General features: G+C 52.1%; 4 protein-coding genes across 4 annotated transcripts; 2 read left to right on the top strand and 2 right to left on the bottom strand.

The window, feature by feature from the left end:
• Positions 1–39,675: 39,675 nt before the first annotated feature.
• On the top strand, positions 39,676–75,049 carry LOC142292378 (uncharacterized). Its single transcript, XM_075337705.1, has 12 exons — positions 39,676–39,825; positions 42,638–43,215; positions 47,291–47,417; positions 49,422–50,023; positions 52,499–52,571; positions 52,749–53,167; positions 54,397–54,430; positions 54,508–54,977; positions 55,199–55,253; positions 56,575–57,011; positions 72,009–72,132; positions 72,989–75,049. Exons 2-12 carry the CDS (start codon positions 42,652–42,654, stop codon positions 73,579–73,581), a joined length of 3,498 nt encoding a protein of 1,165 aa, XP_075193820.1. The 5' UTR covers positions 39,676–39,825; positions 42,638–42,651; the 3' UTR covers positions 73,582–75,049.
• Positions 75,050–93,119: 18,070 nt separating this feature from the next.
• LOC142290782 (uncharacterized) lies at positions 93,120–184,493 on the top strand. Its single transcript, XM_075334783.1, has 6 exons — positions 93,120–93,197; positions 96,916–97,042; positions 100,596–100,658; positions 136,072–137,126; positions 182,125–182,292; positions 182,408–184,493. Exons 1-6 carry the CDS (start codon positions 93,186–93,188, stop codon positions 183,269–183,271), a joined length of 2,289 nt encoding a protein of 762 aa, XP_075190898.1. The 5' UTR covers positions 93,120–93,185; the 3' UTR covers positions 183,272–184,493.
• A 46,921-nt stretch (positions 184,494–231,414) lies between these two features.
• LOC142290781 (olfactory receptor 52P1-like) lies at positions 231,415–235,460 on the bottom strand. The gene is made up of 2 exons (XM_075334782.1): positions 234,608–235,460; positions 231,415–231,500 (listed from the first exon to the last, which is right to left on the bottom strand). Exons 1-2 carry the CDS (start codon positions 235,458–235,460, stop codon positions 231,415–231,417), a joined length of 939 nt encoding a protein of 312 aa, XP_075190897.1.
• A 25,588-nt stretch (positions 235,461–261,048) lies between these two features.
• LOC142290780 (olfactory receptor 52P1-like) lies at positions 261,049–262,008 on the bottom strand. The gene has a single exon (XM_075334781.1). It carries the CDS (start codon positions 262,006–262,008, stop codon positions 261,049–261,051), a length of 960 nt encoding a protein of 319 aa, XP_075190896.1.
• Positions 262,009–275,546: the final 13,538 nt, after the last annotated feature.

Below are 275,546 nucleotides of genomic sequence, written 5' to 3'. Positions count from 1 at the left end.
TGTAGTAGAGCCCCGTGGTAAAGCAGAGCTCGGTATGTCAGGAGACTCCTGGTATGTAGTAGAGCCCCGCAGTAAAGCAGAGCTGGGTATATCTGAAGACTCCTGGTATGTAGTAGAGCCCCGCAGTAAAGCAGAGCTGGGTATATCTGAAGACTCCTGGTATGTAGTAGAGCCCCGTGGTAAAGCAGAGCTGGGTATGTCAGAAGACTCCTGGTATGTATTAGAGCCGCGCAGTAAAGCAGATCTGGGTATGTCAGAAGACTCCTGGTATGTAGTAGAGCCCTGCAGTAAAGCAGAGCTGGGTATGTCAGAAGACTCCTGGTATGTAGTAGAGCCCCGCAGTAAAGCAGAGCTGGGTATGTCAGGAGACTCCTGGTATGTAGTAGAGCCCCGCAGTAAAGCAGAGCTGGGTATGTCAGAAGACTCCTGGTATGTAGTAGAGCCGCGCAGTAAAGCAGAGCTGGGTATGTCAGAAGACTCCTGGTATGTAGTAGAGCCGCGCAGTAAAGCAGAGCTGGGTATGTCAGAAGACTCCTGGTATGTAGTAGAGCCCCGCGGTAAAGCAGAGCTGGGTATGTCAGAAGACTCCTGGTATGTAGTAGAGCCCCGTGGTAAAGCAGATCTGGGTATGTCAGAAGACTCCTGGTATGTAGTAGAGCCCCGTGGTAAAGCAGATCTGGGTATGTCAGAAGACTCCTGGTATGTAGTAGAGCCGCGCAGTAAAGCAGAGCTGGGTATGGCCGAAGACTCCTGGTATGTAGTAGAGCCGCGCAGTAAAGCAGAGCTGGGTATGTCAGAAGACTCCTGGTATGTAGTAGAGCCCCGTGGTAAAGCAGAGCTGGGTTTGTCAGAAGACTCCTGGTATGTAGTAGAGCCGCGCAGTAAAGCAGAGCTGGGTATGTCAGAAGACTCCTGGTATGTAGTAGAGCCGCGCAGTAAAGCAGAGCTGGGTATGTCAGAAGACTCCTGGTATGTAGTAGAGCCCCGCGGTAAAGCAGAGCTGGGTATGGCCGAAGACTCCTGGTATGTAGTAGAGCCCCGCGGTAAAGCAGAGCTGGGTATGTCAGAAGACTCCTGGTATGTAGTAGAGCCCCGCAGTAAAACAGAGCTGGGTATGCCAGAAGACTCCTGGTATGTAGTAGAGCCCCGCGGTAAAGCAGAGCTGGGTATGTCCGAAGACTCCTGGTATGTAGTAGAGCCCCGCAGTAAAGCAGAGCTGGGTATGTCAGAAGACTCCTGGTATGTAGTAGATCCCCGCGGTAAAGCAGAGCTGGGTATGTTAGGAGCCTCCTGGTATGTAGTAGAGCCCCGCAGTAAAGCAGAGCTGGGTATGTCAGAAGACTCCTGGTATGTAGTAGAGCCCCGCGGTAAAGCAGAGCTGGGTATGTTAGGAGCCTCCTGGTATGTAGTAGAGCCCCGCAGTAAAGCAGAGCTGGGTATGTCAGAAGACTCCTGGTATGTAGTAGAGCCCCGCAGTAAAGCAGAGCTGGGTATGTCCGAAGACTCCTGGTATGTAGTAGAGCCCCGCAGTAAAGCAGATCTGGGTATGTCAGGAGCCTCCTGGTATGTAGTAGAGCCGCGCGGTAAAGCAGAGCTGGGTATGTCAGAAGACTCCTGGTATGTAGTAGAGCCCCGCGGTAAAGCAGAGCTGGGTATGGCCGAAGACTCCTGGTATGTAGTAGAGCCCCGCGATAAAGCAGAGCTGGGTATGTCAGAAGACTCCTGGTATGTAGTAGAGCCCCGCAGTAAAGCAGAGCTGGGTATGTTAGGAGCCTCCTGGTATGTAGTAGAGCCGCGCGGTAAAGCAGAGCTGGGTATGTCAGAAGACTCCTGGTATGTAGTAGAGCCCCGCAGTAAAGCAGAGCTGGGTATGTTAGGAGCCTCCTGGTATGTAGTAGAGCCCCGCAGTAAAGCAGAGCTGGGTATGTCAGAAGACTCCTGGTATGTAGTAGAGCCCCGCGGTAAAGCAGAGCTGGGTATGTCAGAAGACTCCTGGTATGTAGTAGAGCCCCGCAGTAAAGCAGAGCTGGGTATGTCAGAAGACTCCTGGTATGTAGTAGAGCCCCGCGGTAAAGCAGAGCTGGGTATGTCAGAAGACTCCTGGTATGTAGTAGAGCCCCGCAGTAAAGCAGAGCTGGGTATGTCAGAAGACTCCTGGTATGTAGTAGAGCCCCGCGGTAAAGCAGAGCTGGGTATGTTAGGAGCCTCCTGGTATGTAGTAGAGCCGCGCGGTAAAGCAGAGCTGGGTATGTCAGGAGACTCCTGGTATGTAGTAGAGCCCCGCGGTAAAGCAGAGCTGGGTATGTCAGGAGACTCCTGGTATGTAGTAGAGCCCCGCGGTAAAGCAGAGCTGGGTATGTCAGGAGACTCCTGGTATGTAGTAGAGCTCCGCGGTAAAGCAGAGCTGGGTATGTCAGAAGACTCCTGGTATGTAGTAGAGCCCCGCAGTAAAGCAGAGCTGGGTATGTCAGAAGACTCCTGGTATGTAGTAGAGCCCCGCGGTAAAGCAGAGCTGGGTATGTTAGGAGCCTCCTGGTATGTAGTAGAGCCGCGCGGTAAAGCAGAGCTGGGTATGTCAGGAGACTCCTGGTATGTAGTAGAGCCCCGCGGTAAAGCAGAGCTGGGTATGTCAGGAGACTCCTGGTATGTAGTAGAGCCCCGCGGTAAAGCAGAGCTGGGTATGTCAGGAGACTCCTGGTATGTAGTAGAGCCCCGCAGTAAAGCAGAGCTGGGTATATCTGAAGACTCCTGGTATGTAGTAGAGCCCCGCGGTAAAGCATAGCCGGGTGTGTCCGAAGACTCCTGGTATGTAGTAGAGCCCCGCAGTAAAGCAGAGCTGGGTATGTCAGAAGACTCCTGGTGATGCAGTAGAGCCCCGCAGTAAAGCAGAGCTGGGTATGTCAGAAGACTCCTGGTGATGCAGTAGAGCCCCGCAGTAAAGCAGAGCTGGGTATGTCAGGAGACTCCTGGTATGTAGTAGAGCCCCGCGGTAAAGCATAGCCGGGTGTGTCCGAAGACTCCTGGTATGTAGTAGAGCCGCGCAGTAAAGCAGAGCTGGGTATGTTAGGAGCATCCTGGTATGTAGTAGAGCCCCGCGGTAAAGCAGAGCTGGGTATGTCGGAAGACTCCTGGTGATGCAGTAGAGCCCCACGGTAAAGCATAGCCGGGTGTGTCTGAAGACTCCTGGTATGTAGTAGAGCCCCGCGGTAAAGCAGAGCTGGGTATGTTAGGAGCATCCTGGTATGTAGTAGAGCCCCGCGGTAAAGCAGAGCTGGATATGTCAGGAGCCTCCTGGTATGTAGTAGAGCCCCGCGGTAAAGCAGAGCTGGGTATGTTAGGAGCATCCTGGTATGTAGTAGAGCCCCGCGGTAAAGCATAGCCGGGTGTGTCTGAAGACTCCTGGTATGTAGTAGAGCCCCGCGGTAAAGCAGAGCTGGGTATGTCAGGAGCCTCCTGGTATGTAGTAGAGCCCCGCAGTAAAGCAGAGCTGGGTATGTCAGGAGCCTCCTGGTATGTAGTAGAGCCCTGCAGTAAAGCAGAGCTGGGTATGTCAGGAGCCTCCTGGTATGTAGTAGAGCCCCGCAGTAAAGCAGAGCTGGGTATGTCAGGAGCCGCACCTGACCAGTGCAGGGACAGTGTTCTCAGTAGAGTTGCGGGCTCCAGTTACTTTGGTGTAAATCCGATGCTCACCTATAAGACCTGTGGGAACGACGTTACAGGCGCACAACAGATGGCGATCTGAAGAGCAGCGCCTGGTGCTGGATTCAGGGAAGGAGACCGTATCCCCGTCCCTTTAAGGCCTCCTCTCAGAAGATTCCATCAAAGACGACAGAGGACGATTGGCATTTATTTTTTTAAGAAAGCTTATGGCAGTAATCTCCTTTTCATGGAGCCATCTTCTCTCTAGACCGTTCCACCAATAAAATATCAATCTTTAACATGAACCTTTTCGGAGTTAATATTTTGAGCAATCTCATGCTCCACACTTGGATCTTGAGCAGAAATGGAAGATTTAATTACTGGTGAGAGATGATAGAGAACCAGGGATCCTAGTGGAGAGCCATGGACGGAGCGGGGCTCTCAGAGGACGAGGCAATGTTAGGCAGAAATTCACATTGATTTCCTTAGACACTTGGAATAGACCCAGGCGACCTGAAGCAAGGTTCTTGCAAGAAGCCAAAATGGACGGACAAAATTCATCACTAAGAAATGTTCGGGATGGGACGCATTGCTGGAAGACGAGGCTCCGAAGAGGTGGTGGAGGACTGATGCCTGCAGATTCCCATACAGCAGTATATCAGCAAATCCAGAGGTTTATCATTGCAGGGGGATATGCCGGCCCTTTAAATCTCACTGCCTGATGCCCTGAGGGTAGATGCTAGAATGTACGGGCTCTATCCAGGACCTGACTGCAGCCCATACATTCTAGGCTTAACCCCAGCCTGTGCTAGCGTGCTCTGGTGGGCGGGGTAAGCAGCACGCTGCGATATGTCACAGAAGAGCGGCAGCAGATTTACCAGCCTCCTGGACCTGCTGTGTGTGTGTGACTCCTCCCCCCCCTCACTGTGAGTGCGCAACCCATCCCTACCCGCCCCCCTAAGTGCTGTGTACTCCCTCGTGCTGTGTGTACCCCTCAATGCTGTGTACCCCTAATGCTGTGTACCCCCTCGTGCTGTGTGTACCTCCCAGTGCTGTGTATCCCCTAATGCTGTGAGTATCCCCTAATGCTGTGTGTACCCCCCAGTGTTGTGTACCCCCCAGTGCTGTGTGTACCCCCCAGTGCTGTGTGTTCCCCCTAATGTTGAGTACACCCCTAGTACAGTGTGTACCCCCTAGTACTGTGCGTGCTCCACTAGTGCTGTCTGTACCCCTTGGGTGATGTCTATGCCCCCCCAGTGCTGTCCACACCACCTAATGCTGTCCATGCTGCCACCAGTGCTGTCAGTGCCCCCTTATGCTGTCCGTGCTCCCCAGTGCTGTGTGCCACCCCTCAGTACTATGTACCCCCCAGTGCTCTGAACTTGCTACTGCTGTCTGTGCCCTCCTGTTGATGTCTATGCTCCCCCAGACTTCTCTGTGTCTCCCTAGTGATGCCTCCTAGTGCAGTCCGTGCTGCCACCTAGTGCAGTCCGTGCAGCCACCTAGTGCTGTCTGTGCCACAGCCAAGGCTGTCCATGCCCCCCTACTGATATATATGCCCCAGCCCCTCCTGTGATGTGTACTCCCAGTGTCTCCTGTAATTTATGCACCCCAGCCCCTCCTGTGATGTATATGCCCCAGCCCCTCCTGTGATCTATATGCCCCCAGCATCTCCAGACCGAGACAAACCTAGAAAAGCAGCTGTGAGAAACAAGATGATCAATATCACCGAACATCACAGTCACACCAAACAGAAGCAGCTCCTGCCTCCACAGTAGGGGTGAGTTAATTAATCGTTTGGCCAAATATAGCTGGGTTATTTTTCAAGTTGATAATGTTGTGCGGCCCCCAAAGGTTAGTAGGAAATTCCAAATGGCCCCCGGCAGTAAAAAGGTTCCCCACCCCTGTTGTAGAGGCACGATCCACCACAACTAGTGGTGACCTCTACTGCTGCCTAAAGGTCAGGTACAAAACCATGGATGTGTCACATGAGGGCTCTTGTGGAAACAGCAATGGCTGCAAAGGACGGAAACATTGGTAACAAAAGGTTACAAGCTCCTTACTGCTTTGTTTCCACTTTGGCCTTCAATAGAAACAATAGAATTTCAGCAATTTGACTCCTGCATTGCGCGAGAGAAGTGAGGATTGGGCCCAAGAGGAGACTTTCAGCCGTGTATTTCCACTTGCAAGAAAATCAAGAGACAAAGAGGCCAAAAACCTCCAGGTCTGATGCTTAGAATTGAGGTCTTCTTTGTAAAATCAAATATGTTGAAAGATCTGGAGACAATGTGTGTCCCGCGCTTCTTTCCTGCTGGAAGATGGGCGAATATGAAGTGGAATTTATAGAAGAAAAGCGGCCATTGTGTCTGACAAGGAGTCTGGGAGCAAATTCAAGATAGTCCAGATTTTTATTGTCAGCAATGATTGTAACCCGGCTTCCAGGAGATGCCACCACTCATCGAAGACTAATATAAGGGCCAAAAATAAATGCTGTTGAAACAAAATTTTGTTCTGGGTTAAATGGTTTCTAGTCTCATGAAATCTGAAAGAGAAGAAATCCAAGTGCTGTGGAGGAGACGTCAGACTCCGGGAAGAACTGATATGTCAGCAGAGGAGACACAAGTCGGAGGTCACAGGGACTATGGGGATAGTAGGAAATTGGGGTCCCTAAGCTCACTGTTAAGGTGAACTCTTTCAAAGTTCTACAAGTTGCCTACTGCCTGATTCTAATTGGTGTGGATCAAGTGCATGCTTGAAAAATGAGATCAGACACACTGTCGGATATTCATCCTTCCTCTACCAAAGTCGTCTCAGACCAAATCTAAACTTGCCGCCATTTTTTGGACTGCAAAACTGCGCCAAAAGATAGTAAAAGGGCGCAAAGGCAGTGTCCCCACCCACGCAGCTTCCGGGTGGAGGAGACTTCACCGCGTGACCCAGAAGTCCACCGAGTGCTCTAAGTCCAGCAAGAGTGGTCCGGAAAAACCAAGGGGGAGAGCAAGATGGACAGCAGCGATGCGGCGGACCCCAGTCAAGCAGCAGCAGTAGCCCCTGGGATGGCAGAACCGATCATGCCGATCACGCTGCTCTACGTCCCAGGAGCGGCGTGGCTTCCCCAGTATGGCGGCAAGCCGGACACTCTCATTGACTTTAAAAAGAGGATTTGTATGGTACTGGATATGTACCCAATGACTGGCAGACAACGGGCATCCGTTGTCCTGGGACAATTAACTGGAGCCGCTGAGCTGGAGGTGGAAATCTGGTCTGATGCTGACCGGGGTTCAGCGACCACCATCTTTGACAAACTGAGACTATTAGGATGAACTCTTGCAAAGTTCCACAAGTTGCCTACTGCCTGATTCTAATTGGTGTGGATCGAGTTCATGCTTGAAAAATTAGATCAGACACACTGTCGGATATTCATCTTTCCTCGACCAAAGTCGGCCCAAACTCTGTTTTATTTCAACTGAAGCATGCCCTGATATAACCTTGGAAAGGGGCATGGCCGGATGTATTCATTGGTCAGTGGGTTGAACAATGTGTTAGTCCATGAGCTGATTGGTGGGCGTCATCGTAGGCGGGTCTATGACGTCATTGGAAGGGTCCATGGTGATGCTGATGGGGGGGTCTGTCGTCATCTTGTGGATCCATGCTGATGGTAAGGTCTGTGATGTCATCGGTGGCCATCTTAGTTATATCTGAAAACCTGGCCTATGTATAGAGAATCGATTTCATTGAACACACTTCTCACAATCCCCTGTAAAGAGGTTAATTAAGTATTTGATCTAATGGCTCTCCTCAACAGTCCCCCCCTAAATATTTTATTAACCTTCTGACCCTAACGTGGTCCCCTTACACATCAGCTCTAATGCTTTAACTGCAACTCTTTTCTTTTTGCTGTACTCTATACGAGCAATGCTAAGCCTTTTCCCCCATTGGTACAGACTGTTGATCAGAGCCTGATGTACTCGCCCTACTCTGACTGCATAGCTGGGGACTGTGAAAGACTGAAGGGGCCTAGCTGTTCTATATCTACAGAATAACTAACCTCCTGAGCTAGGAAAGTGGGAACTGACGTTTCTACTCTTTTCTCGATCATCTTCCATACACAGGGAGAAACAGAACAAACAATTATAGCTGCTCAAACTTACTCACATCCCGCACACACAGTTCACAGAGGCATAGGTAACATCCCAGTCCTTAGAACAGACTATTTAATGCTGAAGAGCTCAGCCAGATTTTGAGATTAATCGATTAGAAAGCATAAGGCAATTGTAACAATAAGCTTCTTACCATTATGCTGCAGCTTTTAGCATTACTGTTTCTGAAAGACTGATTCTCAGTCAACATCTGAGTGCTGTCCGCGTCCTCGAGACTTTTCTACCTGAATACACCTGATTGTATCACAACACTAATGAATCTCTTCTTGTCTCATGTCCATAATCTATCATCAGGAGGCCTTTAACAAGATTTCCCTTACACATGGCTCAGATTACCTTCAGTAACACAGAGTAGCATTTTACGGCTTCAAATACCAACAAATAAGACAATACCAGTTACCTACAAGTGTATGTTATTTTGAAAAAGTCACTTAAACACAAATTAATTGGTTGGTTCAGATCAGATAATGTTTTTCCCACTATGAGCCCTTATTTATGTAATGTTCCTATACCCATTGTTCCCTTATCATGGTTATTTTACATCTATCATCCCCAATCTAGAAATTCTCCATAAAGGTGGTGTCACACACAGCGACAACGACGTCGCTGCTACGTCACCATTTTCTGTGATGTAGCAGTGACGTCCCGTTGTTGTCCCTGTGTGTGACATCCAGCAACGACCTGGCCCCTGCTGTGAGGTCGCCGCTCGTTGCTGAATGTCCTGCTTCATTTTTTGGTCGTCGCTCTCCCGCTGTGAAGCGCACATCGCTATGTATGACAGCGAGAGAGCGATGAAATGAAGCGAGCAGGGAGCAGGAGCCGGCATCTGGCAGCTGTGGTAAGCTGTAACCAAGGTAAACATTGGGTAACCAAGAGAAGACCTTTCCCTGGTTACCCGATATTTACCTTCGTTACCAGCGTCCGCCGCTCTCGCTGCCAGTGCCGGCTCCCTGCTCTCTGCATATGTAGCTGCAGTACACATCGGGTAATTAACCCGATGTGTACTGTAGCTAGGAGAGCAGGGAGCCAGCGCTAAGCAGTATGCGCGGCTCCCTGCTCTCTCCACATGTAGCACAGCGACGCGTGTCGTTATGATCGCTGCTGCGTCTGCTGTGTTTCACAGCTAAGCAGCGATCATAACAGCGACTTACAAGGTTGCTGTTGCGTCACAGAAAATGGTGACGTAACAGCAACGTCATTGTCGCTGTCGCTATGTGTGAACCCAGCTTTAGGTTCTATGTGAGATAATCCAGCACTATGTGTGTTGTGACCCTCATCCTGCTGGTACGATGGACTCTTTACAGCGGTTGTTGTCTCCAGATGGGTTTTCCCTCAAGCTTCATAGAAGTTGCTGTGGTCGGGAAAAGCTGGATCGGCCCATCTGATTCTGACTCATGGCTCATTCTGACTTGTCTTTTTAGGATCACCCAGTCTCCTGGCTGGAGACCACGTGCTCCTGACACTGTTTTAGGATCTGTAATTGGAGGATACACATGTTTAACACACTATACAGGCAGTTGTATACGGGTTGTATATCACTGGTCAGGATATACGATACAATACGACACACTTTATTGATCCGGTGGGACATTCTGGTGTCAGCAGCACAACTTAAATCATAACTTGAATTACATAATTGACAAGACAGTGGAGGTGACAGAAGAACATTATACATTAGATTAGGTCATACACAGCGGGGACTGAACGTAGAAGAAGTAAAGCAGACATTCCCCTGATGGTGTAACACTAATGGTATTGCTGGACATTTCCAGAGCAGTGACACAAATGATTTCCTATATTTTCCTTCTTACACCTCAGAAGCATTCGCCGGTTACTGAAGGTCTCTTCTGTCTCATGAAGAGCTCATATAATGGATGTGCATTATTATTCATAACCGCCAGACACTTTTTCAGGGTTCTTCTCGCCACGACCTCCTCAAAAGAGTCCAGATTGCAGCCAACAGCGGAGCTTGCCTTCTTGATAAGCTTATTCAGCTTATTAGCATCAGAGACCCGCACACTACTACCCCAGCATCAGAGACCTGCACACTACTACTCCAGCATCAGAGACCCGCACACTACTACCCCAGCATCAGAGACCGCACACTACTACCCCAGCATCAGAGACCCGCACACTACTACCCCAGCATCAGAGACCCGCACACTACTACCCCAGCATCAGAGACCCGCACACTACTACCCCAGCACCAGAGGCCCACACACTACCACCCCAGCACCAGAGGCCCACACACTACTACCCCAGCACCAGAGACCCCCACACTACTACCCCAGCATCAGAGACCCGCACACTACTACCCCAGCACCAGAGACCTGCACACTACTACCCCAGCACCAGAGACCCCCACACTACTACCCCAGCATCAGAGGCCCGCACACTACTACCCCAGCATCAGAGACCCGCAAACACTACTACCCCAGCATCAGAGACCCGCACACTACTACCCCAGCATCAGAGGCCCGCACACTACCACCCCAGCATCAGAGGCCCGCACACTACTACCCCAGCATCAGACACCCCCACACTACTACCCCAGCATCAGACACCCCCACACTACTACCCCAGCATCAGAGGCCCGCACACTACCACCCCAGCATCAGAGCCCCGCACACTACCACCCCAGCATCAGAGACCCGCACACTACCACCCCAGCATCAGAGACCCGCACACTACTACCCCAGCATCAGAGACCCGCACACTACTACCCCAGCACCAGAGGCCCACACACTACTACCCCAGCATCAGACACCCCCACACTACTACCCCAGCATCAGAGACCCGCACACTACTACCCCAGCATCAGAGCCCGCACACTACTACCCCAGCATCAGACACCCCCACACTACTACCCCAGCATCAGACACCCCCACACTACTACCCCAGCATCAGAGGCCCGCACACTACCACCCCAGCATCAGAGCCCCGCACACTACCACCCCAGCATCAGAGACCCGCACACTACCACCCCAGCATCAGAGACCCGCACACTACCACCCCAGCATCAGAGGCCCGCACACTACCACCCCAGCATCAGAGACCCGCACACTACTACCCCAGCATCAGAGTCCCGCACACTACTTCCCCAGCACCAGAGGCCCACACACTACTACCCCAGCACCAGAGACCCCCACACTACTACCCCAGCATCAGAGGCCTGCACACTACTACCCCAGCATCAGAGGCCCGCACACTACCACCCCAGCATCAGAGGCCCGCACACTACTACCCCAGCATCAGACCCCCACACTACTACCCCAGCATCAGACGCCCCCACACTACTACCCCAGCATCAGAGGCCCGCACACTACCACCCCAGCATCAGAGCCCCGCACACTACTACCCCAGCATCAGAGACCCGCATACTACTACCCCAGCATCAGAGACCCGCACACGACTACCCCAGCATCAGAGACCCGCACACGACTACCCCAGCATCAGAGGCCCGCACACTACCACCCCAGCATCAGAGGCCCGCACACTACCACCCCAGCATCAGAGGCCCGCACACTACCACCCCAGCATCAGAGACCCGCACACTACTACCCCAGCATCAGAGACCTGCACACTACTACCCCAGCATCAGAGACCCGCACACTACTACCCCAGCATCAGAGACCCGCACACTACCACCCCAGCATCAGAGACCCGCACACTACTACCCCAGCATCAGAGACCCGCACACTACTACCCCAGCATCAGAGACCGGCACACTACTACCTCAGCATCAGAGACCCGCACACTACTACCCCAGCATCAGAGACCGGCACACTACTACCCCAGCATCAGAGACCGGGACACTACTACCCCAGCATCAGAGACCCGCACACTACTACCCCAGCATATGAGTGCAGAAAAGATGGCACTCGCCACTACAGGCCGGTAAAACATTTCTAACATTTTGCTGCACACATTAAAAGACCTCAGTTTCCTTAGGAAATACAGTCTGCTCATCCCCTTCTTGTAGACCCTCTCTGAGTGGCATCTCCAGTCCAGTTTGCTATCCAGGTGGACCCCCAAATATTTGTACCTCTCCCCCTGCTCCACCTTCTGACCAGCAATAGTGATCGGTATGTTCCATCTTTCTCTTGCTATAGTTGGTCACCAACTCCTTAGTTTTCTTAACATTTAGTTGTAGATAGTTACCACGGCACCAATCCACAAAATTCGACACCATCCTTCTATATTCCTCATCCCCCTGGTCCCCCCTAATACATCCAACAACAAATATCCAATATCACACTGTATCTGAAGTATCTGTGAGAAATATAAATCACATTGTAGGTGCTAAACCAAAAATATCTTATATAAAGATCTAATTATTAAGAAAAAGGAAAATTTGTTACATGATTTGTAGCGTTCGCCATTATCTTGTGGATCGTTACATGTTTATGTTATAATCATTAAAATTCCAAACAACATACACCCATGTGAGTAACTATAGACACAATTAAATATTCCAATAAAGGAGGGGCAGGGATTGGGGCAATAGCCCTAAACTCTCCCTACCTCGCAGCGGAGGTCGGCACCCTATAAGGCGAATTGGCGCCTGTGAGGCAAATCCCGGGATATGAAGATGAATTATGACTCCAGTCATAATCCCTCATCACTCCCTGGCAGTGCCCCCTCCCTTCTTGTTCTCAGTGTTCCACTTACACCTCCATGGCCATGTCCTGTGATATGGAGATGAGGTGGTGTGGGAACAATGGACACAGGATGACTCCCTGCCGTCACCCTGTAGTAGGAGCTGCTATCTAATTAGCAAGGCTATGGAAATAGCCAGACAGAACGACTCCAGTAAAAAATGGTTCATATCTCGCAAGCCATATTTCCGATAAATATGGCAACCATAAAAATGGTGTCTCCGCATGCAGACGATGCCGGCACACCCTTTTTATGGGAGCAGGACATTGGGAAATGCCCCAGGCGTGATATCAGCCAATGGGGAACTGGCAGACAGGTCATGAGTCCCCTCGTTCTGTAGCTAAATTCATAACTGTCACAATGAGAGCATTGGCGTCCGCCTACGACGCTCCCAGGCAAAGTTATGGCCCATATTCCATGTTGGGATATTGTCCATAACTCAAGCCAGGGGTGGAGCAGTGCTCCCTGTGAGGTCACTAAGGTAGGAGGGGACCTGGATCTGCCCAGGTTGATAACCCTACTTCGGCCATTTTCCAGGGTTCTTTCGCTGGGGGCACGTGTAGGAAACATCTGTGGGAGTTCCTGGAAACCTGGTCTACAGCGCCCCCCTGTGGCCAGACGCAACAAGGTAACTGCTGGAACTGTGTATGCCTGTTTGTAACCCATGCTTTGATTGTAACTGTACTCTGACATATGTATATTCTGTAGATTCCCTATTGTATATATTGTAGTTTCTAGTGTGCTTTAGGCTGATTAAATTATATAATTAATCTTGGGCTGTTCTGTTATCTCGATCTTGAATCCCACGTCTGTGTGTTCGGCTAATAGTTACCGTAAATCGGTTGGTGGCAGCGAATTGTGCCAAGGATTATTGTGGGGAGGCCGGTGAGATTCGGGGAGATTTTATATATTCCGCCCGCGGAGGTCGGGGGAATATATACCTTACTCTCACCGGGGACCCTTCAATAATCGGCATAAGTAGTATAGCGGCCTCCTTGCTTATTGTCGGGCAATTCCATAATTGGCCTGACTATAAGAGGGGCGCTAGAGAGCGCGTCACGTGCTCTGTCTGTCGGTCGGGAGGTATAAAGGAGGGGTGACCCCCACTTGTTACCCCCCGATTGTGACGTACTGGTAGCCAGCGCGGGGGATTTCTGAGTGACCCCCCCGGTGGTTTGTGACATATTGGTGGCATAGCGGTGGGATCGAGATAATAGTGTGTGTGAGTGTGAGACCCATACTCCCAGACACTAAAGACTGCCTGCAGCAGCTGTGGCTGCTGGGGTCTTCAGACTAGCTCAACACTAGAGTGTCAGAGTGCAGATACTGTAAGGTGTGTGGAGGCATCAGGTGTCAGTTCTGTGTCAGTGACCAAAAGTCTGCAAGAATGGCTGATGGCACCAGGAGCAGAGCTATGCAACTGGCCAATGCTAAGGCAGGAGCCGAAGAGAGGGAGGACGGTGCTGTGGACAGCAATGAGGAGGTTGCCCACGAGTCCTCCAGGAGCTCGACGCCAGAAAACAGCTCTGCAGAGGACATTGCACAACCTAGCAATTATGGACAAGATGAGGAGCAGCTCACCCAAGGGTCCTCAACGAGCCAGATGCCAGCCCTCCGCTCTGCAAGGGACAGTGAATCACCAGGCTCCGCAGCGGGCCGCAGATCACCACGTGCCATTCCACCGTGCCTGGGAGGCTCGGATAGCCTTCTTCAAATGGCTATGGCCCTTCTCCAGGCTGGAGACCAGGAGGGCTACAAGGGACTCCTGGCAGAGCGCAGGGCAGAGCGGCAAGCAGCGCGTGAGGCTGAGGCTGCGGAGCGGCAGGCAGCGCGTGAAGAGCGCCAGGCAGAGCGTGACTACCAGCTGCAGCTGGCTCAGCTCCGGCCCTCATCAGCCACACGTGACCTTCAAGACACCAAACTTCCAAAGGTCCGTGTTGAGGACTTCCCAGTGCTGGAGAAGGATGGAGACTTGGACTCTTTCTTGACTGCTTTTGAACGGACTTGCTTGCAGCACCATCTGAACAAGGACCAGTGGGCCAAATACCTGACCCCCCGTTTAAGGGGTAAGGCCCTGGAAATCCTTGGGGACTTGCCTGCTGAGGCAGATCAGGGCTACGACACCATCAAGCGGGCCCTGATCCAACAGTACAACCTCACTCCAGAGTCCTACCGCAAGAAGTTCCGGAGCCTACAGAAGGGACCAAAGGACTCCTGGGCTGACCACCGGCGGGCACTTGCCCGAGCTGCCGACCACTGGACCCAAGGCCTGCAGCTTTCCACCGGACCGGAGATCCTGGACTTGTTCATCACGGAGCAACTCTTGTGGAACTGCCCTGAGGATCTCCGCCAGTTCATCCGAGACCAGAAGCCAAAGGGGTCCACGGCTACAGCTGCCCTTGCCGATGACTACACCAACAACCGGGCCCCTGAGGCCAGGAGAGCGGCCACCAGCAGCACCTGGAGAGGGGGTAAGATGAATTCTGCGACTGCCCCACCTGCCCCTAGACTGCAGGGGGTGTCCCCCTCAACTCCCCTCTCCAGGCCCGTGGCGGAACCAAGACGGTGCCACCAGTGCAACCTACCTGGACACTTCAAGGCCATGTGCCCTCAGCGTCCCAAGGCCCCGGCTCCGTCCCCGTCCCAAGGGCCGCCCAAGGTGTATTGTGTGGGTGGGGGTGGTGGTAGGTCCCTGGACAGCTTCCAACCTGTCACCGTCGGCCGGTCTGTGACCATAGGACTGCGAGACAGCGCCTCGGAGGTGACTCTGGTGCGGCCTGAGATGGTGTCCCCCCAAGACTTGATCCCTGGAAAAACCCTCGCTGTCTCCGGGATTGGAGGCACTGACCCGGCGCTGCCTGTTGCTGACATTTATGTGGACTGGGGCGCAGGGCGAGGGGTGAGGGAGGTGGGGGTAACTGATCGGATCCCTGCAAACGTGCTACTTGGGACAGATTTGGGGCAGATAACCTCCCAGTTTGGGCCCCAACCAAGGGCTGAACCTTCAGCCAGTACGGACATGACTCCTGACAATGTTAATGTGTTATCTATGAATGATGTGAGAGAGGGGGGAGTGAACTCTGATATTTCTGCTTGCACAGACACCATAGACACACACACAGCTGCAGCTGTGACAGGGGAGGGGGTCAGAGAAAGGTGTGACAATGCCTCTACAAGTAATCAGCCTGTGAGCTGGGATCTGTTGCCCTCTGCAGGGATAAGCAGAGAGCAGGGTGCTGCAGGGGGAGGACCAGTGTGTGGGGTGGGGGCTACCACAGCAAATGTGGGGTCCCCAGAGATTTCACAGCGGGGTTCTGTTGCTGCAGGAGGGGAACAGGCAGGTGAGATTGGGGCCGGTCCAGGAGCGGAAGTGCTCCCAGGTAAGATCTCGGTGCATGGTTCCCCCACAACCGGGGTGTCAGGAAGCCAGGTAGGTCTGCCTGAACCGGCGACTTGGTCAGGAACGGAGGAGGAGCAGGCACGACCCACGGTCGCAGCGGCTGTGGCCGCTGTCACCCGCAGTGGGAGTGCTGGAAGCCAAGGGGCCTCCCGGAGGTCCGATAGCTCTTCCCCTTCTGACCAAGTGGCAGCCGAGTCAGGTGGAGGCCAGGACACAGGTCCCGGGGTACTGACTGAAGATGTGACAGTCTCGTCGATTCTGGCCACATCTAGTCAGGGGTTTCAGGCAGCGTTAGAAGCTGACGACAGCCTGAAAGCTCTTAAGGAGCAGGCGGCACAGCCTCCCTCGGACTCGGACCCGGAGCGAGTGGTCTGGGACCAAGGACGGCTGTACCGGGCCACGGTCCAGCAGGGTTCACCGGAGGCGTGGCCCAGGGACCGACAGTTGGTGGTACCCTATCCGTTCCGGACGGAGTTGTTGCGGATCGCACATGAGATTCCGATGGCCGGACACCTAGGGATCGCTAAGACCAAGGCCAGGTTAAACCAGCATTTCTACTGGCCAAAAATGGGGGCCGATGTGGCTGCCTACTGCCGTTCGTGTGAATCCTGTCAGAGAGTGGGGAAGGCGGGGCCACGCCCCAAAGCCCCACTAGTATCTCTGCCAATCATCGATGAGCCTTTCAGGAGGGTGGCTGTGGATCTGGTCGGCCCGCTGGCCATCCCCAGCAGCTCCGGGAAACGCTTCATACTGACGGTAGTGGACTATGCCACCCGGTACCCAGAAGCAGTGGCCTTGTCGTCCATTCGGGCTGACAAGGTGGCCACCGCCTTGCTGGAGATTTTCTCCCGAGTGGGTTTTCCCCAGGAAATGCTCACTGACCGGGGGACCCAATTCATGTCCCAGCTGATGGAGGCCCTCTGTAAGCAAGTCCAGGTGCGACATCTGGTGGCCAGCCCGTACCATCCACAGACTAATGGCCTGTGCGAGCGGTTTAATGGCACCTTAAAGCAGATGCTTAAGATGTTGGTCGACTCCCATGGGCGTGACTGGGAGCGGTATCTCCCACACCTGTTATTTGCTTACCGGGAGGTTCCACAGGCCTCAACAGGATTCTCACCGTTTGAGCTCCTGTACGGGCGACGTGTGCGGGGCCCCCTGGCTCTGGTGAAAGAGGCTTGGGAAGGGGATTTGGCCACCCCTGGAGTGTCGGTTATCGAGTATGTCATGCGCTTCCGGGACAAAATGCAGGCCTTGACGCAACTGGTACACGACAATATGGCTCAAGCCCAGGCCGATCAGAAGCGTTGGTACGACCAGAACGCTTGTGAGAGGACCTACCAAGTGGGTCAAAAGGTGTGGGTACTGGTCCCCGTACCACAGGACAAGCTTCAGGCAGCCTGGGAAGGCCCATACCTCGTGTACCAGCAGCTCAACCCTGTAACGTACCTGGTCACCCTGGACCCTGCCCGTGGAAGGCGGAAGCCCTTCCATGTGAACATGATGAAGGCACATCATGAGCGGGAGGCATGTGCGCTCCCCGTGTGCAACCTGCCCGAGGAGGGAGAAGCGGAAACCCTCTTGGATATACTAGCCCAGGTTAGGGCAGGCGGATCCATTGAGGATGTGGAGGTTGGCCACCAGCTCTTGGAAGACCAACGGTCCCAGCTGTGGGCCACCCTCCTCCCCTTCCGGGGGTTGTTTACCAACCAGCCCGGAAGGACTGACTTGGCTGTCCATCACGTGGACACTGGGGATCATCCCCCGATCCGGCGTTCAGCATATCGGGTCTCTCTGGAGGTGCAGCAACACATGCGCCAGGAGATTGACGAGATGCTGAAGCTGGGGGTGATCCAGGCATCCAACAGCGCTTGGGCCTCGCCTGTAGTCCTCGTCCCTAAGAAGGACCGAACCACTCGGTTCTGCGTGGACTACAGGGGGCTCAATGCGGTCACGGTCGCCGATGCGTACCCAATGCCACGCATCGATGACCTGCTCGATCAGTTGGCCGGGGCTCAGTACCTGACCATCATGGATCTGAGCCGGGGATATTGGCAGATCCCCCTGACTCGCAAGGCCAGGGAACGCTCTGCCTTTATTACCCCATTTGGACTGTACGAGTCCACGGTGATGCCATTCGGGATGAGGAATGCCCCTGCCACTTTCCAGCGGATGGTCAACACCCTGCTCAAGGGACTTGAAGGGTACGCGGCCGCGTACCTGGATGACATTGCCGTCTTCAGTCCCACCTGGGAGGACCACCTAGAGCATCTAGCACAGGTGCTCAGGCGGATCCACCGGGCAGGTTTGACCATCAAGCCGGGAAAGTGTCAGCTGGCCATGAGCGAGGTCCAGTACCTCGGTCACCGGGTAGGTGGGAGAACACTGAAGCCCGAGCCTGAGAAAGTGGAGGCCATCGCATCCTGGCCCACCCCCAGGACCAAGAAGCAGGTGATGTCCTTCTTGGGGACCGCTGGGTACTATAGGAGGTTTGTTCCATGCTATAGTAGCCTGGCAAAGCCCTTGACGGACCTCACCAAGAAGAAGCTGCCCTCTGCAGTCGATTGGACAATGGACTGCGAGACAGCCTTCCGGGCCCTAAAGGACGCCCTGTCCAGCCCGCCCGTGCTACAGGCAGCCGACTTCACGCGGCCGTTTGTAGTACAGACCGACGCCAGTGACTTCGGCCTCGGTGCGGTGCTCAGCCAGGTGGACTCTGCGAGCCAAGAGCACCCAGTCTTGTACCTGAGCAGGAAGCTGTTACCAAGGGAAGTTGCCTATTCCACGATGGAGAAGGAGTGCCTGGCCATAGTGTGGGCCCTGCAGCGTCTGCAACCCTATCTATACGGGCGCCACTTCATCGTGGAGACGGACCACAATCCCCTCAGCTGGTTGCACACCGTCTCTGGGACGAATGGGCGATTGTTGCGATGGAGCCTTGCGCTCCAGCAATACAACTTCACCATTCGCCACAAAAGGGGCCGTGACCACGGTAACGCAGACGGGCTGTCCCGACAAGGAGAGGTCGCGGACGGGCGCACGGGGGAACACCGGAGTGTGCTGCCCCCTAGCGCCCTCAAAAGGGGGGAGGTGTGAGGCAAATCCCGGGATATGAAGATGAATTATGACTCCAGTCATAATCCCTCATCACTCCCTGGCAGTGCCCCCTCCCTTCTTGTTCTCAGTGTTCCACTTACACCTCCATGGCCATGTCCTGTGATATGGAGATGAGGTGGTGTGGGAACAATGGACACAGGATGACTCCCTGCCGTCACCCTGTAGTAGGAGCTGCTATCTAATTAGCAAGGCTATGGAAATAGCCAGACAGAACGACTCCAGTAAAAAATGGTTCATATCTCGCAAGCCATATTTCCGATAAATATGGCAACCATAAAAATGGTGTCTCCGCATGCAGACGATGCCGGCACACCCTTTTTATGGGAGCAGGACATTGGGAAATGCCCCAGGCGTGATATCAGCCAATGGGGAACTGGCAGACAGGTCATGAGTCCCCTCGTTCTGTAGCTAAATTCATAACTGTCACAATGAGAGCATTGGCGTCCGCCTACGACGCTCCCAGGCAAAGTTATGGCCCATATTCCATGTTGGGATATTGTCCATAACTCAAGCCAGGGGTGGAGCAGTGCTCCCTGTGAGGTCACTAAGGTAGGAGGGGACCTGGATCTGCCCAGGTTGATAACCCTACTTCGGCCATTTTCCAGGGTTCTTTCGCTGGGGGCACGTGTAGGAAACATCTGTGGGAGTTCCTGGAAACCTGGTCTACAGCGCCCCCCTGTGGCCAGACGCAACAAGGTAACTGCTGGAACTGTGTATGCCTGTTTGTAACCCATGCTTTGATTGTAACTGTACTCTGACATATGTATATTCTGTAGATTCCCTATTGTATATATTGTAGTTTCTAGTGTGCTTTAGGCTGATTAAATTATATAATTAATCTTGGGCTGTTCTGTTATCTCGATCTTGAATCCCACGTCTGTGTGTTCGGCTAATAGTTACCGTAAATCGGTTGGTGGCAGCGAATTGTGCCAAGGATTATTGTGGGGAGGCCGGTGAGATTCGGGGAGATTTTATATATTCCGCCCGCGGAGGTCGGGGGAATATATACCTTACTCTCACCGGGGACCCTTCAATAATCGGCATAAGTAGTATAGCGGCCTCCTTGCTTATTGTCGGGCAATTCCATAATTGGCCTGACTATAAGAGGGGCGCTAGAGAGCGCGTCACGTGCTCTGTCTGTCGGTCGGGAGGTATAAAGGAGGGGTGACCCCCACTTGTTACCCCCCGATTGTGACGTACTGGTAGCCAGCGCGGGGGATTTCTGAGTGACCCCCCCGGTGGTTTGTGACAGCGCCCCCGCTCACCGACGGCTCACCCTCCCTATCCCTACACTGCTAAGCTAATACGTGCGGCTAATGTCAGTGAGGGGATATAGAAACCATGAGATACTGGGGATAAAGAGGCGTCACTATGCAATTATATATATCCAATTCATTCCCAAAGATTAAATCTTCAAACTCTGTGTTTTACATAGCTGTTTGGTAGCTTAAGTCAATATGATACAGCAAATTCAAGGCCCAAACCTTAAAAGAAATTAAATATCTCACATGTATAACATGTACCCACTGTATAAATATAATAATAATAAGGCCAGGTAAAGTCATGAGGAGATCTCGTCCAATCACAGACCCTCCACTGTACAATTGACACTCAGGCTAATAAAATAAACGCATATTTGTCAGACACTTAGCATGAAAGAAGCCCAACATGTTTCTCCCCTCGTCACAATGGCAGACGGGGTTCATCAGGGGCATCCCCAGGTGAGGACCGTTAGTGTAGCCAGTTTCCTAGCCTGTCCAAAATAGCTGCTAATGCCCAGATACTGTAAGATCTCTATAATGACCTCTGCTATATAATATGCACTTTTACTACTTTTAGGAACTCCATCTTTACATACTACCAGCATCATGAGTTTTTCTGCAGTAACGTTCTCTATACTGGATATGTTGCAGAGCAGACCTGAAAATAAATTCACACAACACGCACAATCTCATACAAACCATATGTAGGTTTATATGACTACTCTGCAATTACTAGAAAGTAGAGCGGATGAGGGGGGTGTTTCTACGAGATCTTTTTAGTTTTTCTACCTTGTATTAAGTACAGGTCTTACAAGACTGGATGTGTCTGGCCACCTGGGTACTGAGCAGTGGTGCTACCCATAGCTTGTCCACCACCACACTTATAACGGTCTTTGTCACGTGCGTTCATAGTTACCTCGGCCATTATGGAGTAGAGAGCTCCTGGCAGAGAAAGCTTACCGCCCTTTATCCACAGACCTTCCTCAGTCACTGGCTCCCTGCGTCTCGCACTCCGTTCTTTGCTGAATTGCTTGTTCCTGTAAGGATTTAAGAACACGAGGAGTGACAGGAGCCACCGAGGCATGGCACTGGTCTGCATTAGTAAAGGACTCAACTCTAATCCCGTTCACTGCTTCTTTGTTGTCTGCACCTGTGCGAGTATCTCCTCTGGCTTCATCACTCACCTCCTTTAATAACAGGAGAGCCTCCACCTGGGCTCACAAACACTCTATGGACTTTATAGGTTTATCACGTCACACTAGAAAAGATCTGCTGCCTATATCCACATTTGACTATCTTACCCCCTCCGCTCTACAAACCACAGCGATCGCAAATCTTCATCTCGTTCTCCTATTCCGATGGGAGAGGAGCGAGTGGTTTGATTTTTATTACCTCATGTTGCGTAACCTCAGCATATCCAGTGCAGAATCAACCAGCATCTTGGTATCTGGATCCATCTACGAAAAAACTCAAAATCTGCATTAGCAATGGGCTTATCTGAGACAAAACCTGACGATTCTTGTTACATCAGAGCAATCATGAGATGAAGGGAATTTTGTTACTTACCGTAAATTCCTTTTCTTCTAGCTCTTATTGGGAGACCCAGACGATTGGGGTATAGCTACTGCCCTCCGGAGGCCACACAAAGCACTACACTAAAAAGTGCAAGGCCCCTCCCCTTCTGGCTATACCCCCCCGTGGTATCACGGGTTCTCCAGTTTTAGTGCCAAAGCAAGAAGGAGGAAGCCAATAACTGGTTTAAACAAATTAACTCCGAATAACGTCGGAGAACTGAAAAACCGTTCAACATGAACAACATGTGTACCCGCAAACAACAAAAAAATCCCGAAGGACAACAGGGCGGGTGCTGGGTCTCCCAATAAGAGCTAGAAGAAAAGGAATTTACGGTAAGTAACAAAATTCCCTTCTTCTTCAGCGCTCTATTGGGAGACCCAGACGATTGGGACGTCCAAAAGCTGTCCCTGGGTGGGTAAAGAGATACCTCATGTTAGAGCTGCAAAACAGCCCTCCCCTACGGGGGTGTCACTGCCGCCTGCAGGACTCTTCTACCTAAGCTGGCATCCGCCGAAGCATAGGTATGCACCTGATAATGCTTGGTGAAAGTGTGCAGACTCGACCAGGTAGCTGCCTGGCACACTTGTTGAGCCGAAGCCTGGTGTCGTAATGCCCAGGACGCACCCACGGCTCTGGTTGAGTGGGCTTTTAGCCCTGAAGGAACCGGAAGCCCCGCAGAACGGTAGGCCTCTAGAATTGGTTCTTTGATCCATCGAGCCAGGGTGGCTTTAGAAGCCTGCAACCCCTTGCGCGTACCAGCGACAAGGACAAAAAGTGCATCGGAACGGCGCATGGGCGCCGTGCGGGAAATGTAGATTCTGAGTGCTCTCACCAGATCTAGCAAACGTAAGTCCTTTTCATACCGGTGAACCGGATGAGGACAAAAGGAAGGCAAGGATATATCCTGATTAAGATGAAACGAGGATACGACCTTAGGGAGAAACTCCGGAATGGGGCGCAGCACTACCTTGTCCTGGTGGAACACCAGGAAGGGAGCCTTGGATGACAGAGCTGCCAGCTCCGACACTCGCCGAAGCGATGTGATCGCAACAAGAAACGCCACTTTCTGTGACAGGCGAGAAAAGGAAACTTCCTTCAAAGGCTCGAAAGGCGGCTTCTGGAGAGCAACTAGTACCCTGTTCAGATCCCACGGATCTAACGGCCGCCTGTACGGGGGCACAATATGACAGACCCCCTGCAGAAACGTGCGCACCTTAGGAAGACGTGCTAGACGCTTCTGAAAAAACACGGATAGTGCCGAGACTTGCCCTTTAAGGGAGCTGAGCGACAAGCCCTTTTCCAACCCCGATTGCAGGAAGGAAAGAAAGGTGGGCAATGCAAATGGCCAAGGGGATACTCTCTGTGCAGAGCACCAGGATAAGAAAATCTTCCACGTTCTGTGGTAGATCTTAGCAGACGTCGACTTCCTAGCTTGTCTCATTGTGGCTATGACTCCTTGAGATAATCCTGCGGACGCTAGGACCCAGGACTCAATGGCCACACAGTCAGGTTCAGGGCCGCAGAATTCTGATGGAAAAACGGCCCTTGGGACAGTAAGTCTGGCCAGCCTGGCAGTGACCACGGTCGACCGACCGTGAGATGCCACAGATCCGGATACCACGATCTCCTCGGCCAGTCTGGGGCGACGAGTATGACGCGGCTGCAATCGGATCTGATCTTGCGTAACACTCTGGGCAAGAGTGCCAGAGGTGGGAAGACGTATGGGAGCCGGAACTGCGACCAATCTTGAACTAATGCGTCTGCCGCCAGAGCTCTTTGATCGCGCGACCTCGCCATGAATGCCGGGACCTTGTTGTTGTGCCGGGACGCCATTAGGTCGACGTCCGGCACTCCCCATCGGCGACAGATTTCCTGAAACACGTCCGGGTGAAGGGACCACTCCCCTGCGTCCATGCCCTGGCGACTGAGGAAGTCTGCTTCCCAATTTTCTACGCCTGGGATGTGAACCGCGGATATGGTGGAGGCTGTGTCCTCCACCCACATTAGAATGCGCCGGACTTCTTGGAATGCTTGCCGACTGCGCGTCCCTCCTTGGTGGTTGATGTATGCCACCGCTGTGGAGTTGTCCGACTGGATTCGGATCTGCTTTCCTTCCAGCCACTGTTGGAAGGCCAGTAGGGCAAGATACACTGCCCTGATTTCCAGAACGTTGATCTGAAGGGTGGACTCCTGCGGAGTCCACGTCCCCTGGGCCCTGTGGTGGAGAAACACTGCTCCCCACCCTGACAGACTCGCATCTGTCGTGACCACTGCCCAGGATGGAGGCAGGAAGGATCTTCCCTGAGACAATGAGGTGGGAAGGAGCCACCATTGTAGAGAGTCCTTGGCCGTCTGGGAAAGAGAGACTTTCCTGTCCAGGGACGTTGACTTCCCGTCCCATTGGCGGAGAATGTCCCATTGAAGTGGGCGCAGATGAAACTGCGCAAAGGGAACTGCTTCCATGGCTGCCACCATCTTCCCGAGGAAGTGCATGAGGCGCCGTAAGGGGTGCGACTGGCCTTGAAGGAGGGATTGCACCCCTGTCTGTAGGGACCGCTGCTTGTTCAGCGGAAGCTTCACTCTCGCTGCTCGAGTATGAAACTCCATGCCAAGATACGTTAGCGACTGTGACGGTGACAGATTCGACTTTGGAAAGTTGATGATCCATCCGAACGTCTGTAGAGTCTCCAGCGTAGCATGTAGACTGAGTTGGCATGCCTCTTGAGAGGGTGCCTTGACAAGTAGATCGTCTAGGTAAGGGATCACCGAGTGTCCCTGAGAGTGCAAGACTGCTACCACCGCCGCCATGACCTTGGTGAAGACCCGGGGGGCTGTCGCCAGACCGAATGGCAGAGCTACGAACTGAAGATGGTCGTTTCCTATCACAAAACGTAGAAAACGTTGATGTTCTGTAGCAATTGGCACGTGGAGATAAGCATCTTTGATGTCTATTGAAGCAAGGAAGTCTCCTTGAGACATTGAGGCAACGACAGAGCGGAGGGTTTCCATCCGGAACCGTCTGGCGTGCACATGTTTGTTGAGCAGCTTTAGATCCAGAACAGGACGGAACGAGCCGTCCTTTTTTGGAACCACAAAGAGATTGGAGTAAAACCCTCGCCCTTGTTCCTGAGGCGGTACAGGAACCACTACTCCTTCCGCTCTTAGGGAGTCCACCGCCTGCAGCAGGGCATCTGCTCGGTCTGGATGTGGGGAGGTTCTGAAGAACCGAGCTGGAGGACGAGAACTGAACTCGATTCTGTACCCGCGAGACAAAATGTTTGTCACCCACCGGTCTTTGACCTGTGACGTCCAAATGTCGGAAAAGCGGGAGAGCCTGCCCCCAACCGGAGATGCGGAGGTGGGGGGCTGGAAGTCATGAGGTAGCCGCTTTGGAAGCGGTTCCTCCATTTGCTTTCTTGGGGCGTGCGTGAGCCCGCCAGGAATCTGAGACTCTTTGCGTCCTCTGAGTCCCTTTGGACGAGGAGAATTGTGTCTTGCCCGAACCTCGAAAGGACTGAAACCTCTGCTGCCATTTTTTCTGCTGAGGTTTGCTTGATCTGGGCTGGGGTAAGGAAGAGTCTTTACCCTTGGACTGTTTAATGATGTCAGCCAATGGCTCGCCAAACAGTCTATCTCTAGATAAAGGCAAGCTGGTTAAACATTTTTTGGAACCAGCATCTGCTTTCCAGTCCTTTAACCACAAGGCTCTGCGCAAAACTACCGAATTGGCGGACGCCATTGAGGTGCGGCTGGTAGATTCTAGGACCGCATTGATAGCGTAAGACGCAAACGCAGACATCTGCGAGGTAAGGGACGCCACTTGCGGCGCCGCTGGATGTATGATAGCATCCACCTTTGCTAAACCAGCTGAAATAGCTTGGAGTGCCCATACGGCTGCGAATGCTGGAGCAAACGACGCGCCGATAGCTTCATAGACAGATTTTAACCAAAGGTCCATCTGTCTGTCATTGGCATCCTTAAGTGAAGCGCCATCCTCCACTGCAACTATGGATCTAGCTGCAAGTTTGGAAATCGGGGGGTCTACCTTTGGACACTGGGTCCAGCGCTTGACCACATCAGGGGGGAAAGGAAAACGTGTATCCTTAGAACGTTTAGAGAAACGCCTTTCTGGATGAGCGTCGTGTTTCTGGATTGATTCTCTGAAGTCAGAGTGATCCAAGAAAGCACTCAATTTACGCTTGGGATAGAGGAAACGAAACTTCTCCTGCTCTGCAGCTGCCTCCTCTGCAGAAGGAGCTGGGGGAGAAATATCCAACAGTCTATTGATGGCTGAGATAAGCTCGTTTACCATGGCGTCCCCATCCGGGGTATCCAGATTGAGAGGGGTTCCAGGATAAGACTCCTGATCACTCTCTTCAGACGCATCACAGGGCGACTGATTGCGCTGGGACCCTGAGCAGTGTGATGACGTTGAGGGTCTTTCCCAGCGAGCTCGCTTAGGGTGGCTGGGGCTATCATCTGAGTCATAATACTCAGCCTGGGAAGCCGGGGACCCCCTTGCAGTCTGGGCTAATTCCAACTGAGGGGGATTAGAGGACAGAGACCTCGCCGTGTCCATAGACTGAGCCCCAGTCATGGATTGCAAAGTTTCAAGGATCTTTGCCATAGTCACAGACATTCCCTCAGCAAAAACTGCAAAGTCTGTCCCTGACACCGGGGCAGGACTTACAAGCGTCTCAGCCTGGGTCACTACCCCTCCGGACTCCGGCTGGCGAAGCAGCACCGGATCTGAGCATTGCACACAATGGGGGTCTTTGGAACCTGCTGGTAGAGCAGCCCCACATGCAGCACACGCAGTGTACACAGCCCTAGCCTTGGCAGCCTTGCGTTTTGTGGATGACATGTTGCTGCCTCCTCAGAGCGATCTGGGGTATCCAGCCAGGAAGCGACCTTACAGTGCAAGAAATAACTAAATATATATATCTGGTGACACAGTACACCAATACACACTGAGGCACTAGAGGGGCCAGCTGAAATGCCGCTTACCGCCCGCTTAAGAGCGGGTGTGTGGTCGCCAAAAGCCCCCTAGTCCAGGTCTCCCAGAGCCTTGCGTCCTTCCTCTAGCCAGACTGCATGTAATGGCTGCCGGCGTCCTGGGAGAGGAGGGGGGGCGGGCCCTGGGCGTTCCTGGCTAAGAGCGGGAAGCCTGCTTCCCTCTGTGCCTAGTGAGAGGGCTGGAGCATGTAAATCAGGCTCCAGCCCTCGTCGCTGCTGCGAAACAGCGTCTCTCCCCTACCCTGATTGACAGGGTGGAGGCGGGAACGAAGCGGAGCTAGGCCGCAAAAAGCCGGGGACTGGATTTATAAACGCCGCCGCCGTAAAAGCGCGGTCGGCGTGTCCCCGGCGCACCACAAGTCACAACAGTGCCGCCGGTCCAGTGGGGGTCGGCGCTGCGTTCCCACAACACAAAGTCCCCCAGTAAACTGTAGGAACACTAACTCCAACGTTACGGTCCCCGGCGCACTACAACACCCAGCCAGCCCGGAGTGTGTCTGTGCCTGCCGGGGACACAGAGTACCTGTATGATGCAGGGCCATGTCCCTGATTGTACTCCTGCTCCGTATCCATCAGGTGCTATGGGTCTGTGGATGGAGCCCGGCGTCAGAGCTTAGAGGCCGGCAGGATCCCACTTCCACAGAGCCCTACAAGGGGATGTGGAAGGAAAACAGCATGTGGGGCTCCAGCCCCTGTACCAGCAATAGGTACCTCAACCTTACAACACCATCCACGGGTGAGAAGGGAGCATGCTGGGGGCCCTATATGGGCCCTCTTTTCTTCCATCCGAAATAGTCAGCAGCTACTGCTGACTAAAATCTGTGGAGCTATGCGTGGATGTCTGACCTCCTTCGCACAAAGCTTGAAAACTGGAGAACCCGTGATACCACGGGGGGGTATAGCCAGAAGGGGAGGGGCCTTGCACTTTTTAGTGTAGTGCTTTGTGTGGCCTCCGGAGGGCAGTAGCTATACCCCAATCGTCTGGGTCTCCCAATAGAGCGCTGAAGAAATATGTGTGTCTGCTGTATCCTCCTTACAGATAAAAATATAAAGAAAACTTAATAGAAAAACTCAATTGATGAACAAATGAAAAACTTAAAAATAGGTGTGACTCTTTCCACATCATCTTCCCCCCCTTTTTGAATCTATTATCCAAAACATAATTGGATTCAAAAAATGTGTGGCCCCGGAGCTCTACATTTAGGCATAAAAGTCACATTGTGTAGATTGTACCTAACCAGGAACAACATAAATATTATGTTATGTATAATCGTATAATGGAAAACCATTTCAATGACTTTTCAACCTTCGCTTGAATCACAGAAATCTGCATTACAATCTTTCTTTCTATAAAAAGAAAAACAGATGATTCAATACATAATATATCAAACACAGAATGCCATAAATCATCCACATTCCTTAAACCAAATAATTGTATTTATTAATAAATATATTATTAATAAAGATTATTATTATTATTATTAACAATAACGTAACACAACCTCTAAATATAGAGGCGTTCATATTTGCAAAATTGAGGAGATTATCAGTATCTCTATGATACTGTACTATAACTTGAAGGGATAAAAGAATCTAAAACAAATAAACTGGCTATGTGGGAATTGATATGAAATAAAAATTAATTTTCTAAAACAAATCACCATAAAATGCTGATTTGCCATAGAAAATGATCTAACAGACTTCTACGCTCAAATATCTATAAATAAATCTAAACATGGCCACAGTTAATTTTTTTTCCTTTGGGATAAAATTAGTAAAATGAAAAACTAGTTTCAATTATTTTTTCCAGTACGATTTACAATGAATTAAATGCAGAAAGCCCTTTCTTTATTTTTAAAAGAAACATGACCTTGCTTGGGCTGCTTTTTTCACAAGAAACCCCCTGTAAGGTGAAACTTAAATAGATAGGACTACCCCCCCTGCAAGCTAAAAAAACCTTCAATTCTCTTTCCTACAAACTGGGAAAATCTGTTTTTGCTCCACCCACTAAGGCCAAAATCAAAGGCCTTCTTCTGTTGGACACGTTAAGAAGCCAAATCTCTCTCCTCCCTTGGATGTATGTATATATATATATATATATATATATATATATATATATATATATATATTTATATATATCTTTTATTGATTTTTTATTGATTTTTTTTTTAAAACATGCAACTCATAAGCGGGCTTCACACGGTACGATCTATCGTGCGATTGCGCGAGCGATCGTACTCGCCCCCGTCGTTTGTGCGTCACGGGCAATTAGTTGCCCATGGTGCACAAAGTCGTTAAACCGCCGTCACACGTACTTACCTACTGAGTGACCTCGCTGTGGGCGGCGAACATCCACTTCCTGAAGAGGGAGGGACGTTCGGCGTCACAGCGACGTCACACAGCGGCCAGCCAATAAAAGTGGAGGGGCGGAGATGAGCGGAACGTAAACATCCCGCCCACCTCCTTCCTTCAGCATTGGCGGCGGGAGCCGCGGGACGCAGGTAAGCTGTGTCCAACGTTCCCGGGGTGTCACACGGAACGATGTGTGCTACACCGGGTACGATGAACAACCAGCGCAAAGTAAAATAAACGATTTTTTAAAAATGAGCGACCTGTACACGATTCGCGATTCGTAACCGATTTGCGATCGTTCTGAGATGCTCATAGGTGTCACACGGGACGACATCGCAAGCGTTGCCGGATGTGAGTCACGAAAACCGTGACCCCAACGACATATCACACGATAGATCGTCTTGTGTGACGCCCGCATTAGGATCAATCTATCAGATCCATAACTGGAATATTTATTATTTACTTATTCAACATGACCCCTACTGCAAAGGTACATTTATGAATTTTATCTTAATACTTTCTTAACCTATCATTTTCAATATTGTAATGGACTTTAACATATTGATCCCTAAGTCTCACACTGCAAATACTCATTTCATCTAATTCCTACTAAAGATGGCTGCACAGCACACGGTCTCCTTGCTAGAATAGGACCATGTGGGAAGGGAAGATAAACTGATTTTTTCTTTTGCTCAACTACTTACCCCCTATATTCTATAGTCTGTGTTTTATACACACACACACACACACACACACACACACACACACACACACACGTCCATGATCTTAGTCTAAGATAAAAACACTTATTTTTCATTCTAAGTATGTAGTAGTCCACCCAGTCTATTGTTCAACCATTTACACAGCACATGGTCTTCTTCACACACCCCCCGATTCACTTCCCTTTCTTTGTTTAAACCATGCATGCCTCGGCCACCATGTGCTTCTTCCACCATTTTAAAATCTGACCTAAAATGTCTGCCACCAGGAATAGCACATGGTTTATCACAGGATTGCGGCCTAGAGTCTCCACATCCCAACAAAGTCCACTCTCATCTGGATTTTTCGGACCACACCTAGACACAACTTAATCAATTTCTCCATCTTTCTCTCAAGATAAATAACACCAACAAAATCAACAAACAAAAAGACAAGGGAGATGACTCACAACTGAAACACTAAAGAAACTTGCAGTTTGCAGCACCCACTTCTAAATCCGTCTTTGTTCCGTGATCCCTGTCTGATTTCTCCATTCTATAACTTACAAAAACACCTCCAGAGTTACCCCTGGCTTCAAGGTGTCTATACCAGCCGATTCACGTCCAAAAAAAATACTTTTCAATAAGTCAGATTATTTACGTCCTTCTCTTCTGGTCTCTACCTGGGCTCTAATTGCCTCAATCTAGCCCCGTACCCAGCCTCTATGTAGCCCTGTACCCAGCTCCTATGTAGCCCTGTACTTGGCCTCTAACACCCAGGCTCCTGTAATAAGCCCCATTTGGATGTCTTCTACCCAGCCTTTTTAACCCAGGCTCCTGTTAACAAGCCTCTCTTGGAGGTCTTGTAACTAGCCTCTCTAACCAGCTTTGAGAGCCTGTGGAAAACACGTTCCTAACCTGACCAATTAAAACCGCGCTATATCTTGTGTCATTACATACCAGCCTCTTAGCTAGTCCTTGTACAAATCCGTATCAACAACTTTTAAAGCCCGTGAAAAACACGTCCCTAACCTGACCAATTAAAACCGGGCTGTATCTCTAGGCCTCTTGCCGAGTTATTCACTCTAGGCCTGAAGCTAAAACTCAATTTACTACATCTCAAGCCGAGTCATTCACTCTAGGCCTCGAGCCACAACTCTATTTAAATCTCCACCAGAACCGCAAACCGTATCACAGGCAACAACCACATACCATACCACATGGAGCGTCCTCCACGTTTCCAAACACCGCTCAAAACCCCATTTGCTATCCTAACTACCAGTCAATCTGCCCTCAAGACAAACACACAACAGACAGCAGGCAACTGAATATGTGACGATTCTTCTGTAATTAAATATGGCCAGCAGCGGAGAAACGCTTCTGCCATCACAGAGATCACAAAAAACGGACACGGTCAGGCAATCAGTGCCACACACCCTGAGCCACACAAGTAAGACTTCAGATTATAAAAATCAGCAGACTTACCGTGTTCTCGTATAAAGAGTTGATCAGACTCTTGGCTCAGGGTATTTAGCATGTCCTGCCATTCCAATCGTCGGTCCTCAAGATTGTAGAATTTCTCCTATGCTGGCCCCACGTTGGGCACCATTTGTTCGGTTAAGAGTTCACCCTGAGATCACTTGTTGCCTACTGCCTGGCCTAATTTGGTGTGGACCAAGTGCATGTGTAAAGACATCACACCAGACACAGTCGGATGTGAAATCTCTTCTTGATCACAGTAAAAATGGCGGCCAAAGAAAGTAGTACAGAGCATGCATCCTCTGATATAGACTAGGGGCGTACACAAGTTCGGATATGCCCATTTAGTGGGAAAGTTCATGGGCTAGCCAATGGGGAGATCTGTGTTGCTGTTGATGGGCGGGTCTGACTTCAGTGGAGGAATCCATGGTGTCATCTGATCTGTGGGTTGGCCCTCTAGCTTGGCCAGTGAGTCTTTTCCTTATATGGTGGTCTTCTTACATCTGGACATTCCTTGAATTCCAGGCAAGGTGTGGAGAACAGGAAATGGCAGCCATCTTTAAATCTGTATCATGTGTATGATCTGAAATCTGAATTATGTAAGGCAAATCGACATATTTCCCACAATCCCTTGTCAAGAGGTTAAGTATTTCATCTTATGGCTCTCCTCAACACATGTGTAAAGTCTTTCTTTGTGATTTTAAGGTGTTCATGATGGACAATTGATTTGTTGTATAAATGAATATTCCTCCAGCTTCGTTTCGTTCACCAAGTCCAAAGTTTCCAACAATGCTTCAATGTTTGCTGTGGCCCACTCTGGCATTCAAGTCTCTCATGATGATGTCATGGGTATGTCACGGGTGACAGACAGACATGTGGTTTCTGGCCATAGAAGGTCACAGCATCTGGCTGTGCAGGATGCTCCCTGACTTTCCATTGTTCCTGCTGTCAGTATTCATTGGTATAGGTAGGTTTCTTGCTGGACTCATCTCTCTCCCTTGGTGTGGAAAACAGGAAATGGCAGCCATCTTTAAATCTGTGTCAAGTGTATGATCTGAAATCTGAATTATGTAAGGCAAATCGGCATATTTCCCACAATCCCTTTGTCAAAAGGTTAATTAAGTATTTGATGGAAAGGTCCTCCTCAACAGTACGGGGACATCTAACGAGGTCGCACACTGGTATAGGGACATCTGACGAGGTCACACACTGGTACAGGGACATCTGACGAGGTCAGACACTGGTATGAGGGCATCTGAGAAGGTCGCACACTGGTACGGGGACATATGAAGAGGTCGGACACTGGTATGAGGGCATCTGAGAAGGTCACACACTGGTACGGGGAAAGTTACGAGGTCGCACACTGGTACGGGGACATTGAGGAAGTCGGACACTGGTACGGGGACATCTGAGGTTTTTGCACACTGGTACGGGGGACATCTGACGAGGTTGCACACGTCTGTACAGTATTATTCGCTGCTAACACCCCGCTGTGGTACAATATTGGACCTCCTGACTCTACTGCTTTAGAGGTCAGTGCTTGTGTGATGCCCTGGCCTATCAGATCGTCACAGGGTATTGTTCAATCTGCCCTTCTGTACAGTATTCACCTCCTCCTTGGTTACGGGTCCCTGACCTTTGGTGTTGCCAAGAACAAGCTAATCAAAATCCTAGGAACACTCTGCACCACACCCACCAGTGGACGGCCTGAGTGGAATAGGGTCGCCCACTTGGGGGGTTGGTTAAGGGGGGGGTCAGGAGTGTTAGGAGACAGTGAATTGAGCAGTGACTCTCAAGAGGAGAGGTCAGGAGCTGGGCTCCTTGAACTACTAGGTGGCAGATGTTGGTCTGGGCCTGGTAGGAGCTGGACCCTGATCGCAGGGGATCGTGACAAGGGACACGGACTGTCGAGGAGGACAGCCGGCGGCCTTGTGCCATCACTGGGCAGGGGCCAGGGCACGACGGGGTACGTGGACACTAGGTCAGGGAGAAGCTTAAGGCAACCTGACAATTTACCCGACGAGAATGGAGCCTTCAAGATCTGCTCTCCACCCGCTCCAAAATCGGGGTACTAGCGCAACGACGGGGATAGGACTTTCCACTACACGGTTCAGAAAATCCCAAGCGTGAACCCTGAGAGCAAGCTCACCCAGTTAGCCACACTGGGGAGCGGGAGCCGATTACTTTCAGACTAAAGAGACCAACTAGAAGACAAGGTGCCACGGGAAAAGGTCACGGAATAACAGGCAACACCAATGGACACAGGACCCAGGTGTGCTCCCTCTCAGCGGCAGCGGTGTCCAGAACTTTTGATAACTACAGTTGTCGGTGTCAGCGTTATTGGACTGAGTGAGTACACAAGTGACCCTTACCATCCCAACGGCACATCCCCGTCACCAAGTCCCGGGGCATCCCCCTACCCGTGGAGGGGTTAAACACCTAGCTGCCCACACTGTCGCCACCGGGTACTCCCAATTGCAGCGGTGGTACTCCACCTTACCACGCAACATGGTTGCTGTCACGAACTTTCCACACCATCCCCTGTACATAGCCCCCCTTGGTTTGAGGAGCTGCACGACCCACGCGGATTCGAGCAGCCCGGCTGCTGATGCTGGGGTGACACACCCTCGTACTAAACTTGGCGTCACGAACAGGATCTGAGCAGGACCCACTCACCTGGGTGACGTGCGCCTTGAAAACCGGAAACCGCGAGTTAAGATTCCTTTTCCCGCCAATTCCGCCATCTTTTCGTGCCAAAACGCCATCTTCCCCGCGAAGGCGCGCAAAGCAGAAGCCCCGCCCTTCGTCCGGAGTGTGAGGCCAGAACTGGAAATTCCCAGAGGGCCACAGTGCGCTAAGGAGTTCTGACTGAAAACCGAGGGGGCGTGCCGAAATGTAACTACAGCGGAAGAGAAGCAGGGACACCAGGACTCTGCCATAACGTTTCTGGACAACGCAGAGGAAAGATGGCGGAACAGAGTGGTCACCGGAAAGTGCTGTTCCTGGGACCGGGACATGAATCGAGGAGGAGACAGAGCAGCTGTGCCTGAGGATGCGGACGCAGTTCCTATTGATCTTGAATCACTGGAGGGAAGAGAGGAGGAGCCTGGCGATGGAATTGCGAGCCCGTGAGATCGAAATTCCACGTGAAGAGAGGGTAAGCAGTTACCCAGTCTTTACTGATTGCCCAAATCCGGCCTCAGCGGCTGAGGGATCCGGACCGCCCCCGCTCATGGTGAGCACTCTACCGTCACCTACCCCGTCCTCGGCAGACGCCGTGGTGCCCGCTAATACCCCGGCAGCGGAACCTACGGTGCTTTCATAAGATGCCCCAGCTGCAGAAACCCCGGTTTTGTCCCTCGTCCCAGTCACACCAGAGGTCATCCAGACATCGGCCAGACGAGACTTGGCCGCATCACCGGGCCCGTCCTCGAAGGCGGAGCACCCGGACCCTGCAACCCCGGCTGCGGTGCAGTCGGTTCTTCAATCTGCCAAGGCGGAAGTGGAGCCTAAGATCTCTCTGTTCCACTGCCGCGCAGCATCCCAATGGCTGTTGGAGCCTCAAGAGTTCACTTAAAGCCATAGCCAGTTAGGGAGCCGAGGCCAGACGCTGACCCCCCTTACTGGGAACGACGCCAGCAAAAGCTGAAACCGGAGATGACAACTCAAGGCCAGCAGCAGCGGGAAATCGTTGCCCGTGCCCGGAGGGAGAAGGAAAATTTGAAGAAAGCCACCTTGTGCGGCGCTTTAACCCTGTGAAGGGGTGGGGTTTCCTCTGGAAAGCGAGTCACCCTGAAGAAGTGTTTGTCGCTCGGAGGGATATAGAGCAACATCTCCCGAGAGACCACCCTGTCCGAAACTTGCAGCCAGGGGAGGTGGTCACTTACACATGGCACTGGAGCGAGCGGGGCTGGTATGCCCTAGATGTGAAGCGGCTCGCTATGGTAGATGAGCGAATTGTGCCAGCTGCCGCTGTCGATTACCAGCCTCCCAGTGAGCAGTACCAGTAGTTTGAAGTGTGTTCAAAATGCCAGTAGTTTCATGATGCCATAGAACTGTTAGGTATTGGTGTTTTCGTTTATTGTTTTCCATAGTTTATTATTTTCCATATAGAAAATGTTAGGAAATAAGTGCCTAATTAACCAGTTTAAATGAAAAGAGTGAAAGTTACCTGATTTACAAGAAGATTGTTAAGATGTGTACACTTGGTACATGGACTTTGTCGAGTTTATATATAGTAGTAAAAATGGACCATGGTCACAGGACTGGTTGTGACCAACACGAACTCGTGTTATTGTACGTAGTTGCACCTCCTGTGCCCACCAGAGTCGTCTAAAGGGGGCTTTACACGCTGCGACATCGCTAATGCAGAGTCGTTGGGATCACGGAATTTGTGACGCATATCCGGCCGCATTAGCGATGCCGTTGCGTGTGACACCGATGAGCGATTTTGCATCGTTGCAAAAACGTGCAAAATCGCTCATCGGTGACATGGGGGTCCATTCTCGATTATCATTACTGCAGCAGTAACGATGTAGTTCGTCGCTCCTGCGGCAGCACACATCGCTATGTGTGACGCCGCAGGAACGAGGAAGCTCCCCTTACCTGCCTCCCGGCCGCTATGAGGAAGGAAGGAGGTGGGTGGGATGTTACGCCCCGCTCATCTCCGCCCCTCCGCTTCTATTGGGCGGCCGCTCAGTGACGTCGCTGTGACGCCGCACGGACCGCCCCCTTAGAAAGGAGGCGGTTCGCCGGTCACAGCGACGTCGCCGGGCAGGTATGTGTGACGGGTCTGGGCGATGTTGTGCGGCACGGGCAGCGATTTGCCCGTGTCGCGCAACAGATGGGGGCGGGTACCCACACTAGCGATATCGGGACCGATATCACAGTGTGTAAAGTAGCCTTAACACAACGCTCGGGACCTTAACCTGGTCACGGACCCACCATAGGTGTCAGCGGGTCAGGTTGTTTGGGTGGCGGGTTAACGGGATCTGGGATGTTGGGACTGGACTGTCGTGGGAAGAGGCTGCAACGGAGCAGATTGACTCTCCGCTACCATTGAAACCGGTAGCGTTTCACCGTTAAGGAGATGAACTCTTTAAAAATGTTGAGTAACGTTTAAGTGACGAGCCTTCCTGATGAGGGATCTATGTGTAAATAAAAATGTTCATTTTTCTACAGTTTAAAAAAAATAAACCTCTGATGTCCTGTAGCTCGGGGACGAGCTTCGTTTAACCAAGGGGGAATGTCACGCCCTGGCCTATCAGGTCGTCACAGGTTATTGTGCAATCTGCCCTCCTGTGCAATATCCACCTCCTCCTAGGTTACGGGTTCCTCACCTTTGGTGTTGCCAAGAACAAGCTAATGAAAATCCTAGGAACACTCTGCACCACACCCACCAGTGGACGGCCTGAGTGGAGTAGGGTCGCCCACTTGGGGGGGTTGGTTAAGGGGGGGGGGTCAGGAGTGTCAGGAGACAGTGAGTTAAGCAGTGAGAGGTCAGGAGCTGGACTCCGTGAACTACTAGGTGGCAGACGTTGGTCTGGGTCTGGTAGGAGCTGGACCCCGGTCGCAGGGGATCGTGACAAGGGGCACGGACTGTCGAGGAGGACAGCCGGCGGCCTTGTGCCATCACCGGGCAGGGGCCAGGGCACAACAGGGTACATGGACCCTAGGTCAGGGAGAAGCTTCAGGCGTCCTGACAATTTACCCGACGAGGATGGAGCCTTCAAGATCCGTTCTCCACCTGCTCCAAAATTGGGGTACTAGCAAAACGAGGGGGTTAGGACTTTCCACTACACGGTTCAGAAACTCTGAAGTGTGAACCCTGAGAGCAAGCTCACCCAGTTAGCCACACTGAGTTGCAGGACCTGATTAGTTTCAGACTAAAGGGACCACCTAGAAGATAAGAAGTGCCACGGGAAAAGGTCACAGACTAACAGGCAACACCAACGGGCATGGGATCCAGGCGTGCTCCCCCTCAGCGGCAGCGGTGTCCAGAACTTTGGTTTACTACAGTTGTCGGTGTCAGTTATTGGACTGAGTGAGTACGCAAGTGACCCTTACCGTCCCAACGGCACATGCCCGTCACCATAACCGAGTCCCAGGGCAGCCCCCCTACCCGTGGAGGGGTTAAACACCTGGCTGCCCACTTCATCGCCACCGGGTACTCTCACTCACAGCGGTGGTACTTCACCTTACCACGCACCACGGGTGGCGTCACAAACTTTCCACACCATCCCCTGTACATAACCCCCCTTGGTTTGAGGAGCTGCACGACCTCCGGGTCCGGAGCCCTCTCGAGCCATCACGGATCCGGATCCGAGCAGCCCGGCTGCTGACGCGGGGGCGACACACTCGCGCTGCTCTAGGTTCCGTCCTCGGGTCCAGGCGTGGTCCGTACTGTACACGACCCCTGGGTCCGGAGCCCTCTCGAGCCACCGCGGATCCGGTTCCGAGCAGCCCGCCTCCTGACGCGGGGGCGACACACTTGCGCTGCTCTAGGTTCCGTTCTCGGGTCCAGGCGTGGTCCGTACTGTACACGAGCCCCCGGGTCCGGAGCCCTCTCGAGCCACCGCGGATCCGGTTCCGAGCAGCCCGGCTCCTGACGCGGGGGCGACACACTTGCGCTGCTCTAGGTTCCGTCCTCGGGTCCAGGCGTGGTCCGTACTGTACACGAGCCCCCGGGTCCGGAGCCCTCTCGAGTCACCGCGGATCCGAGCAGCCCGGCTGCTGACGCGGGGGCGACACACTTGCGCTGCTCTAGGTTCCGTCCTCGGGTCCAGGCGTGGTCCGTACTGTACACGACCCCCGGGTCCGGAGCCTTCTCGAGCCACTGCTGATCTGAGCAGCCCGGCTCCTGACGCGGGGGCGACACACTTGCGCTGCTCTAGGTTCCGTCCTCGGGTCCAGGCGTGGTCCGTACTGTACACGACCCCCAGGTCCGGAGCCCTCTCGAGCCATCGCGGATCCGAGCAGCCCGGCTGCTGATGCGGGGGCGACACACTTGCGCTGCTCTAGGTTCCGTCCTCGGGTCCAGGCGTGGTCCGTACTGTACACGAGCCCCCGGGTCCGGAGCCCTGTCGAGTCACCGCGGATCCGAGCAGCCCGGCTGCTGATGCGGGGGCGACACACTTGCGCTGCTCTAGGTTCCGTCCTCGGGTCCAGGCGTGGTCCGTACTGTACACGACCCCCGGGTCCGGAGCCTTCTCGAGCCACTGCTGATCTGAGCAGCCCGGCTCCTGACGCGGGGGCGACACACTTGCGCTGCTCTAGGTTCCGTCCTCGGGTCCAGGCGTGGTCCGTACTGTACACGACCCCCAGGTCCGGAGCCCTCTCGAGCCATCGCGGATCCGAGCAGCCCGGCTGCTGATGCGGGGGCGACACACTTGCGCTGCTCTAGGTTCCGTCCTCGGGTCCAGGCGTGGTCCGTACTGTACACGACCCCCGGGTCCGGAGCCTTCTCGAGCCACTGCTGATCTGAGCAGCCCGGCTCCTGACGCGGGGGCGACACACTTGCGCTGCTCTAGGTTCCGTCCTCGGGTCCAGGCGTGGTCCGTACTGTACACGACCCCCAGGTCCGGAGCCCTCTCGAGCCATCGCGGATCCGAGCAGCCCGGCTGCTGATGCGGGGGCGACACACTTGCGCTGCTCTAGGTTCCGTCCTCGGGTCCAGGCGGGGTCCCCACTGTACACGAGCCCCCGGGTCCGGAGCCTTCTCGAGCCACTGCTGATCTGAGCAGCCCGGCTCCTGACGCGGGGGCGACACACTTGCGCTGCTCTAGGTTCCGTCCTCGGGTCCAGGCGTGGTCCGTACTGTACACGACCCCCGGGTCCGGAGCCCTCTCGAGTCACCGCGGATCCGAGCAGCCCGGCTCCTGACGCGGGGGCGACACACTTGCGCTGCTCTAGGTTCCGTCCTCGGGTCCAGGCGTGGTCCGTACTGTACACGACCCCCGGGTCCGGAGCCCTCTCGAGCCACTGCGGATCCGAGCAGCCCGGCTCCTGACGCGGGGGCGACACACTTGCGCTGCTCTAGGTTCCGTCCTCGGGTCCAGGCGGGGTCCCCACTGTACACGACCCCCGGGTCCGGGAATGTTGAGGGTTTCTGGTGCCTCCACACTGAGCTCTGCTCCTCTGTGCTGCTGTGGCTGCAGATCAGCTTCACTCATCTCCCCAGTCACAGGCAGCCGAGCGCCCCCTGCTGTCACCACAGCTAACTGCGCGCGGAACCTTACTGACGAGCTTCTGTGTCCGGGGGACGCCATTCACAGGACACTTCTGACGATGGGCATGTCGGACGTTGTAGTCTCCCAGAGAAGAGCCGCCGCAGTTCGGCGGAAGTAGGCGGGGCGCTCTGGCCGGTCAGGCCGCGGCAGGAGGAGGGAACGGCAGCCACTGGCAGGATCCCGAGGCTGCGGCGCCCGGAGCTGAGCAGTGGAGGCGGCATGTGAGGAGCGGCCGAGCAGGTGACCGCCGCGGGGAGGAGGCACCGGGTCCTAGCAACACAGGAAGCCACTGCCCTTAACAACCAATCAGACTCCCGCTTATATGTTGAAACCCGCCCCCAGCAAAAGAATACTGGGATCTGATTGGTTGTTGATTAGTCGCTTGAAGTATCGGTTCAGGGCTCCTGCGTGATGTTCTGTGCAGCTTTCCCCTAGCGCCCCCTGCAGGCGCCAACCATGGGGGAGGAGTGCGGAGACCTGGTCGTCATGGGCAACACAGACCCAATCACAGCGCAGCTTTCATTTCTCCAGAACAGAACAGCAAATGAAAGCTGCGCTGTGATTGGTTGCTATGGGCAACACATCTGTATTCATTATGTGCCATTAAGTAATAAGGGATCTGTGTCTGCAGCTCTGGGGGTGAGTGGAGTGTAATGTTGCAGCTCTGGCAATGAGTGGAGTGTAACGCTGCAGCTCTGGAGGTGGATGTAGTGTAACGCTGCAGCTCTGGGAGTGAGTGGAGTGTAACTGCAGCTCTGGGGGAGTGAGTGGAGTGTAACGCTGCAGCTCTGGAGTGAGTGGAGTGTAACGCTGCAGCTCTGGGAGTGAGTGGAGTGTAACGCGGCAGCTCTGGGAGTGAGTGGAGTGTAACGCTGCAGCTCTGGGAGTGAGTGGAGTGTAACTGCAGCTCTGGGGGAGTGAGTGGAGTGTAACGCTGCAGCTCTGGAGTGAGTGGAGTGTAACGCGGCAGCTCTGGGAGTGAGTGGAGTGTAACGCTGCAGCTCTGGAGGTGGATGTAGTGTAACGCTGCAGCTCTGGGAGTGAGTGGAGTGTAACGCTGCAGCTCTGGGGGTGAGTGGAGTGTAACGCTGCAGCTCTGGGAGTGAGTGGAGTGTAACGCTGCAGCTCTGGGAGTGAGTGGAGTGTAACGCGGCAGCTCTGGGAGTGAGTGGAGTGTAACGCGGCAGCTCTGGGAGTGAGTGGAGTGTAACGCGGCAGCTCTGGGAGTGAGTGGAGTGTAACGCTGCAGCTCTGGAGGTGGATGTAGTGTAACGCGGCAGCTCTGGAGGTGGATGTAGTGTAACGCGGCAGCTCTGGGAGTGAGTGGAGTGTAACGCTGCAGCTCTGGGAGTGAGTGGAGTGTAACGCGGCAGCTCTGGGAGTGAGTGGAGTGTAACGCTGCAGCTCTGGAGGTGGATGTAGTGTAACGCTGCAGCTCTGGAGGTGGATGTAGTGTAACGCGGCAGCTCTGGGAGTGAGTGGAGTGTAACGCGGCAGCTCTGGGAGTGAGTGGAGTGTAACGCGGCAGCTCTGGGAGTGAGTGGAGTGTAACGCGGCAGCTCTGGGAGTGAGTGGAGTGTAACGCTGCAGCTCTGGGAGTGAGTGGAGTGTAACGCTGCAGCTCTGGGAGTGAGTGGAGTGTAACGCTGCAGCTCTGGGAGTGAGTGGAGTGTAACGCGGCAGCTCTGGGAGTGAGTGGAGTGTAACGCGGCAGCTCTGGAGGTGGATGTAGTGTAACGCTGCAGCTCTGGAGGTGGATGTAGTGTAACGCGGCAGCTCTGGGAGTGAGTGGAGTGTAACGCTGCAGCTCTGGGAGTGAGTGGAGTGTAACGCGGCAGCTCTGGGAGTGAGTGGAGTGTAACGCGGCAGCTCTGGGAGTGAGTGGAGTGTAACGCTGCAGCTCTGGGGGTGAGTGGAGTGTAACGCCGCGGCTCTGGGGGTGAGTGGAGTGTAACGCCGCGGCTCTGGGGGTGAGTGGAGTGTAACGCCGCGGCTCTGGGGGTGAGTGGAGTGTAACGCCGCGGCTCTGGGGGTGGCTGGAGTGTAACGCCGCAGCTATGGAGGTGGATGTAGTGTAACGCTGCAGCTCTGGGTGTGACTGGAATGTAATGCTGCAGCTCTGGGAGTGAGTGGAGTGTAACGCTGTAGCTCTGGAGGTGGATATAGTGTAAAGCTGCAGCTCTGGGGGTGGCTGGAGTGTAACTCCGCAGCTCTGGGGGTGAGTGGAGTGTAACGCTGCAGCTCTGGGGATGGCTGGAATGTAATGCTGCAGCTCTGGGAGTGTGGGAGTGAGTGGAGTGTAATGCTGTAGCTCTGGAGGTGGATGTAGTGTAACGCCGCAGCTCTGGGGGTGAGTGGAGTGTAACGCCGCAGCTCTGGGGGTGAGTGGAGTGTAACGCCGCAGCTCTGGGGGTGAGTGGAGTGTAACGCCGCAGCTCTGGGGGTGAGTGGAGTGTAACGCCGCAGCTCTGGGGCTGAGTGGAGTGTAACGCCGCAGCTCTGGGGGTGAGTGGAGTGTAACGCCGCAGCTCTTGGGGTGAGTGGAGTGTAACGCCGCAGCTCTGGGGGTGAGTGGAGTGTAACGCCGCAGCTCTGGGGGTGAGTGGAGTGTAACGCCGCAGCTCTGGGGGTGGCTGGAATGTAACGCTGCAGCTCTGGGGGTGAGTGGAGTGTAACGCTGTAGATCTGGAGGTGGATGTAGTGTAACGCTGCAGCTCTGGGGGTGAGTGGAGTGTAATGCTGGAGCTCTGGAGGTGGATGTAGTGTAACGCCGCAGCTCTGGGGGTGAGTGGAGTGTAATGCTGTAGCTCTGGAGGTGGATGTAGTGTAATGCCGCAGCTCTGGGGGTGAGTGGAGTGTAATGCCGGAGCTCTGGAGGTGGATGTAGTGTAACGCCGCAGCTCTGGGGGTGAGTGGAGTGTAACGCTGTAGCTCTGGAGGTGGATGTAGTGTAATGCCGCAGCTCTGGGAGTGAGTGGAGTGTAACGCTGCAGCTCTGGGGGTGGCTGGAGTGTATAGAGCAGGACGTGATTGCCGGCTCTTCTTCCTGCAGGGTGTGGAGCCGTTATGGAGGATAAGGGGACGGAGCCGGTGAAGGTGGAGGCTCTGGAGCAGGTGGAGGTGAAGGCGGAGCCTCCGGTGGAGGTGGACTGTCTGCTGGACTATAACCTGGGGACGCAGCTGACGGTGGAGCAGGAGATACAGATCGGGGACGGCCCGCCATGTCTGGACTATGATGTCACTTTTTTGGCCAGGAAAACTCCAAAACCGCGGCAAAGGCGAGTGTCCGGGCAGCGCAACTACAACTGCACGCGGTGCGGCAAGAGCTTCCTGCGCTGCAGCGACCTGGTGAAGCATGAGAAGACGCACACGGACGAGCGGCTCTACGCCTGCAACATCTGCGGCAAGAACTTCCGCCGCCACACATCGCTGCTCATCCACGAGCGCATCCACACCGGGGAGCGGCCGTACCAGTGCACCCAGTGTGGCAAGAGCTTCGTCCAGCGGCAACACCTCACCACCCACCTGAGGACCCACACCGGGGAGAAGCCTTACCGGTGCATCGACTGCGGAAAAGGCTTCCGGTGGAGATCGGAACTGCTGAAACATCAGAAGATCCACACCGAGAAGGTGAGATCCCACAGAGCAGACCAGACGGGCCACAGACTCATCCACCTGATACCGGACAGGCCACAGACACATCCAAACGATGCCCGACAGAACGGACCTAACGATCCACAGACACATCCAAACGATGCCCGACAGACCGGACCCGACAGTCCACAGACACATCCACCAGAAACCCAACAGGCCACAGACACATCCACCAGATACTGGGCAGGCCACAGACATATCCAAACAATACCGGACAGATCAAACCCGATGATCCACAGACACATCCACCAGATACATCCACCAGAAACCCAACAGTCCACAGACACATCCACCCGATACCGGACAGGCCACAGACACATCCAAACGATGCCCGACAGAACGGACCTAACGATCCACAGACACATCCAAACGATGCCCGACAGACCAGACCCGACAGTCCACAGACACATCCACCAGAAACCCAACAGGCCACAGACACATCCACCAGATACATCCACCAGATACATCCACCAGAAACCCAACAGTCCACAGACACATCCACCCGATACCGGACAGGCCACAGACACATCCAAACGATGCCCGACAGACCGGACCCGACAGTCCACAGACACATCCACCAGAAACCCAACAGGCCACAGACACATCCACCAGATACATCCACCAGAAACCCAACAGTCCACAGACACATCCACCCGATACCGGACAGGCCACAGACACATCCAAACGATACCCGACAGAACGGACCTAACGATCCACAGACACATCCAAACGATGCCCGACAGACCGGACCCGACAGTCCACAGACACATCCACCAGAAACCCAACAGGCCACAGACACATCCACCAGATACTGGGCAGGCCACAGACATATCCAAACAATACCGGACAGATCAAACCCGATGATCCACAGACACATCCACCAGATACATCCACCAGAAACCCAACAGTCCACAGACACATCCACCCGATACCGGACAGGCCACAGACACATCCAAACGATGCCCGACAGAACGGACCTAACGATCCACAGACACATCCAAACGATGCCCGACAGACCAGACCCGACAGTCCACAGACACATCCACCAGAAACCCAACAGGCCACAGACACATCCACCAGAAACCCAACAGGCCACAGACACATCCACCAGAAACCCAACAGTCCACAGACACATCCACCCGATACCGGACAGGCCACAGACACATCCAAACGATGCCCGACAGACCGGACCCGACAGTCCACAGACACATCCACCAGAAACCCAACAGTCCACAGACACATCCACCCGATACCGGACAGGCCACAGACACATCCAAACGATGCCCGACAGACCGGACCCGACAGTCCACAGACACATCCACCAGAAACCCAACAGGCCACAGACACATCCACCAGATACATCCACCAGAAACCCAACAGTCCACAGACACATCCACCCGATACCGGACAGGCCACAGACACATCCAAACGATGCCCGACAGAACGGACCTAACGATCCACAGACACATCCAAACGATGCCCGACAGACCAGACCCGACAGTCCACAGACACATCCACCAGAAACCCAACAGGCCACAGACACATCCACCAGAAACCCAACAGGCCACAGACACATCCACCAGAAACCCAACAGTCCACAGACACATCCACCCGATACCGGACAGGCCACAGACACATCCAAACGATGCCCGACAGACCGGACCCGACAGTCCACAGACACATCCACCAGAAACCCAACAGTCCACAGACACATCCACCCGATACCGGACAGGCCACAGACACATCCAAACGATGCCCGACAGACCGGACCCGACAGTCCACAGACACATCCACCAGAAACCCAACAGGCCACAGACACATCCACCAGATACATCCACCAGAAACCCAACAGTCCACAGACACATCCACCCGATACCGGACAGGCCACAGACACATCCAAACGATGCCCGACAGAACGGACCTAACGATCCACAGACACATCCAAACGATGCCCGACAGAACGGACCTAACAATCCACAGACACATCCAAACGATGCCCGACAGACCAAACCCGACAGTCCACAGACACATCCACCAGAAACCCAACAGGCCACAGACACAATCAAACAATACCGGACAGACCGGACCCGATGGTCCACAAACACATCCACCCAATACCGGACAGGCCACAGACACATCCAAACGATGCCCGACAGACCGGACCTAACAATCCACAGACACATCCAAACGATGCCGACAGACCGGACCTGAAAATCCACAGACACATCCAAACGATGCCCGACAGACTGGACCAGACAATCCACAGACACATCCAAACGATGCCCGACAGACTGGACCAGACAATCCACAGACACATCCAAACGATGCCTGACAGACTGGACCTGACAATCCACAGACACATCCAAACGATGCCCGACAGACCGGACCCAACGATCCACAGACACATCAAAACGATGCCCGACAGACTGGACCTGACAATCCACAGACACATCCAAACGATGCCCGACAGACTGGACCAGACAATCCACAGACACATCCAAACGATGCCTGACAGACTGGACCTAACGATCCACAGAAACATCCAAACGATGCCCGACAGACTGGACCAGACAATCCACAGACACATCCAAACGATGCCCGACAGACTGGACCTGACAATCCACAGAAACATCCAAACGATGCCTGACAGACTGGACCTGACAATCCACAGACACATCCAAACGATGCCCGACAGACTGGACCAGACAATCCACAGACACATCCAAACGATACCTGACAGACTGGACCAGACAATCCACAGACACATCCAAACGATGCCTGACACACTGGACCTGACAATCCACAGACACATCCAAACGATGCCTGACAGACCGGACCTGACGATCCACAGACACATCCAAACAATGCCTGACAGACCCGACCTACGATCCACAGACACATCCAAACGATGCCCGACAGACTGGACCAGACAATCCACAGACACATCCAAACGATACCCGACAGACCGGACCCAACGATCCACAGACACATCCAAACGATACCCGACAGACTGGACCTGACAATCCACAGACACATCCAAACGATGCCTGACAGACTGGACCAGACAATCCACAGACACATCCAAACGATACCCGACAGACTGGACCTGACAATCCACAGACACATCCAAACGATGCCTGACAGACTGGACCAGACAATCCACAGACACATCCAAACGATGCCTGACAGACTGGACCAGACAATCCACAGACACATCCAAACGATACCCGACAGACTGGACCTGACAATCCACAGACACATCCAAACGATGCCTGACAGACTGGACCAGACAATCCACAGACACATCCAAACGATACCCGACAGACTGGACCTGACAATCCACAGACACATCCAAACGATGCCCGACAGACTGGACCAGACAATCCACAGACACATCCAAACGATGCCTGACAGACCGGACCTGACGATCCACAGACACATCCAAACGATGCCCGACAGACTGGACCTGACAATCCACAGACACATCCAAACGATGCCTGACAGACTGGACCAGACAATCCACAGACACATCCAAACGATACCCGACAGACTGGACCTGACAATCCACAGACACATCCAAACGATGCCTGACAGACCCGACCTACGATCCACAGACACATCCAAACGATACCTGACAGACCCGACCTACGATCCACAGACACATCCAAACGATACCCGACAGACCGGACCCAACGATCCACAGAAACATCCAAATGATACCCGACAGACCGGACCCAACGATCCACAGACACATCCAAACGATACCCGACAGACCGGACCCAACGATCCACAGACACATCCAAACGATGCCTGACAGACCGGACCTGACGATCCACAGAAACATCCAAATGATACCCGACAGACCGGACCCAACGATCCACAGACACATCCAAACGATACCCGACAGACCGGACCCAACGATCCACAGACACATCCAAACGATGCCTGACAGACCGGACCTGACGATCCACAGACACACATGATTTGCGGCGGACCTGTGCAGGCCACACACAGATGCCCTCGTGCTGATTGTTCTGGTTTCCGCCTCCAGTCCGGTGTGGGATTCGACGATCTTGCCGCTTCATTTTCTAAAGAAGAATGGATGGAGCTGGAGGAATGGCAGAAGGAGCTGTACCGGAACGTGATGAAGGAGACGTCCGAGACCTTGATCTCCCTCGGTAAGCCCCCGGTCATGGTACAGTGATGTTGCGGAGTGTATACTGAGTACAGTGTGCCGCTTCTGTCACGCGGTTGGGCCGCCGCCTCTGGCACGTGGCAGTTGGGCCACCACTTCTAACACATGGTGGTTGGGTCGCCGCTTCTGTCACGCGGTTGGGCCGCCGATTCTGGCGCATTGCAGTTGGGCTGCTGCTTCTGGCATGTAGTTGGGTTGCTGCTTCTGGCACGTGGTTGGGCCGCCGCTTCTGACACGTGGCAGTTGGGATGCCGCTTCTGACACGTGGCAGTTGAGCTCCCGCTTCTGACACGTGGCAGTTGGGCTGCCGCTTCTGGCATGTTGTTGGGTTGCTGCTTCTGTCATGCAGTTGGGCCGCCACTTCAGGCACATGGCAGTTGGGCTGCCGCTTCTGACACGTGGCAGTTGGGATGCCGCTTCTGACACGTGGCAGTTGGGATGCCGCTTCTGACACGTGGCAGTTGGGATGCCGCTTCTGACACGTGGCAGTTGAGCTCCCGCTTCTGGCATGTTGTTGGGTTGCTGCTTCTGTCATGCAGTTGGGCCGCCACTTCTGGCACGTGGCCTGAAAATCCACAGACACATCCAAACGATGCCCGACAGACCCGACCTACGATCCACAGACACATCCAAACGATGCCCGACAGACTGGACCAGACAATCCACAGACACATCCAAACGATGCCTGACAGACCGGACCTGACGACCCACAGACACATCCAAACGATACAGGCTGGGCTGCCGCTTCTGACACGTGGCAGTTGGGCTGCCGCTTCTGACACGTGGCAGTTGAGCTGCCGCTTCTGACACGTGGCAGTTGGGCTGCCGCTTCTGACACGTGGCAGTTGGGCTGCCGCTTCTGACACGTGGCAGTTGGGCTGCCGCTTCTGACACGTGGCAGTTGGGCTGCCGCTTCTGACACGTGGCAGTTGGGCTGCCGCTTCTGACACGTGGCAGTTGGACTGCCGCTTCTGACACGTGGCAGTTGGACTGCCGCTTCTGACACGTGGCAGTTGGGCTGCCGCTTCTGACACGTGGCAGTTGGGCTGCCGCTTCTGTCACGCGGTTGGGCCGCCTGTTCTGGCACGCGGTTGGGCCCGCCTGTTCTGGCACGCGGTTGGGCCGCCTGTTCTGGCACGCGGTTGGGGCCGCCTGTTCTGGCACGCGGTTGGGCCGCCTGTTCTGGCACGCGGTTGGGCCGCCTGTTCTGGCACGCGGTTGGGCCGCCTGTTCTGGCACGCGGTTGGGCCGCCTGTTCTGGCACGCGGTTGGGCCGCCGCTTCTGTCACGCGGTTGGGCCGCCGCTTCTGTCACGCGGTTGGGCCGCCGCTTCTGTCACGCGGTTGGGCTGCCGGTTCTCGCTTCTCTACCCCGACTCCTGCTCCATTTGTATATCTATCCACCGTCTGGTGTCCGGAGCGCCGTCAGAATCCCCGTGTCTCCGCCATACAAGCGATCAGATGGCTGCTGGGTGAAGTCTTCAGGTGATTGAATCTTCCCATCTCCCAATCCCAAATATGAAAATCTGACACTGATTGGCTGGAAGCGTAAAGGCCGTAAAATAAAAAGTTCCAGAATTCCGGTGTTGTTGAACTTCCACCAAACAATGCAATGAATGCCCCTGATATCGCCGCAGAGCCCCACTGATGGAAATGTAAGAGTGTTGTGGCTCTTGGAAGAAGGGATGAATGTCTGCGCCCTTCCAGGGGTGTGTACTCTGCGCGGCCGCTGCTTCTTCACTTCGGGCCCCATTTACATAGCGCCAGTCCATCTCCGCCTCCCGCTGCGGCGCTGTTCCAGCAATGTCGGTGTCTCTTCGCAGCTGGGTATGTGACATTGGCTGCTCAGACGCCTGGCACATCAGTGGCACGTGCCCGGGTGGGAAGGATGAGGACATCACTGGAAGGACTGCACCATAGAGTATAATGGCCCCGGCGCTGAGCGGTGAGCTATGCTGCACCCCTGACCACGGGTCTTGTCCTTACAGGGGAAGGTTTGGTGGAGAAGGCGATCAGCGAGAAGCCCCCGGAGCACGTGGAGCCGGCACCCTGCCTGGCAGGCGATTGTGGCGGTCCCTTACCCCTGTGCCCCGAGGAGGCGGTGGCGTGTAGTAACCCCCTTGGAGGAGAAGGATCCCTGTGCCAGACGCTGGACATTGCTGAGGGGAAGGCATTCACAGACGGAGTGGACAAGATCCGCATGAAGTTTCTGGATCGCGCAAACGGCAGCAGCTCGGAGCAGGCGCACGCCTGCGCGGAGTGCGGAAATGTCTTCTACAACAAGCGGACACTGAAGGCGCATCTGCGGGGTCACCTCGGCGAGCGCTCCTACATCTGCAACGTCTGCGGGAAATGCTTCAGTCGCCACACGTCGCTGATCATCCACGAGCGGATCCACACTGGGGAGCGGCCGTACCAGTGCACACAGTGTGGCAAAAGCTTCATCCAGAGGCAACACCTCAACACCCACCTGAAGACCCACACCGGGGAGAAGGCCTTCCAGTGCGGCCAGTGCCCCAAAGGCTTCCGGTGGAGGTCAGAGCTGGCGAAGCACCAGAAGATCCACGAGGAGGAGACCGGTGATGGAGAGGTGGGTGTCAACGGCACAGTCTATGGCGGGCTCTGTGTGTGGGGGTGCGTGTCGTCTGTCAGGGGGGTATGGGGCGTCTGTGGGGTGGGGCATCGGTGTGGGGGTGGGATGACTGTACGGTGGGGTGTTGCGACCGTGTGGGATGTCTGTGTAGTAGGATGTGGCGTCTAGTGGAGCTTCTTTGTGGGCAGTGTAGCGTCTGTCGGGTGGGTCTTCTGTGTGGTGTGTGGTGTCTGTGGGGGTGGGGCTTCTGTGTGTGGGGGTGGGGCTTTGTAGAGGGAAGGGATGTCTGTATGCGGGGGTGAGATGTCTGTGAGGGGGTGGGGCTTCTGTGTGTGTGTCGGTATCTGTATGGTGGGAGGTGGCATCCGTGTGGGATGTTTGTGTAGTAGGATGTGGCGTCTGGTGGGGTATGGGACTCATGTGTGGGGGGAGAGATTTCTGGCGGGTAGGGTTTCTGTGTGGGGGGTGGGGTTTCTGTATGGAGGGTGGGGCTTCTGTGTGGACGGTGGGGCTTCTGTATGGGGATTCTGAGTGGAGGGTGGGGTTTCTGTGTAGGGGAAGAGATGTCTGGGGGTGGGGCTTGTGTGGGGGGTGGGGCTTCTGTGTGGGGTGGGACTTCTGTGTGGGGTAGGGATTCTGTGTGGGGGCAGAGATGTCTGGGGTGGGGCTTCTGTGTGGGAGTGGGGTTTCTGTGTGGGGGGAGAGATGTCTGGGGTGGGGCTTCTGTGTGGAGGGTGGGGCTTCTGTGTGGGGTGGGGTTTCTGTGTGGGGGAGAGATGTCTGGGGGTGGGGTTTCTGTGTGGGGGGTGGGGTTTCTGTGGGAGGGGTGGGGTTTCTGTGTGGAGCGTGGGGTTTCTGTGTGGGGGTGGGGTTTCTGTGTGGGGGAGAGATGTCTGTTGGGGTGGGTCTTGTGTAGAGGGTGGAGTTTGTGTGGGGGGTGGGGTTTCTGTCTGAGGGGTGTGGTTTGTGTGGAGGGTGTGGTTTCTGTGTGGGGGTGGGGTTTCTGTGTGGAGGGTGGAGTTTGTGTGAGGGTGGGGTTTCTGTGTGGGGGAGAGATGTCTGTTGGGGTGGGGTTTCTGTGTGGGGGGAGAGATGTCTTTTGGGGTGGGGTTTCTGTGTATGGGGTTTCTATGTGGGGCTTCTGTGTTTAGGGGTGGGGTTTCTGTGTGGAGGGTGGGGTTTCTGTGTGGGGGGGTGGGGTTTCTGTGTGGAGGGTGGGGCTTGTGTGGAGGGTGGGGTTTCTGTGTGGGGGAGAGATGTCTGTGGGGGTGGGGCTTCTGTGTGTGGGGGTGGGGCTTTGTAGAGGGAAGGGATGTCTGTATGCGGGGGTGAGATGTCTGTGAGGGGGTGGGGCTTCTGTGTGTGTGTCGGTATCTGTATGGTGGGAGGTGGCATCCGTGTGGGATGTTTGTGTAGTAGGATGTGGCGTCTGGTGGGGTATGGGACTCATGTGTGGGGGGAGAGATTTCTGGAGGGTAGGGTTTCTGTGTGGGGGGGTGGGGTTTCTGTATGGAGGGTGGGGCTTCTGTATGGGGATTCTGAGTGGAGGGTGGGGTTTCTGTGTAGGGGAAGAGATGTCTGGGGGTGGGGCTTGTGTGGGGGGTGGGGCTTCTGTGTGGGGTGGGACTTCTGTGTGGGGTAGGGATTCTGTGTGGGGGCAGAGATGTCTGGGGTGGGGCTTCTGTGTGGGAGTGGGGTTTCTGTGTGGGGGGAGAGATGTCTGGGGTGGGGCTTCTGTGTGGAGGGTGGGGCTTCTGTGTGGGGTGGGGTTTCTGTGTGGGGGAGAGATGTCTGGGGGTGGGGTTTCTGTGTGGGGGGTGGGGTTTCTGTGGGAGGGGTGGGGTTTCTGTGTGGAGCGTGGGGTTTCTGTGTGGGGGTTGGGTTTCTGTGTGGGGGAGAGATGTCTGTTGGGGTGGGTCTTGTGTAGAGGGTGGAGTTTGTGTGGGGGGTGGGGTTTCTGTCTGAGGGGTGTGGTTTCTGTGTGGAGGGTGTGGTTTCTGTGTGGGGGTGGGGTTTCTGTGTGGAGGGTGGAGTTTGTGTGAGGGTGGGGTTTCTGTGTGGGGGGAGAGATGTCTGTTGGGGTGGGGTTTCTGTGTGGGGGGGTGGGGTTTCTGTGTGGGGGGAGAGATGTCTTTTGGGGTGGGGTTTCTGTGTGTGGGGTTTCTATGTGGGGCTTCTGTGTTTAGGGGTGGGGTTTCTGTGTGGAGGGTGGGGTTTCTGTGTGGGGGGGTGGGGTTTCTGTGTGGAGGGTGGGGCTTGTGTGGAGGGTGGGGTTTCTGTGTGGGGGAGAGATGTCTGTTGGGGTGGGGTTTCTGTGTTGGGGTGGGACGTTTGTCGGGCGGTGCCATTGACGGCTCTTTTTCATGACTCCCTGATTCTTCGGTCCCGTCAGGCCGCGCTCTGTGTAGCCTCCGCTGATCTCCGCTCGCTCGCTCGGGATGTCGGGATAAGCGGCCTGTGTTGTGTTTTCAGGTTGCTGACGCGTCCATAAAGGAAGAACATGGCGACTCCAATACTTTTCAGGACCAAGAAGCAGCAAACACAGGTGAGCGGTGGTGCCGGGTCACCGCGTACGATGTGAATGGAGCGCGTCTCCCTGCCGCGTACTGCAGAGGCTACAGGGGCAGGTGGAGGGCGGCGAGTGGTGCTCCGGGGACTTGTCTGGGTACTGAGGGGTAACTGTCCACATTCCTCTCCTCATCTTATGCTTTCTATTCTTCAGACTCTGTTCCTCTGACCCCGACTCCCTTGGCCAACCAGAAGAGTGCGGGCCGCCGGCGTCCTAGTACCGCCAAGGTGGAGAAGGCGCATGCCTGCGCGGAATGTGGGAAGGTCTTCTACAACAAGCGGACACTGAAGGCGCACCTGCGGGATCATCTCGGCGAGCGCTCCTACATCTGCAATGTGTGCGGCAAGTGCTTCCGTAGACACACGGCGCTGATCATCCACGAGCGGATCCACACCGGGGAGCGACCGTACAAGTGTCTGCAGTGCGACAAGAGCTTCATCCAGAAGCAGCACCTCACCACCCACAACAGGACGCACACCGGAGAGAAGCCATTCCCCTGCCCTGTCTGCGGGAAAAGCTACCGCTGGAGGTCCGAGCTAGTGAAGCACCAGAAGATCCACGAGGAGGAGCAGGTATCGTCACACCCCTGCCACATTCCTCCCCCACCGTCACACCCCTGCCGCATTCCTTCCCCACCGTCACACCCCTGCCGCATTCCTTCCCCACCGTCTCACCCCTGCCGCATTCCTTCCCCACCGTCTCACCCCTGCCGCATTCCTTCCCCACCGTCTCACCCCTGCCGCATTCCTTCCCCACCGTCACACCCCTGCCGCATTCCTTCCCCACCGTCTCACCCCTGCCGCATTCCTTCCCCACCGTCACACCCCTGCCGCATTCCTTCCCCACCGTCTCACCCCTGCCGCATTCCTTCCCCACCGTCTCACCCCTGCCGCATTCCTTCCCCACCGTCTCACCCCTGCCACATTCCTTCTCCACCATCTCACCCCTGCCGCATTCTTTCCCCACCGTCTCACCCCTGCCGCATTCCTTCCCCACCGTCTCACCCCTGCCGCATTCCTTCCCCACCGTCTCACCCCTGCCGCATTCCTTCCCCACCGTCTCACCCCTGCCGCATTCCTTCCCCACCGTCTCACCCCTGCCGCATTCCTTCCCCACCGTCTCACCCCTGCCGCATTCCTTCCCCACCGTCGCACCCCTGCCGTATTCCTTCCCCACCGTCTCACCCCTGCCGCATTCCTTCCCCACCGTCTCACCCCTGCCGCATTCCTCCCCCACCGTCTCACCCCTGCCGCATTCCTTCCCCACCGTCTCACCCCTGCCGCATTCCTACCCCACCGTCTCACCCCTGCCGCATTCCTCCCCCACCGTCTCACCCCTGCCGCATTCCTCCCCCACCGTCTCACCCCTGCCGCATTCCTTCCCCACCGTCTCACCCCTGCCGCATTCCTTCCCCACCGTCTCACCCCTGCCGCATTCCTTCCCCACCGTCTCACCCCTGCCGCATTCCTTCCCCACCGTCACACCCCTGCCCCATTCCTCCCCTTCCCTCACTCCCCTGTCACATTCCCCCTGCCCACTGTCTCACCCCTGCCGCATTCCTTCCCCACCGTCACACCCCTGCCACATTCCTCCCCTTCCCTCACTCCCCTGTCACATTCCCCCTGCCCACTGTCACACCCCTCCCCCGCTGATCATCACCCACTCTTGTGCCATAGTGCCAGCAATTGACCTGTGCCCGCTGTGCTGCAGTGGCAGTCACCCCAGATATGGAGACGTTGTACCATATTATCACCTGGTGGCCGAGGTCTTCCTCTGTGTAAATAACGTCTTTGTTTTTCAGAATGGGGCAGGCGGCTCTGAGGCCGGGCAGAGAGGTGAGCGGCTTGTGCCTGGCACGTCAGGGGTTAATGACTGATCGCCGGCTTCTGATTTGTTGCTCTCTTCTTTCCAGAATCCACCGGTAGGAAGCGGCGACACAAGCGCGAGGCGTCAGGCGGGGCGATGTGCGCCCTGGAGAGGGGCAAGGCCCTGGGGAAGCGGGCGCGGCTCCTCCTGCGGCAGCGGGCACAGAAAGCAGAGCGGGCGCTCTCCTGCCCGGACTGCAGCAAAACCTTCCTGAACAAGCGGACGCTGCGCACTCACCAGCGGGTGCACACCGACGAGCGCTCCTACATCTGCAACGTGTGCGGCAAGAGCTTCCGCCGCCACACCTCCCTCCTCATCCACGAGCGCATCCACACCGGGGAGCGGCCGTACCAGTGCGCCCAGTGCGGCAAGAGCTTCGTCCAGCGGCAGCACCTCACCACCCACCTGAGGACCCACACCGGGGAGAAGGCCTTCCAGTGCGCCCAGTGCCCCAAAGGCTTCCGGTGGAGGTCCGAGCTGGCGAAGCACCAGAAGATCCACGAGGAGCACGAGGAGGTAACAGTCACACTGCTGAGGGTCTGTGACACTGTGTCAGTGGGGCCTCCAGACAGCTGTGCCTGCATACATTATGACCGCTGCTGATCACCGCAAGTGAGGAATCAATATGAAGTATGTTAGAAAACGCACGTCTGATTTACGTGGGACTGCGCAGTGATCAGGCTCTCGTCCGGGGGTGCGACCTGTGCGGCCAGTGACCCCAGTTTTCCTTTTTACAGGGTCTTCTGTCCACAGCTGATCCCACCTGCAAGAAAGAGACGGAGAACTTTCTAGGTGAGATGTGACCCCAATAGGAGATCACGGTCCCAACATACACCAGGGTCCCATAGCGAGGGGCTTCACTCACCGGGGGGGTGTCCTGCTGACACCGGGGGGAGGGGGGGTGTACTGCTGACACCGGGGGAGGGGGGGGTGTACTGCTGACACCTGGGGAGGGGGGGTGTACTGCTGACACCGGGGGAGGGGGGGGTGTACTGCTGACACCTGGGGAGGGGGGGGTGTACTGCTGACACCGGGGGAGGGGGGGTGTACTGCTGACACCGGGGGAGGGGGGGGTGTACTGCTGAGACCGGGGGAGGTGGGGTGTACTGCTGACACCGGGGGAAGGGGGTGTACTGCTGACACCGGGGGGAGGGGGTGTACTGCTGACACCAGGGAGGGGGTGATATGAATGCCGCTTTTATAATGGGGTGGGTGCCACTGACGTTGGGGGGAGTTGGTGTCACTGACGTTGTGGGGATAGGGTGCCACTGACGTTGGGGAGTGGGTGCCACTGATGCTGTGGGGAGAGGGTGCCACTGACGTTGTGGGGATAGGGTGCCACTGACGTTGGGGGAGTTGGTGCCACTGACGTTGGGGAGTGGGTGCCACTGACGCTGTGGGGAGTGGGTGCCACTGACGTTGGGGGAGTGGGTGCCACTGACGTTGGGGGAGTGGGTGCCACTGACGTTGGGGAGTGGGTGCCACAGACGTTGGGGAGTGGGTGCCACTGACGCTGTGGAGAGTGGGTGCCACTGACGCTGTGGGGAGTGGGTGCCACTGACGCTGTGGGGAGTGGGTGCCACTGACGTTGGGGAGTGGGTTCCACTGACGTTGGGGAGTGGGTTCCACTGACGTTGGGGAGTGGGTGCCACTGACGTTGGGGAGTGGGTGCCACTGACGCTGTGGGGAGTGGGTGCCACTGACGCTGTGGGGAGTGGGTGCCACTGACTCTGTGGGGAGTGGGTGCCACTGACGCTGTGGGGAGTGGGTGCCACTGACATTGGGGAGTGGGTGCCACTGACGTTGGGGAGTGGGTGCCACTGACGGGGAATTGGTGCCACTGACGCGGTGGGGAGTTGGTGCCACTGACGCGGTGGGGAGTGGGTGCCACTGACGTTGGGGAGTGGGTGCCACTGACACTGTGGGGAGTGGGTGCCACTGACGTTGGGGGGAGTGGGTGCCACTGACGCAGGGGGAGTGGGTGCCACTGACGTTGGGGAGTGGGTGCCACTGACACTGCGGGGTCCCTCTTTCCAGGTTACATTATATAGGGCCTCAGCTGTGTGTGCTGTCAGGAATGAGGCCCCTTTTGATCTTCTCTGTCCCCCCTCAGATGATGACTGGAAGGCCATCACTAGTGCCCAGAACCAGCAGAGTCAAAAAAACGGGGAAGCTCCTGAGAAAGTGGTGACCTTGGGCCGCCCCAGGCAGGAGGAGCTGCATCACTGCACTCAGTGCGACAAGGCGTTCCTGCGGAGCAGCGACCTGACGAGACACCAGAGAAGTCACCTGGAAGAGCGGCCCTACGTCTGCAACCAGTGCGGCAAATGCTTCAGACGCAACACCTCACTGCTCATCCACGAGCGCATCCACACCGGGGAGCGGCCGTACCAGTGCGCCCAATGCGGCAAGAGCTTCGTCCAGCGGCAACACCTCACCACCCACCTGAGGACCCACACCGGGGAGAAGCCTTTCCCATGTACCCTGTGCAGAAAGAGCTACCGGTGGAGATCTGAGCTGCTGAAACACCAGCGGGTCCACAACAACGAGGTGCGTCCCCCCCATTATTGTGATAGACTACCATGTATAATACATGATCATCCCATATATACATAGATATTGTACACACTCGGCACTGTGCAAAAGTTTTAGGCAGGTGCAGAAAAATTGCAGCGTAAGAAGCTTCATGCAATGAAGAGTTAATAGTTTATTTTTACTAATTAACAAAATGTAAAATGACTGCAGAGAAATGTGAATCCATCCGTCGCCTCCATCCGTCGCCTCCATCCGTTTTTCTACGTGACTTGTGCAGTGCGGGATTTATAGGATTACAGTCGGGTGTGTGAGGAACAATTCTACCAGATAGGTGATAACGATCATATACTGATACAGAAACAGCTGTGTAGGAGGCATAAAACTGGGTTAGGAACAGCCAAACTCTACTGCAAAGGTGAGGATGTGGAAGACGGATCTCGTCACTGTGACGACGTGGACTCTGTCAGTGCCTAACATGGGTTAAGTTTCTTAAAATTCAGCCAGACATGATGATAGTTTGTTTATAGATGGGGGATAAGCCCCTCATTGTTTCTACAAGACTCTTAAGCTGGTGTCACACTAAGCGACAACGACGTCGCTGTTACGTCACCATTAACCCGATGTGTGCTGCAGCTACATGTCACAGTGCAGAGAGCAAGGAGCCGCGCGCACTGCTTAGCGCTGGCTCCTTGCTCTCCTTGCTACAGTATACATCGGGTTAATTACCCGATGCATACTGCAGCTACATGTGCACAGAGCAGGAGCCGGCACTGGCAGCAAGAGCGGAGGCTGGTAACCAGCGTAAACATCGGGTAACCAGGGAAAGGTCTTCCCTTGGTTACCCGATGTTTACGCTGGTTACAGCTTACCGCAGCTGCCAGTGCCGGCTCCTGATCGCTTCATTTCGTCGCTCTCTCGCTGTCACACACAGCGATGTGTGTGTCACAGCGGGAGAGTGACGACCAAAAAATGAAGCTGGACATTCAGCAACGACCGGCGACCTCACAGCAGGGGCCAGGTCGTTGCTGGATGTCACACACAGCGACAGCGACGGGACGTCGCTGCAACGTCACAGAAAATGGTGACGTAGCAGCGACGTCGTTGTCGGCGTCGTCGTTATGTGTGACACCAGCTTTAGGAGTCTAGTGTTACAGTTCTTGTTGACTCATGTAATTGCCTTGGCCAGTGAAGGTCAGATACCTAGACAAATCAATTATGCGAACCTCTCATTGTATCACTATGTGCATTGCTAGATGCGATGTAACTTAGCTGTCTCTCCCTCCTCTCTGCCAGAGAACATTACTACTAGGGATATTTTGTATATGGCTTGAAATCTAGCCAATAAGAGCCCAGTCTTATCCATCAATCGTGAAGACCCCAATGGTCTGAATGGAGAGCTCAGGGGTATAAGAAGGAGGACTGTCCATTGCCCGGGGAGACTCTTGGTACACGATACCAATCTAGGCTCTGCGGATCCGATTGGCAAGCCATAACCAAACCTGGATTATAAAACTACATGGACCTCAGCATCGAATGCAAGGATTCGGCTGAGATATCAAGGACTACCTAAGGAAAGAATCCAGCTTGGGACAATCCAGTCACCTGACCACAGACTTTGCGGTCCTCAGACAGCTTCCTAAATCTGGCGTTATTCCAGTCTCGGTGAGTGCCTGCCGAAAGCGGTGTGCTGCTGGATTGGAGTAAATAGCCCTGGAAGCTCTGAGGCACGGACCTTCTAATCCCTGGTGAGCAGCGGAAGGGGGAGACTCTGTTGCCTGTTACATTTGTGTGTTTTGCTGGTTATGTGTTATGTGCCGTTAATTGTTTGGGGATCCAATAAAGTCTAATTATTGTGGTTCCCTCACCCTGTGTTGTCTGAGTAGTGTTACGCCCACGGTTAGGGAGGCCGGCGTTCAGTTGGGATGAGCCCTGAGCCATGCTGTCTTTCTAAAGGCGGCCGGGTCAGCGGACAAGAGCACCCACTGAGCCCCGTGTCTCCACAGGAGAGCACCCACTGACTCCCGTGTCTCCACAGGAGAGCACCCACTGACCCCCGTGTCTCCACAGGACAGCACACACTGATAGGACAAACGAGGAAGTGCACGGACCTGAATAGCAATAAAACAGAAAGGCAAAGGAAAGGAACCAGCAGCAGTTGGACCTAGACAAAACTGACGGTGGTAAAACAGAGAGCGAAACCGACCACTCAAACAGATGTCACCAGATCGAGCCTCAGAGTTGAGCCATGATAGTATCCTCCCTTCTACAAATGACGACTGGACCCTCAGATACCCGCTTCCTCTGATGACGCTGATGAAACTATTATCAAGCAATATGTATAAAGATCCTCCTCCGCATTGACCCAGGAGTTATCCTCAGGACTGTAACCCTTCCACTTGACCAGATACTCTAGACAGCACCTAAACCACCTGGATCCCAAAAACGCGATCTACTTCATACTCCTGATCATCCTGTAAATCCCATCTCAATAATGTCTCAAGGACTTGAGGTTCCTTCAAATGTCTTTAGTCGAGAAGACTGGAACGAGTCTTTGATTTAGCAAGCTACAGGGAGCTGAAGCTTAACTGTTACTGGATTCAACTTTAGTAGTCCTCTAAGCACCCACAGGTTTCCTGGAAGCCACTTTAAGCTGTGCTCGAGGACAACCACACAAACTCCCCCACCCTAGACAGGAGCCATTCTGCGTCTGCGGTTTGTTCCCAGTTTGATCCAATCACTAGTGACCAAAAGACCCCATTCAACATTCCTCCAGACTATTAATAATCTGGAAGAAAATTTCTCCTCCTCTGGCAAGGAAGTCTGCAACCCAGAAAAAAAATCCCAAAAAACAGATGAAAACCCCCACAATAAAAAGAAAAATGGCATTCTCAGATCCAGGAAGATGGGTCACTGAGAAATCACACTGAGCAAAGAAAAGAGCCCACCGGGCCTGTCTGGTGTTTAGACCCGCAGCATCAGTGTAAGTTAGGTTTTTGTGATCGGTAAAGACTGTTACCTTATGCCTAGCCCCCTCCAACCAATATGTCCATTCCTCAAAGGCTCTTTTAACCGCCAAAACCTGGCGGTCACCAATATCGTAGTTAGATTCAACTTGTGAGAACTTCTGAGAATAAAAAGCACAGAGATGAAGGGTAACCATTTTTTATCGTGAAAGAAAGGCCCCATCCCCAAAGGAGAAGCGTCTACTTCGACCACAAAAGACAGGTCAATATCGGGTTGTCTGATAACAGAAAAGGCTTTCTCTGCCTCCGGACCATAAAGAAAAGTCAGTCCCCGTCTTGGTCACGTCTGTTAAAGGCTTGGCTATAACCGAAAAGTTCTTTAATAAACTTACGGTCATAATTTGTAAAACCTAAAAATCTCTACAATGCTTTAAGGTTACTTGGCTGCACCCAATCAAGGGCAACCTGCACCTTAACGGGGTCCAACTGAAACCCATGGAGCAGAAACCAGATGACCTAAGAACTGGACCTGCTGCACTTCAAATTGACATTTCTTTGTCGCTCCATTGGGAGACCCAGACAATTGGGTGTATAGCTTCTGCCTCCGGAGGCCACACAAAGTATTACACTTTAAAAAGTGTAACCCCTCCCCTCTGCTATACACCCCCCCGTGCATCACGGGCTCCTCAGTTTTATGCTTTGTGTTGAAGGAGGCACACATGCACTCATGCTCCCATTTTAGTCAGCCGCAGCTGCTGATTGTATCGGATGGAAGAAAAGAGGGCCTCTAACAGGGCTCCCGGCATGCTCCCTTCTCACCCCACTAAGTCGGCGGTGTTGTTAAGGTTGAGGTACCCATTGCGGGTACACAGGCTGGAGCCACATGCCGTTTTCCTTCCCCATCCCTTAGGGGCATGGAGCACCTTGGCCTCAGACGCTGCAGCGACTGCGGTGTTGGTATGAGACCGGGACTACCGCGCCGACCGCGCCTGCTTGCCGGCCGCGGTTTTAACTTTAGTCCCCGGCTTTTGCGGCCTAGTGCATTAAACTCCCGCCCCCGGGCCTGCCAGTCAGGGGTAAGGGCGGGACGGTCGGTCTGACGCCGACAGTGAGGGCTGGAGCACACGTAGCTGTCCTCCGCCCCCCTCACTAATCACTCTGGGGCCAGATTCCCGCACTTTTGTAGTTACGCCCACGGCTCCCTCCTCCCCTGTGAACGCCGACAGCCATGTTTTAAGCACATTCTGCCGGTGGAGGACTTCTGGCTGCATCTCTGGGAGACCCGAGGCAGGGAATCTGGTGGCCACACACCGCTTGAGCGGTCGGTAAGCCACACCGGTCACCCGGTGCTGGGCCCCATAGAGTGCCGAACTGTATATATATATATATTATATTTGTATACATTTTCTCGGTTCGGCTGTACTGTTAGCTTGTGGCTATATATCCCTCAGTGATCACTCTCCTGGGAGACAACAGCATGTCGTTCACAAGGAGCAAGGGTACCAAGACACAGGGTTATTTTGCAACCTGTACCTCTTGTGCGGCTATGCTACCTGCAGGTTCCACCTACCCTCACTGTGAGCAATGCTCGGGCCCTGTGGCACTCGCTCAGCCGGAGCCTGGGGCACTGGTGGGACCCTCGGCCCAGGTAGAACCGCCGGTTTCCCCTGTCCAGGTGACAGGGACAGAGTTTGCAGTTTTAGCTGAGAAACTCTCTGAGTCACTGTCACAATCCATGGCTCAGTCTATGGACAAATGGTCTGCTAAGATACTAGAAGCCTTGCAGTCCAGACCGGCCCTTACACAGGCCCCGGGCACTGCGGGATCGCCCCCAGGCCCCTCTCGGTCTGCGACGAAGCGTGCGCCTGGGGTGGCCTCTAGTTATTACGTGGAGGACTCCAGCACGGACCGCAGTCCCAGACCGGCTAAGCGGGCTCGATTAGAATCTTCCCCGACTTCATCACGCTGTTCGGGGTCTCAGCTTGAGGACTCTCTAGAGGATGAGGCGGAGGTCGCAGCCCAGGACTCTGACCCTGACGTTGCTCTCAATCTTGATACACCTGAAGGGGACGCCATAGTAAATGACCTTATAGCGTCCATCAATCAGGTGCTAGATCTTTCTCCCCCAACTCTACCTATAGAGGAGTCGGCAGCACAGCAGGAGAAGCACCAATTTAGGTTTCCCAAACGTACTCGGAGTGTTTTCTTCGATCACTCGAACTTCAGAGATGCTGTCCAGAAGCACAGGGCTTTCCCGGACAAGCGCTTTACTAAACGCCTTAATGACACACGTTACCCCTTCCCCTCTGACGTAGTTAAGGGTTGGGCTCAATGTCCCAAGGTGGATCCTCCAGTCTCTAGACTGGCGGCTAGATCCGTAGTGGCAGTGGCTGACGGTTCAACGCTCAAGGATGCCACGGACAGGCAGATAGAGCTCCTAATGAAATCCATCTATGAAGCCATAGGCGCGTCCTTTGCCCCAGCCTTTGCAGCAGTGTGGGCACTCCAAGCTATCTCAGCTTGTCTGTCTGAGATTAATGCGGTCACCCGTACCTCGGCTCCGCAAGTAGCGTCTTTGACTTCTCAGGCGTCGGTATTTTCATCCTACGCCATGAATGCTGTCCTGGACTCGGCTAGCCGTACAGCGGTAGCATCCGCCAATTCGGTGGCAGTCCGCAGGGCCATGTGGCTACGCGAATGGAAGGCAGACTCTGCTTCCAAGAAGTTCTTGACCGGTTTGCCTTTTTCTGGCGACCGATTGTTTGGCGAACAATTGGATGAAATTATTAAGCAATCCAAGGGAAAGGACTCGTCCTTACCCCAGCCCAAACCAAAGAGACCTCAGCAACGAAAAATTCAAGCGAGGTTTCGGTCCTTTCGGCCCTCAGCCAGATCCCAATCCTCCTCGTCCAACAGGCCACAGAAGAGCCAGAGAAACTCTTCTGCCTGGCAATCTAAGTCACGTCCTCCAAAGACCGCCGGAGGCACCGTCTCCAAGGCGGCCTCCTCATGACTTTCGGCCTCCCCAAACCGCATCCTCGGTCGGTGGCAGGCTCTCCCGCTTTTGCGACGCCTGGTGGCCACATGTCCAAGACCGATGGGTGAGGGACATTCTGTCTCACGGTTACAGGATAGAGTTCAGCTCTCGTCCTCCGACTCGTTTTTTCAGAACATCTCCGCCCCCCGAGCGAACCGTGGCACTTTTTCAGGCGGTGGACACTCTGAAGACAGAAGGAGTTGTGATCCCCGTTCCCCTTCAGGAACGGGGTCGCGGTTTTTACTCCAACCTGTTCGTGGTACCAAAAAAGGACGGTTCATTCCGTCCCGTTTTGGACCTCAAATTGCTCAACAGACATGTGAGAACCAGGCGGTTTCGCATGGAATCCCTCCGCTCTGTCATCGCTTCGATGTCCCAAGGAGACTTCCTAGCATCAATCGACATCAGGGATGCCTATCTCCATGTGCCGATCGCTCCAGAGCATCAACGCTTCCTGCGTTTCGCCATCGGGGACGAACACCTTCAGTTTGTGGCACTGCCTTTCGGCCTGGCGACAGCCCCACGGGTCTTCACCAAGGTCATGGCATCCGTTGTGGCAGTCCTACACTCTCAGGGCCACTCGGTGATCCCGTACTTAGACGATCTCCTAGTCAAGGCACCCTCCCGGGTGGCATGTCAACACAGTCTGACCGTGGCTCTGGAGACTCTCCAGAGGTTCGGGTGGATCATCAATTTCCCAAAGTCAAAATTGACTCCGACACAATCACTGACTTACCTCGGGATGGAGTTTCATACTCTCTCAGCGATAGTCAAGCTACCGCTGGACAAACAGCGTTCGCTGCAAACAGGGGTGCAATCTCTCCTTCGGGCCCAGTCACACCCCTTGAGGCGCCTCATGCACTTCCTGGGGAAGATGGTGGCAGCAATGGAGGCAGTTCCCTTTGCACAGTTTCATCTGCGTCCACTCCAATGGGACATTCTCCGCAAATGGGACAAGAGGTCGACGTCTCTCTTTCTCTGGCAGCCAAGACCTCTCTTCAGTGGTGGCTTCTTCCCACTTCTCTGTCGAAGGGAAAATCTTTCCTGCCCCCATCCTGGGCTGTGGTCACGACGGACGCGAGTCTGTCAGGGTGGGGAGCGGTTTTTCTCCACCACAAGGCTCAGGGAACCTGGACTCCGACGGAGTCCTCCCTTCAGATCAATGTTCTGGAGATAAGGGCAGTGTATCTAGCCCTAAAAGCGTTCCATCGGTGGCTGGAGGGCAGGCAGATCCGCATACAGTCGGACAACGCCACGGCGGTCGCGTACATCAACCACCAGGGCGGCACTCGCAGTCGTCAAGCCTTCCAAGAAGTTCGGCGGATTCTGCTGTGGGCGGAGGCCACAGCCTCCACCATCTCCGCGGTTCACATCCCGGGCGTAGAAAACTGGGAAGCAGACTTTCTCAGTCGCCAGGGCATGGACGCAGGGGAATGGTCTCTTCACCCGGACGTGTTTCAAGAGATCTGTTGCCGCTGGGGAACGCCGGACGTCTATCTCATGGCGTCCCGGCACAACAACAAAGTCCCGGCATTCATGGCACGGTCTCAGGATCACAGAGCTCTGGCGGCGGGCGCCTTAGTTCAGGATTGGTCGCAGTTTCGACTGCCTTATGTATTCCCTCCTCTGGCAATGCTGCCCAGAGTGTTGCGCAAGATCAGGTCCGACTGCCGCCGCGCCATCCTCGTCGCTCCAGACTGGCCGAGGAGGTCGTGGTACCCGGACCTGTGGCACCTCACGGTGGGTCAACCGTGGGCGCTCCCAGACCGACCAGACTTGCTGTCTCAAGGGCCATTTTTCCATCTGAATTCTGCGGCCCTCAACCTGACTGTGTGGCCATTGAGTCCTGGCTCCTAGCGTCCTCAGGGTTATCTCAAGAGGTCATTGCCACTATGAGACAGGCCAGGAAACTAACGTCAGCCAAGATCTATCACAGGGCTTGGAGGATCTTCTTAGCCTGGTGCTCTGATAAGGGGTTTACCCCCTGGCCGTTTGCCTTACCCACGTTTCTTTCCTTCCTTCAATCCGGAATGGACAAGGGTTTGTCTCTCGGCTCTCTCAAGGGACAAGTATCGGCGCTTTCCGTGTTTTTTCAAAAGCGTCTAGCCAGGCTTCCGCAGGTCCGCACGTTCCTGCAGGGAGTTTGCCACATAGTCCCACCTTACAAGCGGCCGCTGGAACCCTGGGATCTTAACAGGGTTCTACGGGCTCTTCAGAAACCACCTTTTGAGCCGGTGTCTCGCACGGCGCCACTGCGCCGTTCTGATGCACTCTTTGTCCTTGTCGCTGGCCAGCGTAAGGGGTCGCAGGCTTCCAAGTCAACCTTGGCTCGGTGGATCAAGGAACCGATTTTTGAAGCCTACCGTTCTTCTGGGCTTCCGATTCCTTCAGGGCTGAAAGCCCATTCTACCAGAGCCGTGGGTGCGTCCTGGGCATTGCGGCACCGGGCGACGGCTCAGCAGGTGTGTCAGGCAGCTACCTGGTCTAGTCTGCACACTTTCACGAAACACTATCAGGTGCATACCTATGCTTCGGCGGACGCCAGTCTAGGTAGGCAGGTCCTTCAGGCGGCGGTTGCCCACCTGTAAGAGGAGGGCCGTTGTCGGCTCTTTTTATCGGGGTATTCTTTTACCCACCCAGGGACTGCTTTTGGACGTCCCAATTGTCTGGGTCTCCCAATGGAGCGACAAAGAAGAAGGGAATTTTGTTTACTTACCGTAAATTCCTTTTCTTCTAGCTCCTATTGGGAGACCCAGCACCCGCCCCTGTTCCCTTCGGGCTGGTTGTTCTTTTGTGTACACATGTTGTTCATGTTGAATTTTTCTTTTGGTTCATGGTTTTCAGTTCTCCGAACATCCTTCGGATTGAATTTACCTTAGACCAATTTATAAGTTTCCTCCTTCCTGCTTTTGCACCAAAACTGAGGAGCCCGTGATGCACGGGGGGGTGTATAGGCAGAGGGGAGGGGTTACACTTTTTAAAGTGTAATACTTTGTGTGGCCTCCGGAGGCAGAAGCTATACACCCAATTGTCTGGGTCTCCCAATAGGAGCTAGAAGAAAAGGAATTTACGGTAAGTAAACAAAATTCCCTTCTTCTCCAATTTATCAAATAAATGATTGTCACAAAGAACCTGGAGAACTTGTCAGGACCCCTGAGAACGTGAGTAATATGTCATCCAGATAGATCATCACAAATCTACCCACCAGACAGCAAAAAATAGCCTTTACGAAACTGAAAAAATGCCGGAGCGTTGGTTAACCAAAATGTCACCAGCAGATTTTAAAAATGACCTTCCATCATATTAAAAGCGGGTTTCCATTCATCAAAGCCACGCACAACCTGTCTCCTCCCTACATCTGTGACCTAGTCTCCCGGTACCTACCTGCACGCAACCTCAGATCTTCACAAGATCTCCTTCTCTGCTCCTCTCTTATCTCCTCTTCCCACAATTGCGTGCAAGATTTCTCCCGTGCATCCCCCATACTCTGGAATGCTCTACCTCAGCACATCAGACTCTCACCTACCGTGGAAAGCTTCAAGAGGAACCTCAAGACCCACCTCTTCCACCAAGCCTACAACCTACAATAGCCCTCAGTCCAGTAGACCACAGCGCAACCAGCTCTGTCATCACCTATTGTACCATCACCCATTCCCTGTAGATTGTGAGCCCTCGCGGGCAGGGTCCTCTCTCCTCCTGTAGACTGTGAGCCCTCGCGGGCAGGGTCCTCTTTCCTCCTATACCAGTCTGTTTTGTACTGTTAATGATTGTTGTACGTATACCCTCTTTCACTTGTAAAGCGCCATGGAATAAATGGCGCTATAATAATAAATAATAATAATAAACTAATCACCTTGTCAAACAGGTGTGAGGTTATATGCCCCCTTCAAGTCAAGTTTAGAAAACCATTTAGCTCCAGTAGCAGGGGGTAAAGGATAAGGATTGCACCATGATTTTATCAATCTCTCTAAAGTCCAAGCAAGGACACAGACCTCCATCTTCTGTCTTAACAAAGAAAAACCCCACAGTGACTGGAGAGGTGGACGGCCTTTCTCCCTGCAGAACTTCACACTCCGTCCCGAAAAATACATGAATGAATTCTGGAAGGTGAGAACTCACAGAAACTAAGGGTTAGATAAACAGCTAGAAAAACAAGAGTCGCCCCAAGACTAAACCTCTTGGGTCTCCCACTTGATAGTAGGATTGTGCTTAACTAGTCAAGGCAAACCTGACACTAATTTTGGAGGTAAAGAAGGAAACCCCATAAATGTAATAGATTCAGTGTGTAATACCCCTACCTTCATAACCACACCCTCGACCTTCAAAGTGACTTGGCTTTGAGAAAGAGGTGAATTATCAATCTCTGAAACTTGAATGGGAAGAACGAGGGAAGAGACATTATAACCAAAATTAGTAGTGAAGTCAAGATCAATAAAATTCATGGCAGAACCTGAGTCACAAATGCAGGTATAACAATGAACCTGTTTTAGTCTCCAAGGACTATTGCCTGTAGCAGAGATAATCTCAAACTCTCGGAACCTGCATCTTTATACTTAAGTTTTTTGTTTCTTTCTTTTTGAGATTCATTATTGTATCTGAAACATTGAACCATAAAGTGACCGTAACAACCACCGGTATAAACAAACAATTTGGTGCGCTGCGTTCCAACCCTCTCCTGAAGCAGAGAAAACAAAACACTTACTTTGGTCACTGTCGACATACTATGGCATCTTTACCTTTTATAATGCCTTGTGAAAGTTTTCACCCCATTGACTTTATGCCTATTCCGTTACATTACAACCTGCTTAAATATTTTTGTAATCCGATTTGTGTGATGCATCAGCAGTAAATGGTCTAAGTTGGAGAGGTGCAGTGAGAAAAAATAGACAAAAATTAAATTTATGTGATAAAATAAGTAAAAATTGCCATGTGCATATGCATTCACCCCTTTTGTTATGAAGCCACTAAAAATTTCAGCTGCAAGCAGTTCCCTTCATAAGTTCATGCCTAGTGAAAGGACGTCCACCTGTGTGCAATTCAAGTGTCCCTGGGTGTGTCAGGATATACACATCTTTACTGAAAGGCCATAAAGGCTGCAACACCATTAAGCAAGAGGTGCTACTAACAAACAACACCATGAAAACAAGGGAGATCTCCAAACAACACCATGAAGACCAAGGGGACCTCCAAACACCAGGAAGACCAAAGAGATCTCAAACACCAGGAAGACCAAAGAGATCTCCAAACCTCACCATGAAGACCAAGGAGATCTCCAAACAACATCAGGAAGACCAAGGAGATCTCCAAACAACATCAGGAAGATCAAGGAGATCTCCAAACAACACCATGAAGACCAATGGACCTCCAAACAACACCATGAAGACCAATGGACCTCCAAACAACACCATGAAGACCAAGGAGATCTCCAAACCACACCATGAAGACCAAGGAGATCTCCAAACACCAGGAAGACCAAAGAGATCTCCAAATAACATCAGGAAGGCCAATGAGATCTTCAAACATTAGGATGACCAAGAAGATCTCCAAACCTCACCATGAAGACCAAGGAGATCTCCAAACAACATCAGGAAGACCAAAGAGATCTCCAAACATCAGGAAGACCAAGGAGATCTACAAACAATACCAGGAAGACCAAGGAGCTCTCCAAACAACACCATGAAGACCAATGGACCTCCAAACAACACAATGAAGACCAAGGAGATCTCCAAACAACACTATGAAGACCAAAGAGATCTACAAACAAGTCAGAGACAAAGTGGTGAGAAGTAGAGACTGGAGTATCTGTCTATACAACCACAATAAGGCGTACACTCCGTAGAGTTGGCCTTTATGGAAGAGTGGCCATAAAAAAGCTTTTACTTACAGCCAAAAATTGGAAGGCTCATTTTGAGTTTGCTAAAAGAGCATAATTGAACAGTTTGGCCATCAAGGTAAACGCTGTGTTTGGTGCCAAACTAACATAGCTTATCACCCCAAGAACACCATCCCCACAGTGAAACATGGTGGTAGCAGCAGTATTCTACAGGGGGATGTTTTTCGGCAGCAGAGACAGGGAAAATGGTCCAAGTCAATGGAAGGATGGATGCTGCGAAATACAGGGATATTCTAGACCAGAACATTTTTGTCTCTCAGTGATAACAGACTGGGACAGATGTTTCACCTTCCAACAAGACAATGACCCAAATCTACTGACTGCTAAAGCAACACTCGAGGGGTGTAAGGGGAAACATGTAAATGTATTGGAGGGGCTGAGTCACAGGCCAGACCTTAATCCAACTGAGAATTTGTGGTCAGATGTGAAGATGCCGGTCACCAGAGGAAACCTCGAACTGGAAGGAGCTGGAGCAGTTTTGTCTTGAGGAATGGGGAAAATTCCCAATGGCAAGATATTGAAATTTTATAGAGACTTATCCAAAGCGACTTGCAGATAGAATTGCTGCAAAAAGAGGCTCTACAGAGTAAAGTCTTTGGGGGGGGGGGGTGTTGAATACTTATGCACAATGAAGTCTTCAGTTTCTTGGTCATATTTTTGTTGTTTGCTTCTCAATAAAATGAAAAACACTTGTTCACCGTTGTAGACATGTTCTTTACATGAACTCATGGAAACCCTCAAAAAGTAGCGAAATTCCAGGTTGTGAGGTAGCAAAACAAAAAAGGACGGGGGGCAGTATAGGTTCCAGCATAGTACACTGATGACCATTAGTAGTGGCTGAACGTGCCTGCTGCTATTGATCCCTAATTTGTGCGACCTCCAGGGATAAAGCCTGAAATTGTGCTGTCAAGGAGAAAGCTGGATCCATACGGAGGCCCCAGAACACGACACATGGGCTTTCTATAATGTCATGACTGAGCCCTTCACATACACGGGGACGAACAAACGAGGGGAGATGTTACCAAACGATTTACATAAATGTATACAGACTAGGAGCACCCTACACCTTAATCTGCTGTGTCCCGTCTTCATCCTCGGAGATTGGCACCCTAAGGTTTATGCACTGGTTCCCCCACTCAACAAGTCCTTAACTGCACCCTAAACTTTATACCAAGTGAAACGCAAAGCTACAATCATTATAAAAGAAGTGCACACAGGCAACGGGAGAGACATAGAGCTAATGTCACACAGGCAACGGGAGAGACCTAAAGCTAATGTCACACAGGCAACAGGAGAGACTTAGAGCTAATGTCACACAGGCAACGGGAGAGACTTAGAGCTAATGTCACACAGGCAACGGGAGAGACATAGAGCTAATGTCACACAGGCAACAGGAGAGACCTAGAGCTAATGTCACACAGGCAACGGGAGAGACCTAAAGCTAATGTCACACAGGCAACGGGTGAGACCTAGAGCTAATGTCACACAGGCAACGGGAGACCCCTAGAGCTAATGTCACACAGGCAACGGGAGAGACATAGAGCTAATGTCACACAGGCAACAGGAGAGACCTAGAGCTAATGTCACACAGGCAACGGGAGAGACATAGAGCTAATGTCACACAGGCAACGGGAGAGACATAGAGCTAATGTCACACAGGCAACAGGAGAGACCTAGAGCTAATGTCACACAGGCAACGGGTGAGACATAGAGCTAATGTCACACAGGCAACGGGAGAGACCTAGAGCTAATGTCACACAGGCAACGGGAGAGACCTAGAGCTAATGTCACACAGGCAACGGGAGAGACCTAGAGCTAATGTCACACAGGCAACGGGAGAGACCTAGAGCTAATGTCACACAGGCAACGGGTGAGACCTAGAGCTAATGTCACACAGGCAACGGGTGAGACCTAAAGCTACTGTCACACAGGCAACGGGTGAGACCTAGAGCTAATGTCACACAGGCAACGGGTGAGACCTAGAGCTAATGTCACACAGGCAACGGGAGAGACCTAGAGCTAATGTCACACAGGCAACGGGTGAGACCTAGAACTAATGTCACACAGGCAACGGGAGAGACCTAGAGCTAATGTCACACAGGCAACGGGAGAGACCTAGAGCTAATGTCACACAGGCAACGGGTGAGACCTAGAGCTAATGTCACACAGGCAACGGGAGAGACCTAGAGCTAATGTCACACAGGCAACGGGTGAGACCTAGAACTAATGTCACACAGGCAACGGGAGAGACCTAGAGCTAATGTCACACAGGCAACGGGAGCGACCTAGACCTAATGTCACACAGGCAACGGGAGAGACATAGAGCTAATGTCACACAGGCAACGGGTGAGACCTAGAGCTAATGTCACACAGGCAACGGGAGAGACCTAGAGCTAATGTCAGACAGGCAACGGGTGAGACATAGAGCTACTGTCACACAGGCAACGGGAGAGACCTAGAGCTAATGTCACACAGGCAACGGGTGAGACCTAGAGCTAATGTCACACAGGCAACGGGTGAGACCTAGAGCTAATGTCACACAGGCAACGGGTGAAACCTACAGCTAATGTCACACAGGCAACGGGTGAGACCTAGAGCTAATGTCACACAGGCAACGGGAGAGACCTAAAGCTAATGTCACACAGGCAACGGGTGAGACCTAGAGCTAATGTCACACAGGCAACGGGAGACCCCTAGAGCTAATGTCACACAGGCAACGGGTGAGACATAGAGCTACTGTCACACAGGCAACGGGAAAGACATAGAGCTAATGTCACACAGGCAACGGGTGAGACATAGAGCTAATGTCACGCAGGCAACGGGAGAGACCTAGAGCTAATGTCACACAGGCAACAGGAGAGACATAGAGATAATGTCACACAGGCGACGGGCGGTCACTGAATACTGAGGACAGAGGAGACGGACAGTCACTGAATCCTGAGGGGATTTACATTTCTCTTCAGTCACTTTGTATTTTGTTAGGTAATAAAATTAACCATTAACGCTTCCGTTACTGGAAACTTCTTACTTTGCACCAGCCTCAGACATTTGCACAGTGCTATGTAGCCCCTCCCCTTGTGATTAGTGATGTCACTATGGGCGGGCCTTTTCTCTCCCAGGTTGCGGTGACCTTCGATGACGTCGCTGTGTGTTTTTCGGATGACTGGAAGGATTTGGAGGAATGGCAGAAGGAGCTGTACCGAAACATGATGAAGGAGAGCGCCGACTCACTGGTATCACTGGGTGGGTGACGCTGTCGTCAATGATGTGGGGGGGGGCGTGCAGCTCTGGAGGTGACTGGAGGATAAGATACAATGTAATAGCAGAATAGTGACTACAGCTCTGGAGGTGACTGGAGGATAAGATACAATGTAATAGCAGAATAGTGACTACAGCTCTGGAGGTGACTGGAGGATAAGACATGATGTAAAAGCAGAATAGTGACTGCAGCTCTGGAGGTGATTGAAGACACGATGTAACAGCAGAATAGTGACTGCAGCTCTGGAGGTGACTGGAGGATAAGACATGTAACAGCAGAGTAGTGACTGCAGCTTTGGAGGTGACTGAAGACACGATGTAACAGCAGAATAGTAAGTGCAGCTCTGGAGGTGACTGGAGGGTAAGACGTGATGTAACAGCAGAGTAGTGACTGCAGCTCTGGAGGTGACTGAAGACATGATGTAACAGCAGAATAGTGACTGCAGCTCTGGAGGTGACTGGTGGATAAGACATGATGTAACAGCAGAGTAGTGACTGCAGCTCTGGAGGTGACTGAAGACATGATGTAACAGCAGAGTAGTGACTGCAGCTCTGGAGGTGACTGAAGACATGATGTAACAGCAGAGTAGTGACTGCAGCTCTGGAGGTGACTGAAGACATGATATAACAGCAGAGTAGTGACTGCAGCTCTGGAGGTGACTGGAGGATAAGACATGATGTAACAGCAGAGTAGTGACTGCAGCTCTGGAGGTGACTGAAGACATGATGTAACAGCAGAGTAGTGACTGCAGCTCTGGAGGTGACTGAAGACATGATGTACATGCTCTGTTTCCTCGTCTTCCCGCGGCTCATTGCTGACGTTTTGTTTTCTATCCTGCAGGCGAGGTCTGGATCAATAAGAACGGGAAGGAGCTGCCCCCGGAGAAGGCTGCAGAGGAGCTGGAGCTGTCCTCGGACTGTAAAGATCCCCTCCCGCTGGGAGCAGATGCGGTGTGTGAGTTGAGGGACTTCCCCGGAGAGGAGCCGCACTCCTCCAGCGATGTCCTCCGCGGCTTCCGGCCGGGCCTGCACTTCCTGGAGCAGCGGCTGCCCCCGCGGGAGAAGCTCTTCTTGTGTAATCAGTGTGAGAAACGTTTTGCCCGGAGCTCGGATCTTCTGAAGCATCAGAGGAGCCACCAGGGCGGCGACAAACCCAACTTGTGTAACGATTGTGGCAAAATCTTCCGCCGCCGCACGGCCTTACTAGTCCACAAACGCATCCACACCGGGGAGCGGCCCTACAAGTGTAAGCAGTGCGGCAAGTGCTTCGTCCAGCGGCAGCACCTCACCACCCACGTGAAGACCCACACCGGGGAGCGGCCGTACCCCTGCAGCGAGTGCGGCAAGAGCTACCGCTGGAGATCCGAGCTCAACAAACATCAGAAGGTCCACGCTGACCTACTGAGCTCGACTATGGAGTACACTCAGGGCTGAGGAGTGTCCACGCCTCGCGGGCGGCATTAGGACGTCCATTACTGCCACCGCGGAGCAGACACCAGGAGAGGACTTGTGTCCATCATGTTTTCCACATCCCAAGATGGTGTCAGAAATCCGGAGTGAGGACCCAAGAGGTCCACATGGCCGCTGCACATCATCCCCAGCATCTCAGGCCCCTTCTCCTCTACTCCTGGGATGAGCGGAACCGCTAATTGTCCGGCAGGGGTCATCATGCACTTTGTACTCTGACCGCGGGTGGCTCTGATTGGGCAGTTTGTACAGAACCGATTGGTGCTGTTCTCATTATGTCAGACACTAACCCCCCATAACCAGGCGTCCCCCCAGATCTGTCAGCGCTGCACTGTGATCACACTTGTGTGCCAAATGTCAATGGAGCCGTGTGTCGGGGGCGGCTGAAGGGGGCACGGGGTTCGGTGCTGCTGGGGTCCCCGACTTCTCTGCTGCTAGCGGCTGAATGGCCGGCAAACAGTATTAAATGTTCTACATGTGCTGATTAGTCACATCTAAAGCTGCGTTCTGTCCTCCAGTCACTGCCAGAGCTGCTTCTGCACAGCTTACCTGCTGCATTTTATAAGATGCGCTCACACCCTGTGCGAGAATTGTGAGTGCAGCTCTGGATGTGACTGGAGTATCTGGCCTCATTCAGGATCAGGGCAGGGGCGTGGCCACCAGTGGAGAGGTGTGGCTTGTGTCCAATGGAATCTGCTCCGGTCTCCAGAAATTAATGACAAATTTTACTAGGAATTGAGTGTGCAGCTGCAGTGTGGGTGTGCGGCTGCAGTGTGGGTGTGCGGCTGCAGTGTGGGTGTGCGGCTGCAGTGTGGGTGTGCGGCTGCTGTGTGGGTGTGCGGCTGCAGTGTGGGTGTGCGGCTGCAGTGTGGGACTGCATGCATGCCGGGTTGGGCAACTGTGGTGTGGATGTGCAGTTGTGTGGGGCTGCAGTGTGGATGTGGGACTGCATGCATGCTGGGTTGGGCAACTGTGGTATGGATGTGCAGTTGTGGTGTGGGGCTGCAGTGTGGGACAGCGTGCAGTTGTGGTGTGGGACAGCGTGCATGCTGGGGTGTGGGGCATGAGGGGTGGGTGTGCGGCTGGGAGTACTTGTTACTGCTTTATGGCATCCCCCACTCTGCAGGTACACTCTGCTGCCTGGAGGGTGGTCACCGCGGCCCTGCTACCCGGGGGTGGTCTCCGCAGCCCTGTTGCGCTGGTGGTGTTTACCGCTGCCTTGCTGCACTGGGGGTGGTCACCTTAGCCCTGTAGTCCGGAGGGTGGTCACCGCAGCCCTGATGGTAGTCACCGTGACCCCACTGTTATCGGAGGGCCCCAGCAGCCACATCTGCCTCGTACACGACCGCTCCATTTTAACCATGTAAATCTGATGATCCGATGTTTCTGTTTGTGATTTGTCTGTAAATTTATTGAATTCGTCTTGAGATTTGGAGTCTGGTCTTCGTTTTTTTGGGCAAAATCTGATGATATCAATCATAAGCGCCTTGCTCCTCATCCCGCTGGCATCTCCTCATGGATCCTCATCCAGTTGGTGTCTCCTCACGGCTCCTCATCCTGCTGGCATCTCCTCATGGATCCTCATCCAGTTGGTGTCTCCTCACGGCTCCTCATCCAGTTGGTGTCTCTTCATGGATCCTCATCCAGTTGCTGTCTCCTCATGGTTCTTCATCCAGTTGCTGTCTCCTCATGGTTCTTCATCCAGTTGGTGTCTCCTCATGGTTCTTCATCCAGTTGGTGTCTCCTCACGGCTCCTCATCCAGTTGGTGTCTCCTCACGGCTCCTCATCCAGTTGGTGTCTCCTCACGGTTCTTCATCCAGTTGGTGTCTCCTCATGGTTCTTCAACCAGTTGGTGTCTCCTCATGGATCCTCATCCAGTTGCTGTCTCCTCATGGTTCTTCATCCAGTTGCTGTCTCCTCATGGTTCTTCATCCAGTTGGGGTCTCCTCATGGTTCTTCATCCAGTTGGTGTCTCCTCATGGATCCTCATCCAGTTGGTGTCTCCTCATGGTTCTTCATCCAGTTGGTGTCTCCTCATGGTTCTTCATCCAGCTGGTGTCTCCTCATGGTTCTTCATCCAGTTGGTGTTTCCTCATGGTTCTTCATCCAGTTGGTGTCTCCTCACGGCTCTTCATCCCACTGACGTCTCTTCACAGCTTCTCATCCCGCTGGTGTCTCCTCATGGCTCTTCGTCCTGCTGGCGTCTCCTCACGGCTCTTCATCCCACTGGTGTCTCCTCATGGCTCTTCGTCCTGCTGGTGTCTCCTCACGGCTCTTCATCCCACTGGTGTCTCCTCATGGCTCTTCGTCCTGCTGGCGTCTCCTCACGGCTCTTCATCCCACTGGTGTCTCCTCGTGGCTATTCGTCCTGCTGGCGTCTCCTCACGGCTCATCCCCCTCCCCATTGTGCCAGTTATTGTCTCGTCTGGTGTAATCAGTTTGGGTTCCCGCTAACGTTTACACATGGGGGTATTAGACATAAATAATGTAGCGGTATAACGTATATAATAATGGTGCAATAAAATGATATAATATAAAACAACTATACTGCTGCTGAACAAAAACCAATGATGCCATTGTACAGGAATAATGCCGCCACGCTATGTATGAATGTAGCAAATCACTTCCCATTCCATTTGCCCCTGAACATCAGGATGACTTCCACCTGCCACCACTTGTGTAGGTGCAAATCGTATCCAGACATCCTCAGCTCCCCACTTTTCCAGCATACTTCCCAGTCTACACGCTTTCCCCGTCCTCCTGCCGGTGTGGAGCCCCTATTATTACTGCGCCTGCTGTGTGTGAAGTGCCACTACTACTGCGCCTGCTGTGTGTGAAGTGCCACTACTACTGCGCCTGCTGTGTGTGAAGTGCCACTACTACTGCGCCTGCTGTGTGTGAAGTGCCACTACTACTGCGCCTGCTGTGTGTGAAGTGCCACTACTACTGCGCCTGCTGTGTGTGAAGTGCCACTACTACTGCGCCTGCTGTGTGTGAAGTGCCACTACTACTGCGCCTGCTGTGTGTGAAGTGCCACTACTACTGCGCCTGCTGTGTGTGAAGTGCCACTACTACTGCACCTGCTGTGTGCGAAGTGCCACTACTACTGCGCCTGCTGTGTGTGAAGTGCCACTACTACTGCGCCTGCTGTGTGCGAAGTGCCACTACTACTGCGCCTGCTGTGTGCGAAGTGCCACTACTACTGCGCCTGCTGTGTGCGAAGTGCCACTACTACTGCGCCTGCTGTGTGCGAAGTGCCACTACTACTGCGCCTGCTGTGTGAGAAGTGCCACTACTACTGCGCCTGCTGTGTGTGAAGTGCCACTACTACTGCGCCTGCTGTGTGTGAAGTGCCACTACTACTGCGCCTGCTGTTTGTGAAGTGCCACTACTACTGCGCCTGCTGTGTGTGAAGTGCCACTACTACTGCGCCTGCTGTGTGTGAAGTGCCACTACTACTGCGCCTGCTGTGTGTGAAGTGCCACTACTACTGCGCCTGCTGTGTGCGAAGTGCCACTACTACTGCGCCTGCTGTGTGCGAAGTGCCACTACTACTGCGCCTGCTGTGTGTGAAGTGCCACTACTACTGCGCCTGCTGTGTGCAAAGTGACACTACTACTGCGCCTGCTGTGTGCGAAGTGCCACTACTACTGCGCCTGCTGTGTGCGAAGTGACACTACTACTGCGCCTGCTGTGTGCGAAGTGCCACTACTACTGCGCCTGCTGTGTGCGAAGTGCCACTACTACTGCGCCTGCTGTGTGCGAAGTGCCACTACTACTGCGCCTGCTGTGTGTGAAGTGCCACTACTACTGCGCCTGCTGTGTGTGAAGTGCCACTACTACTGCGCCTGCTGTGTGTGAAGTGCCACTACTACTGCGCCTGCTGTGTGTGAAGTGACACTACTACTGCGCCTGCTGTGTGCGAAGTGCCACTACTACTGCGCCTGCTGTGTGCGAAATGCCACTACTACTGCGCCTGCTGTGTGCAAAGTGACACTACTACTGCGCCTGCTGTGTGTGAAGTGCCACTACTACTGCGCCTGCTGTGTGCGAAGTGCCACTACTACTGCGCCTGCTGTGTGCGAAGTGACACTACTACTGCGCCTGCTGTGTGCGAAGTGACACTACTACTGCGCCTGCTGTGTGCGAAGTGACACTACTACTGCGCCTGCTGTGTGCGAAGTGACACTACTACTGCGCCTGCTGTGTGCGAAGTGCCACTACTACTGCGCCTGCTGTGTGCGAAGTGCCACTACTACTGCGCCTGCTGTGTGCGAAGTGCCACTACTACTGCGCCTGCTGTGTGCGAAGTGCCACTACTACTGCGCCTGCTGTGTGCGAAGTGCCACTACTACTGCGCCTGCTGTGTGCGAAGTGCCACTACTACTGCGCCTGCTGTGTGTGAAATGCCACTACTACTGCGCCTGCTGTGTGTGAAGTGACACTACTACTGCGCCTGCTGTGTGTGAAGTGACACCACTACTGCGCCTGCTGTGTGTGAAGTGACACCACTACTGCGCCTGCTGTGTGTGAAGTGCCACTACTACTGCGCCTGCTGTGTGCGAAGTGCCACTACTACTGCGCCTGCTGTGTGCGAAGTGCCACTACTACTGCGCCTGCTGTGTGCGAAGTGACACCACTACTGCGCCTGCTGTGTGTGAAGTGCCACCACTACTGCGCCTGCTGTGTGTGAAGTGCCACTACTACTGCGCCTGCTGTGTGTGAAGTGACACTACTACTGCGCCTGCTGTGTGTGAAGTGACACTACTACTGCGCCTGCTGTGTGTGAAGTGCCACTACTACTGCGCCCGCTGTGTGTGAAGTGCCACTACTACTGCGCCCGCTGTGTGTGAAGTGCCACTACTACTGCGCCTGCTGTGTGTGAAGTGCCACTACTACTGCGCCTGCTGTGTGTGAAGTGCCACTACTACTGCGCCTGCTGTGTGCGAAGTGCCACTACTACTGCGCCTGCTGTGTGTGAAATGCCACTACTACTGCGCCTGCTGTGTGTGAAGTGACACTACTACTGCGCCTGCTGTGTGTGAAGTGACACCACTACTGCGCCTGCTGTGTGTGAAGTGACACCACTACTGCGCCTGCTGTGTGTGAAGTGCCACTACTACTGCGCCTGCTGTGTGCGAAGTGCCACTACTACTGCGCCTGCTGTGTGCGAAGTGCCACTACTACTGCGCCTGCTGTGTGCGAAGTGACACCACTACTGCGCCTGCTGTGTGTGAAGTGCCACCACTACTGCGCCTGCTGTGTGTGAAGTGCCACTACTACTGCGCCTGCTGTGTGTGAAGTGACACTACTACTGCGCCTGCTGTGTGTGAAGTGACACTACTACTGCGCCTGCTGTGTGTGAAGTGCCACTACTACTGCGCCCGCTGTGTGTGAAGTGCCACTACTACTGCGCCCGCTGTGTGTGAAGTGCCACTACTACTGCGCCCGCTGTGTGTGAAGTGCCACTACTACTGCGCCCGCTGTGTGTGAAGTGACACTACTACTGCGCCCGCTGTGTGTGAAGTGACACTACTACTGCGCCCGCTGTGTGTGAAGTGACACTACTACTGCGCCCGCTGTGTGTGAAGTGACACTACTACTGCGCCCGCTGTGTGTGAAGTGACACTACTACTGCGCCCGCTGTGTGTGAAGTGACACTACTACTGCGCCTGCTGTGTGCGAAGTGCCACTACTACTGCGCCTGCTGTGTGTGCGGTGCCACTACTACTGCGCCTGCTGTGTGTGCGGTGCCACTACTACTGCGCCTGCTGTGTGTGAAGTGCCACTACTACTGCGCCTGCTGTGTGTGAAGTGCCACTACTACTGCGCCTGCTGTGTGTGAAGTGCCACTACTACTGCGCCTGCTGTGTGCGAAGTGACACTACTACTGCGCCTGCTGTGTGCGAAGTGCCACTACTACTGCGCCTGCTGTGTGCGAAGTGCCACTACTACTGCGCCTGCTGTGTGTGAAGTGACACTACTACTGCGCCCGCTGTGTGTGAAGTGCCACTACTACTGCGCCCGCTGTGTGTGAAGTGCCACTACTACTGCGCCCGCTGTGTGTGAAGTGCCACTACTACTGCGCCTGCTGTGTGTGAAGTGACACTACTACTGCGCCTGCTGTGTGCGAAGTGCCACTACTACTGCGCCCGCTGTGTGCGAAGTGCCACTACTACTGCGCCTGCTGTGTGTGAAGTGCCACTACTACTGCGCCTGCTGTGTGTGAAGTGCCACTACTACTGCGCCTGCTGTGTGTGAAGTGACACTACTACTGCGCCTGCTGTGTGCGAAGTGCCACTACTACTGCGCCTGCTGTGTGCGAAGTGCCACTACTACTGCGCCTGCTGTGTGCGAAGTGCCACTACTACTGCGCCTGCTGTGTGTGCGGTGCCCCTATTATTCCCTTCTCTGCCCCTGTCTCCTGAAACCCAACCCCTGATGGCAGAGAGTATCACATACGACACAGTGGGGCGTCTTTATTTATCTGCACACTGGGACGTTTCTAAGTCCCTGGTGAAGCATCACCTTTAGCGGCCATTCGTGAATGAAGGCGTGGTAGGGAATAATGTAAGTGAGATATGGACACCAATACCCCTCAAAAATATGGCCACAAAGGCAGGTCCCCTAAAAATAATAGTGCCGATATTATGCACCAAAGTGCCTCACACATAGCGATCTCCGTGCCTCCGCTCTGCTCCACACTGAGGCCCCTGTTGTAGCCCACATAATAGTAATGACCTCTGCTCTGCACCATACAAAGTAGTGTTGTCCCAGGGCAGTAATCCTGCATCTTTTTGTGGATTCTCCTCCCCGATCTCTGCTCATTTCCTCCTCTCTGATCTCCTTTTCTCTGCTTATTGCCTCATCCCCGTTCTCCTCTTCTCGCCTCCTTCCAATTCTTCGCTTCTCTGCTCATTGTCTCTTCTCCATTCTCCTCTGCTCATCACCTCCAACCCTATCTCCGCTCATCTCCTCCTCCTGGAACTCCTCTCCTCATCACCTTCTTCCTAATCTCCTCTCTTCTGCTCATTGCCTCCTCCCCGTTTACCCACTTATCATCTCCTCCTCGATCTCCTCTGCTCATCACCTCCTCCCCCATCTCCTCTGCTCATCGCCCCCTATCCGAGCTCCGCTTTTGGCGCCTCCCTAATCTCCTCTTCTCTCTTGATCGCCTCCTCCCAGATTGCCTCTGCTCATCGCCTCCCCTCCAATCTCTTCTCTGCTCATCACCTTTTCCCTAATCTCCTTTTCTCTCCTCATCACCTCCTCCTTGATCTCTTCTTCTCTTATCATCTCCTCTTCTCTCTCATACACTCTTTTCCAATCTCCTCTTTTTTGCCCAACGCCTCCCCACCGATTTCTTCTTTTCTGCTCATTGCTTTCTCCTTGATCTCTTATTCTCTGCCCATCGCCTCCTCTCAAGCATCACTTCTCTGCTCACCACCTCCTCCCCGATCTCTTCTCTGCTCATCGCTTCCTCCTGATCTCCTTTTGCTCATCACCTTCCCAATCTCCTTTGTGGTCATCAGCTCCTCCCCATCTCCTTTTTGCTGTTCATCGCCTCCTCCCGATCTCCTCTGCTCATCGCCTCCTCCCCGATCTCTGCTCAACACCTCCTTCCCAATCTTCCCTGCTCATCGCCTCCTCCCCGATTTCCCCTGCTCATCATCTCCACCCCAATCCCCTCTTCTCTGCTCATCACCTCCTCCCCAATCTCCTCTGCTCATTGCCTCCTACCCGTTCTCCTCTGCTCATCGCCTCCTCCCCGATTTGCTTTGCTTATTGCCTCCTCCCCAATCGCCTCTTCTCTATTCATCGACTCCTCCCTGATCTCTATTCAGGGCATCAGCCTCCTTCATGATTTCCTTTTTTCTGACCAACATCTCTTCTCTGCTCATTGTTTTCTCCTAGATCTCTTATTCTCTGACCATCACCTCCTCCCGATCATCACTTCTCTGCTCATCGCCTCTTCCCTGATCTCCTTTTCTCTGCTCATTGCTTTCTCCTTGATCTCCTTTGCTCATCACCTGCTCCCTAATCTCCTTTCTGGTCACTGCCTCCTTCCCAATCTCCTGTTCTCTGATCCTCGCCTCCTTTCTCGATCTCCTCTTCTCTGGTCCTCGCCTCCTCCCCGATCTCTCCTCTGGTCATTACCTCTTCCCTGATCTCCTCGTCTCTGCTCATCGCCTCCTTCTCAATCTCTTCTCTGCTCATCGCCTCCTTGATCTACTCTGCTTATTGCCTCCCAACCAATCTTTTATTCTCTTCACATTGCCTCCTTGCCGATCTCTGCTCATTGCACCCCGATCACTTCTTCTTTGCCCATCGCATCCTCCCCGACCTCCTCATCGACTCCTTCCTGATCTTGTCTTCTCTGCCAATGGCCTCCACTCCGACCTCCTCATCTCTGCCACTCTCCTGCTCCCCAATCTCCTCTTATCTGCCCATTGCCTGCGTCCAGATCTCCTCTTATCTGGCCATCGCCTTCTCCCAAATCTCTTCTCTGCCCCATCGGCTCCTTCCAAATCTCTTTTCTGCCCATCGCCTGCTCTCAAATCTTCTCTCTGCCCTTCGCTTCCTCCCAAATCTCTTCTCTAGCCATTGTCTCCTCCCCAATCTCCTCTTTTCTGCCCATCCCCTCCTCCCTGATCTCTTCTCTGCCCATCGCCTCCTCCCAGATCTCCTCTTGTCTGTCCATCGCTTCCTACCTGATCTCCATTTCTCTGCCCATCACTTCTGCCCTGATTTCCTCTTCTCTGCCCATTGCATCCTCCCAGTCATCATTTCTGCTCAGCCTCCTCCCCGATATTCTATTCTCTGCTCATCACTGCCTCCCCAAGCTCCTTTTTTCTGCCCATTGCCTTGGTCCCCTGTCATCACTTCTCTACCCATTGCCCCCTATCCGATCGCCTCTTCTCTCCCCACAGCCTCCTCTCCGATCTCCTTATTTCTGCCCATCACCTCCTCCCCAATCTCCTCTTCTTTGCCCATCGCCTCCTCACTGATCTCTTCTTCTGTTCTCTACCCATCACCTCATTCCCAATCATCACTTCTCTGCTCATCACCTCCTGTCTGGTCTCCAGTGAGACCTGGTGGTGCCCGTGTCCTTATGTGGGTACATGAACTGCCAGTGTCAGGGGGCACACTGGCTGCTGGTGTCAGGGGGCACACAAGCTGCCTGTGTCGGGAGACAAACAAGCTCCTCTTCTCTGCTCATCGCCTCCTCCCCAATTTTCCATTTTCTGCCCATCTCCTCCCCAATCTCTTCTTTTCTGCTCATTGCCTCCTCCGCGATCTTATCTTCTCTGCCCATAACTTCCTCCCCTTCTTGGCTCATCGCCTCCTCGATCTCATATTTTCTGGTCATTGCCTCTTCCCCAATCTCCTCTTGTCTGCCCATCACCTCCTCTCCGATCTCTTCTCTTATCTCCTCTTCCCCTATCTCCTCTCCTCTGCTCATCCCCTATTCCCCGATCTCCTCTGCTGATTGCCTCCTCTCTGATCTCTTCTCTAGTCATCTCCTCTTCCGCGATCTCCCCTCCTCTGCTCATCCTCTCTTTCCCGATCTCCTCTTCTCCTCCCCGATCTTATCTTCTCTGTTTATCGTCTCCTGACCGATCTCATCTTCTCTGCCTATCGCCTCCTTTTCAATCCCTTCTTCTCTGCTCATCAGCTCTTCTCTAATCTCTTCTCTGCTCATCGCCTTTTCCCCGATTGCTTCTGCTCTGCTCATTGCTTGTTCCCCAATCTCCTCTTCTCCAATCTCTACTCTGCTCCTCTTCTTCTACTCTGCTCATTGCCTCCTCTCTGATCTCTTCTCTGATCATCTCCTCTTTTCTGCTCATTGCCTCCTCCCCGATCTCTTCTTCTCTGCTTATCGCCTTTTCCCATCTCTTCTACTCTGCTCATCGCTTGCTCCCCGATCTCGTCTGTCCATCTCCTCTCCGCTCTCTTCTTCTCTGCTCATTGCCTCCTCTCCAATCTCTTCTTTGATCATCTGTTCTTGCTCGATATCCTTTTCTCTGCTCATCCCCTCTAACCCGAACGCCTCTTCTCTGCTCATTGTCTCCTCTCCGATCTCTTCTTCTCTGATCATCTACTCTTTCTCAATATCTTCTTTTCAGCTCATCGCCTCATCTCCAGCCATCACATCCTCTCCCATCATCTTTGAATTTATTCTCTCATGATCATCCCTTTTCCACTCACCTTCAATCATCTTCTCTCCAGTCTTAAGGCCACTTTACACACAGAGATAAATCTGCGGCAGATCTGTGGTTGCAGTGAAATTGTGGACAATCAGTGTCAGGTTTGTGGCTGTGTACAAATGGAACAATATGTCCATGATCTCACTGTAACCACAGATCTGCCAAAGATTTCTCTCTGTGTGTAAAGTGGCCTTTAGGCGTCTCTCTGATCTCTTCTCTGATCATCTTCTCTTTCCCGATCTCTTCTCCGATCATCTCATCTTTCCCGGTCTCTTCTGCTCTGATCATCTCCTCCTCCCCGACCTCCTCATCTCTGCTCATCCCATTTCTTGACTCTCTCTTCTCTTATCTCTTCTTCTCTGACCATCTCCTGTTTCCCGATCTGCTCATTGCCTCCTCTCCGACCTCGTCTTTGATCATTTCCTCTTCCCTGATCTCCACTTCTCTGCTCATCCCCTTTTTCCTGATCTCCTCTTTTCTTATGTCTTCTTCTCTGATCATCTCCTTGTTCTCGATCTCCTCTTTTCTGCTCATCGCCTCCTCTCCAGTCATCACATCCCATCATCTTTTCGTTTATTCTCTCATGTTAATTCCTTTTCCACTCATCACTTTGTCTCTGGTGTTGGCCTCCTCTCTGGTCTCTCGGGTCGTTATTTTTCCTCTAGTCGGTGTCATCCTCCCCTTCTTTATTCTGGTTTCAGTCAGTTTCGTCTCATCCTCTATATCCACACCATGTATTTATAGTAATCATGGGGTATTATATACAGTGCTTGCCATCGATGAGTACACCCCACAGATTTGTCAGAAAACCTTTACTTTCCTTTCAGAATGAAAATTTTCTCTGGGATACCACAGAATATTCCCACAGATGTGAGCCATTGATTGCAAACAAGATTTCCTATTTTTCTCCCAAAAAAGGAATTTTACTAACAATTTAATTTAAGACCAGATTTAAAAAAATGAGTACACCCCAATGAAAGTCTTAGGAGTAAAAGTAAAGTTTAGACTCAAAATTTCTAATGACCAAAGAACTAATCCAAGGAAAATTTAATTCTTCATCACATCGGTGTCCAGCAGAGGGGGACTATACAATGGGGATAACAAAGGAAACCTCTTCCCATTTCATGCATTTCAGCAATGGCACCACATGGAAGAGAAATGTCACAATACTGAAAAAGAAGTTCTTTCTGTACATAAGAAAGATGAAGGCTACAAGAAAATCACAAAGCTTTACTTATCATTTAGACTCTGGAGAAAAAGTGATAGAGAAATGTGACAAAGATGGAACTGCAGCATCTCAGAGACGGCCGAGTGACCACAGAAGTCATGACCTAACTAGGAACATCTACTGATGAGGAGGGGGAAGAAAATATAAAAGTAGAAAGCCAAACTGGTGGGGTATACAATCCGGCGCGCACTTCAGAGTGTCTCTGGATCTGACAACTGAGCCCCTATGGGGAGTTGTGAGGAAACAAGTTGTCACCACTCTCCATCCGGCTTCCAGGCTCTAGAAGAGCTCGTTCAGGAAATGGAGGAAGATGGAGGTTGTTCTATGTCAGCGTCCGGCTCGTCCATTCCAGGCCTGGAAGCCTCGGTGCTGTCCTCACACATCAGGGCGGTCACACACAATCCTGGATGTGGTAGTATTTCATGTTGGGTGCACTCCATACTGCATCAACTAATTTGAGTAAACCATAAGAAAGAACACGACGGGTCCGGCTCAACACGCGATTCTCTTTTTACTAATCAATTCCAGTGAAACAGCAATAATCATTGTAATCATCATACGAGCGGCCTCCATTACTCATCATACGGGCGGCCTCCATTACTCATCATCCTGGAGGCCTCCATTCCTCATCATACGGGCGGCCTCCATTACTTATCATATGGGTGGCCTCCATTCCTCATCATACGGGCGGCCTCCATTCCTCATCATACATGCGGCCTCTATTACTCATCATCCTGGAGGCCTCCATTACTTATCATACGGGCGGCCTCCATTACTCATCATCCTGGAGGTATCCATTACTCATCATACTGGTGTGGTGGCCTCCATAACTTATCATACGGGCGGCCTCCATTACTAATCATATGGGTGGCCTCCATTACTCATCATACGGACGGCCTCCATTACTCATCATCCTGGAGGTATCCATTACACATCATACTGGTGGCCTCCATTACTCATCATACGGACGTCTTCCATTACTCATCATGCGGGCGGCCTCCATTACTCATCATACGGGCGGCCTCCATTACTTATCATACGGGCGGCCTCCATTCCTTGTAGTAATCTAGTTGCCGCCTTTGAACTGACTCTAACTTCTGAATGTCCATTTTAAAATGTGGAGCCCAAAACTGGATCCCATATTCCAGATGTGGCCTTACAAGTGATTTCTAGAGAGGTAACAATACGTTGGGATCACGGGATCTAATCTCTCTTTTTATACACCCTAAAATCTTGTTTGCTTTAGCAGCTGCTGCCTGACATTGAGTGCTGCTGCTCAGCTTATTTGTACCCAGAATCCCCTGCTCCTCCTCCTGTTCTGTAGGAGGTCACTTCCATTTAATGTATATGCAGCGAAGTAATGAATGATTTGTTGTGTCATTCATACACTCGTCCTGGGGAGAGTGATTCTGGGTTGTAGGATGTCACTGATCTGTGAAAGTCTATACTATAAGGTTTGTGTCACAGAGTTTTGCATTGGATAAAAATTAACTCATGAATTATTTAGACACAAATTAAATATGGAGAAAGAAGAGAACTGGAATATACCTAAAAGATTCTTCCAGATGTTCATCCACTGCTATCTCTTGTTATAAGAACTTGTCATTACTCGCTGCTCATTCATTCATGTTGTACCTGGTTCCATGTCACTCTACTCTCTGTGCTCGGTAATTGATTCATTAACACTTAATTCACCCTCGTGTGTTTGAAACCAAAGCAGCAATGAAGCAGCTGTAGTGCCGTCTGACCTTCACATGTAAGCGTGTGCAGCAGGAGGGAGCTGATGAGCGATAATATAGAGATCGGAGTCTATGGATATGGCATGATCACCCAGGGAACGCTGATCACATAACAAGAGAATGGCGCGTGCAGCCGGAGCCGGCGTGTGCTAGGTCCTGTCTCATGGACTACACGGCAGAGCTGACCCCGGGACCCCAGAGCAATGTGAGTGCAATACACAGTCAGCTGGACTATATATATATATATACAGTATAAATATACTAGCTGTAGTACCCGGCGTTGCCAGGGATAGTAACTGTTTCTCTGTCTCTCTGTTTCTTGGCCTGTCTGCTTCTGTCTGTCTGTCTCTCTTTCCCTCTCTATGTCTGTCTCTCTTCGTCTGTCTGTCTCTCTCTGAATGTCTATCTGTTTGTGTCTCTCTTTCCCTGTCTCTGTCTCTCTATATCTGTCTGTCTCTCTCTGTTTGTCTCTCTATCTCTGTCTGTCTCTTGGCCTGTTAGTGTCTCTTTCCCTGTCTGACTCTGTCTGTCTCTTTCCCTGTCTGTCTCTTTCCCTGTCTGCCTCTCTCTTTGTCTGTCTCTTTCCCTGTCTTCCTCTTTTCCTGTCTGTCTCTCTGTCTCTTTCCCTGACTGCCTCTGTCTTTGTCTCTTTACCTGTTTGCCTCTTTTCCTATCTGCCTCTTTCCCTGTCTGTCTCTTTCCCTGTCTGCCTCTGTGTCTCTTTCCCTGTCTGCCTCTGTGTCTCTTTCCCTGTCTGCCTCTGTGTCTCTTTCCCTGTCTGCCTTTTCTTCCTGTCTGTCTATCTATCTCTTTCCCCTTGTGTTTTTCTCTGTTTCTTTCTCTGTCTGTCTCTGTCTGCCTTTGTCTCTTCCCCGTGTGTCTTTCTGGCTGTCTCTTTCCCTGTCTGTCTGGCTTTTTTTTCCCCTCTCTGTCTGTTTGTCTCTTTCCCTGTCTGCCTCTAATAATAATAATAATAATAATAATAATAATAATAATAATAATCTTTATTTCTATAGCGCAAACATATTCCGCAGCGCTTTACAATTCAGGAGGATCATAAACAAACAAGTAACAGTTATAGAAAATACAATAATTAGAGGGAAAAACACAACCCTGCTCGTGAGAGCTTACACTCTACAATGAGATATGGGGGGGGGGGGGGGCAAGGTACAAGTGCTTATTTACAGTGACAATCCAGCCATCTCACGGAAATGGGGGATAGATAATGGCTTCCTGGACCAGTTGGCCAGAGCCTTGAGATGCATTTGGGTGCCATGGAGTTTGACGTGGGGTTATGTTCTGAGAAGTTGTGGAGGGATTAGGTGAAATTAGTTTGGCTAGGGAGTGTGATAGGCCGCCCTAAAAAGATGCATTTCTAGGGAGCGTCTGAAGTTGAGTAAGTTGTGATTTGTCCTAACTTCTGTCTCTCTGTCTCTTTCCCTGTCTTTTTCTGTCTCTCTCTAGCCGTCTCCCCACCGACATCATATTACCTCACACATAAGCGTCTTATACTATGAATGTCCTTTCCTATAGCAACCACTCACAGCTGCTATTAATAACCTATAGCTTGCAGCTCCATTCACTTTAATGGAGGCAGGTTTTTTGGAGAGTAACTGTAAAGCGCGGGGTTACATTTTCCCTTCAAAACATAGTCTACGACGTTCCCTGGGTCACATGAGGCGTCTGTGCAAAATTTCATGATTGTAAATGCGACGGTGCGGATTCCTTTAGTGGACACACACACACACACACACACACACACACACATACATACAGACACACACACACACACACACACATACACACACAGCTTTATATATTAGATTTGAGTAAATCTGAAGATTCTGTAATTTAAAGATATTCACATCTTCACGTTATAGGGAAAATATTCTATGAAACCAGAATGATCAGAATTGTGGAAGTTATTTTTGAGTGCAATGAGATATTGATGAAAATCTTACTTTTCCAAGGGGGTGTACTCATTTATGCTGAGTGCTGTATGTAGCACAGGAGGAGTGTACTCATTTATGCTGAGTGCTGTATGTAGCACAGGAGGGGTGTACTCATTTATGCTGAGTGCTGTATGTAGCACAGGAGGGGTGTACTCATTTATCGCTGTATTTGTCTCATCATGTATGGTGCGTGCCTGCATCTGACCGTTTCTCCTCTTTTATTGCTGGAGATGTAGAGAATCCTGCCCTCCACTGTCGCAGCTTCACTGTTTTCCACTCGCTTAGTTGGAAGGTTACCGTAGGACAATTATAAGCATAGAAAAGTATGCACACCCCACCCACCATCCATTCTGGAAGCCTGTGGGCCCTTCAGAGTTGTCATAGTCTGTGCGCCCCCTGGGACTGCTGTTCTGGACAGAGTTGTCATAATCTGTGCGCCCCCTGGGATTGCTGTTCTGGACAGATTTGTCATAGTCTGTGCGCCCCCTAGGACTGCTGTTCTGGACAGATTTGTCATAGTCTGTGCGCCCCCTGGGACTGCTGTTCTGGACAGAGTGGTCATAGTCTGTGCGCCCCCTGGGACTGCTGTTCTGGACAGATTTGTCATAGTCTGTGCGCCCCCTAGGACTGCTGTTCTGGACAGATTTGTCATAGTCTGTGCGCCCCCTGGGACTGCTGTTCTGGACAGATTTGCCATGTTCCTGGTTCTCTTCCATCCCTCTCCTCTGATTTCCCGTTGTCTGCGCCGGGGGCTGGAGCGATCGTCATCATCTTGTGGTTGCTGTTGACAGATCCAGTGTATTTATCCTGCAGGACCCCAGGCCACACGCCGATGTCCACCCGCCACTACTCCTGCTCTTTGCAATGATAGTTTAGTGGTCATTAGGGGTTTAATACTTCTGCATTCGTCCATTTCTACCTTAATGAACAAGGATCACAATCTTTTTGCTCCTCTGGCTCCAAAGTGAATATTGTGTACAGACACTGTAGCTACAGTGGATAAAAAAAAGTCTACACACCCCTGCTAAAATCCAAGATTTTTGTCATGAAACATAGTCCAATCAAGAAGAATCATTTAGAGGGGGAAAATAAAACAAAGATAATGTGTTTGCAGAAGTGTTCACACCCTCTTATAACTGGGGAGGTGTTGTATCCAGAATCACTGTTCACATTCCCCCCACAGTATCAGCGCTCGGACGCCGTCATTTACCGCAATCCTGAATAACCCCGGAGAAAGTGTCGCTGTTCTAGGAGGATTTTACTGACATCTTCTGCTCCGTAAACAGCTGACAACACAGCAAAGGGTCTCCGTGAGGAAAGTGGTCAGGCGAGGGGAAGGGACAAAGACATTTCCCCTCATTAGATCCACTGTGGAGCCTGTGAAGGGACATCTGGCAGAACAGAGACATCACCAAAGACTGGACGTGCCCCAGAAAATGATCAAAAGACCAGAAGAAAACGGATCCTGAGGCTGCAGAGAGGGAGCGAGGAACATTAGAGGAGCTGCAGGGATCTGTGACCGCGGAGGGGGCAGCGTTGTGCACGGGAGGCGATAATCGGGGCGGGAACTGGAGCGTTAATCAAGAGGGAGGAGCCTATAGAAAAACAAGAAGAATTCTGGAGTGGCCGAGCCCAGCTTTATACAGCCACAATATTCTGCTCTTTCCACCCACAAAATGTCAGTTTCTCAGTGATTTGTGCAGGTGACGGGCAACATTAACGGGGGTCATCCTGGAATGAGTCTACTTGTGGGATTGTATCCTGGGGGTGTGCAGACTATATTTTCCCTGTAGGTGTGATAGGACATAGAGACCCCCCACAGGTGGCGGTAGAAGGCCATGGGCACAGTTCTGCACCGGAGAAGGCAATGGGCACAGGACCGGACTGGAGGAGGCCGAAGGCATGGTTTCGAACCGGAGGAGGCTGCAGGCATGGGTCCGAAACGGAGGAGGCCGTGGGCACAGGTCCGGACCGAGGGGAGGCAGTGGGCAATGTTCCAGACAGGAGGAGGCTGTGGGCACAGGTCCAGACTGGAGGAGGCCGTGGGTACAGGTCCAGACTGGAGGAGGCCGTGGGCACAGGTCCAGACTGGAGGAGGCCGTGGGTACAGGTCCAGACTGGAGGAGGCCGTGGGTACAGGTCTGGACCGAGGGGAGGCAGTGGGCAATGTTCCAGACAGGAGGAGGCCGTGGGCACAGGTCCAGACTGGAGGAGGCCGTGGGTACAGGTCCAGACTGGAGGAGGCCGTGGGTACAGGTCCAGACTGGAGGAGGCCGTGGGTACAGGTCCAGACTGGAGGAGGCCGTGGGTACAGGTCCAGACTGGAGGAGGCCGTGGGTACAGGTCCAGACTGGAGGAGGCCGTGGGTACAGGTCCAGACTGGAGGAGGCCGTGGGTACAGGTCCAGACTGGAGGAGGCCGTGGGTACAGGTGCAGACTGGAGGAGGCCGTGGGTACAGGTGCAGACTGGAGGAGGCCGTGGGTACAGGTCCAGACTGGGGGAGGCCGTGGGTACAGGTCCAGACTGGGGGAGGCCGTGGGTACAGGTCCAGACTGGGGGAGGCCGTGGGTACAGGTCCAGACTGGGGGAGGCCGTGGGTACAGGTCCAGACTGGAGGAGGCCGTGGGTACAGGTCCAGACTGGGGGAGGCCGTGGGTACAGGTCCAGACTGGAGGAGGCAGTGGGTACAGGTCCAGACTGGAGGAGGCCGTGGGTACAGGTCCAGACTGGAGGAGGCCGTGGGTACAGGTCCAGACTGCGGGAGGCCGTGGGTACAGGTCCAGACTGCGGGAGGCCGTGGGTACAGGTCCAGACTGCGGGAGGCCGTGGGTACAGGTCCAGACTGCGGGAGGCCGTGGGTACAGGTCCAGACTGGGGGAGGCCGTGGGTACAGGTCCAGACTGGAGGAGGCCGTGGGTACAGGTCCAGACTGGAGGAGGCCGTGGGTACAGGTCCAGACTGGGGGAGGCCGTGGGTACAGGTCCAGACTGGAGGAGGCAGTGGGTACAGGTCCAGACTGGGGGAGGCCGTGGGTACAGGTCCAGACTGGAGGAGGCCGTGGGTACAGGTCCAGACTGCGGGAGGCCGTGGGTACAGGTCCAGACTGGAGGAGGCCGTGGGTACAGGTCCAGACTGCGGGAGGCCGTGGGTACAGGTCCAGACTGCGGGAGGCCGTGGATACAGGTCCAGACTGCGGGAGGCCGTGGGTACAGGTCCAGACTGCGGGAGGCCGTGGGTACAGGTCCAGACTGCGGGAGGCCGTGGGTACAGGTCCAGACTGGGGGAGGCCGTGGGCACAGGTCCAGACTGGGGGAGGCCGTGGGCACAGTTTTGAACTGGAAGAGGTCGTGGGTACAGGTCCGGGCCGGAGGAGGCCGTGGGCACAGGTCTGGACCGGGGGAGGTCGTGGGCACAGGTCTGGACCGGAGGAGGCCGTGGGCACAGGTCTGGACCGGAGGAGGCCGTGGGCACAGGTCCGGATCAGAGGAGGCCGTGGGCACAGGTCCGGACCGGGGGAGGCCGTGGGCACAGGTCCGGATCAGAGGAGGCCGTGGGCACAGGTCCGGACCGGGGGAGGCCGTGGGCACAGGTCTGGACCGGAGGAGGCTGTGGGCACAGGTCCGGATCAGAGGAGGCCGTGGGCACAGGTCCGGACCGGAGGAGGCTGTGGGCACAGGTCCGGATCAGAGGAGGCCGTGGGCACAGGTCCGGACCGGGGGAGGCCGTGGGCACAGGTCTGGACCGGAGGAGGCTGTGGGCACAGGTCCGGATCAGAGGAGGCCGTGGGCACAGGTCCGGACCGGGGGAGGCCGTGGGCACAGGTCTGGACCGGAGGAGGCTGTGGGCACAGGTCCGGATCAGAGGAGGCCGTGGGCACAGGTCCGGATCAGAGGAGGCCGTGGGCACAGGTCCGGACCGGGGGAGGCCGCACGCTTACACGCTGACGTCCATCTCCCCAATATGGCGGCACCCAGACGACGTATCCAGAGTAACAGGAGGAGTGGTAACCCATAGCAACTATGACAGGGCTCAATGGTGTCCACTCCGGGGGCGCTGTGTGCTCTGGATTATTGGGGGACCGGACATACATGTCTGAGGCGCAGGTCACATGACCAATAACACATTTCATGTTCTGTCACCATGGAGACCAGACAAACACAAAATATAAATAATAACAGAGAATGCTTCATACACCCAGAACCAGAAGTAATGTTATACCTCACACGTCACACAAACCATTCTTCAGTGACGGCACACGAAAAGCGACCACCGTCAGTGACGTCACAGCGCCGTCCGTCGTCGCCCCCTGGAGGCAGAGAGAAGAACTGGCGTCTCCGCACGAACCAATGGCAGGAGTAGAGCCTGAGTGACGTCACGGAGAGCCCGGGAGCGCAGCGACACCTGGTGGTCACGGCGGGCAGCACAGAGCGCGGAGCGGCGGGATGAGTGGAGAGGTGAGTGCGCGCTGCCGTCCTGAGACTCCTGGGTTCCGTCCTCCACACTCACCTGTGCGAGATGGTACAGTCCACCCCCCGCAGGGACAGACATGGGCCAGTCCCGGGCTCTTCCGGCCGCAAGGCATTACTGGGAAAGAAGAGCAGCCCCCGCCCCCCACACCCCAACTTCATCACATCACTGCCCGAGTAGTACAATACAATGTCTATGCCACACACCGAGCCCCGGAGAGGGACAGAGACCCCCGGAGAAGAACAGAGACCCCCATATAGTGACAGAGACCCCCAGAGAGAGACAGAGACCCCCGGAGAAGAACAGAGACCCCCATATAGTGACGGAGACCCCCGGAGAAGAACAGAGACCCCCATATAGTGACAGAGACCCCCAGAGAGAGACAGAGACCCCCAGAGAGAGACAGAGACCCCCATATAGTGACAGAACCCCCGGAGAGGGACAGAGACCCCCATATAGTGACAGAACCCCCGGAGAGGGACAGAGACCCCCATATAGTGACAGAACCCCCGGAGAGGGACAGAGACCCCCATATAGTGACAGAACCCCCGGAGAGGGACAGAGACCCCCATATAGTGACAGAGACCACCCGGAGAGGGACATAGACCCCCGGAGAGGGACAGAGACCCCCATATAGTGACAGAGACCACCCGGAGAGGGACAGAGACCCCCGGAGAGGGACAGAGACCCCCATATAGTGACAGAGACCACCCGGAGAGGGACATAGACCCCCTGAGAGGGACAAAGACCCCCATATAGTGACAGAGACCCCCGGAGAGGGACAAAGACCCCCATATAGTGACAGAGACCCCCATATAGTGACAGAGACCACCCGGAGAGGGACATAGACCCCCGGAGAGGGACAAAGACCCCCATATAGTGACAGAGACCCCCGGAGAGGGACATAGACCCCCGGAGAGGGACAGAGACCCCCATATAGTGACAGAGACCCCCATATAGTGACAGAACCCCCCGGAGAGGGACAGAGACCCCCATATAGTGACAGAGACCCCCGGAGAGGGTCAGAGACCCCCATATAGTGACAGAGACCACCCGGAGAGGGACATAGACCCCTGGAGAGGGACAGAGACCCCCATATAGTGACAGAGACCCCCATATAGTGACAGAACCCCCCGGAGAGGGACAGAGAACCCCATATAGTGACAGAGACCACCCGGAGAGGGACATAGACCCCCGGAGAGGGACAGAGACCCCCATATAGTGACAGAGACCTCCAGAGAGGGACAGAGAACCCCGGGAGAGAGGGACAGAGACCCCCATATAGTGACATAGACCTCCATATAGTGACAGAGACCCCCATATAGTGACAGAGACCACCCGGAGAGGGACAGAGACCCCCGGAGAGGGACAGAGACCCCCATATAGTGACAGAGACCCCCATATAGTGAAAGAGACCACCCGGAGAGGGACATAGACCCCCATATAGTGACAGAACCCCCATATAGTGACAGAGACCCTCATATAGTGACAGAGACCCCCGGAGAGGGACAGAGACCCCCATATAGTGACAGAGACCCCCATATAGTGACAGAGACCCCCATATAGTGACAGAGACCCCCGGAGAGGGACAGAGACCCCCATATAGTGAAAGAGACCCCCGGAGAGTGACAGAGACCCCCATATAGTGACAGAACCCCCATATAGTGACAGAGACCCTCATATAGTGACAGAGACCCCCATATAGTGACAGAGACACTCATATAGTGACAGAGACCCCCATATAGTGACAGAGACCCCCGGAGAGGGACAGAGACCCCCATATAGTGACAGAGACCCCCATATAGTAACAGAGACCCTCATATAGTGACAGAGACCCCCATATAGTGACAGAGACCACCCGGAGAGGGACATAGACCCCCATATAGTGACAGAACCCCCATATAGTGACAGAGACCCTCATATAGTGACAGAGACCCCCGGAGAGGGACAGAGACCCCCATATAGTGACAGAGACCCCCATATAGTGACAGAGACCCCCATATAGTGACAGAGACCCCCGGAGAGGGACAGAGACCCCCATATAGTGAAAGAGACCCCCGGAGAGTGACAGAGACCCCCATATAGTGACAGAACCCCCATATAGTGACAGAGACCCTCATATAGTGACAGAGACCCCCATACAGTGACAGAGACCCCCGGAGAGTGACAGAGACCCCCATATAGTGACAGAGACCCCCGGAGAGGGACAGAGAAGAGACCCCCATATAGTGACAGAGACCCCCATATAGTGACAGAGACTCCCGGAGAGGGACAGTGACCCCCATATAGTGACAGAGACCCCCATATAGTGACAGAGACCCCTGGAGAGGGACAGAGACCCCCATATAGTGACAGAGACCCCCATATAGTGACAGAGACCCCCATATAGTGACAGAGACCCCCATATAGTGACAGAGACCCCCATATAGTGACAGAGACACTCATATAGTAACAGAGACCCCCGGAGAGGGACAGAGACCCCCATATAGTGACAGAGACCCCCATATAGTAACAGAGACCCCCGGAGAGGGACAGAGACCCCCATATAGTGACAGAGACTCCCGGAGAGGGACAGAGACCCCCATATAGTGACAGAGACCCCCATATAGTGACAGAGACACTCATATAGTAACAGAGACCCCCGGAGAGGGACAGAGACCCCCATATAGTGACAGAGACCCCCATATAGTGACAGAGACTCCTGGAGAGGGACAGAGACCCCCATATAGTGACAGAGACCCCCATATAGTGACAGAGACCCCCGGAGAGTGACAGAGACCCCCATATAGTGACAGAGACCCCCGGAGAGGGACAGAGACCCCCATATAGTGACAGAGACCCCCCATATAGTGACACAGACCCCCGGAGAGGGTCAGAGACCCCCCATATAGTGACAGAGACCCCCCATATAGTGACAGAGACCCCCATATAGTGACAGAGACCTCCGGAGAGGGACAGAGACCCGCATATAGTGACAGAGACCCCCGGAGAGGGACAGAGACCCCCATATAGTGACAGACCCCCCATATAGGGACAGAGACCCCCATATAGGGACAGAGACCCCCATATAGTGACAGAAACCCCCCGGAGAGGGACAGAGACCCCCAGAGAGGGACAGAGACCCCATATAGTGACAGAGACCCCCCATATAAGGACAGAGACCCCCCGGAGAGGGACAGAGACCCCCCGGAGAGTGACAGAGACCCCCCATATAGGGCCAGAGACCACCATATAGGGCCAGAGACCTCCAGAGAGGGACAGAGACCCCCATATAGTGACAGAGACCCCCCGGAGAGGGACAGAGACCCCCATATAGGGACAGAGACCCCCGGAGAGGGACAGAGACCCCCATATAGTGACAGAGACCCCGGAAGAGTGACAGAGACCCCCAGAGAGTGACAGAGACCCCCAGGAGAGGAACAGAGACCCCCGGACAGTGAGAGAGACTCCCGAGTAGTGAGAGATGCCCCCGGAGAGTGATTAGAGACCCCCCCGAATAATAACAGAGATCCCCCCGAGAGTGACAGAGACCCACATATAGTGATCGAGACCTCATAGATTGATAGAGGCCCCCCAAAGAGTGATAGAGGCCCCTATATAGTGATAGAGGCCCCCGGAGAGTGATGGAAACCCCCAGATAGTGACAGAGCCCCCCGGATAGTGATCGGGACCCCATGTCTGATCTGCTGACCTTGTGTGGCTCAGGGTGCGGTGACCTTCGATGACGTTGCGGTGCGGTTCTCGGAGGAGGAGTGGCGCTGTCTCCGCTCTCAGCAGAAGAATTTATACAGAGAAGTGATGACCGACAATTACCACAACCTGACGTCTGTGGGTAAGAAACTAGCGGGAGTAGTGATGCCACACTGTGCGGGGGTGGGGTGCAGTGATGCCACACTGTGCGGGGGTGGGGTGCAGTGATGCCACACTGTGTGGGGGTGGGGTGCAGTGATGCCACACTGTGCGGGGGTGGGGTGCAGTGATGCCACACTGTGCGGGGGTGGGGTGCGGTGCAGTGATGCCACACTGTGCGGGGGTGGGGTGCAGTGATGCCACACTGTGCGGGGGTGGGGTGCAGTGATGCCACACTGTGCGGGGGTGGGGTGCAGTGATGCCACACTGTGCGGGGGTGGGGTGCAGTGATGTCACACTGTGGGGGTGGGGTGCAGTGATGCCACACTGTGGGGGTGGGGTGCAGTGATGTCACACTGTGTGGGGGTGAGGTGCAGTGATGTCACACTGTGGGGGTGGGGTGCAGTGATGCCACACTGTGGGGGTGGGGTGCAGTGATGTCACACTGTGTGGGGGTGGGGTGCAGTGATGTCACACTGTGGGGTGCAGTGATGTCACACTGTGGGGTGCAGTGATGTCACACTGTGGGGGTGGGGTGCAGTGATGTCACACTGTGGGGGTGGGGTGCAGTGATGCCACACTGTGGGGTGCAGTGATGTCACACTGTGGGGGTGGGGTGCAGTGATGTCACACTGTGGGGGTGGGGTGCAGTTATGGCACACTGGGGGGTGCAGTAATGTCACACTGTGGGGGTGTGGTGCAGTGATGTCACACTGTGGGGGTGTGGTGCAGTGATGTCACACTGTGGGGGTGGGGTGCAGTGATGTCACACTGTGGGGGTGGGGTGCAGTGATGTCACACTGTGGGGGTGGGGTGCAGTTATGGCACACTGTGGGGGTGGGGTGCAGTTATGGCACACTGGGGGGTGCAGTGATGTCACACTGTGGGGGTGTGGTGCAGTGATGTCACACTGTGGGGGTGGGGTGCAGTGATGTCACACTGGGGGGGGGTGCAGTGATGTCACACTGTGGGGGTGGGGTGCAGTGATGCCACACTGTGGGGGTGGGGTGCAGTGATGTCACACTGTGGGGGTTGGGTGCAGTGATGCCACACTGTGCGGGTGGGGTGCAGTGATGCCACACTGTGCGGGTGGGGTGCAGTGATGCCACACTGTGGGGGTGGGGTGCAGTGATGCCACACTGTGGGGGTGAGGTGCAGTGATGTCACACTGTGGGGGGTGGGGTGCAGTGATGCCACACTGTGGGGGTGGGGTGCAGTGATGTCACACTGTGTGGGGGTGGGGTGCAGTGATGTCACACTGTGGGGGTGGGGTGCAGTGATGTCACACTGTGGGGGTGAGGTGCAGTGATGTCACACTGTGGGGGTGGGGTGCAGTGATGCCACACTGTGGGGGTGGGGTGCAGTGATGTCACACTGTGGGGGTGGGGTGCAGTGATGTCACACTGTGGGGGTGGGGTGCAGTGATGTCACACTGTGGGGGTGGGGTGCAGTTATGGCACACTGTGGGGGTGGGGTGCAGTTATGGCACACTGGGGGGTGCAGTGATGTCACACTGTGGGGGTGTGGTGCAGTGATGTCACACTGTGGGGGTGGGGTGCAGTGATGTCACACTGGGGGGGGTGCAGTGATGTCACACTGTGGGGTGGGGTGCAGTGATGTCACACTGTGGGGGTGGGGTGCAGTTATGGCACACTGGGGGGTGCAGTGATGTCACACTGTGGGGGTGGGGTACAGTGATGTCACACTGTGGGGTGGGGTGCAGTGATGTCACACTGTGGGGGTGGTGTGCATTGATGCCACACTGTGGGGGTGGGGTGCAGTGATGTCACACTGTGTGGGTGGGGTGCAGTGATGTCACACTGTGGGGTGCAGTGATGGCACACTGTGGGGGTGCAGTGATGTCACACTGTGGGGGTGGGGTGCAGTGATGGCACACTGTGGGGGTGCAGTGATGTCACGCTGTGTGGGGGTGGGGTGCAGTGATGTCACACTGTGGGGGTGGGGTGCAGTGATGTCACACTGTGGGGGTGGGGTGCAGTGATGTCACACTGTGGGGGTGGGGTGCGGTGATGTCACACTGTGTGGGAGTGGGGTGCAGTGATATCACACTGGGGGTGGGGTGCAGTGATGTCACACTGTGTGGGGTGCAGTGATGGCACACTCTGGGGGTGGGGTGCAGTGATGGCACACTGTGGGGGTGCAGTGATGTCACACTGTGGGGGTGGGGTGCAGTGATGTCACGCTGTGTGGGGTGCAGTGATGTCACACTGTGTGGGGGTCGGGTGCAGTGATGGCACACTGTGGGGGTGGGGTGCAGTGATGTCACACTGGGGTGGGGTGCAGTGATGTCACACTGTGGGGGTGGGGTGCAGTGATGTCACACTGTGGGGGTGGGGTGCAGTGATGTCACACTGTGGGGGTGGGGTGCAGTGATGGCACACTGTGGGGGTGGGGTGCAGTGATGGCACACTGTGGGGGTGGGGTGCAGTGATGTCACACTGTGTGGGGGTGGGGTGCAGTGATGTCACACTGGGGGTGGGGTGCACTGATGGCACACTGTGTGGGGGTGGGGTGCAGAGATGTCACACTGTGGGGGTGAGGTGCAGAGATATCACACTGTGGGGGTGGGGTGCAGTGATGGCACACTGTGGGGGTGGGGTGCAGTGATGGCACACTGTGTGGGGGTGGGTTGCAGTGATGTCACACTGTGTGGGGGTGGGGTGCAGTGATGGCACACTGTGGGGGTGGGGTGCAGTGATGTCACGCTGTGTGGGGTGCAGTGATGTCACACTGTGGGGGTGAGGTGCAGAGATATCACACTGTGGGGGTGGGGTGCAGTGATGGCACACTGTGTGGGGGTGGGTTGCAGTGATGTCACACTGTGTGGGGGTGGGGTGCAGTGATGGCACACTGTGGGGGTGGGGTGCAGTGATGTCACGCTGTGTGGGGTGCAGTGATGCCACACTGTGTGGGGGTGGGTTGCAGTGATGTCACACTGTAGGGGTGGGGTGCGGTGATGGCACACTGTGGGGTGCAGTGATGGCACACTGTGGGGTGCAGTGATGTCACACTGTGGGGGTGGGGTGCAGTGATGTCACACTGTGTGGGGGTGGGGTGCAGTGATGTCACACTGTGGGGGTGAGGTCAGTGATGTCACACGGTGTGGGGGTGGGGTGCAGTGATGTCACACTGTGGGGGTGGGGTGCAGTGATGTCACACTGTGTGGGGGTGGGGTGCAGTGATGTCACACGGTGTGGGGGTGGGGTCAGTGATGTCACACTGTGTGGGGGTGGGGTGCAGTGATGTCACACTGTGGGGGTGGGGTGCAGTGATGTCACACTGTGTGGGGGTGGGGTGCAGTGATGTCATACTGTGTGGGGGTGGGGTCAGTGATGTCACACTGTGTGGGGGTGGGGTGCAGTGATGTCACACTGTGGGGGTGGGGTGCAGTGATGTCACACTGTGTGGGGGTGGGGTGCAGTGATGTCATACTGTGTGGGGGTGGGGTCAGTGATGTCACAGTGTGTGGGGGTGGGGTGCAGTGATGTCACTCTTACCTCTTCTTCTGCACACAGGACTTACATCTCCGCCCCCGGAGATTGTGGTGAAGATGGAGGATCCGTGCGTCGATGCTGCAGGTCTGTGACACAAAACCATCACACTGTCACGTGTTTTGTCTCTCTATGGTGTCATACTGGTCATAGTGGTGCGATACCAATCACCTCCACACGATGGCGCTATGGCTGTAGGTTATCAGCAGCATGCGTTCACGATAATTTATTTATTTTCTTTTTGGAGCATGATTTATTCCTGGTTCTGTACATGAGAAGGCGCTACATACAAATACAGGTAGAGATTGCAGAGGGAAGAGGGCCCTGCTGGTGAGGGGGCAGCTCCGACGGTGGTGAGGTATCATGTTATGATCCGGAACCATGGAAGACCACCACAAATCATTGGCAAAAAGGTGACAAGAGGCTTGGCAATTAATCTGGCCGCCATCCCCTTACTAACCAACACAACTAGAAGTAGCCGAGGGGTGAACTAACATCCTGTGCACCGCGAACCCAGCCGGAGAACTAACTATCCTAAAGGAAGGAAAGACGAATAACTCTCTGCCTCAGAAAATAGACAAGAATAGCAAGCCCCCCACATTCAAAGACTGCGGTGATATAGGAAAAACAATATACACAGGTAGATGACAGGATTAGCAAAAGGTGAGGCCCCCGCTGACTAAAATAGGAAAAGACAGGAAAGGGACTGATGGTGGCCAGAGAAAAACCCTGCAAAATACCAACTTCCTGATAGTACAAAAAGGCCCTCAGATCGCTCGATCTGAACTCCGTGCTATACCAGGTGCCCTTGTCATACCAATGAACAGAAAACAAGAATTATAACAAATTCAACAAGCCACAAACACATGGACCCAAAGGAGCTATACTCCACACAGAACTGCAGGGAGTTCCCCAACAATCCAATGAGGGGGAAAATCCCTGCAAGCAAATAAACTGAAAATAACCACAACAAATGACAAACCCAGATAAGCAAAAGAACCATACAATAAATAAAGAGCAAGACCTTATCTGGGGAAGATGTGGTGTAGAGCAGGATTAAGCAGGCTGGAGATACAAAGAACAACTGACATCCGGCAACAGCCTGCAATCAGACCAGGACTTAAATAAGCAGAGAGTTAGGAAAGGAAACACCCACTGCACAACCCACCTGGTCTCTGTCCAAACCCTTCCTGGCCACCAGAGGGAGCCTCCCAGCAGCCAAGACATAACTAACATTCACAACAGTATCAGTTCTGGTGGTGGTGAGGGGGCATCTCTGGCGGTGGTGAGGTATCAGTTCTGGTGGTGGTGAGGGGGCAGCTCCGGCGGTGGTGAAGGGGCAGCTCCGGCGGTGGTGAGGTATCAGTTCTGGTGGTGGTGAGGGGGCATCTCTGGCGGTGGTGAGGTATCAGTTCTGGTGGTGGTGAGGGGGCAGCTCCGGTGGTGGTGAGATGGCTGCTCTGGCGGTGGTGAGGGGGCAGCTCCAGGGGTGGTGGTGGTGAGGGGGCAGCTCCAGTGGTGGTGAGGGGGCAGCTTCAGTGGTGGTGGTGGTGAGGGGGCAGATCCGGTGGTGGTGAGGGGGCAGCTCCGTTGGTGGTGAGAGGGCAGCTCCGGTGGTGGTGAGGTGGCTGCTCTGGTGGTGGTGAGGTGGCTGCTCCGGTGGTGGTGAGGTGGCTGCTCCGGTGGTGGTGAGGGGGCAGCTCCCGCGGTGGTGAGAGGGCAGCTCCCGCAGTGGTGAGGGGGCAGCTCCAGTGGTGGTGGTGGTGAGGGGGCAGCTTCAGTGGTGGTGGTGGTGGTGAGGGGGCAGATCCGGTGGTGGTGAGGGGGCAGCTCCAGTGGTGGTGAGGTGGCCACTCCGACGGCGGTGAGGTGGCAACTCTGGTGGTGATGAGGGGGCAGCTCCGGTGGGGTGGTGAAGGGGCAGCTCTGGTGGTAGTGAGGGGGCAGCTTTGGTTGTAGTGAGGGGGCAGCTTTGTTTGTAGTGAGGGGGCAGCTTCGGTGGTGGTGAGGGGGCAGCTTCGGTGGTGGTGAGGGGGCAGCTCCGTTGGTGGTGAGAGGGCAGCTCCGGTGGTGGTGAGGGGGCAGCTCCCGCGGTGGTGAGGGGGCAGCTCCAGTGGTGTTGGTGGTGAGGAGGCAGCTCCGGCGGTGGTGAGGGGGCAGCTCCGGCGGTGGTGAGGTATCAATTCTGCTGGTGGTGAGGGGGCATCTCCGGCGGTGGTGATGTATCAGTTCTGGTGGTGGTGAGGGGGCAGCTCCGGTGGTGGTGAGGTGGCTGCTCTGGTGGTGGTGAGGGGGCAGCTCCAGTGGTGGTGGCGGTGAGGGGGCAGCTCCAGTGGTGGAGAGGGGGCAGCTCCGGGAGTGGAGAGGGGGCAGTTCCGGGGGTGGTGAGGGGGCAGCTCCGGTGATGGTGAGGGGGAAGATCCGATAGTGGTGAGGGGGCAGATCCAGTGGTGGTGAGGGGGCAGATCCGGTAGTGGTGAGGGAGCAGATCCAGTGGTGGTGAGGTGGCCGCTCCGGCGGTGGTGAGGTGGCAGCTCCGGTGGTGGTGAGGGGACAGCTCCGGTGGTGGTGAGGGGGCAGCTCCGGTGGTGGTGAGGGGGCAGATCCGGTGGTGGTGGTGGTGAGGGGGCAGCTCCGGTGGTGGTGAGGGGGCAGCTCCGGTGGTGGTGAGGGGGCAGCTCCAGTAGTGTTGGTGGTGGTGGTAAGGTGGCCGCTCTGGTGGTGGTGAGATGGCAGCGGGGTCATTGCAGGCTGTAGCTTTCTTGTAGAGATGGGTTTTCAAGTTCCACCTGATAGTTCTTAATGTGGTTGTTAATCGGACATTTTGGGGCACAGAATTGCAGAGGACGGAGGATACTGAGGAGATGTCCTGCAGGCGATTGGGTAAGGACAAAAGAAGGTCTGGGAAAGACCAGAGATGACGTGACGGTAGATATTGGGAGATTAATTCTGAGAAATCTGGAGGACACAAATCATGGACAGCTTGGTAGGTCAGCAGCAGCACTCAATGTCAGGAGAGAGCGCGGGGGATTCTGGGTACAAGGAACCGAGCAGCAGCTCAATGTCAGGCAGCATCTGCAAAAGGGAGGAGCATAGAGAGACTAGATCCCAGAGGACAGGTGTAGGAGGAGGAGCACAGAGTAATGTAGAAGGAGGCGCACAGAGTGATGTAGAAGGCAGAGGACAGGTCTAGGAGGAGGAGTACAGAGTAATGTAGAAGGAGGAGCACAGAGTGATGTAGAAGGCAGAGGACAGGTCTAGGAGGAGGAGTACAGAGTAATGTAGAAGGCAGAGGACAGGTCTAGAAGGAGGAGTACAGAGTAATGTAGAAGGCAGAGGACAGGTCTAGAAGGAGGAGCACATAGTAATGTAGAAGGCAGAGGACAGGTCTAGAAGGAGGAGCACAGAGTAATGTAGAAGGCAGAGGACAGGTCTAGGAGGAGGAGCACAGAGTAATGTAGAAGGCAGAGGACAGGTCTAGGAGGAGGAGTACAGAGTAATGTAGAAGGCAGAGGACAGGTCTAGAAGGAGGAGCACATAGTAATGTAGAAGGCAGAGGACAGGTCTAGAAGGAGGAGCACAGAGTAATGTAGAAGGCAGAGGACAGGTCTAGGAGGAAGAGCACAGAGTAATGTAGAAGGCAGAGGACAGGTCTAGGAGGAGGAGCACAGAGTAATGTAGAAGGCAGAGGACAGGTCTAGAAGGAGGAGGATCACAGAGTAATGTAGAAGGTAGAGGACAGGTCTAGAAGGAGGAGCACAGAGTAATGTAGAAGGCAGAGGACAGGTCTAGGAGGAAGAGCACAGAGTAATGTAGAAGGCAGAGGACAGGTCTAGGAGGAGGAGCACAGAGTAATGTAGAAGGAGGAGCACAGAGTGATGTAGAAGGCAGAGGACAGGTCTAGGAGGAGGAGTACAGAGTAATGTAGAAGGCAGAGGACAGGTCTAGAAGGAGGCGCACATAGTAATGTAGAAGGCAGAGGACAGGTCTAGAAGGAGGAGCACAGAGTAATGTAGAAGGCAGAGGACAGGTCTAGGAGGAAGAGCACAGAGTAATGTAGAAGGCAGAGGACAGGTCTAGGAGGAGGAGCACAGAGTAATGTAGAAGGCAGAGGACAGGTCTAGAAGGAGGAGGATCACAGAGTAATGTAGAAGGCAGAGGACAGGTCTAGAAGGAGGAGCACAGAGTAATGTAGAAGGCAGAGGACAGGTCTAGGAGGAGGAGGAGGACAGAGTAATGTAGAAGGGAGAGGACAGGTCTAGAAGGAGGAGCACAGAGTAATGTAGAAGGCAGAGGACAGGTCTAGGAGGAGGAGCACAGAGTAATGTAGAAGGCAGAGGACAGGTCTAGAAGGAGGAGCACAGAGTAATGTAGAAGGCAGAGGACAGGTCTAGAAGGAGGAGCACAGAGTAATGTAGAAGGCAGAGGACAGGTCTAGGAGGAGGAGCACAGAGTAATGTAGAAGGCAGAGGACAGGTCTAGGAGGAGGAGCACAGAGTAATGTAGAAGGCAGAGGACAGGTCTAGAAGGAGGAGGATCACAGAGTAATGTAGAAGGCAGAGGACAGGTCTAGAAGGAGGAGCACAGAGTAATGTAGAAGGCAGAGGACAGGTCTAGGAGGAGGAGGAGGACAGAGTAATGTAGAAGGGAGAGGACAGGTCTAGAAGGAGGAGCACAGAGTAATGTAGAAGGCAGAGGACAGGTCTAGGAGGAGGAGCACAGAATAATGTAGAAGGCAGAGGACAGGTCTAGAAGGAGGAGCACAGAGTAATGTAGAAGGCAGAGGACAGGTCCAGGAGGAGGAGCACAGAGTAATGTAGAAGGCAGAGGACAGGTCTAGAAGGAGGAGCACAGAGTAATGTAGAAGGCAGAGGACAGGTCTAGGAGGAGGAGCACAGAGTAATGTAGAAGGCAGAGGACAGGTCTAGGAGGAGGAGCACAGAGTAATGTAGAAGGCAGAGGACAGGTCTAGGAGGAGGAGCATAGAGTAATGTAGAAGGCAGAGGACAGGTCTAGGAGGAGGAGCACAGAATAATGTAGAAGGCAGAGGACAGGTCTAGGAGGAGGAGGAGGACAGAGTAATGTAGAAGGGAGAGGACAGGTCTAGAAGGAGGAGCACAGAGTAATGTAGAAGGCAGAGGACAGGTCTAGGAGGAGGAGCACAGAGTAATGTAGAAGGCAGAGGACAGGTCTAGAAGGAGGAGCACAGAGTAATGTAGAAGGCAGAGGACAGGTCCAGGAGGAGGAGCACAGAGTAATGTAGAAGGCAGAGGACAGGTCTAGAAGGAGGAGCACAGAGTAATGTAGAAGGCAGAGGACAGGTCTAGGAGGAGGAGCACAGGATAATGTAGAAGGCAGAGGACAGGTCTAGAAGGAGGAGCACAGAGTAATGTAGAAGGCAGAGGACAGGTCTAGGAGGAGGAGCATAGAGTAATGTAGAAGGCAGAGGACAGGTCTAGGAGGAGGAGCACAGAGTAATGTAGAAGGCAGAGGACAGGTCTAGAAGGAGGAGCACAGAGTAATGTAGAAGGCAGAGGACAGATCTAGGAGGAGGAGCACAGAGTAATGTAGAAGGCAGAGGACAGGTCTAGAAGGAGGAGCACAGAGTGATGTAGAAGGCAGAGGACAGGTCTAGGAGGAGGAGCACAGAGTAATGTAGAAGGCAGAGGACAGGTCTAGGAGGAGGAGCACAGAGTAATGTAGAAGGCAGAGGACAGGTCTAGGAGGAGGAGCATAGAGTAATGTAGAAGGCAGGGGACAGGTCTAGGAGGAGGAGCACAGAGTAATGTAGAAGACAGAGGACAGGTCTAGGAGGAGGAGCACAAAGTAATGTAGAAGGCAGAGGACAGGTCTAGAAGGAGGAGCACAGAGTAATGTAGAAGACAGAGGACAGGTCTAGGAGCAGGAGCACAGAGTAATGTAGAAGGCAGAGGACAGGTCTAGAAGGAGGAGCACAGAGTAATGTAGAAGGCAGAGGATAGGTCTAGGAGGAGGAGCACAGAGTGATGTAGAAGGCAGAGGACAGGTCTAGGAGGAGGAGCACAGAGTAATGTAGAAGGCAGAGGACAGGTCTAGGAGGAGGAGCACAGAGTAATGTAGAAGGCAGAGGACGGGTCTAGGAGGAGATGCACAGAGTAATGTAGAAGGCAGAGGACAGGTCTAGGAGGAGGAGCACAGAATAATGTAGAGGGCAAAGGACGGGTCTAGGAGGAGGAGCACAGAGTAATGTAGAAGGCAGAGGACAGGTCTAGAAGGAGGAGCACAGAATAATGTAGAGGGCAGAGGACAGGTCTAGGAGGAGGAGATGCACAGAGTAATGTAGAAGGCAGAGGACAGGTCTAGGAGGAGGAGGACAGAGTAATGTAGAAGGCAGAGGACAGGTCTAGGAGGAGGAGCACAGAGTAATGTAGAAGGCAGAGGACAGGTCTAGAAGGAGGAGCACAGAATAATGTAGAGGGCAGAGGATAGGTCTAGGAGGAGGAGGACAGAGTAATGTAGAAGGCAGAGGACAGGTCTAGGAGGAGGAGCACAGACTAATGTAGAAGGCAGAGGACAGGACTAGGAGGAGGAGCACAGAGTAATGTAGAAGGCAGAGGACAGGTCTAGGAGGAGGAGCACAGAGTAATGTAGAAGGCAGAGGACAGGTCTAGGAGGAGCAGCACAGAGTAATGTAGAAGGCAGAGGACAGGTCTAGGAGGAGGAGCACAGAGTAATGTAGAAGGCAGAGGACAGGTCTAGGAGGAGGAGCACAGAGTAATGTAGAAGGCAAAGGACAGGTCTAGAAGGAGCACAGAGTAATGTAGAAGGCAGAGGACAGGTCTAGGAGGAGGAGCACAGAGTAATGTAGAAGGCAGAGGACAGGTCTAGGAGGAGGAGCACAGAGTAATGTAGAAGGCAGAGGACAGGTCTAGGAGGAGGAGCACAGAGTAATGTAGAAGGCAGAGGACAGGTCTAGGAGGAGGAGCACAGAGTAATGTAGAAGGCAGAGGACAGGTCTAGAAGGAGGAGCACAGAGTGATGTAGAAGGCAGAGGACAGGTCTAGGAGGAGGAGCACAGAGTAATGTAGAAGGCAGAGGACAGGTCTAGGAGGAGGAGCACAGAGTAATGTAGAAGACAGAGGACAGGTCTAGGAGGAGGAGCACAAAGTAATGTAGAAGGCAGAGGACAGGTCTAGAAGGAGGAGCACAGAGTAATGTAGAAGACAGAGGACAGGTCTAGGAGCAGGAGCACAGAGTAATGTAGAAGGCAGAGGACAGGTCTAGAAGGAGGAGCACAGAGTAATGTAGAAGGCAGAGGATAGGTCTAGGAGGAGGAGCACAGAGTGATGTAGAAGGCAGAGGACAGGTCTAGGAGGAGGAGCACAGAGTAATGTAGAAGGCAGAGGACAGGTCTAGGAGGAGGAGCACAGAGTAATGTAGAAGGCAGAGGACGGGTCTAGGAGGAGATGCACAGAGTAATGTAGAAGGCAGAGGACAGGTCTAGGAGGAGTAGCACAGAGTAATGTAGAAGGCAGAGGACAGGTCTAGAAGGAGGAGCACAGAATAATGTAGAGGGCAGAGGACGGGTCTAGGAGGAGGAGATGCACAGAGTAATGTAGAAGGCAGAGGACAGGTCTAGAAGGAGGAGCACAGAATAATGTAGAGGGCAGAGGACAGGTCTAGGAGGAGGAGATGCACAGAGTAATGTAGAAGGCAGAGGACAGGTCTAGGAGGAGGAGGACAGAGTAATGTAGAAGGCAGAGGACAGGTCTAGGAGGAGGAGCACAGAGTAATGTAGAAGGCAGAGGACAGGTCTAGAAGGAGGAGCACAGAATAATGTAGAGGGCAGAGGATAGGTCTAGGAGGAGGAGGACAGAGTAATGTAGAAGGCAGAGGACAGGTCTAGGAGGAGGAGCACAGACTAATGTAGAAGGCAGAGGACAGGTCTAGGAGGAGGAGCACAGAGTAATGTAGAAGGCAGAGGACAGGTCTAGGAGGAGCAGCACAGAGTAATGTAGAAGGCAGAGGACAGGTCTAGGAGGAGGAGCACAGAGTAATGTAGAAGGCAGAGGACAGGTCTAGGAGGAGGAGCACAGAGTAATGTAGAAGGCAAAGGACAGGTCTAGAAGGAGCACAGAGTAATGTAGAAGGCAGAGGACAGGTCTAGGAGGAGGAGCACAGAGTAATGTAGAAGGCAGAGGACAGGTCTAGGAGGAGGAGCACAGAGTAATGTAGAAGGCAGAGGACAGGTCTAGGAGGAGGAGCACAGAGTAATGTAGAAGGCAGAGGACAGGTCTAGGAGGAGGAGGACAGAGTAATGTAGAAGGCAGAGGACAGGTCTAGGAGGAGGAGCAGAGAGTAATGTAGAAGGCAGAGGACAGGTCTAGGAGGAGGAGCACAGAGTAATGTAGAAGGCAGAGGACAGGTCTAGGAGGAGGAGGAGCACAGAGTAATGTAGAAGGCAGAGGACAGGTCTAGGAGGAGGAGGACAGAGTAATGTAGAAGGCAGAGGACAGGTCTAGGAGGAGGAGCAGAGAGTAATGTAGAAGGCAGAGGACAGGTCTAGGAGGAGGAGCACAGAGTAATGTAGAGGGCAGAGGACAGGTCTAGGAGGAGGAGCACAGAGTAATGTAGAAGGCAGAGGACAGGTCTAGGAGGAGGAGGACAGAGTAATGTAGAAGGCAGAGGACAGGTCTAGGAGGAGGAGCACAGAGTAATGTAGAAGGCAGAGGACAGGTCTAGGAGGAGGAGCACAGAGTAATGTAGAAGGCAGAGGACAGGTCTAGGAGGAGGAGCACAGAGTAATGTAGAAGGCAGAGGACAGGTCTAGGAGGAGGAGCACAGAGTAATGTAGAAGGCAGAGGACAGGTCTAGGAGGAGGAGCACAGAGTAATGTAGAAGGCAGAGGACAGGTCTAGGAGGAGGAGCACAGAGTAATGTAGAAGGCAGGGGACAGGTCTAGGAGGAGGAGCACAGAGTAATGTAGAAGGCAGAGGACAGGTCTAGGAGGAGGAGCACAGAGTAATGTAGAAGGCAGAGGACAGGTCTAGGAGGAGGAGCACAGAGTAATGTAGAAGGCAGAGGACAGGTCTAGGAGGAGGAGCACAGAGTAATGTAGAGGGCAGAGGACAGGTCTAGGAGGAGGAGCACAGAGTAATGTAGAAGGCAGAGGACAGGTCTAGGAGGAGGAGCACAGAGTAATGTAGAAGGCAGAGGACAGGTCTAGGAGGAGGAGCACAGAGTAATGTAGAAGGCAGGGGACAGGTCTAGGAGGAGGAGCACAGAGTAATGTAGAAGACAGAGGACAGGTCTAGGAGGAGGAGCACAAAGTAATGTAGAAGGCAGAGGACAGGTCTAGAAAGAGGAGCACAGAGTAATGTAGAAGACAGAGGACAGGTCTAGGAGGAGGAGCACAGAGTAATGTAGAAGGCAGAGGACAGGTCTAGAAGGAGGAGCACAGAGTAATGTAGAAGGCAGAGGACAGGTCTAGGAGGAGGAGCACAGAGTGATGTAGAAGGCAGAGGACAGGTCTAGGAGGAGGAGCACAGAGTAATGTAGAAGGCAGAGGACAGGTCTAGGAGGAGGAGCACAGAGTAATGTAGAAGGCAGAGGACGGGTCTAGGAGGAGATGCACAGAGTAATGTAGAAGGCAGAGGACAGGTCTAGGAGGAGGAGCACAGAGTAATGTAGAAGGCAGAGGACAGGTCTAGAAGGAGGAGCACAGAATAATGTAGAGGGCAGAGGACGGGTCTAGGAGGAGGAGATGCACAGAGTAATGTAGAAGGCAGAGGACAGGTCTAGAAGGAGGAGCACAGAATAATGTAGAGGGCAGAGGACAGGTCTAGGAGGAGGAGATGCACAGAGTAATGTAGAAGGCAGATGACAGGTCTAGGAGGAGGAGCACAGAGTAATGTAGAAGGCAGAGGACAGGTCTAGGAGGAGGAGCACAGAATAATGTAGAGGGCAGAGGACAGGTCTAGGAGGAGGAGATGCACAGAGTAATGTAGAAGGCAGAGGACAGGTCTAGGAGGAGGAGGACAGAGTAATGTAGAAGGCAGAGGACAGGTCTAGGAGGAGGAGCACAGAGTAATGTAGAAGGCAGAGGACAGGTCTAGAAGGAGGAGCACAGAATAATGTAGAGGGCAGAGGATAGGTCTAGGAGGAGGAGGACAGAGTAATGTAGAAGGCAGAGGACAGGTCTAGGAGGAGGAGCACCGACTAATGTAGAAGGCAGAGGACAGGTCTAGCAGGAGGAGCACAGAGTAATGTAGAAGGCAGAGGACAGGTCTAGGAGGAGGAGCACAGAGTAATGTAGAAGGCAGAGGACAGGTCTAGGAGGAGGAGGACAGAGTAATGTAGAAGGCAGAGGACAGTTCTAGGAGGAGGAGCAGAGAGTAATGTAGAAGGCAGAGGACAGGTCTAGGAGGAGGAGCACAGAGTAATGTAGAAGGCAGAGGACAGGTCTAGAAGGAGGAGCACAGAGTAATGTAGAAGGCAGAGGACAGGTCTAGGAGGAGGAGCACAGAGTAATGTAGAAGGCAGAGGACAGGTCTAGGAGGAGGAGCACAGAGTAATGTAGAAGGCAGAGGACAGGTCTAGGAGGAGGAGGACAGAGTAATGTAGAAGGCAGAGGACAGGTCTAGGAGGAGGAGCACAGAGTAATGTAGAAGGCAGAGGACAGGTCTAGGAGGAGGAGCACAGAGTAATGTAGAAGGCAGAGGACAGGTCTAGGAGGAGGAGCACAGAGTAATGTAGAAGGCAGAGGACAGGTCTAGGAGGAGGAGCACAGAGTAATGTAGAAGGCAGAGGACAGGTCTAGGAGGAGGAGCACAGAGTAATGTAGAAGGCAGAGGACAGGTCTAGGAGGAGGAGCACAGAGTAATGTAGAAGGCAGGGGACAGGTCTAGGAGGAGGAGCACAGAGTAATGTAGAAGGCAGAGGACAGGTCTAGGAGGAGGAGCACAGAGTAATGTAGAAGGCAGAGGACAGGTCTAGGAGGAGGAGCACAGAGTAATGTAGAAGGCAGAGGACAGGTCTAGGAGGAGGAGCACAGAGTAATGTAGAGGGCAGAGGACAGGTCTAGGAGGAGGAGCACAGAGTAATGTAGAAGGCAGAGGACAGGTCTAGGAGGAGGAGCACAGAGTAATGTAGAAGGCAGAGGACAGGTCTAGGAGGAGGAGCACAGAGTAATGTAGAAGGCAGGGGACAGGTCTAGGAGGAGGAGCACAGAGTAATGTAGAAGACAGAGGACAGGTCTAGGAGGAGGAGCACAAAGTAATGTAGAAGGCAGAGGACAGGTCTAGAAAGAGGAGCACAGAGTAATGTAGAAGACAGAGGACAGGTCTAGGAGGAGGAGCACAGAGTAATGTAGAAGGCAGAGGACAGGTCTAGAAGGAGGAGCACAGAGTAATGTAGAAGGCAGAGGACAGGTCTAGGAGGAGGAGCACAGAGTGATGTAGAAGGCAGAGGACAGGTCTAGGAGGAGGAGCACAGAGTAATGTAGAAGGCAGAGGACAGGTCTAGGAGGAGGAGCACAGAGTAATGTAGAAGGCAGAGGACGGGTCTAGGAGGAGATGCACAGAGTAATGTAGAAGGCAGAGGACAGGTCTAGGAGGAGGAGCACAGAGTAATGTAGAAGGCAGAGGACAGGTCTAGAAGGAGGAGCACAGAATAATGTAGAGGGCAGAGGACGGGTCTAGGAGGAGGAGATGCACAGAGTAATGTAGAAGGCAGAGGACAGGTCTAGAAGGAGGAGCACAGAATAATGTAGAGGGCAGAGGACAGGTCTAGGAGGAGGAGATGCACAGAGTAATGTAGAAGGCAGAGGACAGGTCTAGGAGGAGGAGGACAGAGTAATGTAGAAGGCAGAGGACAGGTCTAGGAGGAGGAGCACAGAGTAATGTAGAAGGCAGAGGACAGGTCTAGAAGGAGGAGCACAGAATAATGTAGAGGGCAGAGGATAGGTCTAGGAGGAGGAGGACAGAGTAATGTAGAAGGCAGAGGACAGGTCTAGGAGGAGGAGCACCGACTAATGTAGAAGGCAGAGGACAGGTCTAGGAGGAGGAGCACAGAGTAATGTAGAAGGCAGAGGACAGGTCTAGGAGGAGGAGCACAGAGTAATGTAGAAGGCAGAGGACAGGTCTAGGAGGAGGAGGACAGAGTAATGTAGAAGGCAGAGGACAGGTCTAGGAGGAGGAGCAGAGAGTAATGTAGAAGGCAGAGGACAGGTCTAGGAGGAGGAGCACAGAGTAATGTAGAAGGCAGAGGACAGGTCTAGAAGGAGGAGCACAGAGTAATGTAGAAGGCAGAGGACAGGTCTAGGAGGAGGAGCACAGAGTAATGTAGAAGGCAGAGGACAGGTCTAGGAGGAGGAGCACAGAGTAATGTAGAAGGCAGAGGACAGGTCTAGGAGGAGGAGCACAGAGTAATGTAGAGGGCAGAGGACAGGTCTAGGAGGAGGAGCACAGAGTAATGTAGAAGGCAGAGGACAGGTCTAGGAGGAGGAGGACAGAGTAATGTAGAAGGCAGAGGACAGGTCTAGGAGGAGGAGCACAGAGTAATGTAGAAGGCAGAGGACAGGTCTAGGAGGAGGAGCACAGAGTAATGTAGAAGGCAGAGGACAGGTCTAGGAGGAGGAGGACAGAGTAATGTAGAAGGCAGAGGACAGGTCTAGGAGGAGGAGCACAGAGTAATGTAGAAGGCAGAGGACAGGTCTAGGAGGAGGAGCACAGAGTAATGTAGAAGGCAGAGGACAGGTCTAGGAGGAGGAGCACAGAGTAATGTAGAAGGCAGAGGACAGGTCTAGGAGGAGGAGCACAGAGTAATGTAGAAGGCAGAGGACAGGTCTAGGAGGAGGAGCACAGAGTAATGTAGAGGGCAGAGGACAGGTCTAGGAGGAGGAGCACAGAGGAATGTAGAAGGCAGAGGACAGGTCTAGGAGGAGGAGCACAGAGTAATGTAGAAGGCAGAGGACAGGTCTGGCAGGAGGAGCACAGTGTAATGTAGAAGGCAGAGGACAGGTCTGGCAGGAGGAGCACAGAGTAATGTAGAAGGCAGAGGACAGGTCTAGGAGGAGGAGCACAGAGTAATGTAGAAGGCAGAGGACAGGTCTGGCAGGAGGAGCACAGAGTAATGTAGAGGGCAGAGGACAGGTCTAGGAGGAGATGCACAGAGTAATGTAGAAGGCAGAGGACAGGTCTAGGAGGAGGAGCACAGAGTAATGTAGAGGGCAGAGGACAGGTCTGGCAGGAGATGCACTGTTAGCTTTGGCAGTAATTTTGGTCAGGTTGGATGGAGCGCTGGGGATTGAAGCCGAATTGTAGCTATGAAAGAATGAGTTGGATGAGAATTGAGAAGAACGCTCAGCATGCACGGGCTGTGCGAGGAGTCTGGAGGAGAATGGGAGCAGTGATATGGGGTGTAGCTGGATGTAGAGGTCGGGTGGGGGGATGGTTTCTCGGGATAGGTGTGATTGTGTTCATGAAAGTAGAAGAGAAGGAAGCAGAAGAAAATGACAGGTTGAAGACCTCAGGTCGGGTCGGTGTAAGCGTGGTGGTGAGACTGGTGAGGAGCTGGGGTGGGATCAGGAGCACAAGTGCAGAGGAGATGAGTTGGTTTTCCTTCAGTGATGGTGGGGATGAATGTTAGTGGGGAGGACAGTGGTCTCTTATGGAGGGTTGAGGTGGTTGATTAGTAAAGATTTGTCTGATTTGGTCAATCTTTGATGTGGAAATGTGTTGTAAAGTATTCTCCAGAGATGAGGGGGGTCGGAAGGAGCGGAGCAGGGAGCTAAATGTGTGGGATGAAGAAGATACGAGGTTTGTGAATACGGAGCAGAGGCAGGGGATGGTGGGGTGTAGTGTGTGTCCAACTGTGTGTAGGGGGCTGTGGAGAACACTGAGTGAGGCTATGTCTGCGTGTGTGGGGGTCTGTGGAGGACACTGAGTGAGCTTGTGTCTGTGTGCGGGGGTCTGTGGAGAACACTGAGTGAGCATGTATCTGTGTGGCAGGCTGTGGAGAACACTGAGTGAGCTTGTGTCCGTGTGCGGGGGTCTGTGGAGAACACTGAGTGAGGCTATGTCTGCGTGTGTGGGGGGCTGTGGAGAACACTGAGTGAGTATGTGTCTGTGTGTGGGGGTCTGTGGAGAACACTGAGTGAGGCTATGTCTGCGTGTGTGGGTGGCTGTGGAGAACACTGAGTGAGTATGTGTCTGTGTGGGTGGCTGTGGAGGACATTGAGTGAGTATGTGTCCGTCTGTGTGGGAGGCTGTGGAGAAAACTGAGTGAGGATATGTCCGCCTGTGTAGGGGGCTGTCATGGACACTGAGTGAGGATGTGTCCGTCTGTTTGTGAAATCTGATGAAGGCACTGAGGGCGGATGTGTCCGCCTGTCTCGGGGCTGTGGAGAACACTGTATGAAGATATGTCCGCATGTGGAGGGGTTGTTGAGGACACTGAGTGAGGATGTGCCTGTCTGTGTGGGGTCTGTGGAGGACACTAAATGAGGATGTTTCCGTCTGTGTGGGGAGCTGTTGAGGACACTAAGTGAGGATGTTTCTATCTGTTTGAGGAGTCTAAAGAGGACACTTAATGAGTATGTGTGTGTCTGTCTGTGTGGGGGGCTGCAGGGGACACTGAGTGAGGATGTGTCTGTGTGGGGGGCTGCAGGAGACACTGAGTGAGCATGTGTCTGTATGGGGGGCTGCAGGGGGACACTGAGTGAGGATGTGTCCGTCTGTGTGGGGAGCTGTGGAGGACACTGAATGAGGATGTGTCAGTCTGTGTGGGGGGCTGTGGAGGACACTGAGTGTGTCAGTCTGTGTGGGAGGCTGTGGAGGACACTAAGTGAGGATGTGTCCGTCTGTATGGGGGGCTCTAGAGAACACTGAGTGAGGATGTGTCCGTCTGTGTGGGGAGCGGTGGAGAACACTGAATGAGGATGTGTCAGTCTGTGTGGGGGGCTGTGGAGGACACTGAGTGAGTATGTGTGGGTGGCTGTGGAGGACACTGAGTGAGTATGTGTCTGTGTGGGTGGCTGTGGAGGACACTGAATGAGGATGTGTCAGTCTGTGTGGGTGGCTGTGGAGGACACTGATTGAGTATGTGTGGGTGGCTGTGGAGGACACTGAGTGAGTATGTGTGGGTGGCTGTGGAGAACACTGAGTGAGTATGTGTCTGTGTGGGTGGCTGGGGAGAACACTGAGTGAGTATGTGTCTGTGTGGGTTGCTGTGGAGGACACTGAGTGTGTCAGTCTGTGTGGGGGGCTGTGGAGGACACTAAGTGAGGATGTGTCCGTCTGTATGGGGGGCTCTAGAGAACACTGAGTGAGGATGTGTCCGTCTATGTGGGGGGCTGTGGAGGACACTGAGTGAGTATGTGTCTGTGTGGGTGGCTGTGGAGGACACTGAGTGAGTATGTGTCTGTGTGGGTGGCTGTGGAGGACACTGAGTGAGTATGTGTCTGTGTGGGTGGCTGTGGAGGACACTGAGTGAGTATGTGTCTGTGTGGGGGGCTCTAGAGGACACTGAGTGAGTATGTGTCTGTGTGGGTGGCTGTGGAGGACACTGAGTGAGTATGTGTCTGTGTGGGTGGCTGTGGAGGACACTGAGTGAGTATGTGTCTGTGTGGGTGGCTGTGGAGGACACTGAGTGAGTATGTGTCTGTGTGGGTGTCTGTGGAGGACACTGAGTGAGTATGTGTCTGTGTGGGTGGCTGTGGAGGACACTGAGTGAGTATGTGTCTGTGTGGGGGGCTCTAGAGGACACTGAGTGAGTATGTGTCTGTGTGGGTGGCTGTGGAGGACACTGAGTGAGTATGTGTCTGTGTGGGTGGCTGTGGAGGACACTGAGTGAGTATGTGTCTGTGTGGGGGGCTCTAGAGGACACTGAGTGAGTATGTGTCTGTGTGGGTGGCTGTGGAGGACACTGAGTGAGTATGTGTCTGTGTGGGTGGCTGTGGAGGACACTGAGTGAGTATGTGTCTGTGTGGGTGGCTGTGGAGGACACTGAGTGAGTATGTGTCTGTGTGGGTGTCTGTGGAGGACACTGAGTGAGTATGTGTCTGTGTGGGTGGCTGTGGAGGACACTGAGTGAGTATGTGTCTGTGTGGGTGGCTGTGGAGGACACTGAGTGAGTATGTGTCTGTGTGGGTGGCTGTGGAGGACACTGAGTGAGTATGTGTCTGTGTGGGGGGCTCTAGAGGACACTGAGTGAGTATGTGTCTGTGTGGGGGGCTCTAGAGGACACTGAGTGAGTATGTGTCTGTGTGGGTGGCTGTGGAGGACACTGAGTGAGTATGTGTCTGTGTGGGTGGCTGTGGAGGACACTGAGTGAGGATGTGTCTGTGTGGGTGGCTGTGGAGGACACTGAGTGAGGATGTGTCCGTTGTGACGGGGTACGTGACAGAGCAGTAAGGGACGCTAGGCCGAGGAACAATCCAAGGGGCTTTATTGGAACCACAAAGATAAAGCACCAAACATGAATATAGATCCTTAAAGTCTGGAAGGAGTCCACCACAAAGTCAGTGTATTGTGTGGTATGAGGAGGAGATGGCACTGCTTGGAGATGAGGTCACCATTGAATATAAGATGGGGCTATTCTCAGAGCTCAAGAGAGGGCAGCATTGCTGGAGAGGAGGCTTGCTGTGGAAGCAGCTAGAGGCTCCAGACAGACTGTAACCACAGGACCCACCATCAGTGAATTCCCCAGAGTGTCCCGGAAGGACTTTAAACCACTTAATGAGGCTGTAGGCGACATTGAGGATTTCTTCCAGGACTTCGAGCATCAGTGCTGATTAATGGAAGTCCCAGAAAGGGAGCGAGTCATACACCTGGTTGGGCTCTTAGAGGGTGGAGCTGCTGAAGCTTATAGAGCTGTAGACCCTCGGTGGAACAGCGGTTATAGAACCATTAAAGAAACCATAGTGGAACATTATGCTGTGACCCCAGATACTTATAGGACTCAGTTCCGTACGTTAGCCTGTGATGGGGAAGGGTCTTTCAAAATGTATGCCCACAGACTGAAACAAGTATGCCATCGCTGGCTGGAGGGAAAGGGGGCCTTAACTTGGCAGACGTTCGTCCAGGTCATCCTAAAAGAACAGTTCTATGTCAAGTTCCCTGCTGAGATTCGGGAATGGGTGCGTGAGAGGAGACCAGAGACAGTGGAACAAGCTGCTGCTCTAGCTGATGAGGTGCTCACTATCAAGCCTCAGTGGAAGAAGCTGCTAGTGGAGGGAGAAAAAATGACCAGCTCCTCAACACCAGAGGTTCCTTGTCCTTCAGTACCTAATGTCCCTAGACCTCCTAGGTCCCCCACCTCATGTGGATACCCGTGTGAATGTGCGTCCAGTTGTTTCTACCACATTTTCTGGAATGCGACGAGGAAAGAAAGTAGAAGAGCGAAGATGTTATAGCTGTAGGCATCCCGGGCATCTTCAGGCCACATGCCCATATATTCAGTGGAGTCATCCTCCAAATCGACAACCACCTCCAGCACCTGCACCTCCCTATCAGTCACCAAGTTCTCCTACTTACTTCTCTAGAATGCAAACTGGAAGGAGTGAGACGCAGCGCAGATGCTCTCGATGTGGGCAGCCTGGCCATCTACAAGACACTTGCCTGGCTGGTCAACTGAGGAATGACCCTGCACCAAATCAACCTGTTAACTATCTACAGCCAAGTACAATGAGGGAAGAGGTGTCACCCCTTCAAGCTGACTTGCCTAATGACTCAGACACTCATGTTCGACCAGTAGGGGTTTATGGGGTGCGAGACACAGCCCCGAGTTCCTGTTACCATCACAGTAAGCACTTACAGGAGGTTGTGCCAGATGGACAGAGAGTTCTTGGTTTTTGTGACTCTGGGGCATTCCTCAAGATAGCTGATCCCCGGGTGGTTTGGCCAGAGGCGATACAGCCAGTACCAGGGTTTACCATTGAATTGGCTGGAGGACAAAAGAGAAATATCCCAAAAGCAATTGTAGAACTGGACTTTGGCTTTGGGGTCAAGCAATGTGTGGTTGGGGTGATGAGCGGCCTGCCTGCAGATATTCTCCTAGGCAATGATGTGGGAGATCTACAATGCCGATTTGTGGGTGCAGGAAGCAGAGTTTAAGTCAAGGAGGATACAAACTGGAGCCGAACCTTCAACTCTACACCTCCACCATACACTAAAGAACATGGAACCAACAAGCAAAATGCAGATGGATTGTCCAGGCAGGAGGAGCTCTGAGTCTGGTCAGCCATATTTATGTGTACTTGACAAGCGACCTGTAGAGGTCACTAGTCCGTACACAAATTGAGGGGGGAAGGGGTTGTGACGATGTCCCTCCCAACCCCCGGCCTGTATTCATGTACTCTATGCCATATAGGGTCATGTAGGCTGCTTGGCTGTCTTTGTTCTTTGGTTGTAACATTATATCCCCCCAGCCTGTACAATATTGTAATCAGGCTCCAGCAGTAGCTATTGTCCTGTATGTACTGCTTCTGGTGGGGGATTGTTTGTTCTTCTCAGCATGGGGCTCCTCCAATCCACAACTTGGTAAACAGAATAGAGCCAGGACCTCTAGAATCCTTTCATGTATTAAATGTCCAGGCAGAGTTGGACTCTTCTGCCCACCTAAGGGGCTGATCCCAGGAGAGGAGAACAATGAGACCCATGTTAGTCAGTTAGGCCGGGGCCACACGGGGCACTAGTGCGATGCTCGCATGACACTCGGCTCACGCTGGCAGCACAGCAGGAGCCGAGTGTCATGCTAGTATCCCTGCGACTGCGGTCCAACCGTGCGAGCGGACCTCAGCTGCAGGGGGCAGGCCGGCTCTGAGGAGGGGTGGGCCAGCGTTGCGGAGGGGTGGGCCGGCACGGAGGAGGGGAGGGAGGGATTTCTCTCCCTCTCTCCTCCATTGCCAGCTATTGTCATTCTCGCACTGCACTCGCAGTACACCGGTGTGCCGCGAGTGCAGTGCGATTTTTCTCTCGCCCCATACACTTGAATGGGTGCGAGAGAAAAGAGTCTCGCATTACACCCGCAACATGCTGCGATTGTATTCTCGGTCCGATTAGGTGAGAAAATAATCGCTCATGTGCGCTGACACAAAGGCTAGAATTGGTCCGAGTGGAATGTGATGTTTTATCGCACTCCACTCGCATCGATTTTCTCGCCGTGTGGCTTAGGCCTAAAGCCCGCTTTACACGCTACAAGATATCTTACAATGTGTCGGCGGGGTCACGTCATAAGTGAGGCACATCCGGCATCGTAAGGTACATTGTAGTGTGTGACAGCGACGTGCAATTGTGATTGAACGAAAAACCGTTCATCGCACGCACGTCGTTCATTCCTCACGAATTGAACGTCAGGTTGTTCATCGTACCCGGGGTAGCGCACATCGCAGTGTGTGACACCCCGGGAACGATGAACAGATCTTACCTGCCTCCTGCGGCTCCCGGCCGGCAATGCGGAAGGAAGGAGGTGGGCGGGATGTTTACGTCCCGCTCAGCTCCGCCCCTCCGCTTCTATTGGCCGGCTGCCGCGTCACGTTGATGTGATGCCAAACGTCCCTCCCACTCCAGGAAGCGGACGTGCGCCGCCCACAGCGAGGTCGTATGGAAGGTAAGTACGTGTGACGGGGGTTACTCGTTTGTGCGGCACGTTCAACAAAATTGAACGTGCCGCACATACGATGGGGGCGTTGCAAATCGCATACGATATCGTATGCAGAATCGTAACATGTAAAGCAGGCTTTAGTTGGATCTCGGCTGGAGACGCACTAGGATCTATAGCTGAGGCTGGATCCTAGAGTCTGTATATGGACAGTTACAGATTGGAGATCAGTGGCCACGTGGGATTGTGTTTTGTTTTCACCCTGTTGGACTCAAGGAACTCATATAAGGACCATTGCCCTATTTTCCCTGGCATCGGAATATCAGGCGGTGCCCCTGGATCTTTTGTTTTGTTGTGGACTCCTTCCAGACTTTAAGGATCTATATTTATGTTTGGTGCTTTATCTTTGTGGTTCCAATAAAGCCCTTTGGACTGTTCCTCGGCCTGGCGTCCCTCACTGCGCTGCCGCATACCCCGTCACATCTGTCTTTGTGGGGGGCTGTGGAGAACACTGAATGAGGATGTGTCAGTCTGTGTGGGGGGCTACGGGGGACACTGAGTATGTGTCTGTGTGGGGGGCTGTGGAGGGTACTAAGTGAGGATGTGTATGTCTGTGTGGTGGGCTGTAGAGGACACAGTGAGGATGTGTCCGTCTGTGTGGTGGGCTGTAGAGGACACAGTGAGGATGTGTATGTCTGTGTGGCGGGCTGTAGAGGACACAGTGAGGATGTGTCTGTCTGTGTGGGGGGCTGTAGAGGACACAGTGAGGATGTGTCTGTCTGTGTGGGGGGCTGTGGAGGGTACTAAGTGAGGATGTGTATGTCTGTGTGGTGGGCTGTAGAGGACACAGTGAGGATGTGTCCGTCTGTGTGGTGGGCTGTAGAGGACACAGTGAGGATGTGTATGTCTGTGTGGCGGGCTGTAGAGGACACAGTGAGGATGTGTCTGTCTGTGTGGGGGGCTGTAGAGGACACAGTGAGGATGTGTCTGTCTGTGTGGGGGGCTGTGGAGGACACAGTGAGGATGTGTCTGTCTGTGTGGTGGGCTGTAGAGGACACAGTGAGGATGTGTCTGTCTGTGTGGTGGGCTGTAGAGGACACAGTGAGGATGTGTCTGTCTGTGTGGGGGGGCTGTAGAGGACACAGTGAGGATATGTCTGTCTGTGTGGGGGGCTGTAGAGGACACAGTGAGGATGTGTCTGTCTGTGTGGGGGGCTGTAGAGGACACAGTGAGGATTTGTATGTCTGTGTGGTGGGCTGTAGAGGACACAGTGAGGATGTGTCTGTCTGTGTGGGGGCTGTAGAGGACACAGTGAGGATGTGTCTGTGTGGTGGGCTGTAGAGGACACAGTGAGGATGTGTCCGTCTGTGTGGTGGGCTGTGGAGGACACAGTGAGGATGTGTCAGTCTGTGTGGGGGGCTGTAGAGGACACAGTGAGGATGTGTCTGTGTGGTGGGCTGTAGAGGACACAGTGAGGATGTGTCTGTCTGTGTGAGGGGCTGTAGAGGACACAGTGAGGATGTGTCTGTCTGTGTGGTGGGCTGTGGAGGACACAGTGAGGATGTGTCTGTCTGTGTGGTGGGCTGTGGAGGACACAGTGAGGATGTGTCTGTCTGTGTGGTGGGCTGTAGAGGACACAGTGAGGATGTGTCTGTCTGTGTGGTGGGCTGTGGAGGACACAGTGAGGATGTGTCTGTCTGTGTGGGGGGCTGTGGAGGACACAGTGAGGATGTGTCTGTCTGTGTGGTGGGCTGTAGAGGACACAGTGAGGATGTGTCTGTCTGTGTGGTGGGCTGTAGAGGACACAGTGAGGATGTGTCCGTCTGTGTGGTGGGCTGTAGAGGACACAGTGAGGATGTGTCTGTGTGTGGGGGGCTGTGGAGGACACAGTGAGGATGTGTATGTCTGTGTGGGGGGCTGTAGAGGACACAGTGAGGATGTGTATGTCTGTGTGGGGGGCTGTAGAGGACACAGTGAGGATGTGTCCGTCTGTGTGGTGGGCTGTAGAGGACACAGTGAGGATGTGTCTGTCTGTGTGGGGGGCTGTAGAGGACACAGTGAGGATGTGTCTGTCTGTGTGGTGGGCTGTAGAGGACACAGTGAGGATGTGTCTGTCTGTGTGGGGGGCTGTAGAGGACACAGTGAGGATGTGTCAGTCTGTGTGGGGGGCTGTGGAGGACACAGTGAGGATGTGTCAGTCTGTGTGGGGGGCTGTGGAGGACACAGTGAGGATGTGTCTGTCTGTGTGGGGGGCTGTAGAGGACACAGTGAGGATGTGTCTGTCTGTGTGGTGGGCTGTAGAGGACACAGTGAGGATGTGTCTGTCTGTGTGGTGGGCTGTAGAGGACACAGTGAGGATGTGTCTGTCTGTGTGGTGGGCTGTAGAGGACACAGTGAGGATGTGTCAGTCTGTGTGGGGGGCTGTGGAGGACACAGTGAGGATGTGTCTGTCTGTGTGGGGGGCTGTGGAGGACACAGTGAGGATGTGTCCGTCTGTGTGGTGGGCTGTAGAGGACACAGTGAGGATGTGTCTGTGTGGTGGGCTGTAGAGGACACAGTGAGGATGTGTCTGTGTGGGGGGCTGTAGAGGACACAGTGAGGATGTGTCTGTCTGTGTGGTGGGCTGTAGAGGACACAGTGAGGATGTGTCTGTGTGGTGGGCTGTAGAGGACACAGTGAGGATGTGTCTGTGTGGTGGGCTGTAGAGGACACAGTGAGGATGTGTCTGTGTGGTGGGCTGTAGAGGACACAGTGAGGATGTGTCCGTCTGTGTGGTGGGCTGTGGAGGACACAGTGAGGATGTGTCCGTCTGTGTGGTGGGCTGTAGAGGACACAGTGAGGATGTGTATGTCTGTGTGGCGGGCTGTAGAGGACACAGTGAGGATGTGTCCGTCTGTGTGGTGGGCTGTGGAGGACACAGTGAGGATGTGTCAGTCTGTGTGGGGGGCTGTGGAGGACACAGTGAGGATGTGTCTGTCTGTGTGGGGGGCTGTAGAGGACACAGTGAGGATGTGTCTGTCTGTGTGGGGGGCTGTAGAGGACACAGTGAGGATGTGTCAGTCTGTGTGGTGGGCTGTGGAGGACACAGTGAGGATGTGTCTGTCTGTGTGGGGGGCTGTAGAGGACACAGTGAGGATGTGTCTGTCTGTGTGGTGGGCTGTAGAGGACACAGTGAGGATGTGTCCGTCTGTGTGGTGGGCTGTAGAGGACACAGTGAGGATGTGTATGTCTGTGTGGCGGGCTGTAGAGGACACAGTGAGGATGTGTATGTCTGTGTGGCGGGCTGTAGAGGACACAGTGAGGATGTGTCTGTCTGTGTGGCGGGCTGTAGAGGACACAGTGAGGATGTGTCTGTCTGTGTGGTGGGCTGTAGAGGACACAGTGAGGATGTGTCTGTCTGTGTGGTGGGCTGTAGAGGACACAGTGAGGATGTGTCTGTCTGTGTGGGGGGCTGTAGAGGACACAGTGAGGATGTGTCTGTCTGTGTGGTGGGCTGTAGAGGACACAGTGAGGATGTGTCTGTCTGTGTGGGGGGCTGTAGAGGACACAGTGAGGATGTGTCTGTCTGTGTGATGGGCTGTAGAGGACACAGTGAGGATGTGTCCGTCTGTGTGGGGGGCTGTAGAGGACACAGTGAGGATGTGTCTGTGTGGTGGGCTGTAGAGGACACAGTGAGGATGTGTCTGTCTGTGTGATGGGCTGTAGAGGACACAGTGAGGATGTGTCCGTCTGTGTGGGGGGCTGTAGAGGACACAGTGAGGATGTGTCTGTCTGTGTGATGGGCTGTAGAGGACACAGTGAGGATGTGTCTGTCTGTGTGGGGGGCTGTAGAGGACACAGTGAGGATGTGTCTGTCTGTGTGGGGGGCTGTAGAGGACACAGTGAGGATGTGTCTGTCTGTGTGGGGGGCTGTGGAGGACACAGTGAGGATGTGTCTGTGTGGTGGGCTGTAGAGGGTACTACGTGAGGATGTGTATGTCTGTGTGGGGGGCTGTAGAGGACACAGTGAGGATGTGTCTGTCTGTGTGATGGGCTGTAGAGGACACAGTGAGGATGTGTCCGTCTGTGTGGGGGGCTGTAGAGGACACAGTGAGGATGTGTCTGTCTGTGTGGTGGGCTGTAGAGGACACAGTGAGGATGTGTCCGTCTGTGTGGTGGGCTGTAGAGGACACAGTGAGGATGTGTCTGTCTGTGTGATGGGCTGTAGAGGACACAGTGAGGATGTGTCTGTCTGTCTGGGGGGCTGTAGAGGACACAGTGAGGATGTGTCTGTCTGTGTGATGGGCTGTAGAGGACACAGTGAGGATGTGTCTGTGTGGTGGGCTGTAGAGGACACAGTGAGGATGTGTCTGTCTGTGTGGGGGGCTGTAGAGGACACAGTGAGGATGTGTCTGTCTGTGTGGGGGGCTGTAGAGGACACAGTGAGGATGTGTCTGTGTGATGGGCTGTAGAGGGTACTAAGTGAGGATGTGTATGTCTGTGTGGTGGGCTGTAGAGGACACAGTGAGGATGTGTCCGTCTGTGTGGGGGGCTGTAGAGGACACAGTGAGGATGTGTATGTCTGTGTGGCGGGCTGTAGAGGACACAGTGAGGATGTGTCCGTCTGTGTGGGGGGCTGTAGAGGACACAGTGAGGATGTGTATGTCTGTGTGGCGGGCTGTAGAGGACACAGTGAGGATGTGTCCGTCTGTGTGGGGGGCTGTAGAGGACACAGTGAGGATGTGTATGTCTGTGTGGCGGGCTGTAGAGGACACAGTGAGGATGTGTCAGTCTGTGTGGGGGGCTGTGGAGGACACAGTGAGGATTGTCCGTCTTTGAGGGCAGCTGCAGGGGACACTGGGTGTGGATGTGTCCATCTGTGTGGGGGGCCGCAGGGACACTGAATGAGGGTCTGTAAGCCAATCACATCTCATTACATGGGGAAAGTGACAGCGTCATCCCGAACCCTATACTACTTGATGTAATCATACTAACTGCAGCTCTGGAGGTGACTGGAGAATAAGACACGATGTGTCAGCAGAATAGTGAGTGCAGCTCTGTAGGTGACTGGAGAATGAGACATGATGTAACAGCAGAATAGTGACCGCAGCTCTGGAGGCGACTGGAGGATAAGACACGACGTTACAGCAGAATAGTGACTGCAGCTGTGGAGGTGACTGGAGGATAAGACACGACGTTACAGCAGAATAGTGACTGCAGCTCTGGAGGTGACTGGAGGATAAGACACGATGTTACAGCAGAATAGTGACCGCAGTGCCTGACCCTGGGACATGGGGTACCTGGTCTCGGGCTTTTAGTTCTCGGGGGATTGTCACAGGTGGCTGTGCCCGGTCCCGTGACCCTGGGGGCAGTTATAAGAAGTCTGGTGAAAAAATAGTAAAAATAAATAAAAGTGTGTTGTGACGCCACCTATGGGTTCCCGGTAATATTACCGGCGCTGCTTGCAGACCTCCGGGTGATGATGAAGCAGCTCGTTTGTTGCGCTCCCCGTAGGTGGAGCGATGTCCTCGGGGCCCTTGGGAAGGATCAGGATCTTACACACAGGGAGGCAGCTTAGCACACGAGGCCTGATACCGGTCTCTTCAGGGCCACCGATGTGCGGCTCCACATGTTCAGCCAAATACAGTCCATAATGAGAGCCGGACCATGGATAGCAGTAACTCACACACTGGTTCTGTCTGTACCTTTACTGCTGTCACCAGGTTATCTCCAGGGAACAGTGCGGGTGGTCGGTGGCAGTTGGGATTTCCACATTTGCGGGTTATGAGGCCTCCTTGTCACTGTATGTTTGTGTAAGTCCTGGGCTGTCTAAAACCTGGCCCTGACCTCTCTTGTACCTCTCTTGTATAGCAGGCGATGAGAACCGTTCTCCTGGTACCACTAACTCTGCTGCGGTCCCTGGCCCTGACCTCTCCTGTGTCTCTCACTTGTATAGCAGGTGATGAGAACCATTCTCCTGGCACCACTAACTCTGCTGCGGCCCCTGGCCCTGACCTCTCCTTTATCTCTCACTTGTATAGCAGGCGATGAGAACCATTCTCCTGGCACCACTAACTCTGCTGCGGTCCCTGGCCCTGACCTCTCCTGTGTCTCTCACTTGTATGGCAGGCGATGAGAACCGTTCTCCTGGTACCACTAACTCTGCTGCGGTCCCTGGCCCTGACCTCTCCTGTGTCTCTCACTTGTATAGCAGGGGATGAGAACCATTCTCCTGCTACCACAAACTCCGCTGCGGTCCCTGGCCCTGACCTCTCCTGTGTCTCTGTTAAAAAATATACTCTTAAATATATTTTTCTTCAAATACGTAAAGGCGCATGAATGAAAAGACCTCAAAAATGTAAAAATAAATGTATTTTATCTATTTAAAAATGGTTGCCAGGGTTCAGTTACAGAAAGGAAAAATAATATACTTTGATGGCTTACGCAAAGAGTTCATTTAGTCCATAATGATCAATGGGAAGTCTTTACCCATCTTTCTTTGGTTCCTGAATGGCAAGGCAGGGGATGTCATCTCTTAGCGTGTCTTCATCTTTGCAGCCTCGAGTCTTCTCACAGCAGGCAATGTGGAGGAGCCCCCCGTAGCCCCCTCCATCGTGCATTATATACCAGCTGTTCAGACCATATAGGGCATTCTAGTGTAACACAGTTGAATATAGTTCCATATTACGTAACCTTCTGGAAACTTCGGAAAGCTTCGGGAAGGATTTAAATATATCCTTCCACGCTCAGCACTCAAGTATATTCAATATGGGCATTTTAATTTTTATCCCTTATAAACTTTATTAATAACCTATGCCCTCCAACATAAACAGAACTATGAACGTATATGTCTTACTATGAAATATTTGATAACTTGATGTATTAATTTCAATGTTTTTACAATTCCCCCTTGAAGCGGGTAGGATAACCCCGAAATTAATTAATACATCATTGAAATAACAAATCTTCTTTCCTTATTTGGCAATAACGGATTAATATCAATAATAATGATGAAGAATAATTAATTTGCATTATTCATGTAAGTTCAATAATATAATAATGTGGATTCATGTTATGACAGGCTGTGACTGATCAATCATATAAAAATGTATATAACTATACTTCACTAGACCTAAAAAGAAATGCAAAAACCAAATCCAGTCACCATATGATGTCCTCTGAGTTGATGTCCTCTTATCTCCGATGTAATCCGGCATAAACACAGTCTCTTAGAAATAAATCCTTTGATAAAAATGAATGGTTACCAATTCATACAGTCCCGTATTGCGTTTATCATCGTTAGATCAAAGTCCATAAACTTTATTCTTTATTACAAAGTCCATAGCCAATGTTGATAAACCACAGTTCATGAGTGTAGAAGAATAGCAAAAGTCTTTGATGTCTGTGCAGTGCAATTTACATTAGTCACCTTTTATCCTCCATGCTGCCTGTTGTCAAATCCTTTTGGACAGATGTTAAGACGTTCTTGGTCAGCACGACAGGGGTTAACTTTAACACGTCATTGCTCTTCTTAGTAACTTTAGGGAGGTCTTAATGCACAGACCATGTGTCATTGTCCCTCCTTGAACCAAAAGAGCACTATGTTTCTGAGGTGCAAGCACGGTAAGTGTATTTTGTATGTTACACAGTCTTATTTGAGACGTTACCTTTTGGACCTTTTTGCAGAATCCCTTTTAACTTTAGAAAAAAATATAAAGTCGTTTTATCTTTTCTAATCTTGATTGAAGATTTCACTCCCTAATCTAGATACCAAATATGGCAATAACTATCACTAATAAATGTCACAGCGTATCATAACTCTAATACTATAATACCATGTCATTATTATTATCGTAAAAGTATTAATATAATTGATACTCAGAATGATGTAATAATACTGTATAATGGTATAGACGATAGTATTCTCTTGTAATGACCTTTTTTACCATTGGTGTATTACCCTTCCAAACCCATAGGTGGCAATGTGTTGAATGTAACCAAAATATAATATAAAGTATGAAATAATATAATGTGTACCTATAACATGTATCATATTATAAATATGAAAGGCAACAATGTGGCTTTTAGTTAGATCATTTGTAAATTATAAATCAAAGCAAATAACCTTTTAGAAAAGACTGGATGATACCATCAAAACACAATAATACCCATTATAAATTATTATTGATTAAAAATATAATATATATTATTTATAAATATAGGAAGGTAAACCTAGATGTACCTTGATCTTCCATCTTTATTACTCTAATTTAATTTATTTGATTTGTCTATTATTTATTAAATAACCTACTATAAGGAAATGTGTAACTATAAGTAATATTTCATCCTTATTGTGTTAACATATTAATATAAAAATAATGTATTACTAGGAAATAAACAATTGTATATATTGATGAAGGAAGTATCTTTTCTTCCAAAAAATGGAACTTTTCCCTTTTAATATGATTCATATTTAATAAAGTAATATTCTTATATTAGATATTACTGAACTAAATATTGAAGTGTTTTCTCAATTGAGATATTTAAAATCTGAAGAAAAAATAAAAATTGTAAAATTAAGATTTTAATTAAAAATGTGAATATTAAATAATAATTAATATAAAAATAGGAATAAAAGAAAAAATGAAAATTGGAATAAAAATAACCTTGCAAATAATACACTTCTCTTAGTATATAAATGCATTATGATATACTTCAAATATATTTTTTTTTTATTCCCAATTCTTCCTTTGTACTTGAAATATTAATTATTAAAGTATCCTGTAAACACATATATTTATCAAATATAAATGTGTGATTGAGACCAAACCTCCCCCTTTCAATATCATGAAATATGATATTATAAAAATTACTATGTTTAGATTAAATTAAATTAAAATTTGTGTGGTATATCTTCAAGACCATATTATAAATATCACTTCCATATTTGAAAAGAAAAATGATTTTCAATCTATGTACCAATAAAAGAAGTGACTAACACAAAAGATATAAAAAAAAAAATCAAAACGTTATAACCTTATTCTAGAATGTAACTCTTCAGAATAAACCCTTAATAAAAAAAAAAAATCCTAATATCTCTATACTAAAGAAATATGTCTAAGAATAACCTCGAAGTTAAAACAAAAATTCCCCTTTTTTTTTCTCTCTCTCTCTGGATCCAAGTACTCTGACTTTAGCAGCTGCTCAAACAATCAATCATTCATAGACACATCTATACACACAAGACTGTCATGGTTCTTTAACATATACTTTCACATAAAAACATTGACGGACACAAACCCCTGTTTTCCCAATTATTCTATGCGCATTTCAAAGATTATGTTACTAAATTGAAGTACTTCTCGAAAAAAACAAATTCCAATGTATTACCTACTGTACATATCACCATGAAACAAACATTTATTATTGACTTTAGTATCAAGTCACATGCTCTGATACGTGCAAAGAACACCATTCCAAAACAGCAAGCAGTTTTACTACTCCAAAGCTCAGATTACATTTCTAATAACTCTATAGAAGATATATATATTCATAAAAGAAACGTTCAAGTATACTTCTCTGACCATTGGTACCTGAGAAAATAATAATTATTATCAATCATGCTTTCGCGAATTAACCTTACACAAGAAAATATATGTTACCTGATTGAGGACAAGAACATATGTAAAAAAAAATAAAAGTTAATACTCCATCAATTTGCTTTACTGATAAATTCTGAGGGAAATAAAAGAATAAAATTATTATCATATTTATGATAAAAATGAAACACTTAAAATCCGTTACTTTCTCTTATTATTTTATTTTAAATATTATTATTCATATACAGAGATCAAATTATTAATTTATAACGTTAAACTATCATTTTACTAAATGAAAATATGACCTTGATTTACTATCACTACCTTTAATATATATATATATTTATATATATATATATATATATATATATATATATATATATATATATATATATATATATATATATATATATATATATATATATGTATTGATTCACTGTATATGAATAAACATATTTCTCAAACAATAAAATTAATTCACCCAGAAATCCACTTCATTTAACTGAAGACCATACCTAATTTTTTCTTCAAAGATTCGATTTATTAGATTCCCTTTGAACTTATAGGAATCTCGGAACTTATATAATTCAAGGTTTTCTCTTATATGAGAAAGAACGTCTCTCTCTGAAAGACCACCCAGCTGCCACTGGCTATGAAATTCTAACCCAGGGAGAGAATCTGCACAAGACACCTGTTTCTGTCTTTCAAAGCTTTTACTCATCATTTGTCCGGGATTTTCAATCCCAGTGACCGATCCCGTCACTGGTGACAAGGGTTTTTCCTGTGGAAAAAGACTTTTAGATGACAAAAATTGGGGTGGATTGTATGGTTTATAACACGTATGCATCTTCCTCCGAACTTCATATATCCGGTCACAGAAATATCTGGATCTGGGAGACACTGTTGGTTTTTCACAAAAACTCTCCCTTTTTTGTATTGGTTTTTCAGAATTAATTAATTTCTGTTTTGATTGACTTTGGCGATTTCTAACAAAATCGATAAATGTCGTACATTCGAATAGGGACTTTTTATTTAATGCCACTGCACAGGTGGCATTGTCAAGGAAATTAAATTTCTTGATGAATAAACGTATCATTCCATCCAATCCCACATTTGGAATGACTGCCCTATACAAACGTTCAAAAACGGACATAAATGAGAACGTACTCTCATTCTGTTCAATTTGTAATTCTTTCAACATCTCATAGTTTGGATCAGATTCATTCCTTGCACAGAAGATGAGATTTTTCAGCCTTATGATATCGTTATCATTTGAACAATCAAATGTCTCATTGTCAGAAAACTTTTTTAATGCCAATTGTCTAAAGAAATGCTGAGGTAACCACATACGGAATAACTGATTCGTCTCACTATTGGTTAAATTTAACTTCTCGATGGAACTTTCAAATATCTCTGAATTTCTCTGAACATGTATTTTAGGATTATATGCGGGAATTAATTTGCATATGTCCAATAAATTTTTTCTAAGTGTAATCCCTAACTTAGCCTGTTCTATTTTTAGAAACTGATCGTCGCCATTTTCTCTCTCCACATGTCCTTTCTGCACGTGTCCCACTCTGGCTCCTCCCCCTTCTGGCTTCTCTACGTCATTTCCTGCTTCTTTCCCAGTGTCCTGAAAATGACCTTGATCACGTAGCACATGTCTGCCGCCATTATCAAAATTCTGATTTGCAAAATTACAGCCAACATTACAGCCAGAATTCACAATATCACTGACTGACATTTCAGGTTCTAAGCAGTCTTTGGATTTCTCTATCACTGACTCTCCTGACCATTCAGGTTGTCTATTTCCACCATTTTTACACTTTTCTACGATTAACTTGTGAAAATCATAGACTAAATGACAGACATTTCTGATTTTCTGTTTCTCTCTATTAAAAGACCTTGCACATTCTATACGTGAATTCTCAAGTTCACACTCCCCATAAAAGCGTAACTAAAGCTCCTCTACATTAGAAATATCTGAATAAGTGAACTGAAGTTTACTCTGCTTAACATATGAAGAGATAAAATCCATTTTCTTACCTGAAATGATCAGATGATCTGATGGATGATCCTCTAAGACTTGATTCACCTTACTCAGCAGGTCCAATACTTCTTATGGACTGACTTTATCTTTCTTACTCAAAAATACGTCAAAAGTTAACTTCTGTGGCTTTGTAAAAACTTTAAAGTTCATTCAAAAAAAAATTTTCATGCAACTTGACTTATACGTATTTCCTAGGTTCTGCGTGATTTTTATAAATTGTCGATTCCTGATCCTTTGCAGGAGATACTTGAGATACCCCCCTTATGCAAAGTGAAGGAACAACAAAAATGCAAAAAAAAAATGACGAATGGGTGGCTCACCAAAATGTTAAAAAATATACTCTTAAATATATTTTTCTTCAAATACGTAAAGGCGCATGAATGAAAAGACCTCAAAAATGTAAAAATAAATGTATTTTATCTATTTAAAAATGGTTGCCAGGGTTCAGTTACAGAAAGGAAAAATAATATACTTTGATGGCTTACGCAAAGAGTTCATTTAGTCCATAATGATCAATGGGAAGTCTTTACCCATCTTTCTTTGGTTCCTGAATGGCAAGGCAGGGGATGTCATCTCTTAGCGTGTCTTCATCTTTGCAGCCTCGAGTCTTCTCACAGCAGGCAATGTGGAGGAGCCCCCCGTAGCCCCCTCCATCGTGTATTATATACCAGCTGCTCAGTCCATATAGGGTGTTTAATGGAACACAGTTGAATATAGTTCCATATTACGTAACCTTCTGGAAACTTCGGAAAGCTTCGGGAAGGATTTAAATATATCCTTCCACGCTCAGCACTCAAGTATATTCAATATGGGCATTTTAATTTTTATCCCTTATAAACTTTATTAATAACCTATGCCCTCCAACATAAACAGAACTATGAACGTATATGTCTTACTATGAAATATTTGATAACTAGATGTATTAATTTTAATGTTTTTACAGTCTCTCACTTGTATAGCAGGGGATGAGAACCATTCTCCTGGCACCACTAACTCTGCTGCGGTCCCTGGCCCTGACCTCTCCTTTATCTCTCACTTGTATAGCAGGCGATGAGAACCATTCTCCTGGTACCACTAACTCTGCTGCGGTCCCTGGCCCTGACCTCTCCTGTGTCTGTCACTTGTATAGCAGGCGATGAGAACCTCTCTCCTGGCACCACTAACTCCGCTGCGGTCCCTGGCCCTGACCTCTCCTGTGTCTCTCACTTGTATAGCAGGCGATGAAAACCATTCTCCTGGCACCACTAACTCTGCTGCGGTCCCTGGCCCTGACCTCTCCTTTATCTCTCACTTGTATAGCAGGCGATGAGAACCATTCTCCTGGTACCACTAACTCTGCTGCGGTCCCTGGCCCTGACCTCTCCTTTATCTCTCACTTGTATAGCAGGCGATGAGAACCATTCTCCTGGTACCACTAACTCTGCTGCGGTCCCTGGCCCTGACCTCTCCTGTGTCTGTCACTTGTATAGCAGGCGATGAGAACCTCTCTCCTGGCACCACTAACTCCACTGCGGTCCCTGACCCCTGACCTCTCCTGTGTCTCTCACTTGTATAGCAGGCGATGAGAATCGTTCTCCTGGCACCACTAACTCCACTGTGGTCCCTGGCCCTGACCTCTCCTTTATCTCTCACTTGTATAGCAGGCGATGAGAACCGTTCTCCTGGGCACCACTAACTCCGCTGCGGTCCCTGGCCCTGACCTCTCTTGTGTTTCTCACTTGTATAGCAGGCGATGAGAACCGTTCTCCTGGCACCACTAACTCCACTGCGGTCCCTGGCCCTGACCTCTCCTGTGTCTCTCACTTGTATATCAGGCGATGAGAACCGTTCTCCTGGCACCACTAACTCCACTGCGGTCCCTGACCTCTCCTGTGTCTCTCACTTGTATAGCAGCAGGCGATCAGAACCGTTCTCCTGGTACCACTAACTCCGCTGCGGTCCCTGACCTCTCCTGTGTCTCTCACTTGTATAGCAGGTGATGAGAACCGTTCTCCTGGGCACCACTAACTCCGCTGCAGTCCCTGGCCCTGACCTCTCCTGTATCTCTCACTTGTATAGCAGGCGATGAGAATCGTTCTCCTGGCACCACTAACTCCACTGCGGTCCCTGGCCCTGACCTCTCCTTTATCTCTCACTTGTATAGCAGGCGATGAGAACCGTTCTCCTGGGCACCACTAACTCCGCTGCGGTCCCTGGCCCTGACCTCTCTTGCGTCTCTCACTTGTATAGCAGGCGATGAGAACCGTTCTCCTGGCACCACTAACTCCGCTGCGGTCCCTGGCCCTGACCTCTCCTGTGTCTCTCACTTGTATAGCAGGCGATGAGAACCGTTCTCCTGGCACCACTAACTCCACTGCGGTCCCTGACCTCTCCTGTGTCTCTCACTTGTATAGCAGCAGGCGATCAGAACCGTTCTCCTGGTACCACTAACTCCGCTGCGGTCCCTGACCTCTCCTGTGTCTCTCACTTGTATAGCAGGTGATGAGAACCGTTCTCCTGGGCACCACTAACTCCGCTGCAGTCCCTGGCCCTGACCTCTCCTGTATCTCTCACTTGTATAGCAGGCGATGAGAACCGTTCTCCTGGCACCACTAACTCCGCTGCGATCCCTGGCCCTGACCTCTCCATTATCTCTCACTTGTATAGTAGGCGGGCAATGAGAACCGTTCCCCTGGGCACCGCTAACTCTGCTGCGGTCCCTGGCCCTGACCTCTCCATTATCTCTCACTTGTATAGCAGGCGATGAGAACCGTTCTCCTGGCACCACTAACTCTGCTGCGGTCCCTGCCCCTGACCTCTCCAGTGTCTCTCACTTGTATAGCAGGCGATGAGAACCGTTCTCCTGGTACCACTAACTCCGCTGCGGTCCCTGGCCCTGACCTCTCCTGTGTCTCTCACTTGTATAGCAGGCGATGAGAACCGTTCTCCTGGTACCACTAACTCCGCTGCGGTCCCTGGCCCTGACCTCTCCATTATCTCTCACTTGTATAGCAGGCGATGAGAACCGTTCTCCTGGTACCACTAACTCCACTGCGGTCCCTGGCCCTGACCTCTCCTGTGTCTCTCACTTGTATAGCAGACGATGAGAACAGTTCTCCTGGCACCACAAACTCCACTGCGGTCCCTGGCTCTATTGATGGCGGTGCTACAAGTGTTCCTGCACCAGGAGACTGAAGTCCCCTTCGCCCTCCAGTCTTTTCTGCTGGGCCTGACTGAACCCGTGCAGACTCGGACTCCGGTGTCCGTGTTCTTTATTCTGGGGTGAATCGAACTGATCTCTCTGCCCCTTCTCTGTTTCACATCACCTCCGACCCTCACACAGAATCTCTCACACGTCACTCAACTCCACTGACTCTGCCAACTGTCTCATCTGACTCGCTCTGACTGGAACTAACCGTCTCTGACTGGAACTAGCCGATGCTGACTGGAACTAGCCGACGCTGACTGGAACTAACCGTCTCTGACTGGAACTAACCGGTGCTGACTGGAACTAACCGTCTCTGACTGGAACTAGCCGACGCTGACTGGAACTAGCCGACGCTGACTGGAACTAGCCGACGCTGACTGGAACTGACCGTTTCTGACTAGAACTAACCGTCTCTGACTGGAACTGACCGACTCTGACTGGAACTAACCGTCTCTGACTGGAACTAACCGTCTCTGACTGGAACTAACCGGCGCTGACTGGAACTAACCGGCGCTGACTGGAATTGACCATCTCTGACTGGAACTAGCCGGCTCTGACTGGAACTGACTGACTGACTGGAACTGACCATCTCTGACTGGAACTGACTGGCTTCCCGCCCACTCACCTCAGACACCTCACCCACTAAGCTCCACCCTCAGGTTGGTCTCAGGGACGGTGCTCACCAGTAGACAAGCTCAGCTGCACTAGACCCAAACCACGGTTTAGTGGCGTGTTGTGCTGAGTCTGTCTGTGCGTGTGTCATGTGAATTCTAATGTGGAAATCCCTTCCTGCGCCTACCAGGTGTTACTGTGGCTACTTAACCATAGGGTGCCACAGCAGCTCTGGAGGTGACTGGAGGATAAGACATGATGTAACAGCAGAATAGTGACCGCAGCTCTGGAGGTGACTGGAGGATAAGACATGATGTAACAGCAGAATAGTGAATGCAGCTCTGGAGGATAAGACATAATGTAATGGCAGAATAGTGAGTCCAGCTCTGGAGGTGAGTGGAGGAGATGATTTGTCATTAGGCATCATTATGGTTGCAGCTCTGGAGGTGAGTGGAGTGTGCTGATTTCTTGCTTTCTCGTGGTTTCCTCCTGCAGGTGAGCAGATGGTGGACGGTGCGGCTGCGCAGAGTTGTGAGGAGCCATGGAGTGCGGGGCGGTGTTCAGCAGCAGAAGGTGTTGCGGGCATCAGTCCGGCGGGGGTTGTGGTCACCAGAAGATCTTTAAGATTAGTGAAGAGAAATTCTGGACAATGGACAGAAGAAAAAAGGTCAAATCTGATGGCGAGTCGTCCCCTGGGTCCCCGAAACGCTGCTCCTGGCCGCTCCTCCTCCCCTGGCCGCTCCTCCTCCCCCGGCCGCTCCTCATTCCCTGGTCGCTCCTCCTCCCCCGGCCGCTCCTCATTCCCTGGACGCTCCTCATCCCCCGGCCGCTCCCCATTTCCCGGACGCTCCTCATTCCCCGACCGCTCTCCATCCCCCAGCCGCTCTCCATCCCCCAGCCGCTCTCCTTCCCCCGCCCGCTCTCCATCCCTCCGCCCTGCGTCTTGTAAGACAGGAGCGGTCGCCCCGGACCTTCCCGACCCGGACAGTGAGGGTAAATCTCACAGCTGTGCTCAGTGCGGCGAGAGCTGGAGCCGCCTGATCGACCTACTGAGCCACCAGATGAGCAACTGCCAGGACCGGCCGCACCGCTGCAGCATCTGCGCCAAGACCTTTGCCAAGAAGCAGCATCTGAACGCCCATCGGCGGACGCACACAGAGGTGCGGCCCTACACCTGCCAGCAGTGCGGCCGCAGCTTCCGGCAGAACTCCACCCTCACCACCCACCTGTGGAGCCACGCCGGCCACAAACCCTTCCACTGCTCCTGCTGCACCAAGAGCTTCAGCCGCAAGACTGACCTGGTGGCACACATGAGGCGGCACACGGGCGAGCGGCCCTACGAGTGCCCCTACTGCTGGGACCGCTTCATCCGCAAGAAGTCTCTGCAGCGCCACCTACAGAAACACGCGGGCGAGAGTCTGAGGACCGGCTGGGAGACCGACTACCCCCGATGGAAGCAGAGCCCCAGCATGACCGACGGGAACCTGAAGATGGAGCAGCTGCCTGAGGAGGAGGTGTCAGCACATCCGACAACCGAGCCTGCCCGAGAGGTACTGACCACCAAACCCTGCCGTCACAGTCACCCAGACCTCCCTGCTGCATGAGCACAACTGACAACTGGGAGGGGCATGACAAAAACTGACTCAGGGAGCGCGGATAACTTTCCGACAACCCCTAGTCCCCTAGTGATATACAGTACAGACCAAAAGTTTGGACACACCTTCTCATTCAAAGAGTTTTCTTTGTTTTCATGACTCTGAAAATTGTAGAGTCACATTGAAGGCATCAAAACTATGAATTATCACATGTGGAATGAAATACTTAAAAAAGTGTGAAACAACTGAAAATATGTCTTATATTCTAGGTTCTTCACAGTCGCCACCTTTTGCTTTGATTACTGCTTTGCACACTCTTAGCATTCTCTTGATGAGCTTCAAGAGGTAGTCACCGGAAATGGTCTTCACTTCACAGGTGCGCCCTGTCAGGGTTAATAAGTGGGATTTCTCGCCTTATAAATGGGGTCGGGACCATCAGTTGTGTTGTGCAGAAGTCTGGTGGATACACAGCGGATAGTCCTACTTAATAGACTGTTAGAATTTGTATTATGGCAAGAAAAAAGCAGCTAAGTAAAGAAAAACGAGTGGCCATCATTACTTTAAGAAATGAAGGTCAGTCAGTCCGAAAAATTGGGAAAACTTTGAAAGTGTCCCCAAGTGCAGTGGCAAAAAACATCAAATACTACAAAGAACCTGGCTCACATGAGGACCGCCCCAGGAAAGGAAGACCAAGAGTCACCTCTGCTGTGGAGGATAAGTTTATCCGAGTCACCAGCTTCAGAAATCACAGGTTAACAGCAGCTCAGATTAGAGACCAGGTCAATGCCACACAGAGTTCTAGCAGCAGACACATCTCTAGACCAACTGTTAAGAGGAGACGTTGTGCAGCAGCCTTCATGGTAAAATAGCTGCTAGGAAACCACTGCTAAGGACAGGCAACAAGCAGAAGAGACTTGTTTGGGCTAAAAACACAAGGAATGGACATTAGACCAGTGGAAATCTGTGCTTTGGTCTGATGAGTCCAAATTTGAGATCTTTGGATCCAACCACCGTGTCTTTGTAGAAAAGGTGAACGGATGGACTCTACATGGCTGGTTCCCACCGTGAAGCATGGAGGAGGTGTGATGGTGTGGGGGTGCTTTGCTGGTGACACTGTTGGGAATTAATTCAAAATTGAAGGCATACAGAACCAGCATGGCTACCACAGCATCTTGTAGCAGTGTGCTATTCCATCCGGTTTGCGTTTAGTTGGACCATCATTTATTTTTCAACAGGACAATGACCCCAAACATACCTCCAGGCTGTGTAAGGGCTATGTGACTAAGAAGGAGAGTGATGGGGTGCTACGCCAGATGACCTGGCCTCCACAGTCACCAGACCTGAACCCAATCAAGATGGTTTGGGGTGAGCTGGACCGCAGAGTGAAGGCAAAAGGGCCAACAAGCGCTAAGCATCTCTGGGAACTCCTTCAAGACTGTTGGAAGACCATTTCCGGTGACTACCTCTTGAAGCTCATCAAGAGAATGCCAAGAGTGTGCAAAGCAGTAATGAAAGCAAAAGGTGGCGACTGTGAAGAACCTAGAATATAAGACATATTTTCACTTGTTTCACACTTGTTTGTTAAGTATTTCATTCCACATGTGGTAATTCATAGTTTTGATGCCTTCAATGTGAATCTACAATTTTCAGAGTCATGAAAATAAAGAAAACTCTTTGAATGAGAAGGTGTGTCCAAACTTTTGGTCTATACTGTATGTATCGTCACTGGTGGTTGTCACTCAGTATCGATATCATCAGACTCGAGACGACTGCAGATCTGAGATGACACAGGGTAAATAAGATGGAAGAGCCTTTAAAGGGAATGTGAATGGGAAAATTAAAGGGATTTATATCTGTGTGACAATGAGTCGGCCATCATGACATCACGTGGCTGCTGCATGATGTCATCACTGGCCACGGCCGTCACCTGACATCATCATGGGCGTCAGGTCATTGTTACAGATCAGGCATGTCTCCTACCTGATTGAGAAGTGATGGACTCTGCAGATCCCACAGTGGCCACCAGATGGCAGTGTGGATAGATACTTTACTGTGAGCAGCTGCCATCTGGTGGCCTCGGTCCAAACTGCAGCGTCCGCTCTCAGGCTTCACAGATTTGACTTTAACGGCTTTTCCTTATTGAACATTTTTTTCTTCCATTTATCACCTTCGCCTGCTCCAGTGATCCCTCTGTGTACAGGCTGCAGCGGTGACCTCACAGCGCACACCACCTCTGCAGCCACAAACGTCAATACACAGAGCCCAGTGATTGGCTGCAGCAATGACATCACAGCGCACACCACCTCTGCAGCCACAAACGTCAATACACAGAGCCCAGTGATTGGCTGCAGCAATGACATCACAGCGCACACCACCTCTGCAGCCACAAACGTCAATACACAGAGCTCAGTGATTGGCTGCAGCAATGACATCACAGCGCACACCACCTGTGCAGCCACAAACGTCAATACACAGAGCCCAGTGATTGGCTGCAGCAATGACATCACAGCGCACACCACCTCTGCAGCCACAAACGTCAATACACAGAGCCCAGTGATTGGCTGCAGCAATGACATCACAGCGCACACCACCTCTGCAGCCACAAACGTCAATACACAGAGCTCAGTGATTGGCTGCAGCAATGACATCACAGCGCACACCACCTCTGCAGCCACAAACGTCAATACACAGAGCCCAGTGATTGGCTGCAGCAATGACATCACAGCGCACACCACCTCTGCAGCCACAAACGTCAATACACAGAGCTCAGTGATTGGCTGCAGCAATGACATCACAGCGCACACCACCTGTGCAGCCACAAACGTCAATACACAGAGCCCAGTGATTGGCTGCAGCAATGACATCACAGCGCACACCACCTCTGCAGCCACAAACGTCAATACACAGAGCCCAGTGATTGGCTGCAGCAATGACATCACAGCGCACACCACCTCTGCAGCCACAAACGTCAATACACAGAGCTCAGTGATTGGCTGCAGCAATGACATCACAGCGCACACCACCTGTGCAGCCACAAACGTCAATACACAGAGCTCAGTGATTGGCTGCAGCTGTGATATCACAGCGCACACCACCTGTGCAGCCACAAACGTCAATACACAGAGCCCAGTGATTGGCTGCAGCAATGACATCACAGCGCACACCACCTGTGCAGCCACAAACGTCAATACACAGAGCTCAGTGATTGGCTGCAGCAATGACATCACAGTGCACACCACCTGTGCAGCCACAAACGTCAATACACAGAGCTCAGTGATTGGCTGCAGCTGTGATATCACAGCGCACACCACCTGTGCAGCCACAAACGTCAATACACAGAGCCCAGTGATTGACTGCAGCAATGACATCACAGCGCACACCACCTGTGCAGCCACAAACGTCAATACACAGAGCCCAGTGATTGGCTGCAGCAATGACATCACAGCGCACACCACCTGTGCAGCCACAAACGTCAATACACAGAGCTCAGTGATTGGCTGCAGCTGTGATATCACAGCGCACACCACCTGTGCAGCCACAAACGTCAATACACAGAGCCCAGTGATTGGCAGCAGCAATGACATCACAGCGCACACCACCTCTGAATCCACAACAGTCAAGACAGAGAGCCCAGTGATTGGCTGCAGCAATGACATCACAGCGCACACCACCTCTGCAGCCACAAACGTCAATACACAGAGCCCAGTGATTGGCTGCAGCAATGACATCACAGCGCACACCACCTCTGCAGCCACAAACGTCAATACACAGAGCCCAGTGATTGGCTGCAGCAATGACATCACAGCGCACACCACCTGTGCAGCCACAAACGTCAATACACAGAGCCCAGTGATTGGCAGCAGCAATGACATCACAGCGCACACCACCTCTGAATCCACAACAGTCAAGACAGAGAGCCCAGTGATTCGCTGCAGCAGTGATGTGTGTTGTAGACATGATGTAACGACTGCAGCCTGTACACACTCACAAGAGAAGCCTCACTGCAGCGGTGGAAGGTGATGACCCCTCAGCGAAGGAGGAAGAACGCTGAAATTGTCTGTGGGTGTCAGTTATACCTGGGAGTGTCGCTCTCTGCCGTGGTGCATTGTGGGAGATGTAGTGTGACATATGGTGGGGGTCGGGTCGCTCTCTGCCGTGGTGCATTGTGGGAGGTGTAGTGTGACATCATATGGCAGGGGTCGGGTCGCTCTCTGCCGTGGTGCATTGTGGGAGATGTAGTGTGACATCAGATGACAGGGGTCGGGTCGCTCTCTGCCGTGGTGCATTGTGGGAGGTGTAGTGTGACATCATATGGCGGGGGTCGGGTCGCTCTCTGCCGTGGTGCATTGTGGGAGATGTAGTGTGACATCAGATGGTGGGGGTCGGGTCGCTCTCTGCCGTGGTGCATTGTGGGAGATGTAGTGTGACATCATATGGTGGGGGTCGGGTCGCTCTCTGCCGTGGTGCATTGTGGGAGGTGTAGTGTGACATCATATGGTGGGGGTCGGGTCGCTCTCTGCCGTGGTGCATTGTGGGAGATGTAGTGTGACATCAGATGGTGGGGGTCGGGTCGCTCTCTGCCGTGGTGCATTGTGGGAGATGTAGTGTGACATCATATGGCGGGGGTCGGGTCGCTCTCTGCTATGGTGCATTGTGGGAGATGTAGTGTGACATCATATGGTGGGGGTCGGGTCGCTCTCTGCCATGGTGCATTGTGGGGGATGTAGTGTGACATCATATGGTGGGGGTCGGGTCGCTCTCTGCCGTGGTGCATTGTGGGAGATGTAGTGTGACATCATATGGTGGGGGTCGGGTCGCTCTCTGCCATGGTGCATTGTGGGAGATATAGTGTGACATCATATGGTGGGGGTCGGGTCGCTCTCTGCCGTGGTGCATTGTGGGAGATGTAGTGTGACATCATATGGTGGGGGTCGGGTCGCTCTCTGCCGTGGTGCATTGTGGGAGATGTAGTGTGACATCATATGGTGGGGGTCGGGTCGCTCTCTGCCATGGTGCATTGTGGGAGATATAGTGTGACATCATATGGTGGGGGTCGGGTCGCTCTCTGCCGTGGTGCATTGTGGGAGATGTAGTGTGACATCATATGGTGGGGGTCGGGTCGCTCTCTGCCGTGGTGCATTGTGGGAGGTGTAGTGTGACATCATATGGTGGGGGTCGGGTCGCTCTCTGCCGTGGTGCATTGTGGGAGATATAGTGTGACATCATATGGCAGGGGTCGGGTCGCTCTCTGCCGTGGTGCATTGTGGGAGATGTAGTGTGACATCATATGGTGGGGGTCGGGTCGCTCTCTGCCGTGGTGCATTGTGGGAGATGTAGTGTGACATCATATGGTGGGGGTCGGGTCGCTCTCTGCCGTGGTGCATTGTGGGGGATGTAGTGTGACATCATATGGTGGGGGTCGGGTCGCTCTCTGCCGTGGTGCATTGTGGGAGATGTAGTGTGACATCATATGGCGGGGGTCGGGTCGCTCTCTGCCGTGGTGCATTGTGGGAGATGTAGTGTGACATCATATGGCAGGGGTCGGGTCGCTCTCTGCCGTGGTGCATTGTGGGAGATGTAGTGTGACATCAGATGGTGGGGGTCGGGTCGCTCTCTGCCGTGGTGCATTGTGGGAGATGTAGTGTGACATCATATGGTGGGGGTCGGGTCGCTCTCTGCCGTGGTGCATTGTGGGAGATGAAGTGTGACATCATATGGTGGGGGTCGGGTCGCTCTCTGCCGTGGTGCATTGTGGGGGATGTAGTGTGACATCATATGGTGGGGGTCGGGTTGCTCTCTGCCGTGGTGCATTGTGGGAGATGTAGTGTGACATCATATGGTGGGGGTCGGGTTGCTCTCTGCCGTGGTGCATTGTGGGAGATGTAGTGTGACATCATATGGTGGGGGTCGGGTCGCTCTCTGCCGTGGTGCATTGTGGGAGATGAAGTGTGACATCATATGGTGGGGGTCGGGTCGCTCTCTGCCGTGGTGCATTGTGGGGGATGTAGTGTGACATCATATGGCGAGGGTCGGGTCGCTCTCTGCCATGGTGCATTGTGGGAGATGTAGTGTGACATCATATGGTGGGGGTCGGGTCGCTCTCTGCCATGGTGCATTGTGGGAGATGAAGTGTGACATCATATGGTGGGGGTCGGGTCGCTCTCTGCCATGGTGCATTGTGGGAGATGTAGTGTGACATCATATGGTGGGGGTCGGGTCGCTCTCTGCCGTGGTGCATTGTGGGAGATGTAGTGTGACATCATATGGTGGGGGTCGGGTCGCTCTCTGCCATGGTGCATTGTGGGAGATGTAGTGTGACATCATATGGTGGGGGTCGGGTCGCTCTCTGCCGTGGTGCATTGTGGGAGATGTAGTGTGACATCATATGGTGGGGGTCGGGTCGCTCTCTGCCGTGGTGCATTGTGGGAGATGAAGTGTGACATCATATGGCGGGGGTCGGGTCGCTCTCTGCCGTGGTGCATTGTGGGAGATGTAGTGTGACATCATATGGTGGGGGTCGGGTCGCTCTCTGCCGTGGTGCATTGTGGGAGATGAAGTGTGACATCATATGGCGGGGGTCGGGTCGCTCTCTGCCGTGGTGCATTGTGGGAGATGTAGTGTGACATCATATGGCAGGGGTCGGGTCGCTCTCTGCCGTGGTGCATTGTGGGAGATGTAGTGTGACATCATATGGCAGGGGTCGGGTCGCTCTCTGCCGTGGTGCATTGTGGGAGATGTAGTGTGACATCATATGGCAGGGGTCGGGTCGCTCTCTGCCATGGTGCATTGTGGGAGATGTAGTGTGACATCATATGGCAGGGGTCGGGTCGCTCTCTGCCATGGTGCATTGTGGGAGATGTAGTGTGACATCATATGGCAGGGGTCGGGTCGCTCTCTGCCGTGGTGCATTGTGGGAGATATAGTGTGACATCATATGGTGGGGGTCGGGTCGCTCTCTGCCATGGTGCATTGTGGGAGATGTAGTGTGACATCATATGGCGGGGGTCGGGTCGCTCTCTGCCGTGGTGCATTGTGGGGGATGTAGTGTGACATCATATGGCGGGGGTCGGGTCGCTCTCTGCCATGGTGCATTGTGGGAGATGTAGTGTGACATCATATGGCGGGGGTCGGGTCGCTCTCTGCCGTGGTGCATTGTGGGGGATGTAGTGTGACATCATATGGCGGGGGTCGGGTCGCTCTCTGCCATGGTGCATTGTGGGAGATGTAGTGTGACATCATATGGCGGGGGTCGGGTCGCTCTCTGCCGTGGTGCATTGTGGGGGATGTAGTGTGACATCATATGGCGGGGGTCGGGTTGCTCTCTGCCGTGGTGCATTGTGGGAGGTGTAGTGTGACATCATATGGTGGGGGTCGGGTCGCTCTCTGCCGTGGTGCATTGTGGGAGGTGTAGTGTGACATCATATGGCGGGGGTCGGGTCGCTCTCTGCCGTGGTGCATTGTGGGAGATGTAGTGTGACATCATATGGCAGGGGTCGGGTCGCTCTCTGCCGTGGTGCATTGTGGGGGATGTAGTGTGACATCATATGGTGGGGGTCGGGTCGCTCTCTGCCGTGGTGCATTGTGGGAGATGTAGTGTGACATCATATGGTGGGGGTCGGGTCGCTGTCTGCCGTGGTGCATTGTGGGGGATGTAGTGTGACATCATATGGCGGGGGTCGGGTCGCTCTCTGCCATGGTGCATTGTGGGAGATGTAGTGTGACATCATATGGTGGGGGTCGGGTCGCTCTCTGCCGTGGTGCATTGTGGGAGATGTAGTGTGACATCATATGGCGGGGGTCGGGTCGCTCTCTGCCGTGGTGCATTGTGGGAGATGTAGTGTGACATCATATGGCAGGGGTCGGGTCGCTCTCTGCCGTGGTGCATTGTGGGAGATGTAGTGTGACATCATATGGTGGGGGTCGGGTCGCTCTCTGCCGTGGTGCATTGTGGGAGATGTAGTGTGACATCATATGGTGGGGGTCGGGTCGCTCTCTGCCGTGGTGCATTGTGGGAGATGAAGTGTGACATCAGATGGTGGGGGTCGGGTCGCTCTCTGCCGTGGTGCATTGTGGGAGATGTAGTGTGACATCATATGGTGGGGGTCGGGTCGCTCTCTGCCGTGGTGCATTGTGGGAGATGAAGTGTGACATCATATGGTGGGGGTCGGGTCGCTCTCTGCCGTGGTGCATTGTGGGGGATGTAGTGTGACATCATATGGTGGGGGTCGGGTTGCTCTCTGCCGTGGTGCATTGTGGGAGATGTAGTGTGACATCAGATGGGGCGGGGGTCGGGTCGCTCTCTGCCATGGTGCATTGTGGGAGATGTAGTGTGACATCAGATGGTGGGGGTCGGGTCGCTCTCTGCCGTGGTGCATTGTGGGAGATGTAGTGTGACATCATATGGTGGGGGTCGGGTCGCTCTCTGCCGTGGTGCATTGTGGGAGATGAAGTGTGACATCATATGGTGGGGGTCGGGTCGCTCTCTGCCGTGGTGCATTGTGGGGGATGTAGTGTGACATCATATGGTGGGGGTCGGGTTGCTCTCTGCCGTGGTGCATTGTGGGAGATGTAGTGTGACATCATATGGTGGGGGTCGGGTCGCTCTCTGCCGTGGTGCATTGTGGGAGATGAAGTGTGACATCATATGGTGGGGGTCGGGTCGCTCTCTGCCGTGGTGCATTGTGGGGGATGTAGTGTGACATCATATGGCGAGGGTCGGGTCGCTCTCTGCCATGGTGCATTGTGGGAGATGTAGTGTGACATCATATGGTGGGGGTCGGGTCGCTCTCTGCCATGGTGCATTGTGGGAGATGTAGTGTGACATCATATGGTGGGGGTCGGGTCGCTCTCTGCCGTGGTGCATTGTGGGAGATGTAGTGTGACATCATATGGTGGGGGTCGGGTCGCTCTCTGCCATGGTGCATTGTGGGAGATGTAGTGTGACATCATATGGTGGGGGTCGGGTCGCTCTCTGCCGTGGTGCATTGTGGGAGATGTAGTGTGACATCATATGGCGGGGGTCGGGTCGCTCTCTGCCGTGGTGCATTGTGGGAGATGTAGTGTGACATCATATGGTGGGGGTCGGGTCGCTCTCTGCCGTGGTGCATTGTGGGAGATGAAGTGTGACATCATATGGCGGGGGTCGGGTCGCTCTCTGCCGTGGTGCATTGTGGGAGATGTAGTGTGACATCATATGGTGGGGGTCGGGTCGCTCTCTGCCGTGGTGCATTGTGGGAGATGAAGTGTGACATCATATGGCGGGGGTCGGGTCGCTCTCTGCCGTGGTGCATTGTGGGAGATGTAGTGTGACATCATATGGCAGGGGTCGGGTCGCTCTCTGCCGTGGTGTATTGTGGGAGATGTAGTGTGACATCATATGGTGGGGGTCGGGTCGCTCTCTGCCGTGGTGCATTGTGGGAGATGTAGTGTGACATCATATGGTGGGGGTCGGGTCGCTCTCTGCCGTGGTGCATTGTGGGAGGTGTAGTGTGACATCATATGGTGGGGGTCGGGTCGCTCTCTGCCGTGGTGCATTGTGGGAGATGTAGTGTGACATCATATGGTGGGGGTCGGGTCGCTCTCTGCCGTGGTGCATTGTGGGGGATGTAGTGTGACATATGGCGGGGGTCGGGTCGCTCTCTGCCGTGGTGCATTGTGGGGGATGTAGTGTGACATCATATGGCAGGGGTCGGGTCGCTCTCTGCCGTGGTGCATTGTGGGAGATGAAGTGTGACATCATATGGCGGGGGTCGGGTCGCTCTCTGCCATGGTGCATTGTGGGAGATATAGTGTGACATCATATGGTGGGGGTCGGGTCGCTCTCTGCCGTGGTGCATTGTGGGGGATGTAGTGTGACATCATATGGCGGGGGTCGGGTCGCTCTCTGCCGTGGTGCATTGTGGGAGATGTAGTGTGACATCATATGGCAGGGGTCGGGTCGCTCTCTGCCGTGGTGCATTGTGGGGGATGTAGTGTGACATCATATGGTGGGGGTCGGGTCGCTCTCTGCCATGGTGCATTGTGGGAGATATAGTGTGACATCATATGGTGGGGGTCGGGTCGCTCTCTGCCGTGGTGCATTGTGGGAGATGTAGTGTGACATCATATGGTGGGGGTCGGGTCGCTCTCTGCTGTGGTGCATTGTGGGAGATATAGTGTGACATCATATGGTGGGGGTCGGGTCGCTCTCTGCCGTGGTGCATTGTGGGAGGTGTAGTGTGACATCAGATGGTGGGGGTCGGGTCGCTCTCTGCCGTGGTGCATTGTGGGGGATGTAGTGTGACATCATATGGCAGGGGTCGGGTCGCTCTCTGCTGTGGTGCATTGTGGGAGATGAAGTGTGACATCATATGGCGGGGGTCGGGTCGCTCTCTGCCGTGGTGCATTGTGGGAGATGTAGTGTGACATCATATGGCAGGGGTCGGGTCGCTCTCTGCCGTGGTGCATTGTGGGAGATGTAGTGTGACATCATATGGCAGGGGTCGGGTCGCTCTCTGCCGTGGTGCATTGTGGGAGATGTAGTGTGACATCATATGGTGGGGGTCGGGTCGCTCTCTGCCGTGGTGCATTGTGGGAGATGTAGTGTGACATCATATGGCGGGGGTCGGGTCGCTCTCTGCCGTGGTGCATTGTGGGAGGTGTAGTGTGACATCATATGGCGGGGGTCGGGTCGCTCTCTGCCGTGGTGCATTGTGGGAGGTGTAGTGTGACATCATATGGTGGGGGTCGGGTCGCTCTCTGCCGTGGTGCATTGTGGGAGGTGTAGTGTGACATCATATGGTGGGGGTCGGGTCGCTCTCTGCCGTGGTGCATTGTGGGAGGTGTAGTGTGACATCATATGGTGGGGGTCGGGTCGCTCTCTGCCGTGGTGCATTGTGGGAGATGAAGTGTGACATCATATGGCAGGGGTCGGGTCGCTCTCTGCCGTGGTGCATTGTGGGAGATGTAGTGTGACATCATATGGCGAGGGTCGGGTCGCTCTCTGCCGTGGTGCATTGTGGGAGATGTAGTGTGACATCATATGGTGGGGGTCGGGTCGCTCTCTGCCGTGGTGCATTGTGGGAGATGTAGTGTGACATCATATGGTGGGGGTCGGGTCGCTCTCTGCCGTGGTGCATTGTGGGAGATGTAGTGTGACATCATATGGTGGGGGTCGGGTCGCTCTCTGCCATGATGCATTGTGGGAGATGTAGTGTGACATCATATGGTGGGGGTCGGGTCGCTCTCTGCCGTGGTGCATTGTGGGAGATGTAGTGTGACATCATATGGTGGGGGTCGGGTCGCTCTCTGCCGTGGTGCATTGTGGGAGATGTAGTGTGACATATGGCGGGGGTCGGGTTGCTCTCTGCCGTGGTGCATTGTGGGAGATGTAGTGTGACATCATATGGTGGGGGTCGGGTCGCTCTCTGCCGTGGTGCATTGTGGGAGATGTAGTGTGACATCATATGGCGGGGGTCGGGTCGCTCTCTGCCGTGGTGCATTGTGGGAGATGTAGTGTGACATCATATGGCAGGGGTCGGGTCGCTCTCTGCCGTGGTGCATTGTGGGAGATATAGTGTGACATCATATGGCAGGGGTCGGGTCGCTCTCTGCCGTGGTGCATTGTGGGAGATATAGTGTAACATCATATGGCGGGGGTCGGGTCGCTCTCTGCCGTGGTGCATTGTGGGAGATGTAGTGTGACATCATATGGCGGGGGTCGGGTCGCTCTCTGCCGTGGTGCATTGTGGGAGATATAGTCTGACATCAGATGGTGGGGGTCGGGTCGCTCTCTGCCGTGGTGCATTGTGGGAGATGTAGTGTGACATCATATGGCAGGGGTCGGGTCGCTCTCTGCCGTGGTGCATTGTGGGAGATATAGTGTGACATCATATGGTGGGGGTCGGGTCGCTCTCTGCCGTGGTGCATTGTGGGAGGTGTAGTGTGACATCATATGGTGGGGGTCGGGTCGCTCTCTGCCGTGGTGCATTGTGGGAGATGTAGTGTGACATCATATGGCGGGGGTCGGGTCGCTCTCTGCCGTGGTGCATTGTGGGAGATGTAGTGTGACATCATATGGCAGGGGTCGGGTCGCTCTCTGCCGTGGTGCATTGTGGGAGATATAGTGTGACATCATATGGTGGGGGTCGGGTCGCTCTCTGCCGTGGTGCATTGTGGGAGGTGTAGTGTGACATCATATGGTGGGGGTCGGGTTGCTCTCTGCCGTGGTGCATTGTGGGAGATGTAGTGTGACATCATATGGCGGGGGTCGGGTCGCTCTCTGCCGTGGTGCATTGTGGGAGATGTAGTGTGACATCATATGGCGGGGGTCGGGTCGCTCTCTGCCGTGGTGCATTGTGGGAGATGTAGTGTGACATCATATGGCGGGGGTCGGGTCGCTCTCTGCCGTGGTGCATTGTGGGAGGTGTAGTGTGACATCATATGGCAGGGGTCGGGTTGCTCTCTGCCGTGGTGCATTGTGGGAGATATAGTGTGACATCATATGGCGGGGGTCGGGTCGCTCTCTGCCGTGGTGCATTGTGGGAGATATAGTGTGACATCATATGGTGGGGGTCGGGTCGCTCTCTGCCGTGGTGCATTGTGGGAGATGAAGTGTGACATCATATGGTGGGGGTCGGGTCGCTCTCTGCCGTGGTGCATTGTGGGAGATGTAGTGTGACATCATATGGTGGGGGTCGGGTCGCTCTCTGCCGTGGTGCATTGTGGGAGATGTAGTGTGACATCATATGGCGGGGGTCAGGTCGCTCTCTGCCGTGGTGCATTGTGGGAGATATAGTGTGACATCATATGGCGGGGGTCGGGTCGCTCTCTGCCGTGGTGCATTGTGGGAGATGTAGTGTGACATCATATGGCGGGGGTCGGGTCGCTCTCTGCCGTGGTGCATTGTGGGAGATATAGTGTGACATCATATGGCGGGGGTCGGGTCGCTCTCTGCCGTGGTGCATTGTGGGAGATGTAGTGTGACATCATATGGCGGGGGTCAGGTCGCTCTCTGCCGTGGTGCATTGTGGGAGATATAGTGTGACATCATATGGCGGGGGTCGGGTCGCTCTCTGCCGTGGTGCATTGTGGGAGATGTAGTGTGACATCATATGGTGGGGGTCGGGTCGCTCTCTGCCGTGGTGCATTGTGGGAGATGTAGTGTGACATCATATGGTGGGGGTCGGGTCGCTCTCTGCCGTGGTGCATTGTGGGAGATGTAGTGTGACATCATATGGCGGGGGTCGGGTCGCTCTCTGCCGTGGTGCATTGTGGGAGATGTAGTGTGACATCATATGGCGGGGGTCGGGTCGCTCTCTGCCGTGGTGCATTGTGGGAGATGTAGTGTGACATCATATGGCGGGGGTCAGGTCGCTCTCTGCCGTGGTGCATTGTGGGAGATATAGTGTGACATCATATGGCGGGGGTCGGGTCGCTCTCTGCCGTGGTGCATTGTGGGAGATGTAGTGTGACATCATATGGCAGGGGTCGGGTCGCTCTCTGCCGTGGTGCATTGTGGGAGATGTAGTGTGACATCATATGGCGGGGGTCGGGTCGCTCTCTGCCGTGGTGCATTGTGGGGGATGTAGTGTGACATCATATGGCAGGGGTCGGGTCACTCCTGCCGTGGTGCATTGTGGGAGATGAAGTGTGACATCATATGGTGGGGGTCGGGTCGCTCTCTGCCGTGGTGCATTGTGGGGGATGTAGTGTGACATCATATGGCGGGGGTCGGGTCGCTCTCTGCCGTGGTGCATTGTGGGAGATGTAGTGTGACATCATATGGCAGGGGTCGGGTCACTCCTGCCGTGGTGCATTGTGGGAGATGAAGTGTGACATCATATGGTGGGGGTCGGGTCGCTCTCTGCCATGGTGCATTGTGGGAGATGTAGTGTGACATCATATGGCGGGGGTCGGGTCGCTCTCTGCCGTGGTGCATTGTGGGAGATATAGTGTGACATCATATGGTGGGGGTCGGGTCGCTCTCTGCCGTGGTGCATTGTGGGAGATGAAGTGTGACATCATATGGTGGGGGTCGGGTCGCTCTCTGCCGTGGTGCATTGTGGGAGATGTAGTGTGACATCATATGGTGGGGGTCGGGTCGCTCTCTGCCGTGGTGCATTGTGGGAGATGTAGTGTGACATCATATGGCGAGGGTCGGGTCGCTCTCTGCTGTGGTGCATTGTGGGAGGTGTAGTGTGACATCATATGGTGGGGGTCGGGTCGCTCTCTGCCGTGGTGCATTGTGGGAGATGTAGTGTGACATCATATGGCGGGGGTCGGGTCGCTCTCTGCCGTGGTGCATTGTGGGAGATGTAGTGTGACATCATATGGCAGGGGTCGGGTCGCTCTCTGCCGTGGTGCATTGTGGGAGATATAGTGTGACATCATATGGTGGGGGTCGGGTCGCTCTCTGCCGTGGTGCATTGTGGGAGGTGTAGTGTGACATCATATGGTGGGGGTCGGGTTGCTCTCTGCCGTGGTGCATTGTGGGAGATGTAGTGTGACATCATATGGCGGGGGTCGGGTCGCTCTCTGCCGTGGTGCATTGTGGGAGATGTAGTGTGACATCATATGGCAGGGGTCGGGTCGCTCTCTGCCGTGGTGCATTGTGGGAGATGTAGTGTGACATCATATGGTGGGGGTCGGGTCGCTCTCTGCCGTGGTGCATTGTGGGAGATGTAGTGTGACATCATATGGCGGGGGTCGGGTCGCTCTCTGCCGTGGTGCATTGTGGGAGGTGTAGTGTGACATCATATGGCAGGGGTCGGGTTGCTCTCTGCCGTGGTGCATTGTGGGAGATATAGTGTGACATCATATGGCGGGGGTCGGGTCGCTCTCTGCCGTGGTGCATTGTGGGAGATATAGTGTGACATCATATGGTGGGGGTCGGGTCGCTCTCTGCCGTGGTGCATTGTGGGAGATGAAGTGTGACATCATATGGTGGGGGTCGGGTCGCTCTCTGCCGTGGTGCATTGTGGGAGATGTAGTGTGACATCATATGGTGGGGGTCGGGTCGCTCTCTGCCGTGGTGCATTGTGGGAGATGTAGTGTGACATCATATGGCGGGGGTCAGGTCGCTCTCTGCCGTGGTGCATTGTGGGAGATATAGTGTGACATCATATGGCGGGGGTCGGGTCGCTCTCTGCCGTGGTGCATTGTGGGAGATGTAGTGTGACATCATATGGCGGGGGTCGGGTCGCTCTCTGCCGTGGTGCATTGTGGGAGATATAGTGTGACATCATATGGCGGGGGTCGGGTCGCTCTCTGCCGTGGTGCATTGTGGGAGATATAGTGTGACATCATATGGCGGGGGTCGGGTCGCTCTCTGCCGTGGTGCATTGTGGGAGATGTAGTGTGACATCATATGGCGGGGGTCGGGTCGCTCTCTGCCGTGGTGCATTGTGGGAGATATAGTGTGACATCATATGGCGGGGGTCGGGTCGCTCTCTGCCGTGGTGCATTGTGGGAGATGTAGTGTGACATCATATGGCGGGGGTCAGGTCGCTCTCTGCCGTGGTGCATTGTGGGAGATATAGTGTGACATCATATGGCGGGGGTCGGGTCGCTCTCTGCCGTGGTGCATTGTGGGAGATGTAGTGTGACATCATATGGTGGGGGTCGGGTCGCTCTCTGCCGTGGTGCATTGTGGGAGATGTAGTGTGACATCATATGGCGGGGGTCGGGTCGCTCTCTGCCGTGGTGCATTGTGGGAGATGTAGTGTGACATCATATGGCGGGGGTCGGGTCGCTCTCTGCCGTGGTGCATTGTGGGAGATGTAGTGTGACATCATATGGCGGGGGTCAGGTCGCTCTCTGCCGTGGTGCATTGTGGGAGATATAGTGTGACATCATATGGCGGGGGTCGGGTCGCTCTCTGCCGTGGTGCATTGTGGGAGATGTAGTGTGACATCATATGGCAGGGGTCGGGTCGCTCTCTGCCGTGGTGCATTGTGGGAGATGTAGTGTGACATCATATGGCGGGGGTCGGGTCGCTCTCTGCCGTGGTGCATTGTGGGGGATGTAGTGTGACATCATATGGCAGGGGTCGGGTCACTCCTGCCGTGGTGCATTGTGGGAGATGAAGTGTGACATCATATGGTGGGGGTCGGGTCGCTCTCTGCCGTGGTGCATTGTGGGGGATGTAGTGTGACATCATATGGCGGGGGTCGGGTCGCTCTCTGCCGTGGTGCATTGTGGGAGATGTAGTGTGACATCATATGGCAGGGGTCGGGTCACTCCTGCCGTGGTGCATTGTGGGAGATGAAGTGTGACATCATATGGTGGGGGTCGGGTCGCTCTCTGCCGTGGTGCATTGTGGGGGATGTAGTGTGACATCATATGGCGGGGGTCGGGTCGCTCTCTGCCGTGGTGCATTGTGGGAGATATAGTGTGACATCATATGGTGGGGGTCGGGTCGCTCTCTGCCGTGGTGCATTGTGGGAGATGAAGTGTGACATCATATGGTGGGGGTCGGGTCGCTCTCTGCCGTGGTGCATTGTGGGAGATGTAGTGTGACATCATATGGTGGGGGTCGGGTCGCTCTCTGCCGTGGTGCATTGTGGGAGATGTAGTGTGACATCATATGGCGAGGGTCGGGTCGCTCTCTGCTGTGGTGCATTGTGGGAGGTGTAGTGTGACATCATATGGTGGGGGTCGGGTCGCTCTCTGCCGTGGTGCATTGTGGGAGATGTAGTGTGACATCATATGGCGGGGGTCAGGTCGCTCTCTGCCGTGGTGCATTGTGGGAGATATAGTGTGACATCATATGGTGGGGGTCGGGTCGCTCTCTGCCGTGGTGCATTGTGGGAGATATAGTGTGACATCATATGGTGGGGGTCGGGTCGCTCTCTGCCGTGGTGCATTGTGGGAGGTGTAGTGTGACATCATATGGCGGGGGTCGGGTCGCTCTCTGCCGTGGTGCATTGTGGGAGATGTAGTGTGACATCATATGGCGGGGGTCGGGTCGCTCTCTGCCGTGGTGCATTGTGGGAGATGTAGTGTGACATCATATGGCGGGGGTCGGGTCGCTCTCTGCCGTGGTGCATTGTGGGAGATATAGTGTGACATCATATGGCGGGGGTCGGGTCGCTCTCTGCCGTGGTGCATTGTGGGAGATATAGTGTGACATCATATGGTGGGGGTCGGGTCGCTCTCTGCCGTGGTGCATTGTGGGAGGTGTAGTGTGACATCATATGGTGGGGGTCGGGTCGCTCTCTGCCGTGGTGCATTGTGGGAGGTGTAGTGTGACATCATATGGTGGGGTCGGGTCGCTCTCTGCCGTGGTGCATTGTGGGAGATGTAGTGTGACATCATATGGTGGGGGTCGGGTTGCTCTCTGCCATGGTGCATTGTGGGAGATATAGTGTGACATCATATGGTGGGGGTCGGGTCGCTCTCTGCCGTGGTGCATTGTGGGGGATATAGTGTGACATCATATGGCGGGGGTCGGGTCGCTCTCTGCCGTGGTGCATTGTGGGAGATATAGTGTGACATCATATGGTGGGGGTCAGGTCGCTCTCTGCCGTGGTGCATTGTGGGAGATATAGTGTGACATCATATGGCGGGGGTCGGGTCGCTCTCTGCCGTGGTGCATTGTGGGGGATGTAGTGTGACATCATATGGCGGGGGTCGGGTCGCTCTCTGCCGTGGTGCATTGTGGGGGATGTAGTGTGACATCATATGGTGGGGGTCGGGTCGCTCTCTGCCGTGGTGCATTGTGGGAGGTGTAGTGTGACATCATATGGTGGGGGTCGGGTCGCTCTCTGCCGTGGTGCATTGTGGGAGATGTAGTGTGACATCATATGGTGGGGGTCGGGTCGCTCTCTGCCGTGGTGCATTGTGGGAGATGTAGTGTGACATCATATGGTGGGGGTCGGGTTGCTCTCTGCTGTGGTGCATTGTGGGAGATGTAGTGTGACATCATATGGCGGGGGTCGGGTCGCTCTCTGCCGTGGTGCATTGTGGGAGATGTAGTGTGACATCATATGGTGGGGGTCGGGTCGCTCTCTGCCGTGGTGCATTGTGGGAGATATAGTGTGACATCATATGGCGGGGGTCGGGTCGCTCTCTGCCGTGGTGCATTGTGGGAGATGTAGTGTGACATCATATGGCGGGGGTCGGGTCGCTCTCTGCCGTGGTGCATTGTGGGAGATGTAGTGTGACATCATATGGTGGGGGTCGGGTCGCTCTCTGCCGTGGTGCATTGTGGGAGATATAGTGTGACATCATATGGCGGGGTCGGGTCGCTCTCTGCCGTGGTGCATTGTGGGAGATATAGTGTGACATCATATGGCGGGGGTCGGGTCGCTCTCTGCCGTGGTGCATTGTGGGAGATATAGTGTGACATCATATGGCGGGGGTCGGGTCGCTCTCTGCCGTGGTGCATTGTGGGAGATATAGTGTGACATCATATGGTGGGGGTCGGGTCGCTCTCTGCCGTGGTGCATTGTGGGAGATATAGTGTGACATCATATGGCGGGGGTCGGGTCGCTCTCTGTCGTGGTGCATTGTGGGAGGTGTAGTGTGACATCATATGGTGGGGGTCGGGTTGCTCTCTGCCGTGGTGCATTGTGGGAGATGTAGTGTGACATCATATGGCGGGGGTCGGGTTGCTCTCTGCCGTGGTGCATTGTGGGAGGTGTAGTGTGACATCATATGGCGGGGGTCGGGTCGCTCTCTGTCGTGGTGCATTGTGGGAGATGTAGTGTGACATCATATGGCGGGGGTCGGGTCGCTCTCTGCCGTGGTGCATTGTGGGAGATGTAGTGTGACATCATATGGTGGGGGTCGGGTCGCTCTCTGCCGTGGTGCATTGTGGGAGATGTAGTGTGACATCATATGGTGGGGGTCGGGTCGCTCTCTGCCATGGTGCATTGTGGGAGATGTAGTGTGACATCATATGGTGGGGGTCGGGTCGCTCTCTGCCGTGGTGCATTGTGGGAGATGTAGTGTGACATCATATGGTGGGGGTCGGGTCGCTCTCTGCCGTGGTGCATTGTGGGAGGTGTAGTGTGACATATGGCAGGGGTCGGGTCGCTCTCTGCCGTGGTGCATTGTGGGAGATATAGTGTGACATCATATGGTGGGGGTCAGGTCGCTCTCTGCCGTGGTGCATTGTGGGAGATATAGTGTGACATCATATGGCGGGGGTCGGGTCGCTCTCTGCCGTGGTGCATTGTGGGAGATGTAGTGTGACATCATATGGTGGGGGTCGGGTCGCTCTCTGCCGTGGTGCATTGTGGGAGATGAAGTGTGACATCATATGGCGGGGGTCGGGTCGCTCTCTGCCGTGGTGCATTGTGGGAGATGTAGTGTGACATCATATGGCGGGGGTCGGGTCGCTCTCTGCCATGGTGCATTGTGGGAGATGTAGTGTGACATCATATGGCAGGGGTCGGGTCGCTCTCTGCCGTGGTGCATTGTGGGAGGTGTAGTGTGACATCATATGGTGGGGGTCGGGTCGCTCTCTGCCGTGGTGCATTGTGGGAGATGTAGTGTGACATCATATGGCGGGGGTCGGGTCGCTCTCTGCCGTGGTGCATTGTGGGAGATATAGTGTGACATCATATGGCAGGGGTCGGGTCGCTCTCTGCCGTGGTGCATTGTGGGAGATATAGTGTGACATCATATGGCGGGGGTCAGGTCGCTCTCTGCCGTGGTGCATTGTGGGAGATATAGTGTGACATCATATGGTGGGGGTCAGGTCGCTCTCTGCCGTGGTGCATTGTGGGAGATATAGTGTGACATCATATGGCGGGGGTCGGGTCGCTCTCTGCCGTGGTGCATTGTGGGGGATGTAGTGTGACATCATATGGCGGGGGTCGGGTTGCTCTCTGCCGTGGTGCATTGTGGGAGGTGTAGTGTGACATCATATGGTGGGGGTCGGGTCGCTCTCTGCAGTGGTGCATTGTGGGAGATGTAGTGTGACATCATATGGCAGGGGTCGGGTCGCTCTCTGCCGTGGTGCATTGTGGGAGATATAGTGTGACATCATATGGCGGGGGTCGGGTCGCTCTCTGCCGTGGTGCATTGTGGGAGATATAGTGTGACATCATATGGCGGGGGTCGGGTCGCTCTCTGCCATGGTGCATTGTGGGAGATATAGTGTGACATCATATGGCGGGGGTCGGGTCGCTCTCTGCCGTGGTGCATTGTGGGAGATGTAGTGTGACATCAGATGGTGGGGGTCGGGTCGCTCTCTGCCGTGGTGCATTGTGGGAGATGTAGTGTGACATCATATGGCAGGGGTCGGGTCGCTCTCTGCCGTGGTGCATTGTGGGAGATGTAGTGTGACATCAGATGGCAGGGGTCGGGTCGCTCTCTGCCGTGGTGCATTGTGGGAGATGTAGTGTGACATCATATGGTGGGGGTCGGGTCGCTCTCTGCCGTGGTGCATTGTGGGAGATGTAGTGTGACATCAGATGGCAGGGGTCGGGTCGCTCTCTGCCGTGGTGCATTGTGGGAGGTGTAGTGTGACATCATATGGTGGGGGTCGGGTCGCTCTCTGCCGTGGTGCATTGTGGGAGATGTAGTGTGACATCATATGGCAGGGGTCGGGTCGCTCTCTGCCGTGGTGCATTGTGGGAGATGAAGTGTGACATCAGATGGCAGGGGTCGGGTCGCTCTCTGCCGTGGTGCATTGTGGGAGATGAAGTGTGACATCATATGGCAGGGGTCGGGTCGCTCTCTGCCGTGGTGCATTGTGGGAGATATAGTGTGACATCATATTGTGGGGGTCGGGTCGCTCTCTGCCATGGTGCATTGTGGGAGGTGTAGTGTGACATCATATGGCAGGGGTCGGGTCGCTCTCTGCCGTGGTGCATTGTGGGAGATATAGTGTGACATCATATGGTGGGGGTCGGGTCGCTCTCTGCCGTGGTGCATTGTGGGAGATGTAGTGTGACATCAGATGGTGGGGGTCGGGTCGCTCTCTGCCGTGGTGTATTGTGGGAGATGTAGTGTGACATCATATGGTGAGGGTCGGGTCGCTCTCTGCCGTGGTGCATTGTGGGAGATATAGTGTGACATCATATGGTGGGGGTCGGGTCGCTCTCTGCCGTGGTGCATTGTGGGAGATGTAGTGTGACATCATATGGTGGGGGTCGGGTCGCTCTCTGCCGTGGTGCATTGTGGGAGATATAGTGTGACATCATATGGTGGGGGTCGGGTCGCTCTCTGCCGTGGTACATTGTGGGAGATGTAGTGTGACATCATATGGTGGGGGTCGGGTCGCTCTCTGCCGTGGTGCATTGTGGGAGATATAGTGTGACATCATATGGTGGGGGTCGGGTCGCTCTCTGCCGTGGTGCATTGTGGGGGATATAGTGTGACATCATATGGCGGGGGTCGGGTCGCTCTCTGCCGTGGTGCATTGTGGGAGATATAGTGTGACATCATATGGTGGGGGTCGGGTTGCTCTCTGCCGTGGTGCATTGTGGGGGATGTAGTGTGACATCATATGGTGGGGGTCGGGTTGCTCTCTGCCGTGGTGCATTGTGGGAGATATAGTGTGACATCATATGGTGGGGGTCGGGTCGCTCTCTGCCGTGGTGCATTGTGGGAGATGTAGTGTGACATCAGATGGTGGGGGTCGGGTCGCTCTCTGCCGTGGTGCATTGTGGGAGATGTAGTGTGACATCATATGGCGGGGGTCGGGTCGCTCTCTGCCGTGGTGCATTGTGGGAGATGTAGTGTGACATCATATGGCGGGGGTCGGGTCGCTCTCTGCCGTGGTGCATTGTGGGAGATGTAGTGTGACATCATATGGCGGGGGTCGGGTCGCTCTCTGCCGTGGTGCATTGTGGGAGATGTAGTGTGACATCAGATGGTGGGGGTCGGGTCGCTCTCTGCCATGGTGCATTGTGGGAGGTGTAGTGTGACATCAGATGGTGGGGGTCGGGTCGCTCTCTGCTGTGGTGCATTGTGGGAGGTGTAGTGTGACATCATATGGTGGGGGTCGGGTCGCTCTCTGCCGTGGTGCATTGTGGGAGGTGTAGTGTGACATCATATGGTGGGGGTCGGGTCGCTCTCTGCCGTGGTGCATTGTGGGAGATGTAGTGTGACATCATATGGCGGGGGTCAAGTCGCTCTCTGCCATGGTGCATTGTGGGAGGTGTAGTGTGACATCATATGGCGGGGGTCGGGTCGCTCTCTGCCGTGGTGCATTGTGGGAGGTGTAGTGTGACATCATATGGTGGGGGTCGGGTCGCTCTCTGCCGTGGTGCATTGTGGGAGATGTAGTGTGACATCATATGGCGGGGGTCGGGTCGCTCTCTGCCGTGGTGCATTGTGGGAGGTGTAGTGTGACATCATATGGCAGGGGTCGGGTCGCTCTCTGCCGTGGTGCATTGTGGGAGATATAGTGTGACATCATATGGCGGGGGTCAAGTCGCTCTCTGCCATGGTGCATTGTGGGAGGTGTAGTGTGACATCATATGGCGGGGGTCGGGTCGCTCTCTGCCGTGGTGCATTGTGGGAGGTGTAGTGTGACATCATATGGTGGGGGTCGGGTCGCTCTCTGCCGTGGTGCATTGTGGGAGATGTAGTGTGACATCATATGGCGGGGGTCAAGTCGCTCTCTGCCATGGTGCATTGTGGGAGGTGTAGTGTGACATCATATGGCGGGGGTCGGGTCGCTCTCTGCCGTGGTGCATTGTGGGAGATGTAGTGTGACATCATATGGTGGGGGTCGGGTCGCTCTCTGCCGTGGTGCATTGTGGGAGATGTAGTGTGACATCAGATGGTGGGGGTCGGGTCGCTCTCTGCCGTGGTGCATTGTGGGAGATGTAGTGTGACATCATATGGCGGGGGTCGGGTCGCTCTCTGCCGTGGTGCATTGTGGGAGATATAGTGTGACATCATATGGTGGGGGTCGGGTCGCTCTCTGCCGTGGTGCATTGTGGGAGATGAAGTGTGACATCATATGGTGGGGGTCGGGTCGCTCTCTGCCGTGGTGCATTGTGGGAGATGTAGTGTGACATCAGATGGTGGGGGTCGGGTCGCTCTCTGCCGTGGTGCATTGTGGGAGATGTAGTGTGACATCATATGGCGGGGGTCGGGTCGCTCTCTGCCGTGGTGCATTGTGGGAGATGTAGTGTGACATCAGATGGTGGGTGTCGGGTCGCTCTCTGCCATGGTGCATTGTGGGAGGTGTAGTGTGACATCAGATGGTGGGGGTCGGGTCGCTCTCTGCTGTGGTGCATTGTGGGAGATGTAGTGTGACATCAGATGGTGGGGGTCGGGTCGCTCTCTGCCGTGGTGCATTGTGGGAGGTGTAGTGTGACATCATATGGTGGGGGTCGGGTCGCTCTCTGCCATGGTGCATTGTGGGAGATGTAGTGTGACATCATATGGTGGGGGTCGGGTCGCTCTCTGCCATGGTGCATTGTGGGAGATGTAGTGTGACATCATATGGCAGGGGTCGGGTCGCTCTCTGCCGTGGTGCATTGTGGGAGGTGTAGTGTGACATCATATGGCGGGGGTCGGGTCGCTCTCTGCCGTGGTGCATTGTGGGAGATGTAGTGTGACATCATATGGTGGGGGTCGGGTCGCTCTCTGCCGTGGTGCATTGTGGGAGATATAGTGTGACATCATATGGCGGGGGTCGGGTCGCTCTCTGCCGTGGTGCATTGTGGGAGATATAGTGTGACATCATATGGCGGGGGTCGGGTCGCTCTCTGCCGTGGTGTATTGTGGGAGATGTAGTGTGACATCATATGGTGGGGGTCGGGTCGCTCTCTGCCGTGGTGCATTGTGGGGGATGTAGTGTGACATCATATGGTGGGGGTCGGGTCGCTCTCTGCCGTGGTGCATTGTGGGAGGTGTAGTGTGACATCATATGGTGGGGGTCGGGTCGCTCTATGCCGTGGTGCATTGTGGGAGATGTAGTGTGACATCATATGGCAGGGGTCGGGTCACTCTCTGCCGTGGTGCATTGTGGGAGATGTAGTGTGACATCATATGGCAGGGGTCGGGTCACTCTCTGCCGTGGTGCATTGTGGGAGATGAAGTGTGACATCATATGGTGGGGGTCGGGTCGCTCTCTGCCGTGGTGCATTGTGGGAGATGTAGTGTGACATCATATGGCGGGGGTCGGGTCGCTCTCTGCCGTGGTGCATTGTGGGAGATGTAGTGTGACATCATATGGCGGGGGTCGGGTCGCTCTCTGCCGTGGTGCATTGTGGGAGATGTAGTGTGACATCATATGGCGGGGGTCGGGTCGCTCTCTGCCGTGGTGCATTGTGGGAGATGTAGTGTGACATCATATGGTGGGGGTCGGGTCGCTCTCTGCCGTGGTGCATTGTGGGAGATGAAGTGTGACATCATATGGTGGGGGTCGGGTCGCTCTCTGCCGTGGTGCATTGTGGGAGATGTAGTGTGACATCATATGGCGGGGGTCGGGTCGCTCTCTGCCGTGGTGCATTGTGGGAGATGTAGTGTGACATCATATGGCGGGGGTCGGGTCGCTCTCTGCCGTGGTGCATTGTGGGAGATGTAGTGTGACATCATATGGCGGGGGTCGGGTCGCTCTCTGCCGTGGTGCATTGTGGGAGGTGTAGTGTGACATCATATGGCAGGGGTCGGGTCGCTCTCTGCCATGGTGCATTGTGGGAGATGTAGTGTGACATCATATGGTGGGGGTCGGGTCGCTCTCTGCCGTGGTGCATTGTGGGAGGTGTAGTGTGACATCATATGGTGGGGGTCGGGTCGCTCTCTGCCGTGGTGCATTGTGGGAGATGTAGTGTGACATCATATGGCGGGGGTCGGGTCGCTCTCTGCCGTGGTGCATTGTGGGAGGTGTAGTGTGACATCATATGGTGGGGGTCGGGTCGCTCTCTGCCGTGGTGCATTGTGGGAGATGAAGTGTGACATCATATGGTGGGGGTCGGGTCGCTCTCTGCCGTGGTGCATTGTGGGAGATGTAGTGTGACATCATATGGCGGGGGTCGGGTCGCTCTCTGCTGTGGTGCATTGTGGGAGATATAGTGTGACATCAGATGGCGAGGGTCGGGTCGCTCTCTGCCGTGGTGCATTGTGGGAGGTGTAGTGTGACATCATATGGTGGGGGTCGGGTCGCTCTCTGCCGTGGTGCATTGTGGGAGGTGTAGTGTGACATCAGATGGCAGGGGTCGGGTCGCTCTCTGCCATGGTGCATTGTGGGAGATGAAGTGTGACATCATATGGTGGGGGTCGGGTCGCTCTCTGCCGTGGTGCATTGTGGGAGGTGTAGTGTGACATCAGATGGTGGGGGTCGGGTCGCTCTCTGCCGTGGTGCATTGTGGGAGGTGTAGTGTGACATCATATGGTGGGGGTCGGGTCGCTCTCTGCCGTGGTGCATTGTGGGAGGTGTAGTGTGACATCAGATGGCAGGGGTCGGGTCGCTCTCTGCCATGGTGCATTGTGGGAGATGAAGTGTGACATCATATGGCGGGGGTCAAGTCGCTCTCTGCCGTGGTGCATTGTGGGAGGTGTAGTGTGACATCATATGGCAGGGGTCGGGTTGCTCTCTGCCATGGTGCATTGTGGGAGATGAAGTGTGACATCATATGGTGGGGGTCGGGTCACTCTCTGCCATGGTGCATTGTGGGAGATATAGTGTGACATCATATGGCAGGGGTCGGGTCGCTCTCTGCCATGGTGCATTGTGGGAGATATAGTGTGACATCATATGGTGGGGGTCGGGTCGCTCTCTGCCGTGGTGCATTGTGGGAGATGTAGTGTGACATCAGATGGCAGGGGTCGGGTCGCTCTCTGCCATGGTGCATTGTGGGAGATATAGTGTGACATCATATGGTGGGGGTCGGGTCGCTCTCTGCCGTGGTGCATTGTGGGAGATGTAGTGTGACATCAGATGGCGAGGGTCGGGTTGCTCTCTGCCGTGGTGCATTGTGGGAGATGTAGTGTGACATCAGATGGCGGGGGTCGGGTCGCTCTCTGCCATGGTGCATTGTGGGAGATGTAGTGTGACATATGGCGGGGATCGGGTCGCTCTCTGCCGTGGTGCATTGTGGGAGATGTAGTGTGACATCATATGGCAGGGGTCGGGTTGCTCTCTGCCATGGTGCATTGTGGGAGATGAAGTGTGACATCAGATGGTGGGGGTCGGGTCGCTCTCTGCCGTGGTGCATTGTGGGAGGTGTAGTGTGACATCATATGGTGGGGGTCGGGTCGCTCTCTGCCGTGGTGCATTGTGGGAGATGTAGTGTGACATCATATGGCGGGGGTCGGGTCGCTCTCTGCCGTGGTGCATTGTGGGAGATGTAGTGTGACATCATATGGCGGGGGTCGGGTCGCTCTCTGCCGTGGTGCATTGTGGGAGATATAGTGTGACATCATATGGTGGGGGTCGGGTCGCTCTCTGCCGTGGTGCATTGTGGGGGATGTAGTGTGACATCATATGGTGGGGGTCGGGTCGCTCTCTGCCGTGGTGCATTGTGGGAGATGAAGTGTGACATCATATGGTGGGGGTCGGGTCGCTCTCTGCCGTGGTGCATTGTGGGAGATATAGTGTGACATCATATGGCGGGGGTCGGGTCGCTCTCTGCCGTGGTGCATTGTGGGAGATGTAGTGTGACATCATATGGTGGGGGTCGGGTCGCTCTCTGCCGTGGTGCATTGTGGGAGATATAGTGTGACATCATATGGTGGGGGTCGGGTCGCTCTCTGCCGTGGTGCATTGTGGGAGATATAGTGTGACATCATATGGTGGGGGTCGGGTCGCTCTCTGCCGTGGTGCATTGTGGGAGATGTAGTGTGACATCATATGGCGGGGGTCGGGTCGCTCTCTGCCATGGTGCATTGTGGGGGATGTAGTGTGACATCATATGGTGGGGGTCGGGTTGCTCTCTGCCGTGGTGCATTGTGGGAGATGAAGTGTGACATCATATGGCGGGGGTCGGGTCGCTCTCTGCCGTGGTGCATTGTGGGAGATATAGTGTGACATCATATGGTGGGGGTCGGGTCGCTCTCTGCCGTGGTGCATTGTGGGAGATGTAGTGTGACATCATATGGTGGGGGTCGGGTCGCTCTCTGCCGTGGTGCATTGTGGGAGATGTAGTGTGACATCATATGGCAGGGGTCGGGTCGCTCTCTGCTGTGGTGCATTGTGGGAGATGTAGTGTGACATCATATGGTGGGGGTCGGGTCGCTCTCTGCCGTGGTGCATTGTGGGAGATGTAGTGTGACATCATATGGTGGGGGTCGGGTCGCTCTCTGCCGTGGTGCATTGTGGGAGATATAGTGTGACATCATATGGTGGGGGTCGGGTCGCTCTCTGCCGTGGTGCATTGTGGGAGATATAGTGTGACATCATATGGTGGGGGTCGGGTCGCTCTCTGCCGTGGTGCATTGTGGGGGATGTAGTGTGACATCATATGGTGGGGGTCGGGTCGCTCTCTGCCGTGGTGCATTGTGGGAGATGAAGTGTGACATCATATGGCGGGGGTCGGGTCGCTCTCTGCCGTGGTGCATTGTGGGAGATGTAGTGTGACATCATATGGCAGGGGTCGGGTCGCTCTCTGCCGTGGTGCATTGTGGGAGATATAGTGTGACATCATATGGTGGGGGTCGGGTCGCTCTCTGCTATGGTGCATTGTGGGAGATGTAGTGTGACATCATATGGTGGGGGTCGGGTCGCTCTCTGCCGTGGTGCATTGTGGGAGATGTAGTGTGACATCATATGGCAGGGGTCGGGTCGCTCTCTGCCGTGGTGCATTGTGGGAGATATAGTGTGACATCATATGGTGGGGGTCGGGTCGCTCTCTGCCATGGTGCATTGTGGGAGATGTAGTGTGACATCAGATGGCAGGGGTCGGGTCGCTCTCTGCCGTGGTGCATTGTGGGAGATATAGTGTGACATCATATGGTGGGGGTCGGGTCGCTCTCTGCCATGGTGCATTGTGGGAGATGTAGTGTGACATCAGATGGCGGGGGTCGGGTCGCTCTCTGCCGTGGTGCATTGTGGGAGGTGTAGTGTGACATCATATGGCAGGGGTCGGGTCGCTCTCTGCCGTGGTGCATTGTGGGAGATGTAGTGTGACATCATATGGCGGGGGTCGGGTCGCTCTCTGCCGTGGTGCATTGTGGGAGGTGTAGTGTGACATCATATGGTGGGGTTCGGGTCGCTCTCTGCCGTGGTGCATTGTGGGAGGTGTAGTGTGACATCATATGGCGGGGGTCGGGTCGCTCTCTGCCGTGGTGCATTGTGGGGGATGTAGTGTGACATCATATGGTGGGTGAAGGGTCGCTCTCTGCCATGGTGCATTGTGGGAGATGTAGTGTGACATCATATGGCGGGGGTCGGGTCGCTCTCTGCCGTGGTGCATTGTGGGAGATGTAGTGTGACATCATATGGTGGGGGTCGGGTCGCTCTCGGCCATGGTGCATTGTGGGAGATGTAGTGTGACATCATATGGCGGGGGTCGGGTCGCTCTCTGCCGTGGTGCATTGTGGGAGATGAAGTGTGACATCATATGGCGGGGGTCAAGTCGCTCTCTGCCGTGGTGCATTGTGGGAGGTGTAGTGTGACATCATATGGCAGGGGTCGGTTCGCTCTCTGCCGTGGTGCATTGTGGGAGATGAAGTGTGACATCATATGGCAGGGGTCGGGTCGCTCTCTGCCGTGGTGCATTGTGGGAGATGTAGTGTGACATCATATGGTGGGGGTCGGGTCGCTCTCGGCCATGGTGCATTGTGGGAGATGTAGTGTGACATCATATGGCGGGGGTCGGGTCGCTCTCTGCCGTGGTGCATTGTGGGAGATGTAGTGTGACATCATATGGTGGGGGTCGGGTTGCTCTCTGCCGTGGTGCATTGTGGGAGATGAAGTGTGACATCATATGGCGGGGGTCAAGTCGCTCTCTGCCGTGGTGCATTGTGGGAGGTGTAGTGTGACATCATATGGCAGGGGTCGGTTCGCTCTCTGCCGTGGTGCATTGTGGGAGATGAAGTGTGACATCATATGGCAGGGGTCGGGTCGCTCTCTGCCGTGGTGTATTGTGGGAGATGTAGTGTGACATCAGATGGTGGGGGTCGGGTCGCTCTCTGCCATGGTGCATTGTGGGAGATGTAGTGTGACATCAGATGGTGGGGGTCGGGTCGCTCTCTGCCGTGGTGCATTGTGGGAGATGAAGTGTGACATCATATGGCGGGGGTCGGGTCGCTCTCTGCCGTGGTGCATTGTGGGAGATGTAGTGTGACATCATATGGTGGGGGTCGGGTCGCTCTCTGCCGTGGTGCATTGTGGGAGATGAAGTGTGACATCAGATGGCGGGGGTCGGGTCGCTCTCTGCCGTGGTGCATTGTGGGAGATGTAGTGTGACATCATATGGCGGGGGTCAAGTCGCTCTCTGCCGTGGTGCATTGTGGGAGATGTAGTGTGACATCATATGGTGGGGGTCGGGTCGCTCTCTGCCGTGGTGCATTGTGGGAGATGTAGTGTGACATCATATGGTGGGGGTCGGGTTGCTCTCTGCCGTGGTGCATTGTGGGAGATATAGTGTGACATCATATGGCGGGGGTCGGGTCGCTCTCTGCCGTGGTGCATTGTGGGAGATGTAGTGTGACATCATATGGCAGGGGTCGGGTTGCTCTCTGCCGTGGTGCATTGTGGGAGATGTAGTGTGACATCATATGGTGGGGGTCGGGTCGCTCTCTGCCGTGGTGCATTGTGGGAGATGTAGTGTGACATCATATGGCAGGGGTCGGGTTGCTCTCTGCCGTGGTGCATTGTGGGAGATGTAGTGTGACATCATATGGTGGGGGTCGGGTCGCTCTCTGCCGTGGTGCATTGTGGGAGGTGTAGTGTGACATCATATGGTGGGGGTCGGGTCGCTCTCTGCCGTGGTGCATTGTGGGAGATGTAGTGTGACATCATATGGCAGGGGTCGGGTCACTCTCTGCCATGGTGCATTGTGGGAGATGTAGTGTGACATCATATGGTGGGGGTCGGGTCGCTCTCTGCCGTGGTGCATTGTGGGAGATATAGTGTGACATCATATGGTGGGGGTCGGGTCGCTCTCTGCCGTGGTGCATTGTGGGAGATGAAGTGTGACATCATATGGTGGGGGTCGGGTCGCTCTCTGCCGTGGTGCATTGTGGGAGATGTAGTGTGACATCATATGGTGGGGGTCGGGTCGCTCTCTGCCGTGGTGCATTGTGGGAGGTGTAGTGTGACATCATATGGTGGGGGTCGGGTCGCTCTCTGCCGTGGTGCATTGTGGGAGATGTAGTGTGACATCATATGGTGGGGGTCGGGTTGCTCTCTGCCGTGGTGCATTGTGGGAGATATAGTGTGACATCATATGGCGGGGGTCGGGTCGCTCTCTGCCGTGGTGCATTGTGGGAGATGTAGTGTGACATCATATGGCAGGGGTCGGGTCGCTCTCTGCCGTGGTGCATTGTGGGAGGTGTAGTGTGACATCATATGGTGGGGGTCGGGTCGCTCTCTGCCGTGGTGCATTGTGGGAGATGTAGTGTGACATCATATGGTGGGGGTCGGGTCGCTCTCTGCCGTGGTGCATTGTGGGGGATGTAGTGTGACATCATATGGCGGGGGTCGGGTCGCTCTCTGCCGTGGTGCATTGTGGGAGATGTAGTGTGACATCATATGGCGGGGGTCGGGTCGCTCTCTGCCGTGGTGCATTGTGGGAGATGAAGTGTGACATCATATGGTGGGGGTCGGGTTGCTCTCTGCCGTGGTGCATTGTGGGAGATGTAGTGTGACATCATATGGCGGGGGTCAGGTCGCTCTCTGCCGTGGTGCATTGTGGGAGATGTAGTGTGACATCATATGGCGGGGGTCGGGTCGCTCTCTGCCGTGGTGCATTGTGGGAGATGTAGTGTGACATCATATGGCAGGGGTCGGGTCGCTCTCTGCCGTGGTGCATTGTGGGAGGTGTAGTGTGACATCATATGGCAGGGGTCGGGTCGCTCTCTGCCGTGGTGCATTGTGGGAGATGTAGTGTGACATCATATGGTGGGGGTCGGGTTGCTCTCTGCCGTGGTGCATTGTGGGAGATGTAGTGTGACATCATATGGTGGGGGTCGGGTCGCTCTCTGCCGTGGTGCATTGTGGGAGATGTAGTGTGACATATGGCGGGGGTCGGGTCGCTCTCTGCCATGGTGCATTGTGGGAGATGAAGTGTGACATCATATGGCAGGGGTCGGGTCGCTCTCTGCCGTGGTGCATTGTGGGAGATGTAGTGTGACATCATATGGCGGGGGTCGGGTCGCTCTCTGCCGTGGTGCATTGTGGGAGATGTAGTGTGACATCATATGGCGGGGGTCGGGTCGCTCTCTGCCGTGGTGCATTGTGGGAGATGTAGTGTGACATCATATGGCAGGGGTCGGGTCGCTCTCTGCCGTGGTGCATTGTGGGAGATGTAGTGTGACATCATATGGTGGGGGTCGGGTCGCTCTCTGCCGTGGTGCATTGTGGGAGATGTAGTGTGACATCATATGGTGGGGGTCGGGTCGCTCTCTGCCGTGGTGCATTGTGGGAGATGTAGTGTGACATCATATGGTGGGGGTCGGGTCGCTCTCTGCCATGGTGCATTGTGGGAGATGTAGTGTGACATCGTATGGCGGGGGTCGGGTCGCTCTCTGCCATGGTGCATTGTGGGAGATGTAGTGTGACATCATATGGCAGGGGTCGGGTCGCTCTCTGCCGTGGTGCATTGTGGGAGGTGTAGTGTGACATCATATGGTGGGGGTCGGGTCGCTCTCTGCCATGGTGCATTGTGGGAGATGAAGTGTGACATCATATGGTGGGGGTCGGGTTGCTCTCTGCCGTGGTGCATTGTGGGAGGTGTAGTGTGACATCATATGGCAGGGGTCGGGTCGCTCTCTGCCGTGGTGCATTGTGGGAGATGTAGTGTGACATCATATGGTGGGGGTCGGGTCGCTCTCTGCCGTGGTGCATTGTGGGAGGTGTAGTGTGACATCATATGGTGGGGGTCAGGTCGCTCTCTGCCATGGTGCATTGTGGGAGATGTAGTGTGACATCATATGGTGGGGGTCAGGTCGCTCTCTGCCATGGTGCATTGTGGGAGATGTAGTGTGACATCAGATGGCGAGGGTCGGGTTGCTCTCTGCCGTGGTGCATTGTGGGAGATGAAGTGTGACATCATATGGTGGGGGTCGGGTCGCTCTCTGCCGTGGTGCATTGTGGGAGATGTAGTGTGACATCATATGGTGGGGGTCGGGTCGCTCTCTGCCGTGGTGCATTGTGGGAGGTGTAGTGTGACATCATATGGTGGGGGTCGGGTCGCTCTCTGCCGTGGTGCATTGTGGGGGATGTAGTGTGACATCATATGGTGGGGGTCGGGTCGCTCTCTGCCGTGGTACATTGTGGGAGATGTAGTGTGACATCATATGGTGGGGGTCGGGTCGCTCTCTGCCATGGTGCATTGTGGGAGATATAGTGTGACATCATATGGCGGGGGTCGGGTCGCTCTCTGCCGTGGTGCATTGTGGGAGATATAGTGTGACATCATATGGTGGGGGTCGGGTCGCTCTCTGCCGTGGTGCATTGTGGGGGATGTAGTGTGACATCATATGGTGGGGGTCGGGTCGCTCTCTGCCGTGGTGCATTGTGGGAGGTGTAGTGTGACATCATATGGTGGGGGTCGGGTCGCTCTCTGCCGTGGTGCATTGTGGGGGATGTAGTGTGACATCATATGGTGGGGGTCGGGTCGCTCTCTGCCGTGGTACATTGTGGGAGATGTAGTGTGACATCATATGGTGGGGGTCGGGTCGCTCTCTGCCATGGTGCATTGTGGGAGATATAGTGTGACATCATATGGCGGGGGTCGGGTCGCTCTCTGCCGTGGTGCATTGTGGGAGATATAGTGTGACATCATATGGCGGGGGTCGGGTCGCTCTCTGCCATGGTGCATTGTGGGAGATGTAGTGTGACATCATATGGCGAGGGTCGGGTCGCTCTCTGCCGTGGTGCATTGTGGGAGGTGTAGTGTGACATCATATGGTGGGGGTCGGGTCGCTCTCTGCCGTGGTGCATTGTGGGGGATGTAGTGTGACATCATATGGTGGGGGTCGGGTCGCTCTCTGCCGTGGTACATTGTGGGAGATGTAGTGTGACATCATATGGTGGGGGTCGGGTCGCTCTCTGCCATGGTGCATTGTGGGAGATATAGTGTGACATCATATGGCGGGGGTCGGGTCGCTCTCTGCCGTGGTGCATTGTGGGAGATATAGTGTGACATCATATGGCGGGGGTCGGGTCGCTCTCTGCCATGGTGCATTGTGGGAGATGTAGTGTGACATCATATGGCAGGGGTCGGGTCGCTCTCTGCCGTGGTGCATTGTGGGAGGTGTAGTGTGACATCATATGGCAGGGGTCGGGTCGCTCTCTGCCATGGTGCATTGTGGGAGATGTAGTGTGACATCATATGGTGGGGGTCAGGTCGCTCTCTGCCATGGTGCATTGTGGGAGATGAAGTGTGACATCATATGGTGGGGGTCGGGTCGCTCTCTGCCATGGTGCATTGTGGGAGATGTAGTGTGACATCATATGGCGGGGGTCGGGTCGCTCTCTGCCGTGGTGCATTGTGGGAGATGTAGTGTGACATCATATGGCAGGGGTCGGGTCGCTCTCTGCCATGGTGCATTGTGGGAGATGTAGTGTGACATCATATGGTGGGGGTCGGGTCGCTCTCTGCCGTGGTGCATTGTGGGAGATGTAGTGTGACATCATATGGCGGGGGTCGGGTCGCTCTCTGCCATGGTGCATTGTGGGAGATGTAGTGTGACATCATATGGCAGGGGTCGGGTCGCTCTCTGCCGTGGTGCATTGTGGGAGATGTAGTGTGACATCATATGGTGGGGGTCGGGTCGCTCTCTGCCGTGGTGCATTGTGGGAGGTGTAGTGTGACATCATATGGTGGGGGTCGGGTCGCTCTCTGCCATGGTGCATTGTGGGAGATGTAGTGTGACATCATATGGTGGGGGTCGGGTCGCTCTCTGCCATGGTGCATTGTGGGAGATGTAGTGTGACATCATATGGTGGGGGTCGGGTTGCTCTCTGCCGTGGTGCATTGTGGGAGATGAAGTGTGACATCATATGGTGGGGGTCGGGTCGCTCTCTGCCATGGTGTATTGTGGGAGATATAGTGTGACATCATATGGTGGGGGTCGGGTCGCTCTCTGCCATGGTGCATTGTGGGAGATATAGTGTGACATCATATGGCGGGGGTCGGGTCGCTCTCTGCCGTGGTGCATTGTGGGAGATGTAGTGTGACATCATATGGTGGGGGTCGGGTCGCTCTCTGCTGTGGTGCATTGTGGGAGATGTAGTGTGACATCATATGGCGGGGGTCGGGTCGCTCTCTGCCGTGGTGCATTGTGGGAGATGTAGTGTGACATCATATGGCGGGGGTCGGGTCGCTCTCTGCCGTGGTGCATTGTGGGAGATGTAGTGTGACATCATATGGCGGGGGTCAAGTCGCTCTCTGCCGTGGTGCATTGTGGGAGGTGTAGTGTGACATCATATGGTGGGGGTCGGGTCGCTCTCTGCCGTGGTGCATTGTGGGAGATGTAGTGTGACATCATATGGTGGGGGTCGGGTCGCTCTCTGCCGTGGTGCATTGTGGGAGATATAGTGTGACATCATATGGTGAGGGTCGGGTCGCTCTCTGCCGTGGTGCATTGTGGGAGGTGTAGTGTGACATCATATGGCGGGGGTCGGGTCGCTCTCTGCCGTGGTGCATTGTGGGAGGTGTAGTGTGACATCATATGGTGGGGGTCGGGTCGCTCTCTGCCGTGGTGCATTGTGGGAGATGTAGTGTGACATCATATGGTGGGGGTCGGGTCGCTCTCTGCCGTGGTGCATTGTGGGAGATGTAGTGTGACATCATATGGCAGGGGTCGGGTCGCTCTCTGCCATTGTGCATTGTGGGAGATGAAGTGTGACATCATATGGTGGGGGTCGGGTCGCTCTCTGCCGTGGTGCATTGTGGGAGATGTAGTGTGACATCATATGGCAGGGGTCGGGTCGCTCTCTGCCGTGGTGCATTGTGGGAGATGAAGTGTGACATCATATGGTGGGGGTCGGGTCGCTCTCTGCCATGGTGCATTGTGGGAGGTGTAGTGTGACATCATATGGCGGGGGTCGGGTCGCTCTCTGCCATGGTGCATTGTGGGAGATGTAGTGTGACATCATATGGCAGGGGTCGGGTCGCTCTCTGCCATGGTGCATTGTGGGAGATGAAGTGTGACATCATATGGTGGGGGTCGGGTCGCTCTCTGCCGTGGTGCATTGTGGGGGGTATAGTGTGACATCATATGGTGGGGGTCGGGTCGCTCTCTGCCATGGTGCATTGTGGGGGATGTAGTGTGACATATGGCGGGGGTCGGGTCGCTCTCTGCCGTGGTGCATTGTGGGAGATGTAGTGTGACATCATATGGCAGGGGTCGGGTCGCTCTCTGCCGTGGTGCATTGTGGGAGATGTAGTGTGACATCATATGGCAGGGGTCGGGTCGCTCTCTGCCGTGGTGCATTGTGGGAGATATAGTGTGACATCATATGGCGGGGGTCGGGTCGCTCTCTGCTATGGTGCATTGTGGGAGATATAGTCTGACATCATATGGTGGGGGTCGGGTCGCTCTCTGCCGTGGTGCATTGTGGGAGATGTAGTGTGACATCAGATGGTGGGGGTCGGGTCGCTCTCTGCCGTGGTGCATTGTGGGAGATGTAGTGTGACATCATATGGCAGGGGTCGGGTCGCTCTCTGCCATGGTGCATTGTGGGGGATGTAGTGTGACATCAGATGGTGGGGGTCGGGTCGCTCTCTGCCGTGGTGCATTGTGGGAGATGTAGTGTGACATCATATGGTGGGGGTCGGGTCGCTCTCTGCCGTGGTGCATTGTGGGAGATGTAGTGTGACATCATATGGTGGGGGTCGGGTCGCTCTCTGCCGTGGTGCATTGTGGGAGATATAGTGTGACATCATATGGCGGGGGTCGGGTCGCTCTCTGCTATGGTGCATTGTGGGAGATATAGTCTGACATCATATGGTGGGGGTCGGGTCGCTCTCTGCCGTGGTGCATTGTGGGAGATGTAGTGTGACATCAGATGGTGGGGGTCGGGTCGCTCTCTGCCGTGGTGCATTGTGGGAGATGTAGTGTGACATCATATGGCAGGGGTCGGGTCGCTCTCTGCCATGGTGCATTGTGGGGGATGTAGTGTGACATCAGATGGTGGGGGTCGGGTCGCTCTCTGCCGTGGTGCATTGTGGGGGATGTAGTGTGACATCATATGGTGGGGGTCGGGTCGCTGTCTGCCGTGGTGCATTGTGGGAGATGTAGTGTGACATCATATGGCGGGGGTCGGGTCGCTCTCTGCCGTGGTGCATTGTGGGAGATATAGTGTGACATCATATGGCAGGGGTCGGGTCGCTCTCTGCCGTGGTGCATTGTGGGAGATGTAGTGTGACATCATATGGTGGGGGTCGGGTCGCTCTCTGCCGTGGTGCATTGTGGGAGATATAGTGTGACATCATATGGCGGGGGTCAAGTCGCTCTCTGCCGTGGTGCATTGTGGGAGATATAGTGTGACATCATATGGCGGGGGTCAAGTCGCTCTCTGCCGTGGTGCATTGTGGGAGATGAAGTGTGATTTACCAGACTTTTATGGATTTTGGGAAGGTGGTAGAAAAATGCCATACTGGGGTCCTTTACTTGTAGAAATCTCTTTTCAGATGAGTTTAAAATATTTAGATCCACTGCTTTTTGTATCAAGATCTTATAGGCTGAAATAGCTGATTCATAGCAATTTTTATCTACTGTCTCATAGTACAAGGGATCAGATAATATTCTGGACGCCTCTTTAAGGTAATCAGTTCTATTTTGGATTACAATCCCCCCCCCTTTGTCAGCCGCCCGTATGACTATATCAGGATTTTTCTTGAGATCATTCAGGGCTGTTCTTTCAGCATTTGAGAGGTTATATTTGAGTTTCCTTCTACTGTTCGTTACCTCCTTTAGATCTGCTAATATTAAATCGCTGAAGGTTTTGATAAAATGCCCCTTACTTTCTGTGGGATAAAATCTGGATTTTGGTTTAACCATAGTGTGACAAAAGGGGTCTGGTTCTTCTATAGGGGCGGGGGTAGCATCCCCTTTCAATAAAAAGTGCCTCTTTAGGGTGAGCTTTCTTATATAGCTCTGTACGTCCAGAAATATATCAAAATCCTTGGATTTATAGGATGGGCAAAATGAAAGACCTTTATTAAGTACCCTTAATTTTCCTTCGTTTAAAACATAATCCGAAAAGTTAAAAATATTAGTGGTGGACCTATTGATACCAGATTCATTGGTTAGGCAACCCTTTTTTCTTTTTTGTTTGTGCCTGTGCCCTGCTCGGACTCCTCTATTGTATTTTTTCGCTTTTTGGTGGATCTTGGTATCAGAAAATCCGTAATTGTCCCCCCTCTCTGGCTCTTGGCTGGGGGCAAAAAGGGTACCAAAGGTGTTACTTTATTGGAATTATCTATGGTTATTTTGTCGTTACCCATAGGCCTGTCAGGTGCAGCGACCGTATCCTGTACTGCACTCTGTACTGCAATCTGTGCTGTAGGAAGGGGAATGTAGTCGTCATGGGTGGACAGGTCCAGTAGATCAATGAAATCTTGGTCTTGTGTGATATCCTTTTCTCCTAATGTATCATTTAAACCAGGTGACAATAATGCCCTTTCATTCCTGATTTTTTCTATTTGTAACCTGATCTTGGCAAGGTGTTCCCTAGTCTCCTCAAGAGTTTTAGGGCCAGAGGGGTCAGTACGGCTCCTAGAGGTGGAGGGAGGGGTGGTCCCTTTGGTGCAAGATGGTCTGTCTATGTTGGATTGCAGGAAGACCTCATCCACCAAAAGGTCAATCTTGTCTGGGGGTCTATTGATACCATTAGTATCGGTTGTTTTTATGGTGTTTTTTGTGGTTACAGGGATAGTATCATTGGTTTTTAGATTTTTGTCATTATTATTCTGCTTATGAAACCTGCTATTAACAAAGCTCCTTTTACTGCTGTGATTATTATTAGTTGAGCTGTATCTCCTAAAGCTCATTTTTCTAACAGGGAGATCTCCTGCGGGGGGGGCTACATTTGCCCGAGTTTTCTCTTGCCTGTCCCTTTGGAGCTTTCTAGATTTTCTAATGATTGTATCGTGTTCTAATTGCAGCAGACGTGTATTTATACTAGAATTTAAATTCCTATACTCAGGATGTAGCATATAGAGAGTAAGTTTACTATACAAATCAGAAATTTTTGCAGCAGATGCTACAGCAATGCTGGATCTTTTCTCATGAAGGCATAACAACATACCTTGCATGCAGTTCATAAAGAGTCCATCCCATTTAGCCGTGAAGGTAGGGTCCTGTGGAAACGGAGAACTGCGATGGATTTGCAGCCCCCTAGGGCAGAGTTTTTCTTCCATGTAAATGGACAAAAACCTTGCATCAAGACTATAGTGCAGTTCCTCTTTCAAAAGGTCCTCAAGAGAGTGAAAGAGTTTCTTCATATTGGAGGTTTCCTCCTCTGTGAAGGATAATCCTGCATCCATAACGGTGTCCTCAACGAAATCCTCTGGAGATCCGACCGTTTGTACTATGAGCCTTTCTCTGGAGGATAGGCGGTTTTCAAAGTAATCCATGATGTCTGCGTACAATGTAGTCAAGGACCCTCTGCAGCCGGTTTTCCCACAAAGAAGGATGAGGTCAGAGAGCCAAATCCTGGTGTCCAGAGACCTTGTAAAACTGTAAAGGGGAAAAAAGCGCAATAGGGTCTTACACGATATGATTTCTTTTCCTGAGGAAGGAGACGGATGTCTCTGAAACGCGTAGGAACTATCCAATAAAAAGGAAATCTTTTAATTTACACGCATCAGTGGTTTTCAGCGCGGCATAAACCCGGTCTTTTCTTCTACCTGTGTGATACAAAATTCCTCTCCCGGGGCTGCAGCTAAACCACCAGGCACTCACAGGCTATCATAAGGGGTTGTGACTGGCACAACCTCACCAGGTGAGTGCTTCTTTGTCTTGTTTGTCCACCCTCATACCGGGTAAAACCCTATTGCGCTTTTTTCCCCTTTACAGTTTTACAAGGTCCGTGGTGCATTGTGGGAGATGTAGTGTGACATCATATGGCGGGGGTCGGGTCGCTCTCTGCCGTGGTGCATTGTGGGAGATATAGTGTGACATCATATGGTGGGGGTCGGGTCGCTCTCTGCCGTGGTGCATTGTGGGAGGTGTAGTGTGACATCATATGGCGGGGGTCGGGTCGCTCTCTGCCGTGGTGCATTGTGGGAGATGTAGTGTGACATCATATGGTGGGGGTCGGGTCGCTCTCTGCCATGGTGCATTGTGGGAGATGTAGTGTGACATCATATGGTGGGGGTCGGGTCGCTCTCTGCCGTGGTGCATTGTGGGAGGTGTAGTGTGACATCATATGGCGGGGGTCGGGTCGCTCTCTGCCGTGGTGCATTGTGGGAGATGTAGTGTGACATCATATGGCGGGGGTCGGGTCGCTCTCTGCCGTGGTGCATTGTGGGAGATGTAGTGTGACATCATATGGTGGGGGTCGGGTCACTCTCTGCCGTGGTGCATTGTGGGAGGTGTAGTGTGACATCATATGGCGGGGGTCGGGTCGCTCTCTGCCGTGGTGCATTGTGGGAGATGTAGTGTGACATCATATGGTGGGGGTCGGGTCGCTCTCTGCCGTGGTGCATTGTGGGAGATGTAGTGTGACATCATATGGTGGGGGTCGGGTCGCTCTCTGCCGTGGTGCATTGTGGGAGATGTAGTGTGACATCATATGGTGGGGGTCGGGTCGCTCTCTGCCGTGGTGCATTGTGGGAGATGTAGTGTGACATCATATGGCGGGGGTCAGGTCGCTCTCTGCCATGATGCATTGTGGGAGATGTAGTGTGACATCATATGGTGGGGGTCGGGTCGCTCTCTGCCGTGGTGCATTGTGGGAGGTGTAGTGTGACATCATATGGTGGGGGTCGGGTCGCTCTCTGCCGTGGTGCATTGTGGGAGATGTAGTGTGACATCATATGGCGGGGGTCAGGTCGCTCTCTGCCGTGGTGCATTGTGGGAGATGTAGTGTGACATCATATGGTGGGGGTCGGGTCGCTCTATGCCGTGGTGCATTGTGGGAGATGTAGTGTGACATCATATGGTGGGGGTCGGGTCGCTCTCTGCCGTGGTGCATTGTGGGAGGTGTAGTGTGACATCATATGGCGAGGGTCGGGTCGCTCTCTGCCGTGGTGCATTGTGGGAGATATAGTGTGACATCATATGGTGGGGTTCGGGTCGCTCTCTGCCGTGGTGCATTGTGGGAGATATAGTGTGACATCATATGGCGGGGGTCGGGTCGCTCTCTGCCGTGGTGCATTGTGGGAGATGTAGTGTGACATCATATGGCGGGGGTCAAGTCGCTCTCTGCCGTGGTGCATTGTGGGAGGTGTAGTGTGACATCATATGGTAGGGGTCGGGTCGCTCTCTGCCATGGTGCATTGTGGGAGATGAAGTGTGACATCATATGATGGGGGTCGGGTCGCTCTCTGCCGTGGTGCATTGTGGGAGATGTAGTGTGACATCATATGGCGGGGGTCGGGTCACTCTCTGCCGTGGTGCATTGTGGGAGATGTAGTGTGACATCATATGGTGGGGGTCGGGTCGCTCTCTGCCGTGGTGCATTGTGGGAGATGTAGTGTGACATCATATGGCAGGGGTCGGGTCGCTCTCTGCCGTGGTGCATTGTGGGAGATATAGTGTGACATCATATGGCGGGGGTCGGGTCGCTCTCTGCCGTGGTGCATTGTGGGAGGTGTAGTGTGACATCATATGGCAGGGGTCGGGTCGCTCTCTGCCGTGGTGCATTGTGGGAGATGAAGTGTGACATCAGATGGTGGGGGTCGGGTCGCTCTCTGCCATGGTGCATTGTGGGAGGTGTAGTGTGACATCATATGGTGGGGGTCGGGTCGCTCTCTGCCGTGGTGCATTGTGGGAGATGTAGTGTGACATCAGATGGTGGGGGTCGGGTCGCTCTCTGCCATGGTGCATTGTGGGAGGTGTAGTGTGACATCATATGGCGGGGGTCGGGTCGCTCTCTGCCGTGGTGCATTGTGGGAGATATAGTGTGACATCATATGGCGGGGGTCGGGTCGCTCTCTGCCGTGGTGCATTGTGGGAGGTGTAGTGTGACATCATATGGCGGGGGTCGGGTCGCTCTCTGCCGTGGTGCATTGTGGGAGATGAAGTGTGACATCAGATGGCAGGGGTCGGGTCGCTCTCTGCCGTGGTGCATTGTGGGAGATATAGTGTGACATCATATGGTGGGGGTCGGGTCGCTCTCTGCCGTGGTGCATTGTGGGAGGTGTAGTGTGACATCATATGGTGGGGGTCGGGTCGCTCTCTGCCGTGGTGCATTGTGGGAGATGTAGTGTGACATCATATGGCGGGGGTCGGGTCGCTCTCTGCCGTGGTGCATTGTGGGAGATGAAGTGTGACATCAGATGGCGGGGGTCGGGTCGCTCTCTGCCGTGGTGCATTGTGGGAGATGTAGTGTGACATCATATGGCGAGGGTCGGGTCGCTCTCTGCCGTGGTGCATTGTGGGAGATGTAGTGTGACATCATATGGCAGGGGTCGGGTCGCTCTCTGCCGTGGTGCATTGTGGGAGATATAGTGTGACATCATATGGCGGGGGTCGGGTCGCTCTCTGCCGTGGTGCATTGTGGGAGATATAGTGTGACATCAGATGGTGGGGGTCGGGTCGCTCTCTGCCATGGTGCATTGTGGGAGATGTAGTGTGACATCATATGGCGGGGGTCGGGTCGCTCTCTGCCGTGGTGCATTGTGGGAGATGAAGTGTGACATCATATGGTGGGGGTCGGGTCGCTCTCTGCCGTGGTGCATTGTGGGAGATGTAGTGTGACATCATATGGTGGGGGTCGGGTCGCTCTCTGCCATGATGCATTGTGGGAGATGTAGTGTGACATCGTATGGTGGGGGTCGGGTCGCTCTCTGCCGTGGTGCATTGTGGGAGATGTAGTGTGACATCATATGGCGGGGGTCGGGTCGCTCTCTGCCGTGGTGCATTGTGGGAGATGTAGTGTGACATCATATGGTGGGGGTCGGGTCGCTCTCTGCCGTGGTGCATTGTGGGAGATGTAGTGTGACATCAGATGGTGGGGGTCGGGTCGCTCTCTGCCGTGGTGCATTGTGGGAGATGAAGTGTGACATCATATGGTGGGGGTCGGGTTGCTCTCTGCCGTGGTGCATTGTGGGAGATGTAGTGTGACATCATATGGTGGGGGTCGGGTCGCTCTCTGCCGTGGTGCATTGTGGGAGATGTAGTGTGACATCATATGGTGGGGGTCGGGTCGCTCTCTGCCGTGGTGCATTGTGGGAGATGTAGTGTGACATCAGATGGCAGGGGTCGGGTCGCTCTCTGCCGTGGTGCATTGTGGGAGATATAGTGTGACATCATATGGTGGGGGTCGGGTCGCTCTCTGCCATGGTGCATTGTGGGAGATGTAGTGTGACATCATATGGCGAGGGTCGGGTCGCTCTCTGCCGTGGTGCATTGTGGGAGGTGTAGTGTGACATCATATGGTGGGGGGTCGGGTCACTCTCTGCCATGGTGCATTGTGAGAGATGTAGTGTGACATCATATGGTGGGGGTCGGGTCGCTCTCTGCCGTGGTGCATTGTGGGAGATGTAGTGTGACATCATATGGCAGGGGTCGGGTCGCTCTCTGCCGTGGTGCATTGTGGGAGATGTAGTGTGACATCATATGGCGGGGGTCGGGTCGCTCTCTGCCATGGTGCATTGTGGGAGATGTAGTGTGACATCATATGGTGGGGGTCGGGTCGCTCTCTGCCGTGTTGCATTGTGGGAGATGTAGTGTGACATCATATGGCGGGGGTCGGGTCGCTCTCTGCCGTGGTGCATTGTGGGAGATATAGTGTGACATCAGATGGGGCGGGGGTCGGGTCGCTCTCTGCCATGGTGCATTGTGGGAGATGTAGTGTGACATCATATGGCGGGGGTCGGGTCGCTCTCTGCCATGGTGCATTGTGGGAGATGAAGTGTGACATCATATGGTGGGGGTCGGGTCGCTCTCTGCCGTGGTGCATTGTGGGAGATGTAGTGTGACATCATATGGCGGGGGTCGGGTCGCTCTCTGCCGTGGTGCATTGTGGGAGATGAAGTGTGACATCATATGGTGGGGGTCGGGTCGCTCTCTGTCGTGGTGCATTGTGGGAGGTGTAGTGTGACATCAGATGGGGCGGGGGTCGGGTCGCTCTCTGCCGTGGTGCATTGTGGGAGGTGTAGTGTGACATCATATGGTGGGGGTCGGGTCGCTCTCTGCCGTGGTGCATTGTGGGAGATGTAGTGTGACATCATATGGTGGGGGTCGGGTCGCTCTCTGCCATGGTGCATTGTGGGAGATGTAGTGTGACATCATATGGTGGGGGTCGGGTCGCTCTCTGCCATGGTGCATTGTGGGAGATGTAGTGTGACATCATATGGTGGGGGTCGGGTCGCTCTCTGCTGTGGTGCATTGTGGGGGATGTAGTGTGACATCATATGGCGGGGGTCGGGTCGCTCTCTGCCGTGGTGCATTGTGGGAGATGTAGTGTGACATCATATGGCAGGGGTCGGGTCGCTCTCTGCCGTGGTGCATTGTGGGGGATGTAGTGTGACATCAGATGGTGGGGGTCGGGTCGCTCTCTGCCGTGGTGCATTGTGGGAGATATAGTGTGACATCATATGGCGGGGGTCGGGTCGCTCTCTGCCGTGGTGCATTGTGGGAGATGTAGTGTGACATCATATGGTGGGGGTCAGGTCGCTCTCTGCCATGGTGCATTGTGGGAGATATAGTGTGACATCATATGGCGGGGGTCAGGTCGCTCTCTGCCATGGTGCTTTGTGGGAGATATAGTGTGACATCATATGGCGGGGGTCAGGTCGCTCTCTGCCATGGTGCATTGTGGGAGATGTAGTGTGACATCATATGGTGGGGGTCAGGTCGCTCTCTGCCATGGTGCATTGTGGGAGATATAGTGTGACATCATATGGCGGGGGTCGGGTCGCTCTCTGCCGTGGTGCATTGTGGGAGATGTAGTGTGACATCATATGGTGGGGGTCGGGTCGCTCTCTGCCGTGGTGCATTGTGGGAGATGTAGTGTGACATCATATGGTGGGGGTCGGGTCGCTCTCTGCCGTGGTGCATTGTGGGAGGTGTAGTGTGACATCATATGGCGGGGGTCGGGTCGCTCTCTGCCGTGGTGCATTGTGGGAGATGTAGTGTGACATCATATGGCGGGGGTCGGGTCGCTCTCTGCCGTGGTGCATTGTGGGAGATGTAGTGTGACATCATATGGCAGGGGTCGGGTCGCTCTCTGCCGTGGTGCATTGTGGGGGATGTAGTGTGACATCATATGGTGGGGGTCGGGTCGCTCTCTGCCGTGGTGCATTGTGGGGGATATAGTGTGACATCAGATGGTGGGGGTCAGTTCGCTCTCTGCCGTGGTGCATTGTGGGAGATGTAGTGTGACATCATATGGTGGGGGGTCGGGTCGCTCTCTGCCGTGGTGCATTGTGGGAGATGTAGTGTGACATCATATGGCAGGGGTCGGGTCGCTCTCTGCCGTGGTGCATTGTGGGAGATGTAGTGTGACATCATATGGTGGGGGTCGGGTCGCTCTCTGCTGTGGTGCATTGTAGGAGATGTAGTGTGACATATGGCAGGGGTCGAGTCGCTCTCCGCCGTGGTGCATTGTGGGAGATGTAGTGTGACATCATATGGTGGGGGTCGGGTCGCTCTCTGCCGTGGTGCATTGTGGGAGATGTAGTGTGACATCAGATGGGGCGGGGGTGGGCTCTCTGCCGTGGTGCGGAGGGGTCGGGTTGTATAATGTACAAGTCATGTGACCGCGGTTTCGTTTCAGCTGCGCCTCCGCTGGGATACGGATAGGAGGGTGGAGTATGGAGAGCACGCACCACCGCCGCCGCCGCAGGACTTCATCCAGGTGCCCCAAGCAATGAAGATCGAGGAGGAAGACGAGCACCAGTGGCCGGCGGCTGCCGCCAGGATGGAGCAGGGCACGCAGACAGAGGTAACGCCCAGCATTCACCTCCTATGGCGGTGGCAGATATGGAGCGCTGATATTGGGGTGTATATTGTCTCTTCTTTCTGTTATCAGCCATGTTGTTTTTTCCCTTTGATCACAGAACAAGAGGCCCAGCCGGCTGCAGCAGGAGATGCTACGGGAGCTGAAGAGGTTCCGCAGGAGCACGGCGCAGGCTCAGCACGAGCGAGACCTTATGAGATCAGCCATGGACCAGATGATGCAGGAGATGAAAGAGCTGAGGGAGATGGTGGCCTCGCTCTGTGCCCCTGGTGGCTTCCACCATTCAGCCCATCCATCCGCCATCTTAGTACAAAACTCCTGCCCGGTGTGGAGCCGGCCCATAGAGGACAGACACTCCACAGAGTCCAGCCGGGCTTCTCCGGAGAGCAGCCTACAGTGCGGATACGGCTACCCGCTGGAAGCCATTACTGAGCAGAACCGCGAGAAGTTGTCCTGGATGTACGAGGATCCCCCCCATGACGAGGACGACATGTTGCCCACCACCACCATCAAACGTGAGGAGGAGGAGGAAGAGGATGAGGATGAGGAGCTCAGCATGTCACCCGAGGCCGGCTACTACCCCCAGTACGACTCTTGCAGGATCGGGGAGAGGCTCCCTAACATCCCCCTGCAACCGCTCAGCTCAGAGAAGGAGTGGGGCCTCCTGAGCCGGAGCGCGGGGAAGCCGGGGAGGTTCGCGGCCCTGGTCTTCCGGGCGCTGGTTCCCTTTGACATCTACAAGGGTTGGGTGAACAGAGTGAACCTGGACGGCCTGAGAGGCAGACAGGGAATCCCGCTGAACGTGAAGAGGCGTGTGATGGCCGTGGTGGGCCGTCACTTCATGCTGCGCAAGGTGGATCACAGCGAGATCCGCAACAGACTGAACGAACAGCTGCGCACCCGGCGCAAGAGCGACAAACACACTCAGCTCGGACAGCCCGAAATACAGCCCCTCAACAGGTAGAACCCAAAGACCAGGGGTGGGGGGCCGGGCGAGCGCAGAGCTAGCACTCTGCAAGGACCCTTGTATGATAAATCACAAGCAGCCTTCCGATGTATAATGCAGCATCGCACGTGGGAGAGGTCAGCGGCTTGTGGGAAAGGTCAGCTCGCGGGAGAGGTCTGCGGCTCGTGGGAAAGGTCAGCTTGCGGGAGAGGTCTGCGGCTCGTGGGAAAGGTCAGTGGTTCGCGGGTAAGATCTGTGGCCCGCGGGAAAGGTCAGCGGCTCGTGGGTAAGGTCAGCGGTTCGTGGGAAAGGTCAGCGGCTCGTGGGAAAGGTCAGCGGCTCGTGGGTAAGGTCAGCGGTTCACGGGTAAGGTCAGCCGCTCACGAGAAATATCAGCTTGTGGGAAATTTTGGCCGCTCAATGGAAATATCGTCAGATCTCGGGGAGTTCGGCGGCTCGTGGGAAAGGTCAGCCACTTACGGTAAGGTCGGTGGCTCGCTGAAAGGTCAGCGGCTTAACAGAAAAATGTCGTATGATCACTGGAAGTTCGGCAGCTCGTGAGAAAGGTTTGTGGTCGGCGGCTTGAGTGAATTTGGCGGTTCACAGGTAAGGTCAGTGGTTCTTGGGAAAGGTCAACAGCTCGCGGGAAAGGTCAATGGTTCACGTGAAAGGTCAGCGGTTCACAGGAAAGGTCAGCAGCTCACGAGAAAGGTCAGCGGTTCACAGGAAAGGTCAGCAGCTTGTGGGAAAGGTCAGTAGTTTGCGGGCCAATCTCAACAAAGCCTTCAGTCACTAGAGCCCTGCAGCTCTTCCCATTGGCGTTATGTACACGCAGTCTCGTGGTCACGTCCCTGGGGCAGGCGGGCAATACGCGGGTGCTGACCCTTTAGAATTGGGGATACAGACGGGTGAGCGACGCTCCAGCCTTAGTGACCACCACAGTCCATTCACTATATGCAATAAAGTGGTGACTGTAAGCTGCATCGGAGACTGCCCCTCCATACAGCACAGACTTGTTCAGTAGAAGGGCTGATCACCATAGAGTCTCTGGGAAGCCGGATGACAACCAGTATGGACGGGGTAGTGGCGGCCGTCACCCCGCATGGTCGCTGGACTCTGGAGAGGACATTTCTCAGCTCTTTATATTGGAGGGATCTTCTCATCAGGTCGTCTCTTGTTACATGTTTTTATTACATTTTTATTTTGTTGCATCTTTCCATATAAATAAAAGATGTCATGATGCTGTTCTCACATCGGCTACTACATCTTGACTGCTAGACCAGTCAGATAACAGCAGCTCGCTTTACAGCCTGTGGTAAAGATCAAGGTTACAGAATCATCCTTACAGGCAGAGGGTTAAAGAGAAGCTATAAACCACATTGTGATTCCTGGTCCCAGCCTATATGTGGCATATGCGCACACTGTGTGTAAGTCACTTGTAGAGTCAGTTATGCAGTGCTTGTTTAAAGGAGGAGTCATCTGGGTGGTGCTGGTGAGATGAAGAGTCATCTGGGCGGTGCTAGTGAGATGAAGAGTCATCTGGGCAGTGCTGGTGAGATGAAGAGTCATCTGGGCGGTGCTGGTGAGATGAAGAGTCATCTGGGCGGTGCTGGTGAGATGAAGAGTCATCTGGGCGGTGCTGGTGAGATGAAGAGTCATCTGGGCGGTGCTGGTGAGATGAAGAGTTATCTGGGTGGTGCTGGTGAGATGAAGAGTCATCTGGGCGGTGCTGGTGAGATGAGTCATCTGGGTGGTGCTAGTGAGATGAAGAGTCATCTGGGCGGTGCTGGTGAGATGAAGAGTCATCTGGGCGGTGCTGGTGAGATGAAGAGTTATCTGGGCGGTGCTGGTGAGATGAAGAGTTATCTGGGCGGTGCTGGTGAGATGAAGAGTTATCTGGGCGGTGCTGGTGAGATGAAGAGTCATCTGGGCGGTGCTGGTGAGATGAAGAGTTATCTGGGTGGTGCTGGTGAGATGAGTCATCTGGGTGGTGCTAGTGAGATGAAGAGTCATCTGGGCGGTGCTGGTGAGATGAAGAGTCATCTGGGCGGTGCTGGTGAGATGAAGAGTCATCTGGGTGGTGCTGGTGAGATGAAGAGTTATCTGGGCGGTGCTGGTGAGATGAAGAGTCATCTGGGCGGTGCTGGTGAGATGAAGAGTCATCTGGGCGGTGCTGGTGAGATGAAGAGTTATCTGGGCGGTGCTGGTGAGATGAAGAGTTATCTGGGCGGTGCTGGTGAGATGAAGAGTTATCTGGGCAGTGCTGGTGAGATGAAGAGTTATCTGGGCAGTGCTGGTGAGATGAAGAGTCATCTGGGCGGAGCTGGTGAGATGAGTCATCTGGGCGGTGCTGGTGAGATGAAGAGTCATCTGGGCGGTGCTAGTGAGATGAAGAGGCATCTGGGCGGTGCTAGTGAGATGAAGAGTCATCTGGGCGGTGCTAGTGAGATGAAGAGTCATCTGGGCGATGCTGGTGAGATGAAGAGTTATCTGGGCGGTGCTAGTGAGATGAAGTCATGTGGGTGGTGCTGGTGAGATGTAGAGTTATGTGGGCGGTGCCGGTGTGATGTACAGTCATGTGAGCAGTGCTAGTGTGATATGGAGTCGTGGGCGTTGCTGGTGTGATGTGGAGTTGTGGGTGGTGCTGGTGTGACGTGGAGTCATGTGGGTGGTGCTGGTGGGATGTGGAGTCATGGGCGGTACTGGTGTGATATGGAGTTGTGGGCGGTGCTGGTGTGATGTGGCTTCATGTGGGCGGTGCTGGTGGGACAGGTGTCATGTGAGCAGTGCTGGTGTGATGTGGAGTCATGTGGGCGGTGCTGGTGTGATGTGGAGTCATGTGGGCGGTGCTGGTGTGATGTGGCTTCATGTGGGCGGTGCTGGTGGGACAGGTGTCATGTGAGCAGTGCTGGTGTGACGTGGAGTCATGTGGGCGGTGCTGGTGTGACGTGGAGTCTTGGGCGGTGCTGGTGTGATGTGAAGTCATGTGGGCGGTGCTGGTGTGACATGGAGTCATGTGGGCGGTGCTGGTGTGACATGGAGTCATGTGGGCAGTGCTGGTGTGACGAGTCGTGGGCGGTGCTGGTGTAACGTGGAGTCGTGGGCGGTGCTGGTGTGACGGAGTCATGTGGGCGGTGCTAGTGTGACGTGGAGTCATGTGGGCGGTGCTAGTGTGACGTGGAGTCGTGGGCGGTGCTGGTGTGACGTGGAGTCATGTGGGCGGTGCTGGTGGGAAAGGTGTCATGTGAGCAGTGCTGGTGTGATGTGGAGTCATGTGAGCAGTGTTGGTGTGACGTGGAGTCATGTGGGCGGTGCTGGTGTGACGTGGAGTCGTGGGCGGTGCTGGTGTGACGTGGAGTCATGTGGGCAGTGCTGGTGTAACGTGGAGTCATTTGGGCGGTGCTGGTGTGACGTGGAGTCGTGGGTGGTGCTGGTGTGACGTGGAGTCAGGTGGGCGGTGCTGGTGTGACGTGGAGTCATTTGGGCGGTGCTGGTGTGACGTGGAGTCGTGGGCGCTGCTGGTGTGACGTGGAGTCGTGGGCGGTGCTGGTGTGACGTGGAGTCGTGGGCGGTGCTGGTGTGACGTGGAGTCGTGGGCGGTGCTGGTGTGATGTGGAGTCATGTGGGTGGTGCTGGTGTGACGTGGAGTCGTGGGCGGTGCTGGTGTGATGTGGAGTCATGTGGGTGGTGCTGGTGTGATGAGGAGTCATGTGGGCGGTGCTGGTGTGACGTAGAGTCATGTGGGCGGTGCTGGTGTGACGTGGAGTCTTGGGCGGTGCTGGTGTGACATGGAGTCGTGGGCGGTGCTGGTGTGACGTGGAGTCATGTGAGTGGTGCTGGTGTGATGAGGAGTCATGTGAGTGGTGCTGGTGTGATGTGGAATCATGTGGGCGGGGCTGGTGTGATGTGGAGTCATGTGGGCGGGGCTGGTGTGATGTGGAGTCATGTGGGCGGTGCTGGTGTGGTGAAGAGTCATCTAGTATTCATGGTGTCCCACCACTTCCAGCAATCTTGGGGCTGCTGGTGTGAATCGGGAAGTGATCTGGGGCAGTGTCTCCACAAGAGGTGGTGCTGTGTTGAAAAGGCAGTGATGTCATATCTGGAGGACTGATGATGTCACAGTGTTGATGATGTCACAGTGTGCGGAGAGCTGTGATGTATAAGGAGCTCTTGTTTTGGTGACTTTGACTGCCATTGGGCTGCGGCAGTGGGCCCTGAGATGTGATCACCCCAGGAGCCGGCCTGCAGGGTGACACTGATGACCCCAGGAGCCGGCCTGCAGGGTGACACCGATGACCCCAGGAGCCGGCCCGCAAGGTGACACTGATGACCCCCGGAGCCGGCCCGCAGAGTGACACTGATGACCCCCAGGAGCCGTCCCGCAGAGTGACACTGATGACCCCAGGAGCCGGCCCGCAAGGTGACACTGATGACCCCAGGAGCCGGCCCGCAGAGTGACACTGATGACCCCAGGAGCCGTCCCGCAGAGTGACACTGATGACCCCAGGAGCCGGCCCGCAAGGTGACCACTGATGACCCCAGGAGCCCGGCCCGCAAGAGTGACACTGATGACCCCAGGAGCCGTCCCGCAGAGTGACACTGATGACCCCAGGAGCCGGCCCCGCAAGGTGACACTGATGACCCCAGGAGTCCGGCCCGCAAGGTGACACTGATGACCCCCGGAGCCGGCCCGCAAGGTGGCACTGATGACCCCCGGAGCCGGCCCGCAGAGTGACACTGATGACCCCAGGAGCCGTCCCGCAGAGTGACACTGATGACCCCAGGAGCCGGCCCGCAAGGTGACACTGATGACCCCCGGAGCCGGCCCGCAGAGTGACACTGATGACCCCCAGGAGCCGGCCTGCAGGGTGACACCGATGACCCCAGGAGCCGTCCCCGCAGAGTGACACTGATGACCCCAGGAGCCGGCCCGCAAGGTGACACTGATGACCCCAGGAGCCGGCCCGCAGAGTGACACTGATGACCCCAGGAGCCGTCCCGCAGAGTGACACTGATGACCCCAGGAGCCGGCCCGCAAGGTGACACTGATGACCCCCGGAGCCGGCCCGCAGAGTGACACTGATGACCCCAGGAGCCGTCCCGCAGAGTGACACTGATGACCCCAGGAGCCGGCCCGCAAGATGACACTGATGACCCCCGGAGCCGGCCCGCAGAGTGACACTGATGACCCCAGGAGCCGGCCCGCAGGGTAACACTGATGACCCCAGGAGTCGTCCTGCAGGGTGACACCGATGACCCCAGGAGCCGGCCCGCAGAGTGACACTGATGACCCCAGGAGCCGTCCCGCAGAGTAACACTGATGACCCCCGGAGCCGGCCCGCAGAGTGACACTGATGACCCCAGGAGCCGGCCCGCAGGGTAACACTGATGACCCCAGGAGTCGTCCTGCAGGGTGACACCGATGACCCCAGGAGCCGGCCCGCAGAGTGACACTGATGACCCCAGGAGCCGTCCCGCAGAGTGACACTGATGACCCCCGGAGCTGGCCCGCAGAGTGACACTGATGACCCCCGGAGCCGGCCGGTTATTGCCCACATCATGGTGTCCATGTCTGAGCTGCAGCTTCAGATCCTGGAGTTGTTTAGGAGTTAATTAGGAGAGGTGGTTACGGTGATGGGGGAAGCACAGCTCTGGTCACACTCAGGCCAGGACCCCGGGGTCTTTACTCCGAACTGCGGCTCATTAAGCGTTTCCTCGGAAGAGAGCAGGAGCCGAGAGAAGCTCCGCAGAGACGAGCCGCACCTGATGTCATGGAAGTCATTCCTAAGAAATTAGCTGAGGAAAATAAGAAAGAGTGTGACAGCCGGAGCGTCTGTGAGCAGGAACCCTGAGCAGTGATGGGCGGCTGCTGCGCCCCCCGGAACGGCCAAATTAGCCAAAAAACGACTCCGACTATTCAGAATCAGCAGAGTCCAGTTCACCAGGAAATTTCTCATCTCTGGTGCCCGTCTCCCCTGTACAGAACCGGACCGCCGATGTCTATGTACCTGTCATTCTCCATCCACCAGTCCCATGACACCTACACCAGTGCCAGCTACAAAGCCAACGTTCCAGTGCTGAACACAATACCCCCTCCACCCCAGTGCTGGTCGCAAAACCCCCCCACACCACTGCTGGACACAATACCCCTCCACCCCAGTGCTGGTCGCAAAGCCCCCCACACCAGTGCTGGACACAATACCCCTCCACCCCAGTGCTGGTCGCAAAGCCCCCCACACCAGTGCTGGACACAATACCCCTCCACCCCAGTGCTGGACACAATACCCCTCCACCCCAGTGCTGATCGCAAAACCCCCCACACCAGTGCTGGACACCAATACCCCTCCACCCCAGTGCTGATCGCAAAACCCCCCACACCAGTGCTGGACACAATACCCCTCCACCCCAGTGCTGATCGCAAAACCCCCCACACCAGTGCTGGACACAATACCCCCCCACACCAGTGCTTGACACAATACCCCCCACACCAGTGCTGGTCGCAAAACCCCCCACACCAGTGCTGGACACAATACCCCTCCACCCCAGTGCTGGTCGCAAAGCCCCCCCACACCAGTGCTGGACACAATACCCCAGTGCTGATCGCAAAACCCCCCACACCAGTGCTGGTCGCAAAACCCCCCACACCAGTGCTGGTCGCAAAACCCCCCACACCACTGCTGGACACAATACCCCTCCACCCCAGTGCTGATCGCAAAACCCCCCCACACCAGTGCTGGACACGATACCCCCCACACCAGTGCTGGACACAATACCCCTCCACCCCAGGTGCTGGTCGCAAAGCCCCCCACACCAGTGCTGGACACAATACCCCAGTGCTGATCGCAAAAACCCCCCACCACACCAGTGCTGGTCGCAAAACCCCCCACACCAGTGCTGGTCGCAAAACCCCCCACACCACTGCTGGACACAATACCCCTCCACCCCAGTGCTGATCGCAAAACCCCCCACACCAGTGCTGGACACAATACCCCTCCACCCCAGTGCTGATCGCAAAACCCCCCACACCAGTGCTGGTCGCAAAACCCCCCCCACACCAGTGCTGGTCGCAAAACCCCCCCACACCAGTGCTGGACACAATACCCCCCCACCCCAGTGCTGGACGCAATACCCCCCACCCCAGTGCTGGACGCAATACCCCCCACCCCGGTGCTGGACGCAATACCCCCCACCCTGGTGCTGGACGCAATACCCCCCCACCCCAGTGGTGGACGCAATACTCCCCACCCCAGTGCTGGACGCAATACCCCCCTCCCCAGTGCTGGACGCAATACCCCCCCTCCCCAGTGCTGGACACAATACCCCCCACACCAGTGCTGGGACACAATACTCCCCACACCAGTGCTGGACACAATACCCCCCACACCAGTGCTGGACACAATACCCCCCCACACCAATGCTGGACACAATACCCCCGCACACCAGTGCTGGACACAATACCCCCCACCACCCAGTGCTGGACACAATACCCCCCACACCAGTGCTGGACACAATACACCCCACACCAGTGCTGGACACAATACCCCCCCACACCAGTGCTGGACACAATACCCCCCACACCCAGTGCTGGACACAATACCCCCCCACACCAGTGCTGGACCCAATACCCCCCACACCAGTGCTGGACACAATACCCCCCACACCAATGCTGGACACAATACACCCCACACCAGTGCTGGACACAATACCCCCCCACACCAATGCTGGACACAATACCCCCCCACACCAGTGCTGGACACAATACCCCCCACACCAGTGCTGGACACAATAACCCCCCACACCAGTGCTGGACACAATACCCCCACACCAGTGCTGGACACAATACCCCCCACACCAGTGCTGGACACAATACACCACCCACACCAGTGCTGGACACAATACCCCCCACCACCATGCTGGACACAATACCCCCCACACCAGTGCTGGACACAATACCCCCCACACCAGTGCTGGACACAATACCCCCCACACCAGTGCTGGACACAATACCCCCCACACCAGTGCTGGACACAATACACCCCACACCAGTGCTGGACACAATACACCCCACACCAGTGCTGGACACAATACCCCCCCACACCAGTGCTGGACACAATACCCCCCACACCAGTGCTGGACACAATACCCCCCCACACCAGTGCTGGACACAATACCCCCCACACCAGTGCTGGACACAATACCCCCCACACCAGTGCTGGACACAAATACCCCCCCACACCAGTGCTGGACACAATACACCCCACACCAGTGCTGGACACAATACCCCCCACACCAGTGCTGGACACAATACCCCACCACACCAGTGCTGGACACAATACACCCCACACCAGTGCTGGACACAATACCCCCCCACACCAGTGCTGGACACAATACCCCCCCACACCAGTGCTGGACACAATACCCCCCACACCAGTGCTGGACACAATACCCCCCACACCAGTGCTGGACACAATACCCCCCCACACCAGTGCTGGACACAATAACCCCCCACACCAGTGCTGGACACAATACCCCCCCACACCAGTGCTGGACACAATACCCCCCACACCAGTGCTGGACACAATACCCCCCACACCAGTGCTGGACACAATACCCCCCCACACCAGTGCTGGACACAATACCCCCCACACCAGTGCTGGACACAATACCCCCCACACCAGTGCTGGACACAATACCCCCCCACACCAGTGCTGGACACAATACCCCCCACACCAGTGCTGGACACAATACACCCCACACCAGTGCTGGACACAATAATACCCCCACACCAGTGCTGGACACAATACCCCCCCACACCAGTGCTGGACACAATACCCCCCCCACACCAGTGCTGGACACAATACCCCCCCACACCAGTGCTGGACACCAATACCCCCCCACACCAGTGCTGGACACAATACCCCCCACACCAGTGCTGGACACAATACCCCCCACACCAGTGCTGGACACAATACCCCCCACAACCAGTGCTGGGACACAATACCCCCCACACCAGTGCTGGACACAATAACCCCCACACCAGTGCTGGACACAATACCCCCCACACCAGTGCTGGACACAATACCCCCCACACCAGTGCTGGACACAATACCCCCCACACCAGTGCTGGACACAATACCCCCCACACCAGTGCTGGACACAATACCCCCCACACCAGTGCTGGACACAATACCCCCACACCAGTGCTGGACACAATACCCCCCACACCAGTGCTGGACACAATACCCCCCACACCAGTGCTGGACACAATACCCCCCACACCAGTGCTGGACACAATAACCCCCACACCAGTGCTGGACACAATACCCCCCACACCAGTGCTGGACACAATACCCCCCACACCAGTGCTGGACACAATACCCCCCACACCAGTGCTGGACACAATACCCCCCACACCAGTGCTGGACACAATACCCCCCACACCAGTGCTGGACACAATACCCCCCACACCAGTGCTGGACACAATACCCCCCACACCAGTGCTGGACACAATACCCCCCCACACCAGTGCTGGACACAATACCCCCCACACCAGTGCTGGACACAATAACCCCCACACCAGTGCTGGACACAATACCCCCCACACCAGTGCTGGACACAATACCCCCCACACCAGTGCTGGACACAATACCCCCCACACCAGTGCTGCACACAATACCCCCCACACCAGTGCTGGACACAATACCCCCCACACCAGTGCTGGACACAATAACCCCCCACACCAGTGCTGGACACAATACCCCCCACACCAGTGCTGGACACATTACCCCCCACACCAGTGCTGGACACAATACCCCCCCACACCAGTGCTGGACACAATACCCCCCACACCAGTGCTGGACACAATACCCCCCCACACCAGTGCTGGACACAATACCCCCCACACCAGTGCTGGACACAATACCCCCCACACCAGTGCTGGACACAATACCCCCCACACCAGTGCTGGACACAATACCCCCCACACCAGTGCTGGACACAATACCCCCCACACCAGTGCTGGACACAATACCCCCCACACCAGTGCTGGACACAATACCCCCCCACACCAGTGCTGGACACAATACCCCCCACACCAGTGCTGGACACAATACCCCCCACACCAGTGCTGGACACAATACCCCCCACACCAGTGCTGGACACAATACCCCCCACACCAGTGCTGGACACAATACACCCACACCAGTGCTGGACACAATACACCCCACACCAGTGCTGGACACAATACACCCCACACCAGTGCTGGACACAATACTCCCCACACCAGTGCTGGACACAATACCCCCCACACCAGTGCTGGACACAATACCACCCCACACCAGTGCTGGACACAATACCCCCCACACCAGTGCTGGACACAATACCCCCCCACACCAGTGCTGGACACAATACCCCCCACACCAGTGCTGGACACAATAACCCCCCACACCAGTGCTGGACACAATACCCCCCACACCAGTGCTGGACACAATAACCCCCACACCAGTGCTGGACACAATACCCCCCACACCAGTGCTGGACACAATACCCCCCACACCAGTGCTGGACACAATACCCCCCACACCAGTGCTGGACACAATACCCCCCCACACCAGTGCTGGACACAATACCCCCCACACCAGTGCTGGACACAATACCCCCCACACCAGTGCTGGACACAATACCCCCCACACCAGTGCTGGACACAATACCCCCCCACACCAGTGCTGGACACAATACCCCCCACACCAGTGCTGGACACAATACCCCCCACACCAGTGCTGGACACAATACACCCCCACACCAGTGCTGGACACAATACACCCCACCACCAGTGCTGGACACAATACACCCCACACCAGTGCTGGACACAATACCCCCCACACCAGTGCTGGACACAATACTCCCCCACACCAGTGCTGGACACAATACCCCCCCACACCAGTGCTGGACACAATACCCCCCACACCAGTGCTGGACACAATACCCCCCACACCAGTGCTGGACACAATACACCCCACACCAGTGCTGGACACAATACCCCCCCACACCAGTGCTGGACACAATACCCCCCACACCAGTGCTGGACACAATACCCCCCACACCAGTGCTGGACACAATACCCCCCACACCAGTGCTGGACACAATACCCCCCACACCAGTGCTGGACACAATACCCCCCACACCAGTGCTGGACACAATACCCCCCACACCAGTGCTGGACACAATACCCCCCACACCAGTGCTGGACACAATACCCCCCCACACCAGTGCTGGACACAATACACCCCACACCAGTGCTGGACACAATACCCCCCCCACACCAGTGCTGGACACAATACCCCCCCACACCAGTGCTGGACACAATACACCCCACACCAGTGCTGGACACAATACACCCCACACCAGTGCTGGACACAATACCCCCCACACCAGTGCTGGACACAATACCCCCCCACACCAGTGCTGGACACAATAACCCCCACACCAATGCTGGACACAATACCCCCCACACCAGTGCTGGACACAATACACCCCACACCAGTGCTGGACACAATACACCCCCACACCAGTGCTAGACACAATACCCCCCACACCAGTGCTGGACACAATAACCCCCACACCAGTGCTGGACACAATACACCCCACACCAGTGCTGGACACAATAACCCCCACACCAGTGCTGGACACAATACCCCCCACACCAGTGCTGGACACAATACCCCCCACACCAGTGCTGGGACACAATACACCCCCACACCAGTGCTGGACACAATACCCCCCACACCAGTGCTGGACACAATACCCCCCACACCAGTGCTGGACACAATAACCCCCACACCAGTGCTGGACACAATACCCCCCACACCAGTGCTGGACACAATACCCCCCCACACCAGTGCTGGACACAATACCCCCCACACCAGTGCTGGACACAATACCCCCCACACCAGTGCTGGACACAATACCCCCCACACCAGTGCTGGACACAATACCCCCCACACCAGTGCTGGACACAATACCCCCCACACCAGTGCTGCACACAATACCCCCCACACCAGTGCTGGACACAATACCCCCCACACCAGTGCTGGACACAATACCCCCCACACCAGTGCTGGACACAATACCCCCCACACCAGTGCTGCACACAATACCCCCCACACCAGTGCTGGACACAATACCCCCCACACCAGTGCTGGACACAATACCCCCCCACACCAGTGCTGGACACAATAACCCCCACACCAGTGCTGGACACAATACACCCCACACCAGTGCTGGACACAATACCCCCCCACACCAGTGCTGGACACAATAACCCCCACACCAGTGCTGGACACAATACCCCCCACACCAGTGCTGGACACAATACCCCCACACCAGTGCTGGACACAATACCCCCCACACCAGTGCTGGACACAATACACCCCACACCAGTGCTAGACACAATACCCCTCCACACCAGTGCTGGACACAATACCCCCCACACCAGTGCTGGACACAATAACCCCCACACCAGTGCTGGACACAATACCCCCCACACCAGTGCTGGACACAATACCCCCCACACCAGTGCTGGACACAATACCCCCCCACACCAGTGCTGGACACAATACCCCCCACACCAGTGCTGGACACAATACCCCCCACACCAGTGCTGGACACAATACCCCCCACACCAGTGCTGGACACAATACCCCCCACACCAGTGCTGGACACAATACACCCCACACCAGTGCTGGACACAATACCCCCCACACCAGTGCTGGACACAATACCCCCCCACACCAGTGCTGGACACAATACACCCCACACCAGTGCTGGACACAATACCCCCCACACCAGTGCTGGACACAATACCCCCCCACACCAGTGCTGGACACAATACCCCCCACACCAGTGCTGGACACAATACCACCCCACACCAGTGCTGGACACAATACCCCCCACACCAGTGCTGGACACAATACCCCCCACACCAGTGCTGGACACAATACCCCCCCACACCAGTGCTGGACACAATACCCCCCACACCAGTGCTGGACACAATACCCCCCCACACCAGTGCTGGACACAATACACCCCACACCAGTGCTGGACACAATACCCCCCACACCAGTGCTGGACACAATACCCCCCCACACCAGTGCTGGACACAATACCCCCCCACACCAGTGCTGGACACAATACACCCCACACCAGTGCTGGACACAATACCCCCCACACCAGTGCTGGACACAATACCCCCCACACCAGTGCTGGACACAATACCCCCCACACCAGTGCTGGACACAATACCCCCCACACCAGTGCTGGACACAATACCCCCCACACCAGTGCTGGACACAATACCCCCCCACACCCAGTGCTGGACACAATACCCCCCACACCCAGTGCTGGACACAATACCCCCCCACACCAGTGCTGGACACAATACCCCCCACACCAGTGCTGGACACAATACCCCCCACACCTGCTGTGCTGCCGCTGGAGCGAGGAACAACATCGGACCATCGCGTCAGCGTAATTATGGATTACGCCGACGCTGCACCGATGATACGATTACGACGCTTTTTGCGCTCGTTAATCGTATCATCGAGCCTTTACACACTACGATGTCGCATGCGATACCGGAAGTGCGTCACTTTCATTTTGACCCCACCGACATCGCAACCTGCCATGTCATAGTGTGCAAAGCCCACCTAAGGCTATGTGCGCACTAGGCGTTTTTTTCACGCTGCGTTTTTATGTGCGTTTTTGTCTAAAAAACGCACCCGCGTTTTTTGCTGCGTTTTTGCTCACTGCGTTTTTAATCAGTGCACAATGCCATTAAAGATTGTTGATGAAAAAAAAAAAAAAAAAAGGTCTGATGTCATTTCCTTCTTCAAAATGTTCATTGTATGCAGGAGAGCAGACAGCTGCAGAAATAGTGTATGCAGGAGAGCAGACAGCAGCTGCAGAACTACAAGTCTCAGCATCCTCCATTCACTAGTGTATGCAGGAGAGCAGACAGCAGCTGCAGAACTACAAGCCTCAGCATCCTCCATTCACTAGTGTATGCAGGAGAGCAGACAGCAGCTGCAGAACTACAAGTCTCAGCATCCTCCATTCACTAGTGTATGCAGGAGAGCAGACAGCAGCTGCAGAACTACAAGCCTCAGCATCCTCCATTCACTAGTGTATGCAGGAGAGCAGACAGCAGCTGCAGAACTACAAGTCTCAGCATCCTCCATTCACTAGTGTATGCAGGAGAGCAGACAGCAGCTGCAGAACTACAAGTCTCAGCATCCTCCATTCACTAGTGTATGCAGGAGAGCAGACAGCAGCTGCAGAACTACAAGTCTCAGCATCCTCCATTCACTAGTGTATGCAGGAGAGCAGACAGCAGCTGCAGAACTACAAGTCTCAGCATCCTCCATTCACTAGTGTATGCAGGAGAGCAGACAGCAGCTGCAGAACTACAAGTCTCAGCATCCTCCATTCACTAGTGTATGCAGGAGAGCAGACAGCAGCTGCAGAACTACAAGTCTCAGCATCCTCCATTCACTAGTGTATGCAGGAGAGCAGACAGCAGCTGCAGAACTACAAGTCTCAGCATCCTCCATTCACTAGTGTATGCAGGAGAGCAGACAGAAGCTGCAGAACTACAAGGCTCAGCATCCTCCTTCCAGGACTGTATGCAGTTTTTTGCCCAAAAAGAAAAAAAAAATGACGTGGGCTTCGCCATATTTTTGTATGCTAGCCGGGTACAGCAGGCAAGGTACGGGCTGCCCCCAACCCCCAGCTGCCTATTTGTACCCGGCTGGGAACCAAAAATATAGAGAAGCCCTTTTTTTTTTTAATTATTTCATGAAATAATTAAAAAAAAAATGACGTGGGCTTCGCCTAATTTTTGAGTCCAGCCGGGTACAACTAGGCAGCTGGGGATTGGAATCCACAGGTGCAGGGGTGCCCCATGCTTTCTGGGCACCCCCACTGCGAATTGCAGTCCGCAGCCACCCCAGAAAATGGCGCTTTCATAGAAGCGCCATCTTCTGGCGCTGTATCCAACTCTTCTAGCTGCCCTGAAGCCGGGTGGCGAGCTAGGTAATAATGGGGTTAGGGCTAGCTGTATATTATCAGCTAGCCCTAAGCCCGAAATTCATGGTGTCACGCCAATATTAGACATGGCCACCATGAATTTCTAGTAATGATAAAAAAAAAACACAACACAGAAAAATATTTTTATTAGAAATAAAACACAAACACAATTAGTGACTCCATCTTTATTGAAATAAACCCCCCTCCTCCGCAGTAATCCTGGTTAGGGTCCCGCGCCGTCCAATCCGGATCCAATATCATCTGATCGGTTTGCTGGAAGGCAAAGCGATCAGATGATGTGTCAGGATCAAGTGCCTGAATCCCATCACACATCAGCTGCTTGTATAAAAGCCGGTTTATACAATCAGGCAGATGCATCGGTGCAAAAAAAAAAAATAATACTCACTTATGTTGCTGTGCTGATTAACCGGCAGCTGCTGGAGCGATCGATTTGGACAGGAGTCTGATCCTATACGATCGCCTGCCGGAGCTGCCGGGTAATCAGCTGATGAAGTCCCCTGACGGCAGGATCAGCTGATAGCCCGGCCGGGAGCGCGGAAAAAAGCCGGCGACACCGCGATCAGCTGATGTGTCAGGTGACTGCATCAGGTGATCCACCGCCAGGTCCTGCAAGCAAGGTCCTGCCCCGGGGAGACTGCACACAGCCAGAGCGGCGGGGACCGGGGGAGGAGCTGGGAGCGGGCATGGCACCGGGACCCTGCGGACAGGTGAGTATATATGACATTTTTTTTTTTCTACTGTTCACTTTGGTTTTCGCCGCTGCCCTCCACCTCCCGCCCAGACATGGCGCCGCACGGAGCTGACATGCACAGGACGGGAGGTGGACGCAGCGGTGACGGTACCGTGGGAGGATTCACGCTTCTGTGTTTACCAACAGAAGGAATCCTCTTCCTGGTAACCACGTCACTAATTCAATGAGTGAAAAACGCAGTGGAAAACGCAGAAATAATTGACATGCTGCGTTTTTGTGGTTTAAGGCTATGTGCGCACTAGGCGTTTTTGCCGCGTTTTTAGCGGCGTTTTTTACCGCGTTTTTGTGCTGAAAATGCAGTGACATTGCTTCCCCAGCAATGTCAATGGGTTTTCATAAGTGCTGTCCTCACACAGCGTTTTTTTTTAGCTGCGTTTTTGTGGTGACCACAAAAACGCAGCATGTCAATTATTTCTGCGTTTTTCACTGCGTTTTTCACTCATTGAATTCAATGAGATGTTATAAACGCAATAAAAAACGCATATAGCCGCGTTTCTATGACTAAAAACGCAGCTATACACGCAAGGGGTGGGCACTACAGTGACGTGTACAGGAAGAGGATTCCTTCTGTTGGTAAACACAGAAGCAGGAATCCTCCCGGTACCGTCACCGCTGCCTCCACCTCCCGTCCTGTGCATGTCAGCTCCGTGCGGCGTCATGTCTGGGCGGGAGGTGGAGGCAGCGGCGAAAACCAAAGTGAACAGTAGAAAAATAAAAAAATGTCATATACTCACCTGTCCGCAGGGTCCCGGTGCCATGCCCGCTCCCAGCTCCTCCCGGTCCCGCCGCTCTGGCTGTGTGCAGTCTCCCCGGTGCAGGACCTTGCTTGCAGGACCTGGCGCTGATCACCTGATGCAGTCACCTGACGCATCAGCTGATCGCGGTGTCGCCGGCTTTTTCGCGCCCGGCCGGCTATCAGCTGATCCTGCCGTCAGGGGACTTCATCAGCTGATTACCGGCAGCTCCGGCAGCGATCGTATAGGATCATACTCCTGTCCAATCGATCGCTCCAGGAGCTGCCGGTAATCAGCACAGCACATAAGTGAGTATTATTTTTTTTTTTTCTACTGATGCATCTGCTGATTGTATAACCGGCTTTTATACAAGCAGCTGATGTGTGATTGATCCTGACACATCATCTGATCGCTTTGCCTTCCAGCAAACCGATCAGATGATATTGGATCCGGATTGGACGGCGCGGGACCCTGACCCAGGATTACTGCGGAGGGGGGTTTATTTCAATAAAGATGGAGTCACTAATTGTGTTGTGTTTTATTTCTAATAAAAATATTTTTCTGTGTGTTGTGTTTTTTTTTTATCATTACTAGAAATTCATGGTGGCCATGTCTAATATTGGCGTGACACCATGAATTTCGGGCTTAGGGCTAGCTGATAATATACAGCTAGCCCTAACTCCATTATTACCTAGCTAGCCACCCGGCATCAGGGCAGCTAGAAGAGTTGGATACAGCGCCAGAAGATGGCGCTTCTATGAAAGCGCCATTTTCTGGGGTGGCTGCGGACTGCAATTCGCAGTGGGGGTGCCCAGAAAGCATGGGCACCCTGCACTGTGGATTCCAATCCCCAGCTGACTAGTTGTACCCGGCTGGACTCAAAAATTAGGCGAAGCCCACGTCATTTTTTTTTTTTAATTATTTCATGAAATAATTAAAAAAAAAGGGCTTCTCTATATTTTTGGTTCCCAGCCGGGTACAAATAGGCAGCTGGGGGTTGGGGGCAGCCCGTACCTGCCTGCTGTACCCGGCTAGCATAGAAAAATATGGCGAAGCCCATGTCATTTTTTTTTCTTTTTGGGCAAAAAACTGCATACAGTCCTGGATGGAGGCTGCTGAGCCTTGTAGTTCTGCAGCTGCTGTCTGCTCTCCTGCATACACTAGTGAATGGAGGATGCTGAGCCTTGTAGTTCTGCAGCTGCTGCCTGCTCTCCTGCATACACTAGTGAATGGAGGATGCTGAGACTTGTAGTTCTGCAGCTGCTGTCTGCTCTCCTGCATACACTAGTGAATGGAGGATGCTGAGACTTGTAGTCCTGCAGCTGCTGTCTGCTCTCCTGCATACACTAGTGAATGGAGGATGCTGAGACTTGTAGTCCTGCAGCTGCTGTCTGCTCTCCTGCATACACTAGTGAATGGAGGATGCTGAGACTTGTAGTCCTGCAGCTGCTGTCTGCTCTCCTGCATACACTAGTGAATGGAGGATGCTGAGACTTGTAGTTCTGCAGCTGCTGTCTGCTCTCCTCCATACACTAGTGAATGGAGGATGCTGAGACTTGTAGTTCTGCAGCTGCTGTCTGCTCTCCTGCATACACTAGTGAATGGAGGATGCTGAGACTTGTAGTTCTGCAGCTGCTGTCTGCTCTCCTGCATACACTAGTGAATGGAGGATGCTGAGACTTGTAGTTCTGCAGCTGCTGTCTGCTCTCCTGCATACACTAGTGAATGGAGGATGCTGAGACTTGTAGTTCTGCAGCTGCTGTCTGCTCTCCTGCATACACTAGTGAATGGAGGATGCTGAGACTTGTAGTTCTGCAGCTGTCTGCTCTCCTGCATACACTAGTGAATGGAGGATGCTGAGACTTGTAGTTCTGCAGCTGCTGTCTGCTCTCCTGCATACACTAGTGAATGGAGGATGCTGAGACTTGTAGTTCTGCAGCTGCTGTCTGCTCTCCTGCATACACTAGTGAATGGAGGATGCTGAGACTTGTAGTTCTGCAGCTGCTGTCTGCTCTCCTGCATACACTAGTGAATGGAGGATGCTGAGACTTGTAGTTCTGCAGCTGCTGTCTGCTCTCCTGCATACACTAGTGAATGGAGGATGCTGAGACTTGTAGTTCTGCAGCTGCTGTCTGCTCTCCTGCATACACTAGTGAATGGAGGATGCTGAGACTTGTAGTTCTGCAGCTGCTGTCTGCTCTCCTGCATACACTAGTGAATGGAGGATGCTGAGACTTGTAGTTCTGCAGCTGCTGTCTGCTCTCCTGCATGCACTAGTGAATGGAGGATGCTGAGACTTGTAGTTCTGCAGCTGCTGTCTGCTCTCCTGCATACACTAGTGAATGGAGGATGCTGAGACTTGTAGTTCTGCAGCTGCTGTCTGCTCTCCTGCATACACTAGTGAATGGAGGATGCTGAGACTTGTAGTTCTGCAGCTGCTGTCTGCTCTCCTGCATACACTAGTGAATGGAAGATGCTGAGACTTGTAGTTCTGCAGCTGCTGTCTGCTCTCCTGCATACACTAGTGAATGGAGGATGCTGAGACTTGTAGTTCTGCAGCTGCTGTCTGCTCTCCTGCATACACTAGTGAATGGAGGATGCTGAGACTTGTAGTCCTGCAGCTGCTGTCTGCTCTCCTGCATACACTAGTGAATGGAGGATGCTGAGACTTGTAGTCCTGCAGCTGCTGTCTGCTCTCCTGCATACACTAGTTCTGCAGCTGTCTGCTCTCCTGCATACAATGAACATTTTGAAGAAGGAAATGACATCAGACCTTTTTTTTTTTCATCAACAATCTTTAATGGCATTGTGCACTGATTAAAAACGCAGTGAGCAAAAACGCAGCAAAAAACGCACCAAATCGCGGCAAAAACGCATGCGTTTTTGCCGCGTTTTTTTAGCCGCGGGTGCGTTTTTTAGACAAAAACGCACATAAAAACGCAGCATGAAAAAACCGCCTAGTGCGCACATAGCCTAATCAGCATGAATCACTTATGACCAGAAAATCCAATCTGAGTACAGTTCAAGCACCATTTTGAGTCCTTTTTTTTTTTTGATATCTTCATATAATACTGAATACTGTTCATAACAGTGTAACGGGGTGCCAGGGGTGCCTCCAGGGTTGTAGTCGTGGCCCTTGCTATCAGGCTTACCCCTGGCTCCGCCGTCACTATCGGGACAGGAGATGTCTCGGTGGGGCAGAGTGTGGTGGTGCAGATGTCGTCCGACGTATAAACACTCTCCAGGCATGGTTCGATGCAAATAAAAGACATTCTTTATTTCACAACTCTTTCCAAAAACCGGCAGTTACAGATGACTTCACGTTTTCCTTAGCTGGGGAAAGCCTATCCTGACGTCTCCTCCAGTGGGGATGTGCCCGGCTACTCTACTTCACCTGGCTCCCACTTCTGGCTACCCACAGACCGGACCCACACCGGGACTGCTTCGCACTATGAGGTTCCGCCCGCTCCTTTTCTCTCCGGCTTCCCTGTTCTTCCAGCTCCCTTCTTTCTTTCTGCCCACTCAGCTCCACACTCTGCCCCTGGCTGTTTCTTCTCTCCCGTCCCGGACACAACTGCCTTCAGCACACACTTCCTTTCCCCCTAAGCTGCCGGCTCCTCCTCCCTCCTGTACAGTTTCTATGGGGACAGCATTAACCACTTCAGAGAAAACCTGTGCTTCCTTGTAAGGGGTCTGCCCACCCCTTACAACAGTCCATACCCATGTCCATAACATTCCCCCCTTTGGGGATGGCCAAAAATCTTCCCCTACTTCCGTTGAGTCTATTGATCTGTCCTAATGCCGATTGTTACCTCACTTGCCTAGAAAACAACCCATCCCTTGTGGATGAACCTCCTCACCCAAAAGACTATGCATAGGAAGTCAGATCCTGTCCATATCCCCTTGATTGTCCTCATGGCTATGTTCCACTCTGGCGCACGTTATTCGGGGGGAAAGGAGGTGGTGGTAGTCCTCTCATCAGTCCTTTCAGTCCAGTTCATATTCATCAGTACAAAAACTTGTGAACGAGGGGGGGTATTTTTCATGTTTTTTTAGAGTAAGAATTACTGCACCACAATTGTGAAAAAAGCATACAGTTTTTATTATTACAAAAAATACAAAATACTGGAAATCACATGTGCTTGCAGTTAGTGATTAGACATGCATAGTTAAAATCCAATTAAATGAGACAGAGAAAAGAAGGTCACAGGGAGGAAGACCGGCTACCCCTTAATTTCTGTGCGGGGAACAGGATAGTTAGATTAATTCCAGATGGCCATATAAATAACCAAAGAAACATAGGTATATCCCCTAAAATAGTAGAGTAATGGAGGTCTTATACATGAAAAGTAACCAACAGGATAAGGTCCAAATCAGGGCCTGAACACAATAATATGTAACACCACCAGCGAGTACATAGCATAATCTCAAAAAAAAAAAAAAATAAAATTTTTTTTTACAATGGTGGAGATTGGCACCTGAAGGACTTACCTGTGGTATGTATAGCACCCAAGGAGGGGAGTCTGTCAGCCTCACATGTGAACCCGGTCCCAACATGTGTTTCGCAGGTGCTTCAACGGGAGACCAACATTATGTGGTTCGCTGTACTTGGTCTTTGTTTTCCCATTCATCAGTGTTGGTTGCACTCAGAGCCTCATATTCCTCAGTCATCAGGCAGTGATGGTGGGACATCATCAAAGGCAGCCTGCATAGTTAGTTATCTTCTGGTCCACAAGCTTGGATACCATCTTCTTTACACAAAGCATCCCTTCCATCTTTACAGCAGTGCTGATCATCAGGAAATTTTGGAAGGTCACATCATATCTGGTTCCACGGCTCGTAGACAGCCATCTCCTGATCTGGATCTGGTTGATCTGGAGTGGAGGAGAAAACTCAAGAACATGTATTAGTCAAATGTTTAGTTAATTAGACAACAACTTTAGTTAAAGTATCTGGGGGTTCTTCTAAACAGGATTTCATAGGGTCTCAATTTAGGCGTCCCTGCTGGGGTGTGTCTGACACTGAACAACGCAAGGGGAAGACTCTCATGCCTTTGTTTCCCTGTTTCCTGCACTGCCCCAACCTCTCAACCATCCCTCTATTCTGTGGATGGTATGGGGTGTGTAGGGTCAGGGTCAAGGTTTGCCATATCTCTTTGTCTGGCAGTGAAAGCAGGTCCCTAGCCACTTTTTATGGTCTTCGGGAGCCCACAGCCGCACCCTATCTCAGTCCTCTTCTTCTTCTGAGACTTGCTCTTGTAGGGTCAGGACAGTGTTTTCTCAAGACTTTCCATCTTTCCTTTCTTCTTCACATCGGGGACACTTAAGGAGTACAGATTGACTGACTGTTTCTGTGGTAAGTGGTCGCATTGCTACTTCTTTGGCTGTTCTGTCAGTGAGGGCACTTCTTACTGCTTCCCTTGACTCCTCCAATGTAGGCCTCAACCCTGCTCACCGCGACTGTCTGGCAATAGCAAAGCTTCCATCAGTTCTGCTATGGCCTCATGATGGCGTACAGTTCCATTGGCGGTGATCAAGTCTCTTGTCTTCCATACAGAGTAGATGTTGGCTGCCATCTTGCAGGCTTTAGTGAGAGCACATAGCTCTGCTTCTTATGCAGACAGGGATGCGGGTAGCGACTGCTCTATCAGCACAGCATCTTCTGCTACCTCCATCATACCCGTGTGGAACTGTCCTTCTTCATCTGCATATCTTGATCCATCCGCAAAGGGGTTAAGTCAGGGTCTTCCAAGGATGTATCCGTCAGTGTATCAAATCCAGAGGTTTCCTGCCTCAGGAGAGCAAGGCAATCATGTAGAGCTATGCCAAAGTCGACTACCTCTTCCACCAAGGTATCAGAGGTGGGACACTCCCCCCCCTTGGAAGAGGGAGAAGTGTAGCAGGACGAAGGACTGCACACCGGGAGATGGTGACATTGTCAGGGAGCAGTGATGTCATACGGGCATTGATCTTCAACTGATGCTTTAGATTGTTGTTTCTCGGACGACTGGATCCAATCTGGCTGAGTGGTATCCAAAGGGCCGCTGTCTTCCTCCATGGCAAACAGGCATGATGACCTATGGTAGTCAGGCAGGCCCAGGGCTGGAGGTGACGTAATGATACTCTTCAGGTGACTGTGAATGCAGCACATTTGTACGTGGGGTGGTCTTGGAAGCTGCTAGATTCATCTCCACACCTCTTGCCAGTTGAAAGAGAGTGTCTTGGTCCTTCACTCTCTAATCAGGAGGTCCATCTGCAGTTCGCGAATGGGGTCTCGGAGACCTGATACAAAGCAACGGGTGTAAACTGGGGTCAGGAGTAGTGATGGGCGAACACCCCAATGTTCGAGTTCAGAAGCCTCGCTTGAATGTTTTGTAAAGTTCAAGTTCGGGTTCTGAGATAACGTTTACTTGCGTCTGAACACCGAACTTGAAATTTACAGTTATGGGATGGGGCGGGGGGGCTGTAAAATAAAGAATATAGTTAATAATAAACATTGTCAATATACTTACCGCTTCCGTGACGCGTCCTGCAGATTCTGTCTTCCGGCCACTTCTGCTTCTGGGTCCGATCATTGCTGTGCCCCCGGGTAACCACCACTGACTACAGGACCTTCTATGACATTGTACCGCCCTGGTGTTGGTCAGGCTGCTCAGATCCAGGATCGTGGTGGCTCGAGGGGCCCACACCCGGGTTGGCGGACACTTTGATCCGTGAAAATGGGGTATTTACAGGGGAGAAGTTCGTGACGCCACCTGTGGGTTGCGGTAATGGGAGTACTGCCGCTGCTGTAAGGAATACCGGGGCAGATAGAGTTAAGCAGCCAGATGTTAGTCCCTCCACAGGTAGGGAAAGCCCTGTGCTCAGGGTGTTTGTTGGTTATTTGGGAGCGCAGGGTGCAGGGATCAGGGTACTCACTGTGGGTAGTCAGGGTGCAGGATGAGGATTACAAAGGAGATAGACACACTGCAAGTGCATCACAGTCACTGTGGGAGCCCGTCCAGGTGTCCGCTCTCACCGGTGTCACTTGGTAATCCGGAACCCTCCTCCATGCACAATTTAGTTGTCTGTTGTGGCCCCTTGGCTTGAAGCTGTTGGGGCCTCGCTCACTATGTGTAGTGTAGCTGTGCTCTTGATGCCTAGCACTTGGGATTTTGGTGGGCTGCTTTACTGGAAAACCCTATCCCCCGTGGTGTGCTGATGCCTTCAATCTCTGAGCTCTTAGGGAAGTTCGTGAAGATACTCTCCCTCCCAGGTTAATTATCAGGACGTTGAATCGGCTCCTGACCTAGGGTCCTGTACCCCATCGTGCTCGGTAAAGGTCAGTTTCTTTTGGGCTTGCTGGTGCCGACAGTCCTTTTAGACTATGTCCGTCGCACCCTCTTCCAATGTCACTGCCACCGGTCTCTGACTCCTCTGGTCCCGGACCACCGTCTGCGACCCAACCTTGGTCTACCTCTCCAGGAGCTCACTCTCCCCAGCGCCTCACTCTTTGAGGGCTCTCACTCGACTCTTGACCCCTACTAGACTCAACTGAACTGTCTCGCTTTGCTCCCACCAGTCTGCCTGACCCCATAGGTGGGTGGCCCTTTTCCAGCTAGACCAACCCACTGGTGTGTCTGACAGGTCATGGTGTGAGGTGTTGGTTGGGATTTGTGGTGCTGATGGTAGTGACACAGATTTCTTAGGAACCTGGAACCTAAAAAAAGTGACTTAGCGCTCCACAGTATTTTTTATTCCAGGCGCAGATAAAGCGGATGGCTACGGGCTACCACCCCCATCTGTCTGACTTTACCTTGCTGGCAATCAAAATACAGGAATCCCATTAATTTTTTTTTGTGTGAGCTCCCGCTGTATTTTGATCACCAGCATGGTAAGGCCTAAGTGTTCTGGGCCCCCCACACTAAAAACCGCAGCCACACGTGGAAATGGCGCATTGTTTCTTAGCGCCATTTCCAGGCGCTTTACCCGACTCATCTAGCGGCCCTGATAGTGGTGGCACACTGGGTAATAAAGTGGTTAATACCAGCTTTGTATTCTCAGCTGGTACTAAGCCCGAAATTCATGGTGTCATGCCAAATTAGAAATGGCCACCATGAATTTCTAGTAAACAGTAAAAAACCAAAACACAACACATAGAAAATTTTTTTTTATTAGAAATAAAACAAAAAATATATTTAAAGACTCCATCTTTATTAGAAAAAAAACTTCTTATTCTGACATAGTTCACAGGATCAACAATGTCAACTCTGCTTCATCACTCTGTACAGACACAGTCTATACAGAGTGAGCAGAGAGAGCCAAGTCAGCTCTGCTACATCGCTCTGCACAGAGTGAGAAGCAGGCTGACAGTGAAAGGAGGATTCCACTTGCGTCCTGCATTGCATCACCCCACACCTGACGCTCTCAGGAGAGGAGCTCCAAAGCTGCATGGAAATACATGCAGCTGACTGCTCCTGTCAGGAGATTGTGCGCTGTGATGCGATGCGACACTCGCACAGTGACAAAGTGGTAAAGTTCAGTTAACAGGACCTTTGATGACGTCATAGTCATGTGACCAGTGTGTAACCAACGAGGTAATACAACATTCACACCTGATTGGTCACATGGCCATGACATCACAGAAGGTCCTTTAGTCAGTGCTGGTTACCAGGCGACACAGCAATGATCAGACACGGAAGCAGAAGCGGCCAGGAGACAGAGTCTGCAGGACGCGTCGCAGGACCTGTAAGTATAATGACAATGTTTATTATTAACTATATTCTTTATTTTACAGCCCACGCCCCATAACTGTAAAGCCCGAAATCGGTGATTGGACGCAAGTTCGCGTTATCTCGATCCCAATCCGGACCTTTAAAAAAAGATTGGGCGAGGCTCCCGATCCCTACCATCGGGGAGATAGCCCATCACTAGTTATCTACTTTCACTTGTATAGCTCTACTACATCTGTTCTATCTAAAACATCCTTACTCTACGCAATGCAGTGTTTCAGTATAAAACATACACAATACATTACACATTAAAGACATAGAAACACACATTTGGCGCATTACATACGACAATTCACCCCTGCGACCACTAGATGGCACCGGCCGCACTTCCAATAATGTCCATATACAGTTAGGTCCAGAAATATTTGGACAGTGACACAATTTCCGCGAGTTGAGCTCTGCATGCCACCACATTGGATTTGAAATGAAACCTCTACAACAGAATTCAAGTGCAGATTGTAACGTTTAATTTGAAGGTTTGAACAAAAATATCTGATAGAAATTGTAGGAATTGTCACATTTCTTTACAAACACTCCACATTTTAGGAGGTCAAAAGTAATTGGACAAATAAACCAAACCCAAACAAAATATTTTTATTTTCAATATTTTGTTGCGAATCCTTTGGAGGCAATCACTGCCTTAAGTCTGGAACCCATGGACATCACCAAACGCTGGGTTTCCTCCTTCTTAATGCTTTGCCAGGCCTTTACAGCCGCAGCCTTCAGGTCTTGCTTGTTTGTGGGTCTTTCCGTCTTAAGTCTGGATTTGAGCAAGTGAAATGCATGCTCAATTGGGTTAAGATCTGGTGATTGACTTGGCCATTGCAGAATGTTCCACTTTTTTGCACTCATGAACTCCTGGGTAGCTTTGGCTGTATGCTTGGGGTCATTGTCCATCTGTACTATGAAGCGCAGTCCGATCAACTTTGCGGCATTTGGCTGAATCTGGGCTGAAAGTATATCCCGGTACACTTCAGAATTCATCCGGCTACTCTTGTCTGCTGTTATGTCATCAATAAACACAAGTGACCCAGTGCCATTGAAAGCCATGCATGCCCATGCCATCACGTTGCCTCCACCATGTTTTACAGAGGATGTGGTGTGCCTTGGATCATGTGCCGTTCCCTTTCATCTCCAAACTTTTTTCTTCCCATCATTCTGGTACAGGTTGATCTTGGTCTCATCTGTCCATAGAATACTTTTCCAGAACTGAGCTGGCTTCATGAGGTGTTTTTCAGCAAATGTAACTCTGGCCTGTCTATTTTTGGAATTGATGAATGGTTTGCATCTAGATGTGAGCCCTTTGTATTTACTTTCATGGAGTCTTCTCTTTACTGGTGACTTAGAGACAGATACACCTACTTCACTGAGAGTGTTCTGGACTTCAGTTGATGTTGTGAACGGGTTCTTCTTCACCAAAGAAAGTATGCGGCGATCATCCACCACTGTTGTCATCCGTGGACGCCCAGGCCTTTTGAGTTCCCAAGCTCACCAGTCAATTCCTTTTTTATCAGAATGTACCCGACTGTTGATTTTGCTACTCCAAGCATGTCTGCTATCTCTCTGATGGATTTTTTCTTTTTTTTCAGCCTCAGGATGTTCTGCTTCACCTCAATTGAGAGTTCCTTAGACCGCATGTTGTCTGGTCACAGCAACAGCTTCCAAATGCAAAACCACACACCTGTAATCAACCCCAGACCTTTTAACTACTTCATTGATTACAGGTTAACGAGGGAGACGCCTTCAGAGTTAATTGCAGCCCTTAGAGTCCCTTGTCCAATTACTTTTGGTCCCTTGAAAAAGAGGAGGCTATGCATTACAGAGCTATGGTTCCTAAACCCTTTCTCCGATTTGGATGTGAAAACTCTCATATTGCAGCTGGGAGTGTGCACTTTCAGCCCATATTATATATAGAATTGTATTTCTGAACATGTTTTTGTAAACAGCTAAAATAACAAAACTTGTGTCACTGTCCAAATATTTCTGGACCTAACTGTAAAATACCAGCCTAAAATCTACTAAAACATCTTGGTCAGGGTCTTCAGGAACTAGAAATCCTGTGAATTCTTCGTACTCTGACCACCTCCTTACAAGCGACTCTCCCAGTCTGCACTAAATACCACAATGTCATCAAGGTTTGCTGAGGCGTATCAGCGATGGGGAGAGAGGACGACATCCATTAAAGGGAAGGTGTCGCGGATTTTTATAATCCAAACAATGATTACTTGTAAGATAACATGAAGTTATAATGTTATCTTGCAATAAATAAAGATGTCTTTCAGTTTTTATAATCTTTGAAAGCTGGCAATGGGGGCTGCCATGTCACATTCCAAGTTCTAGCACGACAGTGCAGCCTCAATTTACAGCACCTCATGGACATAGGGGATAGTAGTCGGATCCCGACCCCTTTAGCTCTATTACAACTGAAATGGTAACGCCTATGTGGGCTGCCCAATTCCCAGCCGTGGGTGGGTTCAGCCGCCATTTTTCCATAGCCCACGATTTTGGCTGGGCTGTATTTTTTCCCCCTACCGCCAGGATCTGAAGGAATAAGCAGCACCAGCTTCTGTCCTAACAGCTCCGCCTCCTAGAACAGAACCAGCCTTACCGACAGCTGAAGATCAGCGTTGATCCGTTGAGGGGCGGTGTGCAGCGGTGGAGGACCGGAGCTGATCTGTGGAGCAGCGTGCAGCGGTGGAGGAGCAGCGTTCATCTGTGGAGGAGCAGCGCTGATCGGTGGAGGAACGGCGGCCTGCAGCGGTGGAGAAACGGCGCTGATCGGTGGAGGAGCAGCGGTGAAGGAGCGGCGCTGATCGGTGGAGCGGCGGCGTCCAGCGGTGTAGGAGCGGCGCTGATCGGTGGAGGAACGGCGGCGTGCAGCGGTGGAGAAACGGCGCTGATCGGTGCAGGAGCAGCGGTGAAGGAGCGGCGCTGATCGGTGGAGCGGCGGCGTCCAGCGGTGTAGGAGCGGCGCTGATCGGTGGAGGAACGGCGGCGTGCAGCGGTGGAGAAACGGCGCTGATCGGTGGAGGAGCAGCGGTGAAGGAGCGGCGGCGCTGAACGGTGGAGCGGCGGCGTCCAGCGGTGTAGGAGCGGCGCTGATCGGTGGCGTGCATCTGAAGATAATAAACCACAGGAGAGTGACGGTGACAGATAACACACATATACATACTGTTACACATATACACAGACAGATCAGAGCCCCCACATATATACAGACTTAGCAGGCTCTAACCCCAGTCTGTATATATGTGGGGGCTCTGATCTGTCTGTGTATATGTGTAACAGTATGTATATGTGTGTTATCTGTCACCGTCACTCTCATGTGGTTTATTATCTTCAGATGCACGCCACCGATCAGCGCCGCTCCTACACCGCTGGACGCCGCCGCTCCACCGATCAGCGCCGCTCCTTCACCGCCGCTCCTCCACCGATCAGTCTGTCTGTCTGTGTGTGTGTGTGTGTGTGTGTGTGTGTGTGTATGTATATATATATATATATATAATATATATATTATATATATATATATATATATATATAAAATATACTGACTGTGGTTAGAGCCCCTTCCCCATATATATAAATACAATATAATATGTAGGGAAGGGGCTCTAACCACTAATATATATATATATATATATATATATATATATATATATATATTAGTGGTTAGAGCCCCTTCCCTATATATAAATTTTTAAATTTTATTATATTTATATATATATGGGGAAGGGGCTCTAACCACAGTCTCTGTGTGTATGTATGTATACATATAATTAATATATATATATATATATATATATAAGTGGTTAGAGCCCCTTCCCTATATATAAATTTTATTATATTTATATATGTGGGGAAGGGGCTGCTGTGGACCTGCTCCTTCCTCTGTGTCTTGTCTGTGAGCCTCCTGTACGATCTGTGCTCTCCTCTCCTGACATTCTCTGTGCTGCTGTGGACCTGCTCCTTCCTCTATGTCTGTCTGTGAGCTCCTGTCAGATCAGCGCTCATCTCCCCTGACATCCTCTGTGCTGCTGTGGACCTGCTCCTTCCTCTGTGTCTGTCTGTGAGCTCCTGTCAGATCAGCGCTCACCTCCCCTGACATCCTCTGTGCTACTGTGGACCTGCTCCTTCCTCTGTGTCTGTCTGTGAGCTCCTGTCAGATCAGCGCTCATCTCCCCTGACATCCTCTGTGCTGCTGTGGACCTGCTCCTTCCTCTGTGTCTGTCTGTGAGCACCTGTCAGATCAGCGCTCACCTCCCCTGACATCCTCTGTGCTGCTGTGGACCTGCTCCTTCCTCTGTGTCTGTCTGTGAGCTCCTGTCAGATCAGCGCTCACCTCCCCTGACATCCTCTGTGCTGCTGTGGACCTGCTCCTTCCTCTGTGTCTGTCTGTGAGCTCCTGTCAGATCAGCGCTCACCTCCCCTGACATCCTCTGTGCTACTGTGGACCTGCTCCTTCCTCTGTGTCTGTCTGTGAGCTCCTGTCAGATCAGCGCTCATCACCCCTGACATCCTCTGTGCTGCTGTGGACCTGCTCCTTCCTCTGTGTCTGTCTGTGAGCTCCTGTCAGATCAGTGCTCACCTCCCCTGACATCCTCTGTGCTGCTGTGGACCTGCTCCTTCCTCTGTGTCTGTCTGTGAGCTCCTGTCAGATCAGCGCTCACCTCCCCTGACATCCTCTGTGCTACTGTGGACCTGCTCCTTCCTCTGTGTCTGTCTGTGAGCTGCTGTCAGATCAGCGCTCATCTCCCCTGACATCCTCTGTGCTGCTGTGGACCTGCTCCTTCCTCTGTGTCTGTCTGTGAGCTCCTGTCAGATCAGCGCTCATCTCCCCTGACATCCTCTGTGCTGCTGTGGACCTGCTCCTTCCTCTGTGTCTGTCTGTGAGCTCCTGTCAGATCAGCGCTCACCTCCCCTGACATCCTCTGTGCTGCTGTGGACCTGCTCCTTCCTCTGTGTCTGTCTGTGAGCTCCTGTCAGATCAGCGCTCATCTCCCCTGACATCCTCTGTGCTGCTGTGGACCTGCTCCTTCCTCTGTGTCTGTCTGTGAGCTCCTGTCAGATCAGCGCTCATCTCCCCTGACATCCTCTGTGCTGCTGTGGACCTGCTCCTTCCTCTGTGTCTGTCTGTGAGCTCCTGTCAGATCAGCGCTCATCTCCCCTGACATCCTCTGTGCTGCTGTGGACCTGCTCCTTCCTCTGTGTCTGTCTGTGAGCTCCTGTCAGATCAGCGCTCATCTCCCCTGACATCCTCTGTGCTGCTGTGGACCTGCTCCTTCCTCTGTGTCTGTCTGTGAGCTCCTGTCAGATCAGCGCTCATCTCCCCTGACATCCTCTGTGCTGCTGTGGACCTGCTCCTTCCTCTGTGTCTGTCTGTGAGCTCCTGTCAGATCAGCGCTCACCTCCCCTGACATCCTCTGTGCTGCTGTGGACCTGCTCCTTCCTCTGTGTCTGTCTGTGAGCTCCTGTCAGATCAGCGCTCACCTCCCCTGACATCCTCTGTGCTGCTGTGGACCTGCTCCTTCCTCTGTGTCTGTCTGTGAGCTCCTGTCAGATCAGCGCTCATCTCCCCTGACATTCTCTGTGCTCTTGCTCAAGAACACATTTCTCGTTTTGGCAAAAAATAAAAATGTTTTCTTTTCTGTGTACAACAGTTGTAAATAAAAAAGAAATTGTTTTACAATCGGATTGATGCCTTTTTATTTTTCAACCAACAAAACGTTTGTTTGCTACGACTGTATTTATTTTAATATATACAAGAAAAATAAGTCCGGCACTCAAAACGGGACAACAAGAAAAAGTAGAATCCAGATGTTTTTTGCTTTGTATTAATTTTTATTCTTTTGATTATTGCTACAATTTTTTCTTTTTATGTCCATCAGTAATAATGGTATCAACGTTTCGACAGAATCTGTCTTTTTTCCAAGACTGTCAGTAGGGACAAGTGAAAAGCAGAGAAAAAGCTGTCTGCTGAGCCGTGTATCTAATCCTATCCTGTCTGCTGAGCCGTGTATCTAATCCTATCCTGTCTGCTGAGCCATGTATCTAATCCTATCCTGTGTGATACTGTCTGCAGGGCTGTGTATCTAATCCTCTCCTGTGTGATACTGTCTGCTGGGCCATGTATCTAATCCTATCCTGTGTGATACTGTCTGCTGAGCTGTGTATCTAATCCTATCCTGTGGGATACTGTCTGCTGAGCTGTGTATCTAATCCTCTCCTGTGTGATACTGTCTGCTGGGCCATGTATCTAATCCTCTCCTGTGTGATACTGTCTGCTGAGCTGTGTATCTAATCCTCTCCTGTGGGATACTGTCTGCTGAGCTGTGTACCTAATCCTATCCTGTGGGATACTGTCTCCTGAGCTGTGTATCTAATCCTATCCTGTGTGATACTGTCTGCTGAGCTGTGTATCTAATCCTATCCTGTGTGATACTGTCTGCAGAGCCGTGTATCTAATCCTATCCTGTGGGATCCTGTCTGCTGAGCTGTGTATCTAATCCTATCCTGTGGGCTACTGTCTGCTGAGCTGTGTATCTAATCCTCTCCTGTGTGATACTGTCTGCTGAGCTGTGTATCTAATCCTATCCTGTGGGATACTGTCTGCTGAGCTGTGTATCTAATCCTATCCTGTGGGATACTGTCTGCTGAGCTGTGTATCTAATCCTCTCCTGTGTGATACTGTCTGCTGAGCTGTGTATCTAATCCTATCCTGTGGGATACTGTCTGCTGAGCTGTGTATCTAATCCTCTCCTGTGTGATACTGTCTGCTGAGCTGTGTATCTAATCCTATCCTGTGTGATACTGTCTGCTGAGCTGTGTATCTAATCCTATCCTGTGGGATACTGTCTGCTGAGCTGTGTATCTAATCCTATCCTGTGTGATACTGTCTGCTGAGCTGTGTATCTAATCCTATCCTGTGGGATACTGTCTGCTGAGCTGTGTATCTAATCCTATCCTGTGGGATACTGTCTGCTGAGTTGTGTATCTAATCCTATCCTGTGGGATACTGTCTGCTGAGCTGTGTATCTAATCCTATCCTGTGGGATACTGTCTGCTGAGCTATGTATCTAATCCTATCCTGTGGGATCCTGTCTGCTGAGCTGTGTATCTAATCCTATCCTGTGGGATACTGTCTGCTGAGCTGTGTATCTAATCCTATCCTGTGGGATACTGTCTGCTGAGCTGTGTATCTAATCCTCTCCTGTGTGATACTGTCTGCTGAGCTGTGTATCTAATCCTATCCTGTGGGATACTTTCTGCTGAGCTGTGTATCTAATCCTATCCTGTGGGATACTGTCTGCTGAGCTGTGTATCTAATCCTATCCTGTGGGATACTGTCTGCTGAGCTGTGTATCTAATCCTATCCTGTGTGATACTGTCTGCTGAGCTGTGTATCTAATCCTATCCTGTGGGATACTGTCTGCTGAGCTGTGTATCTAATCCTATCCTGTGGGATACTGTCTGCTGAGCTGTGTATCTAATCCTATCCTGTGGGATACTTTCTGCTGAGCTGTGTATCTAATCCTATCCTGTGGGATACTGTCTGCTGAGCTGTGTATCTAATCCTATCCTGTGGGATACTGTCTGCTGAGCTGTGTATCTAATCCTATCCTGTGTGATACTGTCTGCAGGGCTGTGTATCTAATCCTATCCTGTGTGATACTGTCTGCAGGGCTGTGTATCTAATCCTATCCTGTGTGATACTCCTGCTGTCCTTGGTGACACTTTACACATTTCTGGTCACCAGTATAATGTCTCTGCACTGTGTCCCTACATGTCATTCTCTGTTATCTGTTGTATACACTCAGATTAGGAGAGGGAGGCGTGCCATCACACACAGGAGAGCAGACTCCGCCCACTTTACTGCAGGCTGTAATCTGAGCTTTTTATACAGTCTGATTTCTGTAGGATTTCAGCAGCTGCTCCCCCTAGTGTTTAACAGTGGAAAATATCAAACTTTCTAATTTTTTTTTTTAGATTTTGCTCAATTAAAAACAAATAATAATATTTAAACAAAACATTAAAACATTATTACTTTACATTTTTTCAGTTATTGGAATTTTTTTTTTTTGACGATACCTTCCCTTTAACTTTATTTGTGGATGTTCCCACAGCCAATTACAGTGCAGCAAACATCCACAAGATTCAGACACAAGGCCTTGTGTCATTGGATGCCTAAGTCACATGTCCCTCAGCATATAAAACGAGGACATGCAGCGTCGGCACCATTTTCTGAATGTTAAACATTAGGGAAGATGGTGCAGCAGCCGATGCTGCTGAACAGTGAGCTTAGCTAGGGGTGTAATGCTAGGTAGATGAGATAGATAGGAGAGCAATAGTGTAGAATAGGGACGTGCAGTGTAGGGAAAGCTGCGTGCCACAAATAGGCATTTCATGATAGAAATAAGGATAGGTACTTGTCAGTGCCTGCTAAAGAGTTGCCGGTGAATGATGTAAATAGGTATTGCCACGTATTACTACCTGATGCAAATTTGCCAATGAGCACACATTTCTAGGTATTCTTAGTTAGTAGTGCCTGCTGTAAATTTGCTAGTGAACTAGGTAAAAAGATCTTGGCAGTTTTCATTGCCTTCTCAAAATTATGCATTGAACCATATTTCTAGGTCTTGTTAGTAGTGCCTGCTGAAAATGGGCTAGTGAACTAGCTAAAGAGGTCTTTGCACTTTTCAGTGTCTGCTCCAAATTACACAGTCAATCACATTTCTAGATATTGGTACTTTTAGTGCCTTCACAATATTGCCATCTCAGGCAAGAAATAAAGAATTTTATCTTTTATGTCAGGTGCCTGACAGGTGTGGGCATATCATTCTGAAACATCTGTTTCAAAAGGGAAGAGTACATTTAAAATGTGTGGTAAATCACGTTGAGGTTGTGGTGGAAGGGGGAATAGGGGGGTGTTCACCGTATACATGTGGGACGTTCTAATATTAGTCAAAGCTCTACTGAGCAAAAACATCTCATCCTATCCCAAGTGAAATGAGAACAACTTCCGTTACTGGACAGTCTACTCCATTAGACTTTTTTTGGCAGCCACACATCACTTCAACTTCAAAACGAGACTAATAGTATGTGCTAGAGTGGTAGGCAAGCGCTGTGGCCTCTCCTCCTTTTCCTGCAACTCAACATCACACACAGTTCATTCCTCAGAGGTGACACCCCAATTACTCTTGTTCCCCCTCGCGTTGCAAATCTCCAACCAGCAAACTGACTGTGGGGAACCAGACATGGGCGAGTCTGCAGAGCTCCTCACACATTCTATCCCCTGGGCACCACAGGTCTGCTCCAAAGATTCCCAGATTCCATACAAAGTATGGCATTAACCAATTGGGGTGGAGGTGATAATGATGAGACTCAGATACCTGAGGCGCATGCGTACTGTTATGTGATGTCAGGCCAGGAAGAGGAGGAGTTGTATATCCCACTTAGTGTGAACGCAGAGGCATGCAGGTGTGTAGCTCAGCAGATGAGGAGGAAACTGAGGAGGTTACGTTGGCAATTCCCATACAATCACATAGTGATGCAACCATGAGAGCACTGCATCCTCAGCCACAACTCTGAATGTGGCCAGCAGCGGATGCGGGTCTGCAGTTTGCAGGAAGAGTTGCCTAGCCTGGCCCTTTTTTGAGACTGCAAAGGATGACCCAACTTTCGTTATCTGCCAACGTTGTAAACAACAACTCAGTAGAGGCAAAAATTAAAATAATTTGACTATTACATGCATGAATCGGCACATGCGCAAGTAACATGCATTACTGTGGGACTCTTACAGCGCTACAATGTGGAATACGAAGCCTTTCTAACCACCGGCTGCCAAATCAACGGTGTCTGCTGCTTCTTCCTCCTCTTGTGTCACCGTCAAAACTATTCCCACACAGCTCTCCGACCACATAACCTCCACTTGTTTACCCACTACAGTGAGTGAGAGCTGTTACGGAAAGGACTATGCATGGTGTTTTTCATCCATGGGAGACATTGAGGCCACATCCTGTGTGTTGCATGGACCATACCTCCCCAATGTGATAACACACTATGGGGAAATAGACGGGGGGACAATTGATGCTACTGTCCTGCTGTCTGCCTGAAAGGTTTTTAATCTCAAGACTCCAAGATGGGTCTCCAAATTATCTTTTGCTGTATTGCCAGGGCTCTGGGAGCAAGAGGCCTACGCCTGTCACTCATGCATCTCTTGATGTTTAAAATGAAAAAGCCAGGCCACATCCTGTGTGTAAGTCAACGCAATCAGTCAGTCCTTAAATTAATATGCATTGAAGAACGCAGTCACACAGCTGCAGAGTTGTGGACCACTATCCAGGCCAAGTTTGATAAATGGCTATCTCCACTGAACCTGGAGCCAGGGAAGGCCTTGTGCGATAATGGTGCAAACCTGGTGGTGGCACACTGCTTGGGCGATATCACAAATGCACTGCATGAATCAGTCTGGTTGTACATAAATTTCTATGGCACTATTCCGCCCTGGATGTGCTGCTGCAGAAGACACGGTTGCTGTGTGCTCACTTTTTAAAGTGGAAATGCCTGGTTACATCCTGTGTGTAGCATGGACCATAATTCTCTGCTGTGCAAACACACTATGGGTAAATAGGGGAGATTGATGCCACTGTCCTGCTGTCTGCCTGCAATGATTTTAAAAATCAAGACTTCAAGGTGGATCTCAAGTTGTGTCTTGTCTATACTGGCAGGGTTCTGGGAGCAACTGCCCTACACCTGTCTCTCATCAACTTCTTATTTTCCAATAGTCTAGGAAGCTAAAGGCTATGCCAAAACAGTGGGGCTGCACTGTAAAATGTTTTGTTTGGCCTCCCATTGACTTCAATGAGATTCAAAAAGTTTCAATAAGGTTTGGAGTTTGGTTCGGTGCATTGCTCAACGAATTTTGTTTATTAAGGCTCAGTGAGTCAAACTTTGAAAGGTTTGTTCATCTCTAGTGCTCATTTCTTAGTGCTCTAAGGTAGAAGAGGGGGAAATGATTTATTCCAAAGTGGAAAAAGTAGATTATGAGGGCTGTGCCCAAGAAAGGGCCTTATATACTGTCCCCAACAGTGACATAAGAAGGGCCAACAGAGCTTACTTGGGTTGTCTTGTATCAAAGTTCATGAAAAGCACAAGTCCATTGATTGTGGAATCATCTATGTGCCCGGTGTCTGACATGTGTAATGTCTTCCATAATCTTCGTATACACAGATTAGCCCAAATAAGTGTGGGCAGACAAGGACGGCATCACATATGTATCCTATATGGTGCACACACAGAGAAATGCAGGCGATCGGCTTCTGTCTGGAGACCAGGATTCCTGCTAAGTGTACGTCAACCTATTATCTACAGATGAGTTTTATTTTTCTTCAGCCGGTGCACCAAAGATCCACTCTATTAACCCTTATGTGAATGTAAGCTTTACCTGACCTGCGGGCAAGCTCAGCTCAGTCTCTCCTGCTCAGCATTAATGAGAGCGAGAACTGTGCAGCCACTATGTTATCTCAGTGACAGCAGCACAGGGCTATGAAGGCTTTACCTCATGATGTAAGGAAGCAGTCCGGGAGGTCCGCACTTGTTAAAAAAATATACTCTTAAATATATTTTTCTTCAAATACGTAAAAGCGCATGAAAGAAAGAAACTTCAAAAATGTAAAAAATAAATGTATTTTATCTATTTAAAAATGGTTGCCAGGGTTCAGTTACAGAAAGGAAAAATAATATACTTTGTTAGCTTACGCAAAGAGTTCGTTTAGTCCATACTGAACAATGGGAAGTCTTTACCCATCTCTCTTTGGGTCCTGAATGGCAAGGCAGGGGATGTCATTTCTTAGGCCGGACAGCGTGTGTGTTCTTTTTGCAGTGCGCGGAGTCTTCTGGGCAGCTGACATGAAATGGAGCGAGCACTAACCCCCTCCATCGTGTGTTATATGGCAACTGTCCAAACCATATAGGGTGTTTTAACTGAACACAGTTCCATGACATAATCTTCTAGAAGCTTCTGGAAGAATATAAATATATCCTTCCATGCTCAGCACATATATATATATATATCTATATATTCAATATGGGCATTTTAATACTTATTCCTTATAAAACTTAATTAATAAACTATGCCCTCCAACATAAACAGAACTATGAACTTATATGTCCTACTATAAAATATTTGATAACTAGATGTATTAATTTTAATGTTTTTACAAACCCCCCTTGAAGCGGGTGGAGTAACCCCAAAAATTAATTAATACATCATTAAAACAACAAATCTCCTTTCCTTATTTGGCGATAACGGATTAATATTAATAATAATGATGAATAATAATTAATTTGCATTATTCATGTTGTAAGTTCAATAATATAATAATGTTGATTCCTGTTATGATAGGCCGTGACTGATTAATCATATAAAAATATATATCTATACTTCGCTAGACCTAAAAAGAAATGCAAAAAAAAACAAATCCGGTCACCATATGATGTCCTCTGAGTTGATGTCTTCTTATCTCCGATGTAATCCAGCATAAACACAGTCTCTTAGAAATAAATCCTTTGATAAAAATGAATGGTTACCAATTTATACAGTCCCGTATTGCGTTTATCATCGTTAGATCAAAGTCCATAAACTTTATTCTTTATTACAAAGTCCATAGCCAATGTTGATAAACCACAGTTCATGAGTGTAGAAGAATAGCATAAGTCTTTGATGTCTGTGCAGTGTAATTTATTTCATGCTGCCTGTTGTCAAATCCTGGAACAGATGTTAAGACGTTCTTGGTCAGCACGACAGGGGTTAACTTTCACACGTCATTGCTCTTCTTAGTAACTGTAGTGAGGTCTTAATGCACAGACCATGTGTCATTGTTCATCCTTGAACCATAGGACTATTGTGTTTCTGAAGTGCAAACGCGGTAAGTGTATTTTGTATGTTTCACAGTCTTATTTGAGACGTTACCTTTTGGACCTTTTTGCAGAATCCCTTTTAACTTTAGGATAATTATAAAGTCTTTTTATCTTCTATAATCTTGACTGAAGACTGATTCATTCCCTAATCTAAATACCAAATATGGCAATAACTATCACTAATAAATGTCACAGCGTATCATAACTCTAATACTATAATACCATGTCATTATTATTATCGTAGAAGTATTAATATAATTGATACTCAGAATGATAAAATACTGCATAATGGTATAGACAATAGTATTTTCTTGTAATGACCTTTTTGTCGTTGGTGCATTACCCTTCCAAACCCATAGGTGGCAATGTGTTGAATGTAACCAAAATATAATATAAAATATGAAACAATATAATGTGTACCTATAACATGTATCATATTATAAATATGAAAGGCAACAATGTGGTTTTTTAGTTAGATCATTTGTAAAATTATAAACCAAAGCAAATAACCTTTTGGAAAAGACTGGATGATTTCATCAGAACACAATAATACCCATTATAAATTATTATTGATTAAAAATATAATATATATTATTTGTAAATATAGGAAGGTAAACCTAGATGTACCTTGATCTTCCATCTTTATTATTCTAATTTAATTTATTTGATTTGTCTATTATTTATTAATTAACCTACTATAAGAAAATGTGTAACTATAAGTAATATTTCATCCTTATTGTGTTAACATACTAATATAAAAATAATGTATAACCAGAAAGTAAACAATTGTATATATATTGATGAAGGAAGTATCTTTTCTTCCAAAAAAAGTGGAACTTTTCCCTTTTAATATGATTCATATTTAATAAAGTAATATTCTTATATTAGATATTACTGAACTAAATATTGAAGTGTTTTCTCAATTGAGATATTTAAAATCTGAAGAAAAAATAAAAATTGTAGAATTAAGATTTTGATTAAAAATGTGAATATTAAATAATAATTAATATAAAAAAATAGGAATAAAAAGAAAAATGAAAATCGGAATAAAAATAAAACTTGAAATAAAAATAAGGCCTTCTATGTATATAACACCTATGTCTTTAATAATACATAACCTTAATGTTACCAGATAACCTTAATATTACCAGTATCTTATAAGATTACCAAACCTATCAGTAACCAATAAAAATAATTAAGTCATGTAACCTTGCAAATAATACACTTCTCTTAGTATATAAATGCATTATGATATACTTCAAATATATTTTTTTATTCCCAATTCTTCCTTTGTACTTGAAATATTAATTATTAAAGTATCCTGTAAGCACATATATTATCAAATATAAATGTGTGTGATTGAGACCAAACCTCTCCCTTTCAATATCATGAAATATGATATTATAAAAATTAATATGTTTAGATTAAATTAAATTAAAATTTGTGTTGTATATCTTCAAGACCATATTATAAATATCACTTCCATATTTGAAAAGAAAAATGATTTCCAATCTATGTACCAATAAAAGAAGTGACTAACACAAAAGATATAAGAAAATCAAAACGTTATAACCTTATTCTAGAATGTAACTCTTCAGAATAAACCCTTAATAAAAAATCCTAATATCTCTATACTAAAGAAATATGTCTAAGAATAATATATATATATTCGGTATAAATTCCTTCATTTATACTTATGTACTATAACTTATTATCTAATAGTATACATACATATATTATAACCTCGAAGTAAAAACAAAAATTCCCTTTTTTTTTTTCCTCTCTGGATCCAAGTACTTTGACTTTAGCAGCTGCTCAGACAATCAATCATTCATAGACACATCTATGCACACAAGACTGTCATGTTCTTTAACATACACTTCTACATAGAAACTGACAAACACATATCCCTTTTTTTCCAATATTCTATGCGCATTTCAAAAATTATGTTACTAATTTGAAGTACTTCTCGAAAAAAACAAATTCCAATGTATTACATACTGTACATATGACCATGGAACAAACATTTATTTTTAGCTTTAGTACCAAGTCACATGCTCTAGTACGTGCAAAGAACACCATTCCAAAACAGCAAGCAGTTTTACTACACTCCAAAGCTCAGATTACATTTCTAATAACTCTAAAGAAGATATATATTCATAAAAGAAACGTTAAAGCAATAATACTCTGGCAATTGGTACCTGAGAAAATAATAATTATTAATTAATCGTGCTTTTCGCGTTTCACCTTACCCAATAAAATATATGTTACCTGATTGAGGACAAGAACAAATGTATAAATAAAAGTTAATACTTCATCAATCTGCTTTACTGATAAATTCTGAGGGAAATAAAAGAATACAATTATTATCATATTTATGATAAAAATGAAACACTTCAAATCTGTTACTTTCTCTTATTGTTTTATTTTAAATATTATTATTCATATACAGAGATCAAATTATTAATTTATAACATTAAACTATCATTTTACTAAATGAAAATATGACCTTGATTTACTATCACTACCTTTAATATATATATATATATATATATATATATATATATATATATATATATATATATATATATATATATATATATATACATAAATTCACTGTATATGAATAAACATATTTATCAAACAATAAAATTAATTTACCCAGAAATCCACTTTATCTTGCTGAAGACCAAACCTAATTTTTTCTTCAAAGATTCGCTTTATTAAATTCACTTTGAACTTATAGGAATCTCGGAATTTATGTAATTTAAGGTTTTCTGTTATATGAGAAAGAATGTCTCTCTCTGAAAGACCACCCAGCTGTCGCGGACTATCAAATCCTAACCCAGGGAGAGGATCTCCACAAGACACCTGTTTCTGTCTTTCAAAGCTTTTACTCAGAATTTGTCTGGAATCCTCCATCCCAGTGACCGATCCCGTCACTGGTGACAAAGGTTTTTCCTGTGGAAAAAGACTTTTAGATGACAAAAATTGGGGTGGATTGTATGGTTTGTAACACATATGCATCTTCCTCCGAATTTCATACACCCTGTCACAGAAATATCTGGATCTGGGAGACAATGTTGGTTTTTCACGGAAACTCTCCCTTTTTTGTGTTGGTTTTTCAGAATTAATTAATTTCTGTTTTGATTGACTTTGGCGATTTCTAACAAAATCGATAAATGTCGTACATTCGAATAGGGACTTTTTATTTAATGCCACTACACAGGCGGCATTGTCAAGGAAATTAAATTTCTTGATGAATAAACGTATCATTCCATCCAATCTGACATTTGGAATGACTGCCCTATACAAACGTTCAAAAACGGACATAAATGAGAACGTACTCTTATTCTGTTCAATTTGTAATTCCTTCAACATCTCATAGTTTGGATCAGATTCATTCCTTGCACAGAAGATGAGATTTTTCAGCCTTATGATATCATTATCATTTGAATAATCAAATGTCTCATTGTCAGAAGACTTTTTTAATGCCAAATGTCTAAAGAAATGCTGAGGTAACCACATACGGAATAACTGATTCGTCTCACTATTGGTTAAATTTAACTTCTCAACGGAACTTTCAAATATCTCTGAATTTCTGCAAACATGTATTTTAGGATTATATGCGGGAATTAATTTGCATATGTCCAATAGACTCTTTCTAAGTTTAATTCCTAAATTTGTCTGTTCTATTTTTAGAAACTGATCGTCGCCATTTTCTCTCTGCACGTGTCCTTTCTGCACGTGTCCCACTCTGGCTCCTCCCCCTTCTGGCTTCACTACGTCATTTCCTGCTTCTTTCCCAGTATCCTGTAAGTCACCTTGATTAGGTAGCACATGTCTCCCGCCATTATCAAGATTCTGATTTGAATTACAGTCTAAATCATCTGACTTATCATTTGCAACATTAGAGTCAGAATTCACAATATCACTGACTGACATTCCAGGGTCTAAGCAGTCTTTGGATTTCTCTGTCACTGACTCTCCTGACAATTCAGGTTGTCTATTTCCACCATTTTTACATTTTTCTACGATTAACTTGTGAAATTCATAGACTAAATGACAGACATTTCTGATTTTCTGTTTCTCTCTATTAAAAGACCTTGCACATTCTATACGTGAATTCTCAAGTTCACACTCCTCATAAAAGCGTAACCAAATCTCTTCCACATTAGAAATATCTAAATAAGTGAACTGAAGTTTACTTTGCTTAACATATGAAGAGATAAAATCCATTTTCTTACCTGAAATGATCAGATGATCTAATGGATGATCCTGTAAGACTTGATTCACCTTGCTCAGCACGTCCAATACTTCTTATGGACTGACTTTATCTTTCTTGCTCAAAAATACGTCAAAAGTTAACTTCTGTGGCTTTATAAAGTCTTTAAAGTTCATTTAAAAAAAAACAAAACATTCATGCAACTTGACTTATACGTATTTCCTAGGTTCTGCGTGATTTTTATAAATTGTCGATTCCTGATCCTTTGCAGGAGATACTTAAAATACTTATTACTTCGACCCCCCTTATGCAAAGTGAAGGAACCACAAAAAATATGTAAAAAAAAAAAAATCACGAATGACTGAGCTCGCCAAAATGTTAAAAAAATATACTCTTAAATATATTTTTCTTCAAATACGTAAAAGCACATGAAAGAAAGAAACTTCAAAAATGTAACAAATAAATGTATTTTATCTATTTAAAAATGGTTGCCAGGGTTCAGTTACAGAAAGGAAAAATAATATACTTTGTTAGCTTACGCAAAGAGTTCGTTTAGTCCATACTGAACAATGGGAAGTCTTTACCCATCTCTATTTGGGTCCTGAATGGCAAGGCAGGGGATGTCATCTCTTAGGCCGGACAGCGTGTGTGTTCTTTTTGCAGTGCGCGGAGTCTTCTGGGCAGCTGACATGAAATGGAGCGAGCACTAACCCCCTCCATCGTGTGTTATATGGCAACTGTCCAAACCATATAGGGTGTTTTAACTGAACACAGTTCCATGACATAATCTTCTAGAAGCTTCTGGAAGAATATAAATATATCCTTCCATGCTCAGCACATATATATATATATATATATATATATATATATATATATATCTATATATTCAATATGGGCATTTTAATACTTATTCCTTATAAAACTTAATTAATAAACTATGCCCTCCAACATAAACAGAACTATGAACTTATATGTCCTACTATAAAATATTTGATAACTAGATGTATTAATTTTAATGTTTTTACAGCACTGCGGACCATACTCACTGCAGACTATTAGACATATACATTTATCAAGATGTTACCTTCCTAAAAAGTGCGTCTTATAGTCAGAAAAATATGGTAATCACCCTCAGAGATGAGCCGCACCCCTGGCTCCTGTGGACGGTATAAACCTACTCAAGGCTCCTTGTCACATAACCAGAGACTTCTCTACTACAAATGTTTGGGGTGGGAATAAGAATCTTGGGGGTGGGATTAATAGTTGGGGGGTGGGATTAGTAATCTGTGGGGGTGGGATTAGTAATCTGTGGGGCTGAGATTAATAATCTGAATGGTGGGATTAATAATCTGGGGGTGGGATTAATAGTCTCTGGGGTGGGATTAATAATCTGTGGGCCATTCTGTCCCCATCACACCCCATATTTTGATTCATGTTGTTAGGCCTTCTGTAATACATAGACCCCCTGATTGCTGTTGCTTAATAATTCCACAGATAGAGGGGATGTTAATGGCAGACATGTCCGTCCATCCACAGGACACAGGACGCATCATGACTGTAACACATGGGGTCTCTGGCTCAGCTGAATGTGGAGGTGACTGCCGTCTTACACTGATGCATTACACTGCCAGTGAAAATCCGGTTTCATTTACAGCAGCTGCAAAATTGCAGTGCCATAGGCCAAACCTCCGAAGATGTCTGAGCTGAAGACGCCACATTGGGGCCAATATCTCCAAATGAGACTCTTCAGATGAGGCTACCAAACTTCCTCAGGCATCTCCTCCTGGAGCAGTGTCCGGGTTATGGTTGTCACTGTCTGCAGATAATATATATAGTATACAGCACATACGTGTCTCCGAGCAGCCGGACGGGGGGGATTGTTCTTTTGTTTACTCTCACCTCATTCTCATTAAGGGACATTTCTCTTTAACCCTTTACAGATGCATTTTTTTTTCTTTTTTGATGCTTTTGTTCTTTTGTCATCATCTTCCAACATCTTATTTTTCGGTGTTGGTGGCCAGGGCCGGTCTTAGCCTGAATGGCGCCCTGTGCGACCGCACCACTCGCACATAGGTAAAGCCGGCTATGTTGGTTGCCATATGAGGCTTTTTTTGTAAGATGGATTGTTATTTTGAATTACATCACTCATTTTACCATAAAATGTCCTGAAAAATGGTCAAAAAATTGGGTGGGGGGAATTTGAGAAAAAAATAAAAATAAATACAATTAAAATTTAAAGGCCATTTCACCGTTGTTTCTACAAGAGTTTGATGATGTTCGCAGGATAATTGAGCTGTGGCTGTTCTGTGGCAGACGTAGCGATGCTGATTTATTTTATTTTTTTGTTTTATTGCTAAAAAAATAAACAATTTAAAAATGGCTTCTTCTACAATCGACAGGCTCTTGTTATATTCATATGGACCAATGCAAACTGTATGAGAATGGAATGATCCTGACTATAGTCGCCTTGTCCCTGAGGAGCGTGCATGCAGGCGGCAGCACATCCCCTGCTTACATAGAGAGATGAGCTGCAAACAACTGAGATTTTTAGATCAATGGTCAACTTTTGTTTGAGCAATTTGCTTCTCGATGGCACATTTACAGGGCAAATGATAGTGAAGTCAATCAGATGAGATGCAATTTTGCTGATAAGAACTGACCTTACATTGTGTCCTGGAGTTTAGCTGCCTTTCTCTTTCTAAGGCTATGTCCGCACGTTGCTTTTTACCTGCTTTTTTGCTGCTTTTTCAACTGCAGCGTTTAATGCCAAAATGGTTGTGTTCTGCTTTTCAAGCATAGTCTATGGGAATTTGGGTTTCTTGTCCGCACTGTGCAGACATGTCAGTTGTTTTTGCCATTTGGGTTTTGCACTGCAAAGCTGAGTTTTTGACCAAAGTTCTGCAACAAAAAGGCTGCAGTTTGACCAGCATAGTGCGGACAAGAAACCCAAATTCCCATAGACTTTGCTTGAAAAGCAGAACACAACCATTTTGGCATTAAATGCTGCAGTTGAAAAAACAGCAAAAAAGCAGGTAAAAAGCAACGTGCGGACATAGCCTTACAATTCCTCCATTCAATCTGTCTTGAGTGACTGTTTTGCCTATATAATGAGGATTTGCTGAGTCTCAGTTTGTGAAGTGACAGCTCAGTCATCCAATCTAGTGCTGGGGCGTGCTGAGCTGTCAGTATGTTGATTGACAGCTCAGTCATCCAATCTAGTGCTGGGGCGTGCTGAGCTGTCAGTATGTTGATTGACAGCTCAGTCATCCAATATAGTGCTGGGGCGTGCTGAGCTGTCGGTATGTTGATTGACAGCTCAGCCATCCAATCTAGTGCTGAGGTGTGCTGAGCTGTCGGTATGTTGATTGACAGCTCAGTCCTCCAATCTAGTGTTGGGGCGTGCTGACATGTCGGTATGTTGATTGACAGCTCAGTCGTCCAATCTAGTGCTGGGGCATGCTGCGCTGTCGGTATGTTGATTGACAGCTCAGCCATCCAATCTAGTGCTGGGGTATGCTGAGCTGTGGTATGTTTGTTGATTGACAGCTCAGCCATCCAATCTAGTGCTGGGAGGTGCTGAGCTGTCGGTATGTTGATTGACAGCTCAGCCATCCAATCTAGTGCTGGGAGGTGCTGAGCTGTCTGTATGTTGATTGACAGCTTAGTCATCCAATCTAGTGCTCGGGTATGCTGAGCTGTCGGTATGTTGATTGACAGCTCAGTCATCCAATCTAGTGCTGGGGCGTGGTGAGCTGTTGTTATGTTGATTGACAGCTTAGCCGTCCAATCTAGTGCTGGGGCGTGCTGCGCTATCGGTATGTTGATTGACAGCTCAGCCATCCAATCTAGTGCTGGGGTGTGCTGAGCGGTCGGTATGTTGATTGACAGCTCACCAATCCAATCTAGTGCTGGGAGGTGCTGAGCTGTTGGTATGTTGATTGACAGCTCAGCCATCCAATCTGGGTCTGGGAGGTGCTGAGCTGTCTGTGTGTTGATTGACAGCTCAGCGATCCAATCTAGTGCTGGGGCGTGCTGAGCTGTCAGTATGTTGATTGACAGTTCAGCGATCCAATCTAGTGCTGGGAAGTGCTGAGCTGTCGGTATGTTGCTTGACAGCTCAGCGATCCAATCTAGTGCTGGGAAGTGCTGAGCTGTCAGTATGTTGATTGACAGCTCAGCGATCCAATCTAGTGCTGGGGCGTGCTGAGCTGTCAGTATGTTGATTGACAGCTCAGCCATCCAATCTAGTGCTGGGAAGTGCTGAGCTGTCGGTATGTTGATTGACAGCTCAGCCATCCAATCTAGTGCTGGGGCGTGGAGAGCTGTCGGTATGTTGATTGACAGCTCTGTCATCCAATCTAGTGCTGGGGCGTGGTGAGCTGTTGGTATGTTGATTGACAGCTCTGTCATCCAATCTATTGCTGGGGCGTGCTGAGCTGTGGTATGTTGATTGACAGCTCAGCCATCCAATCTGGGTCTGGGAGGTGCTGAGCTGTCTGTATGTTGATTGACAGCTCAGCCATCCAATCTAGTGCTGGGGTGTGCTGAGCGGTCAGTATGTTGATTGACAGCTCAGCCATCCAATCTAGTGCTGGGGCGTGCTGAGCGGTCGGTATGTTGATTGACAGCTCAGCCATCCAATCTGAGTCTGGGAGGTGCTGAGTGGTCGATATGTTGATTGACAGCTCAGCTATCCAATCTGAGTCTGGGAGGTGCTGAGTGGTCGGTATGTTGATTGACAGCTCAGCCATCCAATCTGGGTCTGGGAGGTGCTGGGCTTCTTCAGGTGTCCCTGTTCTCATTGTTTGCCCACTATTCAGCTGAGCAATCAGTCTAAGATGACTGGCAGTTATAGCATTTGCTCATGGGTAAATGTTGGCTTTGTGTAACTGTGCTCAGTCTTTTGATCTATTGCTATCAGACTTTGTACCTCTTCTGGCCATCCTTTTGCTGTTCCCCTTTGGTGTGAGCAGCTATCCTCCTGGTATTCTGACCTCGGACTGTGACCTGACTACACCTTTGTCTTTTGCCTTCGTTCATACCATGCTCTCTAGGTATCTGACCCCAGAGCATTTGACTACCCCGCCTGTCTGTGGCTTGTCCATGAGTAGTGACTAGCGTTACACTGCCATGATGTCTTTTATGTTACAATCGACCAAACAATCCGTAAGCCAAATGTGGCTCCTCCATCAACCAGTGGCAATAAATGTGATATAAGAGCCTGGACAAGGTGAAAAATATTTTATTACAGTCTGATCTGACTAATTCTGAATATGATTTGCTTTTATAAAACACTTTCCAATCTTGGCAGCCAATAATGTCCATCTGACACGGCTTCTACTGGAGGCGAGTGCTACTGAGGTCCATACATTGGCCAGGACACAGCGTCAGAACTGAGCTAATTAGTGATCATTTGTGTATTTGGCACAATTATGTCACAATCTCTTTTTGTGTGAAGGTTTGGGTGAACATCCGCCTCTAGTATTAGGCTGTATATCTCCTTTTCTGTCTGTAAACTCGTGTAGATTTGTTGAAGGTTCTTCGTACCCCATGGTGTGAGAGGTCATTTTATGGGAATTGTCAGGTCTGTTAACGCTTCATACCTCAAATACTTCTCTGGATTTTTCAGAATATGTGGCCATGCTACAAAAATTACTTAAAAAATCAAGACTTGTGGAAAATTACAATTATCCTTTTGCGAATTTCTTTGGTTCTTGCCCCATAAATTATTGGGTTACACATGGGTGGTAAAAATAGCAATCCAATTAAGGTTAGGTTATAGAATCAGCATAAAAATTACCTTTATTCCTAAACTTGTAGGAGCAAATATCTCACTCCAAAGGCACAAGTTAGGTACTGAAAGCCATCACTGTAAGTGGTGATAAACACCCTAGTCATGTGGGCTAGCCCAAATAGGCAAGCGCATACAGTGAGGCCACTAGAATAACAAACACATGAAAAAAACTAAACATACATAAAGGAAAGAGGTATTGCTTGTAAGCAAAGGACAATGGTCCCATTGGCAAAAAAACGCAATATACAAAATAATACCTAAAAAAACAATAGCATTACAATGCACTCCATACGCTGACAATGGTCAGTCATATACATAGACGAAATGCAAACAATATTTAGGTATTAAAAAAGGAATGGTCTCACCCAATCCCTTTTGATGGAGGGACACGCAGTCTCTAGATCCTGAGTAGTGGATATGTCCGCCATACACTGGCCCTACTACCTCCTGGATACAAAATAACAAAAGACTGCTGCCCCAGACTTCCGTCCTAACAAGGACGGACCACAACTAGGTCTCAAGCTGGACCCCTATGCTGACCCTGATGACATCCCGGCGTCCCGACGCGTTTCGTCACTAAGACTCCTCAGGGGACATGATCGTCTTCAGTCAGGTCCTTACTGCCAGCCCTCACCAAACCATAGTGTCAAAGGTTCTGGCATGGTCGAAAATGGGGTCATTTAAACCTGTGAGTGATGTCATTGCTCCAATCAGAAGCCACATTCCACCTGATGTTTAATTAATCACAATCAAGTGGATATCCTCATCTGGGTTTGGATTAATCAGTGTAAAGCACACCCCTACCTGGGTGTATAGCTGCAACAGGTGTAGACTCAGGGGTCCTCCCCACATCTCCTCCAATCATACGTATATTTACATACTGCCATGAGGCACACCACATGTACGCCGGCATCATGGGGGAGGGGGGGGCCCCTTCACAGGGCAGGTGTTACATCACATCCGGCCAGGGACGCCTATCTAGTATGCATCAGCACCAGAGGGGAGGAACTTCCTCTCTGTTCGAATGAGAGTCCACTTCCGGCCGGGGAGGCACATGTCGTGTGCACCAGCATCAGAGAGGAACTACCTCTCTCCTCGAATGAAGATACATATTCGACCGGGGATGCACATCTCGTGTGCACCCTTCTCAGGAGGGAGGGACTTCCTATGGGCCGTAGTCACATGATCGGGAGATTCCCGCATCACTTCCGGTCCCCGATGTCAAACATTACAGTCCACTTCCGGCCGGGGATGCACATGTCGTGTGTACCAGCATCAGGGCGGAACTACCTCTCTCCTCGGATAAAAATACATATCCGACCGGGGAAGCACATCTCGTGTGCGCCCTTCTCAGGAGGGAGGGACTTCCTGTGAGCAGTAGTCACATGATCGGGAGCTTCCCGCATCACTTCCGGTCCCCGATGCCAATCATTACACCACACGGGGCAGCTCCCTAAACGTACCTATATGAAGTGTGGTGATTTGTCTGATGAGGCCTATTGGCTGTATGTCTCTGTGCAATTTCCTGCCCCCTGTTGTTGTTCCGTATGGGGGTGGGAGGTATTGCATGTTTTGGCACATACACGCCGACTGGACTGTATCCCCATGGAGAGGGGGCGGTCCTCTCACCTCCATATCGGACCTTAGAGTGGGTGTGAATATGTGACATAGTCCTACGCTCCTCACTGATGACGTGTTCACGCATAATGAAGCACCTCCCCTATTATCTTTGCATACGGGAGCTGCCCCGTGTGGTGTAATGATTGGCATCGGGGACCGGAAGTGATGCGGGAAGCTCCCGATCATGTGACTACTGCTCACAGGAAGTCCCTCCCTCCTGAGAAGGGCGCACACGAGATGTGCTTCCCCGGTCGGATATGTATTTTTATCCGAGGAGAGAGGTAGTTCCGCCCTGATGCTGGTACACACGACATGTGCATCCCCGGCCGGAAGTGGACTGTAATGTTTGACATCGGGGACCGGAAGTGATGCGGGAATCTCCCGATCATGTGACTACGGCCCATAGGAAGTCCCTCCCTCCTGAGAAGGGTGCACACGAGATGTGCATCCCCGGTCGAATATGTATCTTCATTCGAGGAGAGAGGTAGTTCCTCTCTGATGCTGGTGCACACGACATGTGCCTCCCCGGCCGGAAGTGGACTCTCATTCGAACAGAGAGGAAGTTCCTCCCCTCTGGTGCTGATGCATACTAGATAGGCGTCCCTGGCCGGATGTGAGGTAACACCTGCCCTGTGAAGGGGCCCCCCCCTCCCCCATGATGCCGGCGTACATGTGGTGTGCCTCATGGCAGTATGTAAATATACGTATGATTGGAGGAGATGTGGGGAGGACCCCTGAGTCTACACCTGTTGCAGCTATACACCCAGGTAGGGGTGTGCTTTACACTGATTAATCCAAACCCAGATGAGGATATCCACTTGATTGTGATTAATTAAACATCAGGTGGAATGTGGCTTCTGATTGGAGCAATGACATCACTCACAGGTTTAAATGACCCCATTTTCGACCATGCCAGAACCTTTGACACTATGGTTTGGTGAGGGCTGGCAGTAAGGACCTGACTGAAGACGATCATGTCCCCTGAGGAGTCTTAGTGACGAAACGCGTCGGGACGCCGGGATGTCATCAGGGTCAGCATAGGGGTCCAGCTTGAGACCTAGTTGTGGTCCGTCCTTGTTAGGACGGAAGTCTGGGGCAGCAGTCTTTTGTTATTTTGTATCCAGGAGGTAGTAGGGCCAGTGTATGGCGGACATATCCACTACTCAGGATCTAGAGACTGCGTGTCCCTCCATCAAAAGGGATTGGGTGAGACCATTCCTTTTTTAATACCTAAATATTGTTTGCATTTCGTCTATGTATATGACTGACCATTGTCAGCGTATGGAGTGCATTGTAATGCTATTGTTTTTTTAGGTATTATTTTGTATATTGCGTTTTTTTGCCAATGGGACCATTGTCCTTTGCTTACAAGCAATACCTCTTTCCTTTATGTATGTTTAGTTTTTTTCATGTGTTTGTTATACTGGTTACACATGGGTGGAATAAGAATGTAAAGATTGGCAAAAATAATGTGAATGTGGAGAGGAATATTATGTCCGAACCGATGTGCGAAGAAGGAGAAGAGAGCCGGGACATAAGAGATGAGGATAACACAGATGTGGGGGGCACATGTGCCTAAAGCCTTGTGACGAGCTTCCATGGAGGACAATCGAATGACCGCCCTAACTATGGCTGAATAGGACACAGTTATACATGTAGTATCTACCGCTATCACCAGCAGAGCCACAGTCAGACCATACACTTGATTTATGGTTGTACTAGTGCAAGCAATCTTCACCACAGCCATGTGTTCACAATAGGTGTGCGAGATCACATTGTTTCTGCAGTAGGACAACCTTCTGATCAGGAATGGAGCTGGAGCCATGAAGATGGAGCCTCTAATTATTGCTACAACCCCAATCTTGGCAATCATGGAGTTGGGAAGGATAGAAGTGTATCTGAGGGGATAGCAAATAGCAACATAGCGGTCAAATGCCATAGCCAGGAGGACCGTCGACTCCATCATGGTAAGCGCATGGATGAGGAAGAGCTGAACCAGGCATGCATTGAAGTCAATCTCCTTGTCATCAAACCAGAAGATGCTCAGGATTTTGGGAGTCGTGGTTGCTGATGCCACCAGGTCAATAATAGACAACATAGAGAGAAACAGATACATTGGTTTATGAAAGGTCTCCTGGGGCAAAATGAGGAGAAGCATGGCACTGTTCCCGAGAATGGTCAGGATGTACATGAGACACATGGGGATGGAGATCCAGAACTCGGCCACCTCGAGGCCGGGAATGCCAATCAGAATGAAGTGATCGGGTTGGTAGAAAGTTTCATTTTGCGTTGACATTGCTTGATCGCCTTCTGTGAATACAAGAAACAACAACAGGTTACTCTTTATCAGTGTAACACTTTCTCAGCATAATATCTGTTCTCCGTACTTTTATGTTATGAAGCTGACGTTGCTTTATGCTGAGGGACGTTTTCTATTTTGCTGCATTCATTTTCTATGTCTACCTCACTGCTTGTGGTGCTGCATGTACAGAGCTAAGGGGCATTGCCTGTGTAATGTGCCGCCCCCGTGTCAGCGGCCGAGCCACTCGGATCCAGAACCGCGGTGGCTCAAGGGGTCTCCGGACCTGGGGGTCACGTGGACACTCAAAGTGAAAAGGGAGGAATTATGTACAGGGGAATTGGAAGTTTGTGACGCCACCCACAGTGCGTGGTAAGTTGGAATATGACAGCTGCTGTTGGGAGCGCCCGATGGCGGTGGTATGGCAGCAAGGTGTTTGACCCCTCCGTGGGTAGGGGGCTTTTGCCCCGGGGCCTGGTGATGGTAGCGAAGGGGTGCTGTTAGGAAAGGAAAGGGTTTCTGTGTACTCACTCAGTCCAAGAATACTGACACCGACAGCTTGTAAACCAGAATTCTGAGCACTGCTGCAGCAAGAAGGGAGCATGCTTGGATCCGTGCCCTTGGTGTTGCTTGTTAGCCTGTGGCCTTTTCCGTGGCACCTTCTTCACTATTTGGACCCTGTAGTGTGGAACTAGTCAGGTCCCGCTCACTCGTATGGCTAACGGAGTGAGCTTGCTCTCAGGGTTCACGCTTGGGATTTTCTGGACTGTGTTTTGGGAATGTCCTATCCCCTCGTTGCGCTAGTACCCCGATTTTGGGGCGGGTGAGGGATGACACTTGAAGACTTCACTCCCATCGGGTAAATTACCAGGATGCTTGAAGCTATTTCACGGACTAGGGTCCACGTACCCCGTCGTGCCCTGGCCCGCTGACACTCAAAGTGAAAAGGGGGGAATTATGTACAGGGGAATTGGAAGTTCATGACGCAACTCACGGTGCGTGGTAAGATGGAGTACTACCGCTGCTGTTGGGAGCGCCCGATGGCGGTGGTATAGCAGCAAGGTGTTTGACCCCTCCCTGGGTAGTGGGCTTTTGCCCCGGGGCCCGGTGATGGTAGCGAAGGGGTGCCGTTGGGAAAGGAAAGGGTTTCTGCGTACTCACTCAGTCCAAGAATACTGACACCGACAGCTTGTAAACCAGAATTCTGAGCACTGCTGCAGCAAGAAGGGAGCACGCTTGGATCCGTGCCCTTGGTGTTGCTTGTTAGCTTGTGACCTTTTCCGTGGCACCTTCGTCACTGTTTGGACCCTGTAGTGTGGAACTAGTTGGGTCCCGCTCACCCGTATGGCTAACGGAGTGATCTTGCTCTCAGGGTTCACGCTTGGGATTTTCTGGACTGTGTTTTGGGAAAGTCCTATCCCCTCGTTGCGCTAGTACCCCGATTTTGGAGCGGGTGAGGGATGAATCATGAATACTTCACCCCCGTCGGGTAAATTACCAGGACGCTTGAAGCTACTTCCCGGCCTAGGGTCCACGTACCTTGTCGTGCCCTGGCCCCTGCCCGGAGATGGCTCAAGACCGCCGGCTGCCGCCTGCAGATCCGTGCCCCTTGACACGATCCCCTGCGACCGGGGTTCCAGCTCCTACCAGGCCTAGACCAACGTCTGCCACCTAGTAGTCTCAAGGAGCCCTGCTTCCAAAACAGTGACCTCTCACTTCGGGAGACACCACTCCACACCCCTCCTCCTTCAACTTCTCTCTCTCTCTTCTCACTTCTCACTTTCCCCTACCAACCCCCCAAGTGGGTGGCCCTATTTCCTTCAGGCCCCCCCATGGTGTGTCTGGTGGGTGTGGTGTGAAGTGTTCCTAGGGTTTTGACTGGCTCTGATCTTAGCAACACCAAAGAACAGGGATCCGTAACCAAGGAGGATGCGGATACTGTGTAGAAAGGCAGGTTGCACAATACCCTGTGACGACCTGATAGTCCAGGGCGTCACTGTAACATGGCACAGAGTGGTAGTCATGGGCGAGGTATTGATTCCGGAGGCACCGGCATGCTACATGAAAGTCATGGTCCTGGCTGGGTGTGGACTTGTGTGGTGTAGGCTGTATGCCTGGGCTAGCCGCATGTTACCATTACCTTTGGCTAGCCAGGACCAGATGATGACTCAATTCTGCAAGAATAACACCATTAAATTTTTAACAACAACTCTTTACTTAACAGTTATTCAATGACAACTTTACACACGAGATAACGGGCACATAATTTCCAGGCCTTTCCAGTCTTACAGAGCATATTCAGACATATTCTCAAATCCCTTTGGGTTGTTTCTGATTTTAGTTGACCTGTGAGTCCCAGCACAACGAAGCCCAGCACAACGCAACAGTCACCTTACCGTTCTTGAGGTTCCACATCTATTCTCATCATAGAGAAGGTGTTACGAGGATTTTGGTTACTATGGCCAGATGCGTCAGTATCTAAGTCTCTTCTCCTTGTAGAGGAGGGGGTTAGTGGGTTCAGAGTAGAGCCTTGTGCTCTCAGACGCTTGGGGAGACTTTGCCCAGGAAAGCTGATGCCATTCATGGAACAGTAAATCCTGACCCATTACCTTTTAGGCTTGGGGCCTTGTTGCTACAGTTCCAACCTCTGGACTCTTTTGTCTTGGGCCACTTTGTTACGATCAGCATTGTCTTTGGCTCAGCACTCTTTGGCTCAGTTCACACTATTGGATCACGCTATCTCGTCTCTGTCTCCTCTCTCCTTTTCATTGCCACAGATCATCCACTGCATGCAGCCTTCATGACATTCCAGAACTTAGGTCAACTCTTGACAATACAATAACACAATTGGTGTCTTCAGGGAGGAACACGACAGCAAGTCCATCTCCTTATATTCCTCTCTTTTTAAAAATGGTCGTCCTCGATCATTTGATGACCTAGAAGACACCAATGCAACTCCACACAAAACATCAATAACAGTTTATCTTCCGGAGGCAGATGATGTCCTCTTCTCCCATGTGGTCTACATAGACTCAATCTAACTGGGTTAGGACCCTAGAAACAAAGAGTTCAAGTTCATTTTCTAATAAGGGGCCTTCAAGCCAATACACAGCAGCCCTCCCTGACCAAGGGCATAGTCCATTTGACTAATACCATCCTAATTTCCCATCTAACCATAAGATGGGGCACAGGCCTTAAAGTTACATTTATAAAGATGGAAGAGCAGTCCTTTACCACAGACCAGGGTTAACTTATTCCTCCTTTTGCAAGTATCCCTAAGGCAACACAACAAAGGCCATTGTCCCTTTAAGGGTAGATCTTTGCATCGAGGGCACAGTCCACAGTTTCTGACCTAGCAGGGAATATTGGGCCATGCATCCCCCCTACCCCCAACGCTAGTCTTTAGTACTAGGGCACAGTTCATCAAGGGCAAAGTCCATGCTTGGATGGGGAAAAGTCTATGGCGAAAAGCAGGCAGCCCACTCATGACTCACAGTCCCTCAATTCAGCAGGAGGTGGGCAACATAAGCAAACAAACATGGAGGAGGGAAAATGAAATAACTTTGGCCATCCACAGCCAACACATAGAATTCAAAATTCAAGGCCATTCAGGAACTTGAGACCTGATCTAGTCGAGGGTGCAAAAGGCAAAACAATGGCATCCAGGCATCTGACTCTATACTTCACTTCCTTCAAGCAGGTGGAGCCACCGCATCTTTCCACACCAATTGAAGGCACAGTTCCCTTTGATTGTCCAATTCTCCTATGGCAGAGGCCGACAACTTCTCTTCCCACTTGGACTCAGGATAAAAGACCCCAAATTCTGGAACATCAGTATGGTGAATGACGCTCCGGGCATGATTTGAACCACAACCGGTCCAGGTACCAATTGGGGCACTCTGCAGTAGTCTTCCATTGGTGTCCAAGCTACACCTCTAGGCTATTCAGCTACCACAGACTTTTTTGAGTCTCTTCCATGGCCATAGATGTATTGGCGAATCCCAGTTTTCTCCACATCATACCGACCACAAACCACCCATGAGGACCATTCATCTTGATGAATATCAATCGCGTACCTCTTGTGAACGGGTTTCCCTTCTGGACCAGGTGCGCTGTCTCCACAATTCTCCACTGCACAAACACTCGGAGATCAGTCCCAAACTCCTGGATGTTGTTGAATCCTCACAATGAGTCATTAACCAGAACTGCTGCTGTGGCGCCCCTGACCTGGTCAGGCACCACTGAGTACTGCACCCATGCTGGGGACAGTACAACACAGGTAATCCAGAAGGCTGACTGGGGTGTGGTACACAGGCGCATAGTGATCAGGTCTCACACATGTACCTTTGAGAGGACCCCTGGGGATCCCAGGAGGGGGAAAAGCCTTCACCTTCACTGGAATAGTGGAGGGGGCCAAAAGCCTCCATCTCCTCTCAAGGGGTGTGGTAAGAGAGTCTGGTTGCTAGGTGGCGTAGGCAGGCACAAAAGGGAAAAGAGAAGGAGGAGTAAACAGTCTAGAGTCTGCAGCAGAGTGTGGAGGAGTGAGGAGCAGGAAAGTGAAGCTCTGACAGGAGCAGCAGTGAAGGTCCCAGATGTGAGCCGGTTCAGTGCAGAGTCCAGGGAGCTCGAGTGAGGAGCAGATCCCGTGGGCTGCTGTAGTCTGACAGCGTCCGCGCAGTGGCTACCGACGGGGGAGAACGGTCAACTAGGAGTGCTACCCGAAATCCATCTTCAGCTATAGAGAGAGCAACGGAGTGGGAAGTAAGGAGACTGCTAGAGAGTACCAGGCCCAAACGGGCGGCAGATCCCGAAGCGGAGATAGATCCAGCTTTCTTTTGCTAAACCTGCCGGTGTGGGGCTCTCAAAGCCCACGCCACAACACCACAAAAGCCGCAGCCACGTAGCCACAGTTAGGGCCCATAGGTCACAGGAGGCAAGCAGCTGGAATGGCCTGGTCCAGGCGACAAGCAAACGGCAACTGAAGGGGAGTGAGGCTTCAGCAACTTCCCTGGGTGACCCCCATAGGGACTAAAAGTCGGGGTTACCCCAAACCACCAAGGGCTAAGGAAGGCGAGTTAGTAGTCACCCTCACAAGTCAGCCTGAAGGACACCTGGTTCCCACTTGGTTCATCCCAGCTACGCCCGGGTCACTCACCCTGCCATCAACTGTGAGTAAAAACCCTGAAAGACATCCTGCCTGTGTTGAGTCATTCTGCGCCTTGTAGTTCTACACATCTACACAGGGCCCTGGGGCTTGCCTCACTCTCAGGAGGCTACTACAACTGGCTGCACCCACCATCAGCCCCAGGCATCCCTTAACCTGCAGTGGCGGTCCCCACTGACCGCAAATCTGAGAGTGGCGTCACGACAAACTACAAAGAAGGTTTCCTACCTGTGACCAGACAGATCCATCTACGTGGAGTCCCTGAAGGTAATGCACCGACACAGCGTCCCCGGGGCTTCACATCTGGCGTCACGAACAGGATAAGGACTAGACCTGTTCAGACAGGTGACCATGTGCCTGGGCGGTCCGCTTGGAAAATTGGAAGCGCCGCCATATTGCCACCATGAAAAGCGCGCTGAAAAACAACAGCAGCCCGCGCTGGAAGAAGTTACCGCCCACGAAGAGGTGTGGCTACCCAGAGATCCCCTGCAGAGTTCTGACCTCGCTTGTGAAGAAAGCGGAAGCGTCCAGAGACGGCGGGAAGGAAAGGGAGCCACAAGCCTGCTGCTGCAGAGAGAAGAAATGGAGTCCGGACGTGGATACCCAGAACCAGGCTCTGCTGCCTGGTGGTGCCGGGAGCTTGCTATCTTCTGCGATCAGCTGGAGGCCAGGATTATGCGACAGCTCAGTGAGGGACGCACGAAGCTTCTGGAGATGGCTGCGGCGGTTCGGGCCTACGAGGAGAGAGCCGCGCACCGAGTGCCAGATCGGGCGGTGACGACTCAGACCCCGATGCTGCCACCGATGGGTGAGTCCAGTGATGCCCCTGCCAGCGCGAGTGCCCCGACCCCTGCTGCCACGCCCGCAGTCCCTGAGGAGGCGTCCGGCGCGGCGACGCTGAAGCAGGCCGCAGCCACGCCAGGTGCAGCCCGCCAAGCTCAGGCCGCCGCAGCGATGCCCTGCTCGGCCCACCAAGACCCGGTCCCTGCAGCAACGCCCAGTCCGGCCCGCAAAGATCCGGCAGCCGCCGCGACCCTCATCCATGCCGCAGGTGTGACGCTGACCCAGGCCGCCGCCATGCTAGGCCCGGCCCGCAAAGACCCCACCGCAGCAGCAACGCTCGTCCGCGCCGCAAGTGAGGTGCTGAACCAGGCCGCAGCCCCGTCAGGTGCGGCCCGCCAAGCTCCGATCGAGGCAGCGACGCCCAGCCCAGCCTGCAAAGACCCCATCGCAGCTGCGACGCCGATCCAAGCTGCGCCAGAAACGCCCATCCAGGCCGCCGCCATGCCAGGCGCGGCCCGCCAAGACCAGGCCGCCGCCATGCCAGGCGCGGCCCGCCAAGACCAGGCCGCCGCCATGTCAGGCGCGGCCCGCCGAGACAAGATTGCATCACCATTTTCCCCGGCCTGCAAGGCCAGAGCAGACACTGCTCCCCAGTCCAAGGAGGTCCCTGCTAGGAAGCCCACGCTGGGGGAGGACCCTGCATACTGGCAGCTGAAGGCTGACCTGGAGGCCAAGTTCCCACAGGAGATGGTGGATCAGTACATGCTCCCTCCGCATACTCCCAAGAGGATTCCGGCAACCCCTGCGGCAACCACGCCGAAGAGTCCACCGCCTGGGCCAGCTGAGGAACACTCATCCCCAGCGCTGCCACGACCAGAGTGCAGCGAAGAACTAAGGGGGAGAGGAGGGCAAGAAGTTGAGGAGTTGCCCCCGGAGCCAGCAGCAGTGCTAGTCCCAGAGCCGGAGATGCTGCCATATTCCCGCTGGGACGAGGAAGACCTGACACCTCCTGCTGAAGAAGACCTGCCCAACCGCCCCACCTGGGAGCTTGTAAGCTGCACTTCGCAGAATCCAGCCCGCAAGACACAGCGCCGCAGTAGAACCCAGTCTTTCCCTGCACCGCCATCCCCAGAGCAGAGAGAAGTCACGGCCAGAGACCTACAAGAAAAACGGTTCCTGAGAAGAGCCAAAGCACAGATCAGAGGACCCCTGCGTCGAGGAATTGTCGAAGATTTCAGCCTCAAATCAGGATACGGCTTTATAGTATCACCTGGTGTGAAGGAAGGGATTTTTGTCAATCGAAGGGATGTGAGAGCCCACCTGCCCAGAGGACACCCTGGAAGAAATTTGAAGATAGGAGACTCAGTGGAGTTCACTATGCATCAGGGAGAAAGAGGCTGGTATGCTCTAGATGTTGCACCATGTTCTAGAAGTCCTTGCAGAAGCCCTGCAGTCACAACAGAAGATGAAGACAGAGACACTGAAGAAGAAAGAAAATACAACGAACCCACAGACGAAGAAAGAGATCAAGAAACCAACAGGTGCCGCAGCCCTACAGGCCCAAGCCCTGGTATGGAAGAGTAGAGGAATCTGCATAAAGTAAAGCATACAGCAAGTTACCAGTTTGAAAAGTTGGAAGTTTTGCAACGTTTACGTTTAAGTATGTGCCCACATAAACTTGTGTGAGAAAACCATAAACCTTAAGGCTATGAACTGGCTATAGCCACAAACTCTCGCAGTGTAAATAGTTACACCGGAGGGCACCACCACCACCAGAGTCAGCCTGTTTAGGGGCTTGGCTCGTCTGCAACCAGGAGGAGCCCGTCCGTATATAGGGCCTTGGCTCGCCTGCGACCAGAGAGCATGCCTGTTTATGGGGCCTGGCTCTCCACCACAAAGAGGGTACCTGGTCAGCACCAACTGTGGAGGCCGCCTCTACATCCTGCCAGAAGAGGCTGAAGGCGCGGATCCACCAAGCCAGGTATACCCTGAAACCACCAGCCCATGAAAGCCGCCTCTACATCCTGCCAGAAGTGGCTGAAGGCGCGGCCAACGGGAGAGGCAGATTGGAGGAAAGGTCTGGGGAAGTAGATGGCCCAGATCTGGTTACCAAAAGGACCGGTGACCTGCCTCCTGAAAGGGTTTGGGTGGGTTAACGGACTTGTGGGTGGAGGGTGGTGATGTATGGTAGCTGGTGCTTTTAAAATGTTTTACATGTTTTAATGTTTTATGCATTTTTAAAATGTTGTCTTGCAGCCCGAGGACGTGCTGGTGATAACTAAGGGGGAATGTGGCGCCCCTGACCTGGTCAGGCACCACTGAGTACTGCACCCATGCTGGGGACAGTACAACACAGGTAATCCAGAAGGCTGACTGGGGTGTGGTACACAGGCGCATAGTGATCAGGTCTCACACATGTACCTTTGAGAGGACCCCTGGGGATCCCAGGAGGGGGAAAAGCCTTCACCTTCACTGGAATAGTGGAGGGGGCCAAAAGCCTCCATCTCCTCTCAAGGGGTGTGGTAAGAGAGTCTGGTTGCTAGGTGGCGTAGGCAGGCACAAAAGGGAAAAGAGAAGGAGGAGTAAACAGTCTAGAGTCTGCAGCAGAGTGTGGAGGAGTGAGGAGCAGGAAAGTGAAGCTCTGACAGGAGCAGCAGTGAAGGTCCCAGATGTGAGCCGGTTCAGTGCAGAGTCCAGGGAGCTCGAGTGAGGAGCAGATCCCGTGGGCTGCTGTAGTCTGACAGCGTCCGCGCAGTGGCTACCGACGGGGGAGAACGGTCAACTAGGAGTGCTACCCGAAATCCATCTTCAGCTAGAGAGAGAGCAACGGAGTGGGAAGTAAGGAGACTGCTAGAGAGTACCAGGCCCAAACGGGCGGCAGATCCCGAAGCGGAGATAGATCCAGCTTTCTTTTGCTAAACCTGCCGGTGTGGGGCTCTCAAAGCCCACGCCACAACACCACAAAAGCCGCAGCCACGTAGCCACAGTTAGGGCCCATAGGTCACAGGAGGCAAGCAGCTGGAGTGGCCTGGTCCAGGCGACAAGCAAACGGCAACTGAAGGGGAGTGAGGCTTCAGCAACTTCCCTGGGTGACCCCCATAGGGACTAAAAGTCGGGGTTACCCCAAACCACCAAGGGCTAAGGAAGGCGAGTTAGTAGTCACCCTCACAAGTCAGCCTGAAGGACACCTGGTTCCCACTTGGTTCATCCCAGCTACGCCCGGGTCACTCACCCTGCCATCAACTGTGAGTAAAAACCCTGAAAGACATCCTGCCTGTGTTGAGTCATTCTGCGCCTTGTAGTTCTACACATCTACACAGGGCCCTGGGGCTTGCCTCACTCTCAGGAGGCTACTACAACTGGCTGCACCCACCATCAGCCCCAGGCATCCCTTAACCTGCAGTGGCGGTCCCCACTGACCGCAAATCTGAGAGTGGCGTCACGACAAACTACAAAGAAGGTTTCCTACCTGTGACCAGACAGATCCATCTACGTGGAGTCCCTGAAGGTAATGCACCGACACAGCGTCCCCGGGGCTTCACACTGCACCTGAAGCCTGCTTTCAATAATGCTCTACGAAGGAGACATCCAACCCCCTCATTTCTGGAGCATGGATCCACCTTTACTAGGCTTCTCCTAAGCTCAGGCCTCCCAGGTCGCAAACACATTGCGAAATCCTAACCTTGTAGCTTTCTTTCTGTGGCAAGATTAGAGGGCAAGGGGGTATCACTCCTTCTGATCCAAGTGGAGGAACAGACTCACACAACCCTGCACACCTGGAACAGATTTCAGTGTCTTCCGTGGACCTGATCAGCTCCATATCCACTTCGCCCTTCTTGGTTTCTTGGGGGGAAAGGACAGAACTTAGCGGCACACTTTGGTAGCTGCCGCTGCGCCATTCTACAGCTCCACTCCTTTTTTGACTTCCACTCACAAAATGGTGCCGTCCCGCATACCCCTCAGTGACCAGGTTCACAGCTGACAGGGTGGGATCTCTTGCAGCTAACCATCCCATTTCTTCTCGATCTCCGTCTGTTTCTGGCTGTCATAATCAGCGGGCGGACCTTCTCTTTCCCCTTCACCCGATGGGGGTGGACACTCATTGACAAGACCTGGCATTTCTAGGCGTGGCACTCTCTCAATTGGGTGTAGCATCTCAAGTGCTGGACAGATCTTCACGACCTTCTGTCACTTGCACCATCTTATGTACTTACTACGAATGTACTATATGCTGTTGACTGTTGGTGACCCAATAAATTCTTACAGGAGCATGGTACCCTTACCATGTGTCATCTGAGTAATGATCTGCCCATGGGAAAGGAGTGCCACCTTGAGCGTCCTTTTTAAAGACAGCCAGGCAGATGAGAACACCCACTGACCTTTGTGTCTCCATACCTTTCGCTTCTCCAATGCCTACAAAGGGCAAGGTTCTCTTTTGGAGTTGTGCTATCTTAGAGCCTATGCTCGGCACCATTTTCAACCAAGCAATGGTCACTGTCTGCAATGTAACATGTTCCTTCCCTGCGACACTCGGATCTTCCATTGGTGAGGTTTAATCCTGCCGACTATGCTAAGTGTAATGTGGCACGGGGCAGTAGTCATGGATAAGGATTGATTCCTGACACCCCGGCATGCTACATGAAAGTCATGGTCCTAGCTGGGTGCGTGGACTTGTGTCATGTAGGCTGTATGTCCGTGTGGACCACTTATTACTGTTGCCTTTCACTGACCAGAACCAGATGACAGCTCATATCCACAAGAAGATCAATAGTTAATTTTTAACAATAACTCTTTATTTAATAGCTCTTCAATGACAACTTTACACACGAGATAACGGGCACATAACCTCCAGGCCATTCCAGTCTTACAAAGCATATTCAGACACATTCACAGCTCCCTTTGGGTTGTTTCTGATCTTACAAGTCCTGTGAGGCCCAGCACAACCAAGCTCAGCACAACACAACAGTTAATTTACCAGCAGCTCCACATCTATTCTCCTTGTAGAGGAAGGGGTACGGGGATTTTGATCACTATGTCCAGAGTAGAGCCTTGTGTTCCCTGATGCTTCTGTATGTACGTCTCTTCTTCTCATAGAGGAGGTGAGCAGAGGGTTCCCCAATAGTGTCAGTGTATAGCCTTGTGCTCTCAGAAGCTTGGGGAGACTTCGCAAGGGAAAGCTGACTCCGTTCATAGATTAGTCCATCCTGACCCATTACCTATTAGGTTTGGAACCTTGTTTCTAAAGTTCCGTGCTTCAAACCCTTCTGGCTTGCGCCGCTTTGTTACTATGTCAGTCTCTAGCCTCAGCGTTGTCTCACATTCTGTGTCTCAGTCCACACTATTGTATCACGTTGTCTCGACTCGGTCTCCTCTCTCCTTTTCATTGTCATGGATCACCCACTTTATACAGCCATGACAACCTGTCAGACCTTAGGTCGGCTCTAGTCATAAACACAGCCCTATTTGTCCTACCGGAAACCGTCACTTTCTCTAGATGATAACCCCTCTCATTGTGGGCTAGTCCCAACACTTAACAAATGGCTGCCCTACAATCTGTCAATAACACCAAAAAGTACTATACATTTTATAGGAAAACATTATAACAAATTACATGACTACGTTACATCACGAGTCACATATTGCATTAATTACAAAGATACAGGACACAATTCACTGACAATACAATAAAGCGATTGGTATCTTCAGGGAGGAACACAACGGTTAGTCTATCTCCTTATGCAACCACTCTTTTTTCTGCCATATTTATGCCTGTTCATTCCTCTTTCACATTGATATGGTTCTGGAAGTGATTTACTGAGGCATCTAGAAATCTCAGGAATTAGAGGAGGACCCCAGGGGCCCAGGGTCACACAACTCACAGCAAGTATTAGGTCTTCATAGGATTTTTACATTGTACTGCTGCAGTTTACATGTACTTGATATATAATGAATACATTAATGAGAAAGATCAAAACATTGACCCCTTAACAGCTGAGAGAATGGTTCATGCAAGCCCCCAACCTTTGCTCTCTGTTCAACCCCCAAATGCCCATGAACCCCCACAAAAAACACCCATTTTTGGGAAACATTTGGATAAGTTGAGTCTGGCTGTTTAGCTGAGATTCTAAAACTTCTGTGATAGAGAAGGGGCTGGGTAATGAAGGTCATCACAAGTGACTGATGGAGAGAGGGGAGGCAGAAGGGGAGGTTTGGGAACAGAATTCAGGAGAATGGGGCTGTTTGCAGAATCGGAGAACATTCAGTAGTGGGCCTAGTTATTATGGGATTGGTCTGATTTTACTGAGTGCATAGATGAGCGAATACAAGGAAAGATGTTTGCTCAATTGAATCGATAGATTCAATTTGGCCCAAATTGAAAGTGACCAAATTTACGAAAAGTTATTTATTTTGCTCTGGGGGTTTTGTAGACATCAAAAATTTTAAATGAAGAGAAGGAAAGGGGTCATAAAACTAAGAATAAATTATAAGCACTAGTCCCAGGCCTGCCCTCACCTGTTCCGCTGCCGTCGCTCTCTGTCCGGGCCTCCACTTGCTCCCTACAGTCTTCATATTTTTGACTAGGCCTCATGTGGTCATGTCATGTGGTCATGTTGACTGGAGGGGGTGAGCTGTGGGCCGGGGACAGGTGAGTATATTGGTTTTATCCCATTATTTATTTCCTTCCTGACTCTATAGAACACAGAATAATGGCGTCTACCTTCTGACATGTAGATGAATTTGTGTGAACCGAATCCTGAATATTCCAGTTTCATGAATTCGTAAAGAATTGGATGGATCATGAATTGATGACTATATTATCATTATTACTGGTGTATTAGTGATATGTCCTGTGTTATTCCCGTCAGTCTCATTGCTTATTTCTCGCCACCGTCAGACACAGTCTTATAATTATGTGCAGACATTTCCCGGACTCTTCAGGTGATTAGGGATGGTCGTGCGGTGGGAGAATCCTCGTCCTCCCCGTCCAGGCCTGATCTCTGGACATTGATGACTATATTATCATTATTACTGGTGTATTAGTGATATGTCCTGTGTTATTCCCGTCAGTCTCATTGCTTATTTCTCGCCACCGTCAGACACAGTCTTATAATTATGTGCAGACATTTCCCGGACTCTTCAGGTGATTAGGGATGGTCGTGCGGTGGGAGAATCCTCGTCCTCCCCGTCCAGGCCTGATCTCTGGACATTGATGACTATATTATCATTATTACTGGTGTATTAGTGATATGACCTGTGTTATTCCCGTCAGTCTCATTGCATTTTTCTCGTCACCGTCAGACACAGTCTTATTATTATGTGCAGACGTTTCCCGGACTCTTCAGGTGATTATGGACGGTCGTGTGGTGGGAGAATCCTCGTCCTCCCCGTCCAGGCCTGATCTCTGGACATTGATGACTATATTATCATTATTACTGGTGTATTAGTGATATGTCCTGTGTTATTCCCGTCAGTCTCATTGCTTATTTCTCGTCACAGTCTTATTATTATGTGCAGACATTTCCCGGATTCTTCAGGTGATTAGGGATGGTCGTGTGGTGGGAGAATCCTTGTCCTCCCCGTCCAGGCCTGATCTCTGGACATTGATGACTATATTATCATTATTACTGGTGTATTAGTGATATGTCCTGTGTTATTCCCGTCACTCTCATTGCTTTGGGTGATGTGACCCTTCCGCTCCTGCAGCTGATGGCGTGTTCTGTTCGGGGTCATTATATGATTAGTTGTGTTAGTCTCAGTCGTGGTTATTATTTTATTTTTTCTTGTCAGACACAGTCTTATTATTATGTGCAGACGTTTCCCGGATTCTTCAGATGATTAGGGACGGTCGTGTGGTGGGAGAATCCTCGTCCTCATCCCCGTCCAGGTCTGATCTCCAGACATTGATGACCCCGTGGCCCCTCATGCCCTCAGTGACCTGGGCTCCTAATGAGCTGTGTTACCTCCGGGGCCCGGCTCTGTCAGAACAATTCTCCAAAAGTCTACGGTAAATGAGAAAATACATGAAAGCCAAGAACCAGGATTCCTAATATTCCGGTTACTGACAGCGAATTCTTCAGAGAATTTCTGACCTCATCTGTGACCTGCGACTCCTCTATCACTAGTCATTGATTTAGACTCTAATCTACAGACCCCCTGAAGATGAGACCACTGTAGAAACGTCTTTTAATCTGGTACTAAATAAAATTTCTTTATAGGGGACCTGTGTTGTTATACATGGTATCTGATCTGCAGGCTGGCGTTATAGAGGAAGGGAAGTTTCAGTAAAATTTGTATTTTAGTCACTGAAATCCCTGGTATTTGTATATAGAAGTGTCCCATGGACAGTTCTACTAGTGATTCCTGGTATGACTGTGCATGAGGAGAGAACTGTCAATCATTGAGTGGGACCGCCCAATGGACTCATACAAAGAAGTACCAAGTATATCTATATCTTTGCCAATAACTCTTTCCATCCTCCTGCTCAGCTTCTCTTCTGTCCCGTTTTGTTCACACATCGGACACATGTAGAGCGTTTCAGGTTCCCATTAAGGGTCATTCGCAAAATTAACCATCAAAAGTCAACATGTTTGTGGACAGTAACACTGATAGCAGAAAAGCATTAAGTCTCATACATTGCAACTTCCTTACGTTGGGGGGACACGACACTTGATTTTACCCTTCTTCAGGACACCTTGTTAGCAGTCCCAGGCCTCATGTGAAGGGTGAGTTGCTGGCTCCTGGAGAACACCTCACATTGAGGATGATGATAATTTTTGGTGGTTTATGCATCAATTTATCTAATAATCATTCCATCTCTGAAGATAACACTGAGATTGTAGAACATAGACTACTTACCGCCACCAGGGACGTCATGAAGGAGCAGGAACCTCCAGGCAGCAGCTATACATCCGGATCAGGGAGATGTTGAGCTCTTCTGCTCTTGGTCTCCCGTATCTGTGGCCATTTATCTCCTGTCCACAAAAAGCTGGACAGATCCCAGAACTCACCTTGATGTTTCCCCAGAAACGATCTAAACTCCCCAAGGCTCAGAGGAAGGAGCACTCTATTCTAAGCTCCGGCTGCTCCTCGGAGACGTCCCCCAGGAGCGGAGCTGCAGGACACCAGGCGTCTCCTTAATGTATGACTCTGGTAAATGTTGAATTTGTTTAAATGATGAATTAATTATTTATAGATATTAAGACACAAAAGAAGATGTAAAATTCATGGACAAGACGTTACAAGACGTTACATTCTGGTCCAGTGACTGAGACGTCAGATGGTCCAGTTATCTGGTGACAGAGTCTAGTGATTCCCATTTTGTGTAGTGAAAGGAATAAAAAGATATTTTAGGATTGTCTCCTAGTTATAAAGTGGAAATCTGCAACAAAAAATGATTTATTTATTTATTTTTTAATAAACCAAAATGTTTCATCCGGTGTGAAGATTGTAATGAAGGTTGACATAAATGGGAACTTCCAATCTAAGATATGATTAGACCCCTGGTCACCATTACTTAATGATTACAAAGATGGAGGAGATGTTTAACGACAGACATGTGCGGCCCATCCAAGGACAGGCCATGACTGTTATTACACAGGGCTCTCAGGGCTCAGCCGAATGTGGAGCTCCTATAGCAATGAGTGAGAGGACGACACACGATTCCTGTCACTGCAGGTGGACACAAGTCACAACATGGGTCTGAGGGACCCTGACTCCAGAGACTAGGTGGAATGAGCCTCTATTAGACATTTCATCATTTAAGGAAATAATCCAGCCCAATTCTTAACCTTCTGCAGTTATGGATGTGGCTAATGACACCCCTACTCACATTCGGGGATCATCATTAACTATCTACATGGGGATCACAGTCCATTCTCCAATTATCTCCTTCAACACATGATGTCTTCCAGGTCAATCGACCCCAGCGTGACTCCCGAAGCCTAAGCCCGATGTCTTCTAGATATTGTGAATACAAGATGGTAGATACATGAGCTCTATAGATAATAAAAAAACACGGAAGGACTAGTCCTCCTACTTGTATGGGTCTGGACTCCATGTGTCCTCTACTAGAAGCTGATGGTCCGATGTCAGTGTGAGCATCCACCAGAATATACAATGGGCATGGAAAGTGTCCACGTCACAGGGGGACCGATGGGCGTGGAAAGTGTCCATGTCACAGGGGGGAAGATGGGTGTAGAAAGTGTCTGCATCACAGAGGAATCGATGGGCATGGAAAGTGTCCACGTCACAGGGGGACCAATGGGCATGGAAAGTGTCCACGTCACAGGGGGACCGATGGGCGTGGAAAGTGTCCACGTCACAGGGGGACCGATGGGCGTGGAAAGTGTCCATGTCACAGGGGGGAAGATGGGTGTAGAAAGTGTCTGCATCACAGAGGAATCGATGGGCATGGAAAGTGACCACGTCACAGGGGGACGGATGGGCGTGGAAAGTGTCCATGTCACAGGGGGACCGATGGGCGTGGAAAGTGTCCATGTCACAGGGGGGAAGATGGGTGTAGAAAGTGTCTGCATCACAGAGGAATCGATGGGCGTGGAAAGTGTCTTCAGGTTCCCACCCTCCTAACTACCATGGCTCCGTATTGATCATGTCTGACAGTGGCATCTAAGAGGATAAACTACAGCAATCGGTGGCAGCTGTGATCACTGCAGTTACTCTCGGGTACTCGGGTACTCTCTGCTCTCAGCCCACACTATATAATAAGTACTTGTGTCCATCACAAATATATATTGGAGGTTGCTAGAGATAATTGTCTAAAACAATGTTAAGACTGATAAAAACATCATCTGGCAAGTGTTAAAGGTATAGGACATCTGTTGGTCGCTCCTAAAGCATTGTCCAACCTGGAAACCGTTTATGGTGATGGCGTCCCGATCCCGCTCTCCGCGTCTCCTCCTGTGCACAATCCAGTAACACTGTGTCCAGAACAACCAACTCCAGCATTCTACCCGAACAGTCACTCTGTAAGTGTAAGGACGGCTGACAGTCACGTTCCTCGCTGAGGACACCAATCACACTATTGTATTGTAATGGGAATAATGTCTTTAGTGTTTTTGTAAACACAGAGTAATGACTGTAATGTGTTTTTCTATAATGTGAACTGTAACATATTGTGTTGTGATATGTACAGCATGTTAATAGATATAATGTAAGGTAACATGGTGCATAGCCCTTGTATAAGGTACTGTGACGCCCTGGGCAAGCCAGGGGTCACAGGTCACAACATCACACGCACCCCACATTCCCGGCAGGTACATCTAAGGTCCAGTCACACTAAACAACTTACCAGCGATCCCAACAACGATAGGGATCGCTGGTAAGTTGCTAGGAGGTTGCTGGTGAGATGTCACACTGCGACGCTCCAGCGATCCCACCAGCAACCTGACCTGGCAGGGATCGCTGGAGCATGGCTACACAAGTTGCTGGTGAGCTCACCAGCAACCAGTGACCAGCCCCCAGCGCCGCGTGGAAGATGCTGCGCTTGGTAACTAAGGTAAATATCGGGTAACCAACCCGATATTTACCTTGGTTACCAGCGCACGCAGCTACACGTGCAGAGAGCAGGGAGCAGCGCACACTGAGCGCTGGCTCCCTGCTCTCCTAGTTACAGCACACATCGGGTTAATTACCTGATGTGTGCTGCAGCTAAATGTGCACAGAGCAGGGAGCAGCGCACAATGCTTAGCGCTGGCTCCCTGCTCTCCTAGCTACAGCACACATTGGGTTAATTAACCCGATGTGTCCTGCAGCTACATGTGCACAGAGCAGGAGCCGGCACTGACAGTGAGAGCGGGGGAGGCTGGTAACAAAGATAAATATCGGGTAACCAAGGACAGGGCTTCTTGGTTACCCGATGTTTACCGTGGTTACCAGCCTCCGCAGAAGCCGGCTCCTGCTGCCTGCACATTTAGTTGTTGCTGTCTCGCTGTCACACACAGCAATCTGTGCTTCACAGCGGGACAGCAACAACTAAAAAATGGCCCAGGACATTCAGCAACAACCAACGACCTCACAGCAGGGGCCAGGTTGTTGCTGGATGTCACACACAGCGACATCGCTAGCAACGTCACAAAAGTTGTTCGTTAGCAGCGATGTTGCTAGTGTGTCGCCCTGGGCAAGCCAGGGGACACGGGTCACACACCACCACAAGCCATGATTTTTTCATGGAACCGATGATGTTTTTCTTGGATTTTTAATCATTGAATAAAGTTTCTACATTTTTATATATTTTTCGTTGGATTTATATTTTTGCTATCCTGGAATTGGTGCTGAGTCCCATCCTGTCTCCTTGCTACACACCACCACACCCTACACCCCAGTTAGGAACACCACAGCTAACCAAAAATCCTTGTTGCCTTCCTCCAGAGACTGTTGATTCACACCAGGGGGTGGGCCAGGCGGTTGGCTCCGTCCACCGAGGAGTTCACAGTTCTGGAGGCGGGAGAAACCAGGCAGTTGAGTCCAGGGAGGGACATGAGAGAGTAGCCCAGGCAGGGCTTGAGAAAACAACTAAGTAAAAGTAGAAGTGAAGTGAAGTGGTAAAGGAGGAAAGCAAGAGTGGTGACGGAGAGAAAGCCTGAAGTAGTCCAGCTGTGTGCAGGACAGGTCAGCAAGGTCAGAAACGGCGGTGACTGTCTGGAGGGGGACCGTTCGGAAGTTCCTGGAAGGACCCCGTAGGCTGTGTGCCCAGCGGTCTGGAGTAGTGTTCCGAAGGACAGTCAGCACCAGGGCAGGGGCCTCTCGGACCCCGGCAAGGCTTGGAGTCGCCATAATTTGCCGAATCCGTCAGTGAAGGGGACGTAGATCCCCCAACAACCAAGTCCCGATTGAAGGCAACAACCCAGCCAGTGTAAGAGAGACACCGCCACCGCCAAGGCACCAGTTTCTTAGGGCCAGCGCCTGCGGGCAAAGAGTAGAGCTCCTCCGGTCCAGCTTGAAGCCGGGGAGCGGGTTACCGGTGGGGACCCATCGCAACCAACAAGTACACAAAGGTGCTAGGAAAAGGGACATCACCGTCACCTACCGGGAGAGCAAGTGCAGCCGTCCGTGGGACCGTCTTACCAGCCGTTTGGTTTACCGTAAAAACTGTGTCAACGTCTCAGGCTGAGTGAGTACCACCGTGCCGCAAGGCACAGCGCTGCCCCCCGCATCCCTGCGCCCACCAGGCCCTGCACCTCCCAAACCATCACCGGGCCCCGGGATCACCAACCCCTACCCACGGAGGGGCAACACAACACCTGGCTGCTCCGCATCACCATCCCCGGGACCCCCGTATTGAGCAGCGGTGGTGAAATCACCACAACCGTGGGTGGCGTCACGGACAATAACCAATTCCCACACCCAACAACCCCCTTTCACTCACGGGCGAGGAGCGCCGCTCGAGAAACCCCCGGGATCCGGCCCACCGCTTGAGCCACCACTGAGCAGCAGCCGCCGGACCCGAGCAGAAGGGGTGAGCGTAGTGTGCTGACACCCTCCTCCCCGCCCGCGACACTAGCGATGTTGCTTAGTGTGACGGGGCCTCTAGGCTAACCTAAAATCCTTGTTGCCTTCCTCCAGGGGCTGATGTCCACATCAGGGGGTGGAGCCAGGAGGTTGGCTCCGCCCACCGAGGAGTGCACAGCCCTGGAGGCGGGAGAACCAGGCAGATGAGAGAGATTGAAGTTGAAGTCAGATTAGAGTGTGAGAAGAAGTTCAAGCTAGGGGAGTGAAGTGGAAGGAAGTGGTAGAGGAGCTTGAGTGAAGGAGTAAAAAGGAACAGTTAAGAAAGCCTGAAGTTGGTCCGGGTGTGTGCCCCGGACTGAGACAGCAAGGTCAGCAGACGGCGGTGATAGTCTGCAGGGGGACTGCTCGGAGGTTGCTGGAAGGACCGCGGACGGGTGGTGACCCGGCGGTACCGGAGCAGTATACGAAGAACAGTCAGCACCAGGGCAGGGGCCTTTCGGATCCCGGCAAGGCTAGGAGTCGCCATAATTTGCCAAATCCGTCAGTGAAGGGGACCTCTGTCTCCTAACAACCAAGTCCCGATTGAAGGCAACAGTCCGACCGTTAAGGGGAGACACCGCCACCGCCAAGGCACCAGTTTTCCAGGGCCAGCGCCTGCGGGCAAGAGAGAGGCTCCTCCGGCTCATGTCCAGGTCGGGGAGCGGGTAACCGGTGGGAACCCATCGCTACCAAAAAGACTTTACATAGATGCAGGGAAGAGACCGTCACCGCTAACTGCAGGGAACATCAGCACCGTAACCGTCCGAGGGACCCGTCCAACCAGCCGTTTGTTTACCGAGAACTGTGTTGTGTTTACTGGCTAAATGAGTACCTCCGTGCCGTGCGGCACAGAGCTGCCCCTGCGCCCCTGCACCTCCACAGGCCCCATACCCGCCTGTCCACCATACCAACCCCATCACTGGGCCCTGGGAGCACCAAAACCCCTACCCACGGAGGGGCAAACCAACAACTGGCTGCTCCATACCATCACTCCCGGGCTCCCCAGAAAGAGCAGCGGTGGTGTCCACTTAATCACCACAACCGTGGGTGGCGTCACGGACAATAAACTATACCAAAACCCAATCCCCTTTCACTCACGGGCGAGGAGCGCCGCTCGAGTCCCCGGGATCCGGCCCATCGCTCGAGCCACCGAGCAGCAGCAGGCCGCAGCAGCCGCAGCGGCAGCCGGACCCGAGCAGTGGGAGAGCGCGGCGTCCCCTCCTCCGCCCGCGACAGTACCATAAGGTAACCAGCCCACAATCGGAGGGGTTAATCTGTAGAGAAAATGACTGTTTCCTGCATAGCTTCAGATAGGGGCCGGCTAATGATTAATACGGACATACAGTTTGAAGGTTGTCAAGGCCGCATGCAGTGGGTGACTGTTGGAAATTGAAAGAAGGAGACCAGAGTGAGATAGTGTGATTCAAGAGTGCTAACCAAGACACAGACGGAAATACTACAAAGTAGATAGAGACCAATCATCCAACTAGGTGGTCCCAAGCCACAGAGGGTCCAGAGGACAGGACGATAGTGAAAAGGCCCCAAACCCAAGAGATAATGGGTCTGGATGGTCTACTCCGTGATTGAAGTCGGCTTTCCCATGCGGATTTCCTCAAACATCTGCAAGCTTAAATCGGCTCTTCAGTGACACAATAGAAAATCCGCTACCCCTGTGTCCTATAGAGAGAAGAGGTGATCTCACAGAAACATCTGAGAGCCTGAGGCTCTATTCCTTAGTGGTGAGACCCCCTGTAACACCTCTATGAGGAGAAGGGACGTGGAGCCATGGAAACAGGATAGTGACTGTCACAGACTGAATTGGTTTGTGCTGGGACTCACAGGATCGAAAACAACGGGAGCTAGAACTGTGTCTGATTATGTGCTATAGACTGCAGGTGTATTGAAGATGTGTGAAGTTGTAACAGAAGAACTGTGGAAACTGTCGTGCAAAGTATTGTTGTTTAAAAGCAACTGGTGGTCTCTGTCTCAGTCTGCACCGTAATCTGATCCTGGCCTGTCAAAGACAGCGGTGACATGCGGCCTGCAGAAAGGTAAGGCCTACACTACACAAGTCCACGTATCCAGCCAGGCTTGCGGTTTTCTTGTAGCGTGCTGGGGTGTCATTCTGTTGGCCACGTCTACCGATCCACATATACACTGGTTATATGGCTTCACTGCCTTCTCACCGGTCTTGGTTCCTCTGTCCATACGGATATTCCAATTCTTATGCTGTGTGACCCTCCCATTGTCAATCTCGACACAAGCTTTCCTTCACCTCATGGCAACAAAGGCCCAAGCCTTTCTACAGCAGGTTCCATGCCTGGCACCTCTCCGCTCCTGTAATTTCCCTCTGACAGTGACCATATTGTAAGCAACAAGGGAAAGATCAGCAATTTGCTAAAGGACATTGGATCTTCTATGGGCTTGGCTTTTGTATCTCTGAGATGGCAGACAACGCGTGTCTGCAGATGTGGCACTCTGGACTAGCCAGGTCGTCACAGGTACTACAACACGACACCCCCACCCCGAGACAGGCACATCAGTCAGACATAAAATCCTTGTTGCCTCCCTCCAGGGGCTGATGTCCACACCAGGTGGGGTGGAGCCAGGCGGTTGGCCCCACCCACTGAGGAGTTCACAGTCCTGGAAGCGGAAAAGGAAGTCAGTGAGAGTGAGAGTTGAGTGAGGAAAGTGAAGGAGAAGGAGTAGTGGAGGAGCAAACTGACTGTGTCTGGATACGTGGCCCGGGCACTTAGAGCAAGGTTGGAAGACGGTGGTGGCCGTCTGCAGGAGAGCCAGATCAACGCGGAACCGTAGGACCGGGGACGGGCGGTGGCCCGCCGGTACCGAACCGGGGAGCGAAGTGAAGCCAGCACAAAAAGGCAGGGTCTGCGGACCCCGACCAGGCTTGGAGTCGCCGTTAATAAGGTCAAATCCGTCAGGGACCGTAACCCCAGGGGTTTCCTAACAGCCAAGACCCGATTGAAGGCAACCGTCCATCCAACAAAAGGAAATACAGCTACCGCCACAGCTAGAGTTCCAAGGGCCAGAGCCTGTGGGCAAAAGGGCTCCTCCGGCACATACACACGCTGGGGAGCGGGGGTGGGAAGCCATCGGGACCGAACATCCACAAAAGGTGCAGGGAAAGGCAGCCACCACCAACCGTCCAGGAGAAGCCACAGCAGCCGGCTGCGGGACCCGTCCATCCAGCCGTTTGGTTTACCAGAGACTTTGCGTACATTTGTGGCTGAGTGAGTACAACCGTGCCTTCCGGCACCGCGCTGCGCAGTCCCCGCGACCCTTCACCTTGCCTGCCCTGCCTCCCCGTCACCTCACCGGGCCCCGGGGCCACCAACCCCTACCCACGGAGGGGGGGAAACAACATCCCAGCTGCTCCCTACCATCGCTCCCGGGATTCCCGTCAATAGCAGCGGTGGTGCCCAACCTCACCACAACCCGTGGGTGGCGTCACGGACCAAATCCCCAAACCAAACTACCCCCTTTCACTCACGAGCGAGGAGCGCCGCTCAAGCCCCCGGATCCGGCCCACCGCTTGAGCCACCGAGCAGCAGCAGCAGCGCCAGACCCGAGCGTGGTGAGCGCAGCGTTCCGCCGCCCGCGACACAGAAGAGATGCCGAGACAGACAGCAGAAGATTCGGGTTTACCAGGTGTTGGAATATCTGTGTGAACAGAGAATTCAAGAGTGGTGAGAAGGCCGAGAAGCCATCAATCAGAGGAAAGAAGTGTCGACAGGCTCTTGTTTTCATATAGTCCAACTGCACGAGAACGGAATGATCCAGACTGAGATCACTCTGTTCCCGAGGAGCATGCGTATAGTCGGCAGCACATCCCCTTTTTATATTGAGATATGTGCTGCAGTGAACAAGGATTTCTAGACCAGCGGTCAACGTCTGAATGAGCAATTTGCTTTTTGATGGCAAGTTTACAGGGGTCAAAGGTCGGGAATGAGCATTCTTACTATTATTCATTTTGATTATTATCGGCCTTTGTGAAAGGGCCGTAAAAGTCAATCGGTATATTTACAATAGTGCTGATAAGAATTGGCCCAAATTATTGGTGCTACCATGTCCAGATAGTCCATCAATATCACAAGGATGAAATTTAAAGAATTTCTTCATTCTTCACCCATCTTCATTGTCCGGTCAGTGAAGTCTTCATTGGGTCTGGGATCTGGTTGGATCTTAGATTTCTCAAAATCTCTCAAAATAATTGAATATTTCCTCTATTTCCATTATTATGCTGCCATAGAGCAACTCACCAAATAGGACATAAAATAGAAAAACATCCCATAATAAAGCCAGACATAATTATGAATGCCAGAATAATGCCCTACAGGATGCATCAGCTCCGTGATAAAGGCAGAAGCAGCACCACCGCATTGTACTGATGAAAAACCCCAGCCACCCATAGAGGGGGAAGGCTGTAGGTGTTATAAATGCACAAGGATAAGGCTTCTATAGGGTAACGGTCACACAGATACATTTGGTCCACAGTGTCCGGCTTACAGCCTAGAAGTGAAGCCCAGACTACTAGACCAGGCGGCCGCCCAGCAAAATATGGAAGCTGCGCATAAGGACAGACACCACAATTTCTTCTACCAACTGTTATGCACATATGTATTCCAACACAGGTAAAGGGGGAATAAAACACTGCAACTGCACCCACACCCTACTGGTTCCTGCACAGACTGGAATATCCTTAGCTGCACAACTAAAATACCACAATTCAGACCTGTCTGCCTGAAAGGCCATCGAGTAGTTTCTTGTACCTCCTAAGGAACAGAAGGGGAGGTTGCTTCACACAACAACCAAGATAGGGCAAGTGTGCAATGATAGATAGGAACCCAAGGTGAGGAAACGTAAAGCACATGCACAAAGGGACAAGGGAGAAATAATGAATTCCAATAATAGAAACCTCTTACCAATCCCAGAAGGAAGGTGAAGGAAAGGGAATGAGCAAACACAGAGTAAAACATCACAGGACTCTGAATAACAGGCAAAATCCCTAGCTGCAGGGCTGAAACTCCTTAGTAAAAACCACACAGAAGTATAGCCAGGTAAGAAGGCTGGTCTCAGAAGGGTATAAGTAGCCCCACCCGAATGTGATAGGACAGAGACAATAAGCAAGTGAGAACAACTGATCACCATAAAGTAAAAGAAGAGACACATAGAGATAAAACATACATCAGCATTAGGGCAGAGACTGACCAGGCCATGGCTCAGCACGGAAGGAAACTTACCTTGCCACACAAGATCCCCGGTTCAAGGCATGACAGCAACACTAGGGGCAAATGGGGATGTCTGTCCTTAGGTCTAGGCTGCCTATTATTATGGGCATGACCTATAAGCCAGTCATGTAAGCTGGACACTGTATAATACATCTGTGTGACTGGCGCCTTAAAAAAAGCCCTATCTGTGATTTATAATACAAAAATGCTGCCCCTCCATGGATGGTCGGCATGAATGGTTCTTCATCAGTCTTTTCTACCTGTGCTGCCTGCTCCTTTATCATGGCGCTGCTGCATCCAGTGATGCATTAGTATTGCGTCCTGGTGTTTTTCTGCCGATTTCTTGTGATTTTTTTTTTACACTGCCACAGACCAAAGGATTCAGAAGCCCAATTTTGTGGTTTCTCCATTGACCAATGATAATAATGAATATGAGATAAGAACCTGGACAAGGTGATAAAGACTTTATTACAGTTTGATATGACTAACTCTTAATATGATTGAGTTTTATAAAACATTTTGCAATCTTAGCAGCCAATAATGTCCCACTGATACGGCTTCTACTGGAGCCACGCGCTATGGAGGTCCATACTCTGGCCAAGACACACAGTCATCTGATCTGGAGCTTCTGCTGATGAACAGACTAAATTAGTGACAGGTTGGTTGTTTGGCACAATCATGTTACAATTTCCTCTCTGTCTTAAGGTTTAGGTGGACATCCGCCTCCATCAATAGATGGGTTGTTCCTTTTTCTCTCCCAAACCTCAATGTGGATTTGGTGAAGATATCAATATCCTATAGACTGAGATGTGATTTTATGGGAATTCTCAGGTCTTTTCATACTTCAAATACTTGCTTCAGTTTTGCAGAACATGTGGCCGTTCTATATAAATTGCTTCAAAAAATTAAGATTTTTGAAAATCACAATTATCCTTTTGCGAATTTCTTTGGTTCTTGCCCCATAAATTAATGGGTTGCACATGGATGGAACGAGAATGTAGACATTGGCAACAATAATGTGAATGTGGAGAGGAATGCTATGTCCGAACCGATGTACGAAGAAGGAGAAGAGAGCTGGGACATTAGAGATGATGAGGATACAGACGTGGGGGGCACATGTGCTTAAAGCTTTTTCACGAGCCTCCTTGGAGGACAATCGAAGAACCGCTATAAATATGGCCAAATAGGACATAGATATAAATATAGCATCTACCGCTATCACCAGGAGTGCCACAATCAGGCCATACACTTGATTTATGGTTGTATCAGTGCAAGCGATCTTCACCACAGCCATGTGTTCACAGTAGGTGTTAGAGATCACATTGTTTCTGCAGTAGGACAACCTTCTGATCAGGAATGGAGCCGGTGCCATGAGGACGGAGCCTCTAGTTATCGCTGCAACCCCAATCTTGGCAATCATGGAGTTGGGAAGAATGGAAGTGTATCTGAGGGGATAGCAAATAGCAACATAGCGGTCAAATGCCATAGACAGGATGACAGTCGACTCCATCATGGAAAGAGCATGGATGAGGAAGAGCTGAACCAGGCATGCATTGAAGTCAATCTCCTTGTCATCAAACCAGAAGATGCTCAGGATTTTGGGAATTGTGGCTGTCGTTGCCACCAGGTCAATAATAGATAACATACAGAGGAACAGATACATTGGTTTATGAAAGGTCTCCTGGGGCAAAATGATGAGAAGCATGGCACTGTTCCCGAGAATGGTCAGGACGTACATGAGACACATGGGGATGGAGATCCAGAACTCAGCCACCTCGAGGCCGGGAATGCCAATCAGAATGAAGCGCTCCGGTTGGTAGAAAGTTTCATTTTGTGTTGACATTGCTTGATCACCTTCTGTGAATACAAGAAACCACAGGTTACCCTATATTAATGTAACACCTTCTCAGTATATCTGTTCTCCATAATGTTACCTTATGAGGCTCAGGTTGCTTTACGCTGAGGGAAGTTTATTTTGCTACATTCAGTTTGGAAGCGGTCTACATAGGCCTCTACAGAGTCCAGGAAGCAGAGGAGGACCCCAGGGGCCAGGGTCACACTATATACATCTATATATATCACAAGTCTTAAAGTGCAACATCTCAACATCTCAGACCTGTCTGACTAAAAGGCCATCGAGTTGTTTCTCATACCTCCTGAAGAACCTGAGGGGAGGTTGCTATGCACAGCTGCCAAGATAGGGCAAGCGTGCAAAGATAGATGGGAACAACAGTTGAGGATACATAAAGCACAGGTACAAGTGGACAAGGGAGAAATAATAAGTGCAAATAAGGGAAATTACCAACCTAATAGAAAACAGAAGGAAGGTGAAGGAAAGGCAAATGAGCAAACACAGAGTAAAAACAACACTGATCTCTGTCTAAAAGGCAAAACCCTAGCTGCAGGGCTGGAACTTCTTAGTAGAAACCCACACACGAATATAGCCAGCAGAGAATCCTATTCTCGGGAGGGAATAAATAGTCCCACCCTGGATGTGATAGGACAGAGACAATAAGCAAGTGAGAATCCCTGACTAACCGCACACCAAATCAAGGGAAGCACAAACATAAAATATCCATCAGCATTCCAACACAAATTGACCAGGCTGTGGCCCAAAAGGGAAGGAAACTGACCACACAGCACAAGGTCACCAGTTTAGGTCCCGAATCTGAGGCATGACGGTATGCTTTCCAACATTTGCTGACTTTCTAAATTCCAAATGCTAATTTTGGAAAACATTTGGATAATCTGAGTCTGGCTTAGATTATCCATCTGTTATAATGAAAGGGTCTGTTTTAGCTAATGAATCTTCATGATAAGTCACCAAAGGACAAATGTCTCTTTAAGAGGAAGCATGTACACCATGCTAAGGTGTCCTCAGCCTATTACTAAGAGGCACCAGGTATTTTAGGCTCCCTCCCCTGATTTGATCCTAGCCCCGGTTTGGTCCTGCCTGTCTGCTCTGGTCTCCCAGCCTTCAGCACCAGTCCTGCATGCTACCAGTTCTGCTCTGCTGTGTCTGTCCTCCTGTTTGCCTGGACTTGTCCTGTCTGTTCCCTGGCACCAGCCTGTATGCTGCACCTATCATCCTGTCTGCCTCAGCCGTCCCGTCTGAACCTGTGTTTCCTGTGCCTGCTGACCTGAGCCTGATGACCCGTGTCCGTAGTTCCTTACCTGCCTCTGCCTGTCTAGCCAATCCCCATTCAGACTGTGTTCCTGTTCTGCCTCATTAGTCCTGCCAGCCCAATTGTCCTGCCAGTGCTCGTCCTGCCTGTCCTGTCTATGACTGTGTCCACCGATCCTGCTGTCACCCTGTACCGCTCAGCTGCCACAGTCCTGGTCACTGCCCTGGGAGTAGTACTTGGCGTTCTGCCCCGCAGCAGGCGCTTAGTTAAGCCCCTGCCACCAAAGTGTAAGCCTGGGTTCCCCCTGTGGTCAAGTGGGTCTACTCCTGCCCGCTGCCCTCACCAGCGGTGGACTTTACAAGCAAAAGACGAAGTTTGGGAACAGAAGAAACAATCTAAAATCAGGACAATGGGCAGTGATTACTGTAGAATCAGAGGATATTACGTAGCGGCAGTACCAGATTTAATTCAGCTCAAATAAATTTGGTCCAAAGCGAAAATGTCCTAATTGAAGACAAGTCCTTTATTTTGTTCTCAGGCCTGCTCCTCGCCGGTTATGTTGCCACCGCTCCCTGCCGGGTCCTCTACTCACCTCAGATTTTTAGACTTTGAATAGACCTCTTGTCGTCCCATGCATGAATCATGCTCCATGTGACGTGAAAGTGAGAAGACTGGAGAGAGCGGGCAGAGGACCGGGGCTGCGATGGGAGGACACACGAGGACAATGTATTGTATAAAATATTTTATCTCCTTTCTGACTCAATAGAGTCCAGGCATTGCCGGCTGCTTCTGATTTTCTAAGTGTGAACTGAATCCTGATATTTCAGCTTCGCGAGTTTGTAGAGAATTGGATCGGTCATGAATTGTCTCACCTCTATTCTATCATTATTACTGGGTGTATTAGTAATATTACCCTGTGTTATTCTTGTTATTCTCATTCTTTTGTACCCCCAGGAATGTCACCTCCCTCTCACTTTGGGCTGCAGACGTTCCCCCCCGGTAGGCCCCGGTGGTGTCACTATATCATTAGTTGTGTCAGTCTTGGTCATGCAGTTATTATTTTATTATTTCTCGTCACCGTCAGACACAGTCTTATTATTACGTGCAGACATTTTTCAGACTCTTCTGGTGATTAGGGACCATCGTGTGGTGGGAGAAGCCTCGTCCTCCCCGTCCGGTCTCTGGACATTGATGACCCCGAGGCCCCTCATGCCCCCAGTGACCTGTGTGACCTCTGGGGCCCGGCTCTGTCAGAACAAATCTCCAACACAGAAAAGTCTACGGTAAATGAGAAAATACATGAAAAGTCAAGAACCAGGATTCCTAATATTCAAGAGTAATTAATAATAACAATGGACCATCTTCCGACAATTTTTGATCTTACCGATGACCATCGACTCCTGACGCCAAAACGGTATTATGACCATTTCAGTAATTCAGAGATCTGAGCACGGACGACTGAAGCACAGACTTGACTCGAGAGTGGCAGCTTCATAAAAATTTTTTAAGGCTGTCTCTCTTGGGTTGGGAGACTGGCGGCCACTCTGTGTATTGTGGTCTGAGATTGGACCGAAATCCACAGGTGCCTGTTGTCCCAGGCCTCATGTGAAGGGTGAGTCGTTGTCTCCTGGAGAACACTTCACATGGTTTAAGGAGTCCCTAGTTGGGAACATCGATCAATGATGATGGATCTTGGTGTTTTTCACGTCTATTTATCATATTTCAATCTACTTTATTGAGGACAGATAACACTGAGATTGTAGCACAGGGACGACTCACCGTCACCAGATACCCGATGAAGGAGCAGGAACGTCCAGGCAGCAGCCACACATCCGGATCAGGCAGATGTTGAGCTCTTCTGCTCTAGGTCTCCCTGATCTGGGGCCATTTATCTCCTGTCCACAATAAGCTGGACAGATCCCAGGACTCACCTTGGTGTTTCCCCAGAAACGATCTAAACTCCCCAATGCTCAGAGGAAGGAGAACTCTATTCTAGGCTCCGGCTGCTCCTCGGAGACGTCCCCCAGGAGCGGAGCTGCAGGACACCCGGCATCTCCTTAATGTATGAATCTTGTAAATGATGGATGAGTTTAAGAAGATGAATGAATTATTTGCAGATATTTAGACACAAAAATATATAACATTCAAGGACAAGACGTTACATTCTTCAGATGATACATGGTCCAGTTATCTGGTGACAGATTCTAGTGTTTCCCATTTTGATGAAATAAAGGAAATAGAGATATTTTAGGATTGTCCCTTAATTGTAAAGTGGAAATCTGCTGCCAAAACTTATTATAATTTTTTTAAATAAACCAAAATATTGATTCAGTGAGAAGATTGTAATGAAGGTTGTAATTAAATGGGAGGGAACTTGCAAATTATTATTATTATTCATCATGGGAAGTCTTAATTCTGTTACCAATCGGACGGCGTGGGGCTGAATAGTCAGATAACCAGGGCTCAAAATGGATCACTAGAGCAGCCCCGGGGACCAAGATCCAAACTCCATCAGAACATAAGTTTGGACCAGTTTGTCCGTGCCTTCAGTTGTCGCTACAGTCTGATGCATATGGGATGCATATGGGATGATGATAATAATCATTAGTTATGTAGTGTGGCGCCCCTGAGGCTTCAGTTGCCACAGAGGTACTGCATCTCAGCCAGAGGTGTAGTATTCCATTCCTGGGTAACGATGGGGTCACAAAGCGGTATACACACAACACAGACACTCTCAGTTAGGAACACTCCACTGGACCGTGGTTAGGGCAAGTTGCACCTTTGCTGTTGCCATAGGAACGCACAGTCAAAGCTAGGCTGGGGGTGGAGTCTAGTTAGTGGGAGCAGCCTGTAGGAAGTTAGCCAATCGTAAGAAGCAGTGGAGGAGAGAAGACCTGTGGTCTAGAGCTGGAGCAGCTCAGCCCAGGCGCACGACAGAAAGGGTCCTAGAGCCCATGGGAGTGACCATACTCCCGTGGCCTCGTTCCACATATTACGTACCAGAGTTGAGGGACTTGGCCGCAGTAGGGGACCGGCCCCTCAACCAGTGGAGAACGTCACGACTCAGCTAGCTAACCGAAAGCGGAGGTTACTTCAAGTGCCGAAGCCAAATCCACACACAACCAGTGAAAAGGTGACCACAAAGGGCAAAAGGGATAGAGCTTCACACCACCCGAGAGGGCCTGCGGACACCAGCTCAAGGCTCTGTGTCCAGGCGCGGGACAGGCGGGAGAGTTCAGCGCAGGAAGACAAAAAGGAAAGGGGCACAGAAGGGTGCACCGGGTTGTGCCTCCGAACTATCCAGGATCGGCTGGAGCCCATCACAACAGGACCTGGCACTCCAAAGGCAGCATTTGTCTGGACGTGCTAACCGGGGACTCTTAACTGTGAGTAAAGACCTTGAGGCTGCATCCCTGTGTCTACCAGTTATTCCCTGCACCTCCGGCCCTGCACCCCGCCATTACAGACTACTACCCCCCAACAGCCCTGGGGCCCAGCTCTACTTGTGGAGAGGGATCCAACTTTGCTGCATCACCACCAACCAAAGGGGAAACTGAACAGCAGCGGCGGCACCAATCTTGCCACATACCACAGGTGGCGTCACCACATCTCCCCTGTAAATATTCCCCCACCATCATCAGCCATCTTTATTAGTATACACTGGGAGACATTATGGGTTAGTGGGGGGGGGCATTATGAAGTAAATTGGGACATTATAGGGCAGTGGGAGACATTATGGGACAGTGGGGGACATTATAAAACAAATTGAGACATTATAGGTCAGTGGGGGACATTATGGGTCAGTGGAGGATATGGCAGTGGGAGGCATTATGAAGCAAATTGGGACATTATAGGGCAGTGGGAGACATAATGGGTCAGTGGGGGACATTATAAAACAAATTGAGACATTATAGGTCAGTGGGGGACATTATGGGTCAGTGGGGGGACATTATAAAGCAAATTGAGACATTATAGGGCAGTGTGAGACATTATGGATCAGTGGGGGGACATTATAAAGCAAATTCGGACATTATAGGGTAGTGTGAGACATTATGGATCAGTGGGGGACATTATGGGTCAGTGGGGGAGACATTATGAAGGAAATTGGGACATTATAGGCCAGTGGGATAAATTATGGGTTAGTGGAGGACATTATGAAGCAAATTGGGACATTATAACATTATAGGGCAGTGGGGGACATTATAAAACCAATTGGGACATTATGGGGCAATGAGGGACATTATAGAGTAAATTGGGACATTGTGGGGCAATGAGGGACATTATAGAGTAAATTGGGACATTGTGGGCCAATGAGAGACATTATAGGGAACATTATGGAGCAATGGAGGAAATTAGGAAGCAAATTGGGACATTATGGAGCAATGGCGGTCATTATAAAGCAATTAGGAAGGGGATTGTGAAAGGCAACATAGTATAATGAGAAGCGGGGGGGATTTATGCAGAGATGTAGTATGGGGGAGATTATGGCAGTGTGCGGGGGGAATATTTTGTGCAGGAAGCACTTAATAACCCCTTCTGAATCCACTTCTTTCCCCAGACATTATTAAAAAAAGGAGGCCAGGATGGGACACCTTATAAAATAAAAGGGGCCAGGATGAGGGACATAATTACTATATGGTGCCAGAATGAGGGACATACATTATTGGTTTATGGTGGCAATGGGGGTATAATGATGAAATATAAGCTAATTTTCAGGATACTGTCTCCCATGAGAGAACAAAAGTCTGATGTAGTGTAGAAATTAGTGAAAAAGTGTGGACTGTGCTCTGGGAGTGATCGGCTATAGGTGACTGTGTGTTATTTTCTGCAGAGTCAAGTCAAGGCAGGAAGAAGTGATGACGGTCAGTGCCAGATAATGGGGAAAAGCGAAGATGAATAACTTCAGCTAGAGATGTCACTGGTAAGACAGTGTATTATATGTACACACACACACACACTATACACTATATACAGAGCTCCTGTGTATAATATCACTGGTGATTACTGTATTACCTGTACACTATATACAGAGCTCCTGTCTAAAATGGCACCGATGATAATATTAGTGTTATTAGTATTGTGGTATTTGTTCATGATCATTATTTGTAGTATTATACATGTGGTAGTAATATGTGGTCTGGTCACGTGTGCTGGTATTTGTCACTTGTGTGGGGCATTATTTGGTCATTATGTGGTCTGGTCATAGTGTAGCGATATTACTCTGTTGTATGTGGTTATATTCAGTCATTATGTGGTCTGGTCATAGTGGCGCGGTATTTCCCCCTTGTTTGTGGTTGTATTCTATCACTATGTGGTGGTAATATGTTGTCTGATCATGGTGTGGCGGTATTTCTCTCTTGTATATGGTTGTATTTGGTCACTATGTGGTGGAAATATGTTGTCTGGTCACGGTGTGGCGATATTTCTCCCTTGAATGTGGTATTATTGGTTTTGGTATTCTGCATTGTGCTGTGTATAGAGGTCACTTTTTCTCTCTATGAGAGGGAGATTATTTCCAATAGAGAGTAAATACTTGAACATTTAACCCCCCTGTCCTGTGATTATTGCACTGCAGCAAATATGCACTTACAGAGGTTCTCCAGTGAAAACAAGTAATCACCTTTTCTAGGACCACGTGCACACGTTGAGTATTTGGTCAGTATTTAACCTCAGTATTTGTAGCCAAAACCAGGAGTGGTAAAATCAAAAGAAAGGTACAATAGAAACTCTGGCACCACTTCTGGATTTTTCATTCACTCCTGGTTTTAGCTACAAATACTGATGTAACATACTGACCAAATACTGAAAGTGTGAACGTGGCCTAAGGATAAGTGATAACTTATTGATCAGTGGGGTCTGATTGCTGGAACACGACTAATCGGCAAAATGTGCAACTTTTATCCCCATTACACTGGAGCTGATGTCTGACCCGACCAATCATTCCCTCAGTGGCTGCGAGCGCTGTGCTTGGCTTTTTCTGTCAGCCTCAAAGAGGATGAATGGCGCTGCGGTCACACATCCCACCCCACAGAGGATGCATGGAGCTGCGGTCACACATCCCACCCCACAGAGGATGCATGGAGCTGCGGTCACACACCCCACCCCACAGAGCATGAATGGAGCTGCGGTCACACATCCCACCCCACAGAGGATGAATGGAGCTGCGATCACACATCCCACCCCACAGAGGATGAATGGAGCTGCGGTCACACATCCCACCCCACAGAGGATGAATGGAGCTGTGGCCACACACCCCACCCCACAGAGGATGAATGGAGCTGCGGTCACACATCCCACCCCACAGAGGATGAATGGAGCTGTGGCCACACACCCCACCCCACAGAGGATGAATGGAGCTGCGGTCACACACCCCACCCCACAGAGGATGAATGGAGCTGCGGTCACACATCCCACCCCACAGAGCATGAATGGAGCTGCGGTCACACATCCCACCCCACAGAGGATGAATGGAGCTGCGGTCACACACCCCACCCCACAGAGGATGAATGGAGCTGCGGTCACACATCCCACCCCACAGAGCATGAATGGAGCTGCGGTCACACATCCCACCCCACAGAGCATGAATGGAGCTGCGGTCACACATCCCACCCCACAGAGGATGAATGGAGCTGCGGTCACACATCCCACCCCACAGAGGATGAATGGAGCTGCGGTCACACATCCCACCCCACAGAGCATGAATGGAGCTGCGGTCACACATCCCACCCCACAGAGGATGAATGGAGCTGCGGTCACACACCCCACCCCACAGAGGATGAATGGAGCTGCGGTCACACATCCCACCCCACAGAGGATGAATGGAGCTGCGGTCACACATCCCACCCCACAGAGCATGAATGGAGCTGCGATCACACATCCCACCCCACAGAGGATGAATGGGGTTGCGGTCACACATCCCACCCCACAGAGGATGAATGGAGCTGCAGTCACACACCCCACCCCACAGAGCATGAATGGAGCTGTGGTCACACATCCCACCCCACAGAGGATGAATGGAGCTGCGGTCACACATCCCACCCCACAGAGGATGAATGGAGCTGCGGTCACACATCCCACCCCACAGAGGATGAATGGAGCTGCGGTCACACATCCCACCCCACAGAGGATGAATGGAGCTGCGGTCACACATCCCACCCCACAGAGGATGAAAGGAGCTGCGGTCACACATTCCACTCCACAGAGCATGAATGGAGCTGTGGTCACACACCCCACCCCACAGAGGATGAATGGCGCTGCGATCACACATCCCACCCCACAGAGCATGAATGGAGCTGTGGTCACACATCCCACCCCACAGAGGATGAATGGCACTGCGATCACACATCCCACCCCACAGAGCATGAATGGAGCTGTGGTCACACACCCCACCCCACAGAGGATGAATGGAGCTGCAGTCACACATCCCACCCCACAGAGGATGAATGGAGCTGCAATCACACATCCCACCCCACAGAGCATGAATGGAGCTGTGGTCACACATCCCACCCCACAGAGGATGAATGGAGCTGCAGTCACACATCCCACCCCACAGAGGATGAATGGAGCTGTGGTCACACACCCTAGCCCACAGAGGATGAATGGGGCTGCGGTCACACATCCCACCCCACAGAGCATGAATGGAGCTGTGGTCACACATCCCACCCCACAGAGGATGAATGGAGCTGCGGTCACACATCCCACCCCACAGAGCATGAATGGGGCTGCGGTCAAACATTACACCCCACAGAGGATGAATGGAGCTGCGGTCACACATCCCACCCCTCAGAGGATGAATGGAGCTGCGGTCACACACCCCACGCCACAGAGGATGAATGGAGCTGCGGTCACACACCCTAGCCCACAGAGGATGAATGGAGCTGCGGTCACACACCCTAGCCCACAGAGGATGAATGGGGCTGCGGTCACACACCCTAGCCCACAGAGGATGAATGGGGCTGCGGTCACACATCCCACCCCACAGAGGATGAATGGGGCTGCGGTCACACACCCCACCTGCCGCCGCTGCATTGTATAATGGGGATACAAGTGTCCTGTCAGGGATAAAAGTTCCTCATTCTTCCGATCGGAGTGGTTTCCACTGGTCGGATTCCCCCGATCAATAAGTTATCACCAACCTACCCTGTGGATCAGTGATAACTTGTCACCAAAGACCCCCCTTACTGCAAACTACTGTAATTATACATCAGTTATTGTGCACAGGAGATGTGCAGGAGCCGCCTGTGCTTTACAGTCAGCGCTCCACTGTAACAGGGATAACGGCTAATAGATATTTACATGTAGCTGTAGGGTGGGCCCCTGGAGTCAATTCCCCTGGTGGGCCCCAGACACCTCGGTCCGACCTTGGCTGTGTGGGTGAACTGGAAATGCATTTGTTGCGGAGCGCGGGCCGCTGCAGCTTCTCTGGTCCCGTTCTGGTCCGGGGTTTGTTACTGCGGCTCAAGTGGTGACCGGACCCGGGCTTGCCCAGCCATCCGTCCTCACAACCGTCGTAAAAGGGGGGATATTTACAGGGGATTAGTTGTTTTGGTGATGCCACCCGTGGATTGCGGTGAGGGATGGTGACACCGCCGCTGTCTGGTGATGGGGCGCGCGGGGCTGATGGAGTGGGGCAGCAAGGTGGGATCCCCTCCCCGAGTAGGGGAGGTGTAGTCCCGGAGCCCGCGATCGGAACACGGGAGTGATGGCTGCTGGAGGTGGTGCGCTGGATTGGACCGGGGACAATGGTGTACTCACAGTTCAGTAACTTCACACAAGTCCAGTGATAAACCAAGTTGCCAGAGACTGGGTGCCATTGAAGAGTGTATTTGGGTCCCACACCCAGGTTAGTAAACAGGTGTCCCTTCCTCCTGCATGCTGTGTTTGTCTCTCCTGTTGGACGACTTCGCATGGAACGGAGAAGTCCACTCCCGGTTCTGTGTGTATTTGGGAGCTATGGTCCACAAAATCTGACCCTTGGGATTTCTGTGGGTTATGGCGGACACCCTGTCCCCCGCGTTGGGCTTCCGTTTCGCTCTCTGGGCTTCTGGAGAACAAGGCCTGGAACCTCGTCCTCTGCTGGTTAATTAACAAGGGGGCTTGCAACCTTCCTCGTCCTAGGGTCCAGGCACCTCGTCTGTGCACGGCCTCTGTACCGGACTCCAGCTGTCGGCACCGGCGGGCTACAACCCTGCCCCGGTCCACTTAAGGTTTCCCGTGACTGGATCTCCGTCGCCTTTGGCCCTGTTCACCGTCTGCCACCTAGCCGGATAGTCCAAGGGCCCCCCACCCCTGACTACACTGCAAAACCTCCGCTTCACTGTCTGCACTTCTACTTCCACTCAACTGTCAACTTCAACTGTCAACTCTCTTCTGTTGTGTTCCCACCTCTGACACCTCAGGACCCCTAGGTGGGCGTTCTCATCTGCCTGATCCCGCCCACTGGTGTCTCCTTATTATCATGAGTGGGTGGCTAGGCTTTAATGGCTGTGTGTTGTACCTGGGTGTGGGTTTTTCGTGGTAACAAGGAGGATGGACACTTTTGTGACTACCTGGTTTTGCCAGGGCATCACACATTCTCTGTAGGGGCTTTTTTTTAACATGTTTGCTGTGTGGGGAGACTTTGCCAATTTTGACTGTGTGGGTGAAAAGGGAATACAGGCTCTGTAGGAGCCTTTTTGAGAATTGTTGTTCTGTGGGGGAACTCTGCCAATTCAGGGCTGTGTGGGAGAACTGTGAATACAGGGTATGTAGGGGCCTTTTTGAAAATTGGTGCTCTGTGGGGGAAAGCTGACAATCTTGACTGTATGGGTCAACACAGGCTATATAGGGTCCTTTTGTTAAGCTTTTTGTTCTTTATGGGAATGGTTCCAATCTTGACTGTGTGGGAGAACTGAGAATACAGGCTTTGTAGTGACCTTTTCTTAATTTTTTTACTCTTTGGGGGAACTGCCAATCTTGACTATGGGTGAACTGGGAATACAGGTTCTTAAGGGACCTTTTTAAGAATTGTTCCTATGTGGGGATACTCTGGCAATCTTAACTGTGTGGGTAAAGTGGGAATACAGGCTATGTAGGGATATTTTTTAGAATTGTTGCTCTGTTGGGGGAACCCTGCCAAAATAGGCTGTGTGGGTGAACTTGAAATACAGGCTCTGAAGGGACATTTTTGAGAATTGTTTCTCTGTGGGTAATAGACTGTGATGGTAAAGTCTGAAAACAGGCTATGTAGGGTCCTTTAGTTAATTGTGTTGCGCTGTGGGAGAACTCTGCCACTCTTGACTGTGTGGGTGAATAGGGAATACAGGCTCTGTATGGACCTTTTTGACAATTGTTGCTCTGTGTGGAAACTTCCAATGTAGGCTGTGTTGGTCAACTCTGAAAACAGGGTATGTAGGGGCCTTTTGATAAGTTTGCTGCTCTGTGTGGATGTGGGGAAACTGCCAATCTTGACTGTGTGAGTGAACTGGGATTACAGGCTCTGAAGGGACCTTATTTAGAATTGTTGCTGTGTGATGTAACTGCCAACACAGGCTGTGTGGGTGAACTGGGAGTACAGGCTCTGTAGGCACCTTTTTGAGAATTATTGTTCTGTGAGGGAACTCTGCCAATGTATGCTGTGTTGGTCAACTCTGAATACAGGGTATGTAGGGGCTTTTTGATAAGCTTCTTACTTTGTGGGGAAACTGCCAATCTTGACTGTGTGGGTAAACTGGGACAACAGGTTCTGTAGGGACCTTTTTGACTGTCAATAAAGGGCTGTTAATCCAAGACTCAGATCAAAATCAGACATGACTTTGTGATTTTGTGCCGACCACCCAAACAATTCGATGCAAGTAACAATTCGATTTAAATGTTTCGCCAAAAAAATGTCTGCGCCATGACCTCAGGTGTGACCGTGCAGGCTTTCCCATAATCCCTCGGCAGCTATATGTGTCAGGGGTACCCGTCAAGAGGCTGACGCTTTGCCCCATTTTTAGTTTGACATGTTTTGGAGTTTGGTACCGTCAGTGGAAGCAGGAGGAGCGGGGACCAAACTGGCTGGAGCCGGGTAATGGGGTCATGTTCGAGTTGATTAGACGATCGGTGACTGACACCTCTTGGTGCCGGCATACTGTACGAGTTTTACTATAAACACTTTTTTTCTTAAGCATCAATGTACAATTTGTTGGGCAGAATAATGTTTTCCGAGTCACTTCTTGTTATTTTTGGTTGCATTTCATAGAGTTAAGCCTCCAGCAGCCTGAAGGTCCCTCCACAGGGGCCGCTCTGCCCTCCGCACATTCTGGTCCTCTGCTCCATGGAGTTGGAGAACATCATCTTTATGTGTATTGAGCTTTACAGAGAATCCTGTTGGGACGTCTCTCAAATCCTCGCACAGTATAAAGTTCACTGACGGCTGCACAGAGAGCAGGTGAGTCTATCACAGAAGACGGTGGGAGTGGGGTCCTCGGTGCAGGTATCGGGTCACTATGGTCCCTGTGTCCTCATATATGGCAGAGGTTTGTACTGTCACTACAGATTTGTTTCCTCATGGTCACCTCTCTGCAGATCTGGAGGGTTAGTCTCGTAGCTGGGTTTGCAGTGGTCTCCCTCAGAGCTGACAATCATCTGGTTTTCTATAGTGACTCCTAATGTCTGTCCTCATGTTATGTGTGTAGATAGATCCAGTGCCAGGTACATCCATGATCCTCGGCTGGAGACATATACACTGGAGATGAAGATTAGAGCACAAGGTCTGATCAGTTACTTTTTTAAGAAATACTGTAATCTCCATTGATGACTATGTGAAGGTTTTGGGTAAGGGGTGCACCGTTCCACTAGAGCTGGGTAAGTGGTGCACCATTCCACTAGAGCTGGGTAAGGGGTGCACCATTCCACTAGAGCAGGGTAAGGGGTGCACCATTCCACTAGAGCAGGGTAAGGGGTGCACCGTTCCACTAGAGCAGGGTAAGGGGTGCACCATTCCACTAGAGCAGGGTAAGGGGTGCACCATTCCACTAGAGCAGGGTAAGGGGTGCACCATTCCACTAGAGCAGGGTAAGGGGTGCACTATTCCACTAGAGCAGGGTAAGGGGTGCACCATTCCACTAGAGCAGGGTAAGGGGTGCACCATTCCACTAGAGCAGGGTAAGGGGTGCACTATTCCACTAGAGCAGGGTAAGGGGTGCACCATTCCACTAGAACAGGGTAAGGGGTGCACCGTTCCACTAGAGCTGGGTAAGGGGTGCACCATTCCACTAGAGCAGGGTAAGGGGTG

Source organism: Anomaloglossus baeobatrachus, chromosome 2, assembly GCF_048569485.1.
Source record: "Anomaloglossus baeobatrachus isolate aAnoBae1 chromosome 2, aAnoBae1.hap1, whole genome shotgun sequence".
In the NCBI taxonomy this organism is placed as follows: domain Eukaryota; kingdom Metazoa; phylum Chordata; class Amphibia; order Anura; family Aromobatidae; genus Anomaloglossus; species Anomaloglossus baeobatrachus.
The sequence above is the reverse complement of the archived record's forward strand: the minus strand, read 5'-3'. Positions and strand labels throughout refer to the sequence as shown.

Bases quoted from the DNA above. Each gene is read 5' to 3' on its own strand.
- LOC142292378 (XM_075337705.1), top strand. From the start codon at position 42,652: ATGGAGGATAAGGGGACGGAGCCGGTGAAGGTGGAGGCTCTGGAGCAG. The intron at 43,216-47,290 runs GTGAGATCCCAC...TTCCGCCTCCAG, and splicing joins AGAAGATCCACACCGAGAAG to TCCGGTGTGGGATTCGACGA. The intron at 52,572-52,748 runs GTGAGCGGTGGT...TCTATTCTTCAG, and splicing joins CCAAGAAGCAGCAAACACAG to ACTCTGTTCCTCTGACCCCG.
- LOC142290782 (XM_075334783.1), top strand. The intron at 97,043-100,595 runs GTAAGAAACTAG...TTCTGCACACAG, and splicing joins CCACAACCTGACGTCTGTGG to GACTTACATCTCCGCCCCCG. The intron at 182,293-182,407 runs GTAACGCCCAGC...CTTTGATCACAG, and splicing joins AGCAGGGCACGCAGACAGAG to AACAAGAGGCCCAGCCGGCT.
- LOC142290781 (XM_075334782.1), bottom strand. From the start codon at position 235,460: ATGTCAACGCAAAATGAAACTTTCTACCAACCCGATCACTTCATTCTG. The intron at 231,501-234,607 runs TTCCACCCATGT...GATTGCTATTTT, and splicing joins TGCCAATCTTTACATTCTTA to TACCACCCATGTGTAACCCA.
- LOC142290780 (XM_075334781.1), bottom strand. From the start codon at position 262,008: ATGTCAACACAAAATGAAACTTTCTACCAACCGGAGCGCTTCATTCTG.